Source organism: Phaethon aethereus (assembly GCF_964289735.1).
Source record: "Phaethon aethereus genome assembly, chromosome: 9".
Lineage (NCBI taxonomy): Eukaryota > Metazoa > Chordata > Aves > Phaethontiformes > Phaethontidae > Phaethon > Phaethon aethereus.
In genome coordinates, this window is record NC_138585.1 from 4,887,047 (window position 1) to 5,175,404 (window position 288,358).

General features: G+C 45.2%; 3 protein-coding genes across 3 annotated transcripts in view; 1 reads left to right on the forward strand and 2 right to left on the reverse strand.

Moving 5' to 3' along the window:
- Positions 1–148, forward strand: part of LOC309407890 (claudin-15-like) — a gene marked incomplete at its 5' end in the record, with an annotated part of 10,205 nt that extends 10,057 nt beyond the window's left edge. The window contains one exon of the mRNA XM_082003549.1: positions 1–148. This exon is cut by the window's left edge and continues 264 nt beyond it.
- A 1,228-nt stretch (positions 149–1,376) lies between these two features.
- Positions 1,377–3,598, reverse strand: DUSP28 (dual specificity phosphatase 28). Its single transcript, XM_082003615.1, has 2 exons — positions 2,988–3,598; positions 1,377–2,058 (listed from the first exon to the last, which is right to left on the reverse strand). The coding sequence occupies exons 1-2, from the start codon at positions 3,333–3,335 to the stop codon at positions 1,933–1,935; spliced, it is 474 nt and encodes a 157-aa protein (XP_081859741.1). The 5' UTR covers positions 3,336–3,598; the 3' UTR covers positions 1,377–1,932.
- Positions 3,599–10,037: 6,439 nt separating this feature from the next.
- Positions 10,038–225,325, reverse strand: GPC1 (glypican 1; the record flags this gene model as incomplete). Its single annotated transcript, XM_082003358.1, has 9 exons — positions 10,038–10,377; positions 10,844–11,019; positions 12,194–12,327; positions 14,956–15,075; positions 18,113–18,243; positions 22,681–22,846; positions 38,580–38,971; positions 114,961–115,119; positions 225,169–225,325. The coding sequence occupies 9 exons, from the start codon at positions 225,323–225,325 to the stop codon at positions 10,160–10,162; spliced, it is 1,653 nt and encodes a 550-aa protein (XP_081859484.1). The 3' UTR covers positions 10,038–10,159.
- Between the last annotated feature and the right edge of the window lie 63,033 nt (positions 225,326–288,358).

Sequence of the window (288,358 nt, forward strand, 5' to 3'; positions counted from 1 at the left end):
GTTTCTACAGAAAATGCCGTGACGTAAAATCCTGTGGCATGACGGTTTTCTGCATGCTGAGAAGCCTGGTAAAATTTAACCACAGAGTGCAGTGGATCCTGACAATCAAGAGCAACTGTATCTATTTCAGCTGACTCAAAACTGCGGAACTGATATGCTGTAGCTGACTGCAAATTAATATGTCTCACAGTTAAAAATGTATTGTGTTTTCATTAATGTTTAGCTTCCTACTTTTGTTAGCAGCTTTAGCTTCTGACAGGAAATAAACTTTATTCCACAGACTGACTGAAACAGATTTTTTGATGAGTGGTATCCTGGCCATTAATAAGGATACAGTCAATATACTGTGGGCTTTAAGTCTCACATTATACTGAAATTCATATTATGTAAGACAGTCAAGATTTATAAAAGCTACAAAAAATTCCCTAACAACCACTCACCTCCAAATCTGCAGATGCAACAAATTTCTTGTTGGTTGTAATGCAGTTACCAAAGATAAACGATACAGAACGAACCAAACACAGCTGGGAGTAGAGAAAGCATCTGGTGTGAAAATGCCTTGTGATAACTAAAGATGATAGCCCCAATTTTTTATTTTTATTTCTGTGTTTCTAGCTTTTAAAATAATCCTATTTTAACTTTGAGCAATCTTTTAACTTTAGAAACTTCTACTGCAGCTGATTTGTCTAATTCATGCAATGCCCCAGTGGCTTTATTCTCTGTCATTGTTCCACCATTAGAATTTCTGCCTTAAACTACTCCACTGCTAGGAGCGTATGTTTGCCTTCTGTAAGCACGCAGCTTCTGATGAGCTAACTTTTTACTTCGTATTGATGCTTTGAGCATCGTGGAATGGAATTGCACACTGTGGGTTCACAGGTTTCATAACTTGTCCCTTTTAAATTACAAATGTATTAATACAGTTCGACAAAATACCCTGTTGTTTCCCTCTACTTTTAACGTCTTACAAAAAACATAATCATCATCTGATTTAGAAGTTTCACGCTGCTTCCTTATATCACAGATATAAGGAAGATATCCCAGATATCCCAATAGATAACTTCACAGGGCAACCTGCAAGCAGTCTTAGCAGAAACTATTTAGCCATGTCGCTTGCATGCAGATACAGCTGACTTGTAAACTGACACGTTAGGGCATGATAGATCTTGCTAGGCTTAGTAAGGAGAGCTAAAAGGAGTGAGGATTACTTTTAGATTGCCAGTGTCATCTTCTTCCCTCCACTATCAACTACTCTTTTAAAAATCATCCCTTTAGTCTTTTGGAGAATAATTTCAAAAGACGAAAAGGCAGTTAGCTTGCAGGGTGGGAGCTGAACTCCTTACCATCACCTGTATATTCTGCTCTCTGGGCTTTTAGGTAATTTTGTGATGGTGTTTTGGTCTAGTTGGATGTAAGGAAAATGCAGAGCTCAGCAATGACTAAGCAGTTCCAGTGTCTGTTTCCCACCAAAGGCTGTGTCAGGTCATGAACATGAATTATGATCCAATAGGGGAGAGCCAAGTTCAGAACCTCCTCGGTCTGGCATCAGATCTTCTAGTGACATCACTGGGAAGTTTAATTAAAAAACAAGAGTAAAATCCCTATGTAGTAACTAGCTCAACTCATTCATTTGTTCAATACATTGTTTTTATATTCAGCATCATTCAGGGAAAAATTAAGTGCTGAAGATACCATGCCTTTCCCTGGTTTGTTTACAGTCCTTCCAACCATTTTCTGTTCCTGCTGTTTCTCCCCACTTGTCTGCCCCTTCCCATGCACCTTCAATGGTAACGCTCTGAACGAATTTGATGAACCATCAACTCAGTTTGGGGAGTAAGGCATTTTATGTATAGGCGATATATGGAAGAGCTTTATTTATTTTATTTTTTTTTTTAATCTGTAGCAAGCCACTTAACTCTCATTAAAACAGCTTCACACATTGCTACTTTTAAATCCTTTGCTCAGCTGCTTTGGTACCTGCAAATCTTCTTCATATCGCTGGAGCTGAGACCAAAATCCTGCATTCGGTTCTGCTACTGGCCTGGCAGCCTTCACAGTCTAGAAAAAAGGAGAGACATTATAGAAGCAAGGGAAGGTATCGTGCAAACAGCTTTCTTCCTCTTTGACTTTTGAGTAGATGTACTTTACTTTGGTTTTGATTTTGCTATGGAATAATAAACAGATATTTTGGAGAGCTGACCTCACCCTCTGCTTGCTAAAACCTCCTGGAATGTGGTCCATGTTACAGAATGGATTCATGGGCAAGACACAAAAAGGAGCTGTTGAATTTGCTGGAAATGTGAACGTCTCTCACAAAGTGGGAGCACGGTCTCTCACAATGTTCATCTTTAAGATAGAGTGAAACTTGGTCATGTATCTGCACGCCTATGTCTCGTACTGAGCAAAACACTTGTCTAGATTAGAGACTTTAGGGTTACATCTACCAAATGGGTGATGGCTGAAAGATTGCAGGGCACCAGTCCTACATATTGGATGGGCTTCCTAATGAAGATGATGCTCTTACTCATAGCTAGATAGTCCCTGTTCAGCAGGCCTAATAGGTGATGTTTCTTTGCTGCGTTGAGCCGTCACACAAGTGATAAGAGCTAATCCTGCAAAACAAGTTCTGCACGGATTTGCTTCCTTTTCACTCATTTGCTTTACGTCTCTGTCTTTTTAACTTCACATCATGACCAAGCAAACAATAGGGGAAAACATTCACAAAACAACTAATTTTGCTACCAGTGCTTAAAAGCCTATTTGCATTTGTAGTTGTATCTCTCCTAGAAACCTCACATGGAAAGCTTATTTGTTGGGGGTGAAAAAACTTCCAGTGGCATTTCTATTCAAATGTTGAATACCTATATAACTGCTAATAAACACGTGAGAGCACCAAAATAATTCTATGAGAAATCATTACTCATTATAAGCATTGCATTTCTTGCCCAAAAGATGTCTAAATATAAATCTGGGTAGAAGTACAATACCTCAAAGGCATCCTTGAGTGGGAGCTTTCTGTGTCTCATCAGATAAGCAGTGCAAATGGCAGCTGATCGGCTGCGGCCATTTTTACAGTAAACTAAACACTTCCCACCGCTCTTCACAGCCTCTTCTATAGCATCACTGCACTGTTCAAAATACCGATACAGGTCTTCAGCCGGATCATCGAACACAGGCACGCGTATGCCCCGGACCTGCTGGAGGCCGGGGAACGGCTGCTGCCTGGTGACATTCACGCAGAAGGTGACCCCTTCTCGCATGAGCAGATCCTCGTTGCATGCTGCCTTGGCGTTGCTGATGAGCAGTGAGGCGGTGACCTTGCAGAGTTGGACCATCGGCAGCCAAGGCCGCGGTGTCACTGGCACCACCGCCCCGCTGCAGAGCTCCCGGACCGCCTCCTCCACACTGCATTCAAGCCGCAGCGCAGCCCTGGTGCAGCGGGACGCTGCGGATATCGGGGTGCCGGTGGCTCCTGCCAGCAGCCTGTACGGCTGTGCTGCCCTGCTGCCAGCGGGGCTGTGCTATATTTATCCCCACTGAACAGTCTTGGACGTAAGGGCTTTGGCAGGTCCTAGTGCCTGCTGGAGCCCGAGAGCTGCGTTTAAACCGCCAAAAGCAATTTCAGAGCCTACAGATCATTTGTAAAACAACTGGATTTGTACAGTCCCTATCCCTACAGCAGCTTCTTACAAAGAACTAAACCCCCCTGTCTTCCTCACAGGAAAGCTGATGCTGGGGTCAGCACTGATGCAATATTGGTGCAATGATGCAGTATTGATCTGATCACCTCCAGCTCACCATTGAGCTCATCTAGTTGCCCCTCACCTACAACAAAAGTGTGAGTACCCAGAAAATGATTTACTAGGCTAGTTAGATATGGTAGAGCTAATCTTTCTGGACTTCAGTAAAATTGCTGAGGTGGTGCCAGGGCAGAGAGTATCTTACATGTGAGTGTGCAAACATGCGTTTGAGCTGTGAAGGACGAGCAGGGATGGACAAGGGCCTATTCAGGGGAACGTCACATCAGACGGTGCCAGGCAGGTTCTGCAGGGCTGGACATGGGTACCAGCCGCTTCCTGGCAGATAAGCAGGTGGCTGAGCCTCTTGCACTCTTTTCTTTCTGGTCATGACACAAAAAGGAGCCTGTGACCGATATTTGCTGCTGGCACAAAGATGAACCTGGACTACCACAGTGGCAGGGCATTGACTAATAGGACTGGTGTGAAATGCAATGCCAGCCACTAAGGAATCGGCCATGAGGGACAAGGATGAGCTTCTGTTCCATCATGGAGGGAGGGGAAGGCGACCTGCTGCACACCTACCATCACTCCTATCAGTAACAGCCTGCCAGAGAGAGGCCAGCTCCAGGGCCAAGGGAGATGGCTCCCTCACACAAGAGCACCGCGTCCCCTCCTGCTGTTGTCACATGCCTCACCTGCCTGCGGGCTCGCTCCTCTGCCCCGTCGCTTCCTTCACCCAGGGCTCAGGGCATCTGGCTGGACAAAGGCCCCATCAGGCTGGGTCCCTGGAGCTGTAAAGGAGAAAGCCCAGGAGAGCATTGCCCTGACACCTCTCCTGCGGCCATGACTTCTGGGATTTTTGGGCCCTCCCTGGCACTGGTGGTCATCCAGCACAGGATTTCCATGGCGCACCCTTATTCCCAGGCCATGACGCTGCAGATCAGACAAAGAGCCTTTCTGAGATCACTGCCAGGGATTTTCCTAATTGGATGGGCACATGTTAGTTCCCTATCCTGTGGAAAAGAGCCAGCTGTTGCCTTACCTTCCTCCTCCTGCCTGGGAGGTAGCAATGGCTTGTCTTTCTTCTGCCTGCCCTCACTGGAGGGCTTTCTGGGGCCCTTTGTAGAGGTCCCTGGGTGGTGGTTTATGGACATGCACCTGTTCAAACCTGGGTGGAAGGAGAAGACACCAGCATGACTCATGTGCCTGACCAGGCATGAACTTTCCACCAATCCCTATGGGCAGCAGCAGCCCAGCAGACTGCTCTGGGATTTGCCAGCCATAACTGGTGTGACTTACTGGGGTGAGACTGGCTTACCAGTTCCCCACAGCTCTCCACTGCAAGTTCTTAGCTGTGAATTTGCAAACGTACAGTGTTCAGTGGCATAACAAACCAATGAAATGTCTGCAAACAGCTTTAATACACACACAGCTATAAGTGGCCATATTTAAGATCATAATTACACACAGAGGAGGCAAAGGAGGTGACTGGTCTGCAAACAACTCCTCCTAGCAGGAAACCAACATTTCTATACCTTATGTATATAAATTTGTGCACATGGTGCAAATAGCTGTAACTGCAGGACAGGAAACCAAAGAAATACCTACACTCTTGAGGGTATCACTCAATAATAAATGTAAGTGATATTTGCTTCCAGGCAGACAGATGCACTTTCAGTAGTTTCCAGTTATCAAGTCTCTCTTAGACACCTCATGAGCAGCTTTCGACGCATTACCTTGGCTCCCGCATTCACCCACTTCTGGAAGCGGACAGGGCAGAGCTGAAGCACAACCTTCCTGCTGCACCAGGTCAGTCCCAGGCACGCGCTCGAGATCAAATATCCACGTCACTGCGATGGCCCAGTGGTCTGCTTCGCTTGCTGTAAACCCTGCCAAGAGCTGCACTAATACAAGGCCATGGTAAATAATTAGCACAACACTTCGTAATGACAAATACCAAGGGTATTTCTGATTCCTCGTACTATTATGCCATGACTTTTTGTGCATCTATATGAGGAAGAGAACATTTAGCATACTTGCTTCAATGAATCCAGTCAGGCTCACCTTGGTTCCACACACCTCTCACCCACACAACCCTGGCAGTTGTTCCTCCAGGTTACCCAGGGCTGGATGCAGGCAAATCCTTACTGCCAACCTTGGCACCAGCCCATCACAAACCTTGTGGCTGAAAGCATGGTTTCACTCCTCGGGAATTCTGTCCTGGCCTTTATCTGTGCCTTAACAAGGAAAAAGAAAGAAAACTCCAAACTCGTCTTAAATGGAGAAGAAATAAAACTGCCCTGTAAATACAGATTTAAGTCTCCAGCCTTTTTATTTATACAAGGATTCAAAGAACATATTTCAACTTTAGATAAACAGTGCAAGAGAGTTACAAGTACCTTGGTAACAGAAAGAAATAGATAACTGTCCAGCTATGCCAATAAGTGAAATAATTCTTACTCCTGCAGATAGAAATGCATCTGTTTAAAGCAAAGGTGGACTTTAGATATTTTCTACACCTTAGCCCCTACCAAGCCCACCGGAAAACAACAGGCAGTTTGTCATTTGTAAATGATAAGTAGCTGTGCTCTCAAAGCCTTTTGAGACCCTCACCCTTAGTGAAAACATACACGTTATGGCACAAAAGAGCAGGCTGAAAGACAGAGACACTTGGAAATCCACTGTTTCTGGTTCTCCCCTTTCCAGGGACACGAGTCCTTAATATTTTTTCCTAGCCCACTACCTGCCTCCACATCCCTGTGAAGTACGAGGCCTTTTCAAACCGAACAAACACCATGACTCACCATCTTGATAACAGCGAAGCAAACGTTCCTCTCCAGCCACTCCCACTCCCCAGCGCTCCCCATTCACGTAACCAACCCATGGCAGCCGCCAGCCCCCAGCCCACCACCGCCACAGGGCTGGGGAGGTTTGTCACAACACTTTTGAGCAGGCGAAAGCCCAGGAAACGTCATTTGTAAGCACTGAAACGGCCACAGGCTCTGTGCCACTCCGAGCGCAGGCTCAGGGCTTGTCTGGACCTGGGCCGACTTCAGCTTGTTGAGCCGTGCCAGCGGTTGTCGAGCCGTCAGGAACTATGGTTTGCCTTAGGTTTCCTTTAGTTTAGAGTGATACCAAGTTGGTACCTTGGGGGGACTTGGCCGTTTTGGCCCCCCAGCAGAAGGTGGCAAGGCCAAGCGCAGCCCTGGGCCACCAAATTGCAGCAGGTTGGGGAAACCGCTTCAGAGTAATGAAGAGAACAGAAAAACTGAATATCCAGGAACCGACAAAAAGCAGCAGAGTAGGCAGACTGTGTGAAAAGGTACACAAAATAAACCAAGCAGACCCAGGACCGAGGACGGACGAAGCGTCAACACCAACAACATGTGCCTCCTGGCAAGGAGCGGGAAGAGCCCCTGGCACCACCCTCGCCTGCCCCACACAGACCTCAGGCTGCCGACGCTGGGACAGAAGCAGTTGCCTTTGGGGCCCAGAGGGACACTGAAGTGTCAGCTCAACCCCAGCCAAAGGGGGAAGGTGTATCAGGAAGGGTTTTTCCTGCACAACAGTTTTTACTGTATCCTTGAGGCTTTGCTTATTAATTTGGACTACTGGGTTTTATTATCATAACAGGATCAATAATTTGGGCCATTAAATTGTTAAAATACTAACTGGACAGTCAGTAGATCCTTGTCTTCACATTTAAGGTCTGTTTCCCCTGGGACCTGTAGGAAGCATTTGAGGGTAACAGGCTGACAGCAAACGCTAACTGCACAGAAATGGAAATGACAAGGACTTCTCTCCCTATCTCCCATTCTGCAAAGCAAAACACTGACCTCAGCAGTCATGTGTTAAAACTCCAATTCAACCCAACCGTTTTTTGAAGAGGGTGCAATGTTTTAATGCCCCTCTTCCCCCCCCCGCCCCCCTGCTTTTTTTTTTTGCTTTGGATGTAAAGTTTCTGCAGGATTGGTTGTGGGGTTTTCTGTAACTAAGGCTAAATTTGTATTGGCAATTCTGGCAAAAAAGAAAAAAAAGATGGGAACTCTTTAGAGCAGGAAAAGTAAAACGTGGAACTTGCCGTATTTCTAGAAGTAAATACATCTGTATAAATCCATGACTTGTATTTATCCACTCCTGGGTTTTGATGGGTCTAGTGGCGTTGTCTGTCCTTTAGCCAACGGCCAGCACCCTGGCTTTCATTTCTGAAACCCTACCAGATCGGATCAGAAGCTGTTGAGTACAAGGCAGGAAGGATACCAAGTCCATAACATCAATAACTGTGACTTGCAGTAGCCAGTCAAAGCTGGCCTAAAATCTCTGCCTAGTTTGACGAATCATAAGCGTCGTTACCTGGCCCCAGGACGAGGTGAGCAGAAGCCGACACTGCCTCCCAGTGCCTGGTGGGACCCCTGCCCCAGGGAGGGCAGACAAGCTCCCTCCGTGCCCGCCTGTGCCAGCTTTCAGCATTACCTCGCTCATGTTCTCATTTTCCCTTTAATTGCACATTCTAGAAACTGCTAATGCTAAAAATGTTTGGGGATTCCCCCTCCCCCCCTTAGAAAACAGCCAAACCCCAATCCCAAAAACATTTGCTCAGCCCAGAGACACTTCTCCTCTGGCAAGACAGAGGAGAAATTCTCAAACATGTGCTGTGCAGACCAGCAAAGTAGTAGATACCCTTCTGCCCTCCCTCTCGCCCACAGTACAAACACATTTGAAACTCAAACCCAACCCCACAAGAATGAAGCCCAAGCCCTGGGCGTGCTCTTGGCCCAACCAGTCACAGTGACTCCATTGTACCTATAACATCTGCTAAACCTACATCTCCAGCCGACGCCTGCCGTACCCGTTAGGTACAGAAGCCTTCTGGAAGCCCCGAAGCACACAGCCCCACAAGCACAGACACTCCTACAGCTACGTGCGGATATTTATGTCTTTCACTGACCACCCGCAGTCTCAAAACCCGGCACGAAGGCCACCCCAGCAAGCATTCTGGGCTTGGAGCAGCCGCCGGTGTGACCCAGAGGCTGGTGTGTGGTGGGATGGGGCGGCAGAGGGTGAGCCTGGCCCTTCCCTGAGCCAAAACAAAGCTCCTGGCAGGTGTCTGACCTGCTCTCTCACCCCGTCCCTGTGGCCGTTAGGGAAGGTGCGTGGGAGGATGGGGAAGGGACAGGGAAAGCAGAGATTCACTTAAAAACCTACAATGCAACAGGAAAAAACACCAAAAGAAAAAAAAATGTCCCAAACAAAACATGTCCCATCCCCGCATCCTCCCCAGCAAGTGCTACCTCGAGTCAGGCTCCTGGACAGGGTCACTGCCCAGGGCTAATCGCTACCAGCCCCCCTCTGCCCTAAGGCAGCTGCCCGGGGTGTCACTCCCGCATGTGCTTGGTGTGAGCACTCCAGTTAGTAAAAAGTCCCTGGTCTTTCTTACTGCCAAAAAAAAAAAAAAAAAAAAAAAAAAAAAAAAAAGATTCCCATCCACAGCTGGGGCTGGAGGAAGAGGAGGCAGCACAACTGTCTGTCAAGTGGGGAATCCCACCATGCATATTTTCATCTCTCTGTTACCTGTGACGGTACTGCACTGCAGGTAGAAATTGGACCATTATTACTTGGGTAAAAAATGGCTTTCCAACTAGCATGCAAAGAAAAAATACCCCAAACCCCAACCCCTAACACTCATTCCCAGTCACTTAGATGTAGGAGACCTACATTTCAAATTGTCGTCAGCTACGAGCTCTAGTCAAGAAACCCACTTGTGACCCTTCCAAAGGAAAAGGAAGTTCTGCGTTTTTGGTTCCAACAGCCACTGCCAAATGGTTTCAGTTCAACCCACCAAACCTGCTCATGCTCCTACATACGCTGCTGGAAGCGAAGGGCCATCTCTGCCTGCCTAGGAAGTAGAGAGGAAAAACCCGAAAGAGCCCCTGAATGCAGCACTTGAGCAGCGCTGATGATCTCAGTCTCTCTGCGTTACGAAGTGGCGCTGCTCTCGGCCCCATCGCGCTTTTGGCAGCAGTATGGCAAGCAGCGCTCTGGCCAGCGGCTGGGTAACAAGATCAGGGCAATTGCATATTCCACTGGAGGCAGCAGAAGAGCTGCCCTCGGAGGGGCTGGCCGGGTTCCCCCCAGAGGCCTCTCTGCAAAGGCTTGTTTCAGCCCCGAGAGCCAGCTTGTGGCAGTAAGAAAAGTAAAACAATGAGGTACGGAAAGAAGGGCCCAGCACTGGGGAAGAGACCAAAAAAGAAGAAAACAGCGCGAGCACTGCCAGAAATAGCAAACAACTGAAACCTTTTTCTCCTCCCCCCATTTTTCCCGCCCCCCCAAGGTGAATTAAATATGTCCTTTTGTTGGTTGGTTGGTTTTGGCAAAGTGAAGCTCTCGGCCGCAGTCTCTTTCCTGGCTGTGCTAGTGAGTTACCGCCACAAGTGTTGTGCGGCAAAGAAAGCCACCGAAAGGAGGAGGAGGAAGGCAGAAGGCAAAGATCTGCTGCTGGCCTCATTGATGCCGTGTCCAGACTGTTTAGGAATAGCGTGCGTTTCTGGCTGCCTGGTGCTGGGGCTCTTAGAAAGTCTTTTGCCACATACGTCATCAGGACAGCTGTCACCGCTCCCAGAGCCGCTCATGTCATCACCTGCGCAGAGACAACCATGGGGTGAGACCCGACTGCCTTAAGAGTGGGTGACATCCTGCCTTCCTCTTGCTGCAACCCCTGGGAACTCTGGCCACCAGCCGTGCTCCGACCACCTCCTCCTCTCTGCATCCCGCACGATGGGATGCAAGCCCGTACCTCATCTCCAGCTGACTTTAACTACCTGCTGCTGCAGCAGCTGGAAGCCTCCAGAGCAGATGGGAGCAGTGGCCCCCTCAGCAGGGCTGGACTGGGACTGGGGAGAGCACAGTCTCCAGCCACCCCGCAGCAAGTCGGCTGCACTCGAACAGACCCTCTGCAGACACGAGCCAAAAGCCAGGTCACCACAACCTCTCTCTGCCATCAGGGCCCAGCTGTGGCGTCTGCATAGAGGCCCACGCAGGCTGCCAGGACCGACTGCTCAGCCCCTCTTGCCTGGTGTGGACCTCTCCAGTTCTGCAAAACTCACTTGCGTCTTGGAAATCCACATCATTCCCGATGTTAGCATTGCCCAGACGGTTTGTCATGATCTTTAGCTGCATGATTTGCTGGCGAATGGTCATATCTGGCTTGGTGATGTCCACCTCCACCTCTGGGTTGTTAATCTGATTAGCTAAGCCGTCCCCCATCACTTCGGGCAGGTAACTGCAAAGGAAGGAGACAGGTTTAGATATCTCCCCGCAGCTAAGCTCACCTCTTGATAATCCAGCCTCTTTGAACCCCAGAGAAGCTGCAGTCAGTGGCGTTGGCTTGTCAAACAGCCTCCATATGCTGGTGTTTGCTGCGAGGCAGCCAGCTCTAGGGCTGGCCGAGCCTTGCTGCCGTGGCCAGACCCCATCAGAGCCTGTGGCTCACCCTAAGGTCACCTCAGCTTGCTGGAGGTGGGTAGTGGCCTTGCAGCATCACTGTCCTGGCATGGGGAAGGGTTTCCTGCAGGAAAGGCTGTGCGTGGGGCTGAGGGGTTACTCTCAGGCTGGTACCTGTGGAGCCACAGTGACACTCCCCTATGGAAAAGCTCTGTCCATCTGGGAGGCTGAGGAGCACCTTCATCCCTGCCCCTGTTAAGTCGTGTGGGGACTGACACCCTGGGACGACTGAATGCCCCCAGCCCGGTACAACCAGACAAACCCTCAGGCAACCTTCAGTTAACTGGGAGCTGTCAACCCGCAGACAGAGCTGCGCAGTGTCCCGGCCCCTCTGCTCCTGCAGATCTGCAGCACGGCTGGCAATGACGTGCAATATGAAAGAACCGAAGGCGCCAGCTCTAGGCTGGCAGTGACCAAGCCAGCAGGTCAGCAGAGAGAAGCAGAAAAAGGTGCGCGTCCAGCAGCTGCCCCTCCCCTCTCACGGCCATCCTTTAACTGTCAGCCATGGGGTGGGAGGTGTTTCTGCAGCTGTTTGATGTCACCCAGGTGCCTCCTCTCATGACGGAACAGCACTTCAGAGCAGGTGTGGATAGAAAGATGTGTATGCAATTCTCAGCAGCAGCTCTGGGGTTTGTGAGGTAAATCCAGCCCTTCCTCCTTCTGAGTGCACGTGGAATTGCAAAACTGCTTCCTTAGTACAAATCTACACAGTTATTTCAGAGAGAATGCATTTCAATGCATAACCCTCCAGCACACTGCAAAATGACAACAGGCTTGTCATTCCCAGGTACCAGTTTTTCAGGAAACGCAGCATTTCTGTGGACAGGGACAGAAGTTTTGGCTCAATCTGAACAAGTGGGGCTGGCTGAGATGATGTACGAGTGCCTTTTATTCAAACCCTCTCTCTCTCACCCCAGAATGGTGCTATCCTGGCACCTTGACCCTCTCCATACCTGCCCTTAGTCATCCCATTCCAACACTTGTCGTCCGTCACTGAGCTGGCCATTACTTTTTTGCTGCACAGGCTGCCGGGCAGAGTGATCCAGTATGTCTTGAGAGCTGTCAGATTCCCTTTGGCATCTAAAACCTGTAAACAGAGGATGCTCAGGGCCAGGAGAGAGGTGGGGCACCCCAGAGCTGTTGGAAAGGACACGGATCCTGGGTATTTTTTTTGTTTTACCATCAAGTCTGTTTTTATGCACACAAGGATGTGTCACCAACCATCTTCTAAAGACCCAAGCAGCCAAAGCTGAAGGCTACACGCTAAGGACTGTTCTGGTGCCGTAAGATTAACTAAAAGATCATCTTCTGGTTAATCTAACTCACGAAGAGTACAAGGATCTCGTTAGGTCAAGCAGGGACAAAATTAGAAAGGCAAAAGCCCAGCTAGAGCTCAGTCTGGCCACAGTTGTAAAGGATAATAAAAAATGTTTTTACAAATATATTAACAACAAAAAGAGAGGCAAGGAGAATCTCCATCCCCTACTGGATATGGCGGGGAACATTGTCTCCAAGGACGAGGACAAGGCTGAGGTACTTAATGCCTTCTTTGCCTCAGTCTTTAATCGCCAGACCAGGTATCCACAGGATATTCAGCCCCTTGAGCTGGAAGATGGGGATGGAGAGCACAATGTACTCCTCATAATCCAGGAGGAAGCAGTCAAGGACATGTTAAACCACCTGGACACCCACAAGTCTATGGGGCCTGATGGGATCCACCCGAGAGTATTGAGAGAGCTGGCGGAGGAGCTTGCCAAGCCACTCTCCATCATTTATCAGCAGTCCTGGTTAACAGGGGAGGTCCCAGAAGACTGGAGGCTTGCCAATGTGACGCCCATCTACAAGAAAGGCCGGAAGGAGGATCCTGGGAACTACAGGCCTGTCAGCCTGACCTCTGTACCGGGGAAGATTATGGAGCAGTTGGTCTTGAGAGTGCTCGCAGGGCACCTGCAGGACAACCAAGGGATCAGGCCCAGCCAGCATGGGTTCATGAAAGGCAGGTCCTGCTTGACCAACCTGATCTCCTTCTATGACCAGGTGACCCGCCTAGTGGATGAGGGAAAGGCTGTGGACGTTGTCTACCTGGACTTTAGTAAAGCCTTTGACAGCGTCTCCCACAGCATTCTCCTGGAGAAACTGGCGGCTCGTGGCTTAGACAGGTTTACTCTTCGCTGGGTAGAGAACTGGCTGGATGGCCGAGCCCAGAGAGTTGCGGTGAACGGCGTTAAATCCGGCTGGCGGCCGGTCACGAGTGGTGTTCCCCAGGGCTTGGTTCTGGGGCCGGTCTTGTTCAGTATCTTTATTGATGATCTAGATGAGGGAATCGAGTGCTCCCTCAGTAAGTTTGCAGATGACACCAAGCTGGGTGGGAGTGTTGATCTGCTGGAGGGTAGGAGGGCTCTGCAGAGGGATCTGGACAGGCTGGATCGATGGGCAGAGGCCAACTGTATGAGGTTTAATAAGGCCAAGTGCAGGGTCCTGCACTTTGGCCACAACAACCCCATGCAATGCTACAGGCTTGGGGAGGAGTGGCTGGAGAGCAGCCCGGCGGAAAGGGACCTGGGGGTGCTGGTTGACAGCCGGCTGAACATGAGCCGGCAGTGTGCCCAGGTGGCCAAGAAGGCCAACAGCATCCTGGCCTGTATCAGGAATAGTGTGGCCAGCAGGAGTAGGGAAGTGATTGCGCCCCTGTACTCGGCACTGGTGAGGCCGCACCTTGAATACTGTGTTCAGTTTTGGGCCCCTCACTACAAGAAGGATGTTGAGGTGCTGGAGCGTGTCCAGAGAAGGGCAACGAAGATGGTGAGGTGTCTGGAGCACAAGTCTTATGAGGAGCGTCTGAGGGAACTGGGGTTGTTTAGTCTGAAGAAGAGGAGGCTGAGAGGAGACCTTATCGCTCTCTACAACTACCTGAAAGGGGGTTGTGGCGACGAGGGTGTTGGTCTCTTCTCCCAGCTAACTAGTGATAGGACAAGAGGAAATGGCCTCAAGTTGCGCCAGGGGAGGTTTAGATTGGATATTAGGAAAAATTTCTTCACCGAGAGAGTGGTCAGGCATTGGAACAGGCTGCCCAGGGAGGTGGTGGAGTCGCCATCTCTGGAAGTGTTCAAAAAACGTGTGGATGTGGCGCTTCAGGACATGGTTTAGGGGACATGGTGGCGCTGGATTAATGGTTGGACTTGATGATCTTGATGGTCCTTTCCAACCTAGTGATTCTGTGATTCTGGGCCATGAGGACAATGCTGAGAACCAGCCTTGGTGGGAGCCAGCAGTGCTCTGCCAGGGTTGAGACAGGCAGATGTCTGAGAGTGAGGAGCCTCTGAAATGTGGGACCATGGCAGATCCCACAGCTCACTGTCCACAGAACCTGAAATCTCCATGGAGGAGGACCTCTGGCCCCAGAACCCAGGCTGGACTGCCCGAGGCTGAACGACACCAACGGCAAGGAGCCTTTTCAGATAAGTTTGGCACCAAATCCCCAAGAAATTGGTTATCAGCAACCCAGACCCAACCCTTTACCCAGGCAAGATGAGATCTGCTTAGGTCACACCAGCAGTTGCCAATCTGATCTTCTTCAGACTTGCCAGCAGAGGCGATTCAGCAGCCTGGGGGGGTCTGACCCGACCCATAGGCTGCAGCGCTGCGCTGGCTGGGCTCCCAGGGTTGGCAGTGCACCAGCACGCCGGTGGGGAGGGAGCCTCGGAGACAAACTCACCAGCATCTCCAGTGCTTGTGCAGAGGATTTTGCTTCCAACGTGACCTTCCCCCGCCTTTTCTTGTCCTCGCTGCTGGAGCCTTTTGTGCTGATTTTGGGATTTCCACAGCCTTGGAAAACCTGAAAAACAAACCAAACTCTCTATCCCATGTTTTGGTACTATTTCTTTAATTAATTAGCACTCCACAGTTATGTGGTTTATTTTTTTTTTTTTTTTTCTTCTTAAGTTTGTTTACCTTTCCTACCTGCAAGATCTCTGAGATTCTGGCTTAGTTTGTGGTCAGGTTACTCTTGTGCCAGGATGTGTTTTCAGCACACTGTAACTGGCTTTGGTTACTGCTATCAAGCAAAATGTTCAGCTCTAACACAAAATTAGCACATGTTTTTGGATGAGTCATCAATGTTGATATTAAATTACTTCTAGCAATTTCATCTGTTCCTATTATGATTGAAAAATAAAATTCTGGAAAGAACAAGATGGGAGTTGCTCATCAGTGGTGTGGGCTTCAAGACTGCAGAGCATGTGAACTTCATTGATTTGGACAACAGATTGAGGTGGGACTACCCTGACTCTTGCAATCAGCACTCAGCAAATGGATGCCCCCTCGGACCAGGGGACTGCTAAGACAGTAGATGTGTCATAATCTGTCAGGTTGGATGTTTCGGGGGCAAATGAGTAAGCTGAACTGACTTGTTAACTTTGGGTACCTCCCATCATCCCAACTACATGCCCAGACAGCCTTTATAGCCAAAGCAGAGCAGAAGCACTTTGGAGGTACAAATCCCAGGCACTCCCAGTCTCTGCATAACCAGTCCAGACAGCAACACCTCCGCTGCGGATAGCCAGTGCTCAGGGAACTGAGCCTCACCGTGGCTGGTGGAGGGAGTGCTCGAAAAGCCAGATTTAATAAAGTGTCAAAGGTCAGAAGGGCCTTTGCACTGTCAGTTTGATTCAGGAAACACCAGCCTTTACAAAGAAAGCCATCTGATTTGAAAAGATGGCCTCAAGCTTGTTGCGGTTACCAGGGTGCTGTCAGAAGCTATCGATAAATCCAACTTTGCACAGTGAAATCCAGGCAGGAGCATCGCTAACACAGCTTGTGCCAGCTGCTGAATGCTTTTGCTAGTGAACCCTGACAGCCACCACTGAAGACCTCATCTTGACACAAGTCCCTTTGGTGACAGTGCGTCTCATCGGTGTGTCCAAGGGACATTCAGCCTGGAAAGCCCCCTCCTGGGATGCCCTGTCCTGCTGACCAGATGGGTCCCATCAGCACCAAAGCAGATCGTTCACCTGTCTCCTTTGCTCAGTGCAAAAAGCCTCACCTTTGAAAATTGCATGTAGAGCATTTTCAGTGTGGTTCTACCAAAATAAAACCCATTTGGTTTAACTTCTGTATCTTTCTCGTTGGCCTATTACTGTTGTTATCAGGAGACAACTCTTTCAGGAGGTAAAAGCCCTGGGAAGTCTGCAGGAGAGTGCCTCTGGTAGCAGCTCCAGCACAGTATGGTACCAGGGTGATTCTCTTGCCAGTCCAAGGGCTTTAGGTGAGCAATGCCCATTTGTAATGGAGAGAACACATTTCCTGCAGACTGAGGTGATTAATAGTCTCCTGCATAATGACAGCAAATAGGTGTTTGCAGCCTCTGATAGCTCCTGCTGCCTGAAATCCATCAGAGAGCCACAGGGAGTGAGGAGGAGTGCGAGGAAGCAGGATAGAGTGCTCCACGGTGCAGGGAACACAGGGCTCTGTACCACAAATGTTTCCTTCCAGTTTTTCCCCACATCCCAGGAGACCTCATGACTGGGGGTGTTACTGGTTCCAAGGGCCACTTTTGGCTCTTCTCACAAATGGCAAACTATGCCCTGGCTCTAGGTGGGTGACGTTGAAAGCCCTCAGCTGCAGCCCGAGCCTGCTGCCCTCGGCCCTGAGACAGAAAACTCCCAGGGCCGGCCTGAGCCAGTCCCGAGCTCATCTGACAACCATATCCTTTCCTCATCACTTTGCCGTGCTCAAAACCAGAGCTTACGGCTGCAGCAATACGCAGCTCCTGAGCTCTGCTACCAGTGCCACCAGCAAAGACTGCCACATTCACCTGGCCACCAGATCGTACCGAGAAGCTTATCAAACGTGACTGGTTGCTCCAGTCAAACACCAATTAGACTATTTACTCCTTTCTGATTTTACCCGATTTACTACATGACCCTCAGAAACACCTCTCTTGGCAGATGATCCCATGTTTTCCAACATCATGGGCTTGCTTTTACGTGGACAACCTCAGCCTCACCTAACAAGGGAAGAAAGAATATGGCCTATCATGTCAGAAAAGAAACCTACATGAGTACGTGGATGCATGCTCCTGTTAGTGCTGTGACTTGTGCCAGTGAATTCCTGCTCAGCTAAGCAATATTTCTGGCCCTTCCCTTCTCCAAGACCCAGTTAGGACCTGCCCTGCACCTTTCATCTGCATTTCTGCCCTAACTGTGGGATAGCTGCGGGACTTGGGGAATGTCTGGGCAAAAAGCAGAAGCCCTGGAGGGCTGTTTTTGTTCCCAAAGCTTCTCTCACCTGCAGCTATAGAGGTGATGGTGGTTAACTGGATAAATATACTAAAAATAGAAGATCAACAGAAGACAGCTTAATGATACGCTTCTTGAAAGACAGGTGAGCGTCAGGAGAGCCTGTTTTAGACTCTCCAGATGGACTACCAGATTGCCATAGATAGAGCCTGATAGCCTGGGGTTTCCACTGAACGTCACCCCAGGGCAAGTTAAAGCAGCTGCCTTCCGTCACTAGGGACTGTGCACTTTCTGTAAATGCCTCAGCTTAGCCAAAACACTTCAGGGCTCTTCAGACACGGAGGCACCTGACTGCAAATGGCACCATGCCCCCCAGAGTCACTGCATACGCAGTCCACCTTGAGTGTCTGTACCTGAAGGAGGCTGGCTGGCTGGGGCAGGGAGGAGTATTTGGAAACACTTTGAGAGGGTTTTTGCTTGTGTAAGATGGTGGTTTCCCATCATTAAAGGAGTGGGCATTTGATCTTTTTCATCCTTCATCTCCTTTAGTTCAGTTGAACAGTGAGCACAAAAACCATTTGGTCCTGGCAGTTACACATGGTGTATCGTTGGCCAGGCCCAGGCTCATGCTCTTACCTTGGTTGTGATCGAATCTTTGTTTTCTTGCAAGTTAGAAATAGCTTCAGCGATCCTCATGTGAATAGTCCCTATTACAGTGTCTACATTGTATGGTCCGTCGATCCGATCAGCCACTATGACCAGGGAATCTGGTAAACAAGATAGAGACATCCTCTCATCAGACTCTGTATGAACCGAGTTAAAGCTCACGCTCACATCGGCTGGGATAAGCTGTTGGCCCCTTGGCAGGCTTGTTGGGAGACATCTCTCCATTTTCATTACGGCCCAAGCACATGCTCCTTTTCCTCTGGCATGGGGCAGCTGTCTCCTCCTGGCACACAGGCAAAGCCACCCTCAGTGGCAGAGGAACAGAGGTCACCTCCTGCAAATGGTAAATGAAACCTGTATTCACAACATTGGCCAACGTTTCCTGGGGTGCTACAGAAAGGAAAAATAGAAAATCGGTGCAGAAATATTAAGTAATGCACAGCAATACTTGGCCCTAACCCTCTTAACTCATTGCACATCTTCAGCAAAGCACTGCAGCCAGCAGAAAGTGGGAGGATTTGGGTCAGCTAAGTACCAGGGGTACTGGATGTGGGCAACAGCTTCTGTGGCAGTGAAGGAGCAAGGAAAGGAGTATTTCTCACCATCACCTCCAGAAAGACAACACATAACCAGCCAGGGAAATATCAGGCTATAAAGGCAGAGAAGCAGACCAAAATGCCCACACATAAACTGGTAAACAGGACAGGGAATGACTGAGGCGTTCCTCTGCTCTCAGCTCCTCTTATCTTGGAAAGCTCTCCTGCCCAAGTGCTCCTGCCTGGACGGCTGCTTTGGGACCGTGCTTGGCTTACGAAGAAACACCCAACCTCTGCCTACCTCCAGAGACGCTTCTCAGCACTCCATCTGGGTTTGAGGCAAGGACAACTCTGCTCACAGGGCTTGGGGCACTGAGGAATGCCACTGCAGAGGAAGGCTGACATCCTTGGTGTCCAGAAAAATTTAAATAGGATCTCAGGGCAGGGCCAAAAATGGGTGTAGACATCTACAATGGGGTCTTAACCAGGTCTGACTTTGTCAGTCAAAAATTGTAGTTCTGAAAGTCACTGCTACACTGCTGCTGCTTCAGTTTCCTACCACTTGTGCTTTAGTAGCCCAGAGGCCAGGCCATGCATAAGATTCATCAGCATTTAGGAACTTGGCATTCAGTTATGTGTGAGCTCAGGTGGCTGTAGTGTGATCTGTGTCCCCCAGGGCACACCAAAAACCTCCTGGCAGAGCACTGGGGTGGCCTGCACTCAGCTGGGACAGAAAGTGCTTCATGTTTCTGTGGCCTCGCCACACACAAGAAAACAACCACGATGGCTTCGTCTTGGTTCTTCTCTAGACAAAGAGGGTCAGATCCCGGGGTCTAGGTTGGCGAACTGTACCATTTGTAATTGGAGTGATTCATTAGGAGTGATTAATTCTTCTGTCCTAAATCCTGATAGTTCAACCATCAGCCTGGCAGGAGACCGTCGCAGCAGATGGTGTGATGTTGCAGAAAAGCTTATTCAGCATGAGTTTGTACTGCTGACATTATTCATGAGCAATGAAGCCACCAGGTGAATTATACCCAGCAGTTCAACAGAGTATCAGTAAAACATGTCCTTCAACCCACAGTGCATCTGTGCCACCCATGATACTGCTTTAAAGGACTGACGCTTACCTTTGAGCCGCACAGCAAATTTCCTGCAAGCAGGATTCCAGCTAGCTGGGGCACAGCCACGGACCACTGCCATTTCAAACCTGCTAGGAAACTGTTGTCTCTTGCCTGGGCAAGCCAGCAGGACTCAGCAGAAAGACCCCAGATGACTTCCACAAGGTCTAGGTGAGGCTTGTGCAGGAACACTAGGTCCACAGAGGAGGTATTATGTTAATAAACAAGGCCTGATCCTAAGCCCACTGTTGTCAATTTAACAGCACGCTCAACCCTCACAAGTATGTTCTCTCTGTTCACGTACAGACCCTGTCAGCTCTCAGAGAATGACCAAGCCGGGCGAAGACTGGATGAGGGACCCACAGAAGATACCAGATCATGCCCACAGGGCTCACAGTCCAAAAGCAGGTCCAGCTGGTGGGGAGCAAGGGCAACAGTCAATCAGGAAAAAAACCAGAAAAACAACTGGGAGGGCTCAAACCTCAGCCAGTCTGGAGCGTGGATCACAAAATACTCTTTGCTCAGGTTTACAATACAGGATTTAACAACATGTGAAGTCGCAGCTTGGAAACATTATGTACTTACTTTCCGCACTTAAAAAAAAGAAAAAAGGTTTTGCTGGCTAGCTTGAGCAAGAATGGAAACAAGGGCTACAGTTTCCGAGTTAATGTGCTCTCTTTTCCTGCAACACAGTCCTATGGCAGCACTGATTTCTAAAGCTAAACATGCTGTACAGGGGGGTAATGTTTTTTGGTGTTCTGGGAAACTACATCTCCTGCAACATTAAAGAGCTTGCAGTTTAACTTTGCTGCCACTCAGGGGTTGCGGTGTCATGTTCAAGACTCTATTTTCCAGGCAATTTTAGCTTGCAAAGGCACTAATGTTGAGATACAGACATTAAATCAAAGGCTGCACCCCCAAATTAGTGGTAAATTATGTTTGTACCACTTCCTATAAAATCTCCCTTAATTTGACCTGCCCTAATTTGTCAAATTGAAAGAGTAACTCTGTGTCTAGCGTAACAAAATCCTCTCCAGCTACACAGAAGGGCCTGGAGAAGGGTGAAGAATGGACAAGGCCAGTGAACCTTTGGCTCCACGTCTTGCTCCAGCCCTTGATCAAATTGTGACTTCTGACACTAAAATGTACAACTGCAATTTGAAAGAAGCTCCAATTTCCTCGTAGTCATCACCCCTTGACAAGAACGGTGTCTCTTGGGGAAAAGGAAGCCAGAATAAGTGCCAAATGCACTTGGAATTGCCTCCCTGTCAATCAAGGAGAGCTGTATGTTGACCTTTCAGGAGATGGGCAGTCATCCTGCCAGGAGAGCAGTGACAGGTAACAGTCGGCTTGCTCTAGTCAGAGAGGCCAAAGCGCCATCAAAGTCCTGGTGCAAAGCCTAGGGGAAGGGAATATTCCTCCCCCTCTTTTACAGCAGCCTCCCAAGCCGCTCTCACGAGGAGCGCTTCCAATTAGCTTCAGTAAGATGCCAGTTGGTTCGTTAGCCCCCAGCGCGAGGTGGGCAGCTGGCCAACACACCTCACCGAGCAAGTACCCTGACCTCTGTGCGCAGCAGTTCGACATTTATTTTGCAGTGTCCCTTGAGAGGCAGATGACACTCCTTGAACTTCAGCGGGATTTTTATTGTTAACACCACCACACATCAACCCTGAGCCAGCCTGTTGGGCTGCGGCTGGCCAGTGAGCTGGTAGCCTTTCTGGCCAGGCAGCAGGTGCCCGGGCAAGCAAAAAGGCCAAGCCTGAAGCTCATCTCCCCTGGTGCCTGCCTTCTATGAGCCCAGACAAACACCAAGACTCCCCCAGGTCTCAGATCGCTCCAGGTCTACATGTACAACCTGGGAGAGAAAGAGGAGCTTGCTGGATGATGTTTACCATGAGAGCAAACAACATCCCCTGATGGACTGCGACTACAACACAACTGCCGTAACACAAACACACATTTTTCTAAACACAGACCCTCACCAGCCTTAAACCACATCCATCAGCTGCACAAGCCACTCTCAGTAGTTCACATTTAAACCAGGAGCCACAGGCTCTGGAAAAGCAGCTGAGTGACACAAGGTCGTCTTAAAAAGAGATACTCAGGACTGATCAGGCAATGCAGAATCTCCTGCAGAAATGCCTGGTTGAAGCTCACCAGCCTGATTTGCACAGGAGATCAGACCACACCATCAGTGATATTTCTGGCTTTAAACTCAATAAAATGGACATCTCTATACATATACAACCCACTTTAAAGGACCCATCATCTTAGCTGAATAATAAAACAAAAAGTAAACGAGCTCTTTTCTTATTTAAAATACAAGTCTAATCTTCCCATTCCTGGCAATGCCCGTGACTTCTCCCTCCGCCTGTATTTTTTTAAGACACCTCTTTCCATTTAGAAGTATATGACTCTGATCCCTTTGCTCTCCATCCACGGAAACAGTTTATGGCCTCACGTTTCTAGACTACCTCCCAAGGAGGGCAGCAAGTGCTTCTCCTGTGCTCTCACAAGTGCTCCCGTGTGGATGAGGCGGCAGCTCTGACAGTGTACAGGTGGCAGGAACTGTCCCCGAGCTTCAACATTTGGGAGGGAAGGAAGAATTACTTGAATGCAAAGTGTGGGCAATCCCAAATGAGCACAGGCAAGATGAAAACTCTCGAAGCCCTTGTTAGCCAGCCAGCAGTGTCCTTTCTAATGGTATTAAAGCCCAGCCAAATGTTCTGCAACAGCTTCTAGGCATCAAATCATGGACAGAGAAACTGTAGTGTAAAAAAGCCTCCAACTGTTCCTTTCTTTACTTTCCAAACACTGCCTCAGAGAGTTCAAAAGGTGCTGTGAGAGGCAGCTGTGCTGCAGCAGAGTAAGCCCATCTTACCCATCAAGTACTTCCACTCAGTGTTCAGGTCCGCTTGGTTGGCCAGGCAGCCCTTCACGACGTTCAAGCAGTAGTTGTTGCACGGCTTCACGCTGGACATGCCCCGGCAGTGCGGGCAGTACATCAGCTTCATGATGGCGCGAGTGCACTCGTGGCTGAGAGACACCTGGGGGAGACAGATCAGAGTCAGGCACGCTGGCAGATGAGGGGGGCCTGGCCCTGTGGGCAAACTGTCCCCGCTCCCTGGGGTGAAGGAGCTCGGCGTGATCTGAAAGGCAGCACAGCTCCCCAGGAGCGTGGCCCCGGGAAAGCCGCTTCCCATTTCACTGCCTCTCCTTCCCCCCACCCTCCCTCGGGTGCCACCCCTGCTGTGGGGACAGGACCTCCGAGGCAGCTACTATTTCCTTGGGCTGTGTCTGAAGCCGGGGGCCTGGGGAAAACCTGTATGTCAGCACCACTCCTCTTCCAGCCAGGTCTGCCTGGGCAGGATCTACAGGGGGTGGCCGCAAGGACAGCCGGGGCAGTCCACAGGCTGTCACCGTGTGATGCCAACACGTGTCACGCGTGTGCCCCTGGAGCCTCTGCCACCAGTGCCGCCACTGTGCCCCTTCTGCAGGAGAGGTTAGCTGTCACCGCCCGGCAGACACAGCCGTCCTGCCACAAACTGCATCTCTGGCTTCCTGGGGGGACACACAGTGGGGGCCTGGACATGGAAAGTTCTCAGCTGGCATCTTTGGAAAGGAGGACGGTGCTGGGGGAAGACTCGAACAATTCCAAAAACACAGGCAATTGAGAGCACTCAATTCGGGGAAGTGATTGCTCTCCGAAAGCACTTCAGAAGCCACAGGCAGCCGGCAAAGCGGGACAACACACGCCGTGCCAACGGCCTGCAGGCACCGCACGTGCAGCTGACGCTTTGCAGTGGCAACTCTGGAAGTGGCTTTGCCACCTTTAATTAAACCACCCTGGTCCCACAAGCACAGTGCCAGCACGGGTGCAGAGCCCGGAGAGCGCGGTGGCAGCCTCTGCAGCACGTCGGTCCCCCCCGACCGTCAGCCATGGGACAATCGTCCCTCTCCAACTGCCACAGGCATGGGGCTGCCTGTGTAAGCTGAGGGATGAGTAACAACTTGGCAGACCCAGCAGAGATGCTGGCAGAGCTCAGCGTTCCCCTGTCTTACCGCTAAAGTGTTTTCTCCTTTGTGGTTTTTTTCTATCTTTTCTCAGATCCATTTGCAATTCCCTTGCCATTCTTTTAAAACGATTTACAAACATAAATGTAAGTGTCTGCGCGCAAGTCTCCCTTGGTACCAGGTACTCGGCACTCACGAGGAGCCCAAAGGCGGAAAAGTGATGGAAGGGGCGAATCTCAACATGGAAAAATCCCCGAGCCTCGAGCTCAGCTGCAATGCTGAGAACTGCCCTTGAGCTCTTTATTACTTGTGAAAATAATTGGAACGTGGTCTTTTAAATTTCTTCTGGGGAACTCCAGAAAGATTCAGTTCTGAGGTGCCCTTAGGAGAGCAGGAACATGCTGAGCCCACTATTAGAGGCTAAGAGAGAAAAACCCCTAAGCTTCCCCCCTCCTTAAACTGTCTGCACAGCAGCACCTCCCTTCTAGTCAGCCTTGGAAAAGAGATGTTGGATGGTGCTGGGACTTCATCAGGCAGAAATGCATTAAAATAACCTCATGAGGACCTTCTTCAGGACCACGACAAAAATCTCTCTGTCTCAGAGAGAGAACCCAAACAGAGACCACCTTCCAGCCTCAGCCACCAGAACAAGCCCTGAGTTGCCTGGGGATAAATAAGTGCTGTGCTCCACTGTGGCCGGAGGGGCTGAGCCTTGCAAGGAGACACCACGCAAGCCAAGGCTTCGCTCTGCTTCCTTGGCGAGCTTTCTGCCTCCTTTCTGGGACAACTCCTGCAGACAGAAACCAGAGCCCGGCTGCCATGTGGTTCTGCCGCCAGGAGATGGAGGCTTTGTCCCGCCGCACCGCACGGATGCCACACGCTTCATCCCTCCTGGGAGAAGCCGGTGAAGGCACCACCACGTCCTGTTTCAGTGATCTGAGAGGGGACGCAACAGAGCGGAGGGACAGGCAAACAAAAGAATAGTTTATTTTTCATACCAGAGTTTCAATAACCATGACTGAATGGTAACTGAAAAGACAACAGATAAGAACATGTTGAACACTAACACAGGCTGTCGCTGAAGACCTTCTGAAACCAGAGCATTTACACAGAAACCATCAGAGCATTTACACAGAAACCAGGAGCTGCACCTAGGAAAGGAGCTGCGACCCCTCCTTCCCCAGACAGAGCATTCATGAACACGGATCGTACCGTGAAGCTCCAACCAGAGCACGCAACCTGTGCAGGCAATCAGGTCCCGAACACAACCTTGTCACCGTGTTTTACCGGCACGCCCTGTCACTGCTCATCCCAGCTTGTCCAGCTGTGGACCCGGAGCACGGTAACCCCGCGCAGCACAAACCACGCTGCAAACACCCTGGGGGCTGCAGCACAAATGAGTCACATAGCTGGGCCCTGAAACGTGGGACTTCCCACAGTACTGATGAGAACCAGGGAGCAGCCGGACGGTTTGCCTGCACCCCCATATATCCGGGGTTGCCCCGTGCAGCCCTTTGGAGTGGAGGGAGCTGAACCGCTTTGGCTGGAAAGCGGGAGCGCAGTGTCGCCCGCTGCCTGCGCAGAACACCCCCGGGGCAGTGCAGGCCAGCCATCCAGCAACAGAGGAAAGCCACCAGCAGCTAGAGAACAAAGCTATTTGGTGCCCTGCCAGAGCCCCTGGGGGACACGGAGAGAGGCAAGTGACAGACCGTGGCTCGGAAAAGCATTTCCAAAAGGCCTAACTTTAAAAGCATGGTGTAAACCCAGCAACTGTACTGGAGCAACCTGCGTGAATACAGAGAACCCGTACTCAAACGAAGCTTGCGATGGGCCCAGTGGGCATTTCACAAGTATTTCTGCCGGCAGAATTCATCCTGGTCTCTGCATTTATTTTTGCGCGTTGTCTTCTCCCGAAAAACAGAAAGGACCTTCACTCCCTGAGCACAGCATTTCCTCACCCACTGGAGAGTAATTGTGCAGGGCCACCCGTGTCCTGGCACCACGCAGAGCTGCCGAAGAGGAGCGGTGGCGGGGCCCTGCTCACCGGTGCCCACCTACTCCATCTGCCTTCTGGTACAACCGGTGGCCGCGGGCAGCTGCCAAGGCTCCCCGTGATGCAGGCAGCTGCCTGCCGTCCTGCAACCCACCTCCCTCCAACCCCCCCGCAGCTGCCAGCCCGCCAAAACCGCCCGTCCCCAGCTACACCGCCTGCATCCACGGAGCAGCCACCTCCTGCCCACGCAGCTCATGCAGGCTGTTGCCACCTGCCTTGGGGCAGCGGGTGCAGGGAGAGCACCAGGTGACAACGGCCCCTGAGGTTCAGGCTCAGCTCCTGAGGGTCTGGGGGGAAAAGAGTGGCTTTCGCACCTCAGCAAGGATCATTTCTGGATGTCAGAGCAGAGCTGTGTGTGCAGCGCCAGCCTGTCACTCTCGCAAGGTGGCTTTGTCTCCTGGAGGACAGCGGAGTGCCACGCTGCCCCAGGCGCGGGGGCCCTGCAGCACCCCTCACCCCTGCTCCCCTGTCCCAGAGCCTCTCCTCTGAAGACGAGCAGGTGCCACATCCACCACCAGCTGTTGCTCCGCTGAATCTGGCGGGTGCCAAGTGTTCAACTTAATCTCTTGGCAGAAAGGGTAAGAATTTTTGCAGGTGGAAGAGGCCAGGCTCCACTCCCTTTCCCCAAAGAACAACTCAAACCTCTCCTGTTGGCAGCAGCACTCCTTTTTCACAGGCAGGCTGCAGAGGTGAGCTGAGAACAGAGGGATGAGAGGACAGGAAGAGGAATTTCAGAGAGTATCTTCCGCATGTTTTGCTTGGCCAGAGCGCAGCTCCTCGTTGTTCCACCCAGCCCACAGACTTCTGCTCCACACAGGGCAGAGTGAGGGCTTGGGGCTCCCAGAGCCCCTCCTGGCCCTGATCCTGCACCATGCCTTCAGGGGACTTGCAGCATGTTAAGGAATGGAGCCCTTCAAACATCTCTTAATCCTTGTGGATTAATCTGCTGAAGCAAGCTTCCAGGTTTTTTTTCAGGTATACTGTATCCACACAGGGGATTTTCAGCCCCAGTTAGGAGGGTCTGAGATCCCCCTGTATGGATACAGCAACACCGCCAGGACAGTGCTGCAGCTCTCCTGCCTGCCCAGCTCTCGGTGCAGCCAGCTCCAGTGGTAGCACTGGGGAGAATTGCTCCTCAGGCTGGAGCCGTGGGACCATGTGCCCTCCATGGCAGCTGATTCCAGATAAACACCCCCACGGGGAGAACGAATTGGTTTCACCAGGGTGGTAAAATCAAGACCGACCTCCACCTGCACATTGAGACATCTTTACCTCCTTGTTCTGCTTCCACCCCTCAACCTTTACAAAGCCCTGAAACATTATGACCTAGCCCCTGCCCAACAGCTAAGACCCGATGGAAAGCCCCTCTGGTTTTCCAGCGCAGATGTGCAGTAAGTGACAGATCAATAAGCAACGTCCTCTATTCATCACAGGTGGCCTGAAAGCAGGAGCATGCAAACTCCTGCAGATGGAGTGAAAGCTAACATCATCACTTCGTCTTTAAATGACCTGGCACAGCATGAAGGCAGTACGTGACGGCAATTGAGTTCTCTAAGTACCATCAACCTGGCCCAGCTTGTGGCTGGTTCTCCTTTAACTTTAGCAGCACCTATAGTCCTTTCTTAGCTCAGTGACCTAGAAACTGCATTAGGAAGTCAAAAGAACATGCCCAATATGTTGGAGAAGCCATTTCTCAAGGATCTGAACCGCCCGCCGCCCCCGATTACTGAGAGATTCGGTTTGGAGCCAGGGCACTCCTCATTCAGTTATCAGAGGTGTAAATAAATACGCTATACAAAGCTAAAATCCAGATACTCTATTCTGATCCCAGTGACATCAGTGGGTACAGGCCCTTAAAGTGTAAGCCCAGTGATGAAGTGCTAATGAAAAAAATATTAATTTCTAAGACGTACCCCAGATAGGGGACAAGTCAGTTTTGAGCAATAAACCATTTTAATTAAAGCTACTTTACAGCTGGGGATACAGCAGTTGATTCGAGTAGCAATGAGGTAATGCAATGAGAACAGGTGGCTGCCTCGTAAAAAGCCCCACCGCACCATAAGCGCTGACATTTCAAGGAGGTTGCCATCAGGTATTATCCCGTGACCACGGCTTGTAGCAAGAGCCGAGCTCTGGGCTTTTCCATGGCCACTTTCCAAAGCCTGGTGTGCCCGTGCTTTGCTGACGGAGCCACCCGACCCGATGTGAATTGCTGGAAGCAAGCGCTTTGCAGAGCAAAAGATCTTTGCAGACTCTCGTGTCACGTCTCGGACAGAGCTGGCGCTTGCGGGTTTGCACGGCTCATGGCACAGCCGCCCAGCGGGACCACGGAGCTGGGGCTCACCATGCAACTATTCAGCAGCGGCGTTTGCACAGCAGCCAGCAGAGAATGGGCACGTGTGGAGACAATACGACATAAAATTGAGAACACATAATTCTCAGCATTTGGAATGGCATTTGTTTCCCTCATTTTTCCTCCTCCTGAGAAATTCTTAAATCAATTACGGTAAAATTAATGCCTTTCGCAAGTAATTTGCTGAGAGGATGGGCTGGGGGATTAGTCGCTAGCTGGGTTCCTTGCCACCCCCAGCCAATTTAGAAAACATTCATTTGAAAGGCTTCTAACAAAATAAAAAAGCTCCTGCCATGTATTTTTATTAATATGCTTTCTAAGCAGAGAATCACAGAAACACAGTAGGCTCAGGGATAACAAGCAGTGACCTACTCTGTCTCCCTGCATTGAGACACATTTGAGGAGATCTAAGTTATCCTTCATATTACCTAAAATTAAGTTCAAAACAGTTATAAACTTTCTGAAGTGAAGACCCGGGAGAGGTGAAACTACCTGTAGAAGGGGAAAGCACTCAGCTCCAACAGGTGAGACACCCCTCCATTGACACTCGAGGGACTGAAGGCACCTGGGTGCAGACACCTCTTGAGACAGCCAGGGCTTTAGGCTCTGTAGGACATCCAGCAGCAGGGTAGCACTCTGGTCAAAATGGGCTAGATTTTTCCAGAACAAAGGAAAAAGCCTTCTCAACCTTCCTCTGTGCCTTTAAAGAACAAATCAAACTCGTGATTTGCACGTTCAGCCCAAGTTACTCATCTCTGCAGAGATACACACACTCACAGATAACAAAAGCACGTCTTAGCCCCACGGCACTTCTCTCTCAGCCCCACCATTATCTATGTTCCTTCTCCCACTAAAGCACCTACCTGGGTTATATGTTGATTTTCCAAACACACCCCACTGATTTGTAGACCTTTTTTCAGCGGAAGGTTTGGTGTGATTCACAAGGGATGCAAAAGAGGGGTGCAATTCCTCCTGGCCTGACCCTGGACCTCTCTGAATCTACAGCACTGGGAGGTTTTTTACCCTTCTGAACTGGGACCTCATTTGACAGGTCACACAGAAGAACAGAGAGGTGCAAAGAGGAGGTATGTTTTCTGCCGTTACCCTAATGCCTACTGCTTGGAAAATATTCAAGAGCCTCCAAAATACCCTGAGTAGCATCAGGGCACAGAGAAGACCATAGAAGTGATGATATGAGTCTCGTATGTCACTGAGTTTCCGCATGTGCTCTGTCTCTTTTCGCTTAAAGCTGCTACACCCTCCTCACTCCAAAAAGCTTTTCTTTATCCAAGCCAATTATTTCCTGAAAAGGTGTTGGAAAGACCAAAGAACAAAGTGTGGGATGCAGAGAGCAAGGCCCTGGGGAACAGCAACCAAAGAGGCACTAGGGCCGGGACAAGCTCCGTAAGTCACATCTAGCAGTTACAGGGTCTTCTTGATTGAGCGATGACCCTCCCTTCCCCTCCCAGCTTCCTGAGCGGTGGAGAAAGGTTGAGCTTTAGGAAGCCACAGGCATCTGGAAAATCATTTTAACAGTGGCAGTACCAAGCCAGCTCTCGGGCACTGCACGCCTGGCTCCGGCTGGCTGCGAGGGGCGAGCCCAGCCCCACTCCTCCTGCGCCCATCAGGAGGGGGCCAGCTCCTCTGGCACCCAGAACCTGCAGCCAAGCTGCAGATGCTGCTTTTGAAGTGCTGCCTTCAAACAACAAAAAGAAAAAAGAAAACCCCCCCACCCCAAGCCCAAATCCTTTCTCCTTTTGAAGCCTAGCTTAAAAGCAAATGGGAACCTGCAGCCTAGCTGCAATGTGATGGGACTCCTCGGCCTTCAGGGGCCTTTAAGTACATCTGAAAGGCATTTAACACCAATAAAATAAGCTGAGCCCTTGCTGGTATTCTTCCTACCCCCTCTCCCCTCGCACATTCACCCCCAGGCTGCTGTGAGCCATCTGTGCCTTGCTTCCCAGGGGAACGAGGGTTAGGTAGAGGGGAGAGATTTGGGGACGGACAAAGAGGTCTGAGTGAAAAATAAGGGCTGCTGGCAGTGCTGTCATGGGGACATAGGTGGGTCGGCTGATCAAGGGAGAAGACAGAGCTTGTCCCTAATGCTGTCAGTGGAGGTGTCGTTCTGTGGACTTTGTCCCCTCTAAAAATTTTGCCGAAGGGAGTATGCGGTTGGCCCGCAGGGAGCTCTCTGCAGCGTGCTGTTGGTGTTCACTGAGCTGGACCATGTTCCTGCCGCACGGCTGCCCTCCCGGTCCCTTCCTGGCCGCAGCCTCTGAGGAGCACTGCAGACCCAAGGTGGGCACGGGGGCCTGCAGCACCTGGCTGTGGTTTTGGTGTGACGCAGGGATGGTTGCAGTGAACACGAAATACCTCCAGACATGTCAGATACATGTCAAAATGTGCCGGCACTAACTCCCAGGTATATTTTTCCAAGTAGAAGGACTTACTGACCGAATGGCCTTTAGAACCTCCAGAAGCACCAGTTAAACCCAGCGATATCAGGCAACTTAGGTTTCCAAACCAAGGGATGCTTTGAAGCCAGCAGATAGCGGGCAGCCTTCTAGAGGCAGGCACGTATGCTGGGCAGCTAGAGGCAGAAAGCACCTATAGCTACAGACCTCCACAGGTCTGGGGGCTGAACACAGCTACACAGGTGGCTACAGCCGAGGCATTCAGAGCACCCTTGCTTACCTCCTCATGCACATTTTAAAGGCAGGCGATAGAAGTAAGGGAAGCTTTTTCCGCCGGCTGAGCAAAACCCATTCTGGGATAGTGTTTAAGGGAAAATGGGTCAGCTCTTCAAGTCACAGATCAGGGCATGTGCACTGGGAAATGCAGGTGGGTGTTCAGAGCCACTCCAATTACCCCAAATCCCTCAGTTGGAACTGTACAGTTGGGATAAAGTTGCCAGTGTGAAAAACAGCAGCTACAAAAAAAGGCCAAGCAGGGGAGCAGATCCTGCTGGGCCGGCGGTGAGGAGTACTGCTGAGCTGCCCGCAGGACGATTGACAGCCCAGGAACAGACTCAGAAAGCCAACCTTGCTCTCTCTTTTATAACAAGACCGGCACTGGGAGGACAGGTTTGCGTTTCACCAGCTCCATGACCACGGCTAAACGCAACACGGCAACTTCACATTGGGAAACATTTCATTTTTACAGTCTCCCCATGAAGGACCCTGAAATACTGTGACCAAAAACCCCAGGGCTGTGCTGTTATTTGCACCTCCACGTGTGCAAGCCGGAAATCAGGGCCACGGCTGCCCCGTGCACTGGGCCATCAGCACCCAATTTCCCTGGTGAAAGGCGCGGGAGCTGCAGGTGCTGCCAGGCCTCCACAGGCGCAGGGAGCAGACCCCGCTCTCTCCACCACCTGGTCAGCAGCTGCCTTGTGCATGTTTATGCCAGCCCTGATGTAATTAGCACCTTGACGTGTGTTAAATGAACCAAGCCTTCCAATCTTTCAGAATAAAACTTTCAAAGAAACAGCTGCAGGGCTGACAGAAATATGATTCTTTCGAAGTCTAATGAATTGTATAATCACTTCAGTCATTATTTTGCATCTTCCTTCCACAGCCACGAGTCCTTGAGCACGGCGAGTTTTAAGCCTCGGCTAGGCCATCATTCAAGATACGAAACGAAACATCAAGCATGTTTCTGAACCCCTGTGAGGGATCAGAAAGCGAGCGGGCGCAGGCACAACGTGCTGGCTGTGCTGGGGTCCGGTGGCAGGGGTAGGGCACAGGTGACCCCGCCGTTTGGTGACCCTCTTGCTTTCACCTCGGCACAGGGCGAGGGACAGAGAGGATGGAGGATGATGCCAAGTCATCGCGCTCCAGCAAGCCGGACCTGGTGTTAAGCCCGAAGCCAGCCAGACTGCCTGCATCCATCGCTACCAGCCCAGCAGCCAAATGGCCATTTTGCAGACTCAGAAAAAAAAAAAAAAATTAAAAAAAAGGCAGCTAGGGTAATCCAGCCAAACTGAGGCAGCGAAACAGAGCGCAGCGTCAGCCCCGGCTCCCTCTGCAGCCAGCAATGACGATGGCTCCAGAAGGCAGTACAGCCTGCGAGGGATGCCAGACCCGAGGGCAGGACCCACAGCTAAGTGAGAGGACCTGTGCCTTTGGATTCCTGTCTAGTGCCTAACTGCCTTCAGATATTAAAATGAGAAAGATTCATGTGGATAGAGACTGCTGTCATGCTCCTCTCCCTCCAGAGGAAAACACAGCAAGCCACCACCTGCCTATTCAACACACTCCCTGCCCTGTTCATCTGATGCAGTTATTTCCAGCTGGTACAATTTTCAATCCTTTGAAAACTAGATTCAATTGACTTTTAACCACCAGGTAAATATGGGAGACATATATCTACTTGCCTTCATTATTTCTATTATATTCAGAACACCTATGGGCTTTTATCCATGAAGGGTTGTGATTTAAACATAATAACAGATAGAAATACTGGAAAGTAATCTCTGAAATACATAAGGATGTGTTCAACACTGCATGCTCCCCATCCAGCTCGATTTGAACCTGTCCAAACAAATTCCAACTTTATTGCAAAACTCTCTCCCTAGCTTTACATGCAGCGCTGCGGGAACGCCTCTGCGCCCGCAGGCCCCATGCTGCACCCAGCAGCGGGGCTGGTCTCGGCGGCTGTGCGCAAGCAGGAGGGAGCGAGTGCAGGAGCCGCTGCCAAAACTAGCCCCTGAAGGTGCAAGAGCTTATTTCAGCCTCTAGTCTAAGCCGGTGTTCACAGGCAGAGGTGTCTGAAGTGTCATAAGCTTCTCAGCAACTAGGACTTGGGAATACAGCCAGACCAGCACTTTTTCACCCTATGAATCGCTGCTGGGCCTGCAGCAGCAGCGACTTTTAGCACAGGCACTGACCAGTTCATTTTCAGAAAGCTCTGTCAGTGATTTGCAATGGCAGTAGGGGAAAAAAAAGAAAACCAGCAAGCTCCAGCCAAACGGCTCACCAGTTGCCATTTGTACCTGGCTGTGGTGAGCTGCATCCCACCCCCATCCCCACTGGCGATGCCAGCACCCGTGGGACCTGCTGCTCCCCACTGCTTGCGTCCCACACGGAGATCCTGCAGGGCTCCGTCCCACATTACCTCCCTGCCTTTTTTTATGGGAGAGGCCAGACCTGCGGCTGAACTCCTGGCTGAACGGTGTCTTACCAAGACCTGCAGAGCCGTCTGCAGGTACAGGTGACTGCGGTCTAAACATGGGAGCCTTATTAAATCCCACGTGAGCAAACAGATGATCTCCCTGAAGGAAAATGCTACCTCCCTTGGCGGGAGCAGGTCCCAGATGAGAGCTTCTCCCAGATGGAGAGAGAATTTACTGTGGCACCTTACGGCTCCTCGGGGCAAAGCTGGTCTCTGCACAACGGCGTCCTCCCATCGAGTCACTGTCATAACACAAGAACACGCATCTCTGCCATAAAAAAACCGAGCAGCTCCAAAGCGAGAGGTGGGGTAACAGCCCGTGAAAAGGAAATAAACGTGGCGATACGAGGGTATTGCCACTTGCCAGTGCCATGGGACAACATTCTCATAACATCCATTTGCAAACACTAATGTTGTCTTTTCAGGATCAAGGGGAGGCCAATTTAGATAAATGCTTAATTTTGTTACCAAAGTTAAATCCTTTAAATGAAATAAAATGTTATTTATGGTTTTATGTACTTGCTGCTCATGTTCTGAATAAAGAATCCACGGAAAGGATGGAGTTGTGTCACCGAGCACATGGGACAGGAATTCACTGCACTCAAGCTGTTTTAGCACAGTGGTTTCATAAGTGTGTGAAAAGAGACTATGTTCTTCATTTTATTCAGTCAGATCAATTTTATGCCTAGTTCACCCAAAAAGCAACTGGAAGCTGAAGACAGAAGTCAACTATGTCATTCCAAGCTACGGAGAAGAGCAGGGTATGAGAGATGACTACAATCTTGAAGGACACGAGGACCAGGAATGACCATATTGTCTTTGTTATAGTATTAACTTGTTGAAAATGTAAAGCATGTTTAGATAAACACGGTTTTCCATATGTATCCAGCACATTCATTTAACTGTTAAAAACACTTATAAAAATTCTATTTTTGGGCCTTTTTAATTGGAATTCCGTTTCCATCCAAATGCAGCTTGACCCACCATGTGTTTAAGAATTACTCATATGGTAAATAGGAAAGCTGCCACTTACCTTATACTAACATAAAAGTTTAAAAAATAAGGCTGAAATGTATTGTGAGACACAGTACTGCTTACATAAAAATGTACCGATAGACAAATTTCATAGGTAAAATGAAATACAGGGTTTAGTGAAAAAGCTTATAATTAGTAAAGAAAATCATCATATTTTGTTTCAAACTCAAATGAGAATCAGCCTTAAGAACATCTACTGAGTAAAGGAAAGGCAAACAACTATGAAAATTGATTATTTAAGTAAGTGTTTCTTGCTTATGTAGCTGGTGTTGTTCACATCAATCCTCACTGCCACGGGGAAACATAAAATTCAAGAGCAAGAAGCAATGAAGACCCAGCAAAGGAAAGATTGGCCTAATAACTCACTTTCTGACTGACGAGCAAAATTCATTTTAAAACACCTCCTCTCCCTGCCTTGTGAAGTGAAACATTAGTTTTTTACTTTTTCCATGCTCTCACCCGAGATTCACAAGTTGTCCAGGTGTCCAAGGGGAATTTGAGGACTCTGGACATTTTTTGATATGCAGCTCTCCTGCCTGCCCGTCAGTGCAGCACGGGCATGGTGCTGAGACGCAGGAGGCCAGCAAGGACCTGCACGCAGTCTGGCTGCCCTTTTTGGGTGCGCTGGCGCAGACAGGATCACCTCTGCTACCCGTCCCCACAGCACTTGTGCAATAGTCCTGACCTAAGACTTAGATGCATGAGCAGTATCGCAGTGTGAGTAATAAATAACGAAACCAGCCAGGATATTCCTGCTTATCATGCTGCATCTCTCTGAGGATTTTCTGCTTTTGTTTTATAAGGGATTATCTCTCAGCCCTTGCCATTTTTACCATCTCAGTTTTGCTTCCCCTCCCCTGTCCCTGTGGGTATTTGAATTCACCTACACCACCTATTTCAAGGAACACGTTCTTGCTCTGATGGCTGAGCACAGCAATTTCTTACACCAAGCATGGACCTCCGAGCAGCAGCTGGCAGGCAGCAAGTCTCCCAGCACAAGGCCTTCACCTGTTCACATGAAGCTTGCAGTTGCAGCAAAAGTTATTTTTGGGCAGCTGCCAACCTCACAACTAAAGAAAAGGATCCTAAACAAACCCGAGATATTTCTCCTCTCTTGCCCTGGCACGCAGCAGGAGGTGTGCATCACTGGGACCTCCTTCCCGGTGTGCACTTCACTAGGGATTTTGTGGCTGCTGCTGTTTTGGTAGCTGCTACTTTACGCAGATGATGAAAAATGCACTTGGCATTGTGCAACTTCAGGGAAAACCTGCCATTTGTGCTGGAAGAATAGCTACAGAAACACGCAACCCGAATGTGAACACAGAGATGCTGCCCCAACGCGCCCACCCACACGTGGCACATCAATAACCCCATGCCCTGTACCGGGAGCCGACCTGCACATCCCTCCCCAGCCCTGCCGCTCCGCCCGGGCTGCGAAGAGCCGCGCCAGCCGCGCGTGTCCCGGGCCCCCTCCCACAGCCACCATGCAGACGGCAGTGCTTCCGCCACAGTCAGCAAGGGGCCAGGTTGGTGGCAGGAACCGCGGCATTAAAAGCTTTAGATCTTGGTGTTAGAGCCTGCAGTTTGTCAGGGTGATTTTGCCTTAAAAGCTTGGACAGCAGTAAAGACGAAAAACAGTTTTGTCATTTTCTCCCCAGCTGCCCTCAAACTATTTAACCCCAGCAGGACGCTGAGCGCCTGCTCCCAGCACACCGCTCCCGCTCCTAACCCTGCGCACCGACCGGCCGCCGGCCACGGGCTGCCTGGAGCGACGGCTTCCTCGGAGATAGGGCAGCTGGAGGCTGGGGAAGAAATGCCCCTCGGGCACAGCGGAGAGGCAGCAGGGATTAAAGAAATCTCATGAAATCCCTGCCTGTAGCTCAGTCAGGGCAGGCTCTTCCCCATTTTAAGACAGCCAGAAAATCTGGCAACCACCACCAGTCTTTCTCTAGAATGTCCAGTAATGCAGACTCTGCCCAAGGACCTAAAACAGTGATAGGATACAGGTGACAAACACTGAACTGGAAGTGTCTAAGAAGCCAAAACCAGGAGGGTTTTAATAGAAATCAGTAGTTTTTCTGGGATTTGCAAACAAATAAAACTGAAGTAATCTAATTTTTCAAAAGCTCAAAGTTAGGTAATTTATTTCTAAGTGTCCATTTAAACAGGCTTTCTCAGACTTCCTGACCAAAACACTCACCGCTGCTCCGTACGAAATTTCAGCTCAAAGAGTTATTTTTAAAGACTGCAGCTACCAGCTGACAGGAAAGTCAAATCCCAGTCTTACATGATCTTAATAAAAGTCTTACACACTTTCTCCTAACATGGCTAAGTATAAAGCAACATGAAAAATTACTAAAACCAAAGCACCAGTTGCAGACCGAGTTCAGCACTTCACATCTGTTTGGCACTAGTGTAAATCCACATCTGGTAAAGGAAGGTGGGTAAACCAGGCCTTTTATTTTAGGTATAGCTGAGGGCTACCAGGGCAGCCATAAAATGGATTTCCCACCTCAGCATTCTCAACCCCTCTTGCCTAAAGTATTAAACCCACTCCTGAAGACAGGGGAAATAGGCCAGTTTTGGCCTTTGTTGCAAAACCAGCTCTCAGGGAGGCTTTGCTGACGTTTCCCAACTCAGTCCATACAGATTGTGCTACGACAGCAACATGCCAGGTTAATGGCAACCCCAGGGAGGGCTCCTGTGAGAGAGGAGAATGGCTGGGACCCTCCTGGAAGATGCTCCATCCTGGAGGAATGGGTTGAGGCGAGGCAGAAGGAAGAAGAGGATCTGTGACTGGTCCTGTACCCCATCGCTTATCCTGTTTGATAAGTGAAGCCAAGAGAGGGAAGAGAATTCAGAAAGGGGGCACTGGAATCAAAATCCAACAGGACAGGAGCATATATGAAGGTTGGGGAAAAATATGCTGCATGTCTGTATCTCGGGTCCTTCCCTTCCGCTGATACCATTGACTGCAGTTGCCCTGCCTGCCTGCTTTACCCACCAAACTTGGCTGCGGGCAGAATCACACACATTGAGCTGGAAATCTCTGCCATTCAGAGGATTTATGAGAAATATTTTACTTTGTTCCCTCTGAAATTACATCATTCTCCTCTTTTATCTGTCTTAAGTGTCAGGAGAGTGTGATGTTAATGAGATGTACAAAGGCTTTTGGGTAGCTGAACAGTTTTACAGTCCCACATTGATAAATTAAAGCATTTGTCACTGTTACCACATTAATGTTTCTTCCTGAGATCAAAGTCTGGATTTGCTGCATCAGAGAGTACCGTCCTTTGCTACGCATTACCACACGTTACCTTCTGAGGAAATTAATTGCAATACTGTATCCCGATTCTCATACCTGCCGATTGCCATCTCCACATGCAGTATGCAAGTCATTTTTTAAGTATGGATTTTCTCCTCGCTACCTGTGTGAAAAGCCTGAATATCTTGTTTCAGGACAATCACCGTCTTCTGACTCTGAAAGGCTGCTCCTGCAGTAAAGAATACTGACAATTTCCTACCTCCTGAAACCCTGGATTCAGTCATGTTAATTTACATTTATATAGCACCTTTCATCCCTGAAGATCCCAATGCACTTTACAAACTCTCACTCTCTGTATACAGAAGCTGTACAAATATACATGGCTACATAAACAGACACAGCAATCCCATCACCAACTGATGAAACGCATCTCTCCGCGTGTATTCCCAGCACACTCATGGCAAGTCAGCTCTGCACACCCTACGTTATATTGCCATCAAGGAGGAAAATAAGGCAGTGTGATTTAGAGGCATGCCATTTCCCTGTCAGGGAAGCGTGAGGAATCTAGGCAAGCAACAGAACAACTTTACAGCCCAGGCGACTGACATCTCCTTGGCACTCTGCTGCATAGGTTAAAATGAGGTAAGACTGATTTGTGGTGAGCTATACCTCGCCGCTTCTGCACTGTCAGTGCCTGTAGAAGTCCAGGCTTGCTGCTCCCTTCCACTGATGGGTGATGCTCAAGCAGTTTGTTTTATAAAACTGAAAAATACCCGTTTGCTTTGTAATGAAAACACAAGGGGAAATAAACCTTCCTGTCCCCAACAGTAGTAAGTGACTGGCTCCAGCCAATCTGATGATGGAGGACAAGGAAGAAGCCAAACATACCTGAGACACCTTTTTGACCACGTCGCTGCCCACAAGAAAGCCCTGTGCGTAGGAGCGTGCTGCGATGAAGGCTCGGGTTGCCTTCACCTTCAGGTCCCTGGGAACTTCCCCGAAGGGCCTGTGCTGCTCCGCGTGTTTCACCATGCAGTCCAGGTACTCATCTGTGATATGGTACTGGGGATTCATCAGCTTGAAGAGCCGCTCCAGCAAGCGTGTCCAGAACTCATTGAGGGCCTCTTCCAAGTTGATATTGGAGCCCCGGTAATAGCGGCGTAGCTCGCTGTACAAGTCCTTGAAGACCTTCATGTTTTGAGTGTACAGTTCTCCGTACATGCTTGGAAAAGCATCATAAAGGGCCTTTTCTGACTTGTTCAACAAATCCTGGAAATAACCTGAAGAGAGAAGAAAAAGGAGATGGTGATGCATCATTCGGACAAGGAGGGATCAACAGGCTGTGCCATCCGGCAGCACAACCGAATGCCCTGAGAAAAGAGAAGGGCCCTAACAGAGCTTTTCCTTCAACCAACCTTACCCACACTCTCAATCTTGAGCCTTAGCTGAGAAGGCTGAAGGAGGAAATCCCCAGTGCCAGAGAACTGGGTCTCTCCACCTCTTCTGGCAACCTCACCTACAACCAAAATTGAGGCTCTTCTCTAAGTATGTAAGGTGCCATAGTGTTACTCATTGGTTTTCTTTACAGAACACATCAACTGGCATTGCTTATGTGTCTGAAGCACAGAGCACAGCGGTCTAAGACAAGGTCCTTGTAGGCACAAGCTCTTCTTTAGGGCAGCACGTTTACTTGAAGAGGACGTGGCTTTACTCTTGACTAGCTGTTGTCTCCACCGACACAAAACCACAATGATTTGGAGAGATCACTGTAACTTGTTAGAGCAGCCTTTCTTTCCGGCCTCACTGCTTATTTTCTGACGTGTTATTTCCAAAGCCCTGGTGAGATGGAGCAGGGCTGCCACCAGCGATGGCGCCAACCCTTCACAGAGATGCCCCCATCAGCCCTAGTCATCGCAGCCAGGCTGGCTCTGAGGCACAGCCTGTGAAGTTTGGTCCAGAGTCCTAAGCACTGCGACAGGAACAGGCACATCTTACTATGTATTTGAAGACAGGGTTGTACGCAAGTGTTTTTGAACTGAGGCCAACATTATCATGTTCAAGGTTCTCATCCCATTTCCTTATTTGGATTTGCATCCTGCTTTTGTTTAGGTATAAAGAACTAACTGGTTTTACACCCGATGTGTAGAAGTGTACACTACACCTGTAGTGGTTGTAGAAGTGACAGAAGTGCGACTCTCTTGCTACATATGGCACGGTAAAGATGACAGATTCAACTCCTTCCTTACCAACGTTTTTAGGTATTTCCATCCTCTCAATGGCCAGCTACCTTCAGGCTCTCTGAGACTGCACAGTGGGGAACTCATAGCAGAACTAGCTTGATCCAATTTATTGATTAACATAAGCAACTTTAATCATCACTGAAGTCAGCGAGAGGAAAAATGATTTAAATAAATTCATTTCAATTACATCTGTACTTTTTAGGGACTTTTTGAAGCAAACCTGATAATACTATTCTTTAAATCTAAATTACTATTACTTTTTTTTTTTTTTTTGAGATGTATGATAAACTCTAGTTGCAGGGAAACTGTTATTCAATTAAAATCAAGCAGCATGTATTTAGGTATATAAATTAACTTCACTGTGCTAGGCATATAAGAAAAGAAAGCAAAACTTCTGAAAAATGCATTTTGCATGTATAAAGCTTTATTTAAAGTATTTTTGGAGGGAATGGCATTGACTACAATTAAAGATCTCTCAAACTTTAGAACTAGTAAAGCTCATTTCCATGGGTCTTGTTTATATTCACAGACTGGAAGGGCCATAGAAGCTTAATAATTATTAATATAATTAATAAATATTAATTATATTAATAAACATTAATAATCTCTCACTGGCTTCTCAGATTTGAATGAAGCTAAAACTCAACAAGCAAATCAGGCTAGTGAGAACACCCTCTGCATCCACACCACAGGCTGCTAATACTGGAACTTCTTGCAGTATTTTAACAAACCGATACCACGCATTAGTAGCCTGGCTTCCTCCAGCCACAATCACGTACTGCTTAATAGTTTAAAATTTGATTTAAGTGCTTTTAGAAGATTGTGAGGAAACTGGGTCTTAAGCAGAAGCTCAGTTTAATCACTTATTCAGAAAATAAAAATATGTTACCTAAAATGTTGAATAAAACCTGTGGTTTTCAAGTATGCTTTCGGAAGAAATTTATTCTTCCTCAGCCTGACCTGGTTGGCAGTTTGTATCTTCAAATATTTGTCCTGCGATCCCTCCATGTCTCCAATGACTGATCTGCACGTGTTTCTCCACCTTCTCTATTAAAACCGGCTTTCTTCCTACAGACACCAGGCGTGAGCATGCTGCCAGCGGGCTGGCTGGGCACCGGGCCACCTATAAAATTACCTTGTAACGAGGGGTTCCCAATATGAACAAAGTCAAAAGCTGATCCCATCAACAAGTACTTTGCCTGCAGCACGTGCTGTCCTAGCACAGCTTATCAAAGCCGCTCCTGTGGAAGCTCAAGACAAGGGCGATTCGAGCCCTGCCCTCTCCCCGGGTCTCAACTCCTACTCCCCTGCCCCAGCTGCCAGAGAGGAGCTCTCTCCCAAGGCAGGACAAGCTTTCTGCAAGGCCTGGGGCCTCTCATCCCAGCCCGAGGGACTCCTTTGGGTCTGCGTCTCCCCCCGCTCGAACAGTTCAGCCATTGCTAGTCCCAAAGACAGCGGCACGTGGCAGTTTTTTCTTGTGACAAAATCATGGCTATGGAAGGCAGTGAGAGCTCTCTTTTTACCAAAAGGCCTCATCTGCCCTGAATGATTGTACAATATATAATTAAAACTTGGCAAGTGTTACTAGCACATACATAGCACCCATCCTGGTAACCCCCATTCATCGGTCTCTACACAGACCGCTCTGCTTCTGTGAAATGCTTGCGTATCCCCTCAAAGCCACGGCTCTGTGCCCAGCGTAGCGGTTGTGCGCACCCACTTCTAGGAAGTTTTGGCTACTCCACCAACAGGTGAGAGGCTGCAAAAGGATGATTCACCATTTGAGAGCTTCTCATCCAGCATTTCTCTCCTGCCCTGGCGTCGCATGTGGACCCGGGCTAAGGAGATCACAGCAGGGCAAGAGGGCAAGCCCACGGCAGGGCTGCCGCAGCCCCGAGCCCGCCCGCTCTGGCACCGCTGCGAGCCGACTTGGGGCTGATCCCGCTGCAGCGTCATCGCTTCTTGTTGCGCAGTCACCTTCCACTGCAGCATCTCCTGGAGGGGCTCGCTCCTCGGCTCACAGGCCAAGCAGGTAACTGCCAGGCAGACGATCTGTCCTGGCAGGACACTTTTTCCATGTCTGATTAATCTGAGGTGGCTTCATTTTTCTGTTGCCACGGCCTTCCTACCTGTACAATGAACAGAAATGGCATTCACCTACAACAGACGCAAAATACAAAGTTCCTCTGATGCTGATGAGATACCTAAAAGCCGCTCTGTATCTTAATGTATCACTCCAAGTGCTGCTGGTTACCCATTCACAGTTTAATTAAACTGAGCTAAAACTCTCTTTCGTGTACAATCAGCGCTCTTCTCCCTGTGACACTAACTGAATAAATTGCTCAGCAATGCAGGTCCGACATGCAGCTTGGCACTCACTATCAGGAGGAAGAAAACACAAACAAACGCGGCCCGATTTGTCAATTCAAGGTAAAATGACTTTCTTTGTATTGCTAGAGGAGAAACAAGATGTGTATCTTTCTGACAAAAAAATGGAAATTGCTCTCAAAAAAATCCAAGCTAATTAAGAGTTGATGAACTGTTACTTCTCACCTAAATGAGAGAACACCAATTACAGTCAACTCATTTGTGGCTGGTTCTCAGAAAGTTCTTCTAGATTTCACACACTGATGAAAAAAAAAATTCTACATTATCTAGGGAAAATTAATTAGCGATTAAGCCTCAATGTGTTTGTGATGAATAGCCAACCTGGCAGAGAATTTAAATGCCCATTTTGTAGCATTAGAAAAAGCACTATGAAGTGGGGTTTGTCAAGAGGGACGCACAGAAGCTTGCGCTAACTGCCCCGGTCCTCATGACCACAGCCTGCACCGCTTTTACATTTAGCACCGGTATCTCCAATTAACACTGCTTCGTCTTCCTGTTGCTCCCTGCCCACTAATAACGAACCTTTTAACGTATTTAGACATGTGTCATAGATTAAGGATGTGCAGGGCCTTGGGATGAAACAACTTGCTGAACCAACTGATTTCAGGAAGAAGCAATTATTTATTTTAGGGAAGCACCTGTAGTCATGGTGGGTGGGGGACCCTTAGGTAACCTGGGTGGCTGGAAACCTCTAGTAATACAGCTGTCCCACTATTTCTGTAAGAAGTTAAAAAAAAAACCCCAGTGGGTCCATTTTGGATTTATTAACTCTCCCTTGGTCTACCACTGCCAGGTCTGCCCGAGCTCCCAACAGACCACTAGGGAGATTAGCTCAGGCAGGGCTCGAGCAACGGGAGGCAGCTCCATCCAGGTCACATCCTGAAGGCCCCTGAGCTCTGCCAACACCACGTTCTCCAGGACGGCAGCAACAGGCTCAACCTATGTCTGCATTCGTGCACTGTAGCATGCGGCTTTGCTAGCCTTGGAAATGGTAGGGGTGGAGGGAAAGGGCTCATGAGGAGCCAGTGCTGGAGCTCTAAAGCCCTCACTTGCTCTGGGAGTCACTGCTGCGGTCCCACCCCTGGGAGCAGGTACACAAACACCTGAGCTGGCTCTGCACAGGGCCAGCTTCCCTCTGAAATGATGTATTTGTTTCCACTCTGAGTCACAAGAAAGCAGTTATGTATTTTCTGGACCCATGCTGGAAAACCACAGATTCCTAGCTTCTGCCAGCCCCAGAAATTTTACAGTGGAGGTGTACTAGCCAGAGACACCATCCTGCAAGTCACCTGCTAAATCCACAACTGGGTTTCCCCTCTTCCGAAAACTTTTCTCAAAGAGCCATCGAACAGTTGAGTCCTTGTGCACTGCTGCTGGCTAAGGGCTTCGCAACACTGCAGAGCCCAGCAGGTGGTCTTCCAACACCAGTAATTCCGTCACATCAAGCTCAGTTTCCCTGCGCCAATGAAAGGCACAGCTCCTCAGTCAAAGCTGTTGCTACATGAAACATCACCTTTTCACACTCTCCCTGCAAAAGTATTCCAAAGGAAAAAAAAAAAGAAATGGGAGCCTGGTTGTTGTTGTTATTATTGCCTCTCACTTCCAGGCTCAGAACGAGACGACTGGCTTTGCTCAAATGAAATTTGCCTTTTGGCAGAGGTCAGGTCTGAAAAACTTCTGCCTCATATACAAAAATGCGAGAAAGTTTTTTACAAACAAGACTATTCCATAACCTTGGCTGCTGTTTCTCTTGCTGTTGTAGTGACAAAAAGTTACATATCAGAGAATTAAGTTTTCAGCCAGAATCTATAACCTTTGCATTCAAGAGAGATTGCAAATCCCCACCCACTCCCCTGCTTCACAGCTTCCCAGTGTTCGCAGCTCATATTTTCACAGTTTCCACATTTTCACAACTCTGGATTCAAATTGGGAAGCTGTGATCAGCAAGGCAGGGACCGGCAGTTTCTCTCTGAAGAGAGAAAGTTTTGAGTTCCCCCTTCCCCACCGCCCCCCAGCGCCGAGTACTTTATCCAAACTCTTTGATACCATTTGATGATTCAACATCTGGAACACACTGATGCTTCTTCAGCTAATACAATAATGGAGTGGGAATGGATGCAGGGGGGAATGAAGAGGTCACTGAAGGAAGAGCATCCAAATGCTTTGGGCATGCAGCAGATCTGGTTTTCTTCAAAAGCCATCAAATTTTAGAGGCATAATAGAAGAAATACGAGAATCGGAGAAAGTTGACTGAATTACTTCTGATCTGAATATTATTAAAGCCTTAAGCAGAAAACTGCAGTACAAAAAGTCTGAAGCACAACTGGAAAGAGAGTAGTACCCGATCAGAGGAGATGAAGAAGGAAAACGCATTGCTCAGATTATGCCATTAATTCCAAAATCAGATTTTAAGAAATCTGTTCCTAAAGGCACGTTTAGCATTGAATGATTGGATTTGGTGAAGACTCCAGGCAGTCACCTCTGCCTACATCTGGAAGTCAGACATAAAAGGAGGGGAAAAGCATCAGGGTGCAGGGCTCCAGGAGGAAAGAAGCCCATGGCAGGCAATACCTCCAACCCATCGCTTCCCCTTGGAGCAGCAGAAGCAGCACCCAGGGCTTCACCTTCCAGCTCCAAGCTCCCTCCTACTTCTTGCATTCTTAATACAAGAGCAGACTGCTCCACCCTGGGACAGCAAAATTCAATTTTGCTTATCCTTCTGAAAAGCCTGGAGCAGTCTCTGCAGGAACTCCTAATGACTTCTACTGCAGCCATGGAGCGCAGCAGTGCTCTACACCTACAGAAGTGTTGTGCTTGTGCAAATGCTGAAAGAGTTTTTCAGCACTGGGGCAAGATGAAAATCCTGCTGCTGGCAGGACCGCTTTGCACAGCGAGCTAGGCCTGCGGTCAAGGGGCCTGGCAGTGCAGCCATAAACTGCCAGGACAGCTGGAGGCAAAAATGTGAGGAGGAAGAAATATCACAATTTCTCAAGTTTGAGCAAGCACATGAGCCTGTGGTGGAATTCACGCAGGGCCAGAGCCATGGAGCGTCTCTGCAGCTCTGAAGGGAGGCCGAGTGAAATATGCTCACTGATAGCATTGCTATCGTGTTGCAAGACTGGACTAAGAACAGGAGAGAAAAATAAGCTGCCTCTGTGGTGTCCTGTACAGCAGTAAAAGCAAGGAAAGAAATAGCATGGGTACGTCTACTAGAGCAGAGCTCCCTCTCGGGGCCAGCCCCGCCGGTCCGAGGCACAGCATTTTCCTGGGCTGAGTGCCCATTTAATACACTGCTGCACATCCCAGTACCAATTTGCTTCTCCAGTTGGTTTTAATGCTGTCCTTGCAGTCAAACCACTATTAGAAGAGAATAATTCAGCAAAAGATTTAAGCCATTAAAATCCAAATCTAATGCCTTCATGTCTATTTTATTCACTTCAGCAAGTATATTTTATTCATAAAATTGTTATTACTCATTACTAATTTAAGTACTACCCAAGCCTGTGCTGAAGAGCTGGTATCAATACAATAGCAGTGATATGCTCTGATTTGTACCTTAGCTGGGTGCTGCCAAAGGAAATAGTCAAGGCACGTGGCTTAGGCTCCATGTGCAAATAGCCCTGCACGTAGCAATCCCAATAGCATTTTCCTTGGGAGATACCTCTAACCTCACAGTTTCACGCTCCTGTGAAACAGCTGCTCTTGTGCAGCCGTTTCCTCAGTCCCGATCCACCCTGGAGAGTGCAGTCCCTCCCTGCGTATTCCGGATCACTCTCCTCTACAATGTCTGTCCCACATTACCCATTGCCCCTGTTTGGTGGCTGTGCCCTAAGAGGCATCACTTAGGTCTCATCACCACAAGAGTCAGATTGCAAAAAGGCCCAAACAAGTGGAGTTAAAATTAGTTTCTACCTAGAAGCCAAAGGATGAACAGTGCGAACAAATGTGCCAGGATGCAAGAATTACGATGCTTTTAGGTAGTGCAACATCCAAACTTTTAGGATTTTCTCCAAAGAGCCACTTCACGTTTAATGGGGTGCCAAATACTTTTATCTGATTTCTGCTCTGCACACTGTGTCCAGGAGAGGGGCTGAGAGCCGTGTAGGAACACAGGACTGAAGAGATGCTGTGGGTCAATGAGACAAGTGCCAGACCTGCCATGCAATCATCTCCTAAACCTGCTCAGTGCCTGGCCCGAAGGCAGTTAGGAGATTTTGCCCTCCCTGCTCCTACTGGAAGGATGGTCCAGAACTTACCCTTCAATGGGTGGACTCCTTTTCTTAATTTTCTGCTCTAAGTTCATCCTTTATGTGCTTGGTCTTTGACAATGCGATCCTCTAGTTTCAATAGTTGTTTTTGTTTCCTGGTGTCCACTCTGAGACATTTATACACAGAGTCCCCTATTTTCTCAGCATCCATGCCGCCTTGCTACACAAGCGCAGGTACTTTCCCCTCTCCACACCTGACAGATTCTCCAGTCCTCTGATCATACCACTAACTCATCTCTTCTGGTTTGCATTAACTTTTCTTAACTGTGGGTGGTCAGAACTACAAAGAACATCTCCTTTTCTTCACTGGAAATAACACCGTGAGTACTGCAAGGACTGCACTTACCTTTTTTAGGAATGCATCACATTAGCATTTCACAGACTTTCCGCCACCAACGGACCTCCTCCCAGCCCAGGAGCTCTCCTTTCAACACAATGTATTGCTGCCTCCACTTTAGCAAGTTCTTCACCCGATTATTCCTTTACTAATTTCCATCTTCTTCATCTTAATTAACTACTTAAGGCACAGATGTAAGTGCCTTTGAATTCTCCAGAGATGAGATTAGGTGATAGAACAGACACACTATGAGGAAGAGTGAAAGCAAGGAGCTATGTAGGATTTGACCTAATCTCTACAATAGCTGGGTCTGGGTAAAGGCAAAAGATGGCCTACTTAAACTGGTTTTAGAACTGGGATATACAGCAGACAGCTTGTTTTTTTTGTTGGGGGGGGGGGGGGGGGGAAAGAGCTTGTTGAGAAAGCAAAAACTTTTTTTCCTGCAGATGAAAGTTACTGTTGTGTGAAAAAACATTTTGGAACAGGGCTCTGCTAGTGAGAGGCCCAGGAATCACCTCCAGTCACTCCTAAGAAATAAAGTATACTTTTTCAGCCAGGTCTTGGATAATATTTTCATACTTTATAATGCAAGCTTTGTGCCCATTTGACAGTGTTTTGAATGGAGGTCAGAGAGATGTAATTATTTGCATCTATTTTTTATCCTCCATATCCCCCTCCTCTGTTTCTATGATTAGCCAAGATAGTTTGTTTTTATCTAAGGCAAGCAGGAGTGAATCCATCTATCAAAATAAGGGAGTGGAGAACATTCCCTGGCTGGAAAGTTCCCCACAGGGAAAAAGAAGATCCTCTCTTGAGGAACAGCAAGAAGGTGGATACTCTACTTGTCCTACTGGCAACCACCATACAACTACTTGGCACACAAGGAAAGCCAGCCAAGGTGACAGCAACAAGCCTGGCTGTCATGAGCACAGCCACTGACACCCTCCCCAGCCCCAGCATCAGGTCTCTCCAAAACACAGCTAGTGAAAAAAACACTTTAGACTTTGATGATCCTGATGAGCTCAGCATTACCGTCCTAATGGCCCTTGGAAACCGATGTGTGCAAACCTTAAGACAGCCCTGAATTCCAGTTCATATCAGAACTTTGCAAAGACAAGAGTCACTTGGGGAGGGGGGGCAAAGACCAAAGACGTCTGAATTTTCTGACTGGCAGGACATATAAACAAAGCCTGTGCCTACGCTACAGCATTAACAGCAGCCAGCATGCCCCCGCTGGAGCGCCTGAGCCCACTGCGGTATTCCCTTCTGCCTGGCGGAAAAATAGCAAGGAGGGGGCTGGAGCAAGTGGCACGCACCTGCTCGGAAAGTGATTCCAGGCAGCACACAACACCCTCGCAGACCCCGGGATATTAAATGCCACGAAACGTAACGCAGCTGACATCCAAGCCATTTGCCTGGATAGCTCCTCTGTTGTTTAGGCTTGAAATTTCCATGGTAGGAAGCTTGCTGCGGCGCAATGCCCAGGGCGGGAGGAGGGCTGCTTGGGGCCAGGGCGGCTCGGCGGCTGCTCGGGGCTGCACATGTGGAAGCGCACGCGTGCGGCGCCTGCGGCCGTGCTCCAAAGGTTGAAATAATTGAGCAGGAGTCAGCTGCTCAGGTGTACCGAGGTTTGTGTGCACAGCTGCAAGGTCAGACAGCCTCCAGTGGTGCAAACCAGCAGACGGCCCTTTGCACACGCATGGCTGGAAATACTCAAAAGTTGTATGTGACTGTGGCTCCGTGTCCACATATGAGACTGGAAGACAAGCTGCACGTACACTAGATTTTTCACATTGTTTCCTCAGACTTGGGCCTCCATTAAATTTCTACCCTGTTCTTTGTACGCCTCTCAACACCTTCTTTTGATTGAAGCCTATAACCCAGTATGGTGCAACACGGCACAGAAATGCGTGTCTCGTCTGGGTACTCTAAATATTTACATATGAAGCTACACTGGATCACACCAGGGCTACACAGACTGGAGCTGCAGGCATGCATGCAGCCATGAGGCAAGGCGATACCGCGTACTTAGGAAAGGCATTGACAACAGGACAAGGAGTGACCTTACCCCTCATTCACCCACTGAACGGTTTCCTGGCCAAACCCCTCTGTTTAAGAGTCACTGCTGGTCACCAGCTTCCGTGGACTTGTCAGGCCCATTTTGAGTTGAGCTACACTGCTGGGGTCTTGCCATGGGCCCCACACTTAGTTACCTTTGCTGGGGAAAAGTACTTCCCTCCACTGCTTTTAAATCTCTTCAGTACAACAGACAAACCATTAACCTTCTAGTGTAAGAAATACAGTGTATTAACTCCTTATTTGCCATCTCTAAGTGTTTCACAGACCTTTATCATACCTACATATCTTCGCTAAGCGGAAGAGTCTTATCTATAAAAAGTAACCTAATTCTTTCATTTTCTTTGCCCTTATGCTTTTCTTCCTCAGCACAGGCTCCTTTTGCCAGTGTATCAAGCTCAGAAAACTCTTCTGGTCCAAAGTCCTACATGCTGAGAGGCCTTGTGCTCCAGCCTGCCTGGCGGAGAACAAAGACCTGTGCTGCAAGGTCCTGCTGCGAGGAAACCTGCTGTAGGCTGAAAGCCCTTGCAGAAGGGATTTCATCTGTTTGCAGCCAGGGTGGGATGAGCAAATACAAGAGATGTGAATCTTAAGATTATTTTCCTGAGACCAGAGGTGGCAAGAGATTTTAATCACGGCTCCTTCTAACTATATCTGTGCTACGACTACAGACTCACGGCAAATGGTGAAGTTCCCCAGTGAAGTATTGCCCCAGTAGGCTCTTATCAACAGATTTCACAGCAGCCTCAGCCTCTCTGCGAGGTAAGGACTGGGAAGGCACCTGGGTGGGATTCATCAAACGGGAGTCAAACCTGATCTGGTGGCTTAGTCCCTACTAAGGAAGGAAAGGCACCTCCCACTCACTGAGGCACTCACTTCAGCACGCGTCTTCAGAGCCGCTCATCTCTCTCTCTGGACTGTAGTAGGAGCTGGGATAATGAAGCTAGAGAGCACGCTGCACTTTTGCATAAATGGAATTTTTCAAGATGAATTCCACTCTTATTTTTTGCCTCTAAGAAAGCCTGCATTTAAAGGCAAACCAACAAGCATCATAGCTATCACTGACAGGAACATGAAAGGTGGTAGAAGTAATTGCCAATAGCGCCTGTTCCTTTCTGGGTTTATTCAGTAAGACCCGAAGGGCTCTATTACTTTAACAGTAAAATAAACTCAGAAGTATCTTACAATATTGAGGCTTGCTGGCAGTTTTAAAAGGTGCGATATACACCCTGGATAAATGCACAGCACATATACCCATACAGCAGAGGTATTTTTCACTCCAGAAAGAAGAGCGTTGCTTTCCTCCTGCTGAAATAAACAACTGGTTATGCGGAAACACGCTCTCCCAGCTGCAGATACAAGGGTCACTGCCAAGGTAACCTCCCGACGCCCCGGCTGTGTGCCCATGTACCAGGCTGGCAACAAACTGCAGAGACATGGCATGAATGACAGAAGCAAGGAATCCGTTCAGGAGATGCTGTTCAGGTTGCCACGTTTCCAACAAGACCTTCCCGATCAGCCTCACTGAGGTTGAGTTTGACTTTCCGCCCCTTTCAGCAAGCGTCAGGCAGCTGCCACTTCAACCCTTCACCTGCCAGAGCACATCTCAGCCTCCTTCCCTCACTTCGAATATACACTGCTGAAGGTTAAAAATAATTAAGCCTTTATAGCTTTCAATACGCATCTTCTAACTTCTTCCTTACTTATAAATTATACCATTATCATGAACCAATTTGTCACTAAGTCAGGCTCCTTGCAGTAATATTTTAATTGAGAAAAACACCAGTGAATGATTCTCTTTTTAAAATTAGATGCATTTCATTGTCTGAGAAAAAGCAGAGGAAAAAACCCCACGGTTTGTGCCTATCTGACACTTTACATGTTCAAAGAGGGACTTACGCACTCAAGCATCCTCACTGCGTATTTTTCAAGATCAAAACTCCTTGCTTAAGTTTTGAAAAGCTGTAGGCTTCATACTGTGGCAGTGGGACAGAACTGACTTTGGCTTTTTATCTTTTTCATTAGCGTTGCCCTCTGCTCAAAACGGCCTCTAGACAAACTATTTATTGTTGGGTTAATTAGGTCATTTGAATCTATGCTTGCCACTGCATTTTTGCAGTATAGAGTATCTAAGACACATGGTCCTCGGATATCTAAGTATCTTGAGTATCTGACATGTGGGCTTTCCCAAAGGAACAAGAAGGACAAAAATTACCAGCTGTGGGGATAATATTCTAGACAGGCGGAGTTCCCATGTTATTATTGCAGGAGTTTATCTAAGTCTGTATAAAGCTCTTAATCTCTAGTTTTCTCTCTTTCAATGCCATCAGAAAAGAACTTGTCTCTTTGTAAAAATAATTTGCTTACGACATTCCTACCCATTGAACCAGTATGAAAAGGAGAAATAGGTAAAGATGAGAGAAAACAGCTACTGTTAGCAGGCAATCCAGAGCATGCAATATGTATGTGTATCTGGCAGCTGAAGTGAAAAGGATGTACACATATACAATAACATGCATGTCTGTTATTTGAATAACAGGCAAATTAATATCAATTGTTATTATAATAGAGCTGAAATACGGATATACATATATATTATACACAGCTACCCTAAAATAATATTAAGACATAACAACACACTTTCAGAAATTAGGAAAAGTCAGAAGGATGGTGGGTAACACAGCACTCCCTCAACCCTTCAGTGCATGGGGATTATACCAGGTATAACCACATGGGACTGCTTTCCCCAGAGGAGAGGGAAGTGTGTCCTCTTCCCAAATTTTAGGTGCCTGCTTCAAAAGAAGCACATTTTATCAATTGTTAAGGAAAAGCAATTCAGGTTCCCTGCCAGATATTACAACAGTAAATCCAGTAGCAAATTTTAGTTCCCCTGCCACTAGATGGCACCTGTTTTGTTAAACACTGCTAACATTTCACCTTGTCCAATGATAAAAACTTAGATATAGCTTGATGTTCAAAAATCCCGAGCATCATTCAACTACTTCTATTTTAAAACAGAGTCACACTTTTAAAGCAGTCCTAAAAAGAGATTTAAGCTTAGCTTACCTAGCCTATTTTTTTTAAAGGTTGCTAAGTGTATCCTGACCTATAGACACGCTGGGATAAAACCACTGGATTCTCTGTCTGCACTCGGGAGCCTCGCTTGGCTGGAGCCCACCTGCGACCCCCAGGTAGCGCTGGCTCTAGCCAAGGAGATGTGGTTTATCACTCAGTGAACATTAGATCACAGAAAACCAAACAAGTAGACAGACTTAATTCAGCCTTCATTCACTCATCCTCTTCTGAATGGATGGATGAAAATGTGGCACCAGACCAGGAGGTGCAATAGCTGAAGTGTCCTAAGCCTTGACTTGGTGTTGAAAGCCGTATGAAGAAGATCAGTGCATATCTAGAACGAGTCAAAATACTGAGATACCACAAGCTATGGACACCTATTTTATAGCCGTACTACTACTGAATTACTACTGGCTGATTTCACTGCATTTCATTGAGATTCACAAAAATAAAATACCTTGTCCAGTATTTAGACGTTTTTCAATTATGTGTGAATATATTTTCTAATGGGCATAAACATATTTTTGTTTGTGGACTATACACGTTATATATTACTGGTTTGATTTACTACTTGTGTATAGGTCTTTAAAGTAAAATCGCATCGTGACTGTGACCAGCATGGAAAATCTGCCACAAAATCTATTTGCTTTGGAAAATTGTATGATGGAGGATGCTGCTGTTCAATTCTAACTATGGCTTGAAAAAACCCCATCCCTCAGCTGTTCACCAACACTGTTTTCAGATGAGACACGGTAACTAAGTGAATGTTCCTAGTCCAACAATTCAGCTAAATCCCTGTGGATAGCCACATAGGCTACACCTGACAGTGGTGCATAATGCAGCAGCAATCTATAAATACGTGGCTGGTGGTCACTTCTGCACCCTCCTCCTTGGCTCTCTGTGAACAGGACAGACAGAGGGCATGACCATCTTCCCCTGCCCATGTGGCATCTTCACTTCGTGCAAGCACTGCAAACCTGCACTACCACGAACACAATATAGTCCTTATTTAGGGGCCAAAGTAAAGCACAGCAGAAACTAATTTTGGCTTGGGATGTTCCACCCCTCCCAATCATTCTTTCCTCAGCCAGGCCTGACTTACAGACCACCAGTCACCTCCACAGTATTTGTAGAGATTTAAACCTCATCTGGAGGAAATACAATTTTGAAGGCTCGGGAAAGAGTCTGCAAGAAGTTGAGAAATGCCTCGTCTCCCATCCTAATTCCATTTTGAGATGTACATATAATACACGTATTTATAATTTATGAATCAAACATAAATCACCTTAGAATTTGCAAGCACTAAAAAAATCTTGGAAGACAAGCTGCTTGGGTGCCTTCTGCCTCTCAGGACTATCAGCTGGATACATCAATGACTGAAAACATCTGCATCCGCCATGGGCTGTCATCATGCTTACAGAATTGAGATCAAAAATGCGTGTTTTAAAGAAAATACTAGCTGAGAACCGGAATGCTAACCACATTCTGACTGCACCTATGCTTAGAAAAAAAAGAGAGGAAACTACAAGTGCTCCTTCTTTTTAAAAATTCATTTAAAACAACTAAAAAAAGGCTTTGGTTAGCCTGGACGCTGGCACTCTCCTCCTGCCCAAGTTGGGGTTTCTGCTGCTTTTGAAGCGTTTCTGGCTCAGGTCCAAGTTTGAAGGATGGGAGAAACAGATATTAAAAGCATGTGCTTGTTCCCCTTCACCCAACTTAAAACTTGCCTTTTTCTTCTGTCAGATTTTATCCCAAGTACATTGCACCAGTGAACTGGACATGAGTAATAAATTCTGAGCTCTTTTAAATGTCCTCCCATGAATTTAGGTTGAAATTCTCATTAAACAGCAGAATAATTTAAGGCATTTAGTATGCATTTATGAGGATGCACAGAGATGTTGACAAACAGCTGTCATTCATGCTTTTCTCTTTATCACAAACACTTGGGGACAATCCGAGAAATTTCAGATCAGGCAGAACATTTAGAACAGACAAAAGGAAACAGTATTTCAAACAGACAAGTTATGGAAAACCCCACCCCTGTTACAAAATGTCCTGGATGCTGAAGACTAAAATAGACTCCAAAGGGAGGTCCATTTGGGGGACGTGACAAAAAATGAACAAGACATCGAGGGAAGCAGAGGAACTGCAAAACATTCACGGGGCAGAAGGCACACAAGATAACTTTGGTGCTTCCTCTGTAAGCAAGGGTGCACCTTATTAATTGCCATTACCTTAATTACCCTGGGATGCTGTCAAGATTCAGGTAAGAATCAAAGTGAATTTTATTCTCTGGGAAAAGAAAGTTAAGAAACCAGTTGCTAGACTCAGAACACAGACCGACCGAACCGCAGCAAAGCCGCACCGTCCTAGCCACGGACTGCTCCCCAGAGCCACCTCTGGGTCCTGCTCAGCTCACCGGGAGCGAGGCACCCTGCAGCCTGCTACAACCAGCACCCGGGGCTTGGACAAGCTCTTCTTTCTGGCACTGTCCCCCTAAACCAGAACCTTCTTCCTGACGCATATCCCGCTCTGTGACCTTGTTGTACCTGAATGTATTCCCAGGGACCTTCCATAAAGTAGAAGCTCAGTGATTAACTTAATTAGGATAGCAACTTACATATCTCCTGTTAATGAAAAGCAGACCATGCTATCACCTAACTCGTTAATAGACAGCTCATCCAGATGACACAGATACAGCCTTTTCTTCACAAACATATCGGTGAGTGGAACCTGGAAGTCTCCTCTGCATGTACATAAATCTAAGTAAACCCACAAAGATGTCTTGTACTAGCACTGCAACAATAATAATAAATGCAGCTTACTGTCAGCCCTGGGCAGAGGCTGTAGATAAAAACACAGCCTGAGCAGTACCCTCATTAGGGCTGTCTCGTAAGAGGAACCTATCCTACATATTGACTTTTCCATGCCTGTTGCGGTGGGGGGTAATTTGACAATTTGCCTTTGATTCCCTTAGGATGCTCCATCTGGGTTCAGATCAATGGCCCACCCACCTGCTTCAGCGGAAGTCTGCTTTTAACTTGCCAACTATAAAACACTCATACAAATTTATGGTTTGCTCATGAAAAAATACTAGTGGCCAAGTGATGTACCTTCCCCAGAGAATTTCACCTGAGTAAGCCAATTTGTGTCTGAAGGAACCAATTTTGGGTTACGCCAGCTTTTCAAAAGGACGTAAGTACTTTTTTGTGCAGTTCAGACAGGACAAAGCAAACTGAAGTCCTTTCCCAATGTTTGAGGGAGCTGAAGAGCTGCTCCCAGCCCTAAAACACCGTGGAGGCGGAAGCTGCCAGCCGGAGGGGCCCTGGAGGATGACCAACTGCCCGACTGGGGCACGCTCTCACAGTACCTTTTCTGAAATCCCTGTTTATGCCATTTAACTGCCGCACATAACCAACAACTTACGTAGCTGATTTCCTACACTTTTGATTCCCATTTCAACTACATGCTTGGCAACTTTCTGTTTATGCTGCTCCAGTCTCTTTAAAGAGGGAAAAGCAGGCAAACTCCTTGTTAATGAGGTAAAGGGCAATTTTACTTCATTTAGAGCTCCCCTGTGTCCGTCTGATACATGCCGTGGCTCACGGCACTGGATTCTTCACGCAGAAAAGAATAAGGACTATAAAGAAGGGGTGGCATTTGTGTCCCACTATCATTAAGTCAAAGACAAGACACTCCCCATTTCACACGATGGATAACCAAGCCTTCAGCCTTCGAAGCATTTGACATTGCTGTCTTGATCTTTTGCCGTTATTGCTCTCTCACATAACAAAGGGAGGAATTGATCTGCATGATCTCCATCTGCCCAAGTCCTCCTTTAACAGCTAATGGTAGTTCTGCTGGTAACGCAGAGATGTCTCTTTTTGCTGACTCGTAGGCAGTTGCTTAGATTAGATACCTGGAGGCCTCAGCTGAGGTGAGATGAAACTCACCTCAAGTCTTCAGTCTCCCATTCGATTAATTAAATTAACATGCTATGCTCCTGGGACCCCCTCCCTGGCCTTCATTATAAATGCTTGGGAAAGGAAACCCTGGCAACTGCACACTTGCTCCTGCTTCAATTCCTTTAATCGGTGTCCTACAGCAATACAAACCACCGCTGCTTTGTGGTGCTGACTACAGGGAAGAAGTCATTTAAGGTCTTTGCAGCTGTTCAATTTGTGACACAGGCCTTGGTGCTCCTTGGGAAGGGTTTTGTGTGCAGCCTCACATCGCTGGCAGTGTGCAATGTGTCTGCAGTGTCTCTCAAACGAGACGAAGCGTCACAGAAGCCCGTATGTGCACATGGAAATCTGTGCAAGTGGATGGAACAAGTGAAAAAGAGGAGGCAAAAAAACCCCAAACAGGGTTTCCTATCTATACTGGTCTGTCCTCTAGGATGGAGTTGGAACATGCTGGTGGATTCAAACCAACAATAGCAGAGAGAGGGAACGAGATGGATGGTAAACACAGCTCCTACCAGTCTTGTGACATGAGGAAGAGCAGGTCAGGAAGAGCAGAGGGACCCTCAGCAGGCTGTGTGCATGAGAAAGGCTTTGTGAGCCTTCGGCTTACTGACTCCTAGAGAACGCACACAGGAGACAGACAATAAATGTACCCAGTTCAGCAAAAGCTTCAGTGGGATCTTACACCTTCTTTGACATCAAAGTCAATTGTGCATGACATACAAAGTCCTAGAAAAACAGACTTCATTAGTTCTAGGGCTCATGGAGTGACTTGCACAATACGTTAAAAAATAATAATAGAAAAAAACAGTCATAAAATATTGGCAGAAGGGAGCTGCATGTCCAGAAGCGAAAATGAGTCAGAACAAGAAAGAGAAGCCAAATAGCTGCAACTTATTTATTAGAGATCTATTGAATAAATGGCCCTGGGAACTACGGTACCAATTCATCCTCAACAAATGAGAAAGCAAAAGCTGTTTCCTTAAATAACTGCCTTGGAATGAAATAATCTCTAGCAATATTAAAGCAGACTGTATTTGTGATTTTTTTTTTTTTTTTTAAATTATGCAGTACTACTTTTTCAAGTCTAACAGCTAACCTTGGAGACTGGGCAGGACCTGTTGCACTCTTACAGACTTCTTTCTAATTCAGCAAATTGCATGGGAAAGCACCTTGAATGCAAGTGGCTGGGAACAGGTCACCTGCATTTGCCTGGAAATACAACAGCAGAGGTGTGGAGTGAAGCTGCTCTGCACCTCAGCACGGGGCAATCGTTCTCTGGCGGGTTCATGGCCACTAAAACCAACAGCACAAATCCTGGTGATCCGCTGGGAACCCTTCTCTGCTAAAGCAGCTGGAGCCCAGTACAAGCCTAACTAGTGTTAGACTTCCCTGCTGACCATGGAAGGGGAAGGAACATCTGCTGGATTTTCAACTTTGTTCAGCCACAGCAACAGTCTATGCTTTAGCATAAGGGTGGGAGAGAGAAACATGGATTCAGTTTTAACCAGAGAAAGCCATGCCCTTCCTCCCTGCTCCTCCGCCTCCAGATGTGAGGGGTGTACGACAGATAGCGAGGTGAGACCACTTGGAGGATACACATGCTATCAAAAGCAGAGAGTGCGCTTTGTAACTAACTTTAGTTGTGTTAGGGAAAGCTTTAACTAAGTCTAATGAATGTTTTTGGCCCTTGGCATTTCTATCACTCGGTTGGATCTAATAGCACTCTGTTTTCTAATCCTCTTAAAATAGGCTGTTTTAAAGGTTTATTCAAGCTGACACTTAGAGCATGATGCTAAAGTATTGTTATTATGAGCAAAGCTATTTGGCATTCATTAGCAGGATGACAATTAGCTGAAAAACAAGTGTAGCTTGAATCACAGGACTCATGCCTCCTTACTAATTTTATCTGAAGCTCCTACGGACAGACACAAAGCCACAGAGTGCTAATGGAGGAGCAAGAGAGGCTCCTCGGCTCCCCGTGGCAGCCAGGAGGGCAGAATCCTGCACAGATCCCCAAAGCCACGCAAGTGCCCTGCCCACCTGGGAGTTTCACTTGAAGAACCACAGCCATTTTCATTATTAGCTTTTACGGAAATTTCTCCCTCCAAATGCTTTCCTTCCCCCTTGCCCCACCCTTTTTTTTCCCCTATGTGGCTTTGAAAGGATATGAAGGACTTCTGCTGTCCGACATTAAACAGATACCACACAACAGGACTCTCTAAAACACTGACTTATCACTACCGATTTATTTTTGTCTCTTTGTGCCACATGAGGTTGGAATGGGTTTCTGAAATATCACTGTGGTAAACTTTGGGGATAACGATACCGATTTTGGTCTTCAACCAGCTGCCTTCTCAAATATAATCTAACTACTGTATTCTTTCCTCTCCCCACAGAAAGCACAGTGAGTTTATATTTGAACTTTTCCGTCTTTGAGAACATGTTTACCACTGCCTCCTTGAAGGACATTGGATTTCATTTACTTGGACTTCCTCTGTTCCGCTCTTGTTGTGAAGAAAAGCCCTTTATGTTGACGTGACACTATAAAAATCCATAACCATAAAGTTAAAAATAAAACGCGTGCTAGAATAAGATCAGCTGAATACACTGAATTGCTTTCTAAAGTAGTATTTCATTCTGTCCTGTATTTTCATGTTTGACTTCAATTAAATTAGTTTTCTTCAGCAATTAAGAGGCCTTTAAGCAACTGTATGTCACTGAATATGAAAATCTTGGTGTATTTATCACATAAATAAGTGTGCACACCACCACAGGTTGTCTCACTTCGAAGGTCTTATTCCAACACAAACCTGCTTTTTACCACTCAGAAATTGCCAAGGACCCATAAAACTCCAGCGCCTGCCGCTCCTGCCTGCAAGAGCAATCCGGGGGCGGGAGGCAGCGCTGGGAAACCTTCAGCTGGCACGCTTCACGCTTTTACTGGAGGTGCTGCACTGGGGAGGGCTGCGGCTGAGCACCGTACCTCCGTGTATGCTATCACCTCAGCGTACTGTATTGCAGCCCGCAGATCCCACCTTCTGCTAAACCAGAAACTACTTTGCTGCCGAGATCGTGCTTTGGGCCAGGCTGACTGCAGAATCCTCTTCACGCTGCGTAACCCCCCAACCAACTCGCTATACTTGCGGTCACGACAAATAGCGGCCAGTGCCGCCTGGCTGTGTAAAACCTCAGCTTTACAACCAGAACCACAGAAAACCAAACCCTTTGACACTGGCAGAAGGAAATGCCGTTTGGCACGACACTTATCCCTAACCATGACAGTACGCACCGTTACCAGATGCTGAGGAAGGCAGCAGGGTTCATCGGTTCCAGCAATATCAACCAGCACCATCCTAAAGTCCCCTGCTGCAGCAGGCACTGCAGGGTGAGGCATCATTGCTCTCTGCACCGTTTTCTGCCTTTTTTCTAGAAAACCCGCTGATCCTGAAGAAGCATTTGGCAGGTAAGAGGAAGGAATGAACACGTAGTGGAATTCTTCATCCAAAGTATTTATTGCAATCTTGAGTCATTTGCTGCGGTGGAGGATTTGATTCTCTAATAATTTCACACTACATAAAAATTGAATCTGTGATAATTTAGGTACGCTATCAAGTACTGCTGATCTCGACCACAAACAAAGCAAAACCAGTAATTCCTTTTACTGAAAAATTATGAGTTTTTTAGGGTTTTAACACTGGGCTATCCCAGAGGAAGGAGAAGGAGATTAGAAAGCGTTAGTTTCAACAAACACGAAATTGCACAAGAAATAGCAAAAATTAGATGACACTGAATTCCCACATATAAAAGCAGATAAAAATTCTGTAATAATGGCTTCTTCAATTTAATCCAACCAGCCTTTAGGATTTCCATTTGTTTTGATATGAAAAATATCAATTAATCACAATAGTGAATGTTCCAGTTACTTCGTTGTGATTCTATTAATAAGAAAAAGCCATTGGTTTAAACCATGTATACACAACCATGACTACTCAAACCAGCATTCATATTTTTCTTAAAGGTTTTTCTTTTGGTAAGCTATTAATTATTAGAATTCAACAGCATAATAGCAACAAAACATACCCAAAGGGCTAAATCTCACAGCCCTTGCTCTGTCCCAAGGGCCACAGAGGGCATATGCAGAGTCCACGTGTGGTGGACGAGGATCACAACCCACCAAGCGATGTGAACGCTTGAAGTGCAGCCCCTGACAAACACAGCGTTTATGGCCAAATTTTCTGCGAGGGAGGAAAAAATGATTCATGGCTACGACAAAAGCTTTCCAGCCCTGTGGCTCACAAGCTGCTGGGCAGCTCCTTGGCGATGCAAAGCTTGCAGTCATAGTTTTGCAAAATTTAGCGTTAAGGCTCATGGACCTCTGCGACTTCAGGAGTCAACACGATCCCCAGTTGAGGTTAGGAAGGCATGAAGAGGGTTCTAAAACCACTGGATTTAAAGACCTTAAATATTTTTAAAATTTAAAATGTGGAACTTCTCTTCCTATACTGCCAGAGTTTTGCCCCTTCCTCTTTGTTGTTCCGCAGTCTTACAAGGCTAAATTGGGTGCCATTGATTTCTGAAAGAATTTCAGGGTTATCACATAGGCTTTCTACTTTTACATTTAAAATATTCCTGTAAGCTGCAAAAGGCAAATCTAGGGCTTGATGATGCAAAAAACCCTCCTACTAAAATTACAAAAGTGATAGTCATGGCAATATTGACAGACTGAGCATCTTCAAGGCAAGAGGCGGGAAGGCTGTAACTCATCCGTGCTGCCGCGGAGCCTCCACTCTGCACACGAGGAGCTCACCTTGAGTCTCACTCCAGTTTAGACTATGAAGTACCCATTTTCCTCGCTTGCTGCATATATAGCTTTTCTTAAATTAACACAGATGCCACTTCCTATTATAAATAATTTGTTCCACAAATAGACACTTTCAGGAACAACATCTGTGCCTGTGCTTAATTTGCAGCGTGCTGGCTGTCTTTGAGGAGTCAATGGGAGAGTTAAACCCACCAGTTTAACTAGTGGGATCTGACCTTTGTGGGATGGGGGTCTTCATTTGTATTTTGCTTTTGTTCTGTCTTTGCTTGCCATGGTTTTTGTGATATTTCAGTGACATGACTCTGGAGGATATTGGATATGCCAGCCTTCGTATTTCAGCTATCGGTTTTAACATGAAAGGGAATTGTAAACGTTTTCCAAATAATTTCAGAAAGCCTTGGAGGCAGTTTTTTAAAAGGTAGTCTTTAGTAGCATTGACTAACCGTTCCATGCTGCTGACAGGGCCCTTGCACACGGGTCTCCAAGCTGGTGTAGTAAGAAGCGGAAAAACAGGGGCCAGGCCATGTCCCTAACACAGGCAGGCGGCAAGCTTTGCAGTCACAGGCAACGCTGTGCGTGAGGGCTTCGCGGTTCTGCTCGTGCCTGCAACACAACTTAGAGCTGCCGCGGAACAAACAAGCCCCGAGACACGAAGTGCCCGTGCCGTCTGCTGTACCCTCGTGTTAGCAAAGAGCACCTCAAAGCTGCTGGCTGGAGACTGTGCCCAGGGAAGAAGGGCATGTCCATCAGGGGTGGTCTCCAGTGGCTGTGTTGCCGGCAGATACTGCCAGCAGCCCCCAGGCTGCGGGGTACAAGCAGGGATCCCCCAGGAGCCCTGCACACCCCCTCATATGCTGCCCCTCATCTTCTACTACCCCGGACCAGTCTCCAAAGCTGACACCAAACTCATCTCTCTCCCGGCAATTACCTGGCAGGGTGAAACTGCCCTGGGGTTGGGAACTCCCGGTGGCGGGGCAGGGACGCCCGGAATCACCGCAGCTACGTTCATCAGGGCTCATGCTGCTGCACCTCCGCGTCCCTCCACCCAGAGGCCGACACGAACTAGCCCGCTGTTTAGTGCGGTTATGTGCGGTGCGGCTTTGTACGTCAAACCTGAGCAACACAGGGAAAAGCTCTCCAGTGGCGAGCACGAAAGATAAGGTGTCTCCGGTGGCTCAAAGGGTATATAGCTGCTCCCGTACAGCAAATAATAGATACCAAACTGCCCCCAAGAAAATTTGTTATATGTGCAAGATCAGGAGATTTTACAAATCATTCCTTCCTCCTTTTCCAATTTTCTCCACACCTACAACCTATGATTTCACGTCTAGTACAGACCTGATAGATTGCAGCCCTGTTGATGTACTGCAATAACAAGCAAACAGTTATTATTAATGGGACTATAAATCACATGATCACCCCCCGTGCCAGCTAATTGCAGTCATTTACATTCCACCTGCAACACTGCCGCTGCCATTGTGGCTGAACATGGCGCTGCGTCGTGCCCAGCCATAAAACCACGGGTGTGTGGAGTCCCACGGCTACTCCGTCCACCCCACCGGTGGCCACTCCTCCAGGCATAAATGAAGGGAAACTTTCTGCAGCATGATGGCTGTGTGACAGAGGAACCTGATATAAAAATGAATGTATTCAGGATTTTATCTCTGGTTAATTTACTGTGAATATATGGAACACTGAATGCTAATTGAGCTGGTATATCTGGGCATTCATTTTTCTTATCGGCACAAAGGAATGGGCAGTAAGTTTTCACACCACTCCAAGGGATGACATTGCAGCAGAGCTCCATCATTCAGCCAAAATACAATTTGCAGCTCCTCAGATATAAAACTCAGCAGCTCGGCACGTAGCCACAGGCTGCCAGATTCCAGTGATGATCAGCCGCTGAGATTAATCATTTCATCTTGATGTTGTGAAACCCTTCCATGCATTCCTTCGGTATTATCTACTGTTGTGTTGGGTTTTAGCTCAGGCAGCTCCCTTGGGATCTCAAAAAACAGTAGGGTGGTTGTTTTTATGCGGGTTTGCCGAATGGGTGAGGCAGACTCCAAAGGCCCGTGAACTCTGTTTTTTTTTTTAAATAAAAAAGCCCAGAATCCCCTATTGCTAGCTCTGGGGACGTGGTTAATAAAGTCCTTGTGCCACTCTGCTCGCAGGGATGGGCAGACTGAATGGCTGGTACGACTGAGGCACCAGCTCGGGATGGCGCTCAGTTACGCATTTCAGCGATGCGAGGACACAGGTGCTGTCCCGAACAAGTGCTTTGTTTCAGGTTTGTCCTGTTCCTGCTAAGGGGAAAGCGGACCACATTTCCCCAGTGGCATCTCCCTGGTTCTTCTGCCCTCCGTTAATCAGAAGACTGGTGAAAGGAGCAGCTGAAGGACGCCAGGTAATGCCCACTGGCAGGAACGTTTTATTTCTTGGTTCTATGGCAGGAGGCCGCGTGTTAGGCCATAAGCCTTGTTACAACAGAGCGCTGCTCAGAGGTCGGTGTCCTCTGCAACACTGCAGGATGTAAGAGTTCCCCTTTTCTTTGTGAGCTGGTGCAAAAAGCCAGTGTGCTGGTGCCTGTCCTTCCGCAAGGCCACAGCTGCGCGGTGACACATCTGCTGGCCCGTCACCACCTTACGGCAGCATTTGCATAGGATGAAAATACCAAGCGCATTTAATTGGTAGGAGGGTGCTGAATGGTATGCAGGTGGGAAAAGGCCTGCACTCATAATGAGAAACAAAAATGCTCACTTCCAAACTTTCTCTCACCAAAAATCAGCCCATAATAAGCACTTGTCAGCAGGAGAGGAAAAAGTGTTTCAACACCAGCTTTCAGGAAAGTGGGAAGGGAGCAGAGCAGTAGCAGAAGATGTGTCATCTCATTGTTCCTTCCAGGCTCTCTGCCCCAAGGTTAGAAATTCTTCCAAGACTCCCTTCCGGAATAAAATTTCCCCCCCGAGAGGCTGTTCCTCCCGATCTTTAATGTGTTTTCATTGCTGAAAGAAAAGAATGTATCTACTACCAAATTTGCTGTTGACTTCTGGCGGGGCTCAGCTACCCTCTCTTGGTTTGAAAACATGCTGAATTAATTTGGGCTGAGCAAATATAGACAATAAAACAGACTTATAACGTGAGAACTTATTCTGTATTATTTTATATAAAAGAAAACTCTCTGCCACTTGAAGACATCTCCCTTCCCCAGAGGAGGTTTTTCAAACAGCCCAAAATATGGGAAGTGTCCAGGTCAAACATCAGGTCTTTAATCCCATCAGAAATGCGCACACACACAGACTTGCCCATTCCACAACCCAGCCTCCTCCACCCAGAGGCATAAGGTGCAGCTTCTATCACTGCCAGATTCATTATCTTTTCTCCAGTGGATACTGGAGAGGCACCAGTCTACCCAGTGCCTCTCGCCATGCTGGATAATGCCCTGCAGAGCTAAGCCAAGAGGGCTGTTGAAACCCCAGCTGATTCCTGCAGCACTGCTCGCCTCTCACAGCCTCTCGCCCCAGGGCCACGGCGATCCTGCCCACCGACCCGCACAGCTCCTCGTCCTCCCCCTACCCTCTGGGGCAGCAGAAAATGGGGCAGTGGAAAGAGGTTTTCTCAGAGGTGGAGAAAGTAGGAGCAGGAGGTTGGCAGGAGACCGGGCAGGCAGAAAGGAGGATGAGGAGATGCACTGAAGGCAGAGATAGGCTGAAGCGAAAAGACTGTGACAAAGCAGGATGTACACACTTGGGCTGAGAGCTGCAGTAAGAGCAGAAAAATATGAGACAGAAAAATATAAGCTAAAGGAAGAAGTTGCCAGAACCATGACGGGTCTTTTCTCCTGAGTGGACATGCACCAGGCAGCTCCTGTGGGTTCACTTATCCGGAACAACTGCACTGAGCCCACCGTTACATTAGCATAGAAGGAAATAACAAAATGCAATTTAAAATATTTAAAGAAAGGGTTAACCAGTATCACTCTGCCTGAGCAGCACATTCCTCTGGCAGCAATCTCTTCTATTTTTAAGGGATTAAAAACTAAGAAAGTACAGCGGCGTCTGGCCCCTAATTTGCAGAAATAACAAATCAAATGCCTTAAAATTGTTAATTTGGTAGATTAAATTATCAAAGCCTAGTCTGTTGGCGTCCACATCTGATAGTGCTTTGATCTTGTTTATATCTCTGAAATTGTTTCATGGACTAACTTTGTTGATTATCTTCAAACTGTGACAGGTTTTATTCCATCCGCAACTCAGTCGCCTTCCCAGCAACAGCCTGCTCTTTAAAGTGTAAATTAAGAACCAGGGAAGAGAAGAAAGGATGGAGTTGTTTGAAGGAGCTGCTGGATGTCAACAGAGGTCAGCACTTTGGTTTTTATTTCTTAACTTATATATGTACAAATGACCTAACACAATCTAAAATTAAAAGCTACGACCAAGAGAGGAGGAACAGCCAACTACAGTTGTTGCAGCATCTGGCCAGATGATGGATCTGGCCACATCAGCCCCAGCCACTGGGACAGTTTTGGGGATGAAATGATAGAGGCCATGGCAGATTCCTTCCTGGAAAGCCTACACCAGCGGGGTCTCCAAGTGAGCCGGAAGAGACACCAGCCTATTCTTTTGCTGGAATACAGAATAGCAGGTGCAACTGGGGAAACGCTAAGCAGAACAGGGCTTTTAAAAGTGGCAGTGCATTGCCCATTCAGATACCAAATGAGCTGGCCATAACCCAGGAAAAAAATGCAGCTTATTCCACCTTCAGTTTTTCTGGGAGCACACCAGGTCGGGAGAGGTGGCTACCAGCTGGCGACTGCTGCAGCTGGCGCTATTTCCCTGGGAGCTGCCGCCGCACAAACCACCCTGCTAGTCCTGCAAGAGAGACGGGCTCTCTTCAAGGCTCTCCACCTGCTCGTGGCACTGCCGGCAAGGCTTGCCCACCGGCCACGGCTGCCTGGGGCAGCTGCCTGCCACAGGCTCTGCACGGCAGGGCTGTGGGGTGCCGGCGCTTGCCCACTCCCCAAAAGCGAACCTGTCTAAATTAATGTGCTCTAACTGTGACAAGCAGCCAGCATTAGCCTGGCTTGTTGAACTAGCCCCAACACCGCAGAAAGATTACATCTTTATTTTAACAACATTATTATGGTTTCCTAGGCAATCCAATGCATACAAACAATGGAACTAACAAAACATTGGATAAAGACGTATCACTTCAATTCCCACATACTGCAAAGTATTACTTGCCCTGGGGGAACTCTGTGGGAAAAACAAGAATGTTTCAAGAAATTTACCCCTGAAGAAATGAGCTGGAAACTTCAAGTCTGACCAGTGTGAACATGTTAGAAACAGTGCAGCTGACATACAAACTCCAACCTTACCGAGTAAGATACTGTACCTCTGAGCCAAGGTTTTGCCCAAACTGCGTGAAAACTTGCTTATAGACATAGAACGAGACAATTTACATAGTACACCTCTGTCTTAAGACACATGATTCTGCACCGAGGGCCTGTGATAGGATTTTTAAAGAAGCTTGACATTAACTTTATTGTTGTTGTTATTTGCATTGCTGTGCTTCAACTCAGCAATAGCTAGAGACAGCTTCAAACGATTAATCAAATAAACATATGCAGAGGTCCCAAGGGCACGATGCCAAAAGCCAGCAGGCAGTTCAAAAAAGGAGGATGAATTTGTCCAGAGCTGAAATTCAAATGAGGTTTACTCTTTCAGAAAACCCAAACAGTTCCTCCATTCCAGACTTTGCATGAACTGAGTAAAAAAATATGACTTCTACGCCAAAACTGACAAGTCTCCTCTATGCTTGACACTCCTCATCCTCTACTCAATCTGCAGCCAGTGTTCCCGGGGGGACCTACAAACCAGCCTCACAGCCTGATAAACCAACCCTTCTGCTGCTCAGAGGGGTTTCCCCCTCTGCAAAGCACCCAGCAAAGCATGGTTTGCAGCATTCAATAAGCTGCTTCCACACAAATACTCAAGACAATTTCAGCACAGTCCACTACGGCAGAAAAACTCTCAGTAACATCATTAACCACCTAGCACCTATTGGGAACTTTGGTCGCACCTAACATTCAAGAAGCACAAAGAGATTCAGTTCAGTCACACCCTGAGACTCCCTGTCCCACCTAATAAAAATGGCAGAGGCACACACTTGCAAGGAAAACCAGGGAGCTCCTCTTCTATAGAAGTGAAATCTGCCAGCCCCATTAGAGAAAATGGCCTGACTCGTGGGATTCAGCTTTGCTTTACCAGCTCCATCCTGTGCAGCTTCCCGCTCCTACTAAAAAACAGTGATGCCCAGAGTGTGGTATCTGCTAAGGCATGCGGTATGCCGACTCTTCACGTTGCAGTACAATATAACTGGTCATTACGCCAGGAAAATGAGAATTGCCTTCTTGGGGGTTTGATTGGGTCCACTCAATGCGCTCATCATACTTAGTGCTGCTGTCTTGTACAGGAGCTAACCACAAGCTGCTGATAAAGAATTTACATAGCTTTGGTAGAGTAGATTGCTCATCAATTTAATAGCTCCACTCAATTTTCTTAATAAACCTCAGGAGACATCTTCTGCATTCCCTAGCTGACCTAATCTGTGGGGCCCCACACAGAACAATCCTGTGTTTTTTTTTTCCTTCAAAACCTGATGGCAGTAATAAATTGCATTTCCGCAGATGAAATCAAAGCATCACAGAAACATTGCAATGCTGCTCAAAGAAGAAAAGCTTCAAAGAACACCAGCTCATATAAACCAAACCCCTCAGGGCTCAGTAGCTGTTGGAAAGGAGAAGCACCTATTTCTCTGCTAAGTGGGTTTGCCTCCATGTATCTCCCGCATGTAGAAGCTGACATGGTAAATATTGGCAATCATGTAGCACATTTCATAAAGAACAAGGACCTCTTGGATCAGGCTTGCAACCAGTCCTCTCTGCTGTATTGATAAGGTGGGTTTGAATGCTCAAGGTTGTGCAGAAACTGAAACCATTACACTTTCCTCCAAAGATACAGTCACCAAGATCTTTCAGAGCATTACATTACCCTCATCCTGCGACACAAGCCCCTTAGACCCAGCCTGTCTCAGGGACTAATCTGGATTCTAGAAAGTAAGGCATCTCTGAGAAGCTGTTAACAACAAAGCACATGTCCCCACTTGCACGATGCTTCCACAGCTGGAGAGACCCTGATCCAAAAGTGCCTGTGGGTCATTTAGGCTGACCAAGACTTTTTCATGTCAGAGACAGCTAAATTTCATCAGTTGCATCACAAGAAGCGCCGTAACTTGCATTTTGGTAATGCCTACCCTCCAGAAGACTATATAAAAAGTAGACTCCATTGCTCCTCTCAGAAATATGTTCCAACAGCTAATCTCCCTCGGTGCAGGAACATGCATCTTTGTTTACATTGAACTGGTTTTAGCACTGAGCTTGCCTGCTAGCAAACTGTGAGTGCGACACGACTAGGAGCCTTAGGAGCTGAACCTCTCAACAAAGCTCCTTGAAAGATTGCGTAGGAGCAGCTCTAGTGGAGAAAGTGTTTGTCCAGGAGCTTAGCAGAAAGCAGAGTTTCTCTCTCTTTGGGGTACAGTGGAGTATTTCAGACACCAGCAGCAAAGGTGAGGGTCACGACTGTACTCTGAAGCAATCCTATCTGAAGCACTTGGGCATCCAGGATGATCTGATGGAAAGCGCGCTTTGCATGGGCACCCACGTAATTCCTCTCATGCATGGAATAAGCTCTTTGTAAATCGTACAAATCCCACAAAAATATCAGTGATGCTGCAATCGCTCCCTGTCTTTCAGATGAGCGTTGCCACTAGGGCCTTTAGGGCTGAGGAGTGTCTCTTCATCCCGTATTTATACAGCATCTACCAACTTTAAACTGAAGCTTCCATAGGTGCTGTATCTGTTTCTCTCTGTATAGGAACTTCTTCAGTCCTCTTGTTACAGAGTCTCTCAGCAATGGAATGAATGTTTACTCAATTGTATTTGTCTTCTCTGGAATAATATTTCATGTTGTTGGTTTGTTTGTGTGGTTGGTTTTTTGGTTTTTTTTTTAAACCATGTGCTTGTAGTTTCTTGGCAAATGGTGCCAAGGAATGGCAGAAATGCATTTTTTCATCCTACACCTCTTCAACAGTTCTTTGGCCTCCCAATAAAAACCCCCTTTCTCTCTAAGACCTGAGAGCACTGGTGCCCAATGGTCATTACAGAACTATTCGCAGTGCTGCAGCCTGCCACAGCTGATGACAGCTCTATAACCTAGGTGCAATTGGATATGTTGCCATGCTTAAGTCAGCTGGTTTGTGTCGGAGGTCTCAGTGTGGCACGCCTTCGAACTGATGTAATCCTCCAAGTTTTGTCTGAAAAGCATGGCTTTTTGTCAAGTTCCTCTGGAGCCCAGTGAAAGAAACCTGTATTTTTCAGGCCCTCCTTGGCCACAGCAACAGTTGGTGGGAGGCTGCCACATGTAATTCAGAAACTTGGGCTCATCCCTGGGCAGCACACAGAGCGCTTGCGAACAGAAAGCCGACTTTCAGCTGAAACCAACCCAAATTACTGCCAGTCTTAAAAAACCCAAGGGATTCAGCCATTCAGAAGCAACAGAGATTTGCCAACCCAAACTAAGACCCTCCAACAAATTAACTCCCATTTGTTTATTACCAAGTATTTACCACCTTGCAGCAACACGAAAAGCTGAAACATATTCCACTTGGGGAAACTGCCAGGGGCTGTTTCGCCGAGAAAGGCCAACACGCACGCTCCAGTCTTGCAGATGCCACGGGGGCCATCCCTTCCAATCTGTGCCCTTTTCTGTAACGCCAAACCCCTCAAACGCTATCAGTCTTTTGTATCTGCAGCCGCTGGCTGCACACCGTCCTCACCCTGCCAGGCTCCATGGTTTCCTCTGACATTACTGCATTTTCAATGCCATTTTGTCAGCAGGCATAGAGAGAAGCTAATGCTTTGTGTCTTCTCCCCAGTGACCAGGTACAAGATCCACTACATTAACTCTGATTTTAACTGGCTGCGCCCAACACTGCTGTGAGCAGCAGAGGCAAGTTGGTAAGCTCTGCTTGCCCACTCCAAAGGATAAAGGCTTTATAAAGGAGTGGTGCTGGGCTAGTTTCAGAAGACACCACAGCAATGTGATCCTGTGAGAGGGTATTGCAAACCAGCGATTTTTCAGTTTCTGTTTAGGGGGAAAATGGGCTTTTATATAACATTTGTACACTCCAAGTATTGGTGGCTTAGGGACCAGCCCATGGCTACCCAGAGTGGAAAATGAAGGGCCATTCCCCTTTGAAATCTCATAAAGGACAGCAAATCAAAATAAGAACATCCTTGTCTCCTCTCGTTACAGGCAGCCTGAACAAAATAGTAGGCTTCTCTGTAATTAATTGCTACTGTATCCAAAACAGCAATCAACCTTTTTCATCTGCTACCTATGTGTGTTTCTGTCAAGGGAAATGTAAATTCAGAGCTGGATGAGAATGACTTCCGAGGACTGTGTGACAGTGCTGGAAATTATTTATTCCTTTACCCTACTTTTTAAAGGTACCTTTATTCAATTTTAACACTCAGCTACAATTTTTCCACATAACATTAGATAAGTCATGCAAATTACCCCCTTACTGATATGGCATTACTAGCAATCAACTCATAAATCACAAAGGCTTGGCTTTTTCTTACTAGGTCACTACTACAGAAAGGCTGTTTCAGAAGGAAAGCAGTGGACTAACCTGTGCAAAAAGCTTTTTTAGGGCTGACTTTAAGACCCGGCAAACAAAAGCAGAGATGTCAGTAGCTAGAGGCAGGCAGCAAACTTCCTGTGTATCTTTTTCACTTCAGGCAGATTACTGAATATACAATACATAATATAACCCTATAACGGAGCCACTCAAAAATCTTGGCTAATAACACTACAAATGCTTCCCCACCGCTGCCCTTTCATACCTACTCACACTGCCTTTCACAATCTAGCAAGGTATGTAAGTTGAAAAAAAGAGCAACTGAAAGTCACCTTTGAAAATAGCAAAATGTTGATTTCAGCTATTGTTTTATGTATCTGCAATAATTTATCCGTGACCTGATATAGCTTCCTTGAGATCTTCAGCCTGTTTGTGACCATGCATGTGTGATGTACCACTGTCACCAGCACTCCTCCTTTACCCGTTTCCGTATAACACAGCTTGATGCTTTTGACAGGTCTACCCTAACCATCTATGCAAAGAAAAAAAACGGTGAGCCTGGAATAACAGCTCCTTGTTGAAGGGGAAGAAGAGAACGACAGAATCTACTCAGACACCCCTTACATACAAGGCTGCAAGTGTAGGTTGGCCGAGGTGAGTCTTATGGCAGGGGGGCAGCGGTGAAATTACAGTCCCAGAGCTAGCCCTGTCGGTAATGAGTAACGGCAATGAGCTCAATGAGTTTTGTGCAAATACAGAAAGATTCAGACATCTCAATATTTGAGTCATATTTCCCAATACAGTATATGCCTTTTTGGTGGTGTTTCTTCTTTTTTAAACTTCCTATACAGCATGCTGCTTGGCTTACTTACCTGTATACATGCGCATACATACAAAGAGATAAGCAATCAAAGTAGTTGGGCTTTAATAGTCAGGATCTGGGGCTGCTTTCTTTATAATATATATGTCACATAAAAAGCCATGACTAAAGCTTTGTGGTAACCTTCAGAAGAGCCTCCAGGTGAGGCTGCGTAACTAAGGACTTGCTAAGCCTAAAGCAACCGAGAAAAGCAAATTAGAGTAAACACCAAACCAAGCCCCTGTTATACTTAAATCTAGTATTAGACACCTGTTGTGGAGGACTTACAAAATGCCCTTAAAGCAAGCGATTCACAAGCCATAGGCAAGTGACAGACAGATAAGGAATAGAACAAAACAAGCTGGCATGAAGCCTGGTGGTGTGCTGGTAAGCCTCACACAAAGTACCAGTCCTGCTACCCTGACACACCCTCCACGTTCCTTAAAAATGGCATGACTCAAAAATGAAACCACAAAAACATGTTTCATAAGAAATAATGTGCGATGGCAAGTTGCCTACAGTAACATTCAGTATTTTTTCTTCTGTCAGCAGGAAATCTGGAATTTGCTCCCTTGCCAGATGAACACTGTCCACACTGAAAGCCAAGGGCATGCAGGGCTGCGTAGTAGGGAATAACACTTCTTGGTTGCTTTCATTAAAATTACTTACTTCTCACAGTATTTAATATAATTCAGCTTGTGCATCAGACTTCTCTTCAGAACTCATCCCTCGTACCCAGTTGAGAAAACTAATTATATCTAAACATTTAAAAAAGCTTCCTGGGAATGTAACAGATGATCAGTGAGGACTAAACCTCAGGAACACTTCTGTGCATGTGAGTCTTTCCATGTCAACTCAGATCTTTTAATTTTTCGGAGGTGTTCTGGGATTTGAGCCTTTACTTAAGCCAACATTTTCCATTCTCAACCATTCAAAACAGTTTTTTTATAATTAAACCCAAGTGATGCCACAGTGGGAACCATTTGGATGATGAGCTGCTATACAAGTCAGTCTGTCAAGACGAATCAGCTTGTTATATATCAACTCAGAAAAATAAAGTCTGTATTCATGGTAGAATCCATTTAAGTTAACAGGAGATTATGGATACTTCCCTCAGCACGACACGCACCCTCGAGATAAGGTTATTTTTTTCAGCAAAATCTGATTTATAATTGCTGCACAGAAAAAAAATGCCAAAGAAAAATGTTCAACCTGCCCTTAGAAATAAGCAAAACCCACATGCAAAGCCAAACGCTGCTGCACACGTGTACTCTGCTGAATACACTCTAATTGTGTTCGCACTGCACACACTGTCTCACACAAAGGTAGTGGAAGGAAACATTAACCAAATCGCCATGAAGGTCCTTTATGCACATCAAGGAAGGAAAGAAATGTAACAGATATAGAAGAAAGTACAGTACGTTGAATGAAACAAGCCACAGTTAGCTACTTCTTTGTGAAAAGGCAGACAATATTTGCAGCTAGGAGTCTAATTGAAAGTCCTCTAAAAGAAGTGTTCCTGCTGACTTCAGAGGGATTTTGGATCACATTCAGAGGATCCTGAATGCTGTCCGATATCATACTATGGTGAAAATATAGCATCATTAATATTCAAAATGTCACCTTTTAAAAGCTTTATAAACAGACAAATATAGAGGAGAGAGTAAAAAAGGAGATATGCAAGAAGAACTGCTGAAGGAAAAATCAAGGTTAAAAAAAGGAAAAAACCAAATCATTAATGCTCTTAAGACTGATCATCTAATTTGGTGATGGGGAACACATCTCAGAGGCAGATGAAAGACTGAGCTGTGGCTTCAGGTTCTCACACCCTCAGACACTAAAATTCAACCACAAGCTTCCTAGTTTGCACAGAAATCTATTCAAAAGTTTGGGTTGAGAGAAACAGATGGGGGGGGGGGAAATCACTGCTTGTTGCCCGTTTATCCAAACATCGTCCACATCGCTTTCCTTATGTTGTTTCTTTCTTCTTCCTACTTGCTCTTCTGAGATCTCTGTGTCTCCGCACTCAGATGCGGTGCTGTAAGACAAGCTAACGCAAGAGCCATACGAGTGTTATCCCATCTCTAACTCTCAAAACTTGCTTGTGTTTAGTTCGATTAGGAACTGGGGATGGATTCTTATTTTGTTTAAATTGTTTTTCCTTCTTCTTTCTTGACGTTTTCTCTTGACATTGTACACAGTGTTCTAGGCAGGCAGGTAATTAAATGCTCATTAAAATAACTAATTAGCGTGGCACCGAAAATATGAGATTTTTATCCATGCCTTAAGGGCTAGGGTCGTCAGAGGGGAAAATGTTGATTTGAACCAGAGAACTGACAGAAAACCAGGGTCTCCAAGAGTCTCGCTAAGCTGCGATTGACGTACCAGAATTCTAACATCTTCTGTGGTCACCAGCAGATGTTATTGCAAAACTTCAAAGCTAAACACTAAGTACAGAAGAAAATAAATATTCTTCTGTACTAGGAAAGGGATTAGCACATCACAGCAAAGTCTGCAAAATAAGTATCTGACTTTTAATTGTAGCTCTCAGCATCCTAATTACTTATTTGCCCACCACACACATACACACACCCCTTTGCTGAAAACTTCAGGATGGGTCTGGGCCCACCGAGCTGTTGCACATTAAGTCGTACAATCCTGTTACATGTGCACCGATTACAGCTCCCAGCAAGAGAACCGTGCTGCGGAGACGCCGTTTACAGAGCCAGTTCAGTTCTTGTCACAGCCAGGCAGAAAGGGCAGACTCACAAGCTCCCGTTACTCAAAAATTTAAAAAGAATGCAGAGCTTTGCCCTTCATGTATAAGACGAGACTTATTCTATCAGACAGTTTCAACATCGTTTGTGAATAAATGCTTTTATAAAACTGCAGAGACTGCATTTATGATCTGATAGAAAAATCAACAGATGACTGTTAAGTTATTATAATGAAGAACTTGTTCGATGGGATTACATTCATTACTCTAAGTGATTTACATCCTATAAATCACTTCTTTGGGGATTTACTTTAATTTTCCTTTGGCTGGCAGTGCTACTCATTCTGTTCCCGCTATTTTGGAGATGAAAGTTTGGAACATCTCACATATGTAAAATGCATAAATATTATGAGACAGGCCGAGAAAAGCTGTCCTGTTGTCAAGTGCCTTTGGCTAAAGGAAATTTTGAGCTTCTTGTACCATCCGTGTCCATATCCACATGCACTCACTACGTTCAACCCTGCTCACGCAGTGCCAGCCTCAGAGTCAGGTCCCCCAGCCGGGTGCAGCTCGGCAGATCTCGGCAGATTCCTGTCAGGTGAGAATCTCCTGTCTTACCACAGGAATATTTCTGTAACTTTTTTCGGATGATGCAACACTGGAAGAAGAATCACAGTGACCTGAAAAAAATCTACTACTTTGTCAATGGAGAAGAAGAAACACACTAAAAATGCAGCAGCCTGGAACAGAGCAAGGACAGGTTTCTCGTGTCCTGAGCCTCCTGCCTGCAGTGCCAGAGATGAGGAATCTGAGCTAGGCTGGGGCTAAAGTCATAGGAAAGCATTACAAGCAGGAACATCATGTTTGATTTGCAATCAAGCTAAATCAAAGGGGAAAGGTACCTGTAAAGTCTGGATTAGAAAGATTTGATGCGGTGCAAAACATGGAATCAAAATCAAAGGGAAAATGCGGCGGCATCCAGAGACCTGGAAATGGGGAGTATGTCCATCACAGTCCTAAAGGCATCAGGTACCTCTCTGTAATTAAAGCTTATCTCCAGCTGACATCATCTTTAGTCTACAGAATGTAATGGGGAGATACAAATAAATAAAAACTATTTAATGTGTGAAAGGTTGCAAGACTGAGTCCTAACTCCTGAGCTCTGCCCCCAGTAACTCCTAGATAATCATGTTGCTCAGCAACTCCATGTGCTCCAGCCTCCTTATCAGGAACACAAGAGGCAAGCCAGTTGACTTTGAAGTTTGGATGATCACTGCAAGCTTTGTCTTGCACTCACCCCTTTCACTGTCTCTTGGATTTCAGTACAAACTTCACATATCCAGATGCAAAGGCAGAATTTTGAGTGGTATCTATTCTGCCTCTGGAGCCTCTGGGGATGGAGGTCCTGTTTGCAGAAGGTGCAGAGAATGATACCAAACAACAAAGTGTTACACAGTTATATCACACTATGTATCCAAGCTGGCTATCAGCATCGTATGGTAGAAAGGATATGATCATACTTTGAAGTGAAAGCCTTTAAAAGTGAAGACTAGAGGGGTAAAAACTGGTATCAAACTCTGAGGAAGTTTCACCTTGAAATTAGCCCTTTGGGAACTGTAAGGATGAAACACAGGATGGAGTTGAAGGGGAACCGCACTATCTTGGCAAACCAACCATGACCAAATCACTTTGGATGAGCGAGGGAGGGTTGCAGATGCCTGCTGGACCCCACATGCCATGCTGGATCTCTGATGGGAAGTCAAAACAACAGAAAACGTTCTAGATAAAATCCCTAACTCCTCCTCAGAAAGGCTGAATCCTACTGGCTTCTCCACACCAGAAATCACACCATGGAAAAGACGAGCAGCATCTAGGAAAGTTCTCTAGAACGTCACAGTTTCCCCATTTGAGTTTTTTTTTCCCCTAAAAGCAGCTGGAATACAGAATAACCCAGAAGAGCCAGCAAAAATACTGTGCCTCCAAAAATACCCTCTCAGCTGGAGTTGGGCAGACAGGCACACTTTCCGAAGGGCCACAAGCCATGCATCCAAGTTGAGAGACCAGCCTTGCCATGCAGCGAGGCCTCTCAGCTTCTGGTGACACCGGCGGGAGCCGCGGCTGCGGGCAGCCGAGCAGCTCCGGGAAGCCCAAGCGTCTCGCGTGTCTGCAGCTGAACAGCTGCGCTGCGGCGGCTCCTGGGTAATCGCTCCCATTCCTCCCCTGGTCCCAGGGGGGTTGGCCACTGCTCCCTCGCCTCCATCTGGAGGAGCAGCTGGACATGACACGCCAAAGGGAAAAATTCCAGCGGGGCAAAAAAAAAAAATCTCTCAGCAAGACAATTTTTATGCTAGGAAATGTCACCAACCCAAATCCCATAGAGTCTCACAAACTAGTAATTTAATTATTCAAATCCCTTTCCAAAGGCACAGTTTTTCCCCTCTGAAGAACAGGCTGGTGACCTGCAGCCCTGTAGGGAAAGGAATGTCTATGTGGTTTTTACATTCCTCTCCCTTCCCTTCCCCTCCCAATTAAAACAACTTTCCTTTGCTCCATGAGCACTTATTTTGCCCCTCAGATCTCCTTTGTGCCACCTATGGCAAACTGCAGCAATCTGTCCTGTGCACTAATATCCGAAAACACCCTCCACGATGGAAAGGAACAGTCAGTCACCAAAAATAACCAGGTCTTTAGCCACAAGGCTGACAAGACCCATTCTTGTTTCAGGAGGCTCCACTGCCGCCTTCTTTAAAACCTGGAGTCAACTCACTGAAGTCAAGGGTCCTTTGGGGAGGTTATTAGGCTTTTAAATATGTGGCTTACTTTCTAAGAAAATGAACAAACACGTCAGCTCTATATTTCTCCTGGAAATATGAATGTTATCTTTAGCAAAAGATATTATTTTTATTTTCAGGAAAAAGCTCCAGGGAACAGTGCTTATAATCAAAAACTATGTTATTTCTCAAATAGCCAAGAATGGCTGCCTTCATCGGGGCTGGTCTTGAAATGAAGACTTTCCCCAAAACGACCCACCATCTTTACAGAGCGATAGATAGAAGTGCCAAGAAAAGCCCTCTAAGGAATTAAAGTGGAAAAAGAACACTTGGCTAAATTACACGGACCCCAGCAAGCGTGCAGCCCCTCGCAAGCAGTCCCCGCAGGAGCTGCCTGGAGCCCTGCAGTGAGCCAGCTCCCCTGCCAACAGCCCTGTCCTGGGGGGCCGTAGGAGCCCCCGTGTTACTGAGGTAGGTCAGTCGTACACCTGGTTCCCAGCGCAGCACAGGCTTCAAACGCTGCAGACATGAGAAAGCATGTTGCCAGATCAAATTAACAAAACATACTGTGCAAGCCATCAGCTTTCCTCTCCTCCCTCTGACTTTACAGGATACTTGAGCAAGAAAACTGGCTTTAAGTTAGAAGGTAACGTAAAAACGTGATGTTTAAAGACAACAAAGAAATTACAAATACAACTTCAAGCAGAGCCTTAACATGTCCAACCATTATACACAGGTATATGAACAGGGACAACAGCAAAGTAAAAGCTCATGGCAGCTCTTCCCCCGATGGACTGGTCCTTCCATGCATGGCGGGAAGCATTTCCACAGTCTCTCTAACACATCTATGCTTTTAGCCCCACAGAACCAGCTTTCAATGAAAATAAGGTTAGCAAACCACTCTGACTTGTATCAAAACTCTCTCAATATTTTACCTATGTAGACGCTACCCAATGTGCAAATTCAATGCTATCTGTACACAGTGGTTAGGACTACACCTTTCATTTCTGATGCTCAACCTTCGGTCTTCATATACACTGTACCTGTTTTTAGACAGACCTTTCTCTTCTCCAAATCTACCACTTCATGCTTCAACAGTCAAGCACAGAGGAATCCTGTACAGTCACCTGGTGATGCCACCTCACCCATGCAAGCTCCAACAGGGAGCAGAACTGGGAACACACTTAGTGACCATGCTTAGGCTACTGTAGGATTTCCCTTCTCCTTTACAAGGGGAAAGTTGCCTCTGTGGTATAAACCTCCTTCCATCAAAGTGAGACTCACCAGAACACAGTGCAAGCTTTTGCAAATTGTTTTTTTCTGGATGTGTTGCTTTCATTTGTAGAAACATCCGTGCTCCATCTGCTCAGCTTCAGGCACATTATTAATGCAGTGGCAACCTGAAAAGCCTCCACTCCCTGCACAAAGTGCAACATGACCTCAATGACGAGGTTTCTGAAAGGAGCTGGTGCCAGTAGAAGAAACAGGGCTGTGGTGTGGGCTGAAGAATAGACTTAGGGGTGACATGACGACAAGGACTCACCAAAGTGGAAAAGGAGGCTTCCCAGAGCATATGAGGTTTGGCAGCAGCAGTCATTAATACTGGTGGTGTTTTGCAAACTTAAGTCCTGAAAGTGTCAATGAAAGTAGGGCTACGAATACAAAAAGTTACACGGACAAATGCCTTGATAAACTTGGGAACCTGGAACTAGAGTTAAGGATGAAGTGTATTTCCCAAACCAAATGCTTATATCACAATTGTTCATAACATGCCCATAAAAATTTAGGAGCAGAGAGAGAGCGCGAGGACCTTAGCTAGTATACGTAAGTATGCACAAGCCCATCTTGGGTCAAACTGCCTGGCAGCTGCCATGGTTTGCAAGCCCTAGCTAGACCATGCTGACACCAATGGTCACGATGGGAATGATCCCAATTTCCCGCTGATCCTCTGAGAGGCCAGCCACTGAGGCTGGGCCCATGGGAGTGCACAGAGTGAGAGAAACATTGTCCCTCTCTCCCTCCTGAGAAAATGGTATCTCTGGGAAAGGAGACCTCAGAGGACTTCTTTCATGCCAGCTTCTCACCTCTCTGTGCTTGCCAAGCGGTACAAGTAATGCGGCTGCCTGCTTTGAGCAGCATGACAAAGGCAGAAGGCACACGCGCAGCTTTTTCACAAAGGGCAGCACAGGTTAATTCCCCTCTCCGAATGTCCGTGCAACAGCAAAGGCTCTTCAGAGACTACGAGAGAGACAAAACAGGGAATGCGCCCAAGGTACTTCTGGTTGACCAAGCCTTCCTGCCTTGCTTTGTTTTTGCTTCATCATTCAACCTTCTGTTTTTGGAAAGTTGGAGCAAAATCAATGCAGCTGGTATTCAGCTGGACAAGCCTAAAAATATGCCTTGTCCCCATATGCGTGGAGCAGAAATTTTTGCAGCTGTATGGAACTGCTTAGACCAGAGGGTCAATCTTCAGCTTAGCTTTGCTGATGTCCAGTACCTTTGCCAACCTACACCAGCTAAAGAGTCAATAGAAGACATGTGCCATGTGTTTCAATAGTCTGACAAGTGTTCAGTAACATTCTATGAAATCAAAAGCAAATGCACCAAAACAAACAAATCTAATAAAAATATTATATATTGTTTTTTTCCTTTCATGTGCATTAAAAGTAAACCAACAATTCCTCTAGATGACTCATGTAGTGCATTTTTAAAGAGGTTGCAATCAAGGACAATTGATTAAAAGGCCTGAATGCTGAATGTGCCCAAACACTTCCACCATCTAGAAAGACGTGGTTTGGAAAGAGAACTAATCTCCTTTATTAGGCCAGCCTCATGATAAGATCACAACCTTCCTTTTTGTGGAAGTTCAAGCCTATATAGGGTCATGCTATTAAAAACCCAGTCAAATTCCAGCATCAAAACAAGCACATCTGAACCAAATTACAACCTCTTATAACTGAAATAGATAAGCACAAAAATAAAGCATTTAGAAAACAGATAATTTTAGAGTTTTATGGTGGTTTTTTTTTTTCTCTACTCCCACTTTTATTGTTAAATACCCATGTTTGACATTTCTTTTATTTATTATTTTTTTCTCCTGGATTCCAGATGATGACACTGCAAGTAAGCCCAAAATAATGGCAAATATGTATTTTCAGAAGCAGTAGATAAGGAAAGAGCTTGAAGCCCAAGTGACTGGACAGAATATAAACTTAGAAATACAAAACTTAAGCCTGGTTGTTGTATCCAACAGTTTGAACACTGTGATGGAAGAGGATTATTGACAGTTGCCTCAGCCAGACAATCGCCAAAGAGAAATCAGATAAACCAGAATTATATCACGTCCTTGGGTTGAAAGCAGATGGGGTGGGGGGGTGACAAGCACTTAGAAAGGTTAGGAGAGGGGAAGAGATAAAGACGATTAAGCCAGAAAGAAAACAAACTGGAGGGTAAGGGAAGCAGAATTGTTGACAGCACTGATATAGAAGCAGATGACAGGGAAGACAAGGAAGACAGTTCGTGGTGAAAGGTAGGATTTATGTGTCACATTTCTGGCACCATTCCTGAACATTTCTGAGGGTACAACCTCCAAAAAGAACTAAATTTAATGTAGAGTATATTCAAAATGCTTGTGCCCCTCTAGCTGCCTCAGCTGCTGTCTCTAAGGTTTCCTCTTCCTCAGCTCAGCTCTCTTGTTTGTTTGACCCTAGCTGGGCTCTCATCACAAATTAACAGGCTTGCTAGTTACAGCACAAGATGATGAACACTCTGAATGCCTTCAGCCAGTGCAGAAGCTCTCATCTACTTGGAGAAACTGGCTCATTTCTTATGGGAGTCACTTAGCGCTGAATGCCAACCTTTCCATTCCCACAGCTCCACTGACACTGAAATGCATGGCAAATCTCTTCATAGTTTTCAGAATGGTTTGTGCAATAAATCTTAACAGCCTGCTAAAACATGACCAGTTGCTGAAGTCCTAGCGGATTCACGGGAAAATTGGTCCCCCCTTCTAACTGCCACTAAAGAAAGAAAAATTATACCCCCCCCCCCAGACATGCAAACTGCATAGAGAGAAACCCCTTAGAACAGCAGCCTCGAACATCAGAGAAGCATTATTATGGTCTTCTGGGCTATTAGGATAGAACAGCTCTTCTTTGTTAAGGCAAATGTCAGAGGCAGACACTGAACACTTCCCTCAGACCTGAGCTGTTCAATGTACAACAGTCTACAGTGAACAGCTTTGCCCACTTCACGTCATTGGAACATGAGCTCCAGGGTGCTTCAAATGCTAGAAGCAGCTGCCAGCCAAAATTCAAGCACAAAACAAATGATTGTTAAAAAAAGAAATAAATAATCATTTTGTTATCTACAGGTACCATTGAATCATCACTTCTGAAAACCTTCCCAGAATTCTGAGCATCCAATGTGCAGAACAGCCCACAGGGAAGAGCTTCATGAGCTGGAGCACTGTCACTCATTCAGCAGCTTTGGCTTCCACCATCCCAGCTATTTTTCTGTAAATATTGAATCAGTTGCTAAGGGATTTCACTGGACAATATGATATCACTCTGTTATTGCACCAGTGACTATATATCATCCCTTGAAAACAGAACAGTGTTGTTTAAACCCAAACTTAATTTCTTGTCAATACAGCTGTGGTGGGAAAGTCTCAAGAATCCACTTGGTGAGCCAGCTCCCTTCAGCTGCCAAGCCTGCCGGTGGTGCTTTCTCCAACGTGAAATGCAATATCCCCCCATTACAATGGGAAATCCTAGAACAGTTAGGACAGAGCTTAGGATAAAGCATATCTTCAACAGCAAATACAATCTCTCCACTCTAAGCAAATATACAGAAGTTGATAGCAAAGGGCATGTTGTAATAATACATCGCCTCCCAAGAACAGAAGCATATTCATGAGAAAAGCTAAACAATGGAATTTATTCCTTTAGAAAATCTGGTTTGGGTTAGTAATTTGTCATATGGGATGTATATGCACGTTATAGACAAGAAAACACTAGACAATTTTTAAATTAATGATCCTTCTTAGATACTGTCCTTTTATTTGAAGGTACCTAATGATTTTCATGGGCTCTTTTTGCTTCATGAGTGTTATCACAAACTGTTTGCAAAGAATAACTATTGCTTCGTATGATAAGCTCCAAGGAGTGCCAGCCTCTCCAGCCCCAGCAGGGAGTTTCAGTTCCCCAAGCTGGATGAGAGGGTCTGAGAAAGCTTTGGAGCTTTTCAGTAGCTCCAAAGTAGTGAAAGATGGTGGAACAGCAGCTCTCCTTTCAGGGCCGGCTACATTGGCACAGGCACATTTCCAAGGGAAAGGGGATGAGGGGCAAGAGCTTGGATTTAGACTCTATTTCAGGCTTCTGCACGATACCCACAGCTTGAGCTGCGAGAGGGTGGGGAATGCTGGTCTCACGCCGCTGCTAAGCAGCGTCCCGTCCCATGCAAATGTGCCACTGATGCCCCATCTCCTTGTCACAGAGAACATGGGTGGCCCTGCCTGCGCACAGTGCTGTTGGATGCTTCTCTCAACCACGTAACTGCCCAATGCTGGGGCTCCTCAGCAGTTCTTTGTCAAGCAGTACCTCTTGATTTAGAGAGAAATGCTAACACTAATACAAACGCTTAACTGGGGCCACTTAAAATTCTCTTCTCCATCACCCCGTTGAAAATAACCCCCTCTTTCCCAGCTGTGCGAAGGAATGACAGAAGAGAAAACGGCTGAAGTATAATGATTTCAAAACACAGCCACTCTGGGATATCACTTTAGTGATATTCACGGTGGGCTGAGGCACATCTGTGCACATTTCTCAGGGTTTTACAGGGCCAAAGTATGTGAAAATTTGCAGAATTTCTTGTTAGGACTGGAGCTTCCCCCCAGCTCTCCCAGCGGAGCTGGATTCCTCTGGCAAACATTCCCGCTCCCACCCAGAGGCTGGGCTGCCCCAGCCACTGCCCCCTTCCTCCTCCTCCTCCTCCTCGCCAGGGCCTGGTTGCCTTGCAGGAAAGGCAGCCCACGTACCTACAGGTAGGAGCCTGGCTTGTTTAGAGAGTCAGCTTGGATGAGGGTATATATGGCAAGTCACAGGTGAAGGGTACATAATTGGTGATAAATAACTTCCTAATATGACCAGCACATTTGTTCTTAATTTGCCTCTACACATTAAATGAATTTATGTTACTGCTGTTATTAAAAATCTTTGCCGAGGACAATCAATATAAAGTTACGACAGTGGAATGCTAACAGGCGATGCGTCATATACATGGATGCATTTTGAAAATGTCCATGCAGTGTGAAGATGACCTTCCAATTGTAGGAAATCAATATCTGCATTTCCAATAGTCTTTCTTCCTAGCAAAATGGATTTTACTGTACTTTCAGGCAGATCTCTTCCCAGTTCCCCTCCCTCTAAAACATTCAGTGTGATGGAGATTGTTAGTATCACTAACCTGCTCAAGTAACTACGCATTTTTCTGACATCATTCTCCAGGGATAGAAAACAAACCATCACCACCAACAAAAAACCCAACCCAGCAGCTGACCCTGTGTTGGAAGGGTCTGGACTCATGCCGTGTGAGGCATGCAGCTAAGGGAGATGTGCAGCTCTGATTTCTGCAAAATGCAAGGTGTGACCCTATTACCATTAAAGCCTTTTTGTTCGTTTCTGTGCTGAAGCAAAGCAGAGAGTTTTGCTGGGTGGGGATGAAAAAAAGCCATCAGGAAATTCTTGCTATTGAGTCATGACCTAATGAAAAAACATAACTTAGCTATTTCACATGCTTGGAAAGAAAATAATTTCAGCCAGTGGAGACAAATAGGGATTATCTAAATCAAACACAGGGAAACATCTGACGACTCCTGGTATTTCTTGTGTTTAAGTATGCAGTACTGTGATGGGTCACTCCTGCAAAATGTTCTACACTTGATCCAGCTTCTGTGGGTCTGGATTTCAGCACCTCAGCCACAAGGTATGTTTGTAACAGTAACGGTTATTTTTCCTCCTCCAAAAAGCTTGACCATCACTTATTTTAATCATTATCTTCCAAAATGGTAGTTCTTTCTACCGAGATGAATGCTGGCTGGTGTTTCAAATCCTTTCCTAGCATGGACCAAACCGTCCTGGAGGATACACACCAAGGGCCACCCACTGCCACCCATGATCACACAGATGGCCCCGTCCCCTCCCATGATGCAGCACCACCACAGAGGAGCATACAGAAAAAAAAGAAACACCTACTCTGTTGCGTGTTAGAAAGGGGACAGGGAAAGAACAGGACACAACGTCTGTCTTCCACAGATTAACGGCGTTAGGTGAATCCTGCTGTATAAAACACCATCTATTTTAGATCCCAAATTAGCATACCTTCAAGAGTATTAAACAAAGATGAATAACTTCTTGAGAGACCAAGTAAATTAAATACATATCAACCTTTCTGACACATCAAGGGCAGTACAGCAGGATATAGGTGAGCAATGAGGAGTAACATACATAAACTGACTTAAAAAAAAAAAATCAATAAAAACTTAATCACAGAAGAATATAAGCGACATATATCTAATCCACCGAGACATTCACAGGGGAATTTCAGTTTCAGCAATAAACCAAATTCATTTCAAGTTAAACTAATATGGACATCTTGAATTTATTAGTGAAAATGAAAGCAATGTGAACTTTAAGTTTTCAAAAGCAAAAAGACATTTAATAAAATTTCTCTCTTTTTGCCATAGGACTAAGGGAAAAATCCAATAACGTATTATCTCTGCAGTTCTGGTAAGTTATGGACCCTCATTTACAACACGTTTTAGCTTGATTTTATCTTAATATTCCGTAATGATTTGCTGTCATAATTGAAACTTGCCCTATTGTTAATCATTATCACAATGAAGAAAAAATATTTACTTTATAACTAAGAAAACATAACTATCGCTATTAAAGACAGTCTGTGGGTACATTGCCCGGGGCTGGTGCGACCATTACCCTCTGTTAAATAACAAGTATGGATTACTTTAATTGGCAACTTGTTTTGAAATAAAAAGGGATGGTAAACATTTTCTACAGAAACTTGTATTGCTGGAAAAACACTGTTGAGAAAAGCATTTTGCCAAAAGTGTAATTTTCCAAGGAAGGACCCAAACCTGAGGTATTTCCGTTCGGACAGCCTGTGAGAGGGACCCATAGCGCAGTTCCCTCATGTCCACCATCCCGTCTGTGGGTTTTTCGGTCAAAGCTCATCCTGGGGATGCTCCTTGCTCGCAGCCCCGGCAGGGAGCCCAGCCACCAAAAATAGACACAACCCACAACTCCTGGCACCACTTCCAAATAACAACATTCTGGGTTTTGGCCCAAGTGTTTAATTTGCAATTAGATTTATAATGTTCAATTTGCTGCTGAAAAGACAAATATGTTTACAGAAAACTGATACAGTTTTTTCCCACGTTCACTGAAATATTCCATAAATTCATGCCTGTTGTCAAATGGCCCCCAGAAAGCAGTGCTTAATAAACTTCAACCTGCTTACTTTCCAAGCGGGCAGCCCTTTCCTTGGCACACCCTTCTGACAAACAAGCCCCGTGCTGTACCTGCCGGGTGCTCACCGCATGCCGAGGGGCTGCGGACTGCTGCGCCAGGCTTGTCCCATCCAGCCCTGTGCCAGGAAAGGTTCCTCAGACCTACCTGTCTGATGTCTCACAGAACTAGGAGTCAAAAATCAGTGTCTCATTTCCAGCTATTAATCATTTTTTTCAGCTCCAAGAATATGTATAATATTGGGATTTCTTCTTCAAAAGATGAATGACATGAACAGGGAACGTGATCAGAACAGCAAATAAAGATGAAGAATCTCCCTGACAATGAAACTCTAATACTCAGTGACAGCAAACGCTCCCCAGTCCACGGAGTTCAGTTCTGAAACAAAGCTGACACAGCTGACGTGAGAACTTCCTACATTTAAACTTTCTTTTTTCTCAATTCTTTTTGATAACTAGCTCTAAATTGTGGAGTATATTTATAGCACACCCCCCCAGGAGAAGTCCTGCCCACTGACAGCACTCGCACAGGACGCCTGAGAAAATGCAGGCTATGTGCCTGGCACACAGCGAGCTTTTACAAACACACCACGGCACGAGGATCAAGTCCAGAAATTATTTGGACTTCTAAACCCCACCAGCTATATCGTGACACCACACTTGTTTGCTTTGAGACGCAGCACGTCCCCAGGATGGGGCCAGGATGGTGCACACAGGCATCCAGAGATGCTGGAGATGCATGGCTGCAGAGCCCAGCGCTGCACCCAAGCGCAGCGTCACTGCGCAGCCGTGCTGGGGGTGGCACTGAGCTCTGCGGCCGCGTCCCCGCGGTGGCTCGCCGCACGGGCAGGGTGCTGCACCCGGCTGTCCTGGCCTCTCCACGCAGGCACCGGGCCGCCTGCAGCACCCACAGTGCCTGCCTGGTTCAGGGCCAGCCTGCGTTTGTCTCGGCAAGCCTGTGCTGCTGTAAAGAGACATCCGCCATCCCAGAGGCCCAGCCTTTCCGGGCCCATGCTCCCAAGTCATTTGCTCAGCCCTACTTAGATGGCGCATTTATCCTTTCTGTGAAGATAACGAGAAACCTTAAAAAGAAGGCATGAAAAAAGCCTTTTTCTTGACTGCCAGAAGAGCCCCGTGCGACTAGATCCACCAGGCGTGTAAACAGTGGGCTGCGCACCCAGTGTTTGTTTTTCATCTCAAACAAGGAGAGTGTGCTTAGTGATGAAGGAGGCCGCACGGAGACTTTTATCCAACCACTTCTGATCTCCCAATTTCTCTTGCACATACTGAACCGCCTGAAGGCAACTTAGAAAACTCCACAAAAGGCATAAAGCACATAATCCTCAAAGCAATGTTTGTTCCGCTCGCGGTTGTCCCGTGCTTTCTTCCCCCACTGTTCCCTCCCTCTGCCCCCTTCTCCTCCCTCTCCCTTGCTCTGCGATTTATTTTGTTTCTTCAAAAACGTATTCTCTACTGTGTACGTGTCTACATGATGCTCCTAGTGAGCTACCAGGTTATCTGACATATATTCGCTTATTGTACCTCTTGCATCCACCCTGTCTTCCCGTACTGTTGTGGCACACCCTTCCAGAGAAGGCGCTGTGAAATGCCTGGCACATGTCTGCGTACTGTGAGAAATAAGGACTTTTAAACACTACGTAGCCACAAGACAAGCTTATACTCCACAGTTGCTCATATTCTTATTCAAAAGGTCCCAGCGCTTCAAGTCAAACACTTGCCACAGGCCACGGGACTACCTGCGCTCACCAGCACCAACCCACCCAACTTCTCACATTAAGCAGCACTGAGCTTCACCACAGAATTGGTATTTATAGCCATATTCTCTCAAGTTCTGTGGCCATTTAGTCCTGGAAGCTCCAGTCTTTACTTCTGACACCAGAAGAACAGTAAAACCTTGTTTAATGTATGCCTTAAGAGCGAACGGGCATCTCCCTTCTTCCTGCTCAAGCACCGGCGGCTTTCCGCAGGGCACAGGCAGCCCTTCCCTCCTGCCACGCGGGAGGGCTGCCTCGGGGACCTGCCTTTTGGAGGAGCTTTCAAGGAGCGTCACGCACAGCGAGCAATGAAATCTCGCAGCATCACATTTCTGCGCTCCAGAACGGAAAACCTCTGACAGAATGGAGTTCAAAGGTAGTGTTTAAAATGCAATAGTACCTCAGGGTAAGAGAGACCTTAGAAACCCATCTTCTCCAGATCTCCTCAAAGCTGTTAGTGAGAAATTTCCTTACTTGTCTCTTATATGTGGCTGCTTAGTAAAAATAATAATTACCATGGACTTCCTGTGGAAGAAAGAGAGCATGACCTGAATAAAACAGATGATCCGAAGTGGTCTTTCTACAGACCCTCTGAAGAATACTTTTTGTGCTCTTCATAGCCCAGACAGGTCCATGCTCCAGTGCGAGGAGGAGAACCTATAGCCAGAAGCAAAAGGGACAGGGAGAAGGATTTTAAGAAAACACTGAAGGATCCTGAAAAGAACCTTCACAATTATATGGAGCTATTTCTGTGCAGGATTCGCAGACTTGCCAAGGATAAGACAAAGGGGAGAGTAATTGTATTTGCTCACTATTTAGAAAAAATTCAGATGAATGCAGTGCTATCACCGAGTATTTCTCATTCCAGCAGTAAGGGTAAAACAGTAACAACTGAAACAGCACATTAAAAAACCCCAAAACATTCATCCACAGAGTATCTGTGAGTGCTAGAAGTGCTGTAGCTTTTAGAGTTACTTTTAGTAACCCATAAAACACTGGACAAATTTCAGAAGAAGAAAACTGTGAATGTTGTACAAATTCTTAAGAAGGTAAAAGAACAGCTACAGCTCTGCCAGCCTGATGCCAGTGCCCTGCCTGACATGGGCTTTGACTTGTACGGAATTAAAGGAAGATGATAACTTGTGTGCAGCCTGTCAAACCAACTTAACACAGGGAATTGTCTACAAACAGCTCCTCTGCCAGGAAAAAAGTGGTGACAACAGCCAGTGACTAGAAGGTAAAGAGGATTAAGCCACACATTAATTGTGTGTGTGGGGTAAAAACCACCTGAGTTGCTCTACAAGCTACAACGGAAAGCCCCATCACAGGAAGGGTGAACCCAGCCCAGACATGCCAGCAGGAGCAGGATTTTGCAGGTGAAAGCGCAAAAAACCCCTCTCCCTTGCCTCTTAGTCTGGTCATCAGTCATGCCTGGAGCAATGGGGTCTGGACCACATCTCAAAAAAACACACACCTTGCTGCAGAAAAGAGCTAACAACACCGAAACATTTGTGGGCTGGGAGAATGCTGGAGGGAGGATCCTTTGGCTTTTTAAACCCTCTTTAGTTTCCTAAGCTTCTTCTGAAATGCCATTTCTTTGTCCTAATATTCTCATGCATTTGCATTCTCTTCCTTATTCTTCTAAGTTTAAATTTACCACCCTGTTTTGGTCTTTCAGTGGACCTGTTGAGAAATCGGTTGTGATATTCCCACTTACAGTACTGCAAACCGGTGCGCTACAGCCTACCCTACACTCTGCTTCCCTTCCTACACCTTGATTTCACCATAAGAAAATCACTTCTACCCTTCTGCAGACCACAGTCAGCCAAGTCCTCACTATCGCCAGAGGTGAATGACACTGCTAATGTGGATGTATTACATATAAGCAGAAATTGATGCTGTCTGCTATATATCTGGATCAATATAATGAAATAAAAATGGATTCTGGACGTATGAATAAAAAAATATATATGACAAAAAAGAAACCAGAAAATCTTTAAAGAAACCCATAAAATGAAAGGCAGAAATAAAGCAGCAATTCCACCACATAAATACCTGAATTTATTTGCAGTGCAACTATTTTTAGATACCCCATTTTAGTCACTAACCTGCATTTATTCTAACGTGGGTTTTAGTGGTTTTTCTTTTAACTGTCTGTGGAAGCTTTTTGGTCAGATATAGTAACAAGCACTCACCACAGTAATTTTAATTAACAAGCTCTAATAAATTTGCACATGTTGCAATATACAGCTCTAAAAATACACGTGTGCATCCCCAAGACCGCGGCCAGATTGCTCTGCAGTGAGGCTCCCCAGGAGCCATAGGCTGCTCTTTGAAGATTAAATCCAACCGCGACGCCAGCACCACTGCCCGCGCAGCCGGGCGATGCCCTCCCACCCGAAAGCTGCCTCCGGCTGCTGCCCAGCCCTGCCGCTCGTGCTCCGTTTCACCCACTACATCCAGAGGCTCCCGCAGGCCTGATGCTGTACCCAACTCTGCACAGATGACAAATATCGCTCCCTTTTTTGGGTTAGTCTCAGTCATTTTGGCTAGAGCCAGCCTGTCAGTCAGAGGCCAGACTTGGCAGCTGGCAGAACCACAGTTAGGCAGCCGTGCCAAAGAAGGGGAAACTATAAATCTCACTCTTGTCAAAACCCTCCAATTCCCACTGAAATCATTCAGTGCATTGATGCTTGCCCCCATTTTTTTAGCCTGTAAAAGACTGTTCACTCTCAGTGTGGGACACTGAGCAAGAACAGAGGGAACAGCTACGTTTTTCCCCAACTCCGATAGTCCCCTGCCCCAGACCTGACTCCCTTTCCTATGGGAACGTCGCACACTTCAGTCAAGGGCATAAAACTCAATGTGGACACAAACCCCACCCGCTCACCCCATCCCACGCCCCGTTCCTAGATCTGGTCCCAATCTCCTGGGGCTGAAGTGGTCCCACTGACATCAAAGAGACCAGGAACAGAAGGTTAATAGGATTAGTTTCATATTTTCAAGCAAACCATAGCACAAAGACAAAAAGCTAGGCAGATAGCAGCTTTCCCGGGGACAGCCTTTCCAGCCTGGGCTTTTTGCAGCTGCCCCAGGGCCCCGCCAGCACTGCCACTTCGCTGCGTGCTCCGGAAACCCACACAGCTAGCGTAGGCACGAGAACCATCTGCATGAAGCTGCCGTGGATCAGGCAGCGCTCCTGAGAAACGCAGTGCCAGAGCTGGGCCGGGGAGCAAATCGCGCAGCGGGGCCGCAGCTGACAGCCGGGTGTGCAGCCGTCCGCAGTGGGAGCACGAGTGCCACCCGGGGAACAGATATTACCGAGATATAAAAAAAATTCTTTAATAGCACCCTTGCAAAATAAAACTGCCTGGGATATGCAGATGGTCAGTGGAGATTGGACAACGGTAACGTGGATGATCTCTGCCGCATGGGGTGTGCACACAGCTAGTCAGCACGATAGCCACTGGGACTTACGTTCTTCAAAGAGGAGGAGAAATGGTTTTAGGTGGATATTATTGCTTATACACCCATCTTTCCCATCACAGATACTCTAGAGGTAGTATTGGTCAATTATCTTTTCTCCCACAGTAATTTTTTTCTCATTTCAAGGGAAGCACGCAGAAAAGGGTGCACTGTACTTATCAGACACCAGCAATGGCCAGCCATATCACCACGTTTAAATATTTAAAAGAACTAAATGAGAGAGTATCAACATGTGCTGAACAGAAACAGGATAGCTGCTGCTAGGTTTTGTGATCCTTTCCACAGTTTGGAGAACTTCAGAGCATTATACCCCACATACACAGCAACAAGTTCACAACAGCTTTTTCTGTGCTGTACGTTGTGCTGGCATATGGGAATATTATACTGATGCTATTAGCCAAGACTCTTTTGACATGATGTAAAGCATCTAATAATTATACAGCAAATATGACGAGATGAAATTGAACCTGATCTCAATTAGCAACCAGAAGTATCCTTCCAACTGAGATTAATATTGATTAAACTGTAACAAGACTAGTACTTGCCAATAAGAGCTCTATAAAATCAAGGAAAGGTGAGGCCAACCTCTAAGTTGGGAGCACTCTGTCATGAGCTGTAAAGACAAGTGATTCTCCTATGGCCTAATTTGTCCTTTTCAAAACTGGACGTTTGGCTCTGTATAATTCAGGAAATTACCGTCATTTCAGTGGACAGTTAGACATGCCAGGAGTCCAGAGCAGAGATCAACAGCCTTCGTGAGACAGATCAGTTTTCCTTTCAACTTTCCCTATCCCTGGTATGGTATTAATCACACCAAACCCCACTCCTCTCTCCCTTCCCCCCTCTCAGAAATACAAGCTAAGACGTGGTTCCCACTACTGGCGTACTGTACTTCAAAATATAGGCTTGTGTTTTTTAATTTCCCCCCCTTGCACCAAATTAAGGTGGATATTTCGGAGTTGAACAAATATATTGGATTTATTGGCTCTTCCCCCAAGTGAGGTATAATAGTTCCACCTGTCCAATCCTGCATTTCCTTTACATGGAAATGATTGGATTTATTATTTGCCATTTTTACATCATATTAAGTCAAACCATAACAACTAAGCACCCTTCAGGGTTTACTGCAGATTATAAAATGCTGCTTGAAAAACAGGCATGCAAGGGTATGAGAGGCAACAATACAAAGCTTACAACAAATCTCATTTTCGAGATTCTTGATCCTATTTAAGTAATGTTTTAAAATGTTCAGGCTAACTTCAGAGAGCTGTTATACAGCTCATGAAACACTGAGTGCTAATATTCTTCAAATGTAAAAATATATACAAACAGAACATTAATTGCAAGTACCTGTTAAAGCAAACTTCCTTTAATAAGTTTTTGTTAATAGTTTTCTGATAAAGAACTACTTGCAAAGAACAAAGACCAATGTGACAGTTATTAATTACCTTAAAATGAGGGTAGGAGGCAAACAAAGCCTGGGAACCTCTACACGCTAACAAATCCTGGCTTTGGAAACAACTTATGCCAATGTTCCTAGGCTGCCCAAAACAGAAATATTTCCCTAAAAAGGGGCTTCTTGTGTGCTTTCCGACACAGTATCCACATGGCCCTGGCCAGGTAGCACAGCTGCAGCATTACATTAACATGAGCTGCTCTAAGACCTTCTCCACAGAATGCCCTGAAAGCCAGGCCTTGTCTGTCCTGGTGAGGAGATGTCTATTGTCCTGGTTTCAGCCAGGATCGAGCTGGTTTTCTTCACAGAAGCTAGTGTGAGACTGTGTTTTGGATTTGGGATGAGAAACTGTTGATAATGTGCTGATGTTTTGGGTTGTTGCTGAGCAGTCAAGGACAGTCCAGCTTCTTGTGCTGGCTTGCCAGCAAGGAGGCTGGGGATGCACGGGGAGCTGGGAGGGGACACAGCCAGGACAGCTGACCCAGACTGGCCAAAGAGATATTCCCTACCATACGACGTCATGCCCAGTACATAAACTGGAGTTGGCCGGGGGGCGGGAATCGCTGCTCGGGGATGGGCTGTCGATCACTGGGTGGTGAGCAATTGCTGTATTGGGCATCACTTGTTCTTGTACATTCCTTTGTTGGTATTATCATTGTTGTTTCCTTCTTTCTTTCTGTCCTATTAAACCGTGTTTATCTCAACCCGCGAGTTTTTTTTTCCCCAATTCTCTCCCCCGTCCCACTGCGGGAGGGGGAGTGAGTGAGCGGCTGCGTGGCGCTTAGTTGCTGGCTGGGGCTAAACCACGACACTATCAATCATTAGTTGAATAGAAAAACGGCACCGAGAGTCCAGGAGAAAGAGGTCACAACTTTTCCAGGCTAATACTGGAGAGATAAACTCTAAAAGGAACTTAATAAATATTACTGCAAAGGTGTAGCAGGCCAGCGAGTTACAGGCACAGCCAATGAGTACTATCTCGTCGAGCAACTTTTCTAGCCATTTGAAATTTCACCTGTGCACAAAACAGCAATCCTTCACATTCAACAGCAGGCAAAAATGAGCCTAACATGGTGGGGGTAAGAAAATGTAATACAGAAGCTTATTAGGAAACAAACAAGTCTGTCTCCAGCAGGCCATGACAGGAGAGCATCAGGAAGCCAAGAACCATCAAGATGCTTTTTTTCATTGGGTGCAGCCAGTGAGACTTCTGCAGCTTACTTGGGACAATGGCATAATACCAGCACGGTGACATTCAAGTGCAACAGAGTTGTAAGAGAGCAGTAGCTACCCAAGGATGCACTCATGCTTGCTAAGCCTCTAATCCCAGCTTTGATTCCTTTTTCCCCTCCGTAATCAGTTCAAGCACAACTAGAACTAATCACTGTTTGCAAATTTAAAGGTTGCTCTTCTTCTCTCTGCTTGTGATCTGCCTTAGGTCACACAGAGGGCTAGCATGGGTAAAGACATGGGCCAAACCCCCTCCAGAGTCTGGCATTCCCCACAGTAACACCCGTAGCAATACTACTACTCATACTACTACTACTAACACCATGGTGATAAAAACGGCAGCACCTACTTACTCAGCAGTGGCTCTGACTCAGGGGCCACTCTCCCCCATTTCCTAGATCGATCTCTGAACAGACCTTTACACCCCCATCTACAACATGCCTGGCTCGGGTCTAGCCCAGCTCTCTAGTCTGTTCTCACTCACCTCCTCGCTCTTCTGGGACACTGTTCCCCCATCCACTCTATTCTTCCTTTGGTGTCAGACGCATTGAGGAGAAGCCCTGGCCAGCCAGCCACAGGCTGGGCAGGAGAGTACCTTCTCTTGAATGCTGGCCAAGCTGATACTCATTCACATTAACGATCCTTGTACCTTGCTCTGGAGTTCAAATGGGCATTTTGGCCAGCACAACTGCAACTGACCTCCAATTCAGGTCACCTTCACATCAAAATGATGATCAGGCTTCAGTCGTTAGGTCCACCAGCATTAATGATCCCTTTGTAACTCCTCTAGATGTTATTACATTGCACACTGCTTTGCTTGGATTATCTCAAAAGCATCCCATTTCTTGTTATTATAGAAAGTCAAGAAACATAACATGAGCAGGGCTCCTAAAAATGAGATTTATGCCTAGCTGCACTGAGCAAACAGACTTACAGTGCAGAGAAAATTACAAGCAATAAATAAATGTGTATAGAGGATGTCTTTTAATACGTATCTGCAAAACATTCTTTGGAATACTTAATGAGAAACCTATTTCTGGTCCTCTAAAACCATTTTCTTAAGACTTAGTGGGCTCTGTACTTAACAAGGGTTAGTGGGCCAGCAAACACAGTATTTTTCATTTCCATTTCAAACAATTACAGCAGAGGCAGATATTTTCAAACATTCAATTTGCAAAATACTGCTGCTATTAAACCTGTAAGACAAACTAATTGTGTCACACACCACAGAAAATCTCAGTGTCCTTTGGTATGCCACTGGACATGCAGAGGGATGGTGGGCATCCCTCCAAAGTATAGGTTACACCCATAAATCCTCTTTCACTCACTCCATGAGCTTCTTTATTTGATTCTCTGTGATCATGTAACACTTCCGGAGCTTACTTTCAAAAAATGGACATAGCCAGGAGTCTACAATAAAGTTTTTTCATCTTCACCTTCCATGGTCTTACAAAGCAGGGTCATGTAGATAGATTGGGCTAATTCAATAGAACTGCCTACTGAAATAACAGCTGATACTCAAAGATGATCTAAAAAATACCATCCAGCAATGTTCATTCCCCACTGCTGCTCCCTCTTGCCCAGAAACTGCTTGGAATTAATGTGCATCTCTTCCTCTCGCCGCTCTCAGCTCAGGCATGTCCCCAACCCCAGTCACACACCTCCTGCCTCCAGAACAGGTTGCTATTACTGTGGCAGGACATCCTAGCACCCAAGATGGACAAAGACCAGAATAATCATGTGCCTTCATTGCTCATGCACCTGCAAACAGCAAGGAAAGCACTGCTACCTCTTCCGTGGTGTATCTGTCACACAAGAATGTCACAGCATGTTTCACAGTTAGCAAAAGTCTAAACATACTCACTTAAGTCAATACACAGGTCAGAAGTACACACTGCAGTCAATAAAGAAGGTGTAGATGTGGAGCATGCACACAGATGACAGACAATAAGCACAAGGAAGTAAAAGATGAGCATGCAACATCCCACCAATTTCACAACAAAGAGGAGGTGGGTTTTATGAAAGCTCAAACAAGCAACTAATAACAACTGACATATTTAAGTTGAAGATATTATCATGAGAAACCTAAAGACTCCCCATGCATCAAGAAAATGAGCCTGAAAAAGCAATGACTGGTTGCGCCAGTAATTTACAATCTCTCAGCTGCTGAGATTGCGAACAGTGGCACTTTGTAATCTTATAGGGAAAGCAGCTCTAATGCCATCTGGTCATATATTTCTGGCCAAGATCATTTAGTGAAGTCTGTAATGAAAAAAGTTGCACATCCTCCTAAAAATCCGAATTATGCCAGCTGTGCCACAGTGTCACTTGTGTTTTCAAGGAGAAGGACAGCTGTCATTCTCTGAAGACAGGAAGCAGACCACCTTGCTTGAGAGACCTATTTTTTCTATCACCCTAAATTATCTTACCTGTCACTAGGAAAAGAAAGAGTGAAGTCCCCGTTAACATCTGTTGTTTGATTTTTGCTGACATATATACAGCACTCCGTTTCTATACCCACCTTGCTGAGCTACTGTGAAGAAGGTGATATTTGGACCTTAACTCTAATCTGAACTGACGCCAGCACAAAGAGAGCATGGGCTCTACAAATGTCAGCAGACCTGCCTTGGCATAAAACCAGTTTGAGAGAGTGCAGTTAAGCTCATCATCTTCACCTCTCCTAACGAATGAGACATTTCATATTTTAGATATTACCTCAGCAACTTACTGCCAGTTTTAAATTGCTCTGTCGTCTCAGATTAGCACTCATCATTCATGCTAATGTAAACTAAATGGTACCTCTCCTGAAATATGTGAAAAAATAAATGGGATTACAATGAGGGTTGTAGGGCATGAAATTTCTAATCTGCGAGCAACTAATTGTTGTAAGTACTTCACGTCCACCGAGCCATCAACTCGAACCTGTATATTTGCTGTTATGTTATTTTAAGGTCAAACCTTGTTTGCCTTAAGCACATAACCCACTGGCTCTAAGGGGCTATTTACAGAAGCAAAGATATACAACCTCAAATGAGCAGCAAAAGAGATACCACCACCAAACTGTCTATAGCAAATCTATACACTTCCAGGACACAAGGGCTAAGAGTGCACCTTCAAAACCACGGCCCATCCAGACTCCTCCACCCGCTCACAAAGAAAAGCGGCAGCAGGGAGAATTATAGCCCAATACGCAGTGTGACAGGAAGGAAATAGCATCGGGAAATGCTTATTTTAATGACAGAAAAATATTTGCCAGGCTTGGGTGCAGCAGCAGTAGAAATGTTATTACTTTCCAAGCTGGAAGACGAAATATTTCAAGGGCTATTTTTTGACACCTTCACTGTGGCTTGATTTCTGCATCTATTAAGGAAAAGTTTATACAGCCTGTGCCGTGGATGCTTTGCAAATCTTTGCATACAACTCCATTTTATAAGGCTATAGTGTGATAGAATTGTATATAGTTTACATCAGGCTAAACAGCTACCAAAAGTGAATGTATATGAAAATATTAAAGTCCCTGTGGTTTTGTTTCCAGTATTAATGCTAAATTCAATGTCTTCTCCATTTTATTATTTCTCAGACTATACAGAAGCAGGAGAAGTGTCCCATGAAGCACTCCTGTGTCAAGAGGCCTGGCTGTATATGTTTTCCTTCCTAATGCATAAGTTTGTCAGCCTTTTAATCCAGAATAGCCTTAAAATGTTAAGAATATAGAAAGCTATATTTCATAGCGATTTGCAGTTTCATCTTACCAGCATGCGTATGTTGAGTGAAATCAATTTACAAATACCATCATTGCAAGCACTTCAAAGTCTAGGAGATGCCTTTTAATTGTAATTGCTATGCCTGTCTTGGGCCATCCTGAGCCTCCCTTCAAACACCCACTGATTTTGGTGGGACTGCAGAGTACTGAGCAATGGTGCCGGTGAGTACTTTACCTCTGTTATGCTGCTCTGAAATTAGACAGAGAAGAACCAGTATTTCTGTGCTGTAAAGTTCCCGGAACCCAGACAATCATGGGAAGTACAGTAAGCGAACGGCTTTGAAGGATGAACATTTACAAATGTGGGACCATCTAGCTCTGCAAATTACCTCTTGGAGTTATGATGATGCACTTTAGCTTCTCCCTCATTATGTGCAGACAAGTTTTTAGTCTAATTTCTGGGTTCAGGGCTTTCTGAAAAGAGTCACTCATTTCATTTTGGAATAAAACGAAATGAGAGAAAAGAAAAATGAGGCAAAGACATGTCTATAAAAATGCTTCTTAATATGGATTTCTCCTGGCTACTGCTTATTTCTCAACTGCTCCTCTTTAATAGAGCCAATCTCCGTTTTTTAACACACAGTGTTATCTTTCCTCTATCCTACTTCTTCCATGCATAATAAAGTGCATTTAAGGTACTTAAAACAGCTGTTGTTACTAAACGATGTGTGCACCTCTTTAGTCTATCTATCTTCATAATACCTGTGGGAGCTGGGAAAGTCCTATTACAGTCTCAGGCTCAGAACATCAGAGATATTTAGGGGCCTGCCACTGAGATAAATGGGATTAGCTGCCCCATGGCTTTTCTGGCTCAGAGCCTCCGCTATGTCCCTAAAATCACAAAGGACATCTTAAATGAAGCAGGGAACCACTCTTAAGAGTCTCGCTGCCTAGGCTGGGGGCCTCATTTCTGGACCAGCTCTTCCTTTTTGATTCAGTCTTATGTTGCTAAAGGATGAAGATATTAGATAACGTAAAAATCATGTCCTTAACCTCTTCCGTCTATGCATACCTTAAAAGCTTTCTACTGTTGGCGTGCACTGGCTACAAGCACTTTGGTGTACTCTGCTTTTATCCAGAGCCTTTTGAGAGAAAACCGAGCTGGAGTAAAGTCCGCAAATAACTACCAAATCTCTTACTTAGCTCAACACTCCTGATTTCTTTCCCTACAGAGCAGCAAATAGACTTTTATTGCCCTTTGCACCTGGCTTTGTTCTGCAGAAGCACCGGTGAGCAGTTGCTTCTGCAAAGCTGAGCGTGCTCAGGTGAGGGCTGGGCAGCTGGGCAGTGCCTGTACGCACACGCCCTTACCAGCATGCACAGCTTAGAAAGGAAATTTCCATCTTTCCTGGGGGGCTCCACCAGTTCCCTGCCCAATTCTGAGCAACAGACGTACAAAACACACAAGCCACCTACCCACACAGCACAACGGGAGCAGTGTAGCTCCTGTCCTCCACGCTTGGGAATTTGTCTAAACATACTTTGCTTACGAAGATGGACATCTATTCCAAATGTCAAACTTCCCAAAAGCAAACAGTGAACAAGTCTGACACAAGGTAGCAGTACACAATTTTTATGAAGAAACAAAACCTCAGTGTCTCAAAACTGGGGCTTTATACAGGGCACCTTCAGGTGGTCAAACAAGTGGCCACCCTGAACCTCTTGCCTTGGGTGGGTTACCACAAGCACCCTGGCCTCAGGAGGCCAAAAATTAGTGGCCAAATATTCATCAGGACAGCATGGGTGGAATATTTTTTCTTACTGCAACCACAGGAAGACATGATTTTTTTCCTCCATGGTCACTAAGGAGCCCAGAGTAACCCAAAATACTGTTCCATCCTAACTGCCACACGCACATGCCTTTGAATAAAGAGACGGTATTTTCCACTTCCTCAAAGCAATTACTTCTTAAGATATGTGTTAGTTCAATCTTTCCAGGATTTAAATTAAGCCAAGTATTAAAACATCCCAAGCTAACTACCTGAACATTTTCAACATCTTTCAACATCTTAAAAACAGACAGTCTTTGATGCTTGTTACTTGAAAGCCACAGAATTTTGTCTGGAAATTGACCATTTAAATTCCCTAAAGTGGAAGTTGGGGGGGGGGGAAATAATCTATTTCCAGACTCAATATTTTAATATTTAGCCCATATGTGGCAAGTATCTTGAGCCTGTTAGGTGGATTTTTAGATTAACTTGAGGTACTCTAGGATGTTAAAAACAGGGGGTTGGTATTAGGCTTACAAACACAACCACCACATTTGCACGTCTGCTGGGAGTAGGAGGGGTGAAGATGAGAACTCCCTCTATATAGGATTATATAAGGTTTTTGGACTTGCACTGTTCACTTGGTCTAAGATGTTAAGATGCTAGCATGGTGACGATGGTAGTCCCTCAGAGCATGAACACAGGTCTCGTTCGTCAGATCAGCAATTCTTGTAAATAAGATATTACAAATTGTTCCTTGGATATTAGTTTTGCTAATTTGACAGTGTTGAAACATAATTTTATTCCTAATCAGAGTTCAAAGTGTGACTGCTTCCTTGCCCACATTGCCTGTTTGCAGCAATCTGAAAGGGAAGGATTTTATCAGCTTAGCTTGACACAGCAAATTTCTATTATCGGAACAAAAAGAACTTCCAGTACCTGATTTTAGGTTCCAAATTGTTTCAGTTCATTGTGAATCTCTGGAAGTATGGAGAAAGTGTACTCAATTTCCAGTTTAACACTGCTACGAAATACCCTAAATCTGCAACCCTACAGATAAATGCCTGGGTCTACATACGAAGAGGACAAAACTCTAGTGAAATAATTAGCAAGATTTACTGTAGCGCTGTGACTGCAGAAGAGACCTGAGAAGATTTAAATGTGCTACTGGTGGCTACTTGCTTTCTGGGTTGCTTGGGAAGCTTCTGGTGCAGAACACAACAAGTATCAAACAGCCCAATTACCGTGATGAAAGTACTCAGTCAACACACTGTGACCCGTCACTTGCGTCTGGCAGGGAAGCATTTTATCCATATTGCGGTTTGTGGTTTGCGCAGATATCGCCCGCTATCTCAAATGCTTGGCCTTTTAAAATGTATTGCACAATAGGGACCTGCAAGTTTTACGATAGCACAGATTCCAATCTTTCTAGTCCTTTTAATGAAATTTAATCACCATACTTTTTTTAACAGAAAAAGACCAAACCTAAACTGTGCCTGCTGACAGAATTCTGTGTATCGTTCCTAATTCCTTTAAATGTGCTTTTCATGTCTGCAAGAAATACCCCTTTTCTCTCTTTGCCTGTATACCCCAATCTATCCCCTAGATGCCCAAACACGACTGCCGCTCATCAGGCTATGTCCTCCTGACTGCTGCCTGCCGACATCTCCCTTCTGTGTACTCAGCAATATGCCTCTAAAGGGCTTGAATGGAGGGTGTGCAAGTGTTACTGGTTACAGGTCATTTATATATTCTCCTAGTGTTAAACTAACCCCATCTTTAAAGCAGAGTCACTTCTCATAGAGAATCCTTCCGATCTGCAAACGTGGAGCACACAAAGCAGCAAAATTCTCAGCCCTGATGCCCAGGAGGGACAGCCTGTTAAAGCTCAGTCGTTCCAGCTTCTTCACACCTAAGCCTCAAGGTGGTTTTTCACCATGTCCACAGAACGTCCACTTCAGCGGTCATGGAAGCACCCCTCCAGCAATTTCAACAGCCTCTGTATCAGATCCTTGCCATGTGTCATGTTATTTAAACAGAAGGGAGGCTTTACACTCCATGAAAAGAGCCATGGGACTAGGAGCGTGTCTACTTATTTAGGAATGAAGAGCAGAGATACCAGGGAAAGAGCTGTTGCGAGGACAGGCCAGCTTGTTTCAGTAGCCTTTTTCTGGTGGTGCTAATCTCTGCCTGTTGCAGGGGGCAGTCAAAGATCCCCCAACAGGGATGCCTGGCCGTGCCCTTCAGTGCAGGCAGAGGCATGCGCTTCCTCCCCATCCCCGTGCCCCACCAGCTCCCATGACAGCTCCCATGCCAAAACAAGACCAGTGGCTACAGGATTACTGCCCTCTGGCACTGCAGTCACTTAATGGCTTCACACGTATCCCTTCTTGCCACAATGCTTACCCCTGGTCTAATAAAGACATTCCCACAGCTATATTTCTGCTGTTCACTCAGCAGTTGGATTTGATGAGATGATTTCTCGGGGTGATTCATATTCGACCCTTGGTTCACCTGGGCACACTCCAGAGGCTGCTGTTATCTGGGCAGCAAGTGTAGGTTTACAGCACGTATTTCACATTTCATGCTGGCTACCTCCTCCCTGCCCTCTGCAGATGCATGAGGCAGGTGCCTATTGACCCTCTACCGCAAAAACCTCCAGCAAAAGTGTCCCAAACTGCTGCTGTGGACACTTCCAGCTCCTCCAGGAGCATTACTGATCTCAGCATCGCTGACCAAAACTCTCCCAGCTCTGAGGCTGCACAGGCAGCCCCACCAGCCCTCAGAATGAGTCAAGAAAACAGCCCCAAGGAGCTCAGAGCGAGCTGCGGTGTGCAGCTGTCGTAAGGAGAGGGCTGCGAGCCCTGCAGGCTCGCTCCCTGAGCTCAGCAACTGCAGACTCAAGTAACAGACCATCAGACCTTGTAAAATCATTTCCGTTAGCTCCACTGACCAATGGCTCCTTTCCCTGTTTTACACACAGCAGACAAGGGCTTGTTCTATTTAATTTGGCCCCCGAGAGATAAAATCTTATATTTGTTACTGTGTATTTAATTTTCTGGGTTTCTTGCAGAATGATATATTCTGTCACAGCTTTATTCCCCAGTGCAAACCTGAAAATCATTGGGCCATGTCCTAACCCAGTTACATCAACTTATTCAGTGTCAAAACTTGGCTCAGTTTTACACAACAGGCTCTTCAGTGAGTCAGCTTCCCAGTAAATCTTCAGGGAAGTTAATCCATGGGCGGATCCTACTCCAGTATGATACACGTATGGTATTTTCCTTGGCTGGGAATAAAACAACTGCTTCAGACACATTGTGCTTCAGCTGTATAAAATGTCTCGATTAGCATTTCTTGTTTTGTTTTCAGAAATAAAAGGAAATAACAATAGACTTCAAATCTCTGTCTCGTTCATAGCCAAAGCTGGCCCACATAATTAAAGGTAATTGTTAGCTTCTTAATAGCCTGGCATTTTCCACTGCACCTTCTAAGGGAAAAATTCAGATGGAAGAACTATTGAATTGTGAATGTTCATTCAGCATCCTCAGTAGGCATTTTCCTCTTGTATTTAAGCCAAAACAGTAAGTAATGTAGGCAGGAAGCACTGAGAGCAATTGCTTACTGGTGACCAAAGGTAAGAAAGGTCAAACGTTTATTTCCGATGTTGCTCTTATGCATGCAGTGCCCAGAATCTTTTAATTATATTTCATGGTACTCTGAACTTGTACAGGGACATAAAATATATTTATAGCTCACTTAAACTCTTGGTAATGAAACAGCCATCCTATGTAGGACCTCTGCTAATCAACTGAAGACTTTCTGTGCATTAACTTTAAAAATGCAAAAAAGCACTTGTTCGTTCTCCAACAAAAACGTTTATCACAGTTTAAAGGAAACAACAAAGAAGTGGTTTTTTTCCCCTTAGGTAACAGTTTGAACCTGTATCAGTTCACCTGTGATGCCTGAAGTACAAAAATACAATTTCACTGGCAATGCACATTTATTATAACTGTTATTATAGCGCTGGAAACTCTCAACCACACTGTGGCAAACGCCAAAGAAACATATAATAAAAAGATCACCCCTCTCTAAAGTTTTTCCTGTCTAAATATGTCATATTGTCTCTTTTAGACAACAACAAAAAATGGGTAATCAGATAAAAAGGTCTTTAAAGATTTCACTTAACTAATCATACTCAATGCAAATTTCTGATAAGCAGACTGAACAGCTCCTGGACTACTCTATGCCTGTAGTTATACACCTCGCAGCAAACTTACCTTGCACATCTTACACAAATCTCCCATGCTGGGCATCTGCTTTAAGATGAATTTTGGGGAAGATGATCAGCTAAACATGTTAACTGTTTCTAAGGCCGAGATTAAGGAAAGGAGTTGGTGCTTTACAACAGGACCAGCTCGCTGCCCTTGCCTTTCCTTCGCCCCCCAGCTGCTGTCGGGCTGCGGCACGCTGGAGCGGGCGGTGACCACGGGGAGGGAGGCAGGCTGGCCCTCGGCTGGGGGCTGCGGCACCCACCCAGCCACCCCGCAAAGCGGGGAAGGGGGCTGCCGGAACGCTGGGCTCCCAAACTGGCTGCTGCTGATTTGATGCCACAAACCAGAATATCTGGGGTGAAAGGGGGGCCTTTATGGTAGATTTGTAAAGACTACAGTCAAGTCTGTCTTACAGTTGCAAAGCCAAACATCCCCATACTTAGGGAAACGGAAAAATTCAAGTTGCTGGGGAAACCTTAATTCCGCTCCCAGATGAGTGTGCATTATGATACAATCTTTAATTAGCCTATGAGGAAATTAATAATTATGTACTGAGTGCAGGATTTGGCTGCTGTACAGTAAATAATGCATCACACTACCCAAGGAATGATGATGACTCAGCAGACATCATCCATCATGCGCCCTGCAAGAGGCAAGGGGCCTGTGGGAAAAAAAATAGTCTAGGATCACATCATGAAAGAGTGAATATCAACAGTTTATTTGTGCCAGAGCGGGAGGCACACATTAAGACTGCACAAGAAATCTCAGTTCTAGTCTTTCACCTTCTTGCTTTTTTGTGAAGGACTTCGCAAATGTGAAAATATTTATTGTTTCTTACCCGTTTCATACAGGAGACATGATCAAGCAGAAGCTGAACCATGTACCAGTTCAGGGACCTCATGGTGACAGGTCAGGCACTACCAGGAAGGCAAACGTGCTACTGGGCTAGGCTTCACCGCGACCTGCTGGGAGCTCGACATGGCGAGGGGACGAGAGGAAAGCTCGCCTGGCTTAGCTCAACCATGTCTTCTCCAACCTGACTAAAAACTGCTGCGACAGACACAAAAAGCAGAGGATGCCAAATCCCGCAGAAACAAGAACAATTATATTCCTCTCAAAGAGCTCCTCAAGCTGGAGAAAATTCAGGTTTGAAACAGCCATGATTTTTCTGAGCTGCAGCAAATGCATGCCTGACTTTTAAAATACTGTCTGTTTTTGTCATGGGTACAGTCAACGGCACAGCCTTCCTATTCATTTGGAGGTGTGCAGGAGGAGGATCAGTCAGTGCTCCTGGGCTCTTGATGCCAGCCAAAGCGGTGAGCGTTGGAGGAGGAGAGCTACCTCTCCCCTGTTATTAATTGGGAGCCAAAATTGGAGAGCAAAGATACAGACAAGTCCTTGATTTACAGTAAACCAAGACAAACAGGATGCTCTACTTCTGCCCTCAGATGGCACAAATAAAGCACAAAGCAAACCAGCTACGGCTATATATTGTTCTTGGATATTTCCACCTAAGCCCTTGCTTTTCCTAACGGCCAGGAGAGCAGGAGCAGAGCCACAGGCGTGGACGGGGGTACCAGAAGAGACCTGAAATCCTGCTCTTAGGGAACTAACTTCCAGCCATTTCCCATATGACAAGTTTACTACATGCTGCCACGCAACACTTTTATTGGCATTCATTAGTCCTTGAGGACCAATTTATTCATTTTTAGCAGCATTAGAACAGAGGTTGCATTTTACAGGTGAATTGCTATACTGCTGGGGCCATAGGAAGCCACTCAATTATCTCCAGTGTGTTAAAAGCTGAATCCAGACTTGATACTAATCCTAAATTGTAACAAACATTATTTCCCTGAGCCTTGATTAACTGAGTCTGATTCCCAGTTTGCAGCTGTCTCGGCCTTTTGGGGAGGGAGGTTGGGGGTTTGTTTGTTTATTTATTTTTATCATTTCCATGCAGCTTGGGAACCCGCAGAGCAGAGACAGTCACCACTGGGGTGCTCAGAAGTGCATTACTTGCAAAACACTCCTGGAAATGAAAACCGTAAGATTGAAGCCCCCAGTATTCATGGTGAAGCTGCTCCTCTTCTTGTATCTGATTTCTCCTTCATTTGGAGCTTCTTTTCTGTTTAAGAGCAGCTGGAGACCACAATTTATCATTCACATTTAACTAGATATTTGTGGCATTCCCAAGTTGAATTAGCAAGCTTGCTGCATCTTGACATGTAAATATACTATAATACTCATTCCCAGTAACACCTATAAAGAATACAGCAATTCCTGAGATTGGGACTTGCCCCATTTCAACTGAAATACTACATATGCACATACATACATATATTTCTTTATATATTTGATCCTCTCCCTTAATCAGCATCTCCAAGCCATTGAGCTTCAATGAATTCCTGTGCTTAACTGTACCGCCTTGAAAAATATCACAGCCCTCATTCTTCCTGTAAGAATGAAAATCCAAGCAATTTTCATGGCTTGCTTTATGGTAATTTTTCCTATTTTGTTTAATTTTGTTTCAGACTATCATTTGGCAGCTCTCACAGGTTGAGCCAGGGAAAGAGATTATGGTGGTTGTTTTAAGCAGCAGGTGTAGCAATCAACGTGGAAATGTATGTATCCCTCTTGTAGATGTAGCTACAACAACTGGAGACAAGAGTTCCAGCATTACATGCAAAAATAAAGCTAGGTAATCAATGAAAAGGTGCTTTGGAGGGAAAAAAAAAAAATCCTTTTTTCTTTTCTCTGCTAATGAATGCAGCCTCACTGTTTTTCTACCAGGGCTCTTGTAGGGGCTGCTTTCATGCATGCTACTCCCTTGGTCAGCAGGAATCATGGCTGGGCAACGTGGAACAACTTTCTGCAAAAGACAGGTCTTGCTGGGATAGCAGCAGATTAGAAGGAGTATTACTATAGAGAAAACTTTAACGGCCCTCGATGAAACTACCATTTTTACATTTCCTTTCCTAAAAATGGCAAACTAGCCAAAGTAAAATATGTAGTGTATCCCATTCCTGGCTTCACTGACTCAAAGCACCTGATGCTGGACTCACGTTTTCCAGAATCAGGTCCTACAGAAGCTGAGTTTTCTGATTTCTATTTCTCTTTACAGTGAAACAAACCCAGCTCACTGGTGCCTTGGCCAAATCTGCAGGTTTGATGAGAATGACTTAACACTACGCAGTTTCCTCAGAAGGAGCTATGAACTGCTGGGTAAAATGAGGGTTTTCTTCCTCTCTAACCTGGCTAACTTCAGAAAATACAAGAAATAGAACCAAAATACCCAAACATAGCCTGGAAGGCAAGTGAGGCACTGGAAGATGCTCTGGACCTATTACACGATGTTAACTGTGCTTTTAAATGCAAGAAGCTGTGTTGGTCTGAAGGGAGGAAATTAAACGAGAATAGGAAAGGGGGCAGAGAAGAGAAGCATCCTTTTGCAGCCATAGCAAATACAAAGGTGAACTGTTAGCCAGTGAAGGCATTCAGCCTCTTTCTGCCACAAAGAGCGATTATCTTTAACTCTCCCTGTAGATAGATCAATTCTCAGCCAAGTTTTCATAGGCACAGAACATCTTCAAGCTCCCATTGGTACCACTGGTACTCATGCTACACTCTAAAAATCAGCCCAACTCCCCCAATTACACAGGTTACCAGATGTCAAAAACCTCTGTTATACCCTTGCCCCCAATTAATACAAGCTGTCTGCAGCCCTACCTCATGATTTTAATCATTATTTCCACTTTGGAAGGGGCCTTACACAAAAACCCACTCGTACCAATCACCCATGGAGCATTCAGAGCCAGTGCCTATTTGTTCTTAGGTAGGGGTGCTCAGAACGAATGTATGGAAAGGTCTTGGCTGATAAATCCCTGTAAGACATGGAATGACATGATGTCTTTTGCTGTCTTACCAGAAGAGGATCACTGTGTGATATATGAACTAGAGGGACTTCTGGTACTCCTGCACCTAACCCAAAGCCAACGGACTTGAGCTCTGTTCCCACCTCTAACACAAACCTATTGTATGACTTTGCACTCATCTCTTCCCTCCGTAGTCCACTCACCCCAACCTGGTTTGTGTTTGTTTGGTTTGGGTTTTTTTTTTGTTGTTTTTAAACAAAGTCCTTGGACCACAGGTTGAGTCGCAGGCAGAATGCCCTGCAGTGCATGACAGTAACAAGAAGCTTCTTGGCTCTATGGACATGGTACTTCAATGCCAAAAACTAATAAAGCAGAATCAACAGTTTGCTGCGAGCATTTCTGGTGAGAAAGAACAAAGTACTTCTAATAATCTCAAATAAGAACAGGTATCTTGAAGTACTCAAAATAACACATCTTCTATGTCAAGGCATGCCACATATTTCAGTAGCGTGTTTTCAAGCTTACTGTCTGTGTACATCAATTTGTAAGCGGGGACAGCACCTTGCCGCTGGAGCCCTTGATGCTCCCAAATTACGACAGCACCTGGCTAGGAACAGAAATGGGATTCTTGGCAAATGCCAAGCTCGGGGGGGATCACCAACTCAAGAGTTGATTCAGAGCACCTATGTTTCTTTGCAATAAGAATAGCCCAGGAAATCCTAGTATTTTCCTCTTATGAGAAACACTGAGCATCAGAGAGCTGAAGGATGAAAAACTGCTTCATGTGGAAACTAATAAACCAGCTGGAAAATGGCTGAGCGTAAACCGGTTCAAGACACAGGCTCTTCTGCAGAGCCATACAGAAAACCCTCAGCTGTTCATCTCCCGTCTCACTGCTCTGACCTCCATCCGGCCATCTGGGTGTAATGCTTCTTCAGTCACTGAAGGCAACATCCAGTGCTTGTAATAAAAGTTTGGCTGCTTGGCTGGCTGCTTACTCTGTGAAATTAGAGGTTTTCAAAGAGATCCGTGCATTGATTCCTAAATGTTAAACTCTGCCGACGCTTTCTTCTGAAATGACTATCTGGATATCACTAATTTCTTGCAAAATATGCCTGTGTCATCCAGTATCTTGGAAGAGCAGGTGCTTTCTTTTATGTCCCCAAGCAGATGCACATTTCACTGTTCTCTGAGCGCTCGGAGGCAGCTTTTTTTGAGTCTGTGACAAAACAGTGACAGCTGCCAAAACGGAGATGCCTGATCTACCTTCTCTATCTAATTTAATTTCTGCAGGGATGAAGCAGCTCATCTCTTGGGGTGTGCAGGCCCTTGCGGGAGGCACCCCAGTGCAGTGCTCTCATGCCAGTCACTGCCACTGCTTTTTTTTGTTCTCTTTTCTTTCTATAAGAGAATATTGTGCCTATGCCATCTGTTAAGCAAAGTGCTGCACGTACATTGCAATATACCCTGCAGCACACAACGGAGCCTTGCAGATTAAATGTGAAGAGAAGCAGCTGTAAGGGGAGAGAAAACTCCAGGTGCTGGAGGTGTTACAGGTGAGCCTAAGCTTTTGCCTCCCGGAGGCAGCTACCTGTCAGGATTAATCTTGCCGAGCCCAGGAATGCGCCTCGGTAGACACCGCACCCCATTCCAGGAAACTATAAATACCAGATGAGATGCTCAGCACCACACATGAAAGCATCTTCTTTTCTGCGGAGCACGATTGTGGGGGAGTGACAGCCGGACTAGCATCAATCGTGCTGGGGTTTTCTTAAGGTGGTTCTTTGGGGGAAACAAAGAAGGAGGTGAGCGTGGGTGCTTGCTGCCTTCCTCCTAAGGAGGAAGGAGGCCTCCAAGAAAACCCCCTTACTTGTTTCTTTGTCCTGGATCCACCTGGGACGCTACTTTTTTATTTTCAGGTTCCAGGACATTCTCTCTCTTTCCATCTTGTCCCAAAACCAACCCTAAGGGAATAAAGTCCAGGGGAGCCAAAGGAATCATCTTTGATAGCCCCTCTTGTAAATACTTTTGATGATGTGTCCCAGAGGCAAAGCTGGGGGACAACTGGGTTTCTTCTGAGTGATGCTGCCGAGTGCCGTGCAGGAGGGGGCACAAAACAATTAATGGTGCTTTGAGCAGCTCAATTTTGCCAAACAGGGTACCCCCGGCCTTATCAGAGAAATGAAGTGTAGGGATAAACACTTACCCAGCAAAAGCAATTGACTCCCAGGTTTCTTCTCCCTCTGTTTCTTTGCACCTCACTAGGAAAAAAGATCATTTAAGGATGCCCCAGAGGTCAGTGTTCTCCCACAGAGCTGAGCCCATGGCCAAGGCCACCAACTGAGGCCACACACCACAATTTCAGAGGCAGAACCCATGCAGGGGGAATTACCACAAAAAAGAGCATTCCTAGCTAATTAGGAGCTTCTGAATCAAAAGCAGTACATTTAAAAGTCCAAACTCAAACGCTTGGCCCTAGGGAGCAGCCAGTGCCGATGCCAGGCGGGAGGCAGCCAGCTCACCAAGCACAGGCTGGGACTGCCAGAGGGATGCTGCTGACTCCAGAAGTGCTCCTTTCCACCACCTTTGAAACAAAGGAGTTCATTTCAAAACACAGCAGCATTTCCATATTTTGAGGCATAACCAGCCCCTGGAAGATTTCTTTCCTGTTTTTCTGCATAAGCACAGTATTTTTTAGACAGCACCTCACCAAACCCAAACCACGTAACACCTCCAGGAAACACCCACAGTCCAGAGCGGTGGCAGCAGGACACTGGAAGTGTGGAGCATTCGTTTTAGGCAATGCATCTGGGGACATGGGCACTGAGTCCCCATGGCGCAGATAATCATCGCTTCGGTCTTGTGTCAATCATTTTCTGCACAGAGTAGTCCCACATCTCTCAGAACACATCTTTCGGTGCGTGGGCCACCAAACTTGGACACCTTCAAATTTCAGGCTGGCAGGGCTTGGTTCATGTTGTCATCATCTGAGAAAATACCTGCAAAATTCAGATTCAGGTCTGGTTTTTGTAGTCCAGGTTTAAAGTCAGTGAGGTAGGACAGAGCTCTGCCTGCTGGGCTTACTCCACAGCCCCCTGATCAGCTTCCTTAAGTATCCACAGTATATGTAAATTAATATATACGTATATATGCCTCTCTCCCACACCTTTTAGGGGCTGAAACCCTAGGTATTGTACGTTAAGTAAGTCAGTTCCTCTGACAAAGTCACGTTTGGTTGAATTTTAAACCAGGGACCTTTAGAAATCTCTAAAATTTTAACCATCAGTGTGTAACAGCTTCTAGGACATTTCCCCACCTTGTAACATTTAAAACAATGATTCATCTTCATAAGAAATATGTAACTGTCTAAAACCAACTTTCAAATAATGTTAATTATCTGCATGGTCTGTGTTTCAGCATATGCAATTTCCAGCTACCAACATTGGACATTATGAAAGCTTTTACATGACATCAGCTTTCCAATGAGCAGCCACCTATAAAATACATAATTTTTCATCTGCATTTGATTGCCACAGCTTAAAAATCCAAGAATTTATGAGAGCTACAAATCGTTTTTAGTCTGTGCAGTGTGGAATTAAAGCCAGGGTTTTTGATTCGGCTTGTTGATATTTCCTGAAAACACGAAACAATTCTGAAAGGACAGATTTCCTGGCTCACAGCTAAAGGTCAGCAGTCACACAGGGAGCGCTTGCTAAGTGTACCAAAATGATTGGGAAGGAAAGATTGGCACAACATTGCAGTGTTATTAAAAAGCGATTTAAGTGGGGGAAAAGGGAGAAAAAGAGACAGACAAGGATTAGACTCTCAACAAGTGAGCTTTCATCAAGACTAGAAAAACAGCCTTGTTCCTTGCTGCTTGCAGCCCCTCACTGTCACTCTCAAGCACCACTTGCTCCCTCTTTCCGCCCTGTTACCAGCCGTGCAGCCCAAACGCCGGCTGCCGTCCCAGGCTGCACCGGCTCTGAACGCGACTGCTCCGACCAGGCACCACAAATCACTCCTTTGGCATTTCCTTGCATGGCCCAGAGGTTTTTCCAGGCTCACTTCTGTAATGGATTATGGAGGCACAGGTTTCACTGGGAAGGATAGGAGTTTGAAAGTCCTGTGACTCTGTGCAACACTGACGTAGAGCTGTGTGATATGCAAACCCCCCCTCATTTTCCCAAGGAATCTCCCCCAAACCTGACCAAAGTTTGTAACTTGCTCTCAGCGCAATTCAAGATCCAAAGCCCTTTACTGGCTAACTCCTGTTCTGCAGCCGGCAGAGGGGGCAACAGGCATCACTCTCTGTTTCTTGAAACCATCTGCTCCAACAAAGCTGCTTGTCAAAGTATTTTGTTTTATAATAACAGATACCAAAAATTTCCCATCCACTGAGGTGATACCAGTTTGAAAACAAGCACATTCTGAAATGACAATCTCTGAGGCACATATAACATTGGTAGCATCTTTAAAACAATATTTAGTACCAGTCTCAACACAGACTGTCCCAGCTCCCTCTCCAAGAATCACAATCTTGTTTTCATTTTTATTATTCACATTTTCCTTTTAAAGTGTGGGGTATCCAAAATTCTCCAGGCAAATAAACTCTGACCAAAACCAACCTAGCAGCCTCCAGCAGGTCCCCACCCCAGGCTGTGCGCCCGGGTAACTAACACCCTGCTCCCTGCCTGTCCAAGAGGCCTGGGGCATCAGAATTAACAAAGAATTTGTGCGTATAATCCTGCTAATGAAATACCACTACTCTGACCTCAGCGTCCTCCCTCACACTGACTTATCAGAAGCATATGCTCCCATCACTCATGATCTGTGCTTTTTTAAAATTAAAACCAATCAGTTGTAGAGCAAAATACTACCTTTTCAGCTAAAAGGTTAACAGCAAGCCAGTGACCACATCTGTAGCTCAAATCTGATGCCCCCAAATCCTGCTAACTACAGTAAACTGAAGCAAAACAACAAATGCACTAGTAAGCAGCCAAGCAATACCGTAGGCTGTTAAACTTTAAATTTAGCCCTGGCAGATCCTGGAGGGAGGACATCCCAGAAGGCATGTGTCCTCTGCTATGCAGAGAGAGCATTCAAACCATAGGATCTTATTCCACATACATCACTTTTGAATATATGTCTATACCTATTGTATGTCAGCTGTATTTCATATGTATATTTTCTCTAGAAATATTTTGTATGATATAAAGGACACACTGCTCTTGGCCACAACATGCTTGTCCCAAAAGCAGCCAGTGAGGCTGACCACAGATTATAATTCCGTGCACCTGGACAAAGCCGTAGCTCAGAGTAGAGGCGCTCTGACAATTTAGAGCTTTACAGACCACAACCTACAAGGATGAATTATTCTCCAAAGCAAAATGTTGAACACTAGCATGGAGAATATTACTTCAGAGGCAGATTGCTGTAGCCTTGCTATTTTCTAACTGGAGCTTCAGGGCAATTTACAAGTAGAGACTATTGCCACGATCAGCAGTGAGATTACAGAAGCAAGATTTGCTGTGATGTGTTTAAAAAAGACAGCTCCAGGCCTAAATTTCAATGTGCCACACCTGCTAGCAGAGAATATATGAATAATCTCATCTCCAGGCTGCAAATAGTATGAGAAAGGGTTGGACATCCCCATCCAGCAGAGCCTCCCCCACTACGTCCTCCTAAGGCCAAATGAAATCACTAGTACGAAGACACGCTGTGCATCGATACCTCTGCAAGCCCAACACCTGCACTCTTAGCTGCTGCTAAGGAAATCCAGCAAAACCAGGCATCGGTGCCAGAAAGACTAGAACTCATCAATCTGACATTAGAAAACTCTTTTATTGAGGAGCTCTAAACAGCACTACCTGCAAAAAGTCTTGTTAACTGTGAGATTAATAACATTAACTGGAGGACAGGGTGGTTTCTACGGCATTGTTACAGTAGCTGAGGTGATTACATCGCCCCATCACCAGAACTCCCTCAATTTTAAACCACCTATGCAGTAACTAAAGAAAAAAATAACACTGCTTATAGGAAAAGTGATGTTTGAAACTCAGACACAATATGATGATTTTTTTAAATCATGTCTTGCATAAATTATGAACTTTATATTGATTACAAGGGTAGTTAAGCAAACTAAAAAGGTATAATGAGAGCAGGAGACATCTTCCTGGCCTTGTGGGCTCAGCTAAGGTTATTTCCACTCCAAAATACCAATGATGTGTGCATTATGGTCTGTTAAAGTAATACTTGGCTTATTGAACAGTTACTTTGTTTGATGCTTAAAAGAAACTTGGGTATGCACCACAGAAATAAAGCTCTATTTTTGTAAAACACTGGGGAACAAAAACAAAAAAAACCAACAACAACAAAAAAAAGAAAGCCCTTACAGCTCTAATTGACATCTCCACACAAGCATCCCCCTTTCATATGCTTGCTTTTGCTTACTATTATTCTTATTGCTGTTATTATTATTAATTCACCAAAACATCACATTCACACTAAACCAGTTCTTCACTAGGCAATTTCTGCTCATCAATACAATCCTCAAAGCTTCCATCAAATTTTGCACTCTCTTACAGCACAGATATAGAACTCTGTTCTTTTGAGTGTCTGTGGTAAAAATAAAGAGCAGATACACCAGACAATGCTGCAATAGGCAGTGGAAGGAAAGGATGCCAACGCTGGGGGATCTTCTGCATTAACCCTTGCGAAAGGCTGGATTTTAGACATCTGCAAGTGTGCTCAGCAGCAGCTACATCAGGTCCCATTCAGACATTAGTCTGAGCAACCAGCATTGTAAAGCTCTTTTGAAAATCCTCCTTATCACTTTTTAAGGCAGGTGTAAATCAATTAATTTTGAGCTTTTAAAGGAATGCCTTTGCTGTGGTCAACCCTGGCCTCACAGTTACAATGCATTTTGCAGAGATGCACTGCCTTTTCTTTCTATTTAGTGTAAAAGCACTTAATCTTGGTTATCAGCTCCCTGAAGGTCAGGCTTATTTCTTTAGATCTATTATTTACTGCTTGAAATTTCCAGTTCCACCTTTCTGGCTATTATAGCTTCCTTCCCAAACTCCCATTCTTTTCACAATAACTCCATATGATGACTGTTGATAAAGTTAGGAGGACCGTGGTTCTAAATGTCTGACCTTCTTCAAAATCTGATAATGGATACAGTTTCTGAATCATAGGTCATCTCAATTTCGCCAATAAACCATTTATTTCCAGTGGCCTTCAGACCTTGAGGCTTACTGTGCACTGCAAAATGGATTCTTCAGGGAACAATAAAAGTAAGAGAGACATCCTTAGTCTTTGCTTAGCACGTTAGGAGGGGTACTGCACTTTGGAGAGTATGTTTGTCCACAACATCTTATGCACCACAGTCTCTAAGACCTTCACTGTTGTTTATTTTCTGATGTTTGTATGAAGCTGAAAGTTATAAGCATTTAACGTGAACCAATCTCCTTTTCATTTGCAATCTATATGGAAAGGACAAGAAAAATCCATGCCTCCCTAAACCGCTGCCCCCCCGCCCCGCCAAGGACTATCCAGTCACCTTTACCAATTTCTTCAACTTACAGCTCAAGGCATAGTGCCAAATTTTACATCACTACCTCAAATGTTATGCTGCTGTGGTAAGACCCGATTACGCCATGCTTGTAAAAGCTTTGTTGGTGCCAAGGTACACAATTTGTTGGTACGAGTGCCTGCCAGCCCCCTTCAATGGCTTCACTGAAATGGAGTTCTCAAAATGACTTGGTCTGCAAAAACACTGCCAGAGGTACAATACTTATTGAAGGTCAACGTTTCACGCAAACTACTGAGCAAGATGCAGAGGAAGGCGTGTCGAACACAAACCCTTGGCTCCAACAGCGCTTGGAAAGTTAAGCAGGGACTGGATCCTGAGCAGGGGGAACCGAGCAGGTTTTACTTACTGTCAAAGCTTCTGTGCTGTGCTGTTAGGGTCGTCTGCACAGAGCGACCGGCCTCTTTCATCATGGCTTCAAATTCACTTCGGCTTTTGTTTGCGAAGTTCTCCTCCATCTCGCTGGTGCAGCAGGTATAGCCTTGTGGGCAGATTCGCAGGTGCTCCCCTAAAATGAGAGAAAATGTAGTTGAATGGCCAGGTCTGGAAAAGGAAGGATTTCACCCCAGACAACCTCAGCATAAAAAAAAATATTCCAGCTCCCTAGTAACCTGGACCTGCATCAGGCTTTACATGTTTACCCCCAGATTTGAGTTATCCTGCATTAGCATAGTGGCTGGTGTGAATGCAGGTACAAACATTCTCACTGCTGACTGTGAGGGAAGGAAAAGCGAAGGATATAAAAGTCACACATGAGAGAAGGGAAATTCAAGTGTCTCCTGCTCAAAGTCTGCCCTAGAATCCAGCTCTGCTTACAGTCTCAGAACACGTGGAAGTCTCTGATTAAATGACACATTAGTCACCCTCATTAGACTTAACATGTATATTAGAACAACTGTTTGAAACTACTTTGTCAAGAAAAAAACCAAACTCCAATGCGCTTCCCAGAATCACAAAATCATTAAGGTTGGAAAAGACCTCTAAGATCATCAAGTCCAACCGTCAACCCAACACCACCATACACACTAGACCATGTCCCAAAGTGCCATATCTACACATTTTTTGAACACTTCCAGAGATGGTGACTCCACCACCTCCCTGGGCAGCCTGTTCCAATGTTTGACCACTCTCTCCGTAAAGAAATTTTTCCTAGTATCCAATCTAAAACTCCCCTGGCGCAACTTGAGGCCATTTGCCTTCGTCCTATGGCTAGTTACCTGGGAGAAGAGACCAACACCCACCTCACCACAACCCCCTTTCAGGTAGTTGTAGAGAGCAATAAGGTCTCCCCCCAGTCTCCTCTTCTCCAGACTGAACAACCCCAGTTCCCTCAGCTGCTCCTCAGAAGACTTGTTCTCCAGACCCCTCACCAGCTTCATTGCTCTTCTCTGGACACACTCCCCCCTCAAAGCAACCCCCCCCAACCTTCCTTGAGAAGACATTTCCATAACCATAGAGATGACACTAGTGAGGAGTCTTCAAAAGACAGAGACGTACTGAATGCCAGTAGAATTTGGGTGACTAATTCCCCTCCACACATTTTGAAATCTGCCCATTTACTATTTTTTCAATGAAAAATTTATCTTCCAGAAAGAGACAAGACCACCCAAAAAAGGGTTGCTGTGACACTGATTGAATATACCCTTTGCTATAGGGAAGGATAGGAAGGGTAAGAGGACTTGGCAGTCAAATTGAAAAATTCTTCTGTATGGAAGTTCCTCTTGCCCTCTGCAGTCTCTTTATTGTGGAGAAGCAAGTGTTTGCATAGGCAGAGTCAGCAACATTTTAAAAATATTGCTTAAGTTCTTATGAGTCCTTACAAAGACACATCCACCTGCAAACACACCCTATGTTTCTCCTTACCCAGCAATAAGAATTCATTTGCATGAAATAAAACATCAGGGTTATTTTTTTTTTTAAAGAATAAAAAAACCCCTTTGTTCCAAGCATGCACTGAGATAAACCAATTACAAAGAAGTTACTATGCTTAACGTAATTTGACTGGGATTGCCAATGATTTTGTTGGCAGTTTTAGAGGACTGCTGTCTTAACGTCACAGCTGAGCTGAAACACATATTTAAAATTGTGTTTTATCTTGTGTGTCTCAACACCTTCAAATCCTGAACCTGCACAGTCCTCCAGAATTTCCCATTAAAGTCCTTAGCTATTTCCAGCACAGAGGCCTTATTAAATGGGTGCCTTAGGGTAAAGGGTCTTTGAAGCTGGGCATGTGTCCTATCCTGTGTATGCCACGTCATTAGTAGCCTGACTAAGAGCATTTTTGATAGAAACACTCTCTAGTTGATGTATTTTAGGCAGAAGCCATTCAGGATGAGTTTGCATTTTGCTGGCCCTCGGGTCCCTGCTCACAACCGGCTCTGGAGCAACCTCTGCAGGTCACTGGGGTGAGCCTGCCCTTGGAAAACAGGTTATCATGTGCATCTGCACCGACAGAGCAGCCGTCCTGCCTATGTGACGGGAATGGCTGCTCACCAGCTTTTGTAGGAGAGTAACTCCCATCATCAGGCTTGTGTTGTTGCTCCCAGCTGAGAGGAGCGTCAGGGAGGGCAGCATGGCCCGTGGGCTCCCGTCTCCCATGGGACCTCCTCCCTGTCCCCACGAGTACTCAGGCACCACTGTTCCATGCCGTCAAAGCAACAGGAAAAGCAGCAGCTTGCTTCAGTATAAAAACTACGAGTCACATATAAACATCACGTGGCCCAATGCTTGCCATACCTAATGCAATTTAAGTTACAGTGCTTTCCTAAGCCTTTCCTTCCTTCAGAAACTAGATTGTGGCAATTCGTTCCCTGAGCTCATTCCTGTAAAGCCGCATTTGTGCAATAAAGTCGTCGCGAGGATTGCTGACATGTGACAGGCAGAAAAAGGGAGCTGTAATTTTTTGACAAGACACAGCTTTGTTTCCTGTCACAGCAAATTAAAAACTTCCTTCTTGTCCAGCCTCTTCCATCTGATTTCTGCTGCCACAGGATTTCTGATGAGGATGGAAGTCTTGTTGAGAGTTGTTTGCCTGTGGTATGCAGCCTTCCACACTGCCCTTGCCACCCTCAGGGCAAAGTGAGGCTGTTTCAGTGGCCGACCTCTCTGAAAGGCCTATAAACAAGGAAATGGATCCCGAAGGATCCTAATGGTTCCCAAAGACTGCCTTTACTGTGACCCGCTCAGTCGCTGATAAATTTTGCAGATGAGGTCCTCCTGGTCCTCCAAGCCCTTGCCCCCGAGAACACCCAAAAGCACGAGCACTCCTGGCACTTCTCCGTGTGCCATTACCTACCAGGGCCTGCAGGTTTGGCCTAAGCCACGAACAACCCTTTACAAATCGCCTGTTTTGGTAAACCAAGATTAAGCAGTGGGAACCAACTGCCTGGGGAACTCCCATCTCCTGGCCTGCTGCCAGTAAGCAGGGCCTGGCTGCGCAATGATCTCCTGCCCCCTCGGGCAGGATTTGGGCAGGAGACTTGCCTGAAACTAGGGAGAACAAACATGGCTGCCCCAGCCGGGAGACACCTACACGTTCATCAAAGCTGCCGGTCAGGCGGGTTCCCCCTCACAGGCTCCAGCAACCAAACAAGGGGGAAATGCGGGGCCTGCCTCTGGGGAAGAACAGGGCCTGTCCCCAGGAGGAAGACGGGCGGCGAGGAAGAGCCCTGTGCTGCACCCGAGCTCCCTGATGAACAGTGAGGAGCAGCGGCAGCGTGAGGAGCGCTAATTAAAACGTGACAGGACGAGACAAAACCCCCACGCTCCCGCCCCAGGCAGAGCGGAGAGCGTGTTCCAGCAGCATGGCGCCAGTCCAACACCTTGCTGTGCTAGCAGAGCTTCAAACAACCCCCAGCCAGCCGGCACCACCCAACAGAGGGGGAAAGAGACGCAGGGAAAAAAGACAGAAAGCAAGGGAAAAGTCACACCCGCAGCTAAAAGTGCTTAATTTTACACAACTTCACAAATTGAACATAGAATTTTTTTTATGCTTTAACTCAAGAGCAGTTTCAATCCCTTCTAAGCAACATTTATCTCAGCTTTCTGCAGGAATTTGTATGGTACTCGGCACCACAGCACTTTATCTCAGTGGGAAGCAAAGTTTTTATAATTTGTTTTTGTAATTCAAACTTGGTGTGCAGTAAACAGTCTCACAGCACTACGAAAATGCTTTGCGTTCTTTGCTTTTTAACCTGACCCGCTCTGTAAACATTCACTATTATTATTTAACCTTTTTTTATTGACTGCAAAATAAACTCACTCTTAGACCGTATTTTTGTTCTCCTTATATTTCAAAGTTCATTTGTTTGCTAACTTGCCGTTATGTCAGTACTGAAGCTGCACTATAAATATCTCCGGGTTCACTTGGCAGATATCTATGGAGAGCTAGAGGTGTTTTACAAGGAGTAAATCTGCAAGATACACCGTGCGTTATCCTCTCCGCTGCTGTGTCAGAGAAATTTCCCCTTGTATACAGCTGACATGTTGCTAGCCGCTTGCTCGAGAGCGCGTGCTCCACGTCCCTGGAAGGGCTTTACAGAAAGCAAGCGAGCACGGCAGAAGCCAAACAGGGAGCAAGCAGAGGGCTGCTCCAAATCTCCTTGAAGATAACAGATATGCTCCCAGTGACCCAGGCCAACTCTGGGTCAGGCCCAAAGAGAGTTACACCGTCCCTTATAGAGTCTGTAACTGAAACCCAGCCCTTGACTGCAACCCCCCAGGTCTGGCAGTGGAGCATGGAGGCACCCAGGGTACGTTCCATGGCTCAACAAATACCAGCTCTGCGCTGCCCTAAGCACTCTGCATTTAAGACACAGTTGTAAGCAAGAGAAGATGCACTTTAGGATGCTTGGCTTCCCTTCAGAAAACTATCGGCTTGCCCAAGCCTTCAGCAGCCAAAATGCGTGGTTCAATCTGGGTGTCCCTGGAAGAGCCGCCTCTCCCGCAAAGGCTGCCGAACTCGGGGTGGGATGTAACCCACTGACTTCACGGTCTCTTGGAAACAGAGACAGGGCAGAGCATGCATGAAAACAGCATCAAACAAATATCTCATTTATGATTAACTGCCCTGCAGTGGAAAGGAATAGGCAGGAGGCTGATGACAAGAAAATATCACACTGCCTAGCTATGGGCTCAGATCGTCCTTCAAATACCCTCTCAGCTGGCTGGGTTAGCAGATCATTTTGGCTATCAAATTCATTACTGCATTTGAGAGTGCTGAATATTAAATCACTTGACCACTTTTGGGGACGGAGCCAGGCTGCTCTGTGGCAGGGTCCCCGCAGGGGGAATAGCCCTGCCCGTATCCATCACCGACACGAGCTGAGACAGGGCTCAGCTCCCTCCTGCTTCCCCCATTGTGCTCCCGGCCTCCCGGTCCTGGCCCATGCAGGCTCCCCTCGGCCGTGGGCCTGCCTGCCACGGGCTGTGCCAGAAGCTGCTGCGGCCCCGGAGTGTAGTGTAACACCCCGGGGTGGCATGGCTTCAGGTAACTGAGTTCAGAAAAGCTCTCTAGCTGTTCACTGCTGCTGCGTTTCACCCCACCACAAGGCTCCGTAGCCATAAAAACAAGAAGGCAGGACAGTCCCAGGGGTGTAAAATGCAATACTGAGAGAAGAGTCCTTGGCTCCTTTAACCATGTAAATGTGCTATTTCTATCCCTCTCACAGGATGTTGGAGATTGAATTCATTAGAACATTTGCAGAGGGTTTGAGGTTATTTGGATGTGTCAGAGTATCTAAATGCAAATTATTACAAAATCATTCCTCCCAGAGGTTAATTTATTTCAGGCTGTGATAAATCTGTCATGATTCTTCCCTCATATTTGTAATCCTCCTCCCACTCACTCTCCAAACTGCTCCAAAACCTCATCTCATGCTCCCAGACCAAAACTGCCCCCCGGCTGCCTCAGTCCAGCCCCCCATGCCAGGGCACGTACAGCCCAAGCCCCTCCTCAGGGGTTTCTGGGTGGACACGTCTCAGGCAATCAGGCTTGCTGAAGTCCCACACTGCTGAGACCCCCCTGCCAGGCATGGCAGGGATGCCAGGACGCAGTGCCCGGGGGTGTACAGCCAGCGAGGGTGAGAGCACCGGGCAGCCGAGGAGCTCCAGTCCTCTCCTGCTGTCCCTGGTAGGCACCACCGTCTGTTGGCCTCTCTCCCTCTTCACACCTAAGGCTAATGAGCATCACAGCCAGGAACTGAGGAAAAAACAGTGTCATTCAGACCATTGCACTTCCTTACCCCCCTTCTGTTTTTTTTAACCATGTCAGAGTGTCTACAGCTGATGCAAAATGAGCCTGGAGGTGGTACAGATGTTAAAAATACCTTGCAAAGAGGTAGTGCAATGAAAGTAAATCCCCTTCCTTGTGCCTCCCAGCTTTTCCTGCTTCAGGTGTTCCTATCCCCATCTCTCTTGAAGTACGTATCTTTAAGGAGAACATGATTTAGCACATGCTGATAAGCAACTGACAGCACAGCCTCTGAGAGTAGGACCACAATGCTACCTTGAAACCCAGTCTTGTCACAGACAGCTCCTGGAGGAAGCAGGGCTACCCAAAAAACATCTGGACTAGGAGACAGTCCTGGCTGACTGCCCTAGGAAGAGCTCTTCGTGCCCTTTTCATTCTAGGTGCACTGAGAAACATCAGCTGGCAAGCCACTTCCAAACACCCACGCCCCATAATATCTCTGTAAGGTATCTGGGCATACAGCTAGTCTCTCATAGTAGCTGCTAACATCAAACTGAACTGGCTACCAAACTGCTCTATTAAGGAGAGTGCAAATCAGGAATTTCCCCATATTGCAAAGGCAGGTGTTAGCTAAGCTCTGTGCAGCCTTGGTTTTTTTCATTTGCAGTCAGCTGTCGGCAAAATATGGTATCTTCTATTTTCTGATTATGTATTAAGAATGTCATCTTTTTTGGCTTCGGTTTGCACACAATGTCAGGGGAGTCATAGCAGGTCTGAATATTAAGTATTGCATGGCAACCTTCATACTTTGATCAAAATGCACTGAACTCTGTTCTCCCCAATATTAGCGATACCATGGGTTGAGGATATGCACGGTGGGGCAGGGCTATGGGCTGTACAGAAATCAGGGGCAGAATATGGGTCATGAGGAAAAACTGTGCTCATGTGAACTCATGATTTGCCTACACTTTCATACTAAGAAGTACTCTCAGAATGAGAAGCAGAGGTGGCAGGGTGTAGCTGGGAAGCAGCCGTGGACTTGGTGGGCATCTTGGATGAGCCAGACTGGGAGCTAACGCAGTCAGGGGGAGAGGAGAGACAGAGAGAAGCTGCCTGCTTCACCAGCACCCTGCAGAAACCCCTCATGGCCCGCAGCGCGTTCTACATAGCAAGACCTGGGTTAACCTCAGCCAGCCCGAGGTCACCGCAGAGCAGTGTCACAGCTCACATGCTGAGGACTGCGGGGAGGAGGCAGGAACCATCTCACCTACTGCGTCCCCACCGGCCTCCCCACGCACACCGCTGCTGCCTCCTGGCCTCAGGAAGGCGAGAGGGATTTGGCTCTAGCACAACCAACTCCTGTTTCCCTTTGCCGCTGCCGAGGGAGTAGCTGGGTATCTCGAGGGACTGATAACAAGGGCATGAAGTCTTTTCAAGCTGCACGCCACAGGTCTGAATTTGTCCTGTGTCAGCAGCTTTTATAGTGCCTTGCCATCTGACGGCTGATCAAATAGCTTGTGCTATCTGAGATGAACGAATGTTTTCATTCCAGCTAAAGAAAACAAGCACTACGTTCCACATCAGTGATAAAAACAGCAAACTGGAAAAAATAGCTAGAGAACATGCTTATTCTGTTAAAGCAGCGCACATGTTTAAGATGAGACAATAGCAAAACATTAAATGCTTGTTCCCACTGCTCATCATTCAGACCAGGATTACACCAACAGAAGTGAACAACGAAGAGCAGATAATCCATAAGATTTGCTCTTTCCACTCCTTACCTTTCTGCTCCTACCAGGATTTAATAAACTATCAAAACATTGTTAACCAAGTAAGACAACTTAATCTGGCTGCTGCGTGGAGTTGGCTCCCTACCAGGTTAGCACTGTTCTGTAATTGCATGACGGTGAAACCCCGACGCAGTGAACAGATACAGGTATTTCTGAGAAATATCAAAACTGGCATCCTTGGAGCAGAAAACCACTGATGGGCGCAAGGGCTTTGGGACTGCCCTGTTTCCTACCAACCCAGGCCGTTCAAGTCGGGGACCTGGCTCCCAGGGAGCTGTGCGGGAAGGTGCGGGGGAGGCTGAATGGGAATTTCCTCTCTATTTGCTCTGCTCCTGTGTCAAAATACTTCAGGCTCCAAGGCTGTCAGCTCAGTGTCATGCTCACACGCTGGAACTGTGGTATCAATTTGTTTAATCCTAGACCCTGATGTCAGAGGAATTTATAAGGCAGGCAAACATGGGCAAAAAAAAAGTTAATTAACAGAGGAGAAAGAGCCACCTCCGTGTCCTGGAAAAATATTAAGAACAGAGTAGATAAGAGTGCCTTCAGAAACGACAGTCTGAAAATCCTAATGTCATCTGTGTATCTTACAGTAGCAAACTGCCCAAAGGAAGGGAACAGAGAAAATGTCACAAACGCTGACAACAGACTTGATTCTTACTGAAAAGATCTGCACGAAAGCACTTCACCCACACATTGCTCCTTTGGGTTTTGGAAGCATTTCCATGGCCAAATTCATGGCATTTTCCGAATGAAAACAGAACACCCCTTCCCATCACTCTGTTCCCCCAGTTTCTCATCCAGGACCTGGATCTGCCCTTAGCTGTTCTGCATACACAGCAGGAATCAGCACAGGGTGCAACGATCCAAGCCTTTGTTTAAGGACGAAGTAGGAAAAGCTTTGTAATTTGCAGTAGAAAATGTCTTTTTCAGTGGTTTGAGAGAGGAATGAACGCATGAGGGCCAAATCCACAAGCAATGACAGACCTCTGCCTAGCAGAACTGACTGAACACACCAAAACCCAATGCTCCTCAGATCCTCGTCTAGGCACTGGACCCACTGCCGGGGAGCTCCTGAGCAGGTCTCTGCTCTCGGAAAGGAGACGATTCATTATGAAAGGCTTCAAAGGGGAGCCAGGACGTGATCTACAATTAGCACTCTCCACATAAATCAATCTTGAAAGAAGCCTTCGGTTCAGACTAGACCAGTTGCAAGGATCATGGAGAAACACACAGGGAGTTCACTGTTACACTCTTTCCTCTCCCCTTTCTCTGAAAAATAGAAAACTCTTTTTAAGAGTCTTAGACAAGGGAAGAATTATCTTGTCTCTTCACATAAAACTTGTGGGGATGTATTGAAGTTGTGTGTTGTAATCCATCACTATCAACCTCATTCAGAGTTGTCCTGAGCACATCAGCTTCACACCAGATGTTTTGTTTTTTGGGTTTTTTTTTTTTTCATTATTATTCTTGGAACAAAGAGTCTTTCTATCCTCAGTTTGCTGCAATCTAAAATAAGATCAAACTGGAAACCTATCACTCTTATCAGATGCAGCTTCATAACAACATAAATATGTTATTACATAAGAGGCAAAGCAATTCATTAAGCAGAATCTTTTTTCCCAATTTCTTCTCAGAAAAATATCTGCTGGAGAAACTGTCAGCTCTTCCCTGTGCCCTGGCAGCTTGCTGCCAGAAGGATCAGTCTGGAAAAGGAATCTCGGTAGTAAATTGAGGATTAAAGATGTGGTTCCCACTAAGAGGTTTAAGAGGTGAAGGCTTTTGGTTTATTCTCCGTTAAAAAAAAAAACAAAACAAAACACCAAAGCTTTGGGGCACTAACTCATATAATCCATGACAGGAACTTGAGGAAGGGTTTGGTCAAAACCAAAATGCTTTTCTAGTCCCCCTGCTGAAGCCCTGCAAAGAAAATGGTGATACTGCACTTGGGGCTATTTTGGGATAAAGAGGCTAAGGAGCTTCAGCAAGCTTGTAAGATTGTTGCTCAAGACTGGGGAGTGCTCCAGGCTAACCCCAATCATATTAGTGCAAAGAAAAAAACCTGGATTAACCTCTCATGGACAAGTCAGCATTTAGAGAACATTTCCTTCTAACCCCAGCAAAGCTGCTCAAGCTTTAAATGCTGGTGTAAAAACCATGAAAATCATATTTTTGGGCTTCAGACACATGCTCAACATCAGGATCCTGCAAGGCGTCCCCTATTTCTTATCCCTCTGCCACCCCTGCTGTGATGAGCAGGACCTACCACACCAGAGGAGGCTGGGCATGATGCACAAGTGGGCTGCCACGGCTGTCCACCTTGCTGAGCCACACTCCCGCTGCTAGCTTGCCCAGGTGAGGACTGCACGCTGCCTCCTCCTGCTGAGCAGACACTGTTGGTAGCACTGGGGACTGTGGGGTGGCTCATTCCCTTACTGCAGGAGAACGTGTGCATCCAAGAAGGATCTTGCCTTCTAGCAACAAAAAACTCCCAAGGGAAAATAAACAAACTAAAAAACCTCAACCACTCTGTCTGCTGGTAAGAATGAAAATGACTCCTGAGTTTGCAAAAAAACTTGTCTTTAAATATTTATTAAACAAGCTAAGTTCTTGGATCTGAATCTGAGAGTTCACAAAAACAAAATGCCTATGCCTAAAAATTTAAGAAATTAGGTTTAATGACAGTCATTAATCTTAAATTCCATAAATGTGTGTATGCTTTTCAAAATTAAAAAGATGCATGTAATGAATTGTCTGAACGTCACAAATTCAACATCATCCTTTTTTAGATTTTTGCAAAAATTTAAGAGACTTTACCTATGCAGAGTTGTTGGCTTGTGCCATAAATTAGGACTGCTTGTGCCTCCGCTAAAACTCTTTGCTGTATGTGTTGGCAGGGATGTGGGAAGGTGCAGGATTGAAGGGGCAAGTTCTGGTTGCTTTGGGCTTTTTCACTTCGCAGCTTGAAGCTTCTGTCAGCCCCAGAAATGCTTGGTTCTTCCTCAGCTATTGTTTTGCTTTGTCTCATGAATGTTTTGGCCGTCAGCAAAAGTGCTGAACAACTGTGGAGCCCTTTCCTACAATTTGAGCCACCATGAAAGGAAACGGCAAGTATGGGGTCATCTTGTGGGAACATGAAATTGCAGGCTTCCAGTTCGACAAAACAGATGCAGCTGATGCAGAACTTGGATGGACGAGTACCAGCATCAAGGCTGGAGTCTGCAGAAGCCCTGGCCACTGCGTGCGAGAGAACCGTAGCAGAAGGAATTCAATATGCTGCCTTTCATTTCTGGTTGCAGAAGCACATAGGTGAAACCTGTGCCATCGCTCTTCTTTTTATGCATTCATTTGATCTTCCAAAAGCAGATTACAGAAAGCTGCCAGTAAACCCAAAGATGCAATATCTTTGGGTTATATCTATAAAAGATCCATAAGGAGCTCCTCTTCTATCCTTAAAATTAATCCAGGAGTATAAAGAGATGAGGGCACCAGTCGGTCCCGCCACAACCGTTTCATGAACAGATTTCTGTTTCCACAAGAGTCAAACCATCACCTTTCACCCCCGCACAGAGGGGTGACCCAGAGGACCAGATTTGAACTGGGATGAACGTTTAAAACTCCAACACCCGGCTAGATCTCAGCGTGGCTCATAGTGCATATGCCCACAATTTTACCAGAGAAATTTATTTTAGGCAACTTCTGTTTGAAAACTTAATGGGAGTGTAGCTGTTCTCCCCTGAGCGTCAGGAACAGATGACTAAGAAATGTTGCCAGTATCTGTCTTTCAGCGAGATTAGTGTTGGGTTTGTGTGGTATCCTATTTATAACTTTGACAAACAGCTCACCCAATCATTTCATACTTAATCATAGCTGTCTGCCCAGCTCCCTTCAGAGAAAAGCTTTTCAGAAAGTATGTGCCAACATAATACGAACAAAAGGAAGCAAACCACAGTCAAGAAAAAAAGAGACCTTGCTCCCAAAACCAGCAACCAGCAAAAGCTCACGAGCTATACAGAAACCAGGTCTTGGTAAGTCATAAGGCATAATTAGAGCATCATTATTCATGGGACTGCATAGCTATAGTTAGTCACTGTTTCCACTGTAAACCCCTATTTTCATAGAGGTTTGCAGCTCAGCTGCAAGGAATTAGTCTGTGAATAAGTGTAGCAGCAGAAATTTTAGAGCAAGGATTATTTTTTTAAAAAACCATTTAAAGATTCTCCCCCTCCTTTTCAATTCCCCTCTTCGGGGGCTGTAGCAGTACTCAGAAACAAAGAACACTTCTCTGTGCTCTTTGATGTTTGGTTTCTGTGCATGTCTCTGTGTGGTTAATGGGACCAAAAATACCCATTTAGCAGGGATTTTCAAATACAGAAGTCTTAAAAAATTGAAGTTGTGATTCCCACAATTACAACTCAAATTTCCTTTGGACATATTCATAACTATTACTATCTATGGTGTTAATTGCTATGCATTAAGTAAGGCCCTTTACATTCAGAGTAACCCCCGCATATTCATCTAGTGCTGAAGACGGGTTTACATTTCATGGCATAGCGCTGTTAGATTTCTTTACACCTCTCTCTCTTTGAAACAACATTTTCCAGGGATTTTAAGAGAGTAGTTTCTGCTGGACTCACTCCGAAGCCCTATGTTTGCCTGGCTGCTTCCTCCCCGCCTACCTGACTCTTCCATTAGGGCTCACATTTCAGCACGTACACAGGCATGGTTGGGACCACTAAGAGGAAGCATGAGGAAGGGAAAGGGACAGGAGAAACATTTCAGTGGGACATTTTATCCCAGACAATTATTAAACAGAGCCTTTCACAACATTTTCAACCACTCAAGAGAAACAGACTGCTGTTTGCATGCGTAAGAACACCAGAAGAATGCATTTGCTCTTTTCCAACTAGATCTGGCTGAAGCATCCTAAAGATTCAGCATCCCTGGATACGAATGAGATTTACTTTTGCACATATGGACCACACGATAGCAAGGTACAGCAGTCTCTGTAGTCTCTGTGGTTGTCAGTGCATGCCACAAGCAGCACACATCAGAAGGTAACTGCTTCAAGTGCAGTCCCAGCCCAGAGTGGTGGAACAGTTACCCTGCTTGAAAAAAACAGTGTAAAACTGTGAGCTTGAAGACTTACAAGCCTCAGTCTGGAACTGGATCACTGTAAGTGTTCTGAGTGTTCATACCAGTATCTTTGGTGCACACGTTTCTAAAGAACAGACTAGTTTATCCAGGAAATTTGATTTTCAAGTGAAACAGATGCCACTATGCAACACTACCCATCCTTCAAAGCCTGTATTCCTGGACCTTGATGTCAGCATATGCGAAACTGGGCCACCTCTGAGCTTCTAACACATTGCAATGTTCATGCCTTCCTTGGAGCTCCCCACCCCAGCACTAATGAGCTTCCCCTCGGACAGCTTGGCAGAGGTGACAAAGGTGAGAGTGCTTGCAAGGTACCACGCAGCATTCCCCGGGGCAGCTGCCACCAAGCTCCCTGCAATGCCAATGCTCTCTTCAGAGGACTAGAACACCAGCACCACCTCTTCTGACTGGGAGGAAGGCAGATACACCACCACCTTGACCACTACGATTTGTGAAAACCATAAAAGAAAAGTCCTCCTTTTGGATTGAAAATACTTATCCCTGCTACAAATTGTAGTAACCACAGCATTTACGTTGCAGTGAGAATCTGAACTCCTGCCATGTCTTAAAAACAGTACAAAGGAGAATTCCTAGATATACTGCTTGAATCCTCCTTTCAAGGTGGTAGTTAGAAATTAGAAGGCAAATGAACTCAGTAAGATCATTCATGTATCTTCAATCATTTACAGGAATATTAGCAAGATCTTGGCTTCAGAGGGATGCATCACACTTTCCCACTGCAACCATTATTAACCTGACATAACATGTTCATAGAGCAAGAGATAACGATGCTGTAACTGGTCTCCATAGAATATGGTTATGATTTAGGGAATATCTTAGAGAAACCGTCATTCATTAAGCACTCAGCTAAATGCATAAAGATGGGTGAAGGAAAAACTCTGCAGTTTCAAAAATTTATAACTTGAAAAAGGTCTGGTCTTCACATTTTGGTTATTGGGTCTTTTTCACTTCATTGTTGCCAAGAAGTCACAGATTCAGTTTAAATGCAAACTGCACAATTTTTCTCTTCACCTCTTTCCCCCTGAATGTAACTGTTCACTCTTGGGCAGCCACCTTAAAAGACATCATGGGTCAGTCAGCAAAAGATCAACTTTTAAAACCTGAATTTAGTCCTCCCAATACTGTGTATCCAAGTAGGTATGTTATTCCCACTGTGAAAATCTGTAGTGCTTCAAAGTGCATTTCATACACCAGGTCCCGGGTACTTAACTAGGTCTAAACCCAGGATCCCAGTCAAAGTGGCAACCTCTCCTTTTGATCCCTCTGTTCTCTGCGCTCGCTGAGATGCTTTTGCTCTTGAATAATCACGTTCTTTGTGCATCACAGCACAATACCGTAAACCTAATTTTGCTTTGTTGTCTTGGCGAGAAAGAAGGGACCAAGCTCAGGATTCAGAAAGCAGTTTTATCAAGTCTGCAAGTCAACTCCACTTCCAGAACTTGTTAAGCCAGTGAGAAATGCTCTTGCCACTCTTAAACGATGCAATTTACTACCTCCACACATGCACCAGTCTGGCTGCTATTAGCATAAGTTATGAATGTAATTCAAAAGCAATATCTCTTTTTGCAAGATCTTAGGAAAAATGTAATACCAGTCTGACCAGTAAGTGAATGACACTATGACTACCACCACGATCAATGTGTTTCTCAGCAATGCCTTGCAGCATTCTCTCCCCTGGCCCTGTCCACCTCTCAGCTTGTTTCTGAGCTAATGACATAAAAATCAAGTATCCACAGAGAAGCAAAGGCTCCCAGAGCAGAAGACTCTTGTTCTGCAGAGCAATCATACTTGCATGCAGGTTGCTTACCTCCCACTAGCTAACTATGCAGCCTTTGTGATAGGAAAATAGAGAGGATTTGCTCCTCTGAGCACACATGGAAGTAAACACCTTGCAATTGTCTTGGTTTTGGTGTTTATAAGCAAGTCATGTTCCAGCCTTCAGGTTTCCCCAGGGTACCACTGAGGGACTGCTCCTCTCCTACCATATGTGCTCACACAGCTTGAATGCCACTCACAGAGAGCCTCAGTGAACCTGTACTGGAGAAAATCCAAGTGGAAATCTCACGGGAACAGGTGTTGTCACTGGGGATGGTTAGAAACAGGCTGCACAAACAGCTCTAAATATACTCTATTGAGCAACTCTTATTTGCTGTATCTGCTAAGACCACATGGTCTCAGAGGACTTTTTCATCCTCCATTTCCCAAGATGTCCATCTCCCTGGCTGGGGTGCCAGGCAATGGTAGAGATCGTAGGCGAGGTTCTTGTACCTCATCCGGAAATCAAGACAAAACATCCATCAGGATGTGAGAGTGACAGTCAATTATACTTGCCCAGCATTAGAAATAAGAGATTGCAACAAGATCTGTACCTTTAATTGCATCCTCATTCCCTGTGACAGCTGAAAACCCCTTAATTAATACACTTCACACACTGTCTATTTTTGATCTAGTTCAAATTCCAACCATCAGCAGAGTATGTTTGTCCCATTCCTGCTGAGAGCCCCCCTGGGATTTGTGATGCCCATCACTCAGCCTCGCTCGAGCAGGAAGACAGCAGAGGATACCTCTCCCCCACTGTGAAATACTCCCCTCTTTTCTGAGTATGACTGGCTCCCTCTGCACTCCAGATCACCCTCCTTCCCTTGGCATACAGAACTTAACCCTTTAATAAAACAAACTCCTTGTCTTCCACCTGTCTTTCAGCCCCTGTCTCTGAAATTCGACCATGAGACTTCTGTTGCATTTACAAAAGGTGCGTGACTGGTCTCCCTGTAATGAACAGATTCTACATGTCCTTGCACACATACGGCTCATCAGCTGTGGACCACACTGCATTACTGCACAAAGGAGAAGACTGCGTGGCTGACCAGCTTCCCAGGCTCTTCTCATCGATGCAGGTTACTCACTTGCTCCCTTTTCTTCTTCCTCTTCTTTGACCCCTTTCACGCTGATCTTGTCGTTCCCCACATTTGTGCCGAGTAAGTGAGCAGAGCTGGAGCGGCAGCGCAGCAGCTACGCTCTGAACTCCACAGCTCCTGTGAGCCAAAATATTTTATTTCCTCAAGGTGCCCATTTCCCTCGCAGCACGCTGCAATCACCTGGCTTACTGGGGACACAGGGGAAACATCCCTGCTTCTATCCCAGCACAACCTTCCACTGACAACCGGCTCCTCCCTCTGCTTACAGAGTTCTGCATCTGCCTTAATAAGGTATTTATTAAGGTGCACAAATAACAAAACCTGCACTTTGATCAGCGGTTGCCTCAAGCCGGCAGAGACACTGAACTATGGACTTCTGAGGCAGCATCTGACAAGGGGAACAAATGGGAATGGATCAGATCTCCTTGCAAAGGAGCTGCTATTAGAAATCCAGCTCCTTTTCAACATGACGCAAAGCACTTGCTGAAACTTCAGGTTGTTGCCCACCCGAGGCCTGAAGCTGCTCCCACTGAAGTCGATGGCAAAACTCCTGCTGACTTCAAAGGCAGAGGGACTGGACCCCCGGTGCTTTCAGCTCTTTTAACCCACCTGTGTGTTTAACAGCAGGTTAGCCAAACTGGGAAAGGGTTTCATATCCATCAACCCTCTTCTGAGCAGCAGAGAGAGGTTTGTCCAAACACAGGCAAAGCCTTTTGCTCAATTACTTGAATCACAACCACTATGCAGCGATTGGCCTGATGTCAGGAGCTTGAACAGAGTGCCATTTTTCAGAAGTGAAGCATGCTGCAAGTAAGATACTTTATAGACACTACTGGCCTGAACCAACAGCTCCTCCAAGGTGGACTTTGTATACTCTGTGCCAAATGGCCAACTAGTTCCTAGCTATGACCCTTCAGACTCTGTAGTTGAAGATACTGGCAAAGACGAGCTTCCTTCACAAGTCTCAAAGTATTCTGATTTCATGCCTGCACCTGCCAGAATATGTGGACTTCTAGATGGATTTTAGGGTTTGTTTTTCTCCAGCCTGAACCATATTTCAATAAGGGGATCCAAGGGTCACAGAACCTTAGCGTATACTTCCTCAGGCAGTTCAAAGATTTCACATGAAAACAAAAACAGTACAACAGCTTCAGGACAGGAAAATGATCTCAAAGCCCTATCACACTCTAACATGGGCAATTTTCAATGTGTCCCTTATTCAGATTATCTGCTTTAGTTCCTAGAAAATTCCACTTTCATTGCTGATTTGTATTCAGAGAAGCCAAATGGAGCAGCCTGCAATGCAGCGGAAGTACTGTACTTCTCAGAACTGTTGTCATTTTGGAATATCTTACTCCTTCCCTTTTCCCTGGATGCTTCACAAAAAAACCCCACAAAAAACCAACAAACCCACAACACTATTCCAATTCTGATGGATCTCTGTTGTCTTTGGAAAAAACTCTCTACTATGCTCATATATTCATCTGACCAAACGGAGAGTGGGAAAGAAATTTAGATATATTGCGGTTTTAGAGAAAACATCTCAGGAAGTGCTGGGCCAGGCTGCTCCTGAGCACAGTGAGTAGACAGACCAAGCCCAAGGCGCGCTTGCCTATTTGATCTCTGTAACCCAGCACCGAACCCAGCCCCGGCCCCCCTCTCCATACGCCGCCTTAGCTCCTCCAAGCAACCCCTCGGTCTGCTCACGGCAGCGGGTCGCAGCTCCCTTTCCCGCAGGAGTCCTCTCCCGTCTCGGCTGTGTGGGGCTGAGATGGGCTGTCAAAGGGGAGGCTTTGCCCTAAGAAGTTCTTAATGCATAGTGATCCTGTGGTGTGGGTTATGCAGGAGGGCACTCCAGAAGATCACAGTCCTTTGTAGCTTTACCACCTACCAGTTAAAATCTTGAGACCTGTTGCTGCTGGGAAACCTGATTACAGCGACCCGTGCCATTCAGCCAGCCTTTCCTCTTCTCAACAGTCTGCTCTTCTCCCACATCTCTTCCCCTGACTTCACCCATTCAAACTTCTTTCCATCATCTGTCCTTTTTCCTCATCTCATAGATAGGCAGCTTCACAAAGGCACACTAGGAATTTTAACTACCTGAATGCAATGCTGAGGTGGCTTGCTTAGTAGGAAGAAATGAACCCCATCAGCTGCAGTGCCATGGATGCATTGTCTCTGCAAGGCAGAACGGGCATCCCTGTGGTGTTTCTTTTTAAAACAAAACAAACTTCTCATAGGAAAGCTCTCAGTATCTCAGAAAAAGAAACATTTAGTGAAGTCGCTTTATTAGAACTGTGTGTGTTGCACTAAGGCTTACAATCTAGTGGTTTGTAATAATAAATTGTACTTATCTTCACAAAACCGCCAAAGCAAAGGCACCGTTTCTCTCACTTTGAGCTGGAGACCGAAGGCTCAGCAGTGCTACATACTCTCAGGCCCAGACTGGCTCCGAGAAGCTGCCAAAGTGTACTGCTACCTGCTGGCACCTGGACCACAGACCACCATCTTCTAAGGTGAGATGAATTATGCCGGTAAAGGACTTTAGCACTGTGTCCATCTTGTACATGCACAGCAAAATGGCTTGCAAAGATGGTCAAGGACCAGGGTGAGAAAAAACCCCACTATGTCCCCGAAACAGCTCATTCATAGAAATGTACCACTGTGTTGGGCTGGGCGTCAGCACACCCACCCATCCACATGCAACGCAATTCTGCACAAACACATGCACATCCCATAGCCTCGTGCTGTGAGTCCCCCTGCACCGGAGAAGCAGAAACAAACCCAGCAACTCAGATGCAAATGTCAAATCTGTGTGTGGAGGGAGCATGGGGAGGGGGGGAATGCGGAGCAGGCACAATCCACAGCGCTCCTGCATAACAAGCAACAAGTCTTTCCATAACCGAAGTGAAAATATCACTTCCCTGAGGAATGGGGTATTAATTATAAGCCTACGCAGTTTTAGCAATGCCTGCTATGTTTATTTTGATCCTTACTACCACATGCATAGGAGTGGCAATACCATCTTTCCTTGGAAGTATTACAAACCTCGTTTAAGAAAACAGATTTTGCCAGCAGGCTGCCAGAAAGATAAGAAATAACCTGACTACACGCTAGGCCATAATTGTTTCAGGATTTAGCCATTGAAAATACACCTTTTGTAGCCTGCTAGGGTTGGGAGATAGCATCTTTTTTAATCACCTTTGCTCAAGCCCTTCAGATACTGCTTAACAGCTCTATTCAGACCTAGAAAGCACAATTCTGGGCTGTCTGTCATTCCTGCTTGCAATCACTATTTGTTTCCTGCACAGTAAAGGGTTGCTGTCAGCTAGACTGTATTTTTTCTTTACCCTAACTGATGAAACTAAGATTGTGGGAGGCCCTTGCAAGAGCTTATAACCCTTGTCTTTCCCAGCAGCACAGACACTGTTTTTGCTTTTGGTTCAGCTCCCAGACCATGAACCTCTGTGCCAGTAAATTTAGCGGTATCTAGTGTTTGTATCTCCCACTGGTCACTGATATTTTTTTCCCCCAGGGCCTGACTAACACTCAGCCTTTTCAACTTGTGTGCTTATCCCTCGTGTTTTTCAGTCACTGCAGATTTGGTTTAGTGTCAGCTAAAGGAGGATCTATAGCCAAAAGCTGGACCCAGACCAACCTTTGCTCACGTTCACGTGCCGAGGCCTGGGACGGGAACACACCGCAGGGAGACCCACCTTGTCTCCTCTTTGCTTTGCCCAAAGTTTCTTGCATCTCCTGTGGGAGACATGTGCCGCACTGTGAAGCGGCAGCTGCTGCCCCTTTGCTTCCAGAGCACGCTCAAGACTCTGAAGCTGGATCCGTGAAAACTTGTACTGTTTGCATTCAGCACACTACCACAGTTACTGCTACAAACCAGCAGCTGAGTGGCCCTGAAACATCGCAGTCCATAAGCATGTCTCTCGAGGTCAGGGCAGGTGACTCTTAAGGGAAGGCCTTAGTCTGGATATCTTCCTGTCCACTCTGGCCATTACTGCCCAGGATGTTGCATTATTAAGATAATCCGATTAATACTTTCAAAGATGTTTTGTTAGTTTGAGTGACTAACTCCAGGCATCCTAAGGAGGCCTAGTTTTCAAAAAGTGCTGAAACTTGCCTTCCAAAAATTCAGAGCCTCTCTTGTTGCAGCAAGCCGAACAAGTTAAGGCAACGGAAGTAACTGTGAAAACCTGGTTGTAAATGATTAAAATGGAGAGCACGTGCTAGTCAAGAGCAGCCATCTTTCTGTACCTTTTTCCATGTTTCCGGTGTTACAAATCCAGCTGTATTCCTTTTAAAATTCTCTTTCTGTTGAGAATAATGAGGTACCCAAGGGGGGAAAAAACGCTGACTATCTAAGCCTCTCTTCATGCCAGCTGTAGGCCCTGCAGCAGAGCGAGCGTTGGGCTCCCACCCTGTCGCCTCTCGAGTTCGTGACATGACGCATCAGCAGGTGAAGCACCTCTGCCCTGTGGAGAGCCCCTGCCTGAGCAGCTGCCTCCTCCCTTTGCAGCAGAGCGGAGCCGCTCGCTCGGGGCTGCGGGCAGGAGGCTGAGAGGCAGCGCACGACCGGGCCGAAACAAAGCGGGGCGAGCCCCGGGGAGCAGGCGCAGGCAAGGCCATGGTGGAGCTTCTGCCAGGGCTGCTTCCAACACGCTGGCCGGGCAACAGCAGCACTGACTCACCCACAGTGAGGAGCTCATGGATGTTGTATCACTTCTAACAGATGCATTGTAGGGAAGTGATTGTGCCCCTGTACTCGGCACTGGTGAGGCCGCACCTTGAATACTGTGTTCAGTTTTGGGCCCCTCACTACAAGAAGGATGTTGAGGTGCTGGAGCATGTCCAGAGAAGGGCAACGAAGATGGTGAGGGGTCTGGAGCACATGTCTTATGAGGAGCGGCTGCGGGAACTGGGGTTGTTTAGTGTGGAGAAGAGGAGGCTGAGGGGAGACCTTATCGCTCTCTACAACTACCTGAAAGGGGGTTGTGGCGATGAGGGTGTTGGTCTCTTCTCCCAAGTAACTAGTGATAGGACGAGAGGAAATGGCCTCAAGTTGCGCCAGGGGAAGGTTTAGATTGGATATTAGGAAAAATTTCTTCACTGAGAGGGTGGTCAGGCATTGGAACAGGCTGCCCAGGGAGGTGGTGGAGTCGCCATCCCTGGAAGCGTTCAAAAAACGTGTGGATGTGGCGCTTCAGGACATGGTTTAGGGGACATGGTGGCACTGGATTAATGGTTGGACTTGATGATCTTAAAGGTCCTTTCCAACCTAGTGATTCTGTGATTCTGACACCGAGAGCCACCTGCAGCAGGACAAAGCAGCGTGGCAGCTCACGGCTTACTTGGGGCTCCAGCCCTCCCCAGCAAGCGCCTCCAGTTTGTCTCTTCAAAATCCCAGTAGATGCAAGTTCCTTGCAGGGAGCACCTTCCTCCCTCACATCAGAGCAAGGCAGTGAGCAGCTATGCTGAAAGAGCAAAACTGAGGTCCCTCAGATGAGGTAAAAATACATCTTCATTGAGCATGAAGGGGGCTGCAATACGCTTCAAACTTCGCCTCCCAGCCAGGACACACCAGGACAGGCTGTGCCCCAGAGAGGCATTTGGGGAGGGGGGGACAGAGCCGGCGCTGGGAGCTGCACAGCTCTGCCTTGCAGGGGTGCCACAGCTCCTGGGATGAGTGAGGGCTGTGGTTTTGTACTGATTCAGAATGGCAGAGGTTGATCTGAGATGGAAGCAAAACCACCATGTGAAGTCCTTCTGAAAACACCGGGAAGCTAAGTGGTGTCTTTAAGGACAGCAGCAGGTTTATAAGGATGCTGCTGTGCCCAAATCACATGGCGATGAGCCGAGCAGCTACGGTTGCTCAGGGGGAGCTAACGCCAATCTGCAGGATCAAATGAAGCCATCACCTGCCACATGGAACCAAATCCAGCCAGCCAAAAGCGTGCTTCCCTCCTCATCCACCCCTCCTGCTCCCCAATTCCACCCTGAGTGGATGCTGCAAACCCCAGTGGCTTTTCTGCGTCATTTGGATGAGCTTGAAACTTTCCTCAAACAACTGCCAGGTCTCTGCAGTGCATCTCCCTGTCCTCTTATCTGCTGGGCTGCTGACAGCGTGCGGGAGATGAGCGAGCAACCGGCGCTCTGCGAGTCGCGGCACGCCATCTCCCAGTAACAAGGCTGTGTTTGATCTCCCCCTGACAAGGAGCGGCTGACGGTTTTATCTTTGTCTGCCATGCTATCACAGCCGTGCAAGGGGGAAAGGAAGAAGAGATGGAGATGGAGAGCAGCCTGGTCCAGCAGAGCCAGCAGGCAGTGCTTGGAGAGCCATGACGGCGCTGCCAGCCCAGGTAGGGAGAGCCCAGCCACAGAAGGAATGACTCCCCGAGTGCCCGGCACCGAGCCTGCTGCCCTCCTCGGCCCCAGAGCCAGCCCCTGGCCTGCAGTGAAGCCACAGAGCCACCGGCAAGTGTCCTCTAGTGCAAACTTGGCTGCTACTCTCCCGGCAGAGAGAGGTCCGCTCCCCAGTGGTTTCACTTTCATACACTGGCTCACCTCCAAACGAGATGCCCCTGATTCCCTGGGGTATGAGGAGCCCTCAGCTCTTTGGGCTTCTACTGTCTGGGACAAAATCCATCAGGACATTCTGGTACCTAACTGCTTACGGGTCTTAGCTGTGTGCTGAGCTGAGAAGCACCAGTGGACTTGGCCTCAGCGACCTGAGTGCAGCTCTCACAGCAGAGCAAGTGCACTGTGCAAGCTAACAGCCATAACCAAAGAGGATCGGGGCAACAGCTTCCCAGTAAAGTGTCCCTGACACCAGCATTTTCTACCTGAATTCCTAAATTCAGCTGAAATGGGTTTTCTGATTTAAGAAGCATTTCCCAAACATATTTCTTTAGGATTTTTCATAAGGTCTTAATTGAGTGTGAATGGCATAGGAGGGAAAGATGTGAAGTCCAGATATGTTGGGTATTAATTTTATGCTATTGTTTAGTATTTTAATATACAACAGACAATCACAAGTTACAGTAGGTATTACAACATGTTGCAAAGATAGAGCACACGCAGTACAATGGCTCCCAGCTAGAACAAGCTTGGTTTAAGCAGTCATAAAACCAGTATTCTTGGCATTACAGTAGCAGGCTGTTTCCTGAGCCCAGGCTGTTTTTAAGATATCATCTACCATTAGCAGTAAAAGGTATTCAAGGTTCCTTCTAAATTACTTTTTGAGTAAATGTGTAATAGGATGCAGAAGGGATAGTTTGCTATTTGAGGACCAGCTCTGAGAGCATACATCCACTGGACAGGGGTTCTTGTGTGTGACTCGCTGCACTGCATATCTAAATGTTTTTATCAGTTCTTTGCTTTGGCTGTATGTAAAGCAAGGAATTTACTTTACATGTAGAGGGAGCATTTAAGTCAGTAAGTGGACTTTTAACACACTTGCAGCTTCAACAATTCAAGAACAAGAGTGAAGAAATGTCTGAAAAGCCCTGTCTAAAACACCTAATGCACCTCAGACTACAACATAGGCTTCCTTTCACATCACCCCTCTGCAGAAGCCACAGTACTCAAAATACAGTCTTTTGACTCACTTCATTTCTGTGGTCTAGTTCTCCCCTCAAGACTCCTTGGCGTGTGCCAACGATAACTGGAATTTCTTTTCCGTCTCCCATCCAAGCTCTGGATAGGGCTTTGCTTGCAAGATTAGACACAATCCTATGCATTCAGCCCAGGACAGATACTGCAGTTCAAACACGCCACTTGTTTCCAAAGACGTTGCCTCACCCACCATCTTCTTCGCAGAGACTCTTTTCACTGGGTTATCGATGAGAATAAATTCTGCTCAGATGGTCTGCCTGGCAGTTCTCTTCCAGCAGCACGCGCAGCCATGCCCGAGAGTACCTGCCAGGAACCTTTTCAAAACATCTTTTCAATTCACTGCAATGGCAACTAAGGAAGTTCAGGAACCAACACTTCATCCTCCTCCTCTCTGCTTTCAGCCTCTCCTCATCTCCCCTGCTGACCACTGCGAGAGCAATCGCACAGCCCCCGTTCCGCTGAAAAGGCACGCTGTGGGGTTAAGCCTGCGTGCCTTCATGTTTCATCCAAACCACTCAAGTGGCAAGGAGCGAGACAGCCTGCCTGCTGAATTCTCAGTCCCCAAACGCTCCCCCGGCACCAGGAAAGCTGTCATTTGCATTCTCCAATTTCCATTTGTTGAACAGAGTTCATCCGTGCTGAATACATCTCTGTCCTTGCCTCCCTTACCTGCTGTTTTACCTGCAATGCACTGCCGTTTGCAGCCCTATGCTTATTGTCTTCCAGTGATTTCTGCTTCACGTGCGCAGCAGCTGAAAAGCAATTAGGGGCCAAGTCTCCTTCCCATTGATTCCAGTTGTTGTAGCCTTACTACTGCAGTGGGCTCGGGGGAAGATACCTGTATATACATATGTGCACATGTATGTATGCAGGCATGTAGTGGACGGTTACATTCTTTCCCTAACTGGTCACCTTGCAAATTCAGCCTGGATCTGGAGAAGCCAGGGAGACAGTTTGGAGGGCGTCTTCTCCTTGGTACCTCCAATATGCACTAATTATTAAACAAAAAATTCAGCTGGCTTAGTGCAGTTGCACCATTTCCTGACTGGAACTGGGTAAAGCTTTTGTTGAAGATGCAAGAAAAAGCAATGAAAGCGGCTCATTCTCACAGCTGCAATGATCTCAACACACACAGTGCATTAACAGCAATGTTTGCTTATCTTGGCTGTAACTTCAGTAAGCCAGACTCTTAATGCAGCCTACCTGCACATCTATTGCGCACAGTCATTTCTCAGAGCAGAACTGCGTTCCTCAGGATCGACTGTTTCAATGAACCACAACTTACAAATGGTTTTTGTTTAAAATAAATCACAGAAGAGTCCCCACAAAACGGCAGTGCATCCAGGCAGTCACTTAAAGGCTGTTACTCATTTGATGTTTCAACTCCACCAGGGTCCCAGTACTGGTGTCACTAAAAGATCTCCATGAATGTGCAAGAAAGCCTAGTTCTTCTGAGTTTTCCAGAGGGAAAAATCCTTGTCAAACACCATTACCACCCAACGGCAGAGAAAGCGCAGCAGGTGGTCTGGTAGCACAGGCTTGGAGATAGACAGCTGAATGTCTCCAACCTAAATTCAGCCGTTATGAGCACCACATCCTGCTGCTGTTTGCAACCAGCAATCCTGGGAGCCCAGATTGAAATCCGTGACTGTCCTACAGCCCACAAACACTGATGGCAAAGTTGAATCCTTGTTACACTGCTTTTCCTTGTGAATTTTTCATTCTTCTTTCAATACAGACAATGCCATTCTGAGGGACTGCAAGCTACCGACATCTTAGTATATCATCTCAGTTTGGACAGGGCACACATCCCTGCTAAACTGCAGGTCTTGTGTTCCATATTTACCTCTCCAAAAGAGGACAACAGCTGATAGATAATTGTGATTACTCCTCACCATTAAATACTTCACTGAAACCACTGTGTGCTTCATGATTTTGAAAACAACATCTGAGAAGTGGATTATTTACTTTTCAAAACTACTGGTTAACGTAAAATGAAACGTAACACATTGTGTTGGGAAATGTCAAGGTTTGCAGTCCCAAGGAAAGATTGGTGTCTTTCTCCCTTCGGCAACTTCTGCACCTTACTTCTCCTGCATGAAGCACACAAAGTTCTTCAAACAAGACTTGACTCCCTGTCAAGCACTCTTTCCTTTGCACCTTCCACTTAGAAGCAGCAGATCACCAGCTGGCATACCAATTACACTAGGGCAAAACCCCCAACTTACTCCTAAGAAAAGCCCGAGCTCTGCCATGGACTCGCATCCTGTGCCCTTCTTTCTATTCATTACTGGTAAGCAGACTCCCAAGCCCCGGTTTCCATCATGCCTTTCCTGTCCTACGCCTGTCTGCTCTGCTCCTGTGAGCTGACAGATTACTGAAGGCTACAAGAGCACAATTCTTGTACATATCAATAACCTGCCTGTTCTGGAGAATAAGCAGGCTGACCTAGCGGACATCATGTGTGTGTCTCGGCTGAGAAATAAGGTCAGCAGAGAGTCACTGGATATGGGAAATGTGTCCCCATCAGCAGTGTGTGTTTGCTGTTGCTTTAGAAATTCATTCCTGTACTTGCTTCAAGAAACACCTGGATTGATAAGATTTTTAATTTTTTTTTTTTTTAGTAACAGTGATAGTCAAAGATAGTGAGTTGGGCTGCACGTGACGCCCAAATCCAACCTTCTGTTACAGTAGTAAAAGCAACAGCCTATTATTAATGGACGTAGTTCTGATACAGTGAATTGGCTCATGCAAGCCAGAGCAATTCAGCTGGCCCTCATTTGCTAATAGCATCCATTAATTATCCTTATTGCAAAGGAGTATATGTAAGGGCTGCTCAAACACAAAGAGACTGCACTGCATCATTTTCTGCTGTCACAGGCTTCCGCACAAGGGCTAATCCTGAGCAAGTCCTCTCCACACTACTGCCAAGGAGGAGCTTTTGTTGTCCTTCCACTTGGGCATGTATTGGAGAGACAAGGGATAGATGAGAGATGGTTTGGAAAGAGCTGGGCTACTGCCTGGTACTTGCAAGACTTGCTCCAAGGGTGTCTATGGGCAGATCCTGGGAGGGAAGGCAGATGGGGAAGTGCTCACGCCTCATTAACAGTTGTTTCACTACTGCCAGCAGCCATCAACCTAATCTGGGTTCTGGCTGCATCCTTGTATTGCTGTACAGTGGTGCCTTCGTAGCCCTGGAAAAGGTCTTTCCACATACCAAAGAATTTACAGCCTAACTGGACATTACAGGAAGGGGCGGGCGAAGGAAGCTCTGTGCAGAAGGGGGACTGCCTTGCTCAAGTTTATGCAGCAGATCTGCAGCAGAGTTAGAAACCATAGCTACAACTCCTGCATCTCATATTTGCCCTTTAACCACCAGGCTGTTGTTCTTCGTGAGTCTTTGCGCTGTGACTGACGGGCGTGTAAAAAGAAGGGCCATCTGCACAGGCCAGGAAAATGCAGTATATCCAGCTCCAAAATCTCAAAACTTCATCTTTATTACAGAAGTTTTGTGATAGAAAAAGGTTCTGTGAATGTCAGCATTTCCATATTATCACCGTCTGTACACAGATTGCCACGGCAGTGAGAATTTGGAAGATAAAAAAATGCAATTTAAAGATAAAAACCAGTTTAAAGTTGACAGTCTTGAGCAGTTTCAGTCCCTTGCATCTCTCATCAGTTTTCATTCATCTAATGTTTTCTTTTAAACACACTCAAACTCAGATGCTTGGGGGAAAAAATGGCACGAACAGCACAGGGGAGGGTTGTCTCCTGCATCCAGTGTTTGCTGCACTGTACTGCAAACCATAATCTCTGTTTAACCTCTCACATCCACAACACCCGCCCAGCCACAGCAGCTTTAACAGACGCAAAGCCGACACCACCGAAGTGCCAGAGCGTGTCAGCTGCTGGCAGAGTGTGTTTCTACTGAAGGAGCACAACACCCAGGGCAAGCACAGAGATATTCTCAAGCATAGGGTATTCTGGACTCAGAAAAGAAGATATAAACATGGTATCATGAAAAATGAGACAGTGCCTCAGAACCCTGCCTACATAACCCACTTTATTGCCATTTCGTGGATTCAACCACGAGCAGCTTTTTTAGTCTTTCATTAGCCAGCTACCAAAAGACAAAAGGCCAGGAATACAGCCAAGCAAGTAAAATGATCATAGTAGTTATGGCAATAGCCACCTTCATAAAACCATCTTACACTACTTCATGATAAGATAAAGAAACAGAAATTTGAAATCAGTGACTGACTGATACTGTCCTTTGTCCAAGGAAAACACTGACTCCTGCTATTTGGAAACATGAGACAAGCAGACTCACTGGAAGTCTAGCTCTTGAGACAGAAACCATCCTGTAAATTCAACATGGCTCTCGTGGCACGAGCCAAGGTATTTCTTCATTTCACTTCCACAGCTAAACACTTAACTAAGGAGCAAACAAAATGTAAGCAAAGGGCAGCCAGCACCAATATGCCCACTGAAATGGTCTTTGCTGTTGCAAAACACACTGCTGGGCCAAAGAGGGGACCGGGAATGGGAGATGAAGTCTCTCACTCATGGGCCATTAATCTCAGCCTGGACAGGACAGTAGTTGTCACCACTTCAAGCTGTTCTAGGCTCTGCGCAGACTTCACTGGTGGTTTTAGTCCAGCTGAGGCCAAACAAGCATCTTTGCTCACACATGCAATCCTGCCAGCAGATACAGAACTTACCAGCTTTTTAGGGAGCTCTGCTTGCTCAAGAACTGCAGGATCAGAAGCAAAAAAACCAAAAATCCCTTGCTGGCAGCATCAGTCTCACAGTTCAGGAGTACCTCTTGTTCCCAGAATTGCTTCTACAGACCAGAGAACAGAGGAGGACTGTGCTGTACTTTGAGCTGGAAGAGTGATACTCTCTTCCTTTACAAGCGGTCTCACGTTTGCCAGCAGCACTGTCAGTTTTTGCTCTAAGATATTTTGGGGCTTGTTCATACCTGAGACAAACTGTTTCTTACATGCTTTCCCGTGTGTTTTCAGGTGACACAGAATATTTGAGAGGTGTTTAATTTGAGAAAATAAGTAGCTGTATTTTCAGATTTTGTCTCTGCCTCTGACAGTCCACTTCCTGAACTCCTCCTTCATTTCAGGGAATAAAATTAATGCCTCCTTGCCCTCCCACTGTGCACCTTTGGCCTTTTGATGAGAAGCCAAGAGACAAAACATCTCCATTTATCCAGCCAGTGCAAGAGAAGTGATGAGGAAAATTTGTTGTCTCTGCTGCAGTGTCCACAAGTTGACATGCAAACCCAGCCTCATGCCAATCAAACACACATGCCCTGCAGGCTGTGAAGTCCAGGAGTAGGAAAATGAAGCATTTTTCATGGCTCATTCCAGCACTGAAAGAGTCATCTCTCCCATACAACCACCTCTTACACTGGGGGAAACCTCAGTGAAATCCAGGTGTTGCAACGAGATGGGTAATCTACTGTATGGATCTTGACCTAATCCTGTTTGCACTGTTCAGTTTTGGGAGGGAAAGGGCAGGTTACATTAGTGTTGAACATATTTCAGAAGAAGAGAGCACAAATATTGTATCAGGCTGTTCTCTTTATTAAGTCGTATGCCATGTTTCTGAGCATATACCATCCATTAGCAAGAGCGAGTGGAAAGCTCACATCCCCAGTATAAAGGATACCACAAGCCAGACCTTCATGTGCTGTGTATCAGCACAGAGACCCACTGCTATACCACTTTAAACTCTCCAAAGAGCCTGTGTTCCTGACTCCAAGTGGTAGACGAATAGCAAGTACCATATCCATATTCCTAATGATCAGAAATAAAGTGGTACAGATAAGGAGAAATTGTAAAACAGCAACGTAAGTAGTGGGGGGAAAAAAGGGAAAAATTGCTCATCATTTGCACCCCAATCTGCCTTGAAAGGCAACGGTGTTTTATTTCCTTTGGTACAGGAGGGTTTGCATAAAACATAAGCAAGGTTGTACACACCCTTGGGGTTTAATCTGATTCTAGTTTATCTTTTGATCAGCACATCAAACAATTGTGCACCATTTTCTCCTCCAGCCTCCCCTCCCAAATTTCTAAAAGCTGTGTGAAATACCTGTGTGCTGTCTCTCATCACGGCAGTGCAGAGCCTTCAAGGTAATGCCACTATATTTAAAGGGAAGTCTCTGGCAGAACACCCCAACACAGGGACAGACCTAATGCCTGCAAAGGGTTTTAAACAGCGGATTAAACATGCCTTTCAGTTTTTTGAGCCTTTCTTTACTGGTGAGGTTATTATTGAATGGAGAAGGGGGCGGAGAAGGCAAAATTATTATCCATCACAGCAATTGCAAGAGGCCAACCTTCTGCCATCTACACCACCAGGGACCCATCACAGCTAAACAGCAATCCAGCTGTAAACGTCTGTGACCTGTCCCCACTGCCCACAGACCAAATCACTGGTGGAGTCTCATTCTGCTCACACCCTGCATTGCAGTCAACATTATTTTAGTGGCTACTTTAAAGTAGCAAAGTTTTTGTCCTCTCAGTACAAGCAGAAGTACCGGCTGTGCCATTTGTGATAGGAGGCAAGTCCAGAAGGAAACTATCCTGTGCCACCATGGACTAAGCCCCTCCGGGGTAAGTGCCATCCCAGTTCATGCAAAATAGTTTGCCTGGTTCATTACATGCATGTCTGGACATACCTCATAGCTTGCAAGAAAATAATGATGTAATAAGAAAAGAGGATTACATTTTCTTACCCAGCCTATACGCTGTACAGAACAAACACCAAGCTTTTCAAAAGACTCACAGGAGAAAAAAGCCAGGAAATCTGAGTGACTGGGGACAGTGTGCCTCAGCTCAGGGTGGTGGGAGATGTATCTGGTCAGTCCTTACTATAGCTGGGAGCTAACAACAATCTGGCGCATGCAGTTTCGGATCTTTTTGTTGCTAAATCATATTTGGTTTAAATTACTCCGGTGACTTCTCTTTCTGTCACTTATGTTGACCATTCAGCCTCACAGAGCCACACACGCACACCACTATGAACACACTTCACCTTTACCAAATATTTCCTCAAAAATGCAATTATTCTTTAAACCTAATGCGACTCTATGCCCTGTAAAAGGCTTTATGTTACCAGCCTTGTAAACCAAAGCCCCCTGTTACTTACAAAGTGTAAGTGGACCCAGTGAGCAGGATGAACCGTAAGACTCCTTACCTCCATGTGCGGCAGCGGCCCTAACCCGTGACTGACTCCCACTGTCTCTTAAGAAGTCCTGCACTCACCTGTATCTCATCTAAGAAGGATGCTGAGGTGCTGGAGCGTGTCCAGAGAAGGGCAACGAAGCTGGTGAGGGGGCTGGAGCACAAGTCTTATGGGGAGCGGCTGAGGGAACTGGGGTTGTTCAGTCTGGAGAAGAGGAGGCTGAGGAGACCTTATCACTCTCTACAACTACCTGAAAGGGGGTTGTGGCGAGGTGGGTGTTGGCCTCTTCTCCCAAGTAACCAGCGATAGGACGAGAGGAAATGGCCTCAGGTTGCGCCAGGGGAGGTTTAGATTGGATATTAGGAAAAATTTCTTCACCGAGAGGGTGGTCAAGCATTGGAACAGGCTGCCCAGGGAGGTGGAAGTGTTCAAAAAAAAATGTGAAATGTGGATGTGGCGCTTCGGGACATGGTTTAGGGGCCATGGTGGTGTTGGGTTAACGGTTGGACTTGATGATCTTGAAGGTCCTTTCCAACCTAGTGATTCTCTAATAAAAGCTAATGGGAGTCCTCCTGCTTTTGACAGTGTCCTCAATGCTCTGAGCACTTTGCAGCAGTCCCCACCAGGAAAAGAGGCACATGATGGCAGTTTCTAGGACGAGGTGCCCACAGCTCGCTGGCACACACAGCCCTGGGGACCGCGGCAAGCCATGGGAGCCGCAGGGCAAGTCCCGCTCTCCTGGGCATGTAACACCCTGCTGCACAGAGAGCATTTTGCTGGCAACACCATGCCAGAGTCAAACAACAAAGGTAACGAGCTTTCCCTGCAGTGGAGGAGGTTTCCTAATCTCCTGGGTTTACCAGGCTCTCACGGCACCTCGTACAGGCATAGATACGTACATACAGTACAGAGTATGGCAGTGTCACAGAACGTCAGAGCGATACAGCAAGCAGAAGCCCCTGCAACGTGTAAAGCAGATTGCCACGCTTTCTATTCTATTCAGGCCTGACAATATATTAAACTGATTTAGCTCCACTGTGCTGGACACTGGCTTATTTTAGACATGCTTTGTTTCCTGTTTTCATTCTCTTCATACCTCTCATAATCTGGTATAAAACTCTGGGTTTGCTTTCAGGGTTTGCTACCTTCTGTAGCTTGATTCAAAGGCTAACAAAGAGCTCAGTGCATATTTTACATTTGAGGATAATGGGAAAAAAAGCCTACATTTTTATGACCAGAAGGGGGCCACTGGATCATTTAATGTGGCCACTTGTAAAGTACTATTTCCCCCTGCTGAGACCAGTAACTGCCTTCGACTTAATTAGAGCTTGAAGCATTGACAGTTCTGGCGCTCCATATAAAGACCAAGCACAATATAAAACAACTTTAGAATAATAAAAAAAGTTCTGAGCGCCTCCTGGGTGTTCCTCACGTATCATAAGGAACTTAAAAATCCCTTAACAGTCCTTGCAATGTTTTTTTAATGCCCCAGTCACAGTCTCTCTGAATAAAAGCAGACATTCTTCATTGACCCAAATAAGCCACAGTAATCATAAAAAACTGATCATCCTTGTGGGGCTTGCTGCTCCTGATATTTAAGGGATTTTCTTTGTGCAAGTAATTTTAAAAACCTCTCCATGCTTGGCTACATAAACATTCACATCCTCCTGAGTTCTTAAACAAAAGCTCAGAGAAACAACAAGGATGGTAAATTAAACTGAGGAGTTATGAAAACAGAATCAGGACACTTATCACTGCACTTAAGTTCTGATGATAAACCCTCTGCAGAGGCCACCTCTACCTCCCTTGTATTAGTTTCCTTGTCCTTGGTCAAGAAAGAGGAAAAAAAAAAACCCCAAAACCCACACAAATCAGCTCTACAAAATAAGCGTGTTGATGCGTGCACCAAGCTGCATTACATTTCTTCCCTTGCTCACAGCATTTAAGCTGCTCTACCGTCTCACGGCTTGGCGCAGGCCCTGGAGGAGACCGCTCTGAGGAATCTGCTGGAACTTGCCCAAGCCCCCTCCTCAGCCCAGGCAAGGCAGAACAACCTATTTTTTCCCCTGCATTAGAGGAATTCCAGTGCAGGGAACCCCCCTCTCACAAACTCCTGGATCTGTGCACCAGAAGGGCGACTGAGCTATACTCCATTCATTTCAGCAAGCTTTATGCCTGGAATACTACTAGGCTACCTTGATGAATGAAGAAGAAAGAGGTTATTCTTCACCTCCTTACAATTCTCATTGGACCTGCTGAGATCGCCCCAATGCCTCCGAAGAGCAAATGAAGGCACCATCCTGCACGGACAACGCTCTCCATAGCATGTATCATCACTGTGACCAACCCCTCCAAATGTCATGTATTTTAAAGGCCTTATTGGGGTACCAAAGATTCAAGCCAGATGTATACGTATTGCTCAGCAAAGCCCTTTTTCTTGTTTAGAGCCACCAGGATGCCCAGAATTATTTTCCTTCTAAAAATCATGTTACCACAGGAAGCTTGTATCATAAACTCTCCTACCACGACTAAAACATGACAACGTTCTGTGCTTGAGACCATACCATAAAAAGCAGCGGTCACCTCTGACCCTGCAATCATTTGGAAGAGTTAAACTTCTTTATAAATCCTAATTTATATGCCAAGTGAGTACAGCCATGGAGCAAGGGATCAGATCTAGCACTCAGAAGTAGAAGCCCATAAAAGAGGGGAAATGTGTCATTAACATTTACTCCACAAACAGGCAGACTGGAAAAAAAAAGCATTTCTCATTTCTACGACACAGCTTGCAAAATTGGAGAATGATACCAAGGCTCACACATCGTTCTGGAAATCAAAATCTCTGTTCAGATGCACGATGCGAATTCAGCTCTGCCTTGCTGAAGTAAATTAAAGGTCAAATATAGATTCGAAATCTTGTTTAAGCTTCTTACTGCTTTAATAGCAAGCACTGAATTACTTGAGGGTTTTCTTAACACTGAACGTGTTTTAAACATATTTCAGCCAAAGATACTATTTCCACTATCTTGTTACATCAGTTCCTAACCAAGAGGTAAATTTGCCTGTCATGACCATGAGTGTAAAATTAAAACGTATTCCACAGAGAAGGGTTCACAGTGCCCCCTTGGTAGCCGGTCAGAGTTAATGAACTGAAGGAAATTAACTTACTGGGAAAAACTTTTCAGACTGTAGTCAACCACACTTTTAATTTGCTTACTGTTACCGGAAATGCGAATGCGTATTGTTCTCCCTAACAGTCAGAAACGGCACCCCTTGCCTGCAGATAAACACTGAGGAGTATTTCAGTTGATACCTTGATTAAATTGTTTAATTAAGCCCTAAGAACAATAAGTGTGCATCCCTCAGACATTCATCCACCCATAGGTGCAATATTTGTCACTAGGGCAAGCCTTGCCCCAGCCTAGGAAAGAAGAGATTCACACGGACCTTGAAAAGCAGCTACAGCGCGGCGCGCGGAGGCAGCTGGGCTGCGCGGGGCACGGCCAGCGCCCGGCGTCACTGCCCGGGACCCAGGCGACCGCCTGCAACCGGAGGGGAAGGGCAGGAGGAAGCTCTGTACTCACGGCACAGCCCACGCTCTGGTCAGCAAACAGAAATGCAGCTCTGCAACATCCCCGAGTTCAAATATCTGCCATCTGGGGAAACGTAAGCAGCTTCTCCCCCATCCGCTACCCCACGCCGAGTCCTCCGCACAGGGAGCGGGAAGCGAGAGCCGAGGGCAGCGCCCAGGCACCAGCCTCACTCACATGGGGGGAGAGGTGCAGAGAAGCCTGTAATTCATTGTGGAGTCCAACGACAGGAAGAGCAGGCCAGGTTTAAAGATAAAGGTTGTTAGAAGAAATTGTTCTGCTCGCTGCTGGCAGAGTAGATTGCGACTCACGGGCAGCCTGCGTGACAAACTCCACTTCCACACAACCGCAGAAATTGTCTGGGGCAAAGTCAGATATGGATCTGATCAGATACTCAAGGTAGGAAGTACCGTACAAGAGTAGCCAGGGGTGTCTGTGTGATCCTCCGGGTAACAGCAACATTGCATGCCAACTGCTTTCCACAGGTGGTTCAAAAGCAGAGAGAGCATTTGAAGAACTAGATTTATTTTCCTCTTGACTCGTCCCCTGCCATGCAGAAGGTGCTTTGAGATTCCAGTGGTGATTGAACTGGATGGGACATTGACATAGCTCTAGGCCCTTATAACCTCAGAGGGTCAAGGAACACTTTGTTCTCCTTATGTCATTGGATTGTAATGACTTTTGGCAGGGGAAATGGTGGCATTATCTGGCTCATAGCAATATAAATGGGAGGTCTATCTGCTGAATCCTGAGTCCAGGATCATACGCATTCTTACTTTTGTCTAGACTACCACCTAGGAGGAGATCCTGTTGCATAAGAATAACTGGGTGTAAAAAAACCCCAAAAAAACCAATTCCAGAAAGTCATGAGTGATACAAATGTCTACGGAGATAAGCACTGGACATGAGCAACGGACCCAGTGCTTGGGAAGCATCAGCTCATCTCTGAGGCCAAGCCACAACCTCAGCAGCCTAAAGCAGCAGCCTCTCGTGCTGCAGTAATAAAGCCTCAGCGCCAGCTCTAGGGAGGCTGCGGCGATGCCTCAGCCCGCACACAACGCCCGGCGCTAGGCCAAAGCAAGAGCTGGTGCCGGTGCTACCGGCATCGCTCCTTCCTGCCGTACACCGCCTGCTTTGGAAGTACCCGACCTACCCTTTCTATCGAAGTGGGGCGTGACTTGATGCCTACCAAAGGTCTCTAAGGAGATATGAATGCATGTTTGTTTGTTTTTCTAGCTTTATTTGGTCAGTCAGCTCTACCTTTTAATTACGTCTGTCCTTTACTACACTGACAAATGGCTGGATGCTCAGCCACACTTATTGTTCCATAAATAAAATAAACCCTGCTTGATACCAACAAAACATAAACAGAGTTTATTAGAGTGAGGAGGAATTGTCCGTTGTATTAATTAGTTTCATTTCTCATTTAAAGCTGTGTTTTAATAGTGGATAAAATTAAGTAAATTTTCTCAATTATATAAAGTGCATATGGTGAGCTGAATTGTGTATCGTACAATTACACATAGCTTTGGGATTCAGAGACTAGCTCTGTACCACAAAATTCTCAACAGTGAGAAGCCTGGGGCTAATATTAGTGAAATTACTTATATAACTTGCTCTTTTATTAACGTGAAAACAGACTATGATTAAAAGCTGGAAGCAGGAGAAAGGAACTATCTGGACCAGCTTACTAGACTAATGCTGCTTACTAAATTCCAAAAATACTCTAGGACATAGAGGTTAAAAAAGGAGAGTTTTTAGAAAATTTAGATGCAGTATTTCTCTACGGCAGTTGGCTAGGTTGCACGACCCGACCTGCACTTGGTATGCGCTGTTCATGTTATCCGTCCATTTCAGTACAAATAATAGCTGGCTTTACTGCTATATTCTCAGAAAATTAAGCAATCAAAGAGCAAGTACAACCATTAAAAGGTTGAACGAGGACTGGTGATTCAACTGTGCAGCAAACCAGAAAGCGAAGGGCACGTGCCTACACAAACCAGAGAGATGCATGGGACTAAGCTCTGGCCGTAGCTTCACAAACAGCCTTTCAGAGCCGCTCCACCACCATCCGCACGCATGCACAACTGGGCACCTTGGCTTCACTTGGAGCACGTGTGAGGGCGGGTGTCTGTCTTTATAAATTAGACATTTCTGATCTACATACAGTTTAACCAAATTATTTTCTTCTGGAAGATGCATGTGCTTAATAGACTAGTTTTCAGTCCATTTACATCTGTGGCAGCTGGAATTTTCCAGCTAACAGCTCACCATAGCAAAAATGAGAGGAGGACGCGTTCCTGGGAACCTCAACTCCCTTCCTCCTTAGTCTGCAATTAATTTCCTTTAGCTTATACTGAAAGGTCTGCTTGTTTTCTTCTCAGGCTTTCCCCATGGAATGGAAAGAGAATTTAACAGGGTTTTTGGAACAGATGTTTGTGGAATCTGGTATTTAGTCTACGACAACTGCTTTGTAAAACCATTCCTTACTTTTGCATAAGCCACTTCATAAACCCAAATAAATAAAACTGTTCCAAAGTTGCCCTCATTGACTCTATTAGCATTATCACTGCTGCACTAAGCACTGCAACCTGAGCTCGTTTTAAGCCAAAAACTGAGCTTTCCACAATGTTACAAAGTGGCACCTTATAATTAGATCAGAAATATATCCACTGTGATATTTGTCATCTTGTTAGAAGGACACTGTTGACGGAGAAAGATGGTACGAGACCAACACCCATTCTTTTTGCAAAAAAAGAAAATCTCATACTGGCAGTGAGCTACCAACAAGCACCAGTACATTTGCTCACTCTGTATCTTACCAAGCATGCGATCTGCAAAATGATGCAAAACTTAGGGGGAAATCTGTCTGAGGAAGCACTCCGGTTTCTCCAAAACTGGCTCTAGCACTGTTCATCTGAATAAGGAAATTTACTTCAACAGTGTGAATTAAACATTAACGCCATTCATAACTCTGAACGTGTTTCAGGGGACTCTACCCAAGGGCCGCAGGAAGGGCCGTTGCCGTGGCAGCTTTGCCATGATGGAAAGTGCTCTCTAGCTCAGGAGATTTTGGAAATCCAGGCACTGAAATGGGGCTCCAGTGCAAGCACGTGATACTGTGCACATAGAAAAGGTAGGCAAAAGCCCATTGCGAAGTGGTTAACACAAAGTTAATTCCCGCAGTCTTCTGTAGGGTCCTCGGAGCTTTAGAAATGAACAATGAAGATTTTTGAGTGCAAAACTCTACAATCAGTGTCATACCAAGGAGCATACAGATTTTTGGACCTGTTGAGCAGTCTGCCCTTCTGAAATTGAGAGAAATAGTTAAATTTGAGATAAATGAGCCAAATTTGGGTTCTTCTGTTTGAAGAGCTGTATCTACACACTCCCTATGTAAAGGCTACTGCAAGCTCTTCCAGTGCACTGCTAAAAGAGGATACAGGTCATACTGGAACAGGACTTTCAAACATCTGACTTCACTCATCTCCCAGGCTCCAACACTGGCCTCCCTCTGCTTGTGCCAGAAGCAGAGGTGACACTCTAAATCACCCCTCTGGGAAAACAATACTGAAGATATCAGAAAACCAGCAATTAAAAAAATCAAGATTTTCAAGACTTCATCTAAGGCTGAAACCTGCTTTGACTGTTTTATGACAGTATCAGTAAGACGACATGGGGATTCTGATAGGATGTTTTGAATAAAGAAAACGTCCATCAGTCCTTTTGGAGAGCATTCACCTGGCTCAGCACTATGTCAGCCCCAGTCAGCATCACTCCCACCCTCAGTGCCTCAACCCGCCACGCCTTCAGTTCTAAAAGTCAGTCTCACAAAACCGGGAATAGGAAAGAAAATAAGGTAACGATGCTAGGGCTGCGCCTGTGGTGGCTACCTGGCAGGAAGAAGAGTAAAGTACTGCTCATTAAAACCAGGTTCCATGGACAAGCCCAACTTTGGACTTTCTGAAATTTCACTGAAACATGAATGATTTAACCAGCCCTAAAAACGAGCAATACTTCAGGTATGAACTTAATACACCTTACCTCATTAAAAAACAGGCATCCACTCGGTTTCTCCCACCTCCTATTTCTTTCTCTTATGGAAAGGCATGTTAGCCACCCAGACTAACTAACCTTACAACACACAGGCGACCACAACCTCTGGTGAAAGCTTTACCTCCTAGGCACTGCCAGGAGGGAAATCAAAGCAGCCAGGGAGGCATTCAAGAGCAGAGATCCAAGCACCAAGAGCTGGCACGTGTGCAGAGCTCTGTGCCTGGCAGCTCCCCGTAGCCAGGAAAGGTGGAGAAACAGCAGCTTTATTTTCTTATCTTCTGTTGTGCTTTTCAATTAACACCTCTAAATGCAATGGCTCTTTTTACCTTGTACAGAGACAAGCTTGGATTGTAATATCACAACCTACGACCAGTCATTGAGATCACACTCTTTAATAAGACTATTGTGATATTTGAGCGATTTTTTTCCCCAGTATGCCAGATATATTTATTTTCCACTTAAAAGTGACTTCAATCACATCTGGCAGAACAAGGAAATTCATTAAAACATATTCTGATCTTGCTTAATGTTTTAACCAAGTCTCCTACCACCCACTCTGCCTTTTAATATCATGTAAGCCGGTTTAACAAATTGCTAAGAACCACTGATGAGCATCCTGTAAAAAGGAACGCCATTAAAACAAAACTTGAACAGGTTCTAGGGAACAGGGACACCCCCTCGAAGCCACAGGGTCACAGCATAAGGTAGAGGCTTTCTAAGAGGTTTTCTAACCACTTACCAGCTCTGTCCAAAGCTAACAGCTATTCCCAAACTGACAACTGCTTCATGGGATATATCTTGCAGTAGGAAAGCATAGCGCGTCTGCACAAAAACTGAGATAAAGGCAGCAACACAGTGGTTGACTGTGTTTTCACTGCTGGGAGGGAAAAAAAAAAAAAAAAGAGAACAAACAGTTCACTTAGTCTCACACTACTGTCAAAGACGGAAGGACCTCTAATCTTCTGGGGAACGGAGCCAGAGGCGTGCTGGGGCAGTCTGAATGCTGCAGAAGCAAGGCTTTGTGGAAAACTGTGCAAATGCTGTTTTCATGTGAAACACAGCGATGAAAATACACACAGCTAAGGAGAAGAAGCCTGCCCTTTCTCCCAATGCCAGCCCTACCCTTCAGCTGTGTCCACTGTTCTTCAGCTACCGAGCTGCTGATGCGTAACCGCGATGAGCCTGTCCCTCGTACATCTGCCAGCACATCCTCACCTCTTAAAACCACTTTTATTGCTAGCAAAAGGAATCTGTAAGAAAACTGGAAAGCTAACCACCTGGGTAACAGAGAGGTAGAGTACATTCGGCAGTCCCATGGGGAGGCAGCCAGGCAGCAATGGGGCCAGGCTGATCCAACATTTCCAGTCACTCCCCAAAAAACTGCTATGAGTCCACGAACACTTCTGCAGGCAGGACATGCAGGCCTGCCCACACTGCCATCGGGACCCATGGCCACAGACTCTCCCCCTCTGGCACCGAGGGTTCCGTCTCTCTCACCCACCATCGCAACAGCCTCCTCCTGAGAACGTGCTGATGGGCAGGACCTTGGCAGTCCTGCAGTTTCTCCCTGGAGTGAACACCGTGATTTGCTCACTGCAGCAGGGAGCACTCGGATCTGCTCCTTCGCACCCCTTGTGCCCACATTTCCACCAGCCCCTTGGAGCCCCATGCTCCCCACCTTGGTTGGCCACACAATTCCTCGATTCCCTTTGTCTCCAAGGAATCTGTGGTATATTTGCCCAAGACTTCTTATGACCCGTCTCCACGCAAGTCTTTGCTCCGGTCCATATCACGGCACAGCAATAATGAGCATACAAGACATCTTTTCCTTGGGATTTAAATCATTACGGCAAAGTCTTTTGGAAACCTGAGGCCAGTGCACAGTAAGAGCAACGAAGGAGTACGTACACCATGTTTCCCAACCCAGTACATAAAAGCACGTTTTGCCTTGGAAATAAGTTGCACCACAAAGGCACGCCGAGTAGAAATCAGGCACAACGGAGTGATGTGGTTTCCCCTGACCACTCGCAGCCGAGCGCCCTGCGTGCTCCTGCGGGGGACAGAGTCTTCCATTGCCGAAACGAGCACCCCGCCAACGTTACACTTCAGACGTCGGTCATGTCCGGCTCACTTCTCTGCAGGCTGGGATATGGCGGCTGCAGGTCATAGTTACAAGCACAGGCAGAAACGACCCAAAGAAGTAGGGGGGCTCCTCAGAGCTTGGCAAGGAGCCTGCTGCTTCCTCCAGAAGAACACCAAGGGCCTTCCAGTGGGGTTTGTTTCATAGCAAAGGGCTCTGTTACAAAGCTGTGTGGGAGGAGGAAGGAATAAACACCCCCAAGGCTGTTATGAAGAGCACACTTCAGAGCAGCTGCTCTCTCTGTTATCTAATCTTAATTTTAATTGAGGTTTTTTCTTGTTTTGCCTGGGGTACCTAGATCCCTCTGCGCATGCTCCTCCCAGGGCAGCCAGCCACAACCTGCCCACACATGCCGGCATCCGCTGTGGCCATCGCTGGCCCCTGCGCTTCCCGGTCGCAGGCTCGGGCTGCTCCCAAGGCAGAACCAAGACTAGGCCTTACAGGCACTTTGTGCGAGCTCCCCTCTGAGACAGTCCCTTTAATACCACCTCCTCATCTGTTAAATGGTCCCCAAACTGCCAAATCCCTCAGGGATTCTCAATATTAAAGGAAACGGGTTATTAAAATACATCCAGCAATAGAAACCGGGGTAAGGCTGACAGTCATGGATAGACCTGAACCAGAGTTAATTAATACATGCTTACTCAGATCTTTTTTCTTCCTGTTTTGATAAAGGGCAATTTATAGTTGGCATGACTGTCACAACACCCCACGACCCTCAGTCTAATTATAAAATATAATGTGGAACTGCAAATGCAAAATCCGAGGGAAGAAAAACCCGGGCTTCTGCAGCATTTACTTTTCCCATTCCAGCTGTCTTTTCCCAGGGCATAACTGTGGCTCCAAGTGCATGACAAGCACAGAACATTAACGTGTGTTTATTTAGACACACTTCTAATGTGTTTGCGTTGTGTGTTTCTAGAGCTACAGACCAAAACAGGCAAGGTAACAGCTAACCAACTGCAGAGCAAATTCCCAGTGGGGAAGACAAGAAGGGGTAGTTGCTGAATGCGTCTTAGTCAGGAGAGAAGCTGGAGCCGTTTTAATTGTTCATCAATCAATTAACGGCACTCTCAAATGTCTAATTAAGCAGACAACTGGAATTAAGCAAAGGGCATCTCTGAAATGCCAGCCCTCTTAAGGAAGGCACTTCTTACATTCAAGTGAGTACTTGATTAAGGTGTGCTTGTGTGGAGAGGTGTGCAGAAAAATCCTCAACCAAACGATTAGTATGTCTCCCTGGTAAGCCCATGAAAGATCAATCCTTTGGTAATGCAACTTAACCTTTACATCCAAGCGAGCACTTAAGCTAGGCGGCAAAACGCAAAACAAATTAAGCTTATTTAGCGCGCGGGACTGTGGTGCAAATGCCGAGATTCCCTTAGTCAGAGCCCAGCATGCTGGGCTCAATGAGGAAAAAGGTAACGGGGACAAGGTTCATGTCCATGGCGATGGAGACCTTGAGGATGCCACTGACAGCACCGCAGCCCAGAGGATTGAGGCAGCACTCCTGCAGCTGGCTCAGACAGCAGCAGCAAGCTCCTGAGAGCTTGCTCTCCTTCCATGGGCAAAGCCAAGGCAGGCAGTGACCTCTGCAGACAGGGCAGCAACGTCAGAGCCACGCCATCAGTTTTCAGGATACATCTGCCCAGCACTCGCTTGGGAGAGGATGTACATCCCTCGGCAGCTGAAATGTTGCTGCGGGCACGCCAGCAAAGAATCATCCTGTGGAGGGGAACGAGACCGTTATCTCGATGGAAGCGGGATGACACCGAAATGCTTGTGATCACTGGAAACGGATGGCTGCTCAGCTCCTCGGGATTCATTGCAAAGACAAGCAAGGGAGTATTGAAGATGCTGCCACCATCAACTACCCATACATCAGGGACACCACAGACCCTGAGCGAAACCACGCGATAAAAGCAGAGCAGCAGCAGATTTAGCATGTATCAGAGAGATTCAAAACTGATCCTGTTTTTCTTTAGTGCTCACAGGGATTGAGAATTTTCCACAAAAGCTCCTCAGCTGGTTGCACACATTGCATTACACAGCTGAGGGTCTGTGCCCCACCTGTTTAATATGATCACTTCCACAGCTGTGTCCAAATACCTTTAAAAAAAAAAATCAAGAGAGAAGAAAAAAATTTCCAGGATTTCCCTGAAAATCTTCTACCAAGGAGTGAGGCTGTTCCTGTTCACTGAAGTTACCCACAAAGCAGCCTGACCAAGGAAAAAAACCACCCAAAGTTGTGCTTCGAAAAGAGGATCAAAAGCAACAGAGCTTCATTGGCCTTGTCTGGCACATTTATATACACAAGGAACTCCTGAGCCTCTCTCTGTTGGGGTTAGAAGGACCCTAAAAAGAACCCAGTGAAAACTGATAGAGCTATCCTAAAAATCTCTCTCGTGGGCTTAGTCCTGAAGTGTGATACTTTGATACCGACTTTGGCCTTAAGCCGAGCTTACTAGTACCTACCAGTCTAAGGAGATCAGTTTTCTTTCATCTTTATCGGCTTTTTTCCGCCCTGGCAGATACTGTCTCCTCCTCTGCTTTTCTAGTTGCTCCAACATCACAAATTACCATCAAAACTTTGCATACTCACTTTCCAAACATGTAAGCTGATAGAATAACAACTGCTAGGTTGGCTTTACTTCGCAGCAAAGGAGCTGTGACATTAGGATTTATATTTCTAAACAGATTCTGTTGCTTAAGAAAGAAAAGAAAAAAAACACACAAGAAAGAATAAAAAAAGCAGGCAACAGAAACCCCTCCCTTGCCACCAGGTGCTCTTGCAATGGGCATCTAAGGGAAGAACAAATGCTGCAAACTTACAATAGTAGAAACTATTTTAATACAACAGTTTTCTCACATATACAATCAAGGTAGAAAGGTCTGAAGTGTGACACATTTCTTGTTTTCCTTAAATTTTCTGAAAATCACAGTAATTACTTATGCTGTTGCTTCTGTAAATACTCTTACAAATTAAAAAAAACAAACAGAAAAAAAAACCAGTCATGACAGGAGCTCCAGCACTTCCTTGGAGCTCGGCTTCAGCAAAATTATACTGGCATATTGCAATATTGGTAAATTTTTGAATATATTTTTTAAAAATTCTACATTTCAAACTCTTTTTATATAAAGAAGCCTGGATGGTACAAAATCGTACCTGAATAAAAAGAAATCAAGCAAGCTCTTCCACAAAGGAAATTACTATCAAAATTGATGCTTCCTGCCATGTTAAAATTCCAATAAGCATTTATCTCAGCAAATCCTCGGCAGCCTCTGACATTTCTATTATTGGGGCTGACTGGGTTCATCCTGCCCTTATGAGAATAGATAGTGGAACATAACAGGGGAAGGGAGCTGCTGCAATAATATGCACATCAGTCATCAATTTAAAGCCCCTCTTCAGCAAGTGAGAAAGTTGGCTTTTGCTAGACGTGATGCCAAAGGGAACAGGGCGGAGAGGACAGATTCAGCAGCTAGATCTCCCCTGGTATCTAGGGAGGTTGTGGTGGGGGTGCCTCGTAGCAGTGCAGCGTGGTGGGTTTTCAGGCCTCCAGGACCCATGGTTAAGGAAGGTGGCCAAGAGCAAGAGCTAGCTTGCTCCTGCCAGGGGCCACTGCCCGTTGCCCAGCCCACCTCCGGCTGATCCAGCAGGTAAGGAGGCCTGCCGGCAGAAAACTTGGCCAGGAATGGCCCCGAAGACCATTGGGATGGATCACACCCACGCCAAATATGATCTGGAGCTCACCTCTGTGCCTGGTGCTGCTCAGCATTGCTTCAGATTACAGGGGAGGCTGGGTGAAAGCGGACAAGAACACAATGGGGCTAAGAGGGAAGGCAAAAACCCAAAGCGCAAAAGAAAGGAAGCCAGCATGGGTGTCTCAAGAGAAAGAAGGCCCCTCAGTGAAGTTCACGGTAGGTAAGCTGCTCTAGAAGAGCAATTCAGGGATATGCACTTATCTAGTGGCTGTCCTCATCGTTACAAGGAGGCAAATTACTGCCATGCTGAGCCCAGTGCCAACATGAAGGCTAATTCCCCACAGCCACATTAAGCCGCTTGCCAGGAATGGCATGAGGGAGCCCTGCAGCTCTCCCTCGCTCCTCCCTTCACGCAGCTCACGCACGGGTTAGCTTCCTACCGCTGTTAACAGCTACAGGACAATATGCCGCCTGTCGCTGCTAAATGAGAAGCACCAGTGCCAAAACCTGAGTGCCTTTCCCTGGCTGAGAACCAAATTCTTCATTTAAATGCTATTTCTATGACTCCTTCCTTGCAGATCTACAGCCAATCTTAATTCTTTTGGGAAACCATGAGAAACTGTCCTGCAGCCTTTCATTATACATTTGCTCTTTCAGAAACAGACATCCTTATTCTTTTATCCTTCCCTTTGTTTGTCTGTGGGTTTTTTTAGTTTGGTTTTTTTAATTAAAACTCTTTCAGTTCCTAAAATTAGCAGTCAGTTTGTCCTTAGAGCCCACAGCAGTACTGCCAGTCAATTCAGAGGAAATAAAGATGCAAAGGGAGGATGCAAAAACGACAGAACTAGGCTCTTTCCAGCTGTGCCCAGGGACAGCACCAGAGATAAAGGGCACAAACCAAAACACAGGAGGTGCTGCCTGAACATCAGGAAATACTTTTTTTTTTTTTTTTTTACACCATGAGGGTGACCGAGCACAGCACAGGCTGCCCAGAGAGGTTGTGGAGTCTCCATCCTTGGAGATACTCAAAAGTCATCTGTCTGTGGTCCTGGGCAGCCTGCTCTAGGTGATCCCGCTTGAGCAGTGGGGCTGGACAAGGTGACCTCCAGAGATTCCTTCCAACTCCAACAATCCTGTGATTCTGTGAAACTACTAATCATACATCACAGCTTAAAAGCAGCCTGGCAAAGGCAAAGCTTTTCTGATGAGCACTGATGGCCTGTTTACACAGCAAGGAAATACAGGTCCCAAGGCAGAGCTACAACAGGAAAAGCACAGAAATCACTCTGCTGACCAGAGTTAGCTTTGGTCTCAGGAAAGCCTACAACTGCTTCATTCTTTCTGAAATGTAAAGCCAAGCACATTTTTTCACTGTTCTGAGTAATAGGGAGAAAAGTTAAAGGGGTTCCTTTTAAAATATTTGTATGCTTTATAAACTAAGGGTAGAGTTAGGAAACAGCTCCAGTAAGTTCAGAGAGCTGCTCACTCTGGAAAACCACGCTTGGTGGCAGAACATGAGCTCCAGCTGTACTGGCAGCTGGGCAAGTGTCCAGCAATGGGGATCAGCATCCAGGAATGATGAGCAGAGCTGTCATCAGGGAGAGCACCTTAATCTGCTGTCTCTCCACTTTGCTGCTTTGCTTCCAGTTTTGTAAGCCAGGTACAAACCTTTTACTCTGCTGAAGTGCTTTTTGACAAGGTTTATTTTTAAGTTCTTCTGGCACTAGGAGTAAACTCGGAGTAACCTGGCAGGCACTGCACTCTGTTCCTCAAAAAGCAGCAGATCTGCCAGTAGTAGGATGCAGATATCTTCTCTTGCTACCCCTGCTTTGGGAGAAGGGATGGTTCATTTTTCTCACTAAGCTGCAGCAATAAGGAATTTCTCTTTGAAAATTTACCTAGTACACCTTTAACCTTCAGTTTTGAGGACACATGTTCAGACATCTGCTCTGCAACATTTATTCAAAATTGGTATTTTTCTCCTATCACAAAATCTTAGCAAAAGTGAAAAATGTGTTCTTGTAACAGTCTGGCTTTACTTCCACATATCCCCTAAGATCCAAAACCTCCAGGCTTCCCGTATCTGTTTGAAGATGGCTGCAGAACTCAACAAGTCTGTACCCTTCTATTTTCACATTCATTTTTCTTCCACGCTGATACCACAAAGCAATCTCTAATTCATAATCACATCCGTGTCAGGTTCCCAATCTTAAGAGAAGCACTTGGCACTTTAATCTTCAAGCAGATTACACATTTCCTGTTAGGACTTGAAATCTAACTCTGTACGTGTGTGTGGGTGCCTGCATGTTTCTTAAGATTTGCTTAAAAAAAAAAAAAAAGAAAGAAAGAGAAGAACGAACAAATGGTTGATACTTCTCTATCAGGGGTCTGGAATTACGACAAAAAAAATGAAGTGGAAGCGGCTGCTTTTCCTCCACTCTGCCTGTGTGGCATCATGGACACTTTCTGTACTAAGCCTCCCTGCACTAAAAGATAGTCCCTTGTCCCCCCAACTCCTTATGGCACGGAGTGCTGGAAGCACAAGCCCCGACTGCTCAGGAGACACTGCAGCACTGTAATTACAAGACAGAGCAGGGCCACTTGTGATATGCATGTTTGGAAAATAAGGCTGGCTACACAACACGGAAAAGCTAACCATAGAAGAATTTACAGAAGGAGGGAAAGTCAAAACACCACATTTTTGACTATGAAATACTCTACTGCTGAGAGACTGATACAATAAATCTAGCTTCAGCAGTCTCTCTCCTGGAATGAGCTGGCATTCAAGAAACTGCTACAGAGCCGCTAATGTCCAGCCAAAGGGGGAACATAAAACACTATCTGGGGTGTAGGAAGGACCTTGAGATGAGAATTTGACTCAGGTTACTGAAGGCTGGTGCAAGCTCTGCTAGAGAAGAGTGCAGAAGCGATTAATGATATCAGGCATACAATAAAGGTTTAGAATAGTGAAATTTGATGTTAGTCATCGTCTTTAAGAATATCTTCCCCTTAAATCTGTACTGGCAGGACATTAACTGCAAAGTTACCAATATCTAGGACACGTACATCATAGGCAGCGTTACATCAAAACTCTCCGCACTGCTCCCCTTTAACCTTGATCCTAAGGGACCGCTTCTGATGCCCAGGAGCCCCTGAGTCTCCAGGTTCATCCATTCCCTGGCTTCTCCTCCAAGACTACCAGTAACACTGCCAGCTGGGCACTGCTGTGACGTAGAGGCTGTCTGCTCAAAACTGGAGTTGGATCGATAACTCAGAGCTCATACGGGATGCAGATGAGCAGCCCTTGTACTACAAAACTTATGGCCACCAGCAGTCTGGTTCTGATTCAAACCAGAGACTGTACTTCTTGAGCGCAAGCAGAACTTTTATATTCAAGTGATGGAATGAACAACTTCTTTCATGTCAGACCAGAATTTGGTAGATTTTAGCTAGGGAAGAAAGTACCTTACTTTGGTATTTTGAGCATCTATATATTTATACACCCGTACAAAAGAGCGGGATAAACATCTCCCTCCCTTTTGATGCATTTTGCCAGGAACTAAGTACAGTTCCTAGAGTTTCAGCTGTGTTGTGGACTTGCCACTCCTGAGCATGACAGAGGGATTGTGCTGACGGCTGAAGAATATTCCCTCTTTCAGGGACGGAGCAGAGAGCTGTCAAGGCAGGAAGGCTTTGGCTAAAGCTGTGCCTGCCAGTGAGTTTGATGAGAAAAACATGGTGGTACCTAAAAGCTAGCAGTTACGGGATGTAGCACTCCCTCACACACTCATTTTCAGAACTATTATAATCAAAGTGTGCTCTTAGCAGTTTGCTTTGCTCTATATAAATGGGCGGCCGGAGGCCAGCAGAGTGTTTTGCAGTTAATCATACAGCACAATACGAAATAGCTGTCAGTGAACTGCCCCCTGTACTATTTATTAAAGTAGCAAATGCAGCAAGAGTGGTAGCACGTAGCTTCACTAGCTCATCCCTGCTCAGGGTGGCATCTTGTGCCCGTAATGCCACTGAACCAGAGCAGCTTCTTGTTAGGTTTCCAGCCCCGGTGCCACAACCCACCAAACCGATGCTGAAATAGCGATCGATGAAATGCAGGCAGCAGCCTTCTTACGGGACATCCCAGATGGCAAATGGGCTGGCTCACAGGGAGGGAAGACAGCTCACAAGGAACATCAGGTCTTATAAGGAAGTAAAGTATCATGAAAACAACTAGCAGAAGTAAATTTACTAGCAGAAGTAAATTTAGACGGAGTATCAGGGCAATGTAGTGCTGAGATGTGTCAGAAAACACAACAGTGTCCCTAAAGTACTGCTAATAGACAGCGACTTAGAACTGGGATGGAGAAAAGCTAAAAAGACAGCGCAGTCTCGCTCCAAATCAGTATGGCCTGCAGGTCTTACTATGTCCTTCCTGGCTCTGAAGCCTATGAGATACGTAATCACCTTGCCTGTTTGCTCCCTGACCCCTCCATAAAGGGGGTCACTATAAAGGCCAATTAGCGCAAGGTGAGGTGGGTTTTCCACTGCTTTACATCTCCTCCTTGCTTGGAGATGACCCTGGTTCTCCATGCCATTCCCCAAACACAGGAGAGCGTTTGTAAGAGAAGAGCGGGGCTCAGAAAACTGCAAACAAATAGTGTGGAGGTGTTTTTCCTGCATACACACATGCACGCACACAGGGACACTCTGTACTTGGCATGAACAGCCAAATCTGATCCAAACCACTGGATAAGCAAACACCTCAAAGCCAGAAGAGGTTAACAAGACTCCAGAGAAGGGCCCTTTGGGAGGAAATGGGACACGGAGCTTGAGAGGGCAGTTTTAAACTGACTCTTACCACCAACACACTGGGAACCCAGGAAGCCCATACCCAACATGCACGGGAGATCTGCTGCCCCGCACGATTACAGAGCTAGTCAGGCAGCTGGGTGCAGTCATTACACCTCTCGGTCTGCGAGAGATTTATTCAGGCCCATCAGAAAGAAATGAGACAGGACTGTGTGACCTGACTTGCAATAAGCTTCAAAAAGAAAGTCATGACCAGCACAGGAAATTAATTTGGCAGAGTCCAGGACTCTTAACACAAACCCAACACACAATATTGGCCCTTAGCCTCTTGTTCATATTATTAAAAAAAAAAAAGTGTAAAAATAATAGCAGTGATCTTTAAGGACTACAAACCCAGTTGAACTGGAGAAACTCTCAAAATGAAGACTCTTAAATAACAGGGAATGTAATTGCCTCTGATCCCTGGCTCCACACCCACAGAAATAAAAATAAACCCTTGTTCCAAAGAATTTTTACACAATAGTGTTATTTGTTGGTTTGTTTTCAAACATTTGTTTCTTTTCAAACACTCCTCTCTTAAGATAAGCCTATGTCAAATTGAAGAGTGGGGGAGCTGGCAAGGAATCTGGAGATGTTTGAGGGTAGCTGTACACAAATCCATTTCCAAACTATTGGTCAGGAGCTCTAGAAGTATGTGGCCCCCACACCCTTTACTTGGGGAAAAAAATAATTCCTGTAAGGCCTATGTGGCTGGGACCTTTATATGCTGCCGCATTACAAATATGAAGAAAGTAATTTTCCAAAGACCTAGATACCACTTTTAGGCCAGCTTCCCTTACCTGACTAAGCTGGTATTAATCAAAGGTTGAATTCTTTCTTTACTTTTGGTTTTGTTGGGTTTGAGTGACACAGAGAGTGACCTTTGGCGAGAAACGAACTCGTGCAGCCTGCAATAATGCATGCACATACGCGGCTGCTAAATGTCTACCAGCTTGAAAAGAGCTAACTTTTGGACTGGATATTTCAGATCTACCAAGAGAGGTTCTCATCCACACTTGAACCTTCCAAGCCTGTACCTGCATGCTGAATCACTGGGCTGTGGGCAAGTGCAGAGACTATTTACACTACATGTTACTCAGTCATATCCGATGCTCTGTGTTCAGCACTGAGCATAAACGTACCTCTTCCTAAAGCAGGTCCTTCATCCTGCAATGGAGAAAATCCACTGTCCTGCATTAATGCAGTGGTTTAAGTACCAAGCAGTGTAACAACTCAGCACACTCGGCGTCCTAAAGGCTCTGTCCCATATTTATAGAGGTATGTAAATGAACCTAAATCCAATACCTGCAGACTCAATTCCAATTGCTTTATCCAAATGAGTTATGGAAAACAGCAGGTCTCTAACAGGCATTTCAGCGTGTGTCTATGCTAAAGCTGCAGTCTGTAGACAAGCATGCTTCAGACAGACTCTCCCCATCATCCCCACTTGCCGTGCGTTGGCTCACGCGGTTATGGCAGTCACACAGTACGGGAAGCGGATTCCTTTTGGCCAAAACTAAACTGAGAGACATGCACAGCAGCACACCAGAAATTCACCCGTGGCTGGCAGGCATTCTGTTTACAGGCCAAAATATCCTGTGGTACAAGCCCTCAAAATGCATACAGCGGTCCTCAGCACCATCTTGTTCTGCTATGTGTGCTGTCCTACTCCGACACACCACCTTACCTGCTGAGGCAGCCTCAAGGGTCTGGCCCATGGGCACTATGGTCACCCAGTGCACACCAGCAGGAAAACACGATTTGCCCGTCTGCAAGACTTTGTTATACACGTTATTTGTACAGCACCACACAGAAGGCACACAGCACACGTGGCACTGAGGTCTCTGCCCATCTCGCCACTTTGTTTTCTATAGCTTTACACTTTCCTGTTCACATTTCTTCTTTCCTACTTTTGCTTTTTACTCACCTCTCTGTTCTTTTTAATTCTGCTCTCATTTTCTCTTCATCTCTTTTCCTGTTCTCCCCTGCACTCCCCTAGTGCACAGACCCCCTTTCAGTTCTTGGTCTTTGCCTTTTTTCCTCATTGACTTTTATTCCTTTTGGTTTTCATGAAGTCCTCTACGCTATTTCAGTTCTTTAAGAGAAAGGCAGTGACGGGTCGGGTCTGTAGTGCTCAGTAGCGTACTAAGAAGGAGCATTCAGCTCGTTCCTCTATAAGGATTTTACAATTTGAGCTTAGCACTTCTCTGCCTCTGTGCAATTACTCCTGTTTGCAGTGTGCTCTCAAAAGAAGCCACACAATGACACTCATGTTTAAGCAGGGGACTGAGGTTTCCTACCACAGCTGAGTGGGGAATGGGGAGTCTTTATGTGAAGCAGGTTTTGTATCCAAAGACAAGCCAGACACCTATGCATATTGAGGTTAGCCCTCTCTTTCAACCTTTAACACTAAGCACATTAAATAGGCATAATAGTCCAGTATTTCCATAGGTACCCAAAGGCACTGGACTTACAGGAAGGAGCAGCATATTACTACTGCCTCCTGAGAGAACAGGTGTTTGCTCTCCACATTTATTTTAATTCCTTCAACTTTGCTGCAATTCATGAGACTAAACCAAAATTTATTACCAGAGCTGTATGAGAGTTTTACTGTTTCTGCTTTACCACAGAGAGGAGGGGCAGTGCAAATAAGATGGAAAAAATAAAAAATAATAAATCAAAGAAAAAAAAAACAAAAAACAACTAACCTGGTGGGAAAGCTTAGCAAGCATCGTGGTTAGAAGATTTATAAAGGTGTGTAAGAGCATACTGACCAAGACTATTGCAGTAGCCTCACCAGAGACATTCTGAGAACAACTGATGCCTCCTTGAAAGAAACCAGGTATTAAAAAGTGCCTTATTCCCCTGTATTTCTTATTATTTCCCAATAACCATATAACACTCCTGTGGTAAAATAGTAACATTGAACTTATACTGACCTTTGATATTTGAACTCGGACCGAAAGAGAATAGGAAACGCAGAGTCCACGAGAGGCCAGAAGTGAATGGAGCTATTCATAACTGCATGCTGTGGGGAGGCTCACTAGTGGTGGCAGCCCCCTAAACCATGCATTTATACCGCATTCAACGCCTCACTCCTCCTTGTAGGACAGGAATGGCCAGTGCTTACTGGACTACAAAAGCCACCATCATTGTCACCTTCTTCAATACAGACATCCATGATGACTACAGATGATGCTACTCCCTTCCCCAGAGGCCAGGTTGCATGTTTGCATTAAGGAGCCACATAATTCAGGTTGGATGGGCCTTGGTCTCGACACGGTGCCAATGCAGCCTTTGGCTGGATAGCGTGTGGGTGCCAGTATCACCACCGGTTAGTTCATTCAAAGGGCACTTGTGATGGCAGCCAGAGAAAAGCATTAACTTCAAAGGCGAAGCACACGAGGCAATTTTGATCCTGCATTCCACCCCCAAAAGAAAGTTAAAAATCACAGTGACATATGATATGTCTACTAACCTTAGGTTCCCAACCACCAAGCTAATTCTTCCTCCTGCAGGTACCTCATCTGAACATGCTAGAGAAACTCTTCAAAGGATTCTTTGGAGGACAACTTGTCTCATTTGAACTGAATTAAGTGGATCTCAAGAGGAGAAGTCAGTCAAATTCAGTTTTACATCTGATCACACTTATAAGTCCCAACAAGAGCCTTTGCTACAAATGCATTTGAAGTTTTAAGGATGCTGCCAACTTCCTAAGGGCTTAACATAAAAGGTAGCCAGGGGAGATGCCCCAAGAGAAAGGTAACTGCAGAGGGAAATTAAGAAAGATCTTCTGAATATAGACCACAGAATGTGAACTGTGCCAAAACATGCTTAGAAGTTTCCTTCATAACTTTGTAAAATACTGGAGAAAGTCAGGATTGAGACAATTCCTCTGTTTAAGAGGGAAATGTATTCCATTGTAATTCAAAATGCAAGTCCCTTTAAATTTATAGACATCACATTTTACCCAGTTGTAAAATTCCTGCCCCTATTTTCCAGATCTTGTCCAAGACCTTAGCCTACGTCTGCAGAAGTGCAGCGGTGCTGGCACTACGCTGTGCTGCCAGCGGCGAGCTGCGGACAGATGGACATTGCAGGAGATGAGCAACACAACCTGGCTCCATCTTACCCCACCGCATGAGAAAACAATGGGTCAAACCTATTTTTCAGCTTCCCCTTTGACAACTTACCCCACCAAAAAATGGGGCTTTTCAGGCAAATCAATTCTCATGTAATCCTACCAGTTACAGTGCTGGCAGAGGGGAAGGGGAACATGCAGTGCGGGCTTAAAAGGTTGGTGGTTCCCCTTCTGTTTGCTGGCAGAGAAAAGCTGAGGTAGACTACAGCTCTGTAGCCAACTCAAGCTCGTTTCAAACAAAATTTGGATTACTTAGGGGCAAAGCTTCCCTAGGGAGCATGGTTTGGGAGCATGGTTTTGCAAGATGGACTGCTCTGGATGTTTAGTTCTGTGACCTCAAAGTCAATTCTTTTCCCCAGAGCCCATGGGAGTCTGGCACTATGGTACAGTGTCTAAAGGCATCTGCAAAGTTTCCAGAGCACTTGCATTACAGGTCAATCTTCCTGAGCTGCTAAGCAACATCAGAGGCCTTTAACGACAGTGCCAGAGACAGAGATGCTCTGACCCTACACATTCGTCTAACAGCATTATCATACACTTTACTAAAACTCTCAGAGCGTTACATCAAATATAAAGGCAAGATGAAAAAATATGCATGTTAAAAAGAAACCGAGATGATCATCAAAACTGCTGTTCTTACAAGCCTAGAAAGTGGGTTTTCTGTTGCTTAATTAAGTTCAAAGAACAATGTTCAATGAAATCTATTCATCTCAATAGTAAGTGCTGCAACTACAGGTAGGTAAACACTATTCTTTGAATCATGCTGCCAGTCAAAAACTCTTATCAAAGCTGTTCATTTAAGTCTGTTCATGCTGAAGAAGCCACGACACTCCGTCTTTCTCCAGACTAATACCGCTGTCTCTTTATAACCAACTTCCTAAGACGCATCTTTCTTCTATTTTATTAAATGCTGGAATTATTTTGCTGCTTGTTGAAGGTGACACATGCTTAGGGTGGACAAATAAAGCTCATGCACCTCATTCGTGATCTGAGTATTTCTTTGCAGATAATTCAGTTTTCCAGTCAATCTAATTATAGTCTGAAGTTATTGCAGCAAAGACTTTCAAGTACAAAGCAAAGAAAATCCAGTAGGAGCGAAAGCCGTTCATTAATCCTGGCTGGCATTGGTAGGAGTGGCTTGTGCCCTCAGGCTATTCTCCCCACCTTAGCATTCAATCTTTATTTTACTTATTATATGAATCAGATAGTAAATATTTTACTTTCTCTAAACTATGGTAACCCTTATGGCGATGGCAGAGACAGTTTGTTTTGGAAGACAGAAATTCGTATAACAATCTAAAACATTCCTGAGCAAGATCCCCAAACAGCAGTAACTGACACTGTGGCAATGATTTATTGAGAGAATGGGAATAAGAATCATAGAATGGTTTGGGTTGGAGGGGACCTTAAAGATCATCTAGTTCCAACCCCCCTCTTACAGGCAGGGACACCTTCCACTAGATCAGGTTGCTCAAAGCCCCATCCAGCCTGGCCTTGAATACTTCCAGGGGTGGGGCATCCACAACTTCTCTGGGCAACCTGCTCCAGTCCCTTACCATCTTCTCAGTGAAGAATTTTTTCCTAGTATCTAATCTAAACCTACCCTTTTTCAAGTTTAAAGCCATTACCCCTTGTCCTATCGCTACATGCCCTTGTAAAAAGGCCCTATCCAGCCTTCTTGCAGGCCCTCTTCAAGTACTGGAAGGCTGCTGTAAGGTCTCCCCAGAGCCTTCTCTTCTCCAGGCTGAACAAAAGCCTGTTCATGAGAAGAATTTCTTCTTCCATAATACCTTTAATAAAAACAATAATCTATTCATCCCTCTTTACTTTTCATCATCTCCCTCTTATTTGAAGAGACTACATCTGCCACATCAATTGCTGCTGGAATTTAATTTTTAAAACTTGAAGTCATTAAGATCACAAGGTAATTTTAGCCCGGCAGATGCAGAACCTCACCACTTCAGGGCATGATTTGTTACAAGAAGGGGGGGAAGAAACCCCAACCCAACACCCAAACCCTGCAGGTACAAATTCTGCCTTTTCCTTTTGATTTTGCAGGGCAGACAGTTTGTCTTCTAAGACGCAGCCTGCCCCTTGGGAGGGAAGAGGTGAACCTGCCTGGGCCAGTGAGGTCCCTGCGTGAGCAGCCCACTTGGGAAGGATGCCTGTCTGCCACACACTTAACTTTGTTCTCTCTGAACAAACCCAAAGCGCTTTGAGGGTTTCCCATTCAATACTGCAGCCAAAGGCTATTCCAGAAAACACTTCACCTTTCCTGGCACGGTTATAATATGCGGCCATCTGCAATTTTGCACCCACAAAACAGCTTATAAATCACAGCAGAGCTGGTGGAGCATTAATAGGTCTCCTGAAGTGCTGATACGCCAGTGTTTGTCTGAGGGCAAGCACAGGAGGCTTGCAAGCCCTCGCACCCCGGGCTGGGCAGTGCTCCTGGAGGCTGACCAGGGGCAGCCGGGGATGCAGCTCCTGTCATCAAGTTGCATTTGTCCATCCAACAAAAGGAGCACAAAACCCTTTTTCTCCCTTCGCGCCTCCCCCAGAGGAGGGGACCTTTTTCTGACAAACCCGTGCAATGAGGACATGTCGGCTGGCTTTGAGGGGAAGCACAAGGGAGTATGTATTGAATCTGGTGCTCAATAGGTGAGGCACAAGAACCAGGCAGTGCCTTAGCTCCGCTCCTGGTATCTCACCAGTGCCAGAGCAGGGCCATGAACAGGGCCATGAGGATCCCAGCTCTCTGGTGGGGCTGGGTCAGGGCCAGCGAGGAGACCCCAGCCTCCCCTGCCACCCACAACCACCATAACAGCAGTGATCATGAGCATGCTGTATTCCACATACCAGCTGTGTCAACCTTTTCTCAATGGTCAAAAGCAAAATTAAACTTGTGGGGTTGTAGCATGATGTTCTGACTAAGCCATGACAGCAACACCTTAAGTCACAAAATACTGTTCTCTTGAAACAGAGGTCAGCACCCATTACAAGTACGCTGCTCCGATGCACACTCTGAGCTGCGTGTGCCAGTGGGGCCACCACTACTCTCCCCATCTGCTCTCATTTCCAAACACAGCAGTCTCGGGGATGGTTGAGATTATCTAACAAGCCAGTGGTTCCCAGTTTGCCAAGAGACCCATCATGGACTAACACCCATTATGATTCATGGCCTTTCAACAGCCTGCCTGGTGCTCACAGTTGATGGTATTACAAGAGGCCTTTGCAGCCTGGCACACCAGTCCCAGGGAGTTCCCTGTGCCCAGAGGCAGCTGGGCAAAGGCTGTGGCACCACCAGTGTCAGAACAGGTCTTCCTGCAGGACCTCGCCAAGGGCAAGCTTGAGAACAAACCGGTTGCTGGGAGCAGAGTTTGCCCTGGACTGGTGGTAGGAGGTACCTGCAGTCCCTCTGGCAGGAGGGAGGCACTGGCCCAGCCCTGGGACCAGCCAGGCTGCAGGGGAAGACGGCAGGTGAGGCAGGTGGCCAGCACTCAAATATTTATTCTGGCCTGCAGCCTGCTCCCTCTCCTCATTTAGAGAGATTGTCCTCCTTCCCAAAGTGTGACCAACTCCGCAGTAGAGCACATGCACCTCAGCAACCAGCAGTGGTTTAAAATCCACCACTATCACAGCAGTGTCCTATCGGTGCCAGGTGCCAAGGGCAGGAGTCAACCTGAAGTACAGCACTTTGAAAAAGCCGCCATTGCATCTCTGTTCAGCATTGGTAATTTGTGCTCCTGCTCTCCCCACTTCCAGGCTCTTACGCAGCCCCCAACACTGCACTACTAACTGCCCGGAGGTTTTTTTCCCCCTCTTTAGCTTTCCTAGCAGCAACGGCAGTGGCCTCGGCCATCTGCATGCTGCACACACACTTCCAAATCCCACTCAGAGCTGGAGGAACTCTTCAGCTGCAGACAGAAGCGTTTGCTGCTCTTGACCAAAGTTCTTATTTCAAAGGTGTTGTAATTGAGTGTAAAACATGAGAGGAGACAGAGAAACCTGATACGGCATTTGTTACCCGGTGAGCAGAGGTCTGCACTAATGTTGCTCGAGGTAGTTTGTTTAATGTCTGTACATTTATTTATCATCCTGTGCTTGCAGGGGAGAACCTTTCCTCCAGGAACCCTGTCTGGGTTGTACTCCAACGTGAGCCAGGCAGAGTTCACTTCTGGGAGCTGTGGGAGAGTAGGAGACTGACATCTGCTATCCAAAAGGGAAAGGGTTCCCCTGCTCCCCAGACAAATTCAGATATAGGAGTGGATGGATGCTGACACTGCCTTCGGCACTGAAACTGCAATATCCTTCCTCTCTGTGGGCAGATCCCAGTTCAGCAGTGATCACGGTAAGATCACACAGTCACAAAAGGAAGCCTGAATGAAGGGAGAATGTCACGTCTAGGCACATAATCAAAAAGTCCAACTCAATTTCTGTATAGGCTTTTATATGAAATTCTTGCTTACTTCATATGCCTGATGAAGATTTTTAGTTAAAGCTGTGTCGGAGTTCTGAAAGACAGAACCACAGAATACCAGGTCGAAAGGGACCTCAGGAATCAATCTGGTCCAACCTCCCTTGACAAAAACACGGTCTAGCCAAGACGGCCCAGCACCCTGGACAGCCGAATCTTAAGTGTGTCCAATGTTGGGGAATCCACCACTTCCTGGGTAGATTATTCCAATGGCTGGTTAGTCTCATTGTGAAAAATTTTCCTCTTGCATCCTATTGGAATATCCCCAGGAGTAGCTTATACCCATTACCCCTTGTCCTTTCCATGTGACTCCTTGTAAAAAGGGAGTCTTTATCTCCTCTGTAGCCACCTTTTAAATACTGGAGTGTGGTGATAAGGTCTCCCCTAAGCCTTCTTTTCTCAAGGCTGAACAAACCCAGTTCTCTCAGCCTTTCCTCACACTGCAGGCTTCTCAGGCCTCTGATCATCGTTGTGGTCCTTCTCTAGACCCTCTTCAGCCTGTCCAGATCTTTTTTGCATAGTCGGGACCAAAACTGAACACAGTATTCCAGGTGTGGCCTGACCAGCGCTGAGTAGAGTGGGATAGTGACTTCTTTATCTCTGCTGGTGATGGCCTTGTTGATGCAACCCAGCATCCTGCTGGCTTGCTTTCTGCAGCAGCACCCTGTTCACTCATATTGAACAAAGGACTCCCAGGTCCCTTTCCACAGAGCTGCTCCCCAGGCAGATAGATCCCAGCCCGTGCTGCACTCCTGGATTATGTTTTCCCAGGTGCAAGACCTTACACTTGTCCTTGTCGAACTTCATAAGGTTCTTGTTAGCCCACTCTTCCAGCCTACCCAGGTCTTCCTGCAGGGTGGCTCTCCCTTCCAAAGTGAAGTGTCCACTTCCCCACTCAGTTTCGTATCATCAGCAAACTTCAAGAGGATACACTTCATCCCATCATCCAGACCACTTATGAAGATACTAAGCAGTGTTGGGCCCAATATCAATCCCGGGGAACCCTACTTGTGACAGGCTGCCAGTTTGAAAAGGAGCTATTTACCAGCACCCTCTAGGTGCAACCTGTCAGCCAGTTCCCCACCCACCGCACAGACCGCTTGTCCACACCATGATGCATCAGTTTCTCTAGGAGGAGGCTGTGGGAAACCATATTGAAAGCCTTGGAGAAATCCAGATAGACAATAGCCATCACTCACTCCATATCAACCAAGCAGGTTACTTTGTTGTGGAATGTGATCAGGTTTGTCAAGCACGATTTCCCCTTGGTGAATCTGTGCTGGCTTTTCCCAATCATGTGCTTCATTTGACTTGTGACAGTCACCAGGAGGAGTTGCTCCATAACTTTCCCAGGGACTGAAGTAAGACTGATGGGCCTATAATTTCCTAGATCCTCCTTTAAGCCCTTCTTGTAGATGGGGGTGACATTAGCCTTCTTCCAGCCTTCTGGGACATCCCCTGATCACCACGATTTCTCCAAGATTATGGAGAGCAGCCTCACAATGACATCAGCCAGCTCACTTAACACCCTCGGGCGAATATTGCCAGGGCCCATCAATTTGTAGGGGTCAAGCTGCTGTAATAGTTCACATACCAACTCTTCCCTCACTGACGGTGGGTCTGTGTTTACATCAGCCTGGATTTTTGTTCCCAAAGGCTGGGGCCCAACAGTGCTGGTAAAGACAGAGGTGAATAAAGTGCTGAACACATCTCCCTTTTCAACATTGTTGGTGACTAATTCACCTCTCCTGCTTAGCAGCGGGCCAGTATTTTTATTCTGTTTGTGATTGTTGTTTACGTACCTGAAGAACCCTTTCTTGTAGTTTTTGACATCTCTGAATAGCTGAATAGCATTCATTTACTTAGTTCCTGAATCCATTTTTTTTTCAAAAATCTTTCTCTACTACCACCCATTATTCCCAGCTAGTAGCCTCTCGTTACTTATTCAGCAGTGTGTAACACTGCTCTTTCTTTTTAAGATTACCCCCACTTGATTGCAGTGATCAAAACCGAAGTAATATAATGAAAATATCTCTCTAGTCAGTAAATATGGACAATCAGCACGATATGCCATAGGGGAGCATTGTTGGCTGATTCTTCAAAAGGACACCAAACTGCCCTGTTTCAGAGTTGGTCTTGCAGAGGAATCGGGCAGGACTCACAGCGATCAGTACAAACAGCACAGAGCATCTGCTTGCCACGCTGCTGGATGGGTTTCTGTGAAGGCAAGATGATGGCCAGGTGCCTACGTAGTTTGATGGCCACGGTAACACATTGCTGTTCTCAGGGACAGTGTGCCCATCACACTGCCTGTCACCTCAGCTGCTACAGCATCAACGACTGACATACTGCGCTTCATAACCACCTCTGGTATGGGAGGCAAAGGGCAGCTGAACCAAAGTCTCAATCCATCAGCTTGAACCCTGTCCTCCTGCTTCGCTCTATTCATTCCTCAATTGTTTTTCTGGAAGGAAAATTAGTCCAGTGGAGACCACCAAGATGTGTCTTTACATAGACAGGTATTTCAGAAAGGCTGATCCAAAGTAGTTAAAAAAACCTTCTTCAAGACCCTGAAAACAATTAGAGTACCCCAACTACAAGATTTCAAGAAATTGCGGGGGGGGGGGGGGGGGAGTGTAAGAAAGCACTGCGTGGTTTGTACATTCCTTTTGTATGTGCCTTCCAGAATTTAAAGCTTGGCGTTGTATCTTTTATCTCTTTATCATGAAGAGGTTATGTTTTCTATTGTGTGAGGTTTTTTTTTTTTTTTTTTTTTAACGGGAGTCAAACTCCTTACAAAACCCCACTCTTGACAACCAAACATTCCCCATCATCAGACTTGTGAGGAAACCTCATGAGTTACCAGTGCTGGGATCTATGTGTAACAGCAGAGAGCAAAAATTCCCCATTCAGATCCCAACCACAGCATGGCTGTGACAAGGCTGTCAGTCGCCCAGTTAATCACACATATAAATCTGGACTGCTCTCCTGCCTTGCGCTCTGCCAGCCTCCAGGCACATGGATATTGCTGCTTTATGTAAACCCCAACAACTTTTCATGACTGCTCTTTACTCTGACAGGGAGGGCCTCCCTAACAAGGCACCTGCAACATGAGTTTTGCCTAATAACAGTATTGCCACATTAGGAAATAGCATTTTATGACCTCTCCAAAATAAAACATGTTCCAACTAAATCTGAGGTTATATCTTTTGATATCACCTAGGCCAAAAATCTGAACCAAAAGGGAGAAAAAATAAATTATTGAACTAAAGTACATACTCTTGATCACAACCTTTGGAAAAATAAAAAAGACAAACTCCTTTGGCATATCCATAGACAACACTGCTAAACTGATCTGAATTCCAGCTTACACATTGCAAAGCAAAGCATATCTTACATAGAAGACGCCTGGTTTCGAGCCATTAAAACACAGTGACTGGAGAGAAAGCAATCCAGGATACAGTGACTGAATGACTTGATGTGAAACACACAGCTTCGGTAGCACGCCCGCACGTGTCCCTTCGCACAGCTAACAGCACTGATGGGACCGGGGGAACTGGTGCCAGGAGTCCCCGAGGAGGTGCTGCGCGTTGCTCCCGAGCCTGCAACACTTTTTATGTCAGTGCTGGTCTCCCAGGTACGCAGACTATTAATCAATTGCTCTTCTCCCTCCTGCGCTTTCATTCGCACAGCAAGTGTTTCTCAGCGCTTTTCTAGGCTGTGCAGAGAGGGACTTTTGCATTGTATGTGAAGCCACTACAGTACCCACACTAGCAAACTCTCCCAGACCCCAGGAGAGACACAAGCAGTACAAGCCACAGCTCCAGGGAGGGGATTTCCACCTAATAGCAGCAAGGCATTTGAGATTTTCAAAACATAACTTGATCTGTGTAGAGACAGGAGGAGCTAAGTCGTAACTATTTAATTATAAAACCTTCCCCTACAGAATCTTGTCTGTGCCTCATTTCTGAAAAGTGAGTGAAGAGCATTTCTCCACCCGACAGCTCAGTTTTCAGTTAAATTCTGTGTCAGTAAGTGATGGGCTCAGAGAAGTACTCCAGCAGAGTTATATCTAGTGGCCATTCAGATAGAGTGCTGCAAATCTGGACCCCTCTATGTGACTAAGCATCAGCTGTCATCTTCAGGGCTTTTACCTCATGACCCTGATCTAGTTCACAAACAAGAAGGAAAGTCACTGTGACTGATTGAAATTCAGCATCTTCCTGATGCTGCTCCTGGAGCACCCTGTGAATAAGCACCAAACACACACTGGAACTAAGCTGCCTCTAGAGAAACCCTGCAGTCTGTTTACACAGCTACACAGTCCAGAGAAAACATTCACAGCTTTGCATCATAACCAAGGCCTAAATTGGCTCCCCATCACTGCACTGCATTTGGCCATCATCATCAGTGTTGTCCTTCTCTGCTTCTACGCACCAGTTTCTCATTAAATCACCTCCTCCTTCCTTCAGTGACACCAAGCAAATCCTTGAGTAAGAGCCTTGCCTAAAGACCTCCATGCTTTCCTCCCCAGCACCCTGCACACCCGTGCTGCTCCCCCGGGCACCTTTCTGTCCCTGCAGCCCTCCACAGAGCTGCCTGCCCTGCCGGCAGCTGGCAGCAACCAGCCGATTCACAGGGACTGACTGAAGGGCAAGTTGGGGGAAAGTGCCACATCCTTCCTCAGTAAGTAACAGATGCACAAATGACTCCAGTACTTTGACAGAAGAACTGTCAGGGACTTCACTCTGTACCAAGGGTTACGCTCAATTGGTGCAAGAACAACCACAGAGAGCCAACAGCTCACTGATCTTTAAATTAACAAGTTGCAAGCCACCCGTCCTGGTTTCAGCTAGGATAGGGTTCATTTGCTTCCCAATAGCTGGTACAGTGCTGTGTTTTGGATTTGGGATGCAAATAATGTTGAGAACATAGTCATGTTTTTAGTTGTTGCTAAGTAGTCAAGGACTGTCCAGCTTCTCATGCTCTGGCCTGCCAGCCAGAAGGGGAAGCTGGGGGGGACACAGCCAGGACAGCTGACCCAGGCTGGCCAAAGGGCTATTCCATACCATCCTACACCGTGCTCAGTATATAAACTGGGGGAGTTGGCCAGGGAGGTGCCATGGCTCGGGAACTGGCTGGGCATCAGTCGGTGGGTGGTGAGCAATTGTGCCGTGCATCACTTGTTTTCTATTTTCTTTTATCATTATTATTACTCCCCCCCCTCTCCAACTGTCTTTATCTCAACCCATGAGTTCTACCTTTTGTTTTCTGGTTCTCTCCCCCATCCTGCTGCGGGGGTAGGTGAGCGAATGGCTGTGTAGTTGTTTTAGCTACCTGCTGGGTTAAACCACAACACTACCATAATGCAACGGCAAATGAAGAAGGTTGAGCGACCTAGACCCGCTCAAGATCTCTCCCTCAGAGACATCTGATTACAAGTGTGTTTAACGCAGAGTCAAGACTGGCACAGTTCCTGTAATCTTCTATTTCAAGCTGAGTATCAATGAGGCAGCAAACTTTATCAGGAAGAGATTATTTTCTCCTGATACCATCCATCCTGACACTACAATGTAAGCAGTTACAACTCCAAACTCCGCAATCTCTACTATAAAAGCTTGGGGAAAACACTGTTCACTGGGCTGGGGAGAGTATGCGCATATTTGTTTGTAAAAGCTCTAACCACTGAACTTTGAAAGCTGTTGGACTGTTGTAAGTAAGACAACATAAGCATGCAGCTGAACTGAGAGACATGCACAGGATCACAACATAGCTTCTCTTTCCAAGTATTTTCAAGCAGTCAGTTGAAGCTGGTGTTACAGCGCTATTTACAAAACGAGGGAAGTACAATTCTATTAAATTTGACAAACAGGATAGGCAGCCTCAGAAGTCCTTCAAAGATAAAATTCATAGTTGGATTCATCTCAAACCGTAATAAGCCTTCACAGTAATACGCAGTTTTACATATCATGAATGCTGTATAATGAAAGCATCTCAGCAAATTGGCTATGGGGTGGTACAAAGTTTGGGAGCTGAATTTGAAAGCTGTCAAGAACCCACTACCTGTTCTTGAAGATAAGAGGGGTTGTGGGCATTTGGCATGCCTCTGGATTAAGCCTTAGGAACAGTGACTGTCCAAACATACAGCAAAGATTAACATCATTGAGGCAACTGGTCAAATTTTACTGGCTTAAATGGCCACATCTATAGCTCATTAAAAATGAGAAATTAAAAAAAGCTTAACTAGCAAAATATATCCAAACCAGTTTGATCCCCAAGGACCAGAGAAGAAATTAAATGAGACATATGCTAGTCATATTGCTTAACACGTAGTTGGAAGGTATTCAGAAACAACAGTAACAGCAGTATCAAAACCTGAACAGAACAAAAGAGACAACTGAACATCTCCAGGGAGCATTACAGCATGGCCTATACCCAACGTCAAAATAAATAAATAATAACTGACTACATGTATCAGAAATTCAACAAAAGATCAATTCTGCTTTCAAACAATAAAACTAGGAAATCCCTTAATTCTGAACCCAGTGCCTTAGGTGTTGACATTTATATAATATACTGATTTCCTTGCACACATTGCCCTCATAAATGCCAGGGTTTGAACTCTTGATCACTTGAGCTACTTCAGGATTTCAGAAAGCCATAACCAACGGTTACAGTCAGGGTAGTGGTTGTCACTTGGGATCTCCACACTAATGTCAGCTCCCAGTGTTTCACTATACGAACCTTCCATTCTCAGAAAGCATGAGTTATATCAACAGCTACTGCTTTAGCAGCTAAGGGCGCCAGCAAGAAATGCAGAAGCAGCTGGGTCAAAAGGAGACAACCAAACAACAGTCGCTGCTCAGTTGAGATGTCTGAGAAGATTCCTGATATAATCTGCAAAGAAAAAACAACTGGACTTGCCTATTTGGCTTTACGGGAACCTTGAAGCAAACCTCATACCCTGGGACCTCACTTGCTGGGACTTGCAACTCTTTGATGTTCACAAAAAGATGGAAGGTAATGACTGTTCTCACTGCGATGAAATCTTCACCAGATGCAACGTCAGCCTGCTTTGGCTACAAAAATCCGACAGAAGGAATCTCAGAGGCAAGGAGATAGAGGGATGACATTACTGTCAGGGTATTGCTGGTCTGCAAAAAGAAATCTAAAATACTTCAGCAAACAAATCACAGAAGCTTGTATGAAAGCCAAGGAGAAGTGCATAAAGAAAAGCCATTGCATTGATCATAGGGGTTTAATTGCTAAATGACTGATTAGATATCCAGGCAAAGCAACACAAAAGGCCCTAATTTTTCAAGCATCTCAGTCCACAACACCGTGCCGAAAACACAGTTGAACGCATAGGCCAGATGGCAGATCAAAGTTGCAGCCTGACGAACAGGACTGAGGTTCAGCCATGTCCAACAGAACTAACATTCTTATAAAGGAAACAGGAGGCGGGGAACAAAAATACCAAGAAACACCAATCATCTCCCCTTTGCAAAAGACAACTTGCAAAACACTTTAAAGAATTCTGACTGCTTAAAAGGGAAGAAATAAAGCATAGAGAAATCATAATGCTGGCACTAAAGGAAATATAACTAAATGGAGGAATACACCATAGGGAGAGGTATCGTTATTAGACTGATGGAAAATTATGAACTTCATGGTCGCAGGTCTTCCTTAAAGTCTAAAACTGAGGCAATAAATTAAGCTAAGTACAGATTAAGAAAACTACTTACTCTGATCTAGTTTAAGAGAAAAGTGCTTGTAGAACAGGAGGGGGAGGAGGGAGGCCAGCTATTACTGTCTGCATCTGGGATGAATGAAGAAAATGGGGAGCGCAGAGAAAAAAAATCCTACTGTGACATAAACCCCATCATCTTTACTACAACTAAAAATCAGAGATTTAGTGAAGTTATAAATTTTCATTTACAGATTTGTTTCGTTGCTTTCCTGTGAGGTTTATTACTGAGAGGAGTAAGATGGTGTGGATGCTCGGTGAACAATGTTGTCCCATTAGCAAATAGGTATTTCCATCCTTTACAAGTGAGTTCTTCAGTTGTTCGCTTTCATCCACATCAGTCTCACAAAACTATCTGGTATAATGAATAAAATACGCTGCAGTACAGGACACGTCTGAATTCAGTGAATTTGATCGTTCTACTGAAATCAGGAGGTTTTGTTAGCAATTGCCATATGTTTTGCAAATCTTGCATTTGTTGATTTGGCATAGTTTGCTAATGCTTAAGCTTCTGTTGGTCTGCAGGAAAACTGCTTACAGTAGTAACTGTAATAAGACCGAGGGTGTTGACTGACATGTACGAGGAGCTCCCACTTTATATCCAAGGAAAGGGTTAGGAGCTATATTGTCTTAACTTATCAGCTGGTTTTAACAGGAGGGATTATCTTCCCTGCCAACCTAGCCCTGCTGATGGTCTTTGGCTGGCATACTCAGAAAGAACACAGAAGACTGCAAAGATCAATAAAGTTGGGAGAAAGGATACCATAAAACTTGGGAGATTTTGGTTGGAGATACCATAAAACTCTTTAAGTCCAAAATATGTCTGTCTGTATGATGGCAGAACAGTGCCAGTAGAAACATTGCTACAAGCGAGACAGACGGAGGTCTGTCCCCAATGGTAAGAGCCAGGCCCAAAGGCTGCTGCCTCCACAGAGCCGTTTCCCTGTCTTCTGCAGGCGTTACTGGAGACCCTTAAGGTCATTTGCAAAGGGGACACAAATTTGTCTTCCAGAGGGAGTGAATGAGAATAGCAAACTGGAGGCAGAGGTTAAAGAACACATTTGTTAATGGCACTTCTTACAAATGACAATTCTGCCTGTTTTAACACACTGCACATGCGCTGAAAGACAGCTCACTGGGTGGGAGCTGCCGGGGGCGGCAAGAGCTTGTTCACCAGGCTTTTTAGGAAGCATCGTGGGCCCCATAAAAATGAATCCAAGTGCCAGTGCAGGTGACTGCCGAGCTCTCTGTCCTCTGCAGCGTATCCTGGCCCCCGCTCCCCTGCGCATCAGCCAAGGCGTCCATTACCATCCTGTGAGGAAAGAGCAAGGCAGCAGCTATTTTTCTCTTGAGATGGAAACATCTACTAACACATCCCAAGCTCTTTCATGCAAAAGAGCAGACTACTCCACAGCAGTGATGGACCACAGATTAGCCCTTATACATAATATGGGGGGAAAGGTTGTTCCACTCTCCAGTATCAGATTCTTCTTATTAATTTGTACTTGAGAAGTGCACAGAAACCCTGAGCAACCCATGGGAGGGTTTTGCTCAACGGGACATTTTACACATACATTGTACGAGTCAATCTTTGAAGGCATAACGGGGAGATAAAATGAGTAATCACTGTGTCCGGTTTGCAGTTGCAGGCACAGGCATTCCCATGCCAGCTTGTGAACGAGCAGCCATTTTGTCACAGCACAGTGACAGGCAAGGCCACGCAGCCCCTTACGGCAGGGCACTAGCACAGCTAAAGAGCCTCCAGCACTCGAGTGAGCATCTCTGCACGGCTCCGAGCAGGGACAGAAATAAATGCCACGTTCCTGGGTGCTGGCTACACAACCTGTAGCACGATGCTGCACAGAGCAGCACCTGTGTGGCCCAGAGGACATGTTTAAGGTCACAAAATTGAGCCAAAGTTGCTCTGAAATTTTCTAAGTCCTACCTTTGGAAATGTGAAATGTCCTACAAGGGAGGAAAAAGAATACGGGGAGGGGATGTGGAGAGAGGCAGGACCATCCCTTGCAGCAGCTTCCTGCAGCAAAATTACGTTAAGTGGAATGTGAGCCCGCACTGCCATTGGGAGTCCTCCATCGAGGAGTTCTGTGGCTGTGTGAAGCACACACCGTCAGGTAAAAGAGAACAGGAACGACAGCTAGAAAGAAAAATGAAGAATGATAAGAGAAGCTAACAGCAGCTCTAGCAACTGCCTGAAGACACACTGAGAAATTTAACGTATTAAAATAACACTTTCAAATAATGGTCTTGTTAATTGATGCTAAATTACAGCTGAATTCCTGTAGAAGTACTTATGACATCTGCACTAATACCCTTACAGTTCATCAGGATTAATATTATTCTAATACATGCCAAAGGAATTAGTAAGTATTGGTACTTTAAAGCCTTTAAAGTGATGTTTTGAAATAGTTTAGCTTTCTTATCCTCCTTCTCCTTCCTCTCAGCCCTCATGAGAGCTCATTTGCAAAACTTATCAAAAATAGAGGTGTTTTCACAAATCTCATCCACTTGAATTATATCATTCTTATTATGCTACTTTCTACACCTGAAGACTGGAGGAACACTTCAGCTCTTGCAACCAGCAGGAGAAGAGGCAGGCCTGGCATAGAAATAGCATCCTGTGAAGAAAATAGGCCCAAAAAGGAAAAGAAGGTATGATCATGCCTCTCCACTCCCCATAAACAAGAACAAAACCTGAAATACTACCTATTGGCCAAGCTATGATTACAGTAATAAAAAAAAAAAGCAACACCCAAAGCTTCACTCTCCCGGTCACGTACAACTAGGGTTCAAATGCCTCCTTCCCACTCTGCTCAAGGGCATCTGGGAAACAGAGGGCTGGAAGAGAGGGGTGTGTGGGGAAGGACCGTGACTCTCGCAGCCCTCCCCTTCTCGTGGCGACAGGCCCCACACGCCGCGTAAGCTCACGTAGCTCAGAGGCAGCAAAAGCAACTGCACAGCAGTTTTGATTGCTCGGCCAAAGGAATTGCCTCCCACCACTCCTGACCAAAGCGCCTTCCAGAGCGGCCAATATTTCAGCTCCGAAAGCCACATGCTGGGTTGCAGGTGTTAACTCGCAGGCTCTCTGCTGTTATCAGTCTCAAGCGTTGTTTTTCAAGCAGTGACACACAAGGAGTTGTATCCAAAATCTCATTAAAATTTAACAGGATTTGGCACCCTTAGCTTTCTGCTTCAGAATTGAAGTCTCCAGCTCAGATAGTCAATGTTTTTATTTTCATATATCACATTGCTTCTCTCACAGTACCACATGCTAGCAGAATAATTCAGTAGCCGAAAATCAGCCGTTTACACCTTCCACCATTCATCACCTCTCACGTTCTTCCTTTTGCTAATTGCTAAAGATGGTTTCTTTTTCCATTTTGTGTTTATTTTTATGTCAGGGATACCCTGTCCTCAGAGCCCATCTTCTCCGGTTATCTTTCCAATATCAAAGCAATAGCGGAGGAAGAACAGGAAGAAGAGGACAAACCATTAATGAATGGAAAGTCTCGACCTACAAGGGAATATTTAAGGTCAATCTGGCATTTCTTAAAATTACCGTATTTAGGAGAGCTGCACAAGCAGGAACATTCAGGAATAGACAGTATCAAACTCATTACAGCCAAGACCAAGAGTCCTGTTGAGTTTGACTGTCTTGGGGTTAGATACAGAATGACCTTCTCAGGGGTTCAGGGTTTGAGTAAGCAACAGCTAAAGGGAGCATTAGTATGTAAAAGAGTATTTGCTGGATATAAAAAACCCAACAAAAAAGAAAAAAAAAATACCATGCCAACCACAAAACCACCTCCCCATGCCCAAACTCAGTCCCTAACTTGGATGTACCCTCTTTAGGTGTCCCTTATGCCAGCCACTGTGATACGGCAAGTACAGATACAGTTGTCAGAAAAGTGGAAAATGAGAAAAGGCTAGGACGTGTTCAGTGATGTCAAGACTGAGATTTAAAGGCTATTCCATAGCCTGATACAAGGCAGAAATTATAATCTTCTTTAAGCCAGAAAAGATGCAAACCAACAGTAATATTGGAGTCCCACCAAGACCTTTGATTCTCGGTGAATGTGGTCCATCAGCTAGGGTCTTCCTTTATAACTGAGGGACAGCAGTCCAAACTTCAGCTGTGCCACCAGGCAAATAAGTGATCCGGGCAAGTCCCCCTCACCCATCTGTAACTCTCCTTCCACTGTGCTCCAACATAATTAATAGAAACACTAATGCTTGCCCAGTAAATAACATGCCTGCTACTGCAGTGTAGGAGGCCAGAGGCAGATATTAAAAGCCGGTGACAAATTATGTCACCAAATAGATGTGGCATAAACACAAACCTGATGGCATGACGCACTGTCACATTTGGCCAGTTTTACTGCAGTGGGGCAACATTCACTCAGCAGTGGCTGTCGTGCTTGTGAGCAACATGCTACTGTCAAACCCATGGCAATAAACACCCTCCCTTCCTAACACCCATCGTCATCGCGTTCCCTTTCTCCCCTGCCTTGTTCTTCCTATAGGCAGATATATTTTACCATCGTGGAACAGAGTGGTTAAAAACAGTTCATGAGAAACTAATAAATAAAAGTGGGCTTGAAAGATACCTCAAATGAGACTGACAGTGTAATGAAGCACACAAAGCATTTGTGCCACGGAGTGATGAAAGGCAGGCAGGCACCCAAGTGTTGTGTTAAGGTTTAAGACCCAAAAGCAGTATTGCGACCACCAGCACGCAGAACCACCCGCACATGCTCAAGGCTGGTACGCCCTTCCAAGCAGGGCAAGACACCCTCCCTTCAACGGCAGCGTGTCAGGGAGGGGGATGTGGCCACCCATCCTACTACCCCACTGAGCTACTGCAAGAGTTCAAAAGAAAAATTTATCTGTATTTAAAAAAAATTAAAAAGAATAAAAATGTAAAAAATCCAGTTCCGGAGCTTTGAGCTTCAGTTCATTCTTTGTATAATGCTGTTCCAGTCAGATTTAGACCTCTAAATATTATGACGAAATACATTTAACTAGGAACAAGACAGTGCATCAAAGCTTTCAAAACTTTTCCTCTCTCAGACCATTTTGCTTCCTTTTTCCTGTGGAGATTATTTAGCCACTGTAATGCACTTCCGTGACACATATGCACGAAAACTGAGTCGCTTCCACTTTCATCAGTGTAAAAAAGTCATGAATATTAGCTAAGCAATGCATTGGAAGCAGGATCCTAAAACCCAGCTGTCAGCAGGCTGATACAGTGCACCTTAAAACACTGTAGTTGCTTTGCTGGCAGCAAACGTGCAGCCAGCAGGATGCACGTACAGGTACCCGGGCTCAGGCTCCGCAGCCTCAGTGACAGCACTTCCACAGAAACCGCAATGGATGCGCCTTAACACCAGGAAAAGCTGGGGCAGCATCAAACATGGAGATCATACAAACGCAGCGGCATGCCATATTCATTCACACATATTCATGGTGTTTTCAAATCCTGTTGTTTCTCAGCAGGCCCAAAAGCTGAGCTCCGGGGCTAAATGCAAGAAGTTAATACAGAAGCAAGAAGTTAATACAGAAGATTGAGTGTTATGCAGGCAGGAGTATAACCCATGTCAGTCTATCTATCCTGTGAGCTAAATGCAGATCAAAGGAAAGAAAAACAAATACTCTTTCTAGCAAAATCCCAAGTTGATCAAGGACTTTGAGACAAAGCATTAGAAAGCACTCCGTCCTTTCACACAAACACAGCAAGCTGTGATAGATGTGCTTGCCCCAGATCATTTTTTTGTGGTTGCACCAAAGTGGCAGAAATGTCAGGGTGTGGTGGGCTGCAGTTCCCCAAAGCCCTGCACAGGGTACACCGTTGTCCTGAAGTCTGAAGGATGTGGATGAAAAGTTCAAAAATCTCAAACGCAGAGTGGAATTGCTTTGTGATTAAAGGAAAGATTAAATGCTGAATCTGGGGCAATCGATAGCCCTGCTAATGCTTAGTGCAAGATTTCCTGCTCCAGCCAAGCCCCCTTTTCTTTGCTTTGAGACCATTGTCCTTAACAGTGGAAAGATGATCCTTTGAAGCTAACATCTGTCTTTGTTTCTCCACACACACCACTCCTCAGCACTGCTGCACTACAGCATAGTGCCAGCAACGCGACTGCCAGCCAGGCGACAAACCCTGCAGGATGCTCATTTTACCCTCTTGTCCCTGTGCCTTATCACTTATCAAAAATCCCAAAAATAACAATAAAAGACACCTCCACCCCACCTTCCCCCAAATGCCACCCTGCAAAAACCCATACACCCTTAAAAAGCCCAAAGGCATCAACTGGCTCCTAAAAATGGAGGGTAGGGAGTGTGTGTGTGGGGGGGGGGGGTGTGTGTGCGTGCGCCACTGGCCTGGGTTCAACTTTCTTCTCCCACAGACTGGCCTGCATCTATGCAGCATGTTTACAGACAGTGCAGTGGGATGTGGCTAGCCCCACTATTATTTTTAACTTACAGAATCCATAACAGTAATTAGCCCCCATGAACCAAAAGATCTGCATGCTTGCACTTCACAGCAACAGATTTTACTTCTTCTCTTGCAATGAAGTATTTTTATTAGCCAGATGGATCATGAAATTATTACAAAAACTGGGATGTAAATTCTCTAAAAGCACCTGAAGTAATTAATACTGATTTATAAACATTCAGGATTAAAGTACAAATACTTAATTCTCCCCTAATCCCTCAGTCAGCACTGCTTTGTGTTCAACATACAGGAATATAGATTAACAGGGCTGAAGTTAATAGCATTTGAAGGACAGAGCCGATCAGTCATGCACAGGACCATGATATGCAACATCCTTCCACCACTGATTTACTGTTACCTATGGGATCAGGGCAAATTCAAGAGACTGCCACTTTCCTGTTCTGTTTCCAGCCTCCCCCCTAAACCCATAGACACTGAGATTAAAGACACCAAACCTTTAAAGAGGATCAAACTGGACACCTTATAACCCTATAAACCAGTGCACTACACTGGGATTAAGTGCCAAAACTGGTATCACCTACATATTACTTCCGTTGAGTTTTATGAGAACTGATTTTTTTATTCCCAGCCCTGCCAATGACTTGCTTTATGACTTGGGACAAGTCACATCTTCGCATTTCTGTGTCCCTCGTCATCCTTCGCCCACCTCCTCTGCTCAGCAGATCAGGCCTGGACTGCCTCTTCTGCTGCAGCAAAACTGCATGCAGCGCCGCTCACTTTGAACAATGCTACCAAGTGCTGTTGTAATACAAACAATTAATGATACTAATACAAGCCAACATCTGGTACTATTAACCTCTGTTTCAAGCTATGTGTCAGCATGAAGTACACTGCTTTAAGTGTTAGAAGGAAATTAATGCAATTTTCTGAAAAGCTCCTACATACAACTCAACTCACTGAGCCAAGAAATTTTTATCTTCTCGCCCAGCCAGTGGTGCCCTTCTGTTCCTGCCCATTATATGACAGCTTTAAAAACAAAACCTCTTCTGTGTAAAGGAAAGCCTTATTTGCTTCAGTGCTGGGTTTTTTTCTATTTAAAGATGCCGTTGAGAAGAAAAAGAATCTACCTAAAACCTGATTCCAGGCAAAGCACAGAAGAACTGCCACCCTGTTGCATTATCACACAAGTACGGAGTGATTACCATGAGCAGGAATATGGCTAAGGCCAGCTAGGCAAACCCAGCAGAAGGCAGGCTCATCAGGTCGCCCAAGACAGGAGTTCACCAACGTGTTACACCCATCTGCAAAGCACCAGGAGGGGAGGAAAGGAAAAGTTATGCAAAGACAACAAACGCACTGCACTCTTACCTGTCGGACACGCCGACTCATCTAAGCATTGGATGAAGCAGAGTCTCAGAAGGGAAAAAAACCTCAATCAAATACTGCTGTCCTCTGCAGGGAGCAAACTTCCTGGAACAGCTGTGCACCAGCATCATCAAGAGTTAGCGCTTCATTTAGCACGCTCACCAGTTCAAGGGTTTCACGTGTTTACAGCATGACCTTTGCCCACAGTACTAACTCCAAGGTCTCCTGCATCTACTCTTTTCCTTTAGGAAGTCCACTTTGCCCTCAGGTGAGCATCAGGACCACTTTTCACAGCATCTTCCCCAAAACAATCAGATCTTCCACTTATGTGGCAATTCAAGTTTCAAAAATCATCTCGATGTTTTAGGAATTTAACAAGATAAAATACACATTCTTTTTCTGGGTCACTTCATCCAACTGAGGTACAGGCAGCTCAGGGATGAAATACTACTGCAGTTTAATAGTTCACTACAAGTTTTATAGCAGCAAGAAAATACCATCGTGTGCACCAGACTTTTCATACTCGAAACTGGGAGTTAACCACGCATAGGGGAAAGGAAAATAAAAAACAACCCACAACTCACTTGTTTTGTGCCTGACACGTAGCTTTTTTCACTCAGTGCTCCCTAACTCATATACTGGAAGAGAAAGAACAAGTTGTTTGCTTTATCCTTCCTGCCAGACTTTGAACTTGATCTCAATATTACTTTGTATATGCTTACATGTATGTGCTACTATCACAGCTGCATACTAATTGCACAGCTGTCAACCAATTACCAGCAGTAAAACTACCTTTAAACAGAGCTTATCACTAGAGGACCTTTGAAAGGCCACCAACTCTTCTCCATCCACACCAATCAGTTTTAGCAATGCAGAAAAATGTTGTAAGTATCAGAGTTATGTGTTTTGTAAAGTGTTTTCAATGCAAAACATGTTTCTCATTCTCCCAGCTCACCTCACTACTCTCTATGCTGTCCCTTCAGATTACTTTAACATTATTCATAAAAAAGCATCCCCCATCAGCTATCTCTGCAGCCTGGAACAGCCCTCTTACCTGTCAGCCACATCCATCTTCCAACTGCTTCCACACTGTCTTCAAAACCCTCTCTCTTGTCACCCCTTAGCTCTCCTGCTTTCTTTATTTCCCTGTGATTTTGATGTGGTCATTCAACTCAATGGAAATTTCCCCCGGAAAACCGGGTATGTGCCACCAGTTACCTTTTTCACATGTATTTGTAGACATCTGATCAAACGAATGGAGTTGCATACAATATAAAGCTACTTTATTTATGAGCTGCAAGCAGTAATTCCCAACATTTGTTCCAAGAACTCAAAGTGAAACACCTCTGTACTACTTTCTGTAGTTGCCATTAATGCTAGTGGATGTAACATACAACCAGTGAGGGCAGATTCCTCTTGGTTGCAAAGAGTGAGCTCCTTTGGGCAGATGTTTTAGAGCAAGACAGCCAGTCTATTTAACTCCAAGTCTGTTTAGTGGCTCAAGGCACTAGAGTACTCAGCAAACGGAGTACCCCTGTGCAGTTTCAGGCAACTTGGGATGGATGCTGAAGCTCTACTCCTTTACCACAGTGACTAAGTTTCTTTATGGAAGATGGAATAGGGGTCTTCAGAGGTCAGACTGGAGGTAAATATCAGAAACCTTTTTATATACTGCTACATGGAGCCTTTGGATAAGTACCTCAAGGAACCTTCTCCAAACCAAGGGGGTTAGATTGCTCTATGTGGGTAGAGATGCAGCAATTTCAGGACTTCAAAAGCCAATACGCCTGGGAGACCAAATTTATACTTGCATTTAAATTACTGTGCAAGCCACATTACACACAACATACACGGGAACCTAATGAAGAAGATTTCTGTGTTACTCTTCGTTCTCACGGTAAGAAAGTAAGTCAAAGTGAAAGCATTACTGATGAAGTACAGGATGAAGACAGAGTACCATCACTTGCATAATATTTACCCTGACAAATTTCAAGCCTCTTTTGGAAGGCTAATCTTCTTATGTAAGCAATGGAGACAGATCAGAACCTGGAAAGCAAGACTACCCAAACATAGGCTGACTTGTGTAAAAGACCTGAAGCTGGCCTTGGGAATACCTCTCTGTGTACTGTATGACATTTCACAGCAACTGCATTAAGTCCCATCAGCTCCACATCAGCTTTCCAAAGTCCCACTCTGACTGCCAGGACCATCCTGCAGTTTCACTTTCTCTGATAAGGCAGAAATTGCACATGCAGAAGCATAGTTTGGCCACCCACCTCCAGAATTACTGCAAAAGGAAATGAACTAACATACTTGCTCAGTATTTCAAGTATTCCCTATACAGGATGTATCATCATTTTGTTAAAGACTAAAAATGTTCAAAGTTCAACTTGTGTAGGTGGAAGGGGCGGATGTATCACTTACTAGTCCTCTTCAACTCCCAAACCTTCTGCAGAAGCCTGGAAATGCAGCCATTTGCTCTCAGATTCAGCCCAGATATTTGACAGGAAGGCCCCACTGACTTGGTATTTGCCTCACAGGCAATAGCCTGTAAAGCTTCCTGAATGGCAGGGGAAATTCCCATGCCCATTCAGGCCCTCCCATCTTCAGGTGAGTGACTTCCTTCTAGCTGGCAATGAAGATGATGGCAACAACTCCTGAAAGTACCTAAGAAACAAAACTGCTGAAAATTTGGGAAACACAAACTTGTGGATTCTGCTTAATCAGCAAGGATATTTACTGCATAAGTCCGCAGCATACAAGGCAATGGAAAACCAGAGCCCAAATGTGCCAGGCACAGAACCCTGCATACAAGTAATTCACTGTCACAGACCATGGCTAGGCCTAACTGATAGATAAAAAGGAGACGGGATGAGGGACAAGATAGCAACGAATGCTGGTATCTGTATAAGAGTATGCTCTGAGGCATCACAGTCGTCAGCAGTAGTTGCTTACAATTAAAATGAACAGAAACATCTCCCACACTGCAGCATCACTGCCTTAGTGCGCTCCCTTCGGCTAGGTGCCTGGTTTCAAAGGAGGGCCATGAAGAAGGCAAAAAGGGGTGTCCGTGTGGTGTACCACCGTGCATCTGTATTGGCATCCTGGTGCAGTTACCATCAGCCTCTGGAGCTGAAGCTGGATGTTTGCTGCACACTTTCATACTGGTCATGAACTTGATGAGTGGTATTTGTTGCAAAGCACCCTGTTATGTTCTAATGAAGGATGCCAGGAAAAAATAAATATGATAGAGAAGTAACAGTGCCTCCTAAAATGAAAATCTGGAAAGAGTCCAGAGAGATCTATGCAAATTGTATATTTTAACCACAGGGTTTCTGCAACACATTTCTATCAACCATCAATCACCGGTTTTAAGTCTAGTCTACCTTCGTTATAAACCAGAAACAGAAATGACTGCAGCTGCCATCCACACTAAATATATTACACCCTTACGCTGCAATTTACCTTCCTCTTTAAATAATGCTATTTGTCCCTATGCTTTATATAAAGAATACTGCAGAGACAGCAATACTGTTGTTTATTTGCAAGGCGAATGGAAAGGTTAAAGGCGAACCCTATGTAAACAGTTATTATTTATAGACCACAATAGTGTGCTTTCTACAGTAGAGAAACAGAAGATACTGTCTATTTCCTAGAGAAATTTCATTTTAACTGAAGCAGAAACAATACTGAACAGTCATAAATGGCAGGTACAGTGGAGGAACACATTTTGAGCTGCCCTTATTTCTACACAGTTACGACAGTGATTATGTCTAGACTTATAACCTCTCATATTTTCTATCTATGTCTGTGTACAGCGCTTTAAAGTTCAGCACCTTGTGGAAGAAGCACATTTTAAAAGGAAAGCTTTAAGCAACTCGGTACTGCCAACCTGAATTTAATTAGGTGTTGTTTTTCAGGTGAAAGGCACTAGCAAAGTCTAACACCCGATTTAAGAACTCTTTCAAATTCCGTAGTTATAAAAACAAGGAAGGCATGTAAAAAGGTTCAAGTGCATTAGGAGGCTGCAGGAGTTAATGCCTTAAAAATCTGCACACTCAGGCCAGATTCTAAGAGCCACATACCAACCAGGGCCAGGAGCATCAGTGCAGGAAAACAAGTGCACTTCAGCTTCTTCAGTCTTGAAGGTATGCATACCGAATAAAACAGCTAATTCAATATCTAATGACCTAAGACCAGGATTTTCTTAGGTGTCTTTGGATGTTAGGTGCCAAAATCCCACTCCAAGTTATTGGGTTGAAACTAGGGGGATGAAGTGTGGAACCACTGGCATTTGTGCAGCTATTCCTCTAAGTTTTACAGGTAAGCCTTCAAGTGCACCACAGTTAACAGCTGTAGCAAATAGCTGCAACAGAATATTTTCACAGCACAAACATCTCTTCTGGTTTTGTCTTCGACTTAAAGCAGCTTCAGATGACTTCCTACATTATAAAAATGCAAAATAAGCAATCTCACACAGTTTCTGCTGGGTAGTCTTGTTGAGATATAGAGGTTTTACCACGGCTTTTCTTGGTATTTTTCTGTGATTTAGGATGCGTCCAAGCCTAAAATAAAGACCACCACGGTTGGTGCTGATACAGTTCCATGAGCAATGAAAGGCACTAAAAAGAGACAAACCTCAGGAGTAATAAGCCAAAAATATGTCCAAAGACGGCACAGGACACAGTTACAAGAAGCACAGTTTGGATCTCAGCTCCTTGCTTACAATGACTTAGCTACCGCCTCTGAAAACCAAGGCAATTCTGCAAATGCAAAAAGGTAAAAATAATATCCTCCTTTGAGTATCATTGCTGAGGCACTGGACTGTTGCCACTTGTTTCAGTAGCTGAAAGAGAAATGGAGCTTCACTGACCTTTTCTCTTTGTTGGTACAGAACATTCACATCCAGAACTACAAGAAGACCTCTGGAAAATCTCCAAACCCAAGCAACTTAAAGAAAAAATAATAGGCTGATCTCGTGCAGCATTTCTGAATGCGCGGATTCTAAAGGTGGTATAGGATTGCTGGGCTCTGCTGTCCCAAAGATAAATGGGATTAGCACGAGGAACAGAAAAGCATCAGCCTGGTGGAGCTCCATATGCATCGCTGTGTATGGTACGTTTGAAAAATAACTCAACGCTCACCCATTGCCACCTTGTAGGCAGGCACTTGAGTATCACAAGAAACCCTGCAGCTTCTCTAAGCCACAGCACCAGCCACACAGTGCTTGCTGGCCTGGGGGGAAATTCTTTTCTTCCTCACAACCCCCCCCCGCTCACTTTGTCTGCACAGCACTCAGCTATTTGTGCTGCATGCAACCCCCCTATAGGACTGGGAGCGTATGGAGTACCACCAAGAAGGATTCGGTTTATTATTATTACTGGCCTAAAATCTAGGAGCTCCAGTATAAACCTGAATGCCACTGCACATAAGCCAGAGGCGCACAAGACAGACATGGCTCCCTGCCCCAAGGACGTTGCTCGTGGCCCGCAGTGGCTCCTGTTACAGCCAAGTTCTGCTGTGTTACGTGATTCGGAGACCTGGGCATAGCTTCAAAGCTACAGCAGTAATGAGTCATGACACCAGTTACTCATATCTTGCTGCAATATTTAGGAAAGCGATCAGAAGTATTTAGATGTCCAATATACAGAAATTGCCACCTCCTCCACACTGGGCTAAAGCTACAGCTGCTTCTTGCCTGAAGTAGACAAAATATAAAAAGACTGGAAGGCTGAACAGAAGTGGAGGAAGCGACCAAAGAACACGACCTAGCTCCTGTGTGTGCCAGGACTGTCCTCAGGTACCGCGAAGGTGGAGGGATTTAAAACAGTAAGAAAAAGAAAATCCAACACTGCAATTCTCTACTCAGATCTTCAACTCTGGGCTGACTTCTGCAGTCAGAAGGCTTAGATAAGTATTATGAGGAATCAGTTTGTACATTGCCAAATACATCTGTTTTCAAAGAGACTGAAAATAAACATACAGTGGGTTTCATGACCTCCCTATGCATTTGGCATGAGGACAACCCCACCAAAGAAAACAGTATTTCCAAGGTAGGAGACCATTAGCTCATGATGTGAGACCATGTGAAGAGTAACTGGGTCAAGCAACTTTCCTAAGGCCTGACCACACAATTCATCTCTAACAAGTATTTTTTGTTTCTATACTCAATACCCATATCATGCCACCGACTAACCTCTGTTTAACTGAGCATGTTGGAAGTCTGATTCTCCCCAGCTATCACGTGTTCATCTTTTCCCAAGCATAACAATGTACATCAGCACCAAACAAAAACAAACAAAAAAACCCAAACAAACAAACAAAATGCTGTGCAAATGGAAACAAGCATTGGGTTGAAGGCTGTGCAGAACCAGCCCTTTATTCTTCTCTTTCCTGTCATTCACACTCATAACTATTAGTTAAACCCCACACATGCCTCCTCTCCAAACCATGAGATTTCCTCATGTGCATGGATTTTAGTCAGAAAGCAGACAGATAAAAATGCCACACCAAACAAATTCACCGGCAGCAGCAATGTTCTGGTGCCGCCTCTTGCAGAGAGCTTTCATCTATCCAAAGTTTAAATTAACTTTCTGAGAGGGCACAAAAGCCAGACCTCAGGTAATTACATACTCATCTCTCCCTTGGGCTCAATATTTATTTATTTTAGGACGTCTAACAGCTCTCTTGGGCTTGCTCTACAACTCAGGAAAAATGATTACTTAGTCCCTGAACCTATAAACTCTATTCTCTGTAAATTTTACACCCGGAGCTATGTAGGGCGATTAAAAAAGGCAGAGTTTATCAAACTTTCTGAAAGCTTGATTTGCTTCATGGCTCATCTGTCTTCATAAAACCCACTGAAGGCTGAAACAATGGGCAAAATTTCACGATCAGCACTTAAGTAAGAAAGAGAACGTGTATGAGACCACTTAACTTTATTGATTTTGATTTTGATCTTGTTTTCTTTTCATAATAATTGGTAATGGTTATTTGTTTTGCTTTTTTAAACAAACCCCTTATGAGGCTATTAATAATAATTCACAGCCCACTATACTTTGAATCTTTTTGCAACTCTCAAAGGGGACACAATCCACAGTTTGAAATAGGGACAATCTTCCTGTCCTTAAAATCTATTATCTCTTACACTGATGTTTCAGTTTACACACCCAAGTCATTCCCCCAAAACACCCAGCAGCTTGTCTCTTTTGGGCTTTAGAGCTTCCCTCATTATCAGGAGGACCTTCTACCCCACATATTTTACACGGCTATCACCTTGAGAGCTCCATGTGTAAAAGCAGATGTTTTCCCATCAAGGTGCTACCCTGAAGGTCCATTTAAAAAAACCTTTTAATGGATATATGAACATATATGGAAACATGCAGTTATGTGGGTTTTTTTTTTTTTAAAGGGTATTTCATAAAGTACTGGTTCAGCAGCTGGAACCAACTCAGTGACTAGGCTACACAGAAGGGGATATCCCATTAAGATACATGACAAATTGAGCATTTGTGTTGATATAAGAGCTGCTTTTCTCACGCTCTAGGAAAATGTGGTGTATTATCTCTGTCTGCAATTTAAGGGTAACTGAAATGAGGATTATGTGAGGCTGACAAAGACCTTTGTCCTCCTCCTTTCTTTACAGGCTGCACATGCAGTTTTTACCACCCTTCACAACACTTTTCTCCACTGCAGGTGGAAAGCAGCAAGCCTTGTACAAAGCCACCTTTCTGGGAGTAGCAGGGAGACATAATTTGCCTTTAGTTCAGGCAGTAGATCACCAGGAGGCTGGCAACCAAGCTTCAGACTGCAGCCTTCATGTGTGCCACGCACAGTACAGTATCAATGGGAAACATGGTCCTTTACCTGCAGCCTTCCTTTCCCACCCACCGGCCCGACTTCTTCCCTCGCAACAACAACGCGAAGCAACGGGAGACACCGTAGCTACACGGCACCTTTGGAAGGTACAGTTTGGCACTCTGCAACCCCTCCACCACTTTGCTATGCTGGAGACTTGCTAAAGGTCATCTGCACAACTTACCTCCCAAAGGCATTCCATGAGAGCAGCAAACGCCCAGCACAGCCGAGAGATGCGCTTGCTGTTTAGCCAAGCCACAGCTACAGCCGCCTGCCCCAGAGAGCTGGTGACGCCCGAGCTGAGCAGCCGTGCCTGGCTCAGGCTCTCATGCTGTCTTTGCTACTTCCAGCCCAGAAAGGGCTTTACTGACAAAATGCTCACGCTCTGCTGGTGTCCTAACCCTGGCCAGCAACACAACCTAGATTCTGATTATATTGCCAGCAAAAAATCATTGTATCTATTCGTGCTCTGCACTAAGGACTAAAAAGATAAATTTCATGCTAAACAACAAATCACATAGAACCCAGTTCTCACTGCACATTAATTAGCACCACCATAACTATTACAATTTGAGTTATTTCCCACTCCAGCATGCTCATTTGTAGCGCAGGTTTTGTCTGGCATTCCTGAACGCTTCGCCCAGGCTGGCCCAGTCAGATCCTTCTGGGTCTCCAGCTTGGGAACAGCTGGATGCCGTCAGCAAACCTTTCCTTTGTGGTGCAGGGGGACACGGCTGGCATGAGTCATGCTGCTGTCCTGAGACCAAGATTAAAAGCTAGCCTAAAGCTGCACTGGTGCAAGACGTAAAAGAAATCACTCTTTTGTGGTGTCTATTTAACAGATACAGTCTCATTTTATTGAGGTCTCTGACCATCCTCTGTCACTTGATTTTATCTGTAGAAACTTGCAAAACCTGAGAACACAATAAAGAGTGAAACCGTATTAATGAAAATCAAGGAAATTAGGTAACATAATTCTCAACACTGAGCTCTCAAAGCAACCTGGAGCAAATCATTACACGTCATACCAACTTGATTTCCCCAGCCACAAAACAGGATAGCAAACACTTTGCTGTTACTTTATTTGAGTGGCCGTTTTGAAGCCTCTTAGGATATACTTCGCAGATGGAAAAGCTGTTGAGGAGACATATATAATGCATATATAAAATATCCATATGCCCCAACATGCTGAGCTTCCAACACGGCAAAGAAGCAATGGCAATGACAGAGTGAAAAAATATCATTTAATGCATGATGGTAGCTTTGAAAGTATAAAACTTGAGTTCACAGAATCACAGAATCACTAAGGTTGGAAAGGACCTTCAAGATCATCAAGTCCAACCATTAATCCAGAACCACCATGTCCCCTAAACCATGTCCTGAAGCGCCACATCCACACGTTTTTTGAACACTTCCAGAGATGGTGACTCCACCACCTCCCTGGGCAGCCTGTTCCAATGCCTGACCAACCTCTCGGTGAAGAAATTTTTCCAAATATCCAATCTAAACCTCCCCTGGCGCAACTTGAGGCCATTTCCTCTCGTCCTATCGCTGGTTACTTGGGAGAAGAGACCAACACCCACCTCGCCACAACCCCCTTTCAGGTAGTTGTAGAGAGCGATAAGGTCTCCCCTCAGCCTCCTCTTCTCCAGACTGAACAACCCCAGTTCCCTCAGCCGCTCCCCAAAAGACTTGTGCTCCAGACCCCTCACCAGCTTTGTTGCCCTTCTTTGGAAATGCTCCAGCAAGCTCCAGGAGTGCCTTCCTTCCAGTAAAAAACACGAGTTCCTTCCTTCCATAGATCCAATTACATTCCATAGCATGCCTAGGTAAGTGAGGCAGGATCTTATTTTACCGCTATGACAAGGTCACCCTTATTGCTGGTCACTAGCAACACCCCTTGCTCTGTTTTAGGACCTGGAGGAATAGGAGAAAACAAATACCTTATCAAGGCAGAAGACAGCAGATATTTTTATGACCTGTTGGGAACAGAGGTCCTAATAAGTCCTAATGAGTAAAATAGTTAGCTCTGGATGGTGCACATTTCCTAAATGCTTAATTTTGAAATTACCTCCCAGTAGAGTTTCTCCATGTTTTGCTGAACTATTAAAAGTAGGCAGCCCAGATCCATGTATGAACTTCCAACAAGGAAATATTTAGTCAATTCAACTGCATAACGATGACAGATTTTGAAAGTTATATGTGTGGCGACTGCTGAGGGCCAGAAAGTAAAAACAGCATCAGCATGGGGCAAGTCTTTACCAGGCTTTCCAGGGGTGTCTGAAGGACCAAGTCACCAACCTGCCACAGTAGCTGTGCCAGTCAGGACAGCGAGCAGGAGGGATGTTTCTCACTCAGGTCCATACGGACATGTCTACGTGGCCAAACAGCGAGTGCGCTCCCATGGGCTGCTCGCACCACACAGGGCACAACCAGCTTTCATCTCGGAGCCTGGCAGGTTCCTACGGGAATGTTTTAGGCAGGCCAGAAAATTGGAACTGTTAATAGAAATCAAAAAGTTTAGACTTAAAAACAAAAAAAGCAATACTTTGGGATTGCTTTATAATGCAGACATAAAATAGATGATAACTATTTAAAATACTTAGTAAAAGTACTGAAAGTAAGCATCTCCTAGAGGCACAGCTCTAACAAATCGCCCAGTCTACACGCATTTATGGTTGTGGCTGTCCAGGGATCACTTAGAACTAAATTAGCAATGGAAGTCATTAGACAAGGAATAATTCCAAGAAACTGGAGTCTCAACAGCAGAAAGTGAATGAAGAAAACATAATTGCAGGCAGTGGGGCAAAGTGACAGCGTACCAGACAATTTCCTCAATGAAAGAAATGTGAAATGTAATAAAGTTGCACAGTCAGCATGTGGCAAAGGTGCCCTGAAGAGACTATCATTATTACCCCCTTTAGGCTGCAGAAGGCCATTTAACACTTTCCATTTAAGAAGGAAGGCACATGATGAGGTCCCCTAAAAGCCATGAACACAGACTCTCCTGAGCCGAGAATTGCTTCTGCCAGATGCAATTGCACCGCCCCAGCCCCGTCAGGCTGCGGGTAGCCAGCACCCACCCCGCAGCACTCACTGTACAGAAATAGCCGAGCTTTTCTGCAACAAATTTTATCTCTTGGAAGGAATGAAATTCAAGGAGACCTGAAATTGAAGAAGAGCACGCAAACTACACTGCTATTTCCTGCATCCAGCTTGAAAAAATGGGATCTGATATGTTAGAGGGGCAGACCTCCACATCTGTGACAGGATCAAAGAATTTGTGCAGGAAATCACCTGCTATGTTTCCCTATCCCAATGTAGTAAAGCAAAGGTGCTTGAAACTCCCTTAATACACTATGTGCTATTCATTTCAGTGTCAATAAGAGAAAGTCCAAAAAGGCTGTTGAACCTTACGATACCTGAAGCCACAGATCTCTCAAGTCTGGGAGAGCATTGTAGGACAAATGATCACAATATTCTCACCCTGTTCCTTCATTCTTCCTCAAGCACCTGCATTTGGTGCCCATCAGAATCAGGGATTGCCAAGCCACAGAGATGTTTGCTCTGATGGGTTATCCCTTCTCTTCGGCTCTCTTCCTCCCATCGCTGATGTCTGGCTCCATACATGCACCATGAAGGTGGCACCAAGCCCAGCTTCAGCCCAATTTTCCGCCTGCTGTCCCTACAGCAGGGCAGGCGTATGCCACAGAGCCAAGGAGCGCAGGAAGGAGTGACCAGCAGCCCTAGTGTGGCTCTCCCAAGTGCAAGAGAAATTCCTGGTGATGGCTCCATCCCGTCCAGGAGAGGAGCAGCTTGTGCAGCTGCTGAGTGCTGCAAACGATACAGGCTTGAGCACATGGAGGCTGTTACTGGCAGACGTGTACTGAACTGGGACAGCTTTTTTTTTTTCCCTCTCCCCTCTGTCGCTGATGAACAGGGCAGAGGAAACGTACTCCAGATACACACACGGACCCAAACCACAGACAGTCTGCTCTGGTAAGAGTTCAGTACTAATAACAGCCAGGTCTCTGTTGCTGGAAGCCTCCGGGCCATGTTTCTCAGCCTTGTCAGAGTGACAAAGTTCCACTGCACGACAGGCAGCTGCTGCTGGAGCAGGCGTGGGAGCAGCCCTGCCTGCACGCACATGTACGGCAAACCTACGCCCCTCTCCCAAGGCACAGGCCCCAACACACGGACTGCCTTCCTCCTCCGTGCACCAGGGCACCGTCTCTGGCAGTGTGGTTGGTAAAGATCAGTTTTCATTCGGTCAAGATTTCACACTCCCTCCCTTTCCCCAGCCCTCTACTGCTCGCTTCCCCTTCCACAAGCAAGGAATCACATCCCAGCTCGTTCCACCACATGTCTGCATCAGAGACAGAAGCCCTGAGCGTGGGCAGATCCTGCACTCCTGATCCCCCTCAGGAGCTGCGTCACAAGACACATGCCTCCCCACCTGACTGAGCAAAGGCACTACCCCAAACCCTGTGAAGCCAGGCTGCGCTGCTGGCGAGACACACTCCGGCAGCCCACGCTGAATCCAACATTGGCCATACAGAAAACTTGGGCTTAAAATTTTTTGTCTGTGTGAAGTAGTGTACGTATTTGTTAACAGCATCTGGTGATTCCTATATATTGCTGACAAGATGCTTCACTAGCAGAGTCAGACACATGTGATAGATTCGCAGGTTCCTGTACGTGCATTGTGTCTCTCGGGAAGTGGGTGCAGGGCTGGGCTTGCAGAGTGTAGCTCTGGATTTGCTACAGACAGGTCACAAAAACTTACTTACATGTAACCGACACACACAGCCCCAGCCTTGGTTTTAAGGAACAGCAGCTTTTCAAAGGACAGAATGAGGCAAGATGAGTCAGTGGGCTACGAGTTAGGCCCAAGGGAATGGCCACAGGTATCTGTTGGACCGGGACTGTAAAAGCACTCGCTCCCAACGGTTTCCAGGGAAGTCAAAAGGAGCTTCAAAGCAAACAGTTCAGTCAACACAGGTGGTTTTGAAAATTCTACTCTTAAAATCCTGCTGCAGCTTGGCCAACTGAGAAGGCCTGAGGCTTCAGCCCAGTTGCTCTTCCCCATTTGTTCTGAGCACTGAAGTTCCCACCTGGCCTGAGCCTCGGTTGCTGACAGAGGTATGTGTAAGAGGATGCAACAGAAGCATGAAGACTGAGGTTGTGCTCTGCTCAGCATTACCAGGGAAGCTGTAAACCTCTGGCTGTATGTGTCTGTTGCAGAGAGAAGATTTCTTCTGCTATCATGGACTTCCGGAGGGCAGACTTTGGCCTGTTCAGGTCACTGGTTGAGAGAGTCCCTTGGGAGACAGTCCTGAAGGACAAAGGGGTCCAGGAAGGCTGGACAGTCTTCAAGAAGGAAATCTTAAAGGCCCAGGAGCAGGCGGTCCCCATGTGCTGTAAGAAGAGCTGGCGGGGAAGGCGACCGGCCTGGCTGAACAGGGAGATTTTGCTGGGACTCAGGGAAAAGAGGAGAGTTTATCACCTCTGGAAGAAGGGACAGGCAACTCATGAAGAGTACAAAGATCTCGTTAGGTCAAGCAGGGACAAAATTAGAAAGGCAAAAGCCCAGCTAGAGCTCAGTCTGGCCACAGTCGTAAAGGATAATAAAAAATGTTTTTACAAATATATTAACAACAAGAAGAGAGGCAAGGAGAATCTCCATCCCCTACTGGATATGGCGGGGAACATTGTCTCCAAGGACGAGGACAAGGCTGAGGTACTTAATGCCTTCTTCGCCTCAGTCTTTAATAGCCACTCCAGGTATCCACAGGATATTCAGCCCCCTGAGCTGGAAGACGGGGATGGAGAGCACAATGTACTCCTCATAATCCAGGAGGAAGCAGTCAAGGACATGCTAAGCCACCTGGACATCCACAAGTCTATGGGGCCTGATGGGATCCACCCGAGAGTACTGAGAGAGCTGGCGGAGGAGCTTGCCAAGCCACTCTCCATCGTTTAGCAGCAGTCCTGGTTAACAGGGGAGATCCCAGAAGACTGGAGGCTTGCCAATGTGACACCCGTCTACAAGAAAGGCCGGAAGGAGGATCCTGGGAACTACAGGCCTGTCAGCCTGACCTCTGTTCCAGGGAAGATTATGGAGCGGTTGGTTTTGAGAGTGCTCACAGGGCATCTGCAGAACAGCCAAAGGATCAGGCCCAGCCAGCATGGGTTCATGAAAGGCAGGTCCTGCTTGACCAACCTGATCTCCTTCTGTGACCAGGTGACCCGCCTAGTGGATGAGGGAAAGGCTGTGGACGTTGTCTACCTGGACTTTAGTAAAGCCTTTGACAGCGTCTCCCACAGCATTCTCCTGGAGAAACTGGCGGCTCGAGGCTTAGACGGGTTTACTCTTCGCTGGGTGAGGAACTGGCTGGATGGCCGAGCCCAGAGAGTTGTGGTGAATGGCGTTAAATCCGGCTGGCGGCCGGTCACGAGTGGTGTTCCCCAGGGCTCGGTTCTGGGACCAGTCTTGTTCAATATCTTTATAGATGATCTGGATGAGGGAATCGAGTGCTCCCTCAGTAAGTTTGCAGATGACACCAAGCTGAGTGGGAGTGTTGATCTGCTGGAGGGTAGGAGGGCTCTGCAGAGGGATCTGGACAGGCTGGATCGATGGGCAGAGGCCAACTGTATGAGGTTTAATAAGGCCAAGTGCAGGGTCCTGCACTTTGGCCACAACAACCCCATGCAATGCTACAGGCTTGGGGAGGAGTGGCTGGAGAGCAGCCCGGCGGAAAGGGACCTGGGGGTGCTGGTTGACAGCCGGCTGAATATGAGCCGGCAGTGTGCCCAGGTGGCCAAGAAGGCCAACAGCGTCCTGGCCTGTATCAGGAATAGTGTGGCCAGCAGGAGCAGGGAAGTGATTGTGCCCCTGTACTCGGCACTGGTGAGGCCGCACCTTGAATCCTGTGTTCAGTTTTGGGCCCCTCACTACAAGAAGGATGTTGAGGTGCTGGAGCGTGTCCAGAGAAGGGCAACGAAGCTGGTGAGGGGTCTGGAGCACATGTCTTATGAGGAGCGGCTGAGGGAATTGGGGTTGTTTAGTCTGGAGAAGAGGAGGCTGAGGGGAGACCTTATCGCTCTCTACAACTACCTGAAAGGGGGTTGTGGCGATGAGGGTGTTGGTCTCTTCTCCCAAGTAACTAGTGATAGGACAAGAGGAAATGGCCTCAAGTTGCGCCAGGGGAGGTTTAGATTGGATATTAGGAAAAATTTCTTCACTGAGAGGGTGGTCAGGCATTGGAACAGGCTGCCCAGGGAGGTGGTGGAGTCGCCATCCCTGGAAGTGTTCAAAAAACGTGTGGATGTGGCGCTTCAGGACATGGTTTAGGGGACATGGTGGTTCTGGATTAATGGTTGGACTTGATGATCTTAAAGGTCCTTTCCAACCTAGTGATTCTGTGTGATTCTGTGATTCTGTGATTCTGACTCCAGAGCCACTAGTGCATGTCCCTTCCTCAAGAAATAAATTCAATAAAACTCAGAACCCTGACGTCCGCATGTGACAAGTCAGATTTTCACCTTGTCAATCCTGACAAAAGGTCTTTACAGGCTGTCCTTGTGCACCGTGGGCAGCCCTCGTGGAGCCTAACCAAATGCTGCAGAACTACCACTGAAAAGAGAGGAACGCAGCCAGATGGCTGGTTTGGGAAGCCCTGTGAGCTGTGATCTGGACATGCCAGGAAGCAGCTCCAATTTGTCTAGACTTCTGGTTTCTTTGCAAGAGGCTGGTATTTACGCAAACAAAGTGGAAGCAGAGGCTCCAGGGGTGACAGACAGCCTAGAGAGCTTCAACAGAGGTTAGGACCTAGGATCAGGTTGCATCTCGGAAGCGCTTTTTAAAAGGTACCGTTAACTCCTGGATTGGATGAAGTGGAGAGTTTTCCCTTATGCATTATAGATAAGCCCTCTGATGTAGCAAATGCCAGATATCCTGATGCGCCGTTAAATGCAAGGGAGGAGGGGAAAAAAAAACCATGCAGAGACACCTGATTCTCCAATCTGGTGTGAGTTTATAATCAAAGATTTTTAGAGGCTAAGGGCCAGACTTTCAAAAGTACTCCCATAAGGATCTAAACAAGTGGTTAGATCTTCAAAGAGCTCAGCTCTAATTCAGGCACATAAATGAAGTGGACAGATTAAAACAAAACAAAGCAAAGCAAAACCCACGCTGAGACAACAGCAGCTGTCTGTGTCCACAAGCAGCTGAGAACGACAGCTGAGAGAAACGTGGGCCGCGGAGGAAAGCTTCGGCGATGGCGCTTCGGTCAGAGTCACCCGGCCCCGTCGCTCCTGTTTCTGTAGCCTCACCCAGCAATGCCGCTGGGAGCCACTGGGAGAGTCCCACTCCTCCTGCAAGGTGCTGCGTGCCAAGTCTTTGCAAAATCTGACCCTGGGAACCAAGAAGGCAGCATGGGCAAGCCATCGGAAAATGTTGCATGCCATCAGGGGATGATACAGACTCAGAGACAAAGAAATGACCTCAGAAAGTATCCTCTCGTTCGGTAGAGAGGATCACGGGTCCTATGGGATTTGGTAATTCAAACATTTACATTACTGCAAACAAACACTCCAGCTTTTGCAGATGTCTGTGAAGGACTGTCACGCAGCTGTGGAAAAGGAATACGAGGAAATTGCCCATAAGAAAATGGTTAATTCAGACGAAAAAGGCAGGAGCGAGAGAGCTTGGCAGATCTTCTGAGGGTAAAGCTACCCTTACTGAAAGTCAGGATACTAGGAAATTCAATCTGAGAGAGGTAAAAGACACTATTTTGGCCTGCCAGAGCCCTGAACCAGCCAAGTTCAGCCCAGCTGCTGCTGTTCACAGCTACAGCAGCACCTCTGAGTAGTGAGCTCCTAGAGAAACATGGCTTTCCCAGCACATCAGGGACCTCTGAGCAATGCCAGATAATTGTACACCACCAGTTTAGAAAAAAAAAAAAAATATATTTACTTAAAAATAATTACATATTGGAAAAAGTCCTCTTTTTTAATTTAAATTATGAGTGTTGAAAAAGGTGAAGGTAAGGCATTTTTAAACGATTTCATCAAATTAGCAGGTGGTGGTGGTGGGTTCCTTTTGTCTCCCACCAGCCCCTTGCACTACCATGTCAGAGTTGGCTGCAGAAGTGAGAAGTATTATTTTTGAGGAGACATCCAAGTTTTCTATTAACAGTTTTAATAGTTGGTTTCCTTTTGTCAGTGCTACACTTGGCCCTCTTGTCCTCCACGCCAAGCTATTTGTACCAGCTCTCGTTATTAGTTAGACAGCTTCAGGACCCGGCAGACATGGATACTTCTGACAGACAAAAGTCTGGAAACAGCTGACTATTTTACTAAGGCTCAGAGGCACCAAGAATCCTTTAATTCCCCTACCCTTACCTGACTCCCACAGCACCAAGGATCCACTGCAGACGGCCTGTCCTGACCTGAATGGGATAACTTGTACCTGCACGTTTCCTGGGTGGATTACAATGAGAAGCCCAAGGTCAGAGTGGAAGCAGGTGGCTGCACCGGGACAGCCCCAGGCCCCAGGGATGCCGTCTGGTGTGCGTGATGAGGGGGTGTCAGCGTGCTGCACTCCAGGAAGAGATCTGCCTCCAGGATGGCAGGTACTATTTGCAAAAAACAGTAGCAGCACCATTACTGCACAAGACAAGTGATAAAACCTCACTTAGTTCATACCAACATATACTTCTGCTCCATGGAGTGGCAGAGATGGGCCGTTAGCAGAACAGTGAAGTTGCTGTCTCATGAACGAAGATAAAAAGCTCGGGGACAATTTCTTTACTGTTTCTTTTCTAACATGTACTGGGACACCAGTGATGCTTTTGACCCTGCATGCCATCTCCTCATTATTGGCTTTCGCAGCATTTCATGGCTCGTGATGTCTGGGGGCACACGGAAGTGGTTCAGCAGACCTTCACGCATTGGGCTGCATGAGATATTAGAGGATCGGTTTTCATGACCCAGCTGTCCTTTCCAACTCCATATTCCTATGAACTAACCTGTCAGATTGTTACTCCTTCTTGCTGAAGGAGGAATGAATTCAGATAACTCAATTATCAACAAAGGAATCAACTACACAAGTGTAAAAACCAGAAATTCAGGATAGGCATGACTGCATGGATAGTCTGTTTCTTGGTATATTAAACTCATCGAGACATCCCACTGCTCTGCCTTTTTTCCAGATGAATTTTACAAAACGTTTATCTGAGCTGCTGCAATTGTGTTTCTTTACTAAGCAGCATCCTTTCTTGTTTCCTCAAAACTAAAGTCTGCTCTATACAGAGTCCTGAAAATAAGAGATAGGCCCTGAGTATGTGTCACTTGAGAGGTTAGCTTAGATTGTTTTTAAATAGTTTGTGGCACTCATAACTGAGTTTTAAACTGACAGGGGAAAGCGATAAAAAGAGTAAGATCTGTGTTTCTGAGCTCACATCAAAGAAGAGCTTTAAAGAATGAGTAAAAAGGCTGTCAAAAAAAAGGAAGGCTTTACCTAACAAAACAAGCTTTAAAAAAACCCCAAGAAATAGTGTCCCAAAATAAATTAACCAAACTGTGAAAATGTTAGTTGAAAAGTAAATATCTAACAGGGTCCATATCTGCCAAGAGAAAGACAAAAAAAAAAAAAGGGAAAAACACCTGATCACAAGAGAGATGTTTTTGCTGCAGAAAGAAAAGATGGCCATAGGATTTGGAAGTACTTACAGTTCTTTTCTGCACTACTGGCTACGTTAAAGTCATCAGCCTGAGATTGGCTCTCCATTACGCTGCACAGTCTTCAGATTATTCACTCCCTGACATAAATTTCTCTTACAAGGCTTCTTTAAATTTCCCTTCGTACCCCCAGCTTTTTAACAGCCATCACGAACCTTCAAGATTTAACCCTGGGAGACAAAGCAGCAGTCTCCTGATGCAAAGATTAATGCCACTCCACAAAGAAGTGCAGACACATGAATAAACCACAGGTCTTCCACTCTGACAAAGCCTTTTGCCCAAAGCAGTTTGCAAGGCAGGTACATGCACACACCCCACCGTTGCAGCGCAGCCGCCTCTAGGGTGAAGGGCAGCAGCCGGCAGTTTTCCCTTGTTTGCTTCCCTCTGGATCTGCAATGCACAGAGCCATAGCAGTTTCTAGAGCTTTTCCTCCTCTGTGCTGAGCCATCCCAGAGCAGATGGTGTTCGGTGCTTATACCTGGAGCGGTGCTTAGCAATCCCAGAAATGCTTTCTGACACATACTTCCCCTAAGTTGTCTTTGCCATTTCCTAGACTAGAACTCAGCCTCATGGATAAGTAGCTCCTCAGTCACCAGGTTGAGGGAGCTCATCATCCAATTCAGGCAAGCGCTATTCAGTATGGAAGCAAAAAGAGGATTTGGTACTCCTGTTGGTGCTCCTTCCACTCCTGTTGCCAACCAGGATCTCCCAGGCCCTCAAAGTTGCTCAAAGCAGCTCAATTTCCTTTCTAAAGCTGTACCACTACAACCATCTGATATTGTCCCCTTCCCCTGGCATCCTGTGGGGAAAAGATGGTGTGACCATTTCCCCAAACTTTGAATTGTCTTCTGAATACAAACACCTCCGTAACATTTGGGCTTATTAATAAAAGCCCTTTTATGGATTCAGCTGGCCAGATGATCTGAGTGAAGAAGAACCATGCAAGCTCAAGCACTTTGGCAGTTTAAAACAGACAAAACAAAGTCCTTCGTTACATAGTGGTGGTGAACTTGCTGCTATGGGAGCTGGTGGAGGCAGACAACATCCAGCAGGTTTGAAAAGAAATTAGAGTTTCATGGACAAAAGTCTGTAAAGGACTGGGCAGGGATGTACTCCCTTGATATCCCCTCTTCAGAAACTGTGGGTTTTGGGGAGTACAAAGTCAGAGACTTCAGAAAGGTGCCACAGCCACACTCTGTCCCTAAATATCACCTTCTGCTAGCACTATCAGACACAGCTTGCAGGGCTAGGGCGATCACAGTGTGACCTAGTCAGACGTTTCTTATGTTCCTACAAAGCAACTGCAGGGCACCAAAGCCCCTGACACACCACTCCTAGGGCTGGCTGTGAGAGCGAGCACCAGCCGTCCTGTGAAAGACAACCAGATGCCACATATGGATACATGAAACCCTCAGAAGCCCTACAGCCCTTCTTCTGCACCCTCATCAGGCAAAACCTACAGCCTAAAGCACTGGCTGTAGGACACTACAAAGAAAGCCTAAGTTAGAGTCATCTTCACCTCACTTGAGTTCTTTCTGCACATGTTAAAATCTAAAGCCTCATCTCAGCCTGGTGAGTGCAGCCCAGCAGTGAGTCCAGGGAATCTGGGTGTACAGAGGATGGTCTTGTGAGCACATTCATACACAACAAGGGGAAGAAAACAAATGGCCCAACACATACAGATTTTCATACCCAACTTGATGTGTTGCATGTGTGATTACTACAGAAATCAATGTAGGTAATTACAGCCATCTGCAGTCATTACTATCATTTGCATGTGTATTCATAGTAACTGCATGTTAGTTAGGCATGCCACTGCACACACATAGTAAACAGCTAATTAATTAAAAAACCCCAGACCTCCTCTGGCTAGGAGGAGCCCATCACACACCAATCACAAGAATACATTTTCTCCATCTGTTCAATTATTTGCCCCCCTCCCCAAGGTCACCAAGGAAGACGCAACTGGCCTGCAGTCTCGATAAGGCTGAGGTGGTGACACTTCCTTTGTGTAGCAAGGCTTAAGACCATGGCTGCTTCTGAAAACATGAACATGGCACTTCCACAGAACAGCACAGGGTTCTGGATTACCTCAAGTGACCTTTGGATTAGACACCAGCCATCTTTCCACCACTCCCAGTTTGCCAAGCACAGAAGAGACTAATTGCATGGCCCTTAACAGGGCAGCATACCAGCAGCCCAGACGCGCACCCCGTACAACGCCGCTTGTCACGCTGGTTTCTCTTCTGGCTCCTGTTTCTACAGCAAACTCCTAATGCAACAGTAGATTATAAATACACAGAGGATGCCTGTGCCCCAGTGCTTCACTGACATATGGTTCTGTCTTCAGTCAGAACCTATGGATTTAAATTTAGGGATGGAGCAGGAGGTTAGGTTTCAAAATTCCAAGATAAATCCTCCCAGAGGAGGAAACAAAACCAGAATTTTGTCCCTCCGGGACAGCCTTAAAGCAGATGGGAACATGGAGTCAGTGCTGTTGAGCAAACCATGCTGCCTGTTCAGTCCTGAAACGCTGCGCCCAGCTTTTCAGCTGTTCAAAGACTGCTTTAGCTACGGATCTTTGTACCAGCTGCTGCTCCATGGGCACCAGAGCGGTCAGGACATCCAAACTTTTGCGGGGGGGGAGGGAAATCGCTCCGGCTATTATAATAATAATTCCTTATATTACAGCAAAGGCTAGCAATACTCTGACTCAGGTTGAATCAACACTTTCATTAGCTTCCCATCCTTTTCAAAACAAGTGTTCGTGTGAAGGGTTGTAAGCTACAGGCATAGCAGCTTTGGCCATTTTTCATTTGCAATGAAAAAAAGGAACAAAGATGTTTCAAATCATTGTGAAATATTTGTGAAACAAACCAAACCCCTCCTTCCTGCACACATGAAATGCAGTGCTGAAGAAGCCACTACAATCCAATAAAGTGCCAAATGCATTCATCATCTGGCACTGTAAATGCTTTTGAAGCTTATATACCCTAGCTATGGAGTAGCTCAAGACAACTCTACAGATCTTACTTTGGTCCTCCTAGGACTACAGAGACAATACTGTCTATATGCTTTAAAACAAAACAAACCAAACAAAAAAACCCAACCAAAATGCAAAATGATTTCTATTGCTCCAGATGCTGGCAGACAGGCTGCAGCTGATGATGCTTTGTCAAAAGGGACCTGTGAAAATACTGTACTTGGATGACCCGTCATTGACCAGCCAGTCTGATGGCTTTATACTTGCTAAGAATCTTCTGACATTCCCTGCCCAACCCTCAAATTCCTAGAGCTCCAAAGGTTTCTTAAGTCCTGTACGGCTGAAAAAGGCAGAATACTACGCTGTAGCTCCTGCCTGCAGCTACTCTCAACTGCTACGAAAGATTCAGGGCAGGACTGAGGGCTAGATCAAGGAACCACGACTTGTGGGCACTTTGAACATTTCTGTATGATTCTGCTGCAAGACCATGCCGATGTTGCTGTACAGGTACATGTTTTACACACAGACACACTTTCCTTACACTCTTCTCCAAGTACAGCATATTCACCATTGTGCAAAGCACAAAATTATGCCGAATGGATCCACAGTTTGGTCCAGTACCTTCTCAACTATGGAAAAACCTCTCAAAGAAACTGCATTCAGATGTGGCCTGAGCAATGCTGTCTTCCCCCTCTCCTCTGTCTCCCTCCCCTGTGCCCGCAGGAGGCACAGACCCAGGGGAAGCCTTTCGGGAGAGCCTGTGGCCTCCAGCGCTCCCCGCCTGCCTGTCCCAGCCAGGAGACTGCTCCACCGGCAGAGTCCTCCTCTGGGCATTCTGCTCTCCTTGTGCCCCTTGACCACTTAGCTTTGCTGAATCAAAGAAGTCATCTAAAGAAAACCTGCTGTCCTCAAGTCTCTCAATCATATGAGAAGCAGCAAACATGCTGAGTTAAGTGCAAGGTAAGCAGTATTTTTGTTTGGTTAATTAGAATTGCTCATCAAATGAAAACAAAGAAGTGATTTACTGCAGAACTGGTACAGGTAGTTGTTACACAAGTACATTCCTGCATATCTGGCTACTTTAGGAATATTTTTTAATTAACAGTTTTTCCTCAGCTAAAGCAAACCATAGAAAATAAGGAAAGAGAAGTTTCACACAAGGACACTGCTGAATCCCTCAACTGCCAGCTATTTTTTTTTTTTTCTTCAGGGAGGATTTTAAATTAAAAGCAGATTGCCTTCATTAGCGTTACCAGAAGCCATGTAACTGCCAAAGCTGACAGAAACACAACTGTGATCTGCAAATTTGGCAAGTGTTATTTTCTCTTTCTACAACTGTGGGTAATGTCATTCATATTAAGAGGGCTTTTGTGGGGGACTCTGTGCAAAGAACAACATCTTCCCCAGGAGTGGTAAAGTATCTCCAGAGCAGCAGCTTAGCATTCTAGGGAACCCAGGATCTCCTTGTTTGTTTTGCAAGAAAGTGCACTGCATTAAATTTGTGCTGAGAATGGTCACACAGTAAGAGTGCTATGAACTGTCTTCTCCTGATGACTGAGCAGAATACAGTAGCAAGCCCATAAAAAATACTTTCAACACTGATCCTTCACATATAGACATACTCAACCTTTCTGTGACATGCTGCCATCATGAAGCCATTCAGCAGGATTTCTCACCAAAATCTCTATTCTCTTTACTCCATCCTAGCTGAAAAAGCTGATAGGAAAATTACATTTCTATCAAGGGCAACTGTGTTTGCAGGCTTCCCATGGTCTGCTCCAGAGTCTCAGCCTTGGTGATAAAGGTGAAGGCTTGGTAGCACTTTTACTCTCTTTCAAATCCCTGTGTGAATAGCTGCAGAACTGAGGGAGGCATCCATGAAGCCAGCCTGCCAGGATGTAAGGGCAAACAGCAACGGATGAACAATCTGCTGTTCATTTTTAAAGCAACTCCACGTGTCCTGCTCCCCTTCCTGGCACATTAGTCCCCTCTAACTTCTGGTGTCTAGCTTTGCTAGGAAGAAAGCTTGACATACAACCAACGTGTTTAAAAATATACTGGTGCATTTTAGTTTCCGTTCTATGCCACACAGTGGATCTCAGCTTCAGGGGCTGAACAGAGTTGCTGACATGAAAGCGCAGCAAGGGGGGTGACCCTGACCTGTGGGTACTCTCTTGGGTTGGTGACAGCCTCCTCAGTGCTGCCACTGCCCCAGAAGCTGCCACTGGCACAACGTGGTGGCACAGCCAACGCCTGCTGTGTAAGGTTCTGTGTGTCTTCTGTGATGAAAAGACGACAAAAATTACAGGATGAAGATACGAGAGAAGTGGGTAATCTCCAAACAGAACCCACACACTCAGCAGCATGGCACTACTGATCCCAGCATCCCTGAGCAAATGAAGTATTTATTCCCCTGGCTGTAGCTGAAATGGGAAGGGCTGAACACACTATTAAACCGTGCAGGAAGCGGTTTAACACAGTAAGTATCACCACAGTCACAAATGTAAAGTATGTCTGTAATAATTAGGATTCTACTACTACCTATGATTTTATTAGGCACTGTCTTATAAAATCAATACAAAAATAGCTGTCTACATAGTAGTCACCAGTTTCTTAACCGTCTAAAAATAAAGCAACAAATGTAATGCAATGCCAGGCATGGAACGAACCAAAATAATATTAACCTATATTCAAGCCTGCAAAGGTAACAGTGGTACGCCTACTGGTAACCTTCAATCTAACCCAGAGTTAGAAGAGTTCAGTGACTCTGCAGTTTTGTATCTTCAAAAGAACTGGAGAATCCAGTTCTCTCTCTGTAGTCCAACGCTTCCACTGCACAGTAAACAGAGTTCATTATCCATTGAACTAAACACTAAGTAATGAGTTAACAATAATTAAACTGAAAGAGATACAGATTAAAGGAATTTATTATTCCCTGATCTGCCAAGCAAATTGTTTAGATACCTGCAATCAATGAGTAATGATGAAACAAAATAAAACCCAACAAACCAAAAGAGCCAACAGGCTCATAAAAATCTGTTGGGTAAGGCCCATGTATCTTCGTTAGGTTGAACGGCACAGCATTTTAATCAACAAACCCTCCTATCTTTATATATCATAGGAACAGAGGCAGAATTTGGCCCTAAATTATGCTGTTACTGTTTATTATTCATTTATCACAGGACTGATGAAGATTTATGGTCCCATTGTGCTAAGTACTGTATAGTGAAATATAGAGAAATAGCAAGACTTAGTACTCCAACACTTTATAATTTAAAGACAAATTACAAAAACAAGATAATATAATTTAAAGGCAGTAACGCACAGATGGGGATTGGAGATACAGACAGATTAAGCAACTTGCCCAAGGTCATGCCAGACACATGTGCTGGAATAGAAAATTGAACTCCCATCTCTGGAGTAGCAGCACAGGTTTTTACTCATGTAGGAGAACATTGTTTCTCCTCTTTGATTTCACTAGATGTCATGTTTCATAAACTAATAAATAAATTCAAAAAATAGAAACATTACCGGGCAGTACCAGAAGGATTTCCTGTCACCCCTCCTCCTCCAAAGGCCTTCATTAACGAAGGAGATTTACCTACATACAGCCCTGATTTGTCTGTGTATGGCACAATTGCAGCATTTACACAGAATCACAGAATAATTTAAGCCAAAACGTCTTCTGGAGCCATCCAGTCTAACCTCTCACTCAAACCAGGGCCAACTAGAGCAGGTGCCCCAGGGCCTCATCCACTCAAAAATCTGAATATCTTCAAGGATGGGGGATTGAAATCCCATCACCTTCCTGGGCTCCTGTTCCAGTGCTCAACCACTGCTCCGCCTATCAAATGAGCATCTCCCCAGTTCCAACTTGTGTCCACCACCTCCCACCCTGCCCCCAAGTCGACCGTCATTTTCTCTATTTCCACAGATTATGTAGTTGGAGGTCCCATTGTGATCTACACTAGCCTTCTTTCTTCTAGATTTTACTTCTCAATGCTGAACAAACCCAGATTTCACAGCTTCCCCTTGTACATCACATACGCTAGCACCCTAATCGTGTTGGTGGCCTGTGCCAGACTTACTCCAGTATAGCCGTACCTTTCCTTTCCAAGGCAGCCTGAAATAGGACATTCTGCTCCAGATGCAGTCTCACAAGCACTCCACACTCCCCCCCCCCAAGCATGCAAATAGTTAATTTTCTTTAATCAGTTATTGCATTTTTGTGCATTTTAACTTCACAAACACTGCATCCCTCAGCTTACAAACCACAGGAACATTGCTTTTTGCATACCACTTCTGGAAGTTTGCTGTTGCAGGGGTCTGAGCACATGCAAGCACACTAGGCTCCGAGAGCAACTGCTGCTCCCATAAAGGATACTGGAAATAGGCATTTCACATGTCCCTTTCTCTAGCTGACAAAAAGGATAGCCAGGTCAGCCTGAGTGATGTAACATGCTCAAAATATATCAGTGGTAGCAGGCTAACACAAGACATCATGTTGCTGGATACACATACATCAGCAGATATATTTAGGAATGTAAGTCCTAAACCCTGTCAGAGAGTGTATTGGTAACAGTGAAAAATACTGGATTTACAACTGTGACAGGAGATTGCTTCAGTGCAACACAAACAGTAGCAGCAGTGTTACTTATTAAAACAAAACTCAGCTGCTCCAGGATAATGGGAGAAATGATACTGCATTTAAACACAGTGGCTTTCTTTCCTGGTTTACAGTTGAAATGTGCCCAGTATCACAAGGTATTTGCTCTCTGTTTATTTTAACAAGAGCAAAGTCACAGTTTAAGCTTTGCTTATTTATACTTGCTAGCACCTGTGAAGATTTACCAATGAAAATTTCGTTTTAATTAGTCCCGCAAGCATGCTGTCAACATTTGTTTTAGGTTTTCCCTGAAAGTACTGTCCTACAGAGCAGCAAAATCAGTCCGCACAGAGACAGGCAGCCATCCTGATATGAAGGGCATCTGTGTGGCACGGAGACACGTGGGCTTCAAGTGATCCAACAACTGAACAGAGCAGTACCTGTGGCCAAGGCAAAACAAACTGTGCTCCACGCTGCTGTCCAGGATGGGACAACCAGTTACGTGTCAGAAACAAGCATGGCTCTGCGTGTAACTGCTCACCTTCAACTTGGGAGGTGGCTACACATCTGAGCTCAGGCAGGGAAGACTCGTCCCACAGGGGACGTGGGAGCAGCCCCTCTGCAGCTGGGACTGAACCAGCAGCACCAGGAAGCAGCCTAAAACAAACCACATCCCTTCCTCCCACCAAACCTGAAAGCGGTCCAGTCTACACCTCCCAGAGCACAGGCTCAGGAGCTGCTTGTCAAAATTCCCTTTCCAGAGCTACCGCCCCACATATGGGCACACATGCACATATATATAAAAAAAAATATATTTTATATATAAATATATAAAACCCGTGAGTTGCTTGCAGTTTCTCGGCAATAAACTGTAACCTCTCTCACAGCGTTATTTCATACAGCACCAGCAGTGAGCTTTTCAAAAAGGCATAGCTCCATCCCTTTCAAACACAAAATTCTTCTGGATGCCACTGGCACCTTTATACCAAGACTGAAAGTGAAGCAATGGAGCCCCAGCTTTGGACTGGGATGAGTCATTGACCCATTTACGGATACATTTAAAGCCATACCAGTGATTCCTTACGCACTGCGAGAGCAAAACGTGCACGCTACATCAAATCGTAGCTATTGCATCATACCCAATAGAGAACTCACCCAGTTGCATGACAGGTGCGTGTGCTGGTGAACCCAGGGCACATGGACAGATAGTGCTCTCATCTACCACAGGCTCAGCAGAGATCCACCGTGCACCTGCAAAAGCCTGTATTTTGGGCACAGAACAGACCTGCTACAGGTCAACACGGCAAGGAGCGGCTATGAAACTTCATGGAGAGAGAAGCAAAGAGGAGGACACCAGCGCACCGCATGCCTGGGGCTGGACACTGGTTACATAAACAAGTCCTTTTCTAGCATGATTTAGCTCACTTCTCATACTCCGCAACTAGTCAAGTAAAGCACTTACCAGGTAAACCTAATGGAAAGAGCAATTTACAGCACTCCGCTTTGCTCTCCCACATCTAATTCCAACCCTCCACATCTAACATTTTTGACCACCTTGCATTAATTTGTCTAATAAGTGGTAACATATTATCACCCTATATAAATTCTGGCACACAGAATAATTTAAGCCACACTTTGCACATCCACGTCGATGTGTAGCAGGGAGAATTAAATTAATAGTAAACAATAGCTGATCAAATAAAATCAAATACAACTTCCCAAGACACAGCGAGTCCAACAGACGCTGTTCTAAATCAACTTAATGCAAAGACTAGGAAGAGGACAAACACGCAAACTCACCTGGGAAGACATAAGGTAGTATCTGATTGCCGACCCGAGGACAGTCCCTCCATGGCAGCACTGAGGAACAAGGGGGCTTCCCTACTCTTGCACTCCATGCAAGGACTGCACCACCTGATGCGTTACAGAGATTCATGCACGTATTTATGTAACATCACATCACTTTTTGCTTATCCGGGCTTAAATTCATTAAGGGAACACGCTAGCGGCAGACGAAAGGCAAAAGGCAAACTGGAACATGGAACACTTCTCTGACCTCCCCAGGCACTTCCCAAGCCCTCCTCCACACCAACCCCCCAAAGCACAAGCAGTCGGGGCGTTGCTACATCCTACCACCATCCGACAGGATGGGGCGCAGGCCCCAGGGAGCCTGCGGCTGAGTCAATGCAACTTCTACCCACGGGTTCCCACTATTGTGCAGCCGTTCCTCAAATTCACAGCAGATGAGTCTCCAGCTACGGTTTGGCCTTCGAGAGCCTCTCTAATAAAAATACCAGTCTCCTTCTCCCTCAACATGGAAGCCTCTGTGAGACCTCCCACAAACGAAAGGGGAGTGAGAGGGTGGTGGTTGTGTTTTTGTTTTTGGTTTTTTTTTTTTTGCAGGGCTTGTTTGGCATTCTGTCACAAAGCCAAACAGATGTTTGTAAAATCTAAACTGGTTATACAACTGTTTTAAACTCGTGCAGCTGTGCACAGCGAGCAATTGCATTGGGGAGAAGAGACCACTGCTCTCTTTTAAGGCACTCTTACATCTAGGGAGTAGGGTTTAATAAAGCAAACTTCCCATGAGTTATTCAAGCACTCTCATTCCAATTTAGTGCTTATGGTAGAGGAAACTGCTGAAAAGAGCAAAGTGAAGTGGCTTTTCCAGCTTCATGGTGAAAAATCTGCAGCCAGATGGGGACTGAGACCCAGACCTCTCTCCTGCCAGACCCACGTGATAACTACAGCACCCAATTTCCACCATTCAGCTTATCTGGGGAGACCGCAGGAACAGACAATAGCTGCTCATACAGCAGCCCTGCTCTGCCACTCATACGAGATTCACTATACTAAGCTTGGCCCTCACTTCAGAATCAATTATACAATCAAATCACTGCAAACTTTATTGCAACAACATGGACTGAGAGCAGAAGAGTCTTCAGTAGCCTCATTTTATCTGTATTTTTAAAAATGTAAAATTAATCTTAATATCTGACCATGCTTTTATTATCTTTTTATTTATGAGCAAAATTTACAACTAAAAGAAAGTCTAAAATACTTGTATTTTAGAAATATGCCTGTCTGCTCCAGCTAAAAGGCATGAGATGGGTAAAACTAGTGGAAACACTCCAACTAAATTATACAGCATCATTTTACAATCCTATAAAATACCAATTTTTTGCAAGCCAAAACTATTTGTCATAGAGTATTTGCATTTTAGTCATATAAAAGATTGACTGTCTGCGTAAGTACTATCATGTTGCTCCCTGAAACCACAGTAAAACTTTTTTGTTGTTGTTTTCTGTTTTTAATACTTCAGAAGAATGCATAGCAATTTAAAAAATTGTTTTACTCATGTTGCTAGCATAGGAGTTCATAACAGCTGGTTAATTCCGTACTTTTGATTCATGCCGCACTGTATATGAAAAGGCACAAAAAATTACATTAGTTTTATAATCTCTGTACAGTCAACACAATTGTGATTAATGTATTTTCTAAAATTCAGAGCTGTAGCGTTGTGAATAACTGTCACAGCACAGTCTGCTTACTCAAACTGTAAGAAAGAAAAAGAAAGTTTTCCATATCTGAAGAATTCCAAGTAAAACAGGAACATGTTACTGGGCAGAAGCGACTGACCCAGCTCACAGCACTGTCCCGTATAGACAAGCATTTTAAGTGTCTACAGTCTAAAGCTCCTTTATGTTTTGCAGAATGATCTGGCAACAGAGGTAACCCGATTCCCTGGGAAGCAAGTGTTGCTTAAAGACAGGTTTCACCTGTCACAGATAGAACGTATTCTGAGGAACAAAGTGTCAGGGTATACAGGCGTCACCGGAGAGGGCAGCCTGACCTTCAGGGGTAAGAAAGTAAAAAAGGAAATTTTCTGCTTTCACAGAGTTTTGAATTTTATTTATTTTTGATAACTTTGGGTGGAAATGTCCTAATGCAATGGCAGCTACAGCAACTTTGTACAAACACACTACAAACCAGGATGGAATAATCTTCAAGCCAACTGCTACGAGGGTTCCTGCAAGCTTTAGGGTCTCCCTTCCCTAGATCTCTCCCCACCACGACAGGGCAGTTATCCTCACAACTGTCAGGAAGACACTGCCAGTGCTCATTCCACAGACAGGAAAGCAAGAATGTGACTTTTTCCAGGGAGATTTAAAGATGAAGAGACTCTACACAAGCCTGTCACATGTCTGCTCCCACCAAGCTGCTCATAGAACCTCTCCTTCCTTCTCACAACTCTGCCTCGTAGTAAGTATTTGGAGAAGCATTGAAAAAGATGTCCCAACTCTGACCTAACTTGTCCAGCTGCAAACATGGAGGGACTTGCTTAGGGTTTTCAGAAAGACCCAGTCTATGCAGAAAGTTCAGAAAGGGCACATGAAAGTCAGTGTCAAGTGCCCTCCCCAGCTTTACTGTCATGCAACCAGAGGTGGCACTTCCAGCCCCCTTCCGAATTAACACTCGACTAAGGAGATGCTCTTCCACGGAAAAAGCCAAAAAGGTGACTCTACACGTTTGCCACATGCCTGCTGCAGCACAGCACATTCAAGGGGATACGGGAGGACCTTTGCATGTACCAAAGGCAGCTAGAGCCAAGCCCTGCTGTTGCAGGCAGCAGCTGTGCAGCAGGCCGGCGCGGGGAGCCGGTTGCCTTTCCGGCAGGAGACACCCTGCCACTGCGGGACAGGATGCCTCATTGAAGACGAGTCTCTGCGGGGGCTTTTGTTACTGCTTCTCCGAGCGGGAGCAACACGTGCCCATACCATCTTGGAAGCTGCTTGCTGATCTCCTGCTTGTGGGAAAGCAGACGATCACATTTGGAGGTAATGGACGCCCTGTTACAAAAGCTAAGTAGAGCTGGCAAGGCCAAGCGTACGCCAGAGCAGCATGCTGTCTTGACACGACCCCCTCTGCAAGGCTACCCGCCTGCTAGACGTACACAAAAGCACCTCAGGGGACAAAGAAAGAAACCCAATATATAGAAATATGTTGCACTCAGCAGGGACCGGGGCAGCAAACAGAAATTAAAGCTGTTTCCCCCAAGGAAGCCTGAGGATTTCCACAGAATTGGAGATGTCTATTTCCCTGGTTTTCCCCTGAGATTCCCAGCCAGAATTTCCAGCTGAACACTGAAAGCAGATACAAAAGTTGTCCCCATACCAGTGGCACCTGCCAATTGCCCTCCCACCTGCCCCGCTCCTCACTTCCTCCATCCCGCAAAACAAGCGGCAGGAACACCCGGGCTGCTGCCAGGAGACCAAACCCGCAGCACTGGCCGCAGCCACACGGTGCGGAGACTACTGCAGACAGCAGGGTCAGGATCACTGCTCAGACCAACAGCCCTCTGAGGCTGGGGCCATCCTTTTATCCTGCCTTCACTTTCCACACTGCGCCTAATGCAATTCGATGCTGCAATAAAAATAGATGATACTTAACTCCCCCTCCCTAGTCCGACGGGCAGCGGCAGTAGGGTGCAGAGGCTGGGCTCAGTTGGTGCTGATGGGCAGGTGCTCCATGCCCTCTGTTTGCAGTTATCATTGTGACCACTGTGGAAAAGAAAACCTCTGGGTCTAAATATAAATTTTTGATAATCAAGATAGTGGGTCCCTCCCTACCTTCGGTTAAGTCAAAGCATACTTAATTACTGAAATTACCCAGAGGAATATATCTATCTGGTCCCCTCAATGTGAGACAATTGTACTGAAAGCAATGGAACGTTAAACCAACTGTTTTACAATCCCTGCCAAAAGCCACACATCTCCTATCAAACTCATCCGGTGTATCCCAAGATTGACTGTCATGTGTTCTTAAACAAAACAGGGCACTTAGAGGGCAAGAACAGAAAAAGGAGAGATGAAGTGAGCTCTGCAGTTTCACACGGCGGTGGTGGTGGGTGCCTCCAGCTATACATGCATGCAAATTTTTTTTAAAAGAAAATATCAGGCTTTTGCTTCACCAACAAAAGAAGCTGTTGAAATAGTTTTGTCAGACACAGCTGATAAGGATAATTATGCGGTGAGAGCTTAGTCATCCATATCACAGCGACAGAAAGGCAAATTCTCTTACAAACAATGTCAACACCACAAAACTCTAAAGAATATCCAAGCATCAAGCTTTCCAGATTTCAGCCACAGCTCAGGCGAGCTCTGGGTCGGCCAAGACCCGGGCTCCTCCGAGACTCCCCACTAGGGGGAGCCCATTTTTCTCCATAAACCGCATTTTCCCAAGCAGTTTGTAGGCACCCGGCCTGCAGTCCCAGCTTAGCAAACCAATCACCAAGTGTAAAATATGCACATTTCTATGGATCTTTTAAGTTAAGCAGAAATGGAGATACACAGTCCAGGCACGGCCTCCTCGAGCATTCGTACCAATACACTTGCCAGATGGAGGAAAAGGTGCAATTCCCTGTGTTACGCCTCGTCAGAAATAGCACTCTCAACCAAGCAGGCTGCAAAGGCCATTCCAATTTGCCCTTAACAAATTCATTAGCATAAATGGGTTGATATTGCATTCGGGAGTTCACCATATAGCAGCTAACCTTGAGAAATCCCATCTGCCTTGAGTAACTACAAACCAAATATAACAACCACCTCAAAGTGCTGGAGCAACACAATGCCCCCTTTCAGTTAAGCAGTAAAGATCTTTCCTTGGGAGTAGAGGAACCCCAGATTTTATTTTTCACACCACAGATGCAGGTTTGCCCATCTGTGCATTCATGCCTTTTGTACTGCAGCTGCCAGAAGTTAAAATGCCCTCCAACAGCAGGTTTCGTTAACTCTCTTCATACTCAGAGAGCCTCATCAAGTCCCACCCTGTAGCCAGACCTGTTCTCTACTTAGAGCCATTTGGAGGAGTCTTAGCTAACACATGCACTTGACAATGTCTTCCTTACAAAACCAAATTATGCCGTCTGAAAGGACTAAAAGATTAAAAAAAAAAGTTCTGACTCCTTTCAGATGAGGAACCACGGAAGCATACTCATGAGATATGCAACTGGATGAGCAGCAATATGGCCTGGCGAAGTCCAGCTGCCTTTATTCTGTGCCGTCCTCTTCTGTCACTGTGTTACACTCATTGCCCATGTCAACAAGTTCAATCTAGGAGTGAGACAAGTCTAGGAAGGATTTATCTCGGGAATAAACAAAACAAAGCAAAAGCCTAGCCCAAACAGTGAGCAAGGGCCAGGCACATCCACATCCAATCACAGCTCTCAAGTCTTCTCCAGCATGAGAGAACTCTCTCTGCTCGAGCCACTGGGGAATAGTCACCCATCTAACACCAGTAATCCTAAGCCACTCCATCAAGTCAGAAAAGAAGGCTGGATGTCCTCCCAGAAGTGCAGTATCTTCTGCTGTAGGCTTGCTCTCTTCCATCACAAACCATGCTGCGAGCCCAAGAAGACAGTCCGTTAGCACAGGCACCAAGAAGTACACCTACAGCAGGACACCTCTCTCCCTCTAGTCACCAGAATAGGGGACCCACGATGGGCTAATTGTTTCTGGGTAGCAAGAATGTGGAAAAGTAGGAACTGAGGCTTGCTACCTCCAGAAGACTCAAGAGGAAACAGAAGAACTAGAAGCTCTCTAGCCGTTTGCCCATATTTTGTAGCCATCACAGAAAGGGGCTGCAGGTCAGCCAGCCAGTGAGAAGGAACACTCTCCAACACACACGAAAACTTTGCTCAAGTTAGTACGTCTTAGGAAACAAGTGGCGTAACTTTCCCAAACCCAAGCAGTAGGGAGTGTTTCCCCCAGCATTACAAACCTTCTCCTAGGCAGATCTTCACTGGAGACTCTGGGTGCACATCTGTGTCAGGATTACTAATACAGCAGAGGCTTCTTTCATGTTTGGGAGTTTTGCCATTGACTTCAAAGTAGCGACATGTAACACCTTGTGTATTCCCTGAACACATTTAATAATAGTACCTGACACATGTCAAGTGCTTAGCCACGTTAAAGGCATTGTACAACATTAGCAAAAACCCAGGAACCTCTGCCTAGGTGGTTCACGAGAAATCTGGTAAGCCCAGAGTCTATCCCTGAATCAGATGCTTATCTATTAGCCAGCTAATAACTGTGCAACTGCTTCTCTAGCTGATCTGTACAGTCATAAGCAGGGACTACCTTCTGCTGAGCTGTGGAGACTTTACATTACTCATAATCCTCTTAAATCATAACACAGAATACAGATTAGAAGGTGTAAAGCGTGTAATAAGTGTTCTAAAACCAACACAAACACAGCCACCTCAGCCTGAGTCAGAACCTGCACCATGGGAGCTTACTGAACTCCTTTTGAAGTCAAGTTCTGGGGGTGCAAGCAGCATGTGGTTTGGCTCCTGGTGCTGGGCTGGTGTGCCGGCAACACACACCAAGCAGCGCCTGGAGCCAGTTCAAAGCAGAGAAGTGTAAGGTGAGCCCAGTGTGGCAGCTCCGCCCCAGGGACAAGGCCGTGGGGCTAAGAAATGAATTTTCCCTTTTGCTTCAGGGCAAGCAATGGAAAGAGAAGGAAGAGCAAGATCCCCTCGGAAATGGAGAAAGTGAAGGGCTTTTGTCTCCAGAAGGCTCAGAAAGAAGACAAAAACATGGTTCTTGGGGTAGCTCTTGAATCCCTCTGACAACATGGAGAAGGTTGCCACCAGGAAACCTCAGCACAGGTCCAGCTGGAGCCACCACTGACCCATCTTCACCAGCATTGTTTAACTTAGCCAAAAGTTGTTTGTTGACACCCGTAAAGGCCTACACGTCAGTCAGGTGTAACCTGACAAGACCCTCCACCTACCAATTACAACCCCCATGGTCAGCAAGCTGAACTAAAGCTGTTGAAACCAGCCTTAAGCAATGATTGAATGTTTCCGCAAAACATGGAGTTATAAACTGCATAATCCTGTACTTATTACATGTGGGAATACTGCAGGAAGGTCTCAAGATTCTTCCTGTTGAAGACCACAAACTGGCATGAACTTCTGCACTAACCTGCACAACTGCTCAAGAGCGTACACAATACCCAACACTATTAGGAACGTTTCTAAGCTTAGTATTAACGTACAGCAATGTTTTAAGTTACTGTACAGCAACAGGAAAGGGCATTCCTGAATATGTATCAGTCAGAAGGCATGCACAATAATCACCAGTGAAAATCATTAAGTCCGTTAGCTGTTTTAAATACCAGGCTAATAATATCAGCAGCAGGTTTATGTGTGGAACCTTCTTCCCCCAAGCACTTCTTATTGCTTTCCATGCGGTATTCCTCAAGTTTTTGTAGCATTTATCTACAGTCTCCCTGTTTACAGTAACAGCCAGAGATGCCCTGTTTGATACTACAATTTTAACTGCTGTTGCTTAAGAATGCCAGTGTACATGCTTGTAGTGACAACCAGCAGGAAACAAAACTCCCGGTTCTTAGAAACCTTCCGTGTCCTCTGTCACTTTTTGAATCTCAACGATTTGTAGGCACAAGACGCTTTATTCGCTGCTAACCTGCGATACGTGATACTTGTAACCGCAGTTCAGGCGATCCTGAATGACTGCCCCTGTAGTACTATTCCTGCTTACAATGCTGTAGCCATCTCCACGAGTATTTGTAAACATTTAGCCTTCCAAGAACTTTCCACTTGAAACATGACTGCTAATGTATTCACATTTGTAATAATTAGATGCAAATTTACAAAAAGCCACTCTCTTGCTCAACTGAATTACTATTCTATTAATAGTGATGGTCAAACCATTTTGAAATTCCCCGCTGTTTAACTTCAAGGATTGCTCATTTTATTTTGGAAATTTACCCTTGGTTGCAACTTGACAAAGAAAGTATTAATTTGTTCACACTTACGAGACATTTATATGGTTCAGCCTTTTCCATTCATGGGTCAGATAATGAAGTGGTTTCCCTGGAAAACTACACAATGAAATATTCAACATACGGCATTCTGTAGCTCAGATGTGAACTACAAACTGCAATTTTACTGGGATGTCCCTGTAGGTTGGCTTTGGCACGTACGCCTGCATGTTTTATGCTTTGTCTGAAGGAGGAAGCTCCCACAAGCAAAGAGAAAGCTCTCACATATGGATCACAAGTTGGTGTATCAAAACTTAGATGAGAATTTAAAAAAAAATACAATACCTCAGCATATTTTCCCCTAGCTTTCAGGGAGGAAAAAAACCCACAACAAACACAAAACAAAAAAGCCAACCCAGCATAAACCAGATCTTGAACATTCTTTGGTATTTCAGTGGTTTTCTGCAAAGAGGAGGAAATCAAGCAAGATTTGTCCAAAACCAGAATGAAGGCAAGAGGAGACATTCTGATGTAGGTTGCTCAGGTTTCCTCTATGCTTTACATGCTTGACACAGGGTCATTTTACTCCTGCTTCATTTCTAACAAATGACAAATGCCACTTACAGGTTTGTTTCCTATCCAAAAGGAGAGTAAGAAAAACCCCAGATCTTCTCTCTCGTAACCTTGTGGCATTTTCCAGCTCCGACACCAAAATGCATTACCGTCTGATTACCCCCATTTCTGAACCAAACCCCTGAAACCGCTTCAATTGTACTCCAAACAGAAGAAACGAGACAATGAAAAAAGGAAACCACCACCGAGCACTTGGTGCGATCACCCACTCTCTCGCAGCTTCGTTCGCATCCCCGCCGATGGAGGGAGACCCTCTCCAGCCGGGCAGCGGCTAGGAGGGGTGCTGCACGGGGAGACGGGGTGCCCGGCCCTGGGGGGAACCTCTCAGGTCCGACTTCTCGCCGCCCATGACCCGAGACAAACTCCAGCGGCGGGTCGCGGGCGCACCCCCGCCCCGTGGCACCCCCGAAGCGAGCCGGGCCCAGGGACCCCCAGATGGGTGCGTGCTCCGGCCCGGGGGAGACCGCACTTTCGGACGCCGCCCCACCGCCCCGCGCGGGACTCACCGGAGATCTCGGCCTGGGGCACGCCGCTGAGGCTGAAGCCCTTGGCCCCATACAGCTGCCGGACCTCGGCGCAGCTCCTCGCCTTGCTGCTGCTGTCACCGCGAGCCGGGGCGGAGGCGACACACAGCAGCCAAAATCCCCACGGGAAGCAACGCATCCTTCTCCGCTGGCCCCGCCACCTGCCGTGCGAAGGGCAAAGCCAAGGTCCCGAGGCGGGGAGGCGGCCGGGATCCCCGGGGCGGCGCGGTGCCGGGCGGCGCGGGGTCCGGGGCGCGGCCCCCCTCCCCGGACAGTCCCGGCGGGACGGCGCGCAGCGGACGAGGGCGGTGGGATCCCGGTTCTCAAGCGCTGCCCGCGGGGAAGGCGCCAGGGAGTTCAGTCCGGACGCCGCGGCGGCTCGGCAGCGGAGACGGGGACCGAGGTCCAAGTTTGGCCGGGCCGCGTTAAAGCCCCGGAGCGTGACCGCGCAGAGGGCTTTTGTTCTTAGCGCGGCTGCATCCCCGGGCAGTCCCGCCGCGATGCTGCCGGCTGCGGCGCCGCCGGGCCGGGCCGGGCGGGGCGGGGCGGGGCGCGGGGCGGGCGGCGGGGCCGCTCCCGCGGCGGGGCTGGGCGGGGTCCGCGCGAGCGCCGGCACCGCTCCACCTGCGCGCCGGGGCGGGCGGCGGGGCAAGCTCGCGGCGAGGCCGGGCTTCCCCCGCCGGACGTGGCATCACGCCGCCCGGCGCCAATCCCGCGCAGGGCGCAGCCCCCCGCCCCGCGCCCCGGCTCCGCCCCCGCCGCCGGCCCGGCCCGGTCTCCTCGCGGGGCGGCTCGGGCGGAGGGAGCGGCCGGAGGGCGCCGCCTCCCCGCCTCTGTGGCGGCAGGTCCCGGCGGCGGCGCGGCCAGCCCCCTCCCGGGCAGGCTTCAAACCAGCCTGGGAGCACGGACGGCTGGGGCAGGCGGGGGCCGCGCCCCGTCCTTCGGGGTGGAAGCGGCGAAAGGGGCACCAGACCCTTTGGCGGCGGCCTGCGCCAGGCGTTTACCCTGAAAAGCCCCAGTTCCCCCGGATTTGGTGGGAAAACGACCGCAGGGAAGACTTAACTTAGACAAAACACCTAGTAAAAAGCACCTTAACTGGCAGCCTGGGAGTCCCACCGAGGTCCTGGAGAGGCTAAAAGCGCCCCTCTAAGAGCAGATGTGGGAAGAGGCGATTTTCCACTACAGATTCTCAGCTTCGGAGAGCAGCCTGCCAGCTCCTGAAAGTGCTGCTCGGCGCCTCTGCCAGCCGAGTTTTAGACCACTTCCCACAGAACTGAGGCATCTGTGGTCACCTGGGTGTCAAGGCAATGCCCGTCTGTTTCCCCCCAAATGAACTCTCAGGCTGCTGGCCAGTATCTAACACATTTCACAACGGATAGAGTACCCAGCGATCGCTCCTCTGAGCCTTCTGAAAGCAGTTGTTTTCTACGAAAAAAGGAGAGGGAATCTGCCCGTGCCTCAGCTGAAGCACTTACACCTTACACCCATCAGAAAACCCACACAGAAACCCCACCACGGCCACGGTCCCCCCCCAGAACCCAGCAACATTCAGAGATTGCACCTTTTGGACTAGTCAGTCACTCGACATGCAAAAATACATGGGAAAGTTGAAAAATACATGGGAAAGTTGGGTTGTCCATCTTGCTTTTTCAGAACTGCTGAGGAATGAGCAAGGAAGAAGTCAGTGACAGCAAAGTAATAGCCCCAGGGATGGGAAGGATGGCAGCGGGGAAGAGAAAAGTTATTGCCTTCCTATGAAACCGCCTAACCATTTCGGATGAAATCTTCCTAATTAAATTCATCTATGAGATACGACAGAGCAGATTAAGAGGATCTAACTACAAAGGGAGAATTTTGTAATGAAGACCATGACCAAGGTGACACATCATCGTCACCAAAAGTTAAAAACTACAAGTCAGATACACCCTGTACGCCCCAAATCTTAATTCTTTTACAGATGACATTGTGCCTTTTGGTCTCTTGCTGCATCTCTCAGTGATGCACAGTTTAGAAACCCACGGCTTGCAGATTCCCCCAAAACTTGGTACACCTCAGCTTGGAGCCTGCTTTGTGGGCTTTCTGGAGCATGGAAATGGTTCTTCTTCCTGGAAAGAAATCTGCCACGGATGATGTAAAGTCTGACTCACCCTGTTTTTTAAGAGGATCGCTTTTGTAAATGCAACAGTACCGCACACGTAACAGGTTCCCAAGTACATTACGTTGCACAAGATTATTTCAGCCCTTACTCCTGGGTATTTCTTCTACTTTTATAGCCATAACCCTCTCCTCACCCCAGGCTTTGAACACATCACTTGGAGACCTATGTCAGAGATCTCATCTAATTAATCCAACTACAGTAATACCAGAACACAAGCACCAGAGGAATCCAATCCATACATATATTGCCAGGACTACAAGAACACCGGGATCTCGGTTCCTCCTCCTGGAAAATCAAAGAGGAAAAAGCAAATACTTAGAGACACACAGTTAACAACGCTCTCACTTGGGTCTGTTGAAGAATGAACTCCAGGAATGCAAACTCCAAAGAGACAAAGTACTTGATAGAGAAGAAAGGCAGAGTCATAAACCTCTTATCTGGTCTGGCTGCTACAGAATGACTGGGGATGACACAGGGGACCGAAGTAGTACCTGATTTTCTCTTTTTCTTCTCAAAGCCTGGGGTTGGATACTTGCTGCTGTTGTATATTGAGGGCTTGCTTCCAGCTCTGCCTGAAGCGACCTTGGGGAAGCTATCTGTGAGCTACGGCTGCACTCCAAGGTTGCAGCACAAAGCCCTCTGCAATCATACAGCTGCTGAAGTGCACGGAAATATTAACTGCTGACGGGGGAAGAACTGGGACCGAAACCCTTGGGTTTTGGCCTTGTGAACCATCCCCTGAGCTGTAGATTATTTCACAGACAGAAGTATTTCCCTTCTTCATATACATCTCACTTCCCCGAGCTGGGTGACACCAATGCCTCCGGCAGGGACTAAAGTCATGTCATTCCCGATAAAATCCTGAGAGACCGTGGCACACATTCTGCTTATTCACCTGCTCTCTGTGAAACACTGGGCTACCAACTGCCAGCACAGATCACACTGCTAGCTCCCAAGCCCATTTCAGGAGCTAAAACTGGAAGTACAAGCTCTGCCACAAACCTCCCTGATTAAGTGACCATCATCAGGCCACTTACCTCCTAAACAGGGATAAGAGCACTTCTTATCTGACCACCTGCCTGTGAGATACTCACATACTACCACAGTGAGAAGCTTATAGGTAGACAAATTAAAAAAAACCCCAAGCTCTTTGACAGAGAAGCTATCTGCAAGCCTACACAGGATCCAATCCTGAGCAAACAAATAACAAATCATGAGGCACGTCTATTCGCTTTGCTGATAAAGTTTGTATGCACACACAGGATTTGGGCTAGGGACATTTTAAGCAAATTGAAATAAACACCTTCAAAGCGCATGATGAAAACGTATTTTTGGCATGCATTATACATTTGATGTCTTCTGTGTGTATTTAAGGACCAGATGCACTTTGTGAACATTCTCAGTTAAAAGAATGGAGCTTGGCAAAAAGTGAACAAAAGATTGTCCAACAGCAGGCAGAAAGAGCTAGAACTGGGGAAAATAAGAAAAAGCACAGTAAAACACAAAGATGAGTAGACAAAATGCAGAGGAGGAGAAAAGCACACAGCCAGCCAGCAAGATAGTCAGAGGAAGACAGAAAATCCATCCTGCTGTGGAGATCACCTCTTGACAGTCCTGACAAAAAGCACTGCCCACTGAAAAGCTGATCCAAGCATTATGAAGAAACAAGAATGATGAGGAAGAGCCAAATCACTTGGCGCAAGTGGGGAAAGCCACCCTTTAAAAAAAATAAGTGAACAGAGGCTTTGTACAACCTCGACTCTCACAGGGATGTCTTCTGTTTCTCTAGCGCTTTCCAAAAGTTTTGCAATGCAGTGGACATGCTTCTCTTTTTTCATATTGATGCCAATCAAGAATTGTACGGGCAGCAACACAATTACACCCACCAGGCCTCCAGCTGCTTCCAAAATGGACCTATGCTGAGTTCCAGCAACCTGGAGTCTGACAGCAAAACCAGAGCAGCAAAACCCCAGATAACCTTACCAAATTGCATTGTATGCCACATAAAAAAAATAGAGCATTCCCACTTGAATTCAGCGGTGTTTCTACCTTTTTCACTATGCATCAAGTACAGAGCTCACACAGAATGGGGTGTGGGGAGGGAAAGGAGATGGGCAAAACCTAAGTGGGCTACAACTTCCTCCCTCTCACCAACGTCACGTAATGAAACCCTCAGCACCTTTCCCTTAGCCAGTTTTACGCTACTTCTGATTCTGTGGAAACATCAGAAAATCTGGCACCTTTAGATTAAAAATCTTCATCAAAGTAGGAGTACCTCAGTACCTTTTCTGCTGGTTTCTTTTAATCTCTGCTCTATCTGTCTCCTGCAGGATTCATGAAAGCTCTCTCCCTGCTCCCTGCCCCCCAACATTAGCTGGTGTTCAGCAGAAGCTGGATGTGTTTTGCTGAATCAAATCTAAGTTATTCAGAGGATTTACTAGATTACACCTTGCTATCTACAGCTGCTTACTTCTTCACTGGTTCTTCCTTCAATAGAAATCAGGCAGCTCCTCCTCCCCTCTGTGCACATTCCCCTGCAAAGCTTTTCTGACATGTGCAGGAAGCACGTGTCTGGTTGTTTTGGTCACCAGAAATATCAGCTCAGTACCTTTGAATTGCTGGGACATCTACGTACAACTGACAAATCCAGCTTGATCTCAATGGACTTTGTAAGAAGCCATTTGCCTTACAGAAATGCTAAGACTTGTTGAGATTCGTGTGTCCAGATTAAATTCATCAAGAATATTGCTCAATAGGCGTACAGAGTTGGGGAACCTTCCCAGGTCTTGAGAGCACCAGATTCATCCCAGGGCAAGGACGGTCACAATTCTGGCTGCTGAGGAAAAGAGGAAGGGGGGCTGCACCAAGGACAAGTGCAGCAGTGTACGCCAAGGTTTGGCCAGCCTGCTGTTCAACCCTTCAGTAGAACAGACCGGTTCCCCTTAAAAGCAATGCTTAATTCCCCAGTGTGTGGCTAGTACTCTGCAGAGGGAGATTATGAACAATTAAATAATTTCAGACAGAGAATCTGGCTAATGCAGGTAATTGCCACTCTGTGCTGTATTTTGAATTGAACAACCCAATTTTACAGCAGCAACTTCAAGGAGCGTATTGCTTTAATGACCTGTTACAAATGACTCCACCCTGCAGGACTGTACTTTTATTATATATGAGTCAGAGATTTCCCAGTAGAAAGAAGTCTAAAAGGCCAAAAAATAAAGAAATGACATAAACTCATTAGAGAAACTGCTGCTAATTGGGTCTGCCCCAGGAAGTACGTTTCATCCTTTCTGGACACAACTATCAATAAAGCTCTTCCCACTCCCAGCTCCCCAAAATTTATGCAACAGTGAAAAAAGAATATGGACACGGCACTGAATCTGTTTTATGTTTGATAAGCAGTGCTTAACTCGATAGTAAGAAAGGGCTCAAAATTGGCCGCAAAATTACTAGGTTAGAAATGTGTCATTTCAGCATGCCACTGCAGCGGTATGTAGAAGATTTCTCGAACTTCCTGCAAAAGCCGCGATCAGATGACTTCCTCTTATCATTCAAGAGGTTATATCCAGTATTTGACTGGTTTTGAAAGGGATTTTTCAAGTATAAATCTCCCTTCATTCTGTCATCAGTTTCTGGGCATTGGCTTAAGGAAAATGCCTGTAGGAACATACTCTGTTCCTATGAACGCAAGCTCAACAGCGCGTTCCTGAGCATTGGTCCAAGGCACGTGGAACTGGGATGGACATCTCACAGACTTCTGTGAGAAAAAAACAACTTACAGCCATGAAGAAAGAAACATGTGGAGTCGCAATACAGGCATCTGGCAATGCCAATGGAACTTCTCAGCTGACGCTTTATCTTCCGCTCTTGTTACATTAAACACTACAGACTACAGCACTTAGGTGAATTAATACAATTATCATGCGTTCTGCTCAAGTGTTTATTTTTTCCCTCACACGCAGTTAGATACAACATAACCTGTTTTTCTAGAGTAACTGACTATGAGGAAACACTGACAACTTCGTACTGAAAAGCACTGAACCCCTTCAGTTGCGAGCAGAGGCTCTTACGCGCCAGGCTTTGCCTGCGCTAAAGAAAACACCCAGTGCTGAGTGGCTGTCAGCCAGAGGTGCAGGCAAACCAGGGTTAAACACGAGCTAGCTGGCAGGACAGCTAACAGCAAATGTTCAACAACTTTCACACTCAGAGGAGAAAACCTGACTTAGAGTTTGGAAATGCGTCCTTCCCATGTCTCTTTCTCTGCGTTGTTAGTAAGATAATTACTAGGTGACACACATTTTTTGATGTGTGCCAGCTTCACTTCTGATGTAACTGTACACACCAGTAGAGTTACAGCTGGAACGGGTTTGGGCCAATGTGTTTTTCATTTTAAGATCTATGCATTTTGCAACGCAAAGACAGTGCATGAATCCACTACGGCTACGTAACTTTAGAGGTGCTTAGCGACCAAGCCCTCAGAAGATAGTGGGATGCCCGTGAAGGTACAGCAGTTTATGCTGGCTGAGGACTCAGCACTCTTATAGTCCAACATCCTCGTGTAACGTTACTGTCTCTCTGGGTGCTGTTTCTCTGGTCAGGACCACATAAACATCCAGTGTTGGATTTTTCAAGATGCCAGACAACACAAATCCATCTTCTTAAGATTAAAAATAAAGCTCTTAATCTGATTTCATTTCCTCAACCTGCTAGGAACCAGAGAGCCTGAATACAAGGAGGTGCAGAGACTCTGAGTGTTAGAAATGGTAGAACTCACCAGGACACTTCTTTCTTAAAGAGTTTTCTGTTTGTGTGTTGGTTTTTTTGTTTGTTTGTTTGTTTGTTTTACAGTGCTACTTTTCAGCATATCCTTGAAAATAAATTGTTTGTAATAGCCATGTATTTTTATATCACATACATAATTTTGCCTTAGGCAGGACTTTTCTTCTGTGGATAAAGGAGAAAAGCTTAGTTCCTCTGCCTCTGCTGCAGTAGATGTCAGGGACACTGCTTTTTAAAGCATTTTAAATAGAAGTTGGTGGACTGGGGGACCCTGGATCACACTTTCAAATCTTCCTTGCTGCCTTACAAAAGCTAAGCAGTTAGGTGCAGTGACTCACTCACATTGACATTTTTGGGAGAGAATGATGCCTTTTATAACAACATTGATATTCTCCCATTGATGTCTCAACACTGGCTAATTTAGAAAAGAAACATGTAGTGCAAGGTTGAAAGGTCACAGGCCAGCCAAAGAACTCATGAGATCATGGGACCATGAAAGAGGCTCCGGCTTTAAAATAAAACAGCCTTTTCTCTTTTTGTTTCTTTTTTTAAGAAACAGACAAACTTTTCTGAAAGTCCAGGAATTTAATCTGAGCTCTTCTTTCACATACTGTACAAATAAAAACTACTGCAGAACTACTTGGGGGTGGGGGTGGGTGGTTCAGTAGAGTTTATCTCCAGAGGTCACTTTAATCTATATTGAGTAGAGAAAGAGAGGGAGAAGGAAGGACACACGTTCACTTCTAGAAAGCTGCCAGACCTCTTTAAGTTCTGATGTTACCACTGTCAAGCCAACACCCCTCTTAGATTATTCTCTCCACAGTCTGCAATGCCTCTGCAGTCTAGTGAGTGTGAAATTAAATTATGAAATATCAGATTATTTGTGGCTCTTGTGTTCTGCTCTATCCATGCTATTCTTTTCCTTTTCCCAGTCTTTTGATTTTCCCCTGTCAGAGCTAACAGGAAAGATTAAAAAAAAAAGCTTACAATATAATAAATTTACTTCCACGCTGTTCTCTAGACTGATGTTTGCACCCTCAACAGATTTTAACACAGGTTCAGGTTTGAGCCTAAAACGAGGGCCACATTTTCTGTCTTTGAGTCCTTTCAATGACTGCTAACCCACAAAATATTCTTTTTTTTTCTCCAAAGGAGGACTCTGTTAGTTTCTTCCCTATATTAGGTGTATATAAAAATAACTACAGTCTGATAGAGACTATCTTTCAGATTTCAAATGAAACAGAGCATCCTTTGTTTTATAAAGGAACCTGTAGATGTTAATGTTGGATTTAGAAATGGATTTGCAAAAACACAAGAGGCCTAATGTGCTGTGTTCCCTCATCCCTCCAGTGCAGCAGCTGAAAAATATTATTTGTTGATGCAATATATATAAACCATATATCTTTAGTATGAGAATTTGTTATTAAACCAAAGCAATTAGGCACCGAGTGCCTTCGTAACTATAGCTGCTCAAACTGAAAAAGACAAAGTCGTTTCCTAATGGAACATGCAATTGATAAGAGAAGAAATTATTCTTTCATAGCTCATTTCTTCAGAACTTAAGAAAATAAAGACTAGCTCCTACAATGAAACATTGTCCTTTAGCCTTGCTGTCCTCCCAAATTTTCACTTCTGTGCTTTCTGTCATGTTAACAAGGTTCATAAACTCTAAGGTAACCAAGTGTAAGGCATCTGTAAAGCTTACTGCCCAGTGAGAAGAATTTACTTTTGAGGCATATTCAAAAACACCATTAGAAACTGCATGCATTTGCTTAACCAAGTGAGGACTTATACTGGATACCAGTGTATCCATAGAGTTCTCTCCTTAGAAAAGAGACTGACCCAGTGTCGAGAGAGCTATTTGCAATCTCTGACTGCCCGTCCTTCCTAACCCCAGCCTGGTAGAAACAGGAGACTCTCTCCAGACTCTCTTGACATACAAACACACAAATATCTCAATTAAGAAGCTCATAAAGTACTTGCCTATAAAAAATTGCAACTTGCCTTCCACTGTGACATCCTGTTCCAGGTTAACCCCGGGAGGCAGCTAAGTACCACACTGCTGCAAAACCAGTTCACAGCCATTAATTACTCACTCCTTTTTTCAGGGAGAATGCTGTAATCCATTTCTTTGAAAGTCAGAATAGAGTTCAGGGCTCTTTTAGCATGTCCTTCTCACAGTGGCCCCCCACATTTCAAGGTTATTTCATTTAGTTACTTACATGAAGAGTTTGGCAAAAAAATTAACCCCAAACCATTCCAGTCCATGCAGCACCCATTATGAAAATAATTCTAAGATCTCCGTTTTCACTCCTGTGGTCCTCTACTACGTGAATGAGTGCGCTGATGACCCTGCAGTGAGCCTGTAAGTCCTCGTACATTCTACGGGCTCTATTAGCGAGCCTGTGTCGCTAACATCCATGTCACAGCATCAGCCTGATAGGTCAAGTTCAATTACAAAAGCTAGTATCAGAATTTACAGTTGTTCACTTAACAGCTGCCGTTGCTCCCATGTCCTCAAGGCAGACAGAAGTTGACCCACCTATGGCTGCCATTGGCTTGATGGGTCACAAGGTGAAAACACCATGCAGTGTGTCCACAATGGCCTTCTTGGCTATCGAAGCACAGCAGTGTCTGTAAGTCCTTATAAATTATACCAGTATACCATCTAACCTTCTTACCTAGGCTTAGACAATTTCTTCCCTCCTCCTGCTGCTCATTTTCCACAACTCACAAATGTCTGTTTCACACAAACAAGAAAAATGAGCTGGCAAACAGCCTGCCCATAACTCAATTTTAAGGCAGAGAAATACAATTTTCCCCAAATCTTTCCTTCCTAATGTTTTGTGAAATGAACTGTTCAAAACTATCTATTGAGAAAAAGCTGAAAATCCTTCTCTCCAAAAAGTAGCATAATAAATGTACTCTTCACTCTTCAAGAGATGCAGCATAGCCCACAAGAGAAAGTCCTCTTTTTCTCCATTTATGGGTTTTGATTAAGTGTTCTGTTCATATGGGTTTAGAATTTTTGATGTCATCCTTTTAACTGTTGGCTTCTGTATATGGAAAGCAAAACTGGAGACAGACACATGCAGAGAAAAACTGCAAAATTATCTTTGTTAGCTCAGTAGGGATGGCTGGAATCTCTTTTCTCAGACATACTCCCCTTAACATCAATGGGAGTTTTACATAGCTATTAAGCACAGGTATCACTCTTGGTTGGAGAGATCCTGAGGCACAGGCTGCTGGAAGCTCAGAGGGTGTCAGTGTGGAACCACTGCTATATGCTCTTCCCTATAAATCCACTAGTGGCCATTGCCAGAGACAGCCCTTTGGTCTGACCCGTTCTCATGTACACTTTACAGAGTCTCAGTTTACTTAATCTGGTTATCTGAAACCATTTAAAGTTACAGTTACACAAACAACAGCATTAAGAACTTGGGTGACTCCCAGTGAGGCTCTTTGTGCACTTCGGTGCCTCAGCAGCAGCACATGGTTTCCCAGGATCAAGCAGTAGCTCTGGGGAGCCTGCACGCATGGGGTGGTGATGCTGAGGACAGACTTCTACCCCTTTGTCCTGTCCTGCAGTGTGCAAGGAGCCTCCCATGAACAGCTGGGCAATCTCGGCTCTCATGGCAGTTCGGAGGAGAGAAGTGTGCTTGTGTGATGAGATACTTCGGAATACATTTGGGGCAGCAGTGATACAAAAAAAATCTCTGAGGTATCTTAATGTCTTTGGTGTGGTTCCCCTTCCCAAACTGGTATTTGTTTGTATGACATACATATAATGATGCCAGCAAAGAACACAAGTTACAGACATCCAAGGAAGTTCATAAGAACACTTAATTCAGACATCATGATGGTACCCCTTAGCATGTCTGGACAAACCCTCCAGTAACACTGTATATTATCTTTCTCTTCTCCCATATTCCATGAATCCCCCTGCTTTTCCTGCCTGATGGTTTTCTTCTTTACTCTTACTCAGCTAGAGGGACTGCTCTTAGAATGCTCTTTCTCCTGTTTAGGCAGATAGCTTTGCCTTTCTAATGCTCCTCCTGACCCTGCCAGTCCAGGGAACATGAGGCTCAGAAGAGGAAGTGAACTCACATCTTCCTAAGAGCAATCACAAATACGGAGGTGGATGAGCTTTCACTTGCCCTATTTTGTATTCACTCAGCAGTGACCCACAGCCTTGAAGAGGTTTTGTTTGTGTGCAATAATCAAGCAAGTCAGGAACTCACCTCAGAACTTGCTATGCAGGACTGCTTGTAGCCATAGCTCTGACTCAATGATTCATCAATTCATTTGATTGATAGGGTTGATAGAAGGTCTTAAGGGCCCTCCTGAGAATCAAAATCAAAAGAAAATAAATCCAGTTACGAAGGTGCCCTGTATCTTTCTAAAGTTTCTCTTAGTTGGGAACTAAGCTCATCTACTTCTAATTTCATATAATGAGAAAGTATGGACTTACCTTAGTAAGAACATGGCAAATAATAATTAAGTACTAGAAACTAAAATGAATGACAATAGCTACCAGGGAGGATAAGTCTGAGAGTTTGGGGATTAGACTGTATGAGGCTGAAAAAATAATAATAACCAGAAAGCATGGAAATTAAAAGCAGTACTTGTTAATTAGAGACTGTTGAAAGCAACAGGATAATGAGAAATGTCCACTTTTCACCTGTGACAATGGAGACAGCTCCTTCCTGGAATTAAATCTCTGGTCTTTCTGTACATGGTCCTGTTAGAGTGGGGTACTAACCACATCACTATGTTAGATCACTTAGCTTATTAAATCCAAGCATTGGATTGTGCCTTAGCGTACTGAGGGTTCTCCTCTAAACCGTGTGGTGGTTTTAAAGCTGACCTCATGGAGCTGCAATACCCATTTGTAAGAAACTCTCTCTTGGAAAAAGTTGAAATTCTATCATCATTGTTCCTACACTGGCAGAATTTCAGTGGGGACACCCGACTGACTGTATCTGTGGCTTGCCTTCCAGCTGAGCTAAAGCAGTTAACAGCAACTGAGGATTGGCATCACGCTTCTGGTTTCAGGCAGAAACCTATTTTATTAGGAGGACAGAGACAAACAAACTATAAATAAAACTGCATAGGGGCTTTACAAATCCATGTTTTAAAAACTTAACTTTTCATCAATCTATCTGTTGCTCTGCTCTCTGTGATGCCACTCTATCTCAGCAGAGACACAGGCAGCCTGTATTCTTTTAACCTCAGCAGGCTGTCACTGGTCTTTGATATAGCAGCTGTCTCATAGCTACCACTAGATTTCAATTAAACCAGGCTATATTTAGGGTGAAAATAGGGCTATTTTAAACTGACATACCTGCCAACTTTTATTCACTCTCAGCAGTAGTTATTTTATTTGATGCTCCTGGTTTTAAGCTGTGCCATTGATAAAATTAAAAAGATACCAGAAACTGTGATATATTTTACATTCACATCACAAAAAATCTATCATTAAAAGCATCACTTCTCCAGAGAAGAACATGCTTAAAGACGATAAATAATAGAATGCTTTCTACTCATAGCCAGGGTTGCTAGCACAGACTTGCCATGGTGGGGCAATACAAATGATTCTCCAGTGCTAAGGAGAATTAAACTCAATACATTTTTCACTTGATTGCAGGGGTCTATTGCTAACACTGCTAGTGTTTCCACAGAAAGAAGTGGTATGTGGGATGTCAGCGTAACACTTTCGTGTTGTTCAACATAACACACTTATCTTAGGGACAGATTATGTGATTTGGGGTAAAATAGGTCTCCTTGCATTTTCACTTCAGACGGTCATCCCTTTCTTCCTTCTCTATCAATATTGCATCGTTCATATTTCATCAGCAGCTAAGGCGTGAAAGCCCCATTAACGGACGGACTGCAACCCCCATTCCCCTCCATTATGGTGGGGCACACTTTCCAAAATACTGTAATGCTCAACCTGTGGTCAGTGTGGTCCACTGTCATAAAAATTCTGTTACCTGTACAGCCATATGTAAATGCATGCATGCACACACACGCTGTGATGCTAACCTCGCATTAAGAGCACATCTCTGTTCTACAACGTGTGAAGAACCCATACTTCTAGATAATGCAATTACCTGCATGAAAATGATGGTGCACATCTTTACGTGAAGAAGAAAATCTTATTTGAGTCATATAAAATTTAATAGGCTACGAACATCGCTAAAGCAAAAGATAACTCCCTCATGCAAAAGCCTGTTCTTGAACAGTTTATAATTACACTTCTTGCCTTTTGGTTGAAAGCATGGACTTTATTAAGTGCAAGAGCTGTTTTTCTGCAAGAAAGCTTATTGGAGAGTGAATTAAAACAAGCATGATCACATCCTGACATGCATAAAATGCTGATTGGCTCACTTGCCTTATGTGCCAAGTGCTTACTCTTGCAAGGTATTTGGAGCTGTCAACGCCAGCTGAACTCAGCGAGACAGAGAGGTGCTCAGCACATCTTAAAAAACCCTTGGCATCAGGAGCAGGCCTCAGACACACTCGATGTTTGCCAATAAAATGTACCACGGGAACGATGGCAATTACAGAGCAACCATTTGTGTGAGCATTACTGGAACTCCATACCATCCTTCAGAGAAAAGACGCTGGCAAGATGGAGAGGGGTTGCAAAAGAGCTACAGCTGTGGCTCGAGGACTGCAAACCTACCTGACACTGAGGGACTAAATGAAGTGTACCTGTTTGGCTCATGATGTGCAAGATACAACCTGAGAACAACACTGTTTAAAGGGTCAAATGGGGACACTCAAAAATAAGAATGCCAGAATGGTTACACGTATAACCTCTGCAGTATGTTCTGCCATAGCCTTTAGGTATGTATGTTTGGGTGTATTAATCATTGTTTCAGCTGGGGCATAAAATGGACAGTGCATACACACTGGGCAATTATTCAACGTTTTGGTTTAGCCCTGCTCTTGTCAGCAAGGCCCCAGACTTTGCCTTGTTTGCTGTACTTTAACGAGGCCCAGCTTTGAAGGCAGAACAATTCATTTTTATTATTGTTTTTTTTAAATGGCAAGATGGTATCAGAGCACTTCAAAACATCATGGAATTTATTTCCACAACAAAGATACACCTTTCCAAACACTGTCAAGGCTGCTTTTTTTTTTAACCATTAAAAACAAACAAACAAACCAAAAGATGTGCTTCCCTCTGCTCATTCTTGCACATGTCTGAATCATTTTGGCTGAAACTTACCAAAAACCCCAAACAAATAAACCCCTAAGCAGTCATCTAGCTTGGAAAATAACCCTGACTGGAAAATCAACCTAACTGGTTCCAGTTTGGCAAAATGATGAGCAATTGGGAAGAATCCTACAGTGAGAAGCATCAGGCAACCATGATACATCCCCAAGACTGTTAAAGAGTGAGTTTAGGTCTAAGTGTGTATGTGGAAAGGGAATTTCTCAAAGCAAAGATCCTCATTACCTGGGAGATAAAGGCATAACAAAAACCTTTGAATGGGAGCAATTCAGATGAGATGAGATACTTCTTTTTTTAACCACCAGGGAAGTAGATATGAGAGCAGCCCATTCAGGGATGTGTTACAATTTCCATTTTTTGAAGTCTTAAAATCCCTAGCAGACATATATCTAAAAATACGTTTGTTCTAACAGATGCTGGGAGATCAATGCCAGAATCTTCCAGCGCAGTGGCCAGAGCTGTGTAGGATGGTGGGCTACAGAATCCCTTCTGCCCCCAAATGCTACTCTTTCCACAGTGAACACATTGAATAACCACTGCTGTCTCTTCAAGTGGATGAGATTTTTTCTGAAACGTATGGCTACTGGTTTTTGAGTAGTCAGAGATCTTCTAACTTTTCCCTTTTTAATATATACACCAAGCCTCTCTTTCTACTAGAAGCAATGCCATAACTGCAGCTGATCCACACAAGAAATGGGTGCAACAGAAGATAGCTTACCGAGGTTTCAGAAGAATTGTGCCGATATGAGCTTAGTACAGGCTTAAACTATATACTCAGAACTCACCCCCTGCTTTCCAGAATTTTGTCCATCTCTCTGCAATCACAGACACACAGCAGTTATTCTGCAAAACCTCATGGCTTCCCACAGCCCCTGCTCTAGTATTAACCGGTACAGCTAACTGAAAACTTGTAAACTGTTTTTCAGTTTGATTACCATTATTTCTGCCTCTTCCTGCTTCCTTTTGCTGGAATTTAGGACCATCTCTGATCTTTTACCTTCAGCAATATTCAGAGATTCTTCCCCTTTTGTTATAATTGAGAACCATTCCTGATGTCTCAGAGCTTGTGCAGTTTTTAACTGCACGTCTAAAATATATCTTTAATTTCTTGTTGGGTTTTCAGTGCTCTTGAGCTCCAAGGCCTTCATGTTTCTCCAATCGCTCCTTCTCAATTTATTCCACCTCTGATCCTCGTGTGCCGGTTGCCAATTTTCTCCCTTGCTCTTTATTGTGAAGCTGACAAGGAGAGCAGCAAAACTGACACGGCGAGGCACAGAAATCCTGCGGGAATGGCTAAAAATTGACAAGTGACGGTAGAACAAGTGGCAGCGACCAGGTTCTGACCCTGAGATCCGATTTCACATTTAATGTTCCTTGAGACAATGTAGGAATAAACAGGTATTTCAGTTTTACTCCTTTTTGTGATGTGTTATAGAAATATGACCGTTTAGACCTGTTGCTCAGAGGAATCTTAGTTTTGCTGGGATTATTTGATAGACCCTAGGCTCACTCTTATTTCCTAGACCCAGATCCATAGACAGATCTATGAGGGGTGGGACTTTGAAGAAGGCCAGTGGGCCTGAGAAAATCTGACTTTATGTGATGGTAATGAGAGATCAGGCAGAGACAGCAGAAGATCAATTTTGCTGGCCTGTTGGAGGCTCGTTAGTGTGCTGGAAGCAGTTTGAGGCTTTGGCACCAAGTCCCCAGTGCCTGCCCCATTAGCACACTAGGCTGTCAGAGAGACGGGGCTGGGGGCTTGCTGGGTCAGCTCCTCAGTGCAGAGGAATCTGACTATAGAGACATCTCAGGGCCTAGGCTCCTTGTGCTCTACCTGCCTGGGGACACGTGGACAAATACAGAGAGGACCTATTTTTGTCACTGTATATAAATATTAGCCACCCACTGTATGCATCTTCTTTGTTCTTCTGTACCCCAGCCCAACACGTAACACTTCCACAGCAGTCTGACCTTAAATCTCAATTCACTCCCAAAACCCAAGGGAGAGGGAGCTCTGTGAGGACTCTGGGAGATGGGTCATGAAATTAGCATTTTTGTCTCATTAACTTCTGAAAGCAGCAGTTACAGCATAAGGGACTTGGTCCTGTGATGTACCTACATATGCACAGCATACTTCTACTAAACCCATTAGAGCACCACATCTGCCTAGAGTACGTTTTTCTGGCCAGAACCCATAATATTAATCTCTGCTGTGTCCTAAATTCAAAATCTGATTTTACACCTACTGTTCTAGGAGATGCTGCATGAATAAAGGGTATGTCATTCTTGCCTCCTTTTGCACATGGAGCCACTCTGGGCTCCACTCCAGTGCTGCAGGACCCACAGGGGAGTTTGGGGATGACGTGGGGACCGAGGGGACAGCAGAAACCCAAGAGCGCTGGTGGGGGTAAGGATGGATAGGCAGCGAGACAAAAGGATCGCAGAAGGCAACAGCAGAAGTTTTGGGGTGAGGAAGATGAATGGGGGTGCTACCTAGAAGGGTAGAGTAATGAAGGTCAGCTATGAGAAGTCTGATTGTTACCACACCGAGCTGCACACATACATGTACAAGTGTGTGTTCAGAAGTCTCTTCTTAGCCGTGGCTGCACTCACTTTCATGAACGGCATACGTGGACATGGAGACCGATGCAAAGAGATAATACTGCAAACTGTGCTTGCATTAGGGCTAAAAGTTTAAGCACAAGCTCCCAAAATGAACGTGCAGTTTATAAAACTCTTTCATCTGGATGTTAATTTGGCAATAACCACTACAGAGAAAAGAGATTTTATGTCAGCTTGTAAAGCTATCGTTGCCACTGCTAGCCGGTATGAATGGCAGCATGCTGCAACTGGACTCACCAAGTAGGCATAAATATTGTGGATACCTTCACTGCTATTGTCACGGCGTATTGAACTTGCTTAACTGTGCAGGCCACCCTTATTTTGCGAGGAGATCACTCCCTCCAGATTCTCTGACCTGCAACGTCAGAAGGAAAGCTGATAGCTAACGTCCCTAATGTAGGCCCTGCTTTCCACAGAAGGTTGGAGCAGATGAGGTCCCTTCCAACCTAGTCTTTTCTGTGATTGTGTAAGAAAGAGAAGGATTAAGATTTCATTTCTGGGAAAGTGTGTAGAAAAAAATGTGCAGAATATACAGTTTTGGATAAATCCGGTGAAAAAAAGACCAAACTACCTTGTTCTGCTAATGCTGAAGTTTCTAAACAGTTACAAAATTTGATTAACACGTCTAATAGGACAGACAGTACCTAACAGCTGCCAGTAATTATTTAGCCTCTGGCTGGCTTGCTTATCCTGAAATGATTAAAGAAGCTGCAAATGTACTTCACAGTGGAGACAAGAAACTAAATAAGATTATTAGCCTTTATGAGAATGAACACTTCAGCAATAAAAATGACATGGGAGAGCTCAACTCTATTTCTTGAACAAAAAGAAGTCACTATTCTTTATAAACTTAATATTTCACAAATGCCAAGATTATGTATCTTGGGAAGAACTGTGGGATCTAGTTAGCATCACTGAAACTGTTCTGCCCAGACATAGTCATAGATGCTGACTGTGATCCAATATATGAGAACTGGGCATGAATGTGCATGTTTTGCCAGGAGATGGAGAAATACCATTCATAGGAGCTGTCTATGCTTAACAGTTTCTTAAATCACAGTACAGAGAACAGAAAATATTCTCAGGAACCAGCTTGCATTGTTTTGCATAGTGGATATCTGTCATTAATCTGATGGCAACTTTCAGGGCTGTCTATCTTACTGCTACTCTGATTGGTAGGAGTAAGATTGCCCTTAGCGCAAACTTACTTCTAAGGGTTGGTGTATGCTGAATCCCATACTCTGAGGAAGATTTATGCCAAGATTTTGGGCCAGACAGTGAGAAATACGGTATTCCCCCTACAGCCAGGAGAAGCCAGAGCAGAGAGATGGCAATGGATGGAAAACAGTCACCAGGGAATCGAAATGATTAATGGATAGATGGCTCTGCCAAGCAGTACCATATTAAAGGTTAAGCCTGGTTTTAAATGAGAGACTACACATTTAAAGCACCTCCCTCTCCTTAGAGCTTATTACAGAGATCTACAAAGTCAGTGGATTGCCTTTTGATTACATCTAGGAGACTGCAAACATCCTAGAGACAAGGTCTTTCCTCTTCTAAGTATTTGCACAGCATGTAGGACCAGAAGAACTATCTTTGTTGGGAACTAGGACTATAATGAAATACAAACATCAGTTACCAGGAGGTAGCTGCTCAGCGCCACTGTTACCTTAGGCAAGCATAATGTTTTGTATTAACTGAAGAGAAAGGTGATGTTGAAAACAGCTGAATTAACCCATTATTAAAGGTGTGTATTCCATACCACACTGTGCTTCAAGAAATTTGTGAGCTAAACACGTTTCTTGGTTACGTACTCACGAAATTTTGATGTCAGAGTACAACAGCATTAAATATTAACTGATCCCCCAGAGGTCTTGAGATTATTTCTTTCCAAATAGGCTAAAAACTCTACAGTTAAAAATTATCACTGAAATTTTAAAACTCACCAAGTAACTTCAAGTTACAGTGAATAACTGGAGGACCAGAGCTGATGGGAAATTGTCTTCCCTGACTTCTTGTTATCCTCTCTTTCATTGTTTCCCTCTTAGTAATACAATGAATGGTGGGTGACTGTTGGTATTCAGGTGGATATAATGAGTAGTACTTTAGGAACTGTAATTGAGCATTAATTTGCATCCACTTCAGATAAAGTTAATGGCCAAGATAGTTGTCCATTAAACAAATGAAACTCGAAATTAGAGTTTAATTGTCAAAGGAAGTGTCTAAAGAGTACCTGACACTTTTAATTTTTCCCCCTTAATTCAGATTAAAATTTAAATCAACATCCAGATACAGCACAAGTTTTGGGGTTTTTTTTAATCTTTCACTTAAAAGTTAAATAGACTGATTTTAAATTTAAATCTCACAGGGAAATAAGCGCTAGCTGGGCTTAGCAAAACGATGCCATATTTGTGGAATACTAATTAAGAAGCCCCAACGCAAAACAATTCTCCCCTCTGTTTAAAGAGAAGGTTGGTGCATATCGAACTCTGTCATCAGCTATTACTCAGATTGAAATAGGTCAGGTCCCTGAACACCTGTAAATTAGCCTGGAAATTCCCTCAATTAATGAAACCTTGTCTGCCTGAATTTATCCTGCCTTCCCCATAACACTTGGACAATCATAGCTGTAGCATGTAAAATTAATCGCATTCTGTTACTTTCTGTGGAAGGGCATTTTGATTGCGCTCTGACCCCTGAGAAAAAGGTTAATACTTCTTCATTCTTCTTCACATTTTGCTCAGCAGATGTCCAACTCCTGCAGTCCAAACCGGCAGGCTTACTTCAGTCAACAGTCACAGGGCCCAGAGAACTGAACTGCATGGCTAAGACCGGAATTTGCAGTTCCCTGCAATGCATGTCCTTAAAGCAAGATGCTTACGCTGGTTTAAAGAGAAACTAGTGTAAACCAGTATCTTATTTTCTTACTGCCTCTGTATTGACACAGAAAGTTTCATATTTAACTTACTTTGAAAAATTATTTTTTCAAAAAGTACTTCAGCTACTGAAAACTATCAGTTGTTCTGTCCCCTTCTTCCCTGTCTAATGGCTTGTGCATAAGGCTTTTCTGGAGCACCACACCGTGCTGCAGGGTGCCATCACCCCTGGGGTTTATAGGCAATTGCAACAAAGCAGATGTTTACCTTTTCCAGGTTTTCGTAATGTTTAACTTTGCTGCTCTGGGCATGAGGAGTTGGGCCACTCCTGCCCTGGGAAGGGAATAACAGGGGGATGGAGCAGAGCAGGAAGAGGCATGGAGGCCCTGGAGACCCGGGCACTGCAGAGGGGCCGAGGGCGGTGCGGCCAGGGGCTGCTGGGCTGGCTTCCGCCATGCGCCGCCCGCGGCTCCCTCTCCCTGCCTCTTGAGTTACTGAGTTACTATCAGTGGAGCTCTAAGCCAGGAGCACAGATGAGTGTTTACTCCTCTCTGGCACTGCTCTAGACTTGATCTCAGCCCAGTCCATTAGTGGAGCAGAACCTTTACCACCCTCACTTACTGTGCAGGTCTAGTCAGAATGACAGAAAAGTAATTTCTGTTGTTGTTGCTATGCTTTCATATAAACTATGTCAGTGGCAATCACTGAACAGCTTTGCAAAAGTAAAAGTAGGTGACGTCTTTCTATCTGTGAGTATGGCAAAAGCACCACAAAGCTCTTCGGTACCTGCTCTGTCCTAAATGCGCTCCCATCAGAACCTGAGTAATGAAAAGAAATAAGCAAGACTATTTTCCAGTGTTTAATGTTTTTCCTCATAGAGTACAGGCTTACTACTGATTTTAATGCAGAGTATATTGTTATTACACTCACTATCAACGACGCTATTTGTAACTTCTTCTTACACCATCAGAGATATGCACTGTAGAAACAAAATTAATTAAGTGAATGCTCGATTAAATAAAATGTTATTATTCGAAGCTGACAACCTAAGTGACATAGTGATTAAAAACAAAAAAAAAAGGTAGCAAGTAGCTGAGGTTTAGGGCCGGGTTAAGTAAAGGGCATAAGTAACACCAACTTGTCTGGTATTGTTTTTGACTGGGTGGTCTTCAGCTGCATGGAAGAAGGTGCTCATTTGCACTTAGTGCCAATGTTCAAATCCCATAGCCAGGATAAAATAAAGTCATATTTAAAAAAAATGTACAGGGACAGGAAAGGACTTTGTTGAAATACTGGGCTAGGACCAGCAAAATCATCTTACTCTCAGCCTGTACAGAGCGCCATTTCCCACCAGACAGGCAAGATAAGCACCTCACCGCCTGCAGCCTCCCTCACCCATACCAGGGTTGCATTGGCCCCAGCCTGGCTCTGCCACAGACTTTAAAAGGGACCTTGGCCAAGGCTTTTTGTTTGCCATTCAGTCTCTAGTCATGAACACCACTATGACCCCCCTTCTCCCAACCTTACCCCTTCAGTTCCCAAGTTCTTACATGGCAGGTACTGTCTCTGACTTTGTGCTGGCAGACTGCTTCTTCCAACACACTCCTAAAATGGATTTTGTACCCTCAGGCCCTAATTCAATCACGTTCTGCCAAAATCTGGTGTTGAAGATAACTGCTGCAGAAAATTATCAAAGTGCTCAGTCTTCAAGGAAGACTCAGTTCTCCTCACAAAAAAGACACTTACCCTTTCCCTTCCTTTCTGAATATTTGAAATGTTTTATCTAAGTGAGCCTCGATTAAAAATCAGTTTATATATAGAGATGGATATATACACACATATAGATATAATGGTCTTAAGGGAGCCATCAAACATGAGCTGAGAACAAACCTGGAATGATTTAAGATGTTTCTGCTGGTCAGGACCTAGCTGAAACAGATGAAGTGTACTCACGTGATGTGAAACAAGTTAGATTTAAGTCACCTTCACTGACCGGAGGTGCCCCTAAATCTCTTTAATTGGGTAGTCAGATATGCAATGAAGTTAAAAGAGCATGTCTAATTTACATGCATAATTATTTCAACCATATATGCAGATTAAGCCCTGAGGGACAGCCCTTAAAAAGGCAGAAGCAAAAAGAAGCTGATGTAGGGCTTGAGAGTAACAGGCAGTTTCACACTCAGGCGAGCACAGAGCTCAGCCTTGTGGCCAAGCAGAGCCCCTTATTTTGAAAACAAAGCCCGGTTATGGCGCATTTGAACTCAGGCTCTAATCTTGCAGGCTACAGGGACTCCCTGGGCTCATACAGAACATCACTGACTCAGCCCACACCTACCAGCGGGTTATGGAAAGAGCCACAGGCGACCGGGCTGCGCTGCACCGTGCAGGCAGAGCGCTCACGCTGACCTTAACTGCAAAAGTGCTCCTTCTCTGCAACACAGCCAACTGCCACAAGGAGAATTTATCCCAGGCGGGGTTACTTCCAGACAGGCTGTGTCAGAATAGCAAAAATCCAAGACTTTAAGAAATGTAGAGGAACTGCCACTCACTTCAGCTTCACCCTGCCCCGTTCAGCTGCTGTTCCCATCTGTACCCTCCTTTTGGTTTTTTGTTCGTGTTCTGAAACTGAATTGGTAAGCAGAAAACTGTAGTTACTGAATAAACTACTGCCAAAAATCTCTAAAGGATACAACGAAGAGCAATGAGGTTGCTGCGTGATAGGCAAAGAGCAACTTCCAGTCCAGAGAAACTCAGTACGGTTTCCCACTGGTGTCGTTCGAAGGGAAGTCCTCCACAGTTCCCCGGGGAAGCTGTAACCCATGGCTCGTGGGGTCACACACCCCCACACACTCCCCATGGCTGTTCTAAGGGTGCAATTAATTTCATTTTGCACTTAGTGGTTTCCACTCCTTCCACCTGCTGTAGTTCTTGCTCTGGGTCTAGCAATCACCAATTAGGTCTGGTTTACATCCAAAATTTTGCCCTTGAATGCAGCATATCCTTAGGAAACTCTTGATCTGAAGACACAAACACCAATGTCCTTAGCAATGTTTCTCAGTGGTGAACTGCTTCCACTTGCATGCTTAATTTCTAATTTAAATTTGTCTACCATTACCTTCCAGCAGTAGGTTTTCTTTATGTCCTTATTTGCTGGTCTAAAGAAATCTTCACTAGATGGTTTCCCCCCTCCATGAAGACACTACCCATTAAACAACTCTCCCTCTCCTCTTTTTGATAAGCTAAATACACTGAATTCTAATCTACACACTCTTATCTCTAATTGCTGTCTTCACTGCAGAACCAAGAAAACCTTGAATCTAAAATTATAATCTTCCTTCGCTGTAGCTTTCTAAAAGGCTCTTCTCATACAACTTCCAGTTGCTATTTAGGTTTTTTTATTTGAGTGCTGTCCTCTTAATTTTATTTATTTGGAAGAAAGCCCTTCTGACCATCATTTCTGGGTGAGACTGCCATGTATTTGTTCGTGAGCTCTAGCATCTACATACTAGCTTCAGTTCTTGGGTTCAAGTGATGGCTTGCTTTCATAGCAAGGTCTAGACAGGTCCATCCTGTGTGATGCTTCTTGTGTTAGAAAAACAGTTAACTGTAATTGTTGTGTGGTGTAAGTTACAATGTCTCGTCTGCGTATGTCACTGCAGGATGCTCACACTCCCAAATACCAAAGTTTTAGTTGGGTTTCCTATAGCCATGTTTCCATAAACACCTCGTACCAAGTTTTGCTCGTATCCGCCAAGTCTCACGAGCTCACGTTTCATACCCAGTGGATGTACTGAAGAAACTCAGAGACGACTGCAGATGAGAGCATGAGAGCAACCTTGGTGTATAATCTGGAGTTCTGTAGGTCTTAGGACCTTTTTCCTGCATGAGATGGAGTGCAACACAGAGATTCCTGAGTCAGCAAAAGGTCACAGCAAGAGAGAAACTCATTGTGAAGTTCTCTGGCGGCTCCCCAGCCTTTGTTTAACTGCATCGCCCTTGGGCTATGTGGGAATGACTCAGCTCATTCTCTTAGCAGATCTTATCCCCTCTACAACACTGCCTAACCCACACCCAGGTCCAGGCGTGAGCTTGCTCACACCAAGCCACCAACACAGGCACCTCTTGTCTTTTCATCCAGCACAGCAAGCTTAGATCTGATCTCTCTGCGGGCATAGAGAGACTCTGAGCATCACGGTCCGTTAGGTCCCGCACTTGTCCAACAGGTGCAGCTCCTATCCAGAAATTACATCAGCTTGTGCCATTCTGATGAACCACCTCTTAGTGACTGATGGGATCTGCTGCCCAAGGGTCTCTGCTACACGGCTCCCACACCTGCAGCACCTGGCACTGAGAGACAGGCCAGTTGTGGGTACACAAAGGGCCAACATCATCAATATTAAATGAGTGCTAAAAAAGGCACTTTGTGTAGAAAGGGTTCTGAAAGGGCAGGATTTCTTAGGGCTGAGACTCTCACTTCAGGCTGTGTTTTCACTTATTTCACTGTGATACCTGAAATTTGGCTATTAGGAGCATTCAGCTTATCAGTTAAATGGATTTTTGAGTAGCTCTTCATCATCTCCCTTCAATACTGTCAGGTTTTGAAGGAAGATGTTTATAAGCCATTATATAGAGATATCTTTTATGTGTGCTAAAGAGCTCTTTCTCCAAGATCTTTATACTCACACTCCAATGTATAATCAGCTTTTACAGCTATAGTAACGTCTTCAGAATAGGTGGTTGGCTTTTTACAGTGGAAATCCCTGGTATATCCTTAACTACAGTATTGCTCAATACAAGAGTATAGAAATCCATTTAATATAACACATACAACATTTTATCATGAAAACTGCAATTACTTTCAACAGAACAACAGCTTCCAACCAGAAAAGCTGACCTGACTGTTCCTCTCTCAGCAAATGCTGAAACCAGCACTTAACACATTGCAAAATAGAAGAGAATCTCTCCTCTGACAGGGCAAATTATAAAAAAGTAATGCTTATATTATAAATAGCTTTAAATGCCATATAACATGGGTGTAAATTAGGGTACCATTACAGCTATACTCATTTACGCCAGGCCTCTAACTAGCCTATAACCCTGTGTAATTCTAGTATTAATTACTGGTGCTTTTTTAGTGAATGGTCTATTGTTAATTCTCTCAGCAGGCGTTCTATGTTACCGCATGGATTGCCCTATGTTCACCTGATATGCTGAGAGTTATGGCATATCCTGTAACTTCCCAGCAAAGGAAACCATAAATTCCTTATGATATCTCAAAATATATTTCCTTTATGTTTGTGGAAAAAGAAGGAAGAATGACAGTAGTTTAATAATACAGAGCCGTTTACTAATCTTTGCAATCAGATCTTTGCGACTTTTGCTGCCATCGCACAGTGCAGTCACTTGCTACAAGTGAGAAACCAGCACAGGGTATCCTGATAAAGTTCAGTACACAAATCAGCCGAGACTGGGCATGCTACATCAGTCTTTCTGGTTGGTACTTTATTTTTGTAACTACTGCATTTGTGTCCTTTCAGGTAATATTCATCTAATGCTAACATATTAGATCTAATTTGAGTCAAATTTAACACATTTAAACCTATAGCTAAACTCCGTATTTTGTGTGTGTTCTGCCAGTATTAACATAACTGAATGCTGTGAGGCATATTAATGACTCTCACGTGCAACTTGCTACTTGTTTTAAAAGAACTTTGTTGTAGAAGTTCTGCAGCCAATTCACTACATGTGTGAAGTCAGCAGAACAACTCATTTCCTACTATAATAAGACTCTACTCTCTGGTTGGGATGGTTGATTGCCAGAAGAAATGGCTTTCTTAAGAATGGAAGCACACAATTGCCTTTCTTAGCTGGTCTATTATTCACTGTCAATCCCATGACCTTGCCATTTGTTTTTTAAGTGTTGATTTTGAGTTTTCTTTTTTGTTGAAAAGGACACATCGCCTTCTCTTCTCCCTCCCCTCAGATAATTGTTTCTTTAAATTATGTAACTACTAATTTTCACCGTAGCTTCTTAACTCGCACTTGTACCTTCCCCTTATTTCTCTCGTGTATTTGTGTATTGGCAGCTCCTCAACCAGCGCTACTACGCTGACCTCAGTCCATCAACTCTGACAAACCCACTCCAAATTGTGTCAATCAAAGTTTAGTATATGTTCCCCCAAATTATGAGATATCCATCTTCTGGAAGTCAGCTCTTTTCAAGGCCCTGAATCTTAGAACATGAAAAAAAAAATCATCCAAAGCTGCTGTGCATACATTAATAGTAATTAGGAAGGTTCGTGCAGTAACAACCAACATGGTCTTGTCAGAAAGACATGCATCTTCCAATAGTCCAAAACATGTACTTGTAAAGAACTTGTAGGTGGTCTTATTTACTCCAGATCTCTTCCTTTTCCGCACAGCTATATTACTTAGTCTAATAAAAAGATTTCAAGTGTCTCTGCCAATTTTTCCCATAATTAATAATTGTGAGCTAATTGATATTATTCTTCCACATTCTGGTGAGACTTAGGACATAAAGCCATAAATTATATCACCTGTCCTCAGTAGACTGTCCATTTCTTTTCTGTATTTTTATTGCGCTTCTACAAATACCCTTAGTACAGAGAAGGAAGAAAAATAATCTCATACTCAGAACTTAAGGTTCAGGTTAAAAAAAAGGAGAGGGGATAAAGGAATATTCGAGCATTTTATGCATCTGTGCTTTCTGGGGCACCCATCAGTGAGAGGATTCCCTGATCTGTGTTTATTTTCCAGGACATCAATTTAATTTCTCTGTTTGAGTCCACTGTGTTTTCACCTATGGTTCTTTCTCTTCTTTTGGGGTTAACTGAAGTGGTGTTTTTCTACAGCTTAGGAATATATAATAGACTAACGCATACTGCACCTAGTAATATCATCATGTGACCACAGACTACATTTTCTCCTTCAACATGCTCAAACAACTCCAAGAATATGGCAAGGTACTAGAGCTTGTTATGAACTCATTCATACCGAGCCTTCATTTCTTTCATTCTTCAGCCTCATTGGGACAATATAGGATTGTTTCTCCTGCTTTACTCAAAGTTTTAGCTCTTTTTATAGTTTTTAATTTTAATTTAAGAAGGATGCCTCTCGCTAAATACATCTTCCTTTGACTTGCTGTCCATGTGGAGGAAATGCAGCCGAGTTTGTTGAAATGAATCAACTAAGTATCATGAATACACGCTCACCTCTACCCCCTCACACACACAGAAGCAGCATCATCACTAGCTACTGAGACACATAATGGAAAATGCTGTTTCACAAATAATGTTTTTCCTGACCCACATGAACTTGTTACGCCTGCTCTAAGTGTACTGAACTTGCTCAAGAGTCTTCCCAGTGGTGTCTCTAGAGCCAAGCCAGTGTGGGTATACACAGTTTGAGAGATAATGAATGGAGAAGTGACAATTAACTCCGCTTTAAAATATGCATTACAAAAGCAAGCATTTCTCTAACTCTGCCAAACAAAGTCTCTGAGATAGCACTAACTAAATTCCCTCTCCATAAGAAGTTTGACTCAAGTGCTTCAGTGTAACTCACAAGTACTGACACAAGAGACTTTGGTTTACTATTGTTAAGAATGAATTCGAATAAACTGTGCATCCCAAAGCTCCACTTAAGAGAAGCAAAAAGAGAAAATTGGCAGGTAGCAGTTAGACAGTGGGATGAATGACTGCCATTGACAATGCCCATAAACAGATTTTTCAAAAACAAACACATTTTATTGCATACAAACATAATGCATTTTTCCACTTTGGGCTAGTAAGAGATTCTAATTTTTTTGAGAAACGTGGAGAACAGCCACTTCACAAGTTTGTCAGAAGAGCAGATTCAGTCACTGCATTTTTATTCAATATCCCATATGCCTCTCATGCCAGTTTGTGTTTGATGCAGAGCAACACGCTACTGATGTGCAGTTCTAACTTCACCTTAGACATGCATACCACAAAACTAGTTTATGAGCACTTTTAAAAGTAAATCTTAAATGTCTCGTGTTAAGTAGAATCTGAGCGTGAAATCCCTATCCCTATAGGTCATTTAGCGCAACTCCTGTATAATGCTCACTCTCCAACTTGGCTTTGGCAAAAGCAGCAGCCATCACTGCAGGAGGTGCCTGAAAACAGCCGTTAAGTAGCGCTCTGGATGTCCTTAGTCATTAAGGCACCAGAATAGCAGGACAGCTGTAAAACACTGAAGTGGGATTTTCAAAACCACTTGGCATTTGTCAAACTTCTTTCCAGTGAGGTCAACGGTAGTTTTACCATTGCTCCTAGTAAAAAGCATAATGAGAGCAGTACTAACGTGCTTTCAAATGCCTAATGATGTCCACACACAACCATTAATATAGACGCAAAATGAAGACCGCCTATCCAGACACCAACAACTGCCAACTGCAGTTTATATTTAACTCAGATTTGGGCACCTCGGCTCATGAAGCATCACAGGGAAGGACGGAAAAGGGTGTAATGTTGTCTCTGTGAAAGTCCAAACCAACCAACCCACTGGAGTGGATTTATAGTATTTCCCTCACTAAAGCAGCCTGAGATCCAACTACACTTCGTGTTGTGCCTTACACTTGAATTATTCCTGCCAGCTTAAGTGGGTTAGTACAAAAGTAAAATGCTAGCTGGAACAGAATACAGCTTCTGGTAAATTGTGCTCACTGTGTAGGATGTGTATCCACCATTATGGGGCATATAAGAACCTGGTCTGCTGATATCTTACTGGAAGATGTTCTCTCAAAAAATACTATCTTCAGGACAGAAGGTGCCTTGGAAGAGAAACTTGATGGAGGTATAGGAGACTTAGGCAAAGATAACAGAGAGATGAAAAGTGCAATTGCAGGTGGAAAAGAAGAAACAAAGATGTACTATTAAAAAAAATTAAAAGGGGGAAAGCAGGACTGGCATGCAGCACAAAGCAAGGATGTGAAGCAGAAAGAAGCACGTCTCTTCAGCAACCCTTTTGTTGGTGCTGGTTTGCAAACAAATATATTGATTTAGTGAGCTTCGGAGGAGGGTTTTTTTTGTTAATTTTTACCTTTCAGAAATAAATAGCTGTCAGCCTTAAAGTCTGAGCTAAATTCAAAGGCTTCAGAACACAAGCAATAAAAAATTACACAGAGCAAAGAAAAGAATATTGTGTTGTAATGCTAAATACACCATGCAGACATATGATATAATTACTCAAGTTTCAATATATGACCAGTCTCAGAACAGAATGCATGTCACTGAACAAATCCTGTAGTTACACTTCTGCACCCAGCAAAGCTAGAAACCAAAGGGTCAGATGCTTTCGTTTGGAAGTGATGTTGTGAGCCAGCCACGTCTGCCTTCTCCTTTGCTGTACTGAGGCAAATGATTGTAAGAAATCTAGGCAATGCATCAAGTTTCCATCAAACCACAATTCAGGCAATAATCCTGTAGGTCTCCATTACAAAATGGACTCTTAGGATTAATGTTTTTGGAGGTCACTTTGTTTAAATACTATTTTGCTTCAGTGTGAGCTCATGTTGTTCCAGTGGTGGGAATGATGACTACACCGAATGCTTTTAGATGAAAGCCACAATGAAGTGCCAAAAACCACCTACAGTAAGATGTGGCTAGCCATCTGAACTTGGGGTAGAAGCAAGAAAGGCTGGCTACTTACTTTTAATCTGAATGGCTGACTTCAATCCATTTGTCTTTGACTCAATGAAATTGCTGTTCTGAAGCCCTTTGGAATCAAAATCTCCATGAAACTATACTCAGGTTTGGATCAGACTCTGGAGGTTTTTTTTCCTTCTTAGCAAGCCACAGCATGGCTAGTTAGAGACACCTCGCTTGATCCGGCTGCTTATTAGAGAATCTACATTCAGAATCTACAAAAAAGCTATGAGCAGCTCTACCCCTTGTCTCCCGGGAAATCACTTTTCATTTTAGGTATGTTGATGGATCATAGGGCAACAGCCGTGGCACACAGTAATGAGCTATTAGTGAGTTTGTCCCATAAGTTATCTGCACTTGAGATAGAGAGAAAAAAGTTTCATTTGCCTTAAAGGCAGAAATGTTCCACCAAAGTGGAATGATTGACTGACCTTGCAGCTCTAAGGCTGATCATTTGGCACTAGTGTAAATGAAAAATTCATCATTACTGATGATTTTTGACTTCCCTAGAAAAACCAAATATTAATATGGTTTAATACAGCACAATTGAAAATCCAGAATGCAATAAAACTTTCATATCATGCTAGCACAGGGATTTCTTTGTGTTATTCATTCAAAGAGTAGGATATTCTCCCTCTCTATTTCAAGTCATTTTTTCTGGAGCTGAAATAATATGGTATTTCATTTGAGTACCCTTCACCACACTTGCAATATATGGGCTCACAGGTATTCTCAGTTTTTCATAAATGATAAAACTTTTGTGTGCAGCTTACCACAAATTCTGAGTCCTTGGATTATTTCCCCAAGAACTACTTGGATACATGCTGTGTAAGTGTAACGGCCTGTGAGGTACTTTGGCACTAGGAAACCCCGCTCTGGAGTAAAAGCTGAGAGAGATAGAAAAAGGGATTCTTTACTGAGACAGGTGATGGTGACCTTTAGAGGCTTACAGCTGATAAACAGCCCAAGTCTATGACATACAATCTCTATACACGAGACCCTCAAAGGTCACGAGTCAAAGACAAGATTTCATGTTTTTCCTAACCTGAAATTGGGATGCAACTTGCAGAAAAGAAATAATAATTTACCTTGGAATACTATAAAATATGAATTAGCCACAGGGAATTCACATTTTCTAAATAAATGCCGATTAAAATAAATTAAGAAGCTATAGCAGTCCTGCACTAATGAGGGAAGTCATATTATTACCTCTGCATTAAGTACTGTATCATCCAGTAATTCCATTTAATCACAGTGAGATTTTTTTGTTAATACAAGGACCTAAACTAATATTGCAGTAGATTTGAACAATGAATTATACAGGTTCAGTGTTTCCCAGCCAAAATTACACATTTTCCTGTATACTACACATGGTGGTGACTCTAAATGCAATCTTGTGAAAATTATAAGAGGTGTCACCTCCATTTTTTAATTCTTTCATGTTTCAATAGTGTTTTTGAACTCTACAGATGTCTAGTAGTAAATTTCACTTGTCCTGTTAAAATGCAGATAGAATTACAAACTGTTGTGATACAAGATTTATAAAACCTTGCTACTATGTCTTAAGGCTCCAGTAACGAACAAGAAAAAGCACAAAGATGAAGTCAATACGTAACCTAGCAAGAGACTAGAAATAGGTATATTAATCAAAATGTCAGGGGAGGAGACAAAAGGACCTAAACATCTTCACAGCCGTATGATGTCCTAACTTTCCAAACACAAGAATCATGAACAGGCAAGAAAACAAAGCTAGCTCTTTCAATTTGATTTATAGAAAAGAGCAAATCATCTTGTGGTCCAGGTAGCACAGACCCAACTTCAAACAAGAGTAGGAAAGACATTCTATCAAGAATTCTCCAGGACACCTTAGCCCTGGACTAGGTTCAAATAGCTAATTAGCCTCATGATAAGCAACTGAAAGGCTGCAGAAGTTAAAGAGGATGTTTCTTTGCTAACATGCTTTGTTGTTGTTTTGCTTTGTCACTTGTCCCCATTGTTGCAAATCTACATTCCCTTAGCAAGTGATGAAGCTGATTCTCTAGTAACCTACAAATAAGCATAGCATCACCCCACTCCTTCAGGCAAAGGGAAATTTGTTACTCAAGGAGGCACTGGCAAATCCCTGGTGTGGGATAATCCCCTGGATATGGGGCTGGGAGGTTTCTGAATGCCTGGAGGAGCCTGTACCTGAGCTGCACAAGTTTGTTGGTAGGAGTTTAACACACCTTACCCATTTGTGGAGAGGATGGTCTTGAGTCTCGTCACCAATGGGAAGAGTAAGGTGAGGACCTGAAACTCAGAGCTCAGGTTTTGCATTTCCCTTGTTGGTTTGTTTCTGGTATCTGATTTGTAACAGTTCCCTGTTGGATCCACCTGCACAAAACTTATCTGGCTTGTTGAAGCAGCTATGCACCAGGTGTGTTAGTGATTTCTTAGGCAATGGAGTTTGCAAATAATGCAGAGCCTTGCATAGCCAGGGCACTTATTAAAGAGGCATTTACTAGTGCATCTATCAGACCTGAATTATAAGCTTCTCACTCTTACCAGCCACTAAACATAAATGTGTCTTAAAATGCTTTATAGTGATTATAGTGCTAGACTGAATGGTGCTACCAATTTATTCATGGTTACTGATATGATCATTTTTAATGTGATTTCCATACTTCACTAAGCTTTTTCCCCCCCCCCCTAAAGTACAGTCTCTCTGAAAGACATGCTTCTTTGCTCTGTAATTACACAGAAAGCTGGAACAAAAGAATATCTATGCCTATGTTTAGAAACCTTATTGAAACAAGAGTGGGAAAGGGAACGAACATTGTCTTCCAGACTGGCACTGCTTATCACGCTGGTACTTGACAGAGAACAGGTATGATCGCTGTGCTTCGGCAAAGCATTCACGAACTTGGGTCCTGCCATAGTGGATCCAACCCAGGTGGTCTCACAGTCCGTCTCTCAAGGGTGCCCAGCACAAGCCATTCATGCAGAGACACGAGGAACTGCATAGGAAGGTAGGAGAAACTAAGTGCTTCTATTGATCACTATTTTAGAACATGAAGTCATCAGCGAAAGCCAGTGCTTCTGGCAGGTGAAGAAATACGACACTTTATCCCCAATTTAAATGGAGCGTGGTGACACAGAGAGGATAAACAACTCATCCAATGATTTGTGGTGACTCAGGGAACTGAGCATGGGATAAATCTGGTACTATGACTCTCACCACCTTACCGGTATTGTATGACTCTGGATGTATTTTTTTCAGAATACTTAGTCCTTCGTGAATATTGCTGAAGTCTTTACCCTGGAAGGCCAGGCCCTGCTGTGGACACCAAACAGAAGTCCACCAGCCCATAAGGGCTGTAATCCCACACACCCTGGAAATGGAGGCATGGACACTGCAGTGATCCATGTGGTTTACAGAATGAGAAAAATCAGAGCGTGAAAGAGAGGACCATTAATGAGCAAAGTAATAATCTGTAAAACGTGTTTAAAATAGTTTTTAGTGTTTACCTGTATCTCATCCTTGGGAAACTTATAGCCCCTCCAAAAGCTTTGACTAGAATCACCAAGCTCCCAGCCTGGGCAATTCAAATACTTTCTGTTCAATGACAGGAAACTAATCCACCTGAGTTCTCCTCGTTTTGGGATAAGCCTTTATGCCTGAATGAATACGAAAACCTGAAGAGGGATTGGTAATACAACATGCTACTGACAGAAACAACACTGAACAGTGTACGTTGTCAAAAAAATTTCCATGTTGGCTTTTTATTAAAAAACTTGCTAACCCTTGCTAGGACTGACAGAGAGAAGGAAATGTCTTGCAGCAGTCAAGGCTCATAGGGCAACTGTTGCAGTTTAAAGCTCATCATCTTCCCTCTTTTTATTATTCTTCAGCCTGCTGTGGCTGACACTATGCATAACCAGCTCACAATCACTTCCTTCTCGCATTTGATTTCCCATGTTTCACCCTGTGGATTTTATCTTGCTAATGAAACCTACGCTATTTGTCCTCAGGTATTCACATGGTCCCCATTGCTAGAGAGCCTGAAGACCTGAACATCTTAATGGAGCTTTACAAATTCCACTGGCTGCTTCTGAACCACCCGAGATGAAAATAAAGACTTTAAGTCATTCAGGCTGGGTCACTGGTGTTGTGTATCAATTATGCAGATTCCCTCAAATGGATTCTGAAAGCATCTGTCACACATGAAAGAAAAGCTCTGTGAGCCTTTGCTAACAAAAATGTCTTTTGTTCCCTGACAACTTTGTACATAAAGGTGTGAAACAAGATGGTTTAAACAGGCTTTCCTACTACATCGAGCAAGCAAATCCTGTTGCAGGGATGTGAGGATGATAGCTTTTCATATATTCTGAGCACTGGACGGGTGAGGTGGGGGCTGGCTGCCCAGGACTCGCCCTGGGGCAGTTCTCACTGGGGGAACAGCATAAAGGGAATTCTGTTCCCTCCCTGTGCACACAGGAACTCTCCGAGAGGAAATGCGCACAAGCACAAGGCTATGAAAGTTTCAAAGACTGTATAATGAGAGTGATATGCTGATAATCAGCTTAATTCCCATTTCAAACACCTAAGTCCCTTTGTGAATCTGGCCCTATAGACTTAATCCTGCATACAGCTTAATTAGCTTAATTGTTGACCAGGTCTGGTAAAGAGAGGGTGGGCAGGACAGTGTGCTCTAGGGAAACTGTCCACACCCAGCAGGTCAAAGAAAAGCTTATGGTGGATGGGGCTTGGAGAGCTCTAAATGGAAATGGCTTTGTTTTCAGAAACAAGAAGCCTGGGAAGAGGCTGCAGAAGTTTGTGTTCAGATAGGCAGAAGTAACTGGGACTGAATGTAGAGGAACCTTTTAAAGCTTTTCAGGACCAGAATGATCCCATGCCCAGGGCACCGAGGATCGCTTTTACATTCTTGTCTCCAGACAAATGTCTAATTTCACTATTTATGACTAAGGAAGTGAGCATGCAAGAATATTGTAGCTTATTTCTGTTTGCTCTGAAAGAGCCATAACTCAGGTTTGGCTCTATTTCCTCCATGTGTCAGTTTTCTTCATACTTTCACTGGGACCATGTTCTTTTCACTGGTCCATGTTCTTGCTCTTCCCTTGTAGCTTCAGACATCTTGTAGGATCAAGATCATACTGCTTAGCACGCTGCTTCTTGACATGCAGGAAGAATTTGAGGCTGTGACTGAGGTCCACATGTGGAGAAGACTCTGAGAGCCATGATAAGGGCTCTGGGACCAGGCCCACTGCTGATGCCTTTGCAGGGACAAAGGCTGCCACAGGCGCCTCTGGCACCACAGATGACCTTTAATCACTCCACAGTTCAGGTGCCTGAAGTCACATTTGCCACTGTAAATCGCTAATAACCTGGCAAAAGCAGCACTTGAGTATCTGTCTTTCTGTAAGAGCAGTAAGATAGAAGTTGGCTTGTCTGGGGAACTTCTGGGAAAGTATTTTCTGTTGCATACAGGAAGCGTGCAGTTTTACTTTATGCAGCAAAAGTCAGGTGTGTAATTAAATTAGTATCTACCTAAGACTAAGTATGCATATAAACCTTTAATTAGGTGATTGAGAATGCCAGAACTGAAGTTGATTTTGGCATTTTTTTTGTTTACGCTGGTATACATGGTTAAATGAGGAGAAAGTTGGGTCTACCAAGCTGTCTCAGTTTGTAGAAGGCTCATTAAAAGATAAAATAAGCTATCCTTCTACAGTGAAGAAACCATTAAATATAACTCCTATAAATATTTACTCATGTGAAGAAATTCTCAATCCAAAGAGTTTGAGAAACATAGTCTTGTTTTACTTGTCCTACTATAAAAAGAATCCAAGCCTGCCCAACCTGATCAAACTGCCTTTCTAATATTGCAAACATGCGTATGGAATTGGTTTCTACATTTTCCCACGTTGTCCCAAAGGACAGCATCATATTACATTATACACCAAAGCCACAAGCATTTAAAAAGACATAAAGTTCATCCTGGCTATTAGTAGTTATTCAGTCATTCAGGCGAGGCAATTAAACTGGAGTCAGAGTAAAGAACAAGTAGCAGGAATTTCAGTGAAAAGAACCTGTCAAGAGCTAGAAGTCATCTGCAATCTAAGATCTTCATAGTACAAACTTACCAGACTCACCGATACATTTAGAGGATCAGAAAAGGAGAAGCAATATCCCTAAAGTCCTCTCCCTGTCGCCCCTAGCAGCGCTGTCAGCATGGTTTGTGTAGCAGATCATCAATGCTTCCTTGGCAGTGGAGAGCTGGCTGGAGCTTGCACTTCCTCCGGCCTGGCACAGCTCCTGTTGGAGGCAGGTCTCTACACCAGCTCAGCAAGGCTGCTCAGCTCCCAACCAGGCACTCTTTACTTCTCAGCACATGGACTAAAAAGTAAATCTCCTGCTTTGGGGCTGTATTCCTGAATGTAACGTGAGTATAGGCCAGCTTGAGATAGTCACTGTACCCATCAAGAGAGACTGGGGCCTTCCAAACACCCAGAGCCACCTGCTTTAATGGTTTGAACCAAAGCCTGAAGACGAGATCCCAAAATACAGGATTTTGTAAGACTTCATGGCAGGACCGGCATCCTTGAGTGATCATGTAGTCGCTGATGTGCCTTTGCAGTATGGGCAACTGCTGCCCTGTGAGGCAGCCCTCTGAGTGCAGTGGCACTCTCTGTGTAAAGCTCTCATTTCACTGTCTGTCTCTGCTAAGCTGAACAAAATAGCTGTCAAATATTCCACTGTCTCTCCCCCAGTTACTTCACTTCCCTGTTATTTCGGCTCCTCACACCATAACCTTTGTTTAAAGTAGTAAGTATTAACAAGCCTTTTTTTTTTGCCAGTGCTTTACAATCTGTTCTGCCACTTCAGACAGGTGGTCTTTTTTACTAGACCATGCATCTCATCATCTTCTCTGTCCTGACAGTCTTTGACCCTCTGTACACACTTTTCACGCTTCTAGTCAAATGGGCATCTGTTTTCTCCTCCTTCCTCCTTATGGGAAAGTTTCAGCTAAGTGCTTACCAGACTCTCATGTAACTAAGTCATGCAGTAACTCAACAAATAAGAATTTTTTACAGGAGTTTTGTTTGACAGTTCATACAAAAGCCTCCTTTCCTCTTGAACACACTCATTCAAGCTTATTTTGCACTCTTACTTATTCCTGTAAAAGTAAACATGCACAAATGTTCCTTCATTTAAGGCATAACTATATTATTCTATTAATTAAAAACATCCTCATGTACTTTTCCATGACAAGACTGTGGTCCTGATTTGCAATAAACACTTGTTACAGCAAGCTTAATTGATGCTTTAACACTGGAGCCTATTATCATTCAGTGTTTGCTAATATAGTCAGTGGCTAGAGTTTATATTCCTCTCAGAAGTAGTGTTTAATTTTCTCCCAGTGCTACCTACCATTAGCAGATTTAGCTTATCGGAAAATGCAGCAAAAACATACACAGCTCCCAGCCTCTGACAGTATTTTTCAGTTGGAATAAAAAGAAGTGAAGGCAGCTTTTTGAAAGGCCCAAAAGCTTACTTTTTTCTGATTTTTTTTTTTTTAAATAAAAACAAACAGTAATGAAAATCTATTTGGCACAAATAGTTTCTAGGACATGGCAGCCGAAACATTACTGACTCTAGCTTCTTTCACTCCCATAAAGCCACCTGCTATGCCCTCAGGTTGCAGTTGCTTTTTTGCTGCACCTTTCTGTTGCTGATTGCATGAAAGATTAATAGGGGTAAGGGTTACTTGGCTTGAGAGGTTCCATGGGATTGTACGTCCGTTTGGGTTATTTCACACAGAAATGATGCAAACACTGTTTGCCCTTTTGCACTATCCCTCATACAGGAAGGGGTTGCCTAAAGCCATCTAGGGCTTGAGAAAAAATATTATTTATTTCAATTAACATTGACAAACAGTCACTTAGACCCCCTCAGCATTCAGAAGAAAACTACAACTGAAGATGGAGAAGCTTCACGCAGCCATGGCTAGGTTTTCAGAATAAAGTTTAGATGAGGACACACAAATGTGCATGGAAAGCTTTGTGTGTTTGTACCTGTAAAACAAAAAAGCACACTGAGATTATACCTTGTCTCTCATGCTTTCTGGATCATCGGTATTTGTGTGAGGTCACCGCTTCATTTAGCTTTTCTGTAAATATAGTGGAACATTTAAGATGCCTAGGAAAGATGGTTTTCTAAACATCTTGTGAGATAATTTTGGCAGAGTGTATCTTTCTTAGAACCTGCCAGTATTACAGAATAAATATGCAGAGAAATATATTCTAATTTTATTTTTTAAATATTTTACACAGGCAAACACATTGCACAGTGTGGATATCTCCACATACTCTCCACACAAGATGCAGGTATAATTTCATGTACATATGCCTACATGTAAACTGTATATAAAACATGTACTTGGGATTAATTTAGAATATAGACACCTACAGATAGGAACTTAATAAAGTATGCAGATGTATTAAATAGGACTGTAGTCTAGTTGTTTGGCTTATTTCATAAAAACAACACAGGATTAAGTTGGAGCACTCGGGAAATAAATAGATACAATGAAGTCTACTGTATTTCAAGGTATAAGGCACCAATCTAACCAAGAGGAGGACACAGGCGTTCAAAAGGCTGTAAAAACCTGTCAAAAATCTGTTAAAGCAGAACAACAATTTAGAGTGCTGTTTCCTACAGGGCTGATCTACAGAGTTCTAGAGTGGGGATTGAAAGAACGATTCTGTGACACAGGATCCCAAGGCTGTGATTAATCCCAGTGTGCAAACCCCATGCTGCTAAGGGCTGGGATGTCTCAGTGCTGCAGACTGCAGTATAGTGTAAATACACCCGAGCCATCTGAAATAACCTAGAGTGGGAACCAGGAGCAGCTTTGCGACAGTAGCAGAAAGCACAGTGCCAGCTTAGATGCAGCATAGACCCCTTCTTACCAAAGAAGAGTGCTGCTGTAACTTGTCTGAGTCTAGTATCTCTGTACCGTACAGCAGTCCACTTCTAAGGAATGTCTTAAGTCAGAGCATGTAGTTGAACACCAAAGCACACAAGGCACAGGATGGTGTTTACTGTTGGGCTCCTCAAACAGAAACCCAACACTCCCTGCTTCTCCTTCTCGTGGGAAAGCTAAGACAGCATTCTGCCCCATGTGCTGCATGTTACAGCATGTTACTGTTGATACCTGAGTTCATACTCATGCCTTCAGTTCCTGAATATATTTTTTTTTAAACTGACTTGAGTTATCTAGACTTCAGCTACTTTTTTTTTTTTTTTTTTTTCTCTGCAGAGAAGTACAGAAGCAGCATAAAACTCATTCTGAGACTCTGTGTGGGGAATCTAGCGAGAGACCCAATCGTTTTTGAAGAGGATTATCCATGTCCCCATTCCCCTCTGCAGGGACAACAATAGAAGCTACTGCCATCAGACCGTCCCCACTGCTCCGTCAAATCCAACAGGCAAGTTCCCCACTGACACAACCCCATTAAACCAATGGACTTTCATCATTGGAGATTATAGCCCTAAAACTGTTTGCAAAGATTTCCCCAGAGAAAGAGCACAGATTGACCTTGAAAAGAAATTAAAGGCTCTGCCAGTGATTGCCAATAGTTGAAATTCAACAACTGTAAGCGCAGGCGGGATCAACATCCGGAAAAAGTTCTACATATCCTCTGGATAAAAATCATGACTAAACAAAACAAGCACACATGTTCTTATGCCTAGTCCCCAGCAACAGTAATGTCAGATGTAATGTTTAGGTATACACATACCTGTATTGTTTCTAAGGTCTTACACTAACTTGAGAGCCCATGGCAGACAATGATATGGGTGCTCAGTTGATTAGATAAACTACATTAAGCATGCTGCCTAAACACTAAAAAAAAAAGAAAAAAGAACTGAAATGTCACAACACTAATTTTAGGTAACTTCACATCCAAAGCATTTGAAGTAATTCACATTAGAAATTAATGTGGATTAACTTCCTTAGTATCTCTGCATACACATGCCCTAAGCACACAGTGAGAGGAATTCAAAACTAGACCACCTTCTTCCTTCGCAGCTTCCTCCTCCTGCTGTAGTTTCCAATGAAGTCACCACTGTTTGTAGCTCAGCGCAGTTGTCACTAAGTTCAATGAAGCTGTCACAGTTGCATCAGGGATTTATTTGGAACCTTATGTTGACTTTAACATGGGAACATGTGGAACCAGACATGTGTAAGAGTAAAAGGCTACTCAAATTAAACATCTGGGGAAAAATGAAGGAGACAGGGGAGCTCAGTGCTTTGCACACATCTTAGGCTGCTAACAGCTAGATTTGCAGTTATGGTGGGTAGGCTGCAGAAGGGTTAGCTGGAATCCATCCCTGGGAATTTTTCCGAGTGCTGTCAACAGCATGCCTGGGCTGGATCTTATTTTAGCCATCCAGCTTAACCATCGTCTGTCTAAAGCCAGAAATTATGCACTCTCCTCTCCTTCCATCACGGTTCCCTCCTGAGATCAAGAGACAGAAAACCATCCCCGTGTCTGTCACTGATTACGACGACAGTCCCATCCATGGGCGAGCGGGAAGGATAAACAACATGTGGGGAGCTGTGCGCAGTGACCAGGAAATTTACTGCACAGTGGAAGAACTAGGGGCTCACGTGCTCACGTTACACAAGCGCGTTGTCTTTGTTGTGTACCAACAAACAACCTGGCTAGCTGTCATTTTGGATTTCTGAATGTTTGCTGATTTTAGTCTCTTTGTTTTAAATGCTGTTAACAATGTCAGACATTGAGGACTTGGCATGATTTACTAAATGGATACACTTACCTTGCAAGATAAGCAACAGAAATACTTCCCCCCATGGAAAACTATATTTCTGAGACACAGCAGACCATGCTGAATCCCCTCAGTCCTCTCCCAGTCGCTGCCTCCTTGTCCACACATGGGAGATGTGGAAGAGACCTTCCTGCCGACTGACAATGTGTAACTCCAGTGAGCTTGTTCACATTAATAACTAAGACTTTTCTGAAAGACAAGGTAAAGAAATTTGGTATTCTGAGGGGTTTCTGGTTGGTTGTTTGAAGCCTTAGACTGGGTGGTTACCGATTAAGCATAAACAAAACTTGTATTTGTTTAAAAAAATAAGAAGCTTTGGTAAAATAAGAACTAGTGTATTTTTGTATCTTGGCCCATGCAATGATGAGTATTTTACAGCTAAAAAAAAGCAAGAAGAGATAGAAGAACAACTCTTTAGGCAAAAATATGGCATATTCTTTGCAATTACTTTTAAAAGTAATTTTGACCAAAAAAATCCCCAAAACCCAAAGAAAAATGTTTGCTTTCAAAATGTTCCCTTCCTTTTCAGTACCACAGAGAAAGGAAAAGAAAGGGAATGGAAAAAAAATTTCCACCCCATTTTTTTCAAGACTTTGGATCACTTGGAATACAAAGTAATAGAAAAATTGGGCAGTTCACTTTCAGAAAGGATGAGCGTTTGCAACTGCCCATGACAGCAGCCTGCAGAAGCCACTGTGTGCAGTGGGTCTGAAACACATGCAGTGCTGTGGGAAGGGACTCAGGTCAGCAGTGGTCATCTGGCCTGCATCTCTGCCCACAGCAAGGTCATTTAGTGAAGTCATTTACAGCAGACAATATGCCCGAACCATGCTCTTCAGCACTGTCATCAGCCTTTTATGCTTTTTCATTACCTATTTAGGCACTGGCTGGGATAAGAACCTAAGCCTATGTCTAGGTTCTTTGGTGTATTTTCACTCTGAGCTGGAAATGTGTTTTCTGCAAGCTAGCTCAAACATGAAAAGATTTGCAGTCACTCAGCAAGGGTGTATTTTTTAATGCCTTTAGAAAAGGCCTTCAAGTGGCTTTCTGGTTTTCTCTGGCTTTTACAGAATTAGGTGTCTCATCTGCTTTGGTTCCTCTGTAGATCCCACTGACCACCTGTGATAACCCTGTCAACATGGTAAGAAACATGTTCCGCCTCAGCTTCACCTTTGTAAATTTGGGAAAAAAACCTCCTTAGCATTTATCCGACGAAAGAAACCTCTGCAACCACAACTGTTCTCTGCTGAATACTTGAATTTCACAGAATAGTGAGTTAATCAATAATCAAGACAACAGTTTTGAATGCATACAAATCATGCAGGTCCACTTCACAGCAACTATAAGCTGTAGTTTATTTTTGAGCTGATAAACATTTTCCAACAGATTGTATGTTAATGACAGTGCTGCTGGCAAAACAAGCTACCTTCACCCTGAGCTGCTTCCAGATGCTGAACAAAGCCTTAATACACCCAGACTAACCTTAAAGGTAACTATCGCTATACATGTATGAATGATTTAGCACACAGTGCTGTACATGGAGCATCATTGGTATATAAGATATTACCTCTGAATATGCAACGAAAGTTCTTGATCAAAGCATAAACAGAATGAGAGATTAACAGCTTCCATGGGGTTTTGCAGCTGGGTTTATTTAGTAGTTGCAGAGATTGTGTAGGAGTTTTCACTTTTTCCAAGATAACCACTTCAGAATGTATTCTCTCTCTATATGGAAGATTTCGTCCAGGTTATTTATTTGTTTCACACCTATGCACCTGCCACAATGTATTGAACGAAAATAAATTCTAGGAGAGTCTTGCTGTTGGAAAAATACAGTCATCTCAAAAGAGAGATGTCTAGTCTTTGTTGTTTTGCTGTATAGATACTATAGCCATAATTTCTTTGATGAAGCCACAGAAACATGCCAAATCAGATTACAGCTTTGCAGACTTCTTAATTTGTAAATAAATAAATAAATAAAACCCACTGCATTCTCTTCCACAGACAAACATCTATATTGGTAGAAATAAAGCAACTTGTAAGCTAATGCAAAGAAACAAGCACAACCCTGGTTAATTCACCAACTAATACTACGTGGAAGGGATTGGGATCTGGAAAGGTGTTAGTAACTCAGGACTGGAGTGATTCCATAATTTAGAAAAAAAGGTAAAATGGAAAAAAATGTGCTCAGGGAAGCAAAGAAAAGCATTGCTACAAAAGCAAAACAAATCAAACACTGATCAATATCACTGTGGTCACCCGTTAACAAAGACTCGTGATGCATTTTGAATGCAGTTTGTATTGAAGCCATATTTTCCCGTTTCCCTGATGCCTTATGGTAATGAAACACATATGAAATAATTTCTGGAAGAAGGATAGCCCTCCTCCTCCTATTTTCCTTTCATACATCCTTTGTGGTGGTGCCTAAATTGCAGATGAGGGTTGGAAAATAGTGCTTACAGCTAGGTCTTACTTAAGGTGATAGAAAGCCATACCGATGATAGATCTGAAGGACTTCAAAATAGGATTCAAACAGAGTCAGTTCACTCACATTTGGGAGCCATTACTGTCTTTGTTTTGAGCAGCTTCTGTGCCTCCCTCTCCATTCCTACAGAGCCTGGGAGGCAGGGAGCTGGGCGGAGACTATTTTGACTTTCCTGACTATAGAAGACTATAATGAAAGAATTTTCTTTCAAATATAAGGACCTGAATTTTAAGATCTCTGGCAAGCTGTTTCATTTACAAGAACTATTGACAACCTAGTAAACCCTGCATTTGTTCATCCCATTGCCAGATACATGCAGTTTCTCAGGGCTGCGAAGTTCCTAAGCACTGCTAAGATGCTGATGCTGCTGCCTACCCGACACCCTTTAAGGGGCAACAGCTATACATTAGCACAGCTTTTGGGAATTGGCACTACCATGCACCAAGTTGCTGCTCAGTGCTGCTCCTGCTCACGCACAACCTGACAGCAGCACAGCTACAGCCACGCAGCACCTGTAGGCACGCAGACCAGTTGGCCCAAACACAGGACTGTGCGGGGATAGCGACTGTGCTTTCAGGAGCTGACACACCCAACATGGCACTGACCTGCACAGGAGACATCCCCGTGCAGCACAGTCATCTCTGCTACTCTGGCACCTGCAAACACCAGCAAAGCAGGAGGTGCCATTTTGCTTGATTCTGTAACTACCAAAAAAAACAGAACAGCTTCTGACATATCTTAGAAAGAGGTGACAGGACACTGGGTTACAACAGGAATCAAGCAGATGATGAAAAAGAAAAACAAAACAACCCAAAAAACCCCACACTGAAAAACACAGTCCCACTGATTTCCCACTGTTGTAACAGGAGTCACAGCTGCTGTTGAGCAGTCCACCAGCATGACTAACAACAGATTTAACTGCAGGTTGAACCTCTGCTCCATTAGTTCAGGGAAAGATCTAGGAAGGCATGTTCTGCCTAGCCTGTACTTGCAGGACACCAACTGAAAGCATCTCTCTGTTTCAGGGGAATACAGCTACACGCAAGACCCTTCTCAAGGCATCTCTACACAGAACAGCACCGTCTTGGCTCAAGTATGAATGCAAGACATGCCATTTTCTGCAGCACAGGGTAATGAATGAAAACTTAATGGTAATCAAATCAGACTTAAGTATTTTACAGAAAAACACATTTTTTTTTGTTATCTTTGAAATCTTTGAGCAGCAGCAGCCTCTCTCCCTCACCTTTAGAGGAGGGAGAAGCAGCAGAGGCAACACGCACGGCTGGGTTCCATCCCGACAACTTGACAAGGGTGGGTATGTGTTTTTGTCTAAGGACTACACTAGTCTCCCTGGGACAGATAAATACATGGAAAAAAAAGGAAACTTGTACTGTCACCACACCCCATTTCCACGGAAAGCTAAGCTGCCAAGCAAAGCTCTGTTAGAAGCAGCTTTGCATAGAGAATACAAAAGGAAAAAAATCAGTATGTTTTCCTGATTGCAATGACTTAATACAAATATGCCATATTATATAGGGTACTACTTCGTTCAATGTCTCATCTTTAAAAAATAAAATAAAATCCATGGCTAATTTTGGAAACCACGCATATTTTCTTCAGATAAGGCATACAGTCTGGGGTTTCCAACTGGAAATATTCTGACAAGAATGTGATTTTCAGGATATGTTTTTGTTCCTTTCAGAGAGTCTCTGTAAGGTGCCTCAGATGGGAATTTTAGGGCTGTCCATGGAGTGGAGAGCTGTCGCCAGTGAAGGTTTGAACTATAAGGGGAAAAAGATTATAATCCATACCTGTGTAATAGCGACTGTGCTGGCACCAACAGAGAGAACAGAGTGGAACAGAGCCCCATGCCCTATGCCATGGCACAAGCCACCTCCCCGTCACTATTCTCGTGCTCAAGAATCACCCATGAAGACTTGTCTCCACATAATTTTCCTATGTTTTACTTGAAGTATTTAATTGTGTAACTTGAAGAGGCAGTTTCTAGCTTTGACCACAGTTGGCCTACGTGTTAGAACACTGTCAGAGAGGAAAGTCAGCATGAGCGTGCTGCTTCTGCTGGAGACAGCTGAAGACAACCCTGCCATCCACCAACCTTTGATGTTAAAACTCAAACACAAAAAATCCACGTTTTTCTAGTGGTCACCCTTTTCTGATTAGACTCTGAGATTTCACTCCATCCCCACTGCAGCATCTCCCCTTCTTCACAGGCTCCAAAGAAAGTTCACGGGAGCTTTTCCACCACCTAATACAACTGGTACCCTTCCAACCCCTGTGACACCAGCTGCCACACTCACAGATCAAGATGACAAACTTCCACCTTCTGCAGAGAACTGTCTTTTGGGATGGCACTGCAAAGACAAGAGACACAAGGACAACCTATGGCATCATTTAGCAACAAGATAATGCTGGCTTTGGCCTACTTGCATATACCATGAAATAACTTATGTTCACAGCTATTTTGTTATCTTTAGGTAGGATCTTTATGAAGCAAAGTTTGCAGAAAACAGTAGTATCGCTGATTGGGGAAAAAACCAAACAAGTCTTCAAGCACATAAAGCTTTCCTCATGCTTGAACTAGGTAAAAGTACACAGATAAGTTTAGGATAAGCCTGAGCCCAGGTCAGCCATAGAAGGAAGGGATATGCATAGATGACTATTTAGGTTGTTTTTCTTTCTGCGCTCACATAAAAAGGAACCTCAGTCCAAAGTTTTCACAGGGACAAGTGAAAATCATAACAAGCCCTCTGGAAGCAAAATTCCATGAGCTCCAGGGTTATTGCAACTCTCTCCTACTTTTTTGGAGGACTAAAGCACACCATATCACCTGCCAAACTTTCTGTTGTTCACAGTAGAAGGTCAAAGTACTTAATAAGAAAAGATCTAACAGATGTATTTTGGATAAAATTGCATTTTTGATCTGGCCACTGGCTTTATGAATGCCATTCTAATTACTTTATAAAATTTCACTAACTTTTAACCCTTCTTGTGATTTACAAGTGACTTACTTTCAGCAATGTTTTAATTACTTAGAGATGTAAAAAACACCCTTAAAAAGCCCCCTTCAGACAACAAAACACCTTCAGAATACAGTGCATACTTTGCCACAAAAATCTCCATGATGCTTGCTCTTATAAGTCATGTCTCTCTGAGGTAGACAGGGACAGATTGCAGAAAAACCTCACCCTGAATTCCTGGGAAGCCAGAACCACAGCCTCACACCTCACCTTCATCTTCTAGCTATAGAAAAATTCACACCAGAATTTTCAGGTGTGACCCAGTCTCCTTATTGCCAGACAAAACCCTTTCCTGCTCCAGGTGCACTCTATCATGCAGCAGTAAGAACAAACCCTCAGAAGGCAAATAGTCTTGCCAGTCCTACCCAGCTGATTGCAGTTGCCTTAGCAAGCCCAACAAGTCTTTTTCCCCCCACCAATTTCAGGACAATTCCTGATTTCCAGTGAGTTACAACGCCCATGTTCTGGTTCACCTTGTTTCAGGGACTCATTTACCTATTAGGTATCATTTCTGATTTATCACTCGGCAATGTCTGAAATTCTTTTCCATTAATGACAGCAGCAACCACCTTGACTCTCCAGAACTTTGACACATAGCAAATTAAAATTGTGGGGTAGTGGCTCTTTCCCTGATCCCAACAACATACTAGCTAGCAAAGAGCCTACTATGCTTATGCCTAAGAGGAAGAATCAAGTATTCCCTTCTTATAGATTCATGTTTATAAGCAGGGATTTTCAGAAGCAGTACAGAAACTCTACTGGCAAAAGATTATTTTTAACTGTAAAGATGTAGCTGTTAGCTTGCAGAGGTACAGTTTTAACAAGCAACATGGAGAGGAAGGTTCTTGGTCCCCTGGATCTGCATGGGGGACACAGGCAGTGGTAAACTGTTCCCAAGGTAGAGTGGAACAGTCAGGCCCAGAAATTTTGGAAAGTTCATATCGAGAAAACCTGCCTGCATATGACACACCAGTTGAAATCTGCTCTCTCAAACTCTCCTTTTGTTTTCAGCAAGTCCCAACATGCAGTGGTGCAAATTAAGAGAGAGCACCGGTAAATAACAGAATATGAGATGTTGAATGAAGAGGGAATAAGGGCTGGGAGGGGACTTTTTTTTCCAGCAGTATACTCAAGCTCTGATCCAAAGTGCACTGGTGGCCTTCGTCACCACCTTTTCAGATGTTTACCATCCAAGTCCTGCTCTTCCACTTGTGCCAGTCCACTGAACATCAAATGTATGTTTGGTGTGTCAGAAGAGCTCTGCTAAAAGCCTGCTCCTTTTCTTTACCACGCAGTACAGCATGGAAGGAAAAGCATATGTTCCTTGGTTTGCAACAGGGAAGTTTCTTTCCCTTTAGAGATGGCTGTCTGGCAGCCAGTCTCTCTTTTCAGATGCAGCTTTTCTGGAGGCGATAATTTCTGATTATCCCAGAAGTATCTGATGCTGCAGTTTAGTATGAATGCTCAGTTTATTCTCTGAATAGGCTATGACTCTCCTTAGTTTAAGTAGGTGGGATTTCATGATATTCTGCATTCTTTACTTTCAAATCCTTGCCTCACATAAAGAATATTGGTTTGCTTGCTGCCACCACTAAATAAACAGTAAACAGAGAGAGCTCTGAAGTTAATCATCCTAGAGGGTTCAGAAGCTTTTCAAAAACTGCAATGTAAATGTTGTATGAATATATCCATATCATGGCAACTAATACTCTATGGGTCTTGAATGCTTTTTAAAAAGCAGCCTGGAGTCACTAAGTCATACTGACATGTTACTGATTTTGGCCCTAATTGATGATCTGTCTGAAAAGAACAAAGCTGCTACTTTGGTTTTGGTTTTGAAAGTGACCACAAATGTTCATGTCCCAAGCCTGCTGGATTTTATTTGACTGCATTTAGTAACAGAAATACTTTTATTACAGCAGTGCCAAGAAGCCAGACCGAAACCATACGATGTTCAAGATGCTGCACAAAGACAAGAGTACAAATAGCCAGAAAAAGGGAAAGAGATGAAGAGAACTCGCAATAGGTAAAGCAACTAGTAAAAGAGCACATGCCTGGTCAGCAGAAGCACTTAAAGCACTAACTTTTCCCTTAATGGGCTTGTTCTCCACCAGAGCCATTTGTGGAGTGACGTTGCTCTGAGCCTTACATAACTTAACAAGCTGCCTTCCTTACTTTCCTGCCTCCTTGGGAAGAACAGACAAGATTTCTATAGGACGCAGGAAGCTAAGAAAAGGTTTTAACTAGGACTGTGGAGAAGAGAAAGGGACCAAGTCCATTTACCTAAGAGGGGAACAGACAAAAAGAGACTAGAAAGGCCCATATGCTTTCCCCTCCCCTCTCCTGTGGCTCCATCTGTCCCACATCCTCCCTTTTGCAGAGAAGACGCCATTCAACTGTCATTCTCAGCCTGGAGCAGGACAGATCCCTGGAGTTGCACAAGAGCAGGGAGACACTAAACAATGCTATGGGGAGTGTGAGCAGGGATATATGACGCAGGAATTCTGGATTTGGGGAAATGGAGAAAATGAAAATGGAAAAACCAGGCAGCTTTTCAGATAAACCTGTGTAAGATGACCTTCTCTGAGTTCACTTGGGGAAATTCTGGCAGCATAGCCCAAATCAATTTAAGCTTTACATTTCAGAGAGCTGACAATAGGAACAGCCTTGCAGCATGTGTGTGTGGCCATTTCAAAAGTCAAGCTGCCAGCTCAAACCAGAGCTCATGGCTTTTGGGCCCATCATCGTCTCAGCGTGGGAGATCTGACGGAGGACTCTGAAGTGCTGGGTGTGGTACCAGCTTGCCTTTTGGAGCACCCAATTGTATGGTCAGTCTCTGAGCCCATATGCTACATCCAGATTGCACATAAAGAGCCAAATTTGCTTGGACACTGGGAGCAGCACAGCTGCATTGGCATCGCTTCCTGACCAAACACAGCACTGTTTCAGGGAGGTAGCTTGGGTACCTCTACTTGGCATAGTACTGGATGTAATCTCAGAGTTAGGGCACCAGAAAAGACACAATATGCTCTTATTCTTTATGTAAGACTTTAAAAAAAAATCAATTTGAGCAACAAGGCAGATTTGATAAAAGTTTGATGAAACTATTTTTCCCAGGCCTGCACAGCCCTCCACAACAATCAGCATGGGGTACTCCTGCACATACCTGCTGCTTTGGACAATGCTGGGTAGATAATCTTTCCAGCAGTTTCCCACACAGCACCCTTGCATCCACAGGGGATGAGCATCAGTAGCAGCCAACAAACCAGGGAGAAGATCTGAAGGAGATCAGCAGGACACTGCAGAATTACATTAATGCCAGCCCACTCATTCAGCTGAATACATGTTAAATTCAGCAGCTGGCTTGTGGCCAGCCTTCTATTTCTCCTCAAGCCTCAATAGCCACCAGTGGGTTTGCAAACAATTGCCCCTGCACCAGACAGGCTGGCTGGTACTGTCTCTGCAGGCTGCTGGGGTTTTCTCTGCATTGCACACAGCCTTTGCCTGAATTATGGCATCTGTTAAAGAGCAGTCTTAGCAGTTCCCGCGGAGACTACTCCTGCTCTCCCCCACATGAAAACCAGAGACTCGCTTCCAACTCTATCAGAGGGAGGATCAGGCCCCCTCGCAGAACAAGCGCCTACCAATTAGTGACACTTACTGATTCTATCTGTAGAGAATCATTATGAAAAATGCAAAGCATTATGCAGCCACTATTAATCTTCTGCTTTTGTTGCATTTACTCATGGTTTATGGCCCTCCGAGGAGGATAAATGATCAAGGCATGTACTCACATTGTTATTTGTCTATTTGTCTGTGCAACAATACACGTGCTCAGCACTAAGTAGAAGTTATTTTTCATGGGGAATGCAGCTTTAAGGCTTTTCAAGGTCAGAAGGCTTTCTGAGGGAAAAAACCCTGCAAGGGACTCTGGCTCATTTGCTGCCAGCTCTTCCTTTTAAAGTTACAACCCACACAAGACCATAAGCAAGCTAAGACTCCAGAAGGAATGGCCACAGAAGTGCTCTTGTATTTTTGTCTTTTGCTTGGGTACAGTCTGGCACACAGGTGTGTAAGTATGACAGATAAGGTCATTGTTGCCAAATGACAATTCCTGTTCCAAGGTAGTTAACACTTGTGTATTTAACACTTTGCGTTTTGCACTAGTGATACTGAAATCTCTCCTCTCTTCCCTGCTCTCCTCACTGGCTTATAGCTCATTGTGAGCAAGAATGTTTTGGTCCAGTTTTGTTTATGGTAGCAGGGATATATTTCTGGAAGTTTAGTTTAGCAAATTCAGGCTATCGTATGTCTGCAGTGGTGCTTAGCTAGCTGGCAGACACTAACAAATAGCACTAAGAAATGTTCTTTGGCACTGTATAGCTCTTTGCAAGAACGACCATCTCCAATATGAACACAGAGTACTTAAAACAGTATTATTAGTCCAAAAGTGGGAATGCAAAGGCAATACAAATATTTTAGTAGCTGGTACAGAAATTACATTCTAGTTAAATTATCAGATTTCCATGTTTACTTTGAAAACATACACACGTAAGTGCAAACTTTTTATAAGTTTTTAGTCTTAGTATAGAAATGTGGTATTATGGTAGGGATGGCACTCTGCAATTTGAAAGATGATAAAGATGAGAAGCAGTATTTTTAATCAAATAGTCACACGGCAGAGCACAACATTTGTCGCTTACTTGGAGAAACAGGGAGACTGAACCTGGTCCAAAGCCAGCTGTGTCAATGCAAGCCTTCCCGTTTTTTCTGAAGTTTTTGGATCTGGCCTGCTATCCCCAAAAGACTATAAATACAAAACATGGCTTCAGCACCATGTCACACAAAACAGGAAAGTAAAACTTGCTGCCAAAGTAGATATCAGGTGAGGCCAAACATCTGCAGCCTGATTCCCTCAAACAAAGCTCCATTCAGGCAGAGAGTAATATCAAATATTTATAAAACATAGTCACAGAGGAACTCGGTTTCACACCTCCTGGTTATCTTTTGTTCTTGTATGTCTTCCTCTCTGTTTCAAGCCAACCAAAAATAGCAGGAGAAATCTGAGAAGATGACTCTTCCCAAGACACTTGCTAAATGTATTCTTTAAAATAGTTTTTGTTTCCAGAAAACTGTTCAGTGTTTACATTTGCATATATCAGATCCACTCAGTCATTTCCATTGGTGGATCTAGCAGTGATTAAGTTAAAGCAATCTAATTTCAGTAACTCAAGATGTGCAAAGAGCAAAGCTAGTGAAGTATTTGACAATAAATATTCAGACATCTTAGAGGACTATAAACAATATTTTCAAACTATTTAATGAGATATAATTCAATGCATCTTTCCAGGTGATAAATGGCCCCTGTTCAAACAGCAGGTAGTTTGCAGGACATTATCAATGCCATGCCACGAATATTGTATTGCTAACAATAAATGTTTTGACACGTAACAATATATTTATATAGAAATCAATCAGACACTACACTCTCAATTATCCATACTCTTAATTGTTCAATCTTTTTAACTGTTGTGAATGGTATCTTCATCAAGGGTTCTGTCTGTTATAAATCAGAGTGGTTCACTGCTTGGGAAAATTAATTTGCCTTAGTGGAAGAGTAGAGATGTGAAGAGAGTAGAGTTTGGACAATAATTTTTGGAAATGATGGATTTCTCTTAACCTAAAGTGTTGTCTCCTCCCAGCTTCATTTACAGCAGATGCTGGCAACTGATACCATGGCTTGTTAGAGACTCCATGGATATGTACAAGCTCCAAACTTTATCTTGCTAATTACAAAGGTGTAGGGCAGGAGAATCTACTAAACAGTTCTCCTTACTATCTGAAAGTTAGTGCTAAAGCCACATAGCATTTTACTATCTTTTTTCTTCAACTATAAAAATATATTTCTATCCCATTAATTGTTGTTCCTGTCTTTGGCATTATTCTGAGTTGCCTACACTTTCTCCTATTAACATTCCTATAGCTACTGTTCTTCCTCCTGGACATTCATGGAGAAAGTCTGTTGCCTCCGTACTCTGATGACATGTCATCTGTGCTTCCAGAGCTGACAATTGCCTCGACCTTTCTAGCTGCCACTTTGCATTGCACTACAAGTTCACTTGCTGTTCACTACCATTTTTGGACTGCAGATCTATCTCCCTCCATGCCACTGCATCTCTGGGTCTGGAGTTATTTCTCCTCCTAGATGCCCTCTGTGGCTTTTATCCAAGCAGATTCTTATTCGGTGGCATTTAGGTCATATTTCTAGTAGCTATACTAGAGGTATCTTTCCTTCATCTTGAATAGCATTCATACAAAGTTCACTCAGCATCATACATGCTTTCACATGCCACCAAGTGCTCTTTCAGATTCATAGAAAACATGTTAGGCAAGAACCGATCTCATGTGAGTGTGGTAATATCCACTAGACATCATCTTCATCAACCCCCTGCTTTTATTTCTAATTGTTCCTTTCCCTTCTGCCAGTTAGCAGCCAAAAGACACTTAGAAATTCCAAAACATTTCAACATTAAATTTTACGAGCAAGACTTCACCAGAAAAAATACCAATATCAAGCCAAATCTTCTTTCATTCACAACAATCCAGTTTTCAAGCCAGGTTTCATTATTATAGTCCAATATAAAGCACAGTTTATGATTCTGCAATGGGTGATGTACTTCAGGATACCTGTGCAATCTCATAGGGAAACCTCTGCTATTTGAAAAGGAGAGATCACTACCCCTTTTCCAACAGCAGCCTGCAACAGCAGGAGAGCGTGTAACAGAAAAGGAGAAGCAGGTGTCACTATGTAGGGACACTTCAGTACATTCCCTGTGAACACTGGCTATATGTTTGCGGTTTCCAGGTATGGCTGGAGTAGGAGCAGCAACTCAGTAAGAGCTGTCTGGATTGCACAAACAGTTGCCAAACAAGAGCCACGTGCCCTTGCATATATGTAGAGTCCTCTCCTGGGACTCACTGAACTGCCATGAATGTGTTGAGCATGTACTCAGATTATAGTAAAGTAAATCCTACACGATAACTGTTCAAAAAGTGTCAGACCTACTACACATCTGCTGGACACCTTGCAGCGGGTCTGTACATGCTTTTGTTATCATTTGGGAAACCCCAAAAGCAGTATGTCAGCCCTCCCTGTACAAGAGCTTTTCTGAACAGAACTTTGTACCAACCCGTCTCTGTCCCTGAAGGTTTCTTAGCAGAGCATGTGTTTGTCTCTGTTACTGCAGAAAGGATGGGGTGCCTATGTTGGTAGCAGGCCAAAGGAAAATATAAAAACAAAGAGGAGGCTGCTGGATCTCAGACCTCCACCTGTTTTTGGCAGACCTGTAATGGTCAGCTGCGGCTGACCTTTCCCATCATCTCTGCACTGCTGCTTCACTTTAAAAAAGAGCATCAGCCTGCTCCCAGTGCTGCCTTCTGGGCTGATCTACAGTGTCTTTCCATAGTCTTACTAGAGCTTGAAATTAGATCTACCAGACAGGAACTGCCAGGCTTTTTGAATTCTGGTATTTCTAAGACATTCACAAATGCTAGACATGTCTCCTACCCACTTTATACATCCTAGAGGTAGAAGGAAACCTCAGGAAAGCATGACAATTCAGAATCCAGAAATAAAAGCTGTCAGACAGTGGAATTTTATTACAGTAATGAAAGTTATCTGACAAGAATGAACGAAAACCTAACATCATTCTTATGTACACACACACTTAGAAAAATAACCAGCAGAGGGAAAAGAGCAACAAAAATCCTTTCTCAAAGGCTGCTGTTATATCTTCACTTTTATAACTTAAAAGCTGTACTAGAGAGCATGACAGTTGGTGGTCCTGCACTGTAGCCAGCAGGGCTGCCAGCATGGACTTTGTTTTCAGCTCCTTCTTACCTTGCAAGCACACAAGCGGTCTGCTGCCCCTGCGTCCTACAGAGTCCCTCACATAGGAGGCCTCTGGTGAAAGCGAGTGGCAAGTGCAAATGTGGCCTGTGATGTAGAAAAGAGCTCCTTCCCAAGGCTTACCTTCCAAGCAAACTGTCCCTGGCTCTGTCACCGAGAGGATGGTAAAGATCCTGTCACTGCAAGGTTCAGGTCCCCCTTCTACCTCAGTATACCATGGAAATACACAGCGAGCCTTTACCCATCCTGTCCCAACCACCTGTCTTTCTACAGCCTGCTCCCCTCTGAGCTTTCCATTACATTGTATTCACCCAAAAGCACTGGCACTGGCTTTGAATTGAGAAGACTGTTCCTCTGAGAGGGGTTTTGCACCTATGGCTCTGCATACAGCAAGTTTCAGCACGTTGTACATACGATGCATTCCCAGGTAACAATTAGCAATGCCTGCTGTGTGGGTCCTAAATTCTGCATGTCATGCACTCAATACCAACCCCAAAATTTAGAGGCCCAGATGATCCTTTGTGTTATGCTCACCTGGAATCACATGAACAAGGGACCAGGTAGATACAGTAGGATGTTGCTTGTCAAGTCCTCTCCCCTTTCATACCCACTGCCCCGTCTCTGTGTCCCTCTGCTTGGTCCTGTGCATGGTATCAGCCTGTTTTCTGCCTGGACTCCATCTCTCATCCATATCTAAATAAGGGCCTGGATCCACAGACTTCATTACTCAGGTCTGCTTTTCTCTGCACCATCATTACTGGCATCACCTACAGAAACTAAAAGCTGATGTATATTCTTTCTCATGTGGATAAAACATGTAAGTCTTTCCATGTGCTAAACCATCTCATTTAGTTTGCCTCTAACTCTTCAGCATTATATTTCACACAGCAATTAATTCATCCTCTATTTCTCACTACACTGAAAGCTGTACCATATTGAAGTCTGTATCCAAGCAGAGCCAGTAATTCATCACAACTCCAATATCTCTATGTACAATGTGCTCATTTTGCTATAATGGGCTTTTTTAATCTTGCTGACAATTGAAATGTTGATATTGTTAAGGTTAATGACCCACTGATAAACACCAGAAAACACTTTTACCCACAAATAGTTTTTAATCATGGCTGTTGCAAAATGTGACAAGAATGCTTTGTGCCTAAATGGGCTTTAGGAGCAGTATCTGAAGCCCCCTTTTGCTACCAAAGTGGTTTCTCTGGCAGTTACTGGGTTTGCTTTTGTGCCAGGTTCCTAGGTTTATTATACTGAGTTTGTATATGAACTGGCTTGCTTTTCTTTCACACTTCTTAATGGTCTGCACTGTGTGTTAGATGTGCTGAGATGCGTTCGATCTGTGCCTTACAAGTAATGAAATCAATTCAATCAGTAAGCCAGCTAATGGAAAGAACCGAAAGCCTGTGAGAGTTTTTATTGGGGTACAGTCACCTAAAAGGTACTCTCTCTCATAAAGTACATTCAGCTATGGTGACAGGGTCTTAAGAAGGCAAGATTAACACTGATTTTTCACATTTTAACTGTGCACATTTTAACACCAAGTTGCTTGTGGGGAGATGTTTGCATTGTACTAAGAAAAATGCATGCCCCGTTAATTCATGTAATCACTAAACCAGCACGCAGAGAGTGCTGGAGAAGTAGTTTCCATTTTTAATTCACATTGTTTCTTGCTGGATTTCTTCCAAGCATTGACCCAGCAAAAGAACTATGAAGCACTTTACACTGTGTTCTCAGAGATACTGCCCCAGCTCTCTTTAGCCAAAGACCGTCAATATAGCTTCACTGGAGCCTGAGCAGCACCTGTCTGTCAGCTGATGATCTGGCCCCAAAGAGAGATTTTGGACTGCATAAGCTCTGTGAAAAAGACGGCAGAGATGGATATCACAGCATGCACAGTATGAAGCAATGGGAATGCAAAAAGAAAATTCCCATTCAAAGCAAGCAGTATTTTGCAAGCACTGAAGGGATTCAAATGGGGAAATAAAATCCAAGATGTTCAAGTCTCATAAATTACATGTCTATCTACATGAAGGGAAAAAAGCCTTTTGCTTTGGCATTTACTGTCTTTGATTTGTCCTGTTAATTCCAAAAAAGGTGGCTGTAGAAATAGCTAGCATTGCAAAGACTTTCAGATGAACTGAGTGTTTCAGAGCATGTTAGCCAAATGCCACTCAGATCCATTCTCACCACAATGAAGCCAAGCAACTGAGCCAAAGGACAGTCCTGGGGAAGGACAATGAACTAATGGAAATGGCTAGAGATATATTACCTCTGAAAGTAAGAGGCTCGGTGAGAAATGATTCTTGTTATTTGCATTATGAAGTATAGCTTCTTTGGAAAAGTCAAGGTAACCATTTTCCCTACAGAGTCTAGCCAATATGTCTTAGCTCTGTTCTGAAATAGCCTGTGCTACTTGTGCTAGCAAGAGGGCTCCAGAAAGAGTCCACTTCTGATTGCACATTTGACAAGGACTGGACCTCTAGAGCCAAGGCTGACCTTGATAACCTGCACTGCTCAAGTGCAAGTTACATGAATAACATGAGGATGTAGGAACTGCCTCCCAGGTCAGACCGATGGTTCATCCAGCCCGAGATCCTGACTCAGTGGCAACAGGATAAAGTATTTAGAGAGAGCATGTCTCCCTAGTCACTCTCTGCTCTCCATTTACTTTTTACTCCCCCAAAGCTGTTGTATCAAGGATGTTATAGGGTATATTGCTCAGTCTTCTTCGTATCCATTTATGGATTCTTGGTCCGTGGATGTCTAACCCATTCTTGAACCTGCTCGTACTGTCTGCCTCTACAAACTCCTGTGGCAGCAAGCTTCAAAAGTTCACAACCCACTACATAAAGCAGCACTTTCTTTTATCTGTTTTAAAATTTCTCCTACCAGCTTAACTGAGGTTTGTGAACACTTGAAGCGATTCAAACAGTAACCCTTGCTGCATCACAAGACAACAATAAAAATACATATGTGGTCCCTATTCCAGACACAAGAGTTCCAGATTCCTTCAGGACAGCTTGTAAGTCTCCAGGAACAAAGAAATGATCACACTTTCAGATTGATTTAGTACTAAAGTACACTAGTAACATTATGTTGGTTTAGCCCACATAGCAGCACTCAATGCAAAGGGAAAATAAAAAAAGCTCATTTTATATATACATACACACACACCCCCCAGATGTTCTATATTTTTAGCTTGTCTGCAGGTGTGTGTAAAAGCAGTTTTGGGACTCATTGATTGTGGAGTTCTGCTAACTGTCTTAAGCTTGTACCATTCCAAAAGAGATATAGTCCTAAGAGCCTTCCTGCTAACAAGCTAAGCACTTTACAGGAGCTGGCTTTTGGTTTGGCTACATTTATTTCAAACTGTGTTATTCCCCACTAATTAAACTTTTGAAAAGGAACATAGCCGACAAGAAGTTCTGAGCTATTTGCTCAGTCTTTGACATTAGTCAGGAAGTCTCAAAGCAGAGGCCACAGAAGTACAAGAATACTAACCTCCAAGAGAAAAAACAACAGTCCTTAATTAGAGTCTTACCTCAGATGTTGTTGTGAGGGGTGAGCCGAACATATCAAAGATATCCAAAACACAGATGATTCTGGTGGTAAGCAATCAGTTCAGACACACTGTGGCTGGTGGATCCCTAGAGGCAAAAAGAAATGGAAGAAAGTCTGAGTATAGCTTGGAGACACAGATGCAGAGACTTGGCATTTGCCCTGTGGAATTCTTGGATGCACTTGAAAGGTTCCTCTCAAGGATGAAAGTGCAGTCTCTGTTTGTTTTGTGCCTGGAATGAACTGACACCATCATATTATGTCAGACTCATTGGCAAATGGTCTCTTCCAATGGCTGCAACTGTTACTAGATTACAAAATATGCAAAACGACAGATGGCTGCTAAATTAATTGCCAAATGATTAACTGCATGTTAATGATGCAGGAGTTTAAGAACAAAATTTAAGGGAAGAGTCAGGTATGAAGGAAACCTGAAAACTGCTCCCATTTTCATGCTAACAGTGGCTAGGTTCTATCATATTAGAGTTTAGCCAAGGAAACACTTTTTTTTTAAGTCATGAACAGCACATAAATTTTCTCTACTCAGAGCAAGAATTAATAATTCAGGGACACCTCACCCTATCCCCAAGCTTCACTGGAAGTCTTTGAACCCATTCTTTAAGTAACAAGACTTACTCCCTTCCCTCACTCCAACTAAAACTACCCTCCAGTAGAAACTGTCTAATGCAGTGTTTGTGGAGAATTGGAGACAGCTATACGTTTTTTACCAAATGTTGTGTACACAGATTAGTGCTGCTGACGTCTACAGCAACTCTGGACTGTGTAAGTAAATGACAGTAAATCCACTAAAAGACATACAGAAACACCCCCCCCCCCCAACATAAGCCATAGATTTAGGCACACCCCAGTAGTAAGATGGGAAGTACAGGACATAGACTTAAAGAAAAATAGAAGGTCAGTAGCACTGTCATATTGGTAGTATGAAAAAAGGCTTAATTTAACATCTCAGAAGCAACAATGACAGCCAAAAAGCCCATTACACAAGTCAGACTCAAACTACCGCCTGGTGTTGCAGCTCCCAGGCATCCAAGCTACGGGAGTCCGTAGGACCAGTCCCCATGGCCTCTCAACTCCCCTTCACTGTTGGCCAAAGACCTGCACCATGTCCTTGCTGCCCAGTTTCAGTGGGAGGCTGCAGGGCTGCTCCCGCACTACAGCAGGCAGACGCACTCCCCAGGCCATCACTGGAAATGAAAAGCCGCTGATAAGCAAACCTGGTCTGTGATGAAAATACCACCAAATCTCCATTGCCTCCCATTTCCTACAGGTAGGTGATAGATAAAGCCAAAGACACTTGAAGGAGGAAAGGCAAAGCACTGCCTGTAATGGCAGTCTCCATTTTTCTTTGGCTTGATATACTACTATATACAGCTATATATCTTCAGTTTCCTGGCGCAGGCCAGAGCTGTCGGCAGCTCTCTGCTCACCATCGGTGCTCTAGACACTCTCAGAGTCAGCTCAGTCTTGCAGTTCCCACTGACTCTGCTTCACGCCTAAATGTAGTTGAGCTTCAGCTAGAGACACCCAGATGTGTCCCAGCTACAGCACATTCCCTGGCACCCCCCGCTAGGACCTGCACACTGGCCCTATGTGCAGAGACATCAGAGCCAGGCAGCAAGGGTTGCTGCCCCAGGCTCCTGCAGGTCGGTCGTCCCAACCAAAAGTAGCTATATTGCTTCACAAACCAGGCTGGACCATGACAACAGGGATCATGTTCCTTTCTTCCACATAGAGTTAATTTGTATAAAACCAGCACTGACGTTTATTTAGCTCTGCATAATGCTTTCTGAGAGGTTCTGGAAAAGCAGGCCTTTGCCTGTGATTCTGCGCTGTGTCAGGCCTAAGCACAGGCGGCAGAGGGGCAGGCTGGAGGCATACAGAGCAGTGGCCAATGTCTCCAGCCCCATTACACAAATTTTCAACGTAGGGATTACTTTCAACTTTCTCCATATGATTCCTTGTAGTTCTGACCTAGGTCACTGTCATTATGTACCAGCACTCATATGACTAACAGTAACCACATGAAAACATCACAGCAGATGATTGAGAACTACCAGAACACAAAGTATATTCAGTTAGTCAGTCAGACCCAGAACGGCCATTTGCTTGCTCCTATTAATTTTGCTGACAATTTTAACTTTCATAGATGTAAAGGTACATATAACAGTTTTTGGGGATACAGCAGCAGAAGTGTAACATTCTTACATCTCACAGTTAGCACGTACCACTGAGTATTCCTCTTCCAAGCTGCCTGGCTGCTAGCACTTAGAAAAATATCAGTGTCCAAAACTCTGTTAAGACTTCCTTATTAGCCCCACCGACCCACCTCAAATCCAAAACTTTCTACAACGATCTCAAACCTTCACCAAAAAAAAATACACTTCTTTCAATTCTTCTGTTCTCTCGAGTTTCTGCCAAGCCACGCAGTTAGCCTTCCCGTATGTGACGGGGAGTCTTGCTCTAGCTATTGGCCTGGACTACACAGAAGAAAAACCTGGTTTGAATCCCACTCTCACTTGGCTTTAGAGAATTTGGTTAAGTTTGTTTTGGGAGATGTCACTATGGCCTTTTTCCTTTTAGTTACCATGGCTGCCCAAGAGAGACATGATGTGACAGAACATCTGCAGCGCATGCAGCTCTCCTCCTCAAGCACCAGACCAAGAAAAACAGCCCGGCAATGAAGTCAGCTAACTACAAAGTAGCATACGACAATTTGTGTGCTTTTGGCTGCTCTTAAAGTAAAGGAGTTCGGAATCCTGTGGACACCCCTACTCTTTTTGGTGTGGGGTCCTACATATTTGTAGAAGTGCTCCATCAGATGGCCTCTACCTCTGCATTCACAGATGTATCATCTTTCTTCTGCTCTGTTTCCACTGCTGCGTTTTGGAGAACCCAGCTGACTGCAGTTATGGGATGGAAAGAAAATACGTAAGGGATGCATATAAGGAAGATGGACGTCAAATTTCTGGCTGGGAAGGAGTGAGAATGACCCCCCAGCAGACATTAGCTACCATCCTATTTTTCAAGAGCTTGAAAAACCAAGGAAAGAAAAAAAAAATTACACAGGAGAAAGTCTGTACTTCCAACCTTAATTATGGTAATGGATCACAAGTGGCTTCTGGCACTTGATTGAACATGTCACCTTGTCAAAGACCAGTGAGACGAAAAACCAACTTTCAGCCATACGCCAGACCAAGACAGGCTAGAGGCTGTGAAGCAAAGAGGAAGCATTCAGGAAATCGAAAGTAGGAGAGTCCAGCAATTTCACAACTCCAAGCACAAGCAGCCGGATACCTGTTAAAAAGTCATCATACACTGTGGATTCGTCACACTGCTCTTTAAATGCATCTTTCTGCATCAAATGGCACTTGTAGTTAGGCTGTATCATTTCACATTGCATTAGCCTATGTCATTTCGTATCATTTGGCAGTAAAATGATATGCCATGACATACACATAATCTGGGGCATGTCACACCCTATATTTACAGTATTTAGTATATTTGATTTAAATATATGACCATCTTGTCCATCTTCTTCATACCTTCCTCTTACTGAAGCTGATGGGAGAAGCATATGAACAACTGACAGGATAATCAGGATCCAGAAGCAGGAGGAGAGGATGAGTGACAGTCTAGCTCCAGTGGCTTATTACTAGCAGCATCGTTTCAGTTAACCTTGCATACTTCTAATTCCCCTTTCTGTCTGTGGAGCATCCCCTGTTGTCATAATGTCAGTGAATGCCATTAAGCCTGGATAGTCACTTGCAAAGCCCTGAATAAACCAAAGAAATAATACTGAATTTTATTAAAGCTGTTCAGCTTCTTCATTTGGTCTCTTGCTTTCTCAAGGATATCTTGAGGAATTCAACTGCTTTCTTCTTGACAGATGAGATCTCTTCTTTCATGGACTAGATTAAAGTCTGTATGGTGGCTTTTATTGATTAGCCACAACCAATTACGACAACAGAATATATAATATATTACCTATACCTATAAATATGGTATTTATGGTATCAGTAACTGGAAAGAAACTGGTCTGGAGCAAGACATGAGGATACAAATTTGTTATGATGCTGATGAGCCTTCAAGTAGAAGCATGCTGCCAACATGGAGATGAGAAGAGACACGGAAGAGTTCAGACAGTAAAGCACCATTTCCCAATCTCCTAAAATTCAAGTGCTTCACTTCCAGCACACTTGTTCTTCAAAACTAATCTGCTCTTGGATGAATTCTTACACAGAATTAAAATAAAAAAAAAAATCCAGATCACTCCGAGTCACAATCACACAGTCACAATCAATCACAATGGACAACCAATAAATGCAATATATGGTATCTTCAGTAGAAGACAGAGTAAAATTAATGAAGATGCCCAGACCTGGCACCTATATATGATCATAAAAATGTAGACAACCTCTCTTGATAAAAAACAAACTCTGTATAAAATTGTATATTGCTGTGCACAGGCATTTTCTGGGCTGTTTCTGTGTTACAGTACAGCTATAATTTAACTGCACACAGCGGCCCTGCCTAGAAGTTTATGGAGAATCTATAAGGGAGCACAATATCCAAATAACATGCTGGGGGGATATAGACACGCACAGTACTGTAACTGGAATTGGATTTGGGACGCTCTCACAGCCTCACTCACAATCAATTACAAGGTCCTTTGGAATTACACATGATCAAAATCTTCATTCCCACCTCCCCAACAAACTGCTCTCAGGTACACACCTCAGGAGTGGCTGGGGATAACAGTCACGTTCCCCTCTCTCATTTTACCTGCTCAGAGCATCCCCAGGGACCCGGGGATAGAAAGCGCACTGTGGGCTGTGCTGGAGGGTGGTGTCAGCGGCCACAGCTGAGTGCCACATTTCTCCAAGGGGGATGTGTGCAGGTAAGGTGACCACCTGGGTTCTCAAGCTTGGTTAGGTATGATACCCATTTATGCTCTTTCTTTTTAAGAACTCAGTAACAGAACAGTTCTTAACTTCAGATAAAGCCTTTGACTCTATTTCTCTAAGTGACCTTTTCATGTACAGATGAACACTGTTTATGTTATCTTCTCTTCTGTCCCCAATTTAACAGGCGATGCTCAGAGGTTGAAATGACCTCCATAAGATCTTTTGCCATTTAAGAATTAGAAAACAGGAAATGACTCACATTAGAGCGCATGAAGCATTATCTGTATGTCAAACACGTGGTTCATTTGTGTCAAAGAAAGACGAACATGTACGATTTCTGATTTCTTCAGCCCATTTCTCAAATTCATTTCAAAGAGCGTATCAGCAAATACTTAATAAGCATGGGAAGAAACAAAACACAAAACAGCGCAGCTGAAAAATGTGCTGAAGGAGCTCCTATAGCCAAAAGAGTTGAGTGACCCCCTTTTTTTTCTGGACCCATAAAATGTGCTAACTCACTCACTCTTCTACCCTATCTTTGGGATAGGTAGCCATCACTCAAGCCCACTTCTTCTTCTAGTTTTCCCTGCAGCTGGGTTTATTTCTGAACATTCCCAACTGCTTTCAGGGACGGTTTTGTCTTTTGGGGTGTGGGACCCCCAAACCAACAACACTCCTTGTTGGGGCATAGTGAATGTAGGACAATGGGATGGGAGGTACTGACAGAGTCAGCTTCAGGTTACCTAGGTGTTATTCAGAGCCTAATTCCCCAGTACGGTCAGTGGTCCATAGGCGGCAGTGGTGGGAAGGGGAAGAGAGGGGGTGATTCCCAGCACTGAAGTAAGACCCCAGCCTCAGCAGTGGCACCACGTAGTCACGGGGATGGTCTCGGTAGATTCCTTGGGGAAAGCGTCTCAGCCAGAGACGTACCACTCAGCACTGAACGGAAAACATATGCTAACTTGGTTTTGCCTTTCTTTAACATTTCACATTATGTACTTCAAGTCACTCACTTCTTGGGGA

Bases quoted from the DNA above. Each gene is read 5' to 3' on its own strand.
- DUSP28 (XM_082003615.1), bottom strand. From the start codon at position 3,335: ATGGTCCAACTCTGCAAGGTCACCGCCTCACTGCTCATCAGCAACGCC. The intron at 2,059-2,987 runs GTATTGTACTTC...CCTTTTTTCTAG, and splicing joins CACTCAAGGATGCCTTTGAG to ACTGTGAAGGCTGCCAGGCC.